The sequence below is a fragment of the Spermophilus citellus genome, assembly GCF_964194105.1.
Source record: "Spermophilus citellus genome assembly, chromosome: 2".
In the NCBI taxonomy this organism is placed as follows: Eukaryota; Metazoa; Chordata; class Mammalia; order Rodentia; family Sciuridae; genus Spermophilus; species Spermophilus citellus.
In genome coordinates, this window is record NC_138183.1 from 206,887,172 (window position 1) to 207,175,529 (window position 288,358).

The 288,358-nt window shown below is 40.5% G+C and overlaps 4 protein-coding genes across 29 annotated transcripts; 1 reads left to right on the forward strand and 3 right to left on the reverse strand.

Moving 5' to 3' along the window:
• Positions 1–55,621: 55,621 nt before the first annotated feature.
• Positions 55,622–56,925, reverse strand: LOC308632327 (uncharacterized protein). The gene is made up of 2 exons (XM_081264373.1): positions 56,629–56,925; positions 55,622–55,814 (listed from the first exon to the last, which is right to left on the reverse strand). The coding sequence occupies exons 1-2, from the start codon at positions 56,920–56,922 to the stop codon at positions 55,752–55,754; spliced, it is 357 nt and encodes a 118-aa protein (XP_081120499.1). The 5' UTR covers positions 56,923–56,925; the 3' UTR covers positions 55,622–55,751.
• Positions 55,851–156,811, forward strand: BMAL1 (basic helix-loop-helix ARNT like 1; the record flags this gene model as incomplete). 20 transcript variants are annotated; one of them, XM_081264213.1, is made up of 23 exons in its annotated part: positions 55,852–56,689; positions 83,828–83,900; positions 110,349–110,492; positions 115,927–116,093; positions 121,668–121,796; positions 125,014–125,138; positions 125,779–125,926; positions 126,457–126,477; positions 128,131–128,169; positions 128,472–128,513; positions 129,835–129,992; positions 131,561–131,640; positions 136,030–136,122; positions 137,086–137,203; positions 139,665–139,814; positions 142,664–142,910; positions 143,956–144,062; positions 145,432–145,582; positions 146,415–146,503; positions 148,340–148,463; positions 151,327–151,420; positions 155,343–155,445; positions 156,145–156,811. In XM_081264213.1, the coding sequence occupies 17 exons, from the start codon at positions 125,787–125,789 to the stop codon at positions 156,303–156,305; spliced, it is 1,917 nt and encodes a 638-aa protein (XP_081120339.1). In that variant the 3' UTR covers positions 156,306–156,811. The 20 variants fall into 20 exon arrangements, with proteins under 20 accessions (XP_081120343.1, XP_081120341.1, XP_081120339.1 ...); XM_081264214.1 differs by lacking the exon at positions 115,927–116,093; XM_081264212.1 differs by lacking the exon at positions 110,349–110,492.
• A 1,006-nt stretch (positions 156,812–157,817) lies between these two features.
• Positions 157,818–221,822, reverse strand: BTBD10 (BTB domain containing 10). 7 transcript variants are annotated; one of them, XM_081281679.1, is made up of 11 exons: positions 221,645–221,822; positions 209,545–209,614; positions 202,614–202,771; positions 177,854–178,050; positions 175,127–175,412; positions 172,606–172,708; positions 171,044–171,164; positions 166,381–166,578; positions 164,660–164,764; positions 163,909–164,019; positions 157,818–158,866 (listed from the first exon to the last, which is right to left on the reverse strand). In XM_081281679.1, the coding sequence occupies exons 3-11, from the start codon at positions 202,712–202,714 to the stop codon at positions 158,556–158,558; spliced, it is 1,533 nt and encodes a 510-aa protein (XP_081137805.1). In that variant the 5' UTR covers positions 202,715–202,771; positions 209,545–209,614; positions 221,645–221,822; the 3' UTR covers positions 157,818–158,555. The 7 variants fall into 7 exon arrangements, with proteins under 7 accessions (XP_081137805.1, XP_081137806.1, XP_081137810.1 ...); XM_081281685.1 differs by having other exon boundaries at positions 158,730–158,866; positions 164,649–164,764; XM_081281680.1 differs by lacking the exon at positions 209,545–209,614.
• Positions 221,823–245,774: 23,952 nt separating this feature from the next.
• PTH (parathyroid hormone) lies at positions 245,775–248,235 on the reverse strand (the record flags this gene model as incomplete). Its single annotated transcript, XM_081281809.1, has 3 exons — positions 248,184–248,235; positions 246,124–246,214; positions 245,775–246,036 (listed from the first exon to the last, which is right to left on the reverse strand). Exons 2-3 carry the CDS (start codon positions 246,207–246,209, stop codon positions 245,775–245,777), a joined length of 348 nt encoding a protein of 115 aa, XP_081137935.1. The 5' UTR covers positions 246,210–246,214; positions 248,184–248,235.
• Positions 248,236–288,358: the final 40,123 nt, after the last annotated feature.

Here is a 288,358-nt window from a genome sequence, read left to right on the forward strand (position 1 = left end):
CACGTTCTGCTGGCCGAGGACTCGTTGAAAGACTTGACTTCTCCCAGGCAGAAATGGGAGCAGTGGAAGGTTTTGAAGTTGATGATGTTATATGAATATATCTTGGTTTGAAAATTCCAGTAGGAGTGTATAAGAGCAGAGAGCGGGGAACCGGGAGGCCAGGCTAGAAGGGCTGAGCAAGGAGGTGGGACAGTGGGGGCTGCAGGACCTACCTGATCAGTGGCTGTTCTCTGAACTTAAGAACTGGAAGAGAAGGCCATGGCCTGATCTACAGAGTTCCTTGGGGTCTCCGTTATCGGCTGCTACGCATCTTGGTGCAGCAGGTGAACACATCCCGCTTATAGCTCATAGCACTGTGTCATCACGTTGCCAAGTATCATTCCTTGACAGATTAGGGTCACAGAATCTATAAGAAGCTTTCCTAAAATGAAGGACTTCTGGGAGGATTTTTTTTTCTTTTTGGAAAAATAAATAAAAACAAGGAAGCTGTGGGTGTGGCTCAGGGGTGGATCCACTTGCGTAGCCCTGAAATCAATCCCAGGACTGCTCAATAAATAAATAAATATAAGCAAAAACAATAGGGAGAGAGAGTCCTCCAGAGAACTCCCCTCCCAATTTGCTGGTTAACAGAATTAGGAGAGTTTAAGGAGTCAGGTGGACCCCAACTTGTATCTTTAATTCACTTTGACCTGAAGCAAGTGACCTAATATGTCTGACTCTCAGTTTCTTCATCTGGAAAATGGGACAATATTTCCCACCTTGGAGGTCTATGGTGAAGACTCAACAGATAGAACCTACACACGCCCCTGATGTGGTATTTTAGGAACCTCTGTGCAGATTCTCTTCTTCCCACTCCTCCAATGTGGTCCCGTAAGAGTTAACTCACAGATCTTAGAACCACCAACCAGAGCTGAAAAAACAAAGGGTTTGAAAGGAGTATCTAGTGGGTGTACTTCCAGGCAGAAAAGGAAGGGAGATGAGATGCTACCCATTAAAGCTGACTAATTCCACTGGAATTATGTGCAGGACAAAAGAGTTTAATTCACTGAAATCTCTGGAGTGTTTCAAAGAAACACTGTGAGTGCCTGTGAGTCCCCTTCCAAAGCTCCACACGCCTCCTTTGGCAGAGGCGGATCCCTGTGGGTGTGAAAAGGGGCTTCTTGACAAAGAAAGCCCTGAATTCTAGTCACTGGGAGCTGCTTAGCTGCCAGGCACAGAGGGGAGGGAAGCTAGGAGAAGTTGAGTTGGGCCCGGCAAGCTTCCCTGTGACACCCCAGCTTAGTGCTTCAGGGCTGGGTTTGGGGAGGCACCCAAGGCTCTGTGGCCGGCTGGATTCAGGGCCGGTCAAGGCTGACTCACTGCCTAAGAGGCTGGCAGCTTGTAGCAGACCTGCCGGCGGCCCAGGCGGCCCAGGGGTGAGCTCATTAACCACAGGGATCCTAACCAATGTTGTGTCACCAAGTTGAGCTCTGTCTGTGGGGCAGAGAAACCCCATGCCTGAGACTGGACTCCCCATCCTTAAAGATCGCTCTCTCCAGAGAGAGGGATCCAAGTGTCACTTGCCACTGTGTATCCCTGGTGGTTCTAACATCCTGCCACTTTTCCTTCCATAAGGCAATTCACAAAATGGCTAATGACAGATGATGTCATTCCTGTGCCTTGGTGAGAAGTTCACATGACTACATTCATAAAACAGAACTCAGTCCTTGGTCAGACACCGTGCCCTTATTTGGAGTTTGGAAAGTGTGGGTACCGTCAATATACTAAACAGAGACTTCCCCGTCTGTGGCAGGAAAATTCACAAGGCAAGGCTCGATTAAACTTAGGGAAAGTACTTCCAGCAGGGCTGCCTACCTGGCAAAAATTCTGCCCATTTCCAAGGCAGAAGCAATAGAGAAACACAGAAAACACTCATGCACATGCACACAATGCACATGCACACAATGTACATGTGCACACACATGATACCTATAATATCAAAAAAACATTTCCCTGGAAGAAAAAGGAAACATTTGAGTTTTCATTCATCCTGACAATCAGTTTAAGTCACAGAATAATAGAGGAGATTAATGGTATCCTTTCCGGACAATCAAACAACAATAACAATAGCAAATGCTCTAAAGAAGGTGCCTCTTAGGTGTGGGTGATTTTGAAGCAACAAATGTTCATTTTATAATTGGCTTCTGCAGGAAAGTGTGGCAGGAAAGTGAGAGTAAGTCCGCTCCTGGCTGACTCACCTGGCTGCAAAGCACTCCCCATCAGCCAGGGTGCTCTGACATGTCCCATCAGCGAGGCTTCCCTTGATCTAAGGGTTTGAACTCAGAGTCCTCTTTCAAAATTTTTCCATAACACAACATTTACATTGTCAGCACTGACTGAGCTTAAGAGGGAGCTGGGGGCAGAGTCCTGTTGGGTTTCTTTTCCATCCTTCCTCCATTCCTCCTTTCTTTTTCCTCCCTTATTTTTGCTTGACCACTTCTCTCCTCCCTCTATTCCATTTATTTCTTTCTTCCACAAGTGTCTAGTGAACACATGCCATACGCTGCAGGGGAGGCTGGAACAGTCTTGAAGAGACTGAGGTCACAACGGATCCAGGACCTCTCTTTTTTTTTTCTCCATGATTTGGGCATGACTTAAGACTGGGTTTCCTTACAAGAAAAAAAAAATGGGGACCATAAGGAGATCTACCTCCTAAGGTTATGGAAGGATTAGACGACATGGAGAACAATCTCTCCAGTTCCTGTTAACTCCAAAATGTCCTTCCTGCATCATCATTGTCATTACAACAATGTGGCTGGAGGCTCAGTTTGCAGATTCTAATTGGACAGCTCATATTCCAGTCCTGGCCCCTGCCTACTAACAATATAACTCTGGACAAGCAATTTCTCTGTGACTTAGTTTCCCCATCTATAAAATGGGGCTTATAATGATATCTACTTCACAGGGTTATTGACAGGAGTTAATGAGACAATATTTATAAGGTACAGTGCCTGGCACATGATAATAAGAACTCAATAAAGAGCTGTTATTATTATGGCTGTTGTTATTGTTGTGCCAGAAATGTGAACAGAAAAAAAAAATGAGAAAGACACTCCAGTGGGAAAGCCAGGCACATTATTGCCAACACGGTAGAATAAGCAGAAGACAGAAATATTCCACGCACAAGGGGAAGGCTTAACTTTTGGAAAGGGTAAAAAAGATGTCTCCAAGATGTTGAAAGGGGAAGTGAATAGCTCACCTGATGGACAGGTGATGGTAAAACCTCATCAGGAGTCACTTTCTTATTTTCCTCTTCCCAAATGGATTCATGAGTCTCATCTTAAATCCAGACATCTCTGGCATGTGCTCAAAGCTGTCTATATCTGGTCCAACCTCTCTTTGCTTGTACTCTGATAGAACCATCGTCCCCTTTGTTATCCCTCAGTCCGACCTTCTTACCTTTGACCCCCCACACCATTTCCATGTGCTAGAATGCTCTCTCTCTTATATCCACCCATGTCCAGATCCTACTTGACCTTCAAAACCCAGATCTCCACCTGCTCTTTGGAAACCCAATTCTGCATTGCCATGGCCTCCTCCGCCTCCTTTGCACTTCCTGGAATACTACAACTGGCATTACAGCACCCCTCCATCTTGCTTTTCAGCCAGGATTACCATTTCCCTCCCATGACAGACTGCACTCACGGGGTCCCCATTTCTAGTATTTTGCACCTCCCTGCCCCTGATCTTCAACCCCCCAAGTCCTGCCCATTCCTCTTCCACAGTGACACAGTCCTACTAGCTCCCTGCCCATCTTCCCACCCTGTCCTCCCAGGCTCCTTCACCAGCCCGGGCTACTGAGTGCCTGGCTCCAGGCTCTTCTTCCAAACCTCCCCCAATGTTGGTTGTATAGTTTGTCTCCCCGAAGCTCCTGTGTTAATGCAGGAATGTTCAGAGGTGAAGTGTTTAGGTGATGAGAGCTGTGACCTCATCAGTGGATTAATCCATTTGATGGAGTAATAATTTGAAAGGGCTACTGTACTGGGTAGTAACTGTAGGCAGATGGGGTGTGGCCGGAGGTAGATCACCAGGGGTGTGTATTTGCAGATTATGACTTGTTACCCTGGTGTGCAATTATGTTTGTTCTCTCTCTCTCTCTCTCTCTCTCTCTCTCTCTCTCTCTCTCTTTCTCTCTCTCTCTCTCTCCATCCCTCCTTCTGTTTCCTGGCTTGTGGCTAACAAGTTTTCCTCTTCAGTGTCATCCTTCCACCATGATATTCTGCTTCATTTCAGGCCCAGACCAATGGAGTTGGCCATCTGTGGACTGAACCTCTGAAATCATGAGCCCAAAATCAACATTTCCTCCCCTCCGTTGTTCTCGTCAGGAATCTCAGTCACAGTGACGAAAAGCTGACTAACACACTGGTGCAGCCACAGAGATCCATCAGGGCTGAGAATTGGGGTTGAAACCTGCTTTCCACTCTCTACTCTTTGGGACCTTTCAAGTGTTAAACCTCATGTATGGACTTTTCACTCAGAAAAATTAAAACAAAAATTAAAATAAATGAAAAACTGAGATATATTCAATATTCCTTATTTATTTGGTCCCCTCTGAGTTGGTGACTTGGGAATCTCCCCACCCTGAGGCCCAGGACCTCTTGGCTCTGCCATCTAGTGCTTCTGACCTTGTAGGGAACAGACATTGTGGCTCCTTGGCCTTCTTATAGGTCTGTGTGTTCTTCCTGGAAAGTGGCTACAGATAGCCTTGGGAGAATAGAACCAGTCATGACAACAAATCTTCTGATTGAAGTCCCTTTTTGTTTAGAAATCCTGTTTGCTTAACTTTTAAGTTCTTGAGAAATAGGAAGAAACTTTCATCCTTACCTAGATAAGTAAGACAAAAGAACTTTGTGTCATTCTGAGTTTGTGATTTCAGCTCTCAGGAAACCCTGCCAAAGACCCAGGTCCAAGACAGTGTGGGCAGCAACGTGGGTAAGGCTGGGTGGCTGTTGGCATTGCCTTTGAGAGGAAATAAAGGGGGAGCAAACCCCTCTGACCCATTTGCCCCTTGGCAGTCACATTCCTGTTTCTTTGTGATTTCAAAAGATGCCTAAGTGTCTGGACACAGTCACAGCTTTTCACAGATTTCAACTTGGTGAAAAAGTCATGTGATGGCCAGATCTTCATAAACCCTGCACAAAATTAAACACAAAGTCATTAGCAGTGCATGTCACCTCTGCTAAGCACTAATGTTGATCAGTATCCCACCAGCAGTACCCCGTGCTGTTGTGGGGCTGAGGGGTCCCTTCCTGGTCTTAACAAGGCCCAGGTCTTCCCAGACCCCATTCCCCACCCCAGCCATGGCAGATCCCCGGGGCCACCTCTATCCCTGGAAACTGAGAGGTGCTACCACTGAACTAGAGCCAAGTGGTGGGGAGGGCACAGCATCTGATAAGTGGAGACAACAGAAACAGGGAAGAGGTGGGAGGTAGGTCTGGGGAAAAAACCCTGAGGTTCAGAAGGGAGGAATCTGAACTTAATCAGCAAGAAAATGTGCTTCCAGCCACAGTCCTTCCTTCTGCCTGCCAATTTTTTGCAGCTGCCAGTTATCTCCTATCTTTTCCCTGAGTTGCCATCTGACATTTGTCAATCCAATTTCAGGTCAGAAACTTCAGCCAATTAAAAGCAATTATCCCTGCATGGAGGGAAGCTTACACCCAATTAATGGGTCATTTGAAAGGGCTCTTTGGCTTCTAAACAAGATTTTCTTTCTAATTGTTGAATGCCCCGAATAACTTTTTTTTTTAAATAAGTGAAAGTGACATTCCCCCATAGAAATGCCAACTGACTCAAGGCAGTGCAGGCAGTGATGGTCTTGAGCCCTTGGGAACTGTGGGTTCAAAGGCAGGAGCAGGGCTCCTTGAAGGCTTCTACCCACATATTTTTTTCCTAAGGCAAGAAATTTCAAATTAGTGTTTGTTTTCTTTCACAATCAAGGGCTTTGCATTTTCCAGCGAAGTGCCTTCTACCAGGAGGAATGTTATAATCCAATTCAAGGGGATTTTAGCTCATGAAAGAGGATTAGGAGCCATTGGGTAGATGACAAGTGGCAGCATATTTCCTATCAAGAGCCTCTTAAGATTTTTTTTCCCCTGTCTGGGAGTTCTGCTCTCTTCACTGTAAGAAGCTCAGAAGAAACACATTAGAAACTCCGGTAGCTTCTCTGCAGAGTGCTTCTGCCACCTTGCCTTGCTATTTTGATGAACATCATTAAAAAAAAAAAAAAAAAAGTCCACACTGCCTTTTCATACTTTGAGGCAAAACAAAAACCTCTGGAAAATGAAAAACAAAATTATAACCAGCCCGCATGCTCTTGGGCACAGGTGGTAAAAGGAGTAAGATCTGAATCTAATCCGTCTCCATTGCTGTATCTCCATTGAGCCAGCCACCTTGTCCCCAGAAAAGGGTAAGACAAAGGACATTCTCTGTCCCCAAACCTCAGTGATGCCCCAGATTGGCTTCTCAAGCAGGAACTGTCACGTAAGAGACAGAGACAGCAGAACCCAGGCAGCCTGAGCCCAGCTCCCTGGCAGCACCCCCCCACCCCCAAGACTGGCTCTTCCCCAGGGCTGGGGCTCCAGGCGCATTCTTCTGTGGGATGCGTAACCTGGGAGGAAGGGTGAGTAGACAGCCTTTCCCAAAAGCCCTCTGACTCACAGGACAAAAGAAGGCTAATTGTTTTTCTCTTGGCTGCCTAGTGAATGAGAGCACTGGCTGCAGTCAGCCCCTGCCGGGTCCCAGTCCTGCTCTGCCACTTTGCAGCAGTGATGCTTCTCCAAACCTCAAATCAAAGGGAAGAGGAGTAATGCCCGCCTAACGGTCATTGTCAAGAGTAAAGCAAATATGCTATAGGGTAGGGTGAGGCCCAGGAGATGTCTGCTAAATTTGAATTATCCACCGTGTTAAATGAGCCAAAAACACTGAAAAAAAGCACAGTTCAGAGCTGCATTCCCCCACCCCACCCCCGCCTTTTAAGGAAAAAAATTATAAAGTGCTCCAAAGCACTTTATGCATTCACAATGTAATGTACTCATTCCTCTGAACTTGGCTTTGGCTATAGCAAAATATATAGTGTTTAACTATTTATTATTCTGCCATATGAGTTTTCATTTTGCTTTGAACCAAGAGTTACGAGATCTTACTTAACTCTAGTTCTCTTAAATTTCTAGCTTTTAAACAAAATTTATATTTTTTCTGTTATCAATATGCAAATAGCACAAGTGGCCAGAGAATATACACACCACCTAATAAGAGGAACATCAGTGGGGAAACCTGGTGGGAATAGAAGCAGAAGCCGAGCTGCAAAGGTCCCCTTGCCCTAAGCATTCCAGGGCACCCACAGGGATTTAGAAGGGCAGGACTATTGCTCTAGGGAAGTGAACACAACCCTTGACTCTGGAGCTTTTAAGCTTAGGGAGGCATTGGCCTCCCCCTACTGTGACAAGAGCCTAGGATACATTAAGAGCTGCTTTTCTTTTCCTTTTTTTTTTTTTTTTTTTTTTAATCAGGGATTGAACCCAGGGAGGGTTTACCATGAGCCACATCCCCAGCCCTTTTTATTTTTTATTTTGAGACAAGGTCTCATTAGGTTGCTGACAACCTCGCTAAACTGCTGAGTCTGGCTTCAAACCTGTAATCCTCCTGCCTCAGCCTCCTGTGCTGCTGGTATTACAGGCGTGCCTGGCCTCTTTTACTTTGTTTTAATGGTTTCTAGCTCTCTTCTTAAAAGGAGTTAAAAGGAGATGGACACTTCTTTCTGGTTTTCTTCATCTTCTAAAAAGGCTCCTCTACGTTCTCAAGGAGCCTAGACTATAGGCTCTTATTACCCTGGAAAAAGCCACTTGTTGCTTATGATCAATTTGTCCTCACAAGTAGATTGATTTTCTGGATCCTGAGAGCCAAGGGGATCATTTCAAACTGCCCCACTTCAGGGTTCTGGTGAATGTGTTTTTGTCTTGGTCCTTGGACCTACTGAGCCTTTCTTTGCTGGTTCCCTGGACACACTCTGCACCTGGGCTCTGAGTTTAGATGCTCAGGGTGGACCACTCCTTCCCTCCAGGCACCTGCCCTGAGGTCCTGCTATCAGCAGGACCCTGAGTCTCCCTCTCCTTGTACAGATATTCTGAAACCAGCCAGCCCCTCTGCCTACCACTCAGGTGGAGATGGTCCCAAGGTTACCAGCAGAATTATTACATTTCTGCTTGCATGTTTTCCTCCCTCGTGTATTTCTGCCAGCTCATTTTGAAAGGAACATTTTTTTTAAAAAAAAATGCTTTTTCTCTGTAAAACCCTTATCTCATTTTTTTTCCTTTTCTCTTTCAGGTTTTTGGTGTATTGATTTGATTGATTGTTAGTACACAGCCGTATTAACCCCAGTTACTAGTGAGGGTATTCATGGGACATCTTTCTTGTTGCCAGGGCCAATAAAGAGTTAAAATAAAGACGCAGTTGTTTTTCACTCAAATTCCCCAAGGCATTCAGAATTTAAGAAAAAATGGGGTCAGGAGGCAGGAGTGGTCTAGAAGGAGATACCAACATGTGAAGCAAATCATTGAGAGGCAGTTTCTTGCGGTCATCCTTGACTGATTGATAGTGTCTCTTTTTTCCCACATCCAATCTGTCAGGAAGTCCTAGTGGCTTTCCCTTGAAAATGTATCATGCCTTCATCCCGGGCTCACCACCCCCACTGTCCCACCCTGCTCCACGTCACCATCTCTGCCCGAGCAACACTCCACCTGTCACTGCACGGTCCTCTCAACCCCACAGAAACCAGCCTGAGGTTTTTAAAGAACAAAGCAGATCACTTTACTCTTCTACTCAAAATGCACCAAATGCTCTCCTGCTCAGGCAGAACAAACCCCCAAAGGCCTTATTATATTCCTGAGGCCCCACCTCCACTGCTCCTGACCTTGCGTCTCACTCTCCCTTCTCCAGCCACATTCTCCTACATCCTGGTAATTGCCTCAGGGCCATTTCCTCTGCCAACAACTCTCTCCCAGATGTCAGCTTGGCTGGTTCCCCACTCCATTCAAATCTCTGGTCAACTATCACTTGACTAAAAATGTCTTTCAGTGGGTGTGGTGGCCCATGCCTGTAACCCCAGTGACTCAGGAGGTTGAGGCAGAAGGATTGCAAGTTCAAAGGTAGCTTCAGCAACTTAGCAAGGTCCTAAGTAGCAAGGCCCAGATATCAAGAATGAAATATGTCTTGCTGAAGACTCTAGATTTTATCCTGTGATAAGGGACGGAGGAAAGATTTAGCAAGATCCTCTCTCAAAATTAAAAAATTAAAAGGACTGGGGAACATGGCTCAGTGGAAAGCCATCCCCTGGGTTCAATCCTTATGTGTGTTTATAAAAACACACATTTATACAAATACACACAAAACAGAATTTCCTTGAGAGCAGGGACTTTGGCTCATTGCTTTATCCACAACACCCCTAGAATGATGCCTGACATAGCAGTTGCTCATTAAACATTTGGTAAATGAATAAGTGAATGCCTAAGTGCAAATCCAATAAGGTTAGCAATAATAGCTCTAATTACAAAACACTGCAGAAGCACTTGGAAGAAGAAGCCACCAGCAATGCTTTGGGAAAACGAAGGAGAGGAGCTGGCTAGGCAGGGGAAGCTTGCACAGGAGGTGATGTTCAAGGATACAGCCAAGCCAGGGCTGTGAGAAGGGTACACCAGAGAGTGGAAACTGCATGGAAGACATGGAAAAGCACAGCCTGTTGGGAACCACGAGTGGCTCAATGTTCTAGAACACTTACTTACACAGGAGAAAGTCAGAAAGCAACTGGAAATAAATGAGATGGAGCCAGGGATGGGGACCAGGTATCAAGAATGAAATATGTCTTGCTGAAGACTCTAGAATTTATCCTGTGATAAGGGACGGAGGAAAGATTCAGCAATGTGGGGCGATGCTAAGAAAAATTGCTTTGCAGCCATGGGCAAGATGGATTAAATCTGAGATCCCTAGGCAGGAAGCTGAGTTAGCTTATTACGGAGACCAGAACTCAGGAGAACAACAGAGATGGAGGAAAGGTGTAAGAACTAAAGAAACAAGACCCTGGAACCATGGCAGGTGAATGGTGCAAGGAAAGAGACCTCAGGTAACACGGAGGTTCAGCTAACAAACATATGGCCCTAGGGTCAACGGCCCCTTCCTATGACCATCACTAACCATGACTTGGCCTCAGAATCCTCCTCAACACATGGTTCCAGGCAGCTATTACTAATGTGGGGTGAGAAGTCTCTCTTTCTCTGTCTCTCTTTTTGTTGTGGTGGTTGCAGTGCTGGGGATGGAACGAACCCAGGGTCTCACACTTGCTAGGGAAGTGCTCTACCTCCGAGCCACACCCCCAGCCCTAACTAATTGGTTTTGTTATTCAAGTATAAATCTACTTGTCATTCCTGATATTAGATTTCTAGTTGGAGTGACAGTGTGGGACTATTGTGAGTTGAAATGACAGTATAGTAAAAGGGGATTTTTGTAGGGAGGATGTAAGTTAAATTTGACCTTGGGGAATGGCGGGAATCTGGATGGAGATGTGTGGCTTGGAGGGGGACAGGGGAGGGAACAGAGGAACAGCTCCCACACATGCTGTAGCCCAGCGCTCCTCAGGAACCCCTGCTGTATCTTTCACCTTCCCACCTAAGGACCAGGAGCACAGATTTACCAGCCTCTCATAGTCCTCACCCCTCTAGCCTCAGCCATTCGTGTCTGGGGTCTGCCATGGTTTGAAACTCACAGTGGAGTTCAGTCCCCCATGAGGTGATCAGAGGATATAAAGAACCTGACTGTGGTGTTTACAAGTGAGGTCTTTGGGAAGCCATTAGGATTAGATAAGGTCACCAATGGAGCCTATCTTCATGGCTCTTTAAGACGAGGGAGAGAGACTCGCATGCGTTGCCTGCTGCCATGGGATGCCCTGAGCAGCCTCGAGTCTCTGCCAGCGAGAGAGTCATCGCCAGATGCCGCCCCTCAACTTTGGACCAGAACCATGAGCCAGTTTTCTTTACAACTTATCCAGTCTGTGGTGTTATGTTATAAGCAACAGAAAACAGACTAAGGCAGGATCCTTCTCTCCTCCCAGTTCCATCAGATGTCCCCTCAAGCCTCGCTGTCATTGTTCCAGCTGCACTTTGGTCTGTTCTCTGTCCCTCCCGCCCCTGTCATGATGTCTACCCCTCTTCTCTGCTCCTGGCCTGGTCAGTGCCTCTTCATCTGCCTGATGGATGCTAGCTCCTCCAGGAACCCCTCCCTGATGCCCTTCAAACCCTAGGCTTCCTCCTCACAGTACGGCTCTGTCCCCCAGTGCTGCGATTGCCTGACTTTGTCTGTCTCCTCCCACAGCCTGTGAGCCCATGAAGGTGGAGGCCATGCATCTAGACAGGGCAGCTCTCCACACCTGTCATGTCCTTCTTTACATTCCTGGGTGTCACCTTCACATGCAGCCCCAGACCTGCCAGCATCAATCAGCTCGCCTCCCACGGGCACCCTCACCTCCCCGTATCATAGCCTGATGGAGGAGGAAGGAGGTAAGGGTGGGAAATGAGGGAACTCAGGGGTCCAAAGCAGCTTCTGATTTATCAGAATTAAAGAGGGCGACACTTGGAGCTGCCTCTCCACCTCCAAAGGAAATAAAAATGTACCTGTGACTGTCCAGTCCTTCAGGTTTTATTTTCATAAATTGAGATGATACTTCACTTATCCGAGAAGCAGAATTCCAAGGATCTAAGGGATGAATCAGAGTTTGTGATCTGATTGGTTCCTTGGGAGAGGTTTGTTTCTGCAAGGGGACTTCTCCAGACCTGAATGACAGCTCAGGTGAGTGCAGAATAAAGATGCCTATTGGGCGACCAGATGACCAAGAAGCAGTTTCTAGACACTGCCTAGCACTCCCCCACTCCGCTACTTTCTGAAGAAGGCATTTCTCTGAACAAAGCTTATTGGGGGAAAAAAAACTCCAGAGACCTCCTAGTGCCAACAACTAGTGCATTTGGGCGCTCGTTACATTTTTGCAGAACAGAGAAACACAGAAGGATGCTGCTTTGGGCTGGGGAGGGCACTGGGGGAGGAACTGGGGAGAGCGGAGTAGAGATAATGCCATGGAAACTAAAAACGGAAAAACTGGGTGGGGGCTAATGAGTCACTGAAATTAATGGGGGTCCTGAGTGTCTGTTTAATAGGCCCCTTTTGTATGCCTACCTTGTGTCACACACTCACTCAACAAACATTACCTGAACAACTACAATATGCTCCACACTGATCTGGTTGGAGAGGCTTAATGTTCAGACTGAGCACAGTGCTTACTGTTTAGGGCTCAGGTTAAAGAACACAGATGTGAGTTCAGATCCCAACTCTGCTACTTACTGTGGTCTTGAGCCAGTTAGTAATCCCAGGTTCAAGTTCATAAAATGGATGTGATAATACCTCAAAACGTTGCTGTGAAGAATAAACAAGAGGATAGCACATAGTAGGCCTTCTCTCTGTGCTTGCTTTTGTTATTCATTTATGTATTCATTCAGCAAATATTGAGGACTTTATTTATTATTATTACTCCAGCCCACTCTCTTTCTTGTTCTCTAAACACATTTGACATCTTTGTCTTGTTTTTTTTTTTTTTTCCAACATCTATGTGAAGACAGAATGGGACAGAAGAGTCTTCACCAATTTAGAATAACAGCTTTTATTGACTGACTAAATAGTCATTCTACCTGCCAAATACTTTTTTTCCCTCAAAAAGAGAAAATCATTTATCATTAAATCAGTGGGCAAAATGCCTTCTTCCTCAACAGACAGCAGATGCCGCTGGCGGTACTTCTGTGTGAGCGCCTGGCAGGTGACTGCCGATGGCAACCACAGAGTTGGTTGGTGCAGCCCTGAAATGCACCACTAGACAGACCTGGCCAGTACCACCTGCTTGGAATGTCCCCAGTGCTAACTGAGGTCACCAGCCCAGCGGGGATCGCACGTCTCGACAAGACTCAGGTCTGTTCCATTGTCACCCAAGGCCCAGGAAGCCAGGATACTGATCTGGCCTCAGTGAGGAAGAATGCTCAGGTGACATCCTAATACACACTTCAGGTATGTGCATGTGTGCATGCGCGTGCATACACACACACACACACACACACACACAGAGTCAGAGCCAGGATGGTTGTTTCTAAGCAATGAGCCTAGATAAGATCCTGGCTAAAAAGTAAATAAGCTAAAAAAAATGATTCTTGGCAAAAGTGTAATATTTGAATACAGGTGGAAAGTAAGATGACATTACAGGATCAAGATCAGTTTTTGTAGGTATGAAAAGTATCCCAAGTGGGAGATGGGCTTAGCTGGGAGATGTATACTAAAGTCCTAAGGGGTGAAGTATAGCCTTACGGTGTCCAGACATTAACTTCAGACAGTGTCATGACATAAATCCAGGAACAGAATAAAACGCATGCCTCATAATTATCCCACCCAAGGGGCGAGAGAGTTGGGATATTTATGCTCCAATTACCAAGAACCATTGATGGCAGACTGCTCCCGGGAGTGTTAATTCCCTGGCACTTGCATGTTACAGCAGTTCTGAAAAAATACTGTCTTCAGACACAGAGACTCAGAGAAAAGGTTGACCCAGGCCCCCTGGGTCAGTAACGTTCAAGGGATGTGACGGGCACACTGACAGTGTCTGCCACTCCAGGCTCTAGAGACTGCTGCTTTCCTCTCCTCACCAGCCAAGCACAGGCAGGGATCATCTTGGCAGATGCAACACTGTCCAGGAAGTCTGGCCCCTGGGGAGGTGAGGTAAGACTGGAAGGCCCTTTTTTTTGAGGTATGCAGCCTTCTATGCAGGGGGAACCATGTGAGTGAATGGTGCCCTCAGAGCGGTGGCAGCAGATCCTGCAGGGCAAACACATGCAGATACTTCAATGTGCACACGGCACTGCTGTTCCTGAAGTGACTTTGGGCCCTACAAGGCTGAGAATAAACCAACCAGAGGAAGAAGTTCAGCAGCTGTTTACTGGCATGTAAAATCATGAATGGGAGCTCATCCCACCTCCAGACACCACATCCAGCCCCTCATTAGGCTCACTTGGGGGCTGCAGACAATCCAGAGATGGGCAGCAGGCTGGAATGAGGATGGGACCGAGTGGCATGATCCAGCAGCCCTTTCACATCTCATTACTCAGGCTGACTACAGTGCTGTGCGGAACCAGACGCGTCCAGCAGAAAATAGCTTACAAATGGGAAAATACTGGGCAGCAATGATTCTTTAAAATCTGTTTTTAAAATTTTACGGCCATTATAGCTCCAGTAACAGCACTGAAATGATTTCACCCACAAGACGCAACCACCCATAAATCAGGCTGCTGTTGTTTCACCACATTTTCTTCCAGGGAAAAAGAAGACTCTTGGGAACCAAATGGTAAAGAATGCACATGGCAGAATGCGACAGAGTGAGGCAAGTCACCCAAAGAACATGCTAGGTTCAATGCCCTGAAGGAGGGGGTCAACCTTGGAGCTGCCGGTAAAGGAAAGTCGTGAAAGCAAATGTCAGCTGCACTGCCCTGGACCATCTCAGCCTTAGCCAGTGGGTTTTGAGTGTCTCCAGTTCTGGCAAGACAATCCCCACAATAAAATCAACTGTATTAGACACACAGTTTTCCTAGCTGCTCTATTCTGGTTCCACGTTTGCGCCCTTAGGACTCCAGGACATCTGCCTACACAGATGTTGCTTGCTCCTGTCTCCCTGACTGAGTATTTCGATTCCCCGTGTAACAAGTTTTCAAGAAAAAACAAGGAAGTAATTTTTTTTTTCTTGCCAGATGACATAGGACTTTTTATGAGCTGGATACCATTGTAAGCCTGAGTGCTTTACATAGATAGACTCATTTTCATCCTCACGATGACAAAGGAGTTAGGTACCAGCGCAGCATCCATTTCACAGGTGAGTAACTAGAGGGGAAGTAGTTTTTCCACACCTAGCTAGCAAAGCGGCAGAGGCAGAATGGGAACCCGAAAGTCCAGCTTGGGAGCCTGTGCTCTCTACCACCAGGCTACACTGCCTCCCTCGTTAGAGTTGTTTAGTTTGGGGGTAAAATGCATATGACACAAAGTTAGCACCTTCACCCTTTTTGTAGTAGATCAGTCACACCAGGGACATTCACATTGTTGTGCAACTATCTCCACCAGCTGTCTCCTGAACTTCGTCATCATTCAAACTGAAACTCTATACCTATTAAGCAATATCTCCTTCTTCTCCCCTTCCCCCCAGAAATATCTTCTACTTTCTTCCTCTTATTTGCCTATTCTTAAAAGTGGACTCATACAATATGTGTCCTGTCATGTCTAGATTTTCACATTTAACATCATGTTTTCAAGGTTCATCCACATTGTAGCGTGTATCAGAATGGCATTCTTTTGTAAGACTGAAGAGGGTTTGGGTGTTTGCAGATCCACTGATGGACATCTGGCTTGTTTCTCTTCATTCATTCTGGGGCCCCCTCATCATTTTATCATAGGCCAGGGCTTCTGCTGCTGCTGCTTTGGCTCCCTCTGGTTAAGTAATTCCTCCAAGATACACAGCTGATGAGTATCAGATGGCTTCATGCTATTCCATCATGTAATCATACCATGATTTCCTTAGTTATCAATGATGTTTACTGAGTAACAGTCTTTGATTCTTTAAGTAACATCATAAGGAACATATTTGTGTGCATAGCTTTATCTTTCTTTGGTGTTAGTTCCTTAGGTTTTATTTTCAGCGTGCCATTACTGAATCCAATAGTATGAGTATTTTTATGGTCCTTGGTTGCTAAAATATTTCTGAAATGCCAATAAAGAAGGCCATTTGAAGGTTTTATGCCAAGGATCTGGTGTTGGTGAAATTGTAAATCAGGAAGACTTCCCATTTTTACTCTGAATTTAGTTGGTTGGTTTTGGTTGGTTTTGGTGTTAATTCAACATTCTCAGTCTGACCTAAGTATGCCCAATGGCATGTAGTCCCATGGCATCAGGTCCTACGTTTCCCTGGTGATGTCTTCTGTCCCCCAGATATTCTGTCTCTTGTCCCACTCTTCTTCCATGTTCACTCACTCTCATACCCAACGAATCTCATAATTGTCATAAAGAAATGAGGAAGTGGTTACACTAAGCTATCTAGGAGTGATTTGTGATTTGTTTTAAGATAGATTCCTGGGAATTTGCCCTAAGGAATTTGCTCAGAGTGGTATGTGTGAGGACATTCATTGAGGTGGTGTTGGCAACAGTAGTGGCTAGACAGCCTACAGATCCAACAACACTGGATGGCTCAGTAAATTATGATAAACCATACAATGGAATGCCATAGAACTAAGCATGATAATGTAAATATATGTTTATTGATTTGAAATGGCAGTATTCAATTGGGGAAGCACATTACAGACCACTTAGTATTATTAAAATTTGGTAAATAAAGTATATATGCACACATATATGTATATATTGTGCATATAAATACACACACAAGTAGGGTGGGTGGTGTGGTGTGTAAAATATCAACAACAAAAAAGCCAGAAGGACACTGTTTTAGTCAGCTCTTTGGTGGCTATGACTAAAATACCTGACAAGAACAACTTAGGGGATGAAAAGTTTATTCTGGCATCTGGTTTCAGAGGTTCAGTCCATGGTCAGCCATCTCCATAGATCTGGGCCTGAGGTGAGGCAGTACATCATGGCAGAGAGACATGGTGGAGGAAAGCAGTTCAGAACTTGGTCACCAGGAAGCAGACAGCTCTGCTCACCAGGAAATCCAAAAGTCACAATTCCAGTGACCTGTTTCCTCCAGCCATGTCCTACCTGGCTACAATTACAACCCAGTTAAATAATCCATTTCAGTGGATTAATCCACTAGTTAGGTTTCAACTCTCATAATGGAATCATTTCACCTTGAACATTCTTGCATTGCCTCACACATGAGCTTTTGGAATCTAACAAATAGATACCAAAAGTTTTCCCTTGGGATAATGAGAGTAAGGAAGATTTTTCCCCCTTAAATCTATTTTCTAATGATCATACATTACATATGTCATCTTTTTTTAAAAAAAAAATTAGGTGCATAGAGTTGGTGCTGCCTTGGAGAGAATGAGCATGTGAGTGCTTATTTCAAACAATGTGGCTGGTGGGTGGGACAGAGTGTGAGGCTGGGAGCTTGCCAGGGACCCTCCAATCCACAAGCACTGATACGGGCTACTCCACCTGCTCCTCATCCTGGCCCCCCGTCAATATGAAATAAAGAAATAAGGGGCTCACACTGGTCTATCCCTCTGCAAATGACTATAAAAAGCAAGTTGATTTAGGATTCCATGATTCCCTACCTACTCTAACATATGCTGAACATTTCTTTTGTGTGCTTTTGTTAAAAATGCTTCTTAAATGAGCTGGTGCCCATATGCCCCAGGAACCAAAAATGTGGCTAGGTAGGCTGGCATAGCCAGGTTTCTATAATTCACTTCCGTGGGTTTCTAATGAGCTCAGTCAACTACAGCAGGAATTTCCCAGTCCAAGTAAAGAAGAAAACAGACTCAGAAGTTAATTCATTTGCCCAAAATCACACAGTTAGTAAGTGGTGACATCACACTGCCCAAGTATAAAGAGACCCTACGTATCTCAATATTAAGTATATGACTGCTACATCCTGTCAGTGGTGGCCCTGCTCATTAATCTTTGATTAACAAACACAGACAGGGTTAGCCTTGGAGGGCACAAGATACGGCTGCCATCTGTAGGGAGCCCATGGTCTGATAAAGAAGAAAATTTTTTTAAAAACCCTATTACCACACAGACTCTGGCAAATAATAAATAGAAATGAGGGAGCCCCTCACTGACCTCAAGTCTCCATGGACTTCAGGCTGAAACCTTCTGAGGGAGAGGGAAGATGTGGGTAGGTGGGGAGTGGGCAGAAGGGGCAGCCTCTGTCAGTTGAAGGGTCAGGAAAAGACACGGAGTTGGTGTGATCTGGACACAGAGGCTCCCGTGTCACAAGTGGAGTGGGGATGAGATGAACAGAGTGAAAGAAGAGGCTAGAAATACAGAGCAGGGCCAGGCCAGGCCATGGGACCTCCTTCAGGAACCTGTAGGAGCCACATTAAAGACTGTTGAGGAGCCAGGCACAGTGGTGCACACCTGTAATCCCAGCATCTCTGGAGGCTGAGGAAGGAGGATCACAAGTTCAAAGCCAGAGTCAGCAACTTAGCGAGGTCCTAAGCAACTCAGGGAGACCCTGTCTCTAAATAGAATACAAAAAAGGTACGGGATGTGGCTCAGTGGTCCAGTGCCCCTGAGTTCAATCCCTGGTATCCCCCCGCCCCCCCAAAAAAAAAACTGTTGAGGAAATGAGAGTCCTGATTGGTTCTCTCTGTCAGGAAGGCCAAAAAAAAAAAAAAAAAAATAGGGCTTGAGCTCATGAATGGAATGTGGTAGAAAAGATAGTACTGAGGCACCGTGGTTAGGACATGGAATTAAAGATGGCCATGAGAGAGGAAGAGCTGAAGTAAGTTGGAGCCTCAGTAGCATCATCTGAACTTATGTGTGGTCCAGGGTGGGTGCTCAACAGCTGTAGGAGACTCTGCTCTGGATGCCAGGCAAGAGCAGCCAGGCTCAGAACGAGCAGGCGAACAGGAAGAAAGCTGCAGTGCCCTCCTGCCACCTATCTAATTCCCTGTGCTGGGTCCTGTCATCTCAGCTCCTTTTCACGCATCACTGTGCTTAGTGTTTGTGGAACAGGGAGCAGGTGGAAAGTGATTCATAATTACTATTTTCTGCCCCAGGAGCTGTTACTCCCTTTGTATTCCAAGACATATGGCAACTTTCCAGTAAATACTTTTTAATGGTTTATTAATTGATTGGTTGATGGAAGAGCTAGCAAGCAACTTAGTAAAATCCTATGAATTTTGGAGGTTCCTTACCAATTCACCCACTAATATCCTACCATGAAAACAAGTTTCCCTGATCATTGTTACAGTGGCACAGGAACAATCACACAGCATGCTGTCCTTTCCCAGGCCAACACCACCTGCTAAGGAGAAAGTTTTAATGATTCGGCCAAGACCATCAAGAGAATAAATGGACAAACCTGAAATTAAAATTCCTGTTCCCCATACCTTGTTTTATATCCAGGGCTTCACTCCATACACTGATACCATACAAGAAGAAAAACCCTAATTCATCCTCCAAACTGTGGTCTCCAAGATCCAAGATTCCCAGCAGAGAAGAAAACCTCATAAACCCCTTTCCTTAGAAGCCTATGAAAACATCCCTGAAACAGAATCACCTGCTCTGCTTCCACTCATTTCTTAGGTTAATGGGTCATTCTTCTGTTTTGGTTTTACATAACAGGCACCCAGAGAAGTTTCAAAACTTTCATTTCTTGACTAATTCTAACAATAGCCATCACTTCAATTCTTGAAACCGTAGTGTTTGGAACCACAGAGAGGTAGCTGACTACCTTCCTGATTTTGTTTCATGTTTGGGCCAGAGGGACAAAGCTGGATGTATGAGAAGCTTGTTAAGAAGCATGTTCTGGTTCCGAAGGTCTGGGATGGTACCTGAGGGTCTCCATTTCTAACCAGCTCTCAGGTGGTGCTGATGCTGATGGTCCATAGATCACTCTTGGAGCAGCAAGGATGTAGAAGACACAGAGCAAACAATGCATTAATTTCATTCTCCTTAGAGCCCTGGGGGGAGACCCAGAGTTGGCTCCGTCTGTGTGTTGGGGGAGATATGAACTTTAGAGTTGGACAGATGCAGTCTCAAATCTGTTTCTTTATTCACCAACCTCTCTAAGCCTCGACTTTAAGTGTTTGGAATTTGACAATGTATATGAAGAATGTAGTGTGATGACTTGTCAGTCATAGAAATTGCCCAATTAATGGTTGCTAGCAATATTGCTTTTAGAAATAATAGCATCAGGAAGATGTTTTAACTTTCCCATTGACTGCACTACAGATTTGGGGGCGGGGGCGAGTATTTGTGGTCAGAGTCCACCAACCACCATTTTGAGTGCCTACTGTAGGCATTCTGGAACTCTCATTGATTTCTTTACCTTCACTTCCCTGAAAAATTTCTTGCTTCATGCCTTTTCTGCTCAACAGTCTACGTCCCTTTACTCTAGAGTAGCAATGTTTGTGGTCAATTACCTGTACCTCCAAACAACTTAATTATTGCAGGATAAAAATAAAAAGAGATCTGGCAGGAATTGTCACAGCCTAGGGCACATCACTCTTTTCAAACTTGTCCAAACACCTGCTCTGGAGATGAGTACTGGTGTGATCTGAAGAGGAACAGAAACCATGCTCCTAGCTGTCGCAGTCTTCTTCCTCCTCCCCCCACATCCATCCCACCCAATGAAGATGAATTTTTCACCAAGTGCAGAATTGGCCTGTGTGTGTCCACTAGAATGTAAGCTACTTAAAGGCAAATGGGTTTTTTTGCTTATTTTTCCCTCTGCTAGATCACCAGAGCCTAGCATAGTGCTGGTACATCACAGATGCACAGCAAATGATTTTTAAAATGAGAGAATGTGTGTTGTTCTACAGAGAGAGCTGTGATAAAATGACAGGAACATTGAATATGAAATTAGAATGGCTTCCCTCCCCACCCCACCCTTCTCAACTGGTGTCACTTGAGTGTGGGTGTGACCTTGAGCAAGACGATCATCTTCTTGGGCCTTGGTTTCCCCTTCGGTGAACTGAGAATAATGCAAACCCATCCTGTCATCAACTAAAATATTGTATATAAAAATGCCTGACACATGATCAGAGGCTGGAAGCTGAATATTGGGCCCTCCACTCTGTCGTTTGATATCACCATACTTTTAAATCACAAAAACATTTAAAAATAGATGAAATGCAAAGATCTCCTGGAACATCTCCAAGTTAGAAAAAAAAATAGCCTTTGTTCGCCAGAGATTGAAATTATGCCTATATATGTATAGAGACCTAAGAACGTATATGAATCTGACACTGACAAATGTGGAGCGTGTGGAAATGCCAACCACTCTGCTATGAATCTGCTCTGGGGGAGGAGAGCAACGTTGCCAGGAGATTTTTATCCATTTGAAAATGTTACCATTCACCCAGGGAAAGCCGGAGAACGGCAATGGGACAGTTGGATCCAAGTGCTCTGACATTTTATCGTCGACAGACACCGTCAATGAATTTAGAAGCCGGGCTGCTTTATTCGGTGGTGAATTAAGAAAATGGCATATTACAAAGAGAAGTGGAGAAGGCTGTCAAAGTCTAGGTTTCTGATGGATTTCTTTTTTGTCACAGATTGTTCCCAAATAAAGCTTCTGTATGAAAGTGTCAGGGGGGTTAGCCATGAAGAAGTTATGGCCCACTTCTTGATCATAGATTAATATTCATTGAGTTTTATGTGTCAAGCAGTAAGCTAAGCACCCCGCTTGGAAAACTTTATTGAATCCCCATAAAATCCCTCTGAGAAATGTTTGCCAGATGAGCAAGCCAAGTTGCAAGAGGCAAAGTGATGTGCCCCCATCACCCAACCTGGGAGTGGCAGAGCAAGGGCTCAATCCAACCCATGTCCATCCCCACCACATCACTGAGGTGTCTGAAGGGTGGGCAGGAGGAAGGTGGAAGACTGTGCTTGACTTTTCCAGCAACAAGGGACATCTACCACTTACTAACACCATGTTTTTAAGCATGTTACTTAATTTTCCTCATCAGAAACTTGAGGGATTTAATAATAGTAAAAGTGGCCACTTGCTGTTCAAAAATTTTATGTACAGCATCTCTAACGTGCTCACAAAACCTATTATAAATGAGGTTTTATTATTATTATTCCCGTTTTCCAGAGACAGAAACCAATGGTGAGGCGCAGGGCTTCCTAAGTGCTCTATAAAGGAGGGCTGTCACCAGCATGAAGCACCACCTTCTCGCTTGCTCTTTGCCAGCGCTCCCCAGCAGGACCACTGCTCCACGCCTTCCTGAGAGCTGCCCAGCCTTTTCCTGAACGCCCACCTCCTCCTTCTCTTCCTCCCCATCCCTCTCCCATTGCCTGCCCAAGCATCTAAGATAAAACTTCGCCAATACGCCCTCTAGTGGCCGTTAAGACGTTTCTTTCCCAAACCTGTAACATTTTTCTATGAAGTAACAAAACTAAATCCTTGATGTCTGTTTAGACAAATAAAGGGATAGCTTTTGTCTTATTGCCTTGTATTGGGTTTTCACATCTAGTTGTCCTTTCATAAAAGCAAACTTTTAGGGAAAACAAAGCCATTTATTCTTTCCTCTTCTTGTAAAAGAAAAGTGGGGTTAAGGAAAGTGTAGTGACTTGCCCAGTGTCATACAGCAAAGCCTCAAACAACATAAGAGTAGACTCCTAGTCTGTAGTTGCAATTTGCTTCCTTTAGATATACAGTTGCTTGAACTGGATACTCTCTGGTTCCTTCCAAATCTGGTAACATGGTTATTAAAATCTCAGACTCTGGTGTCCAAGAGACAGGGCTATGTTCAAGTTCATTTCCACTCCTTGTAAGTCCTGTGAATCTTTATCAGTCAATGAACCTTTCTCAGCCCTCTTTCCTCATCTGTAACACAAAGCAAACGATTTTACTCAATGTATTGGCTTTCAGCGAGGATGAAAAGAAACGGTACAAGCGAAGCACATAGCACAGCAGCAAGCAGATGGTAAGTGCTCAAAGCCAGTCAGTCAAAACTGGACAAACTGAATAGCGACTCACAAGAGTTGGGCTTAGTGCTCTGAACTTGAATTGGAGCTAAGGAACCCAAGTTTTCCATCCATTAAGAAATACATCCAGGGGCTGGGGATGTGGCTCAAGCAGTGGCGCGCTTGCCTGGCATGCGTGCGGCCTAGGTTCGGTCCTCAGGACCACATACAAACAAAGATGTTGTGTCCGCCGAAAACTTAAATAAATAAATAAATAAGTATTTAAGAAATTCTCTCTCTCTCTCTCTAAAAAAGAAAAAAAAAGAAGTACATCCATTTTGAGTTGAGTTTTGTGCATGGTGAGAGATAGGCATTTAATTTCATTTTGTTGCATATGGATTTCCAGTTTTCCCTGCATCATTTGTTGCAGAGGCTATCTTTTTTTTCAATGCATGTTCTTGGCACCTTTGCTAATATAAGATAATTGAATTTTGTGGGTTAGTCTCTGTGTCCTCTATTCTGTACCATTGGTCTACCAGTCTGTTTTGGTGCCAATACCATGCTGTTTTTGTTACTATTGCTCTGTAGTTTACTTTAATGTCTGGTATAGTGATGCCACCTGCTTCACTCTTCCTGCTAAAGATTGCTTTAGCTATTCTGGTTCTCTTATTTTTCCAGATGAATTTCATGATTGCTTTTTCTATTTCTATGAGGAATGTCTATTCCTTCCATGTTCCTTTCCCTATCCCACTATGAATCAGCCTCCTTATATCAAAGAAAACATTCGGCATTTGGTTATTGGGGATTGGCTAACTTCACTTAGCATTATCTTCTCTAACTCCATCCATTTACCTGCAAATGCCATAATTTTATTCTCTTTTATTGCTGAGTAATATTCCATTGTGTATATATGTCACATTTTTTTTTACCCATTCATCTATTGAAGGGCATCTAGGTTGGCTCTACAGTTTAGCTATTGTGAATTGTGCTGCTATAAACATTGATGTGGCTGTGTCCCTGTAATATGCTGTTTTTAAGTCCTTTGGGTATAGACTGAGGAGAGGGATAGCTGGGTCAAATGGTGGTTCCATTCCCAATTTTCCAAGAAATCTCCATACTGCTTTCCATATTGGTTGCACCAGTTTGCAGTACCACCAGCAGTGTAGAGTGTAGCTTTTTCCCGCATATCCTCGCCAGCACTTACTCTTGTTTGTCTTCATAAAAGCTGCCATTCTGGCTGGAGTGAGATAAAATCTTAGAGTGCTTTTGATTTGCATTTCTCTAATTGCTAGTGATGATCGAACTCTAGATAGGGCAGAGGGGTTGAAGGGAAGGGAGGGGGCATGGGGTTATAAATGATGGTGGAATGTGATGATCATTATTATCCAAAGTACATGTATGAAGACACGAATTGGTGTGAATATACTTTATTTACAATCAGATATATGAAAAATTGTGCTCTATATGTGTAACAAGCATTCCACTGTCATATATAAATAAAAAATAAATAAAAAGAAGTGCATCAGATCATGGAAGCTTCTGGAGGTTTTTCAGGGCTCCGTCCTTTGGTCCTCTTTGGTGCTCAGACACAAAGGGCCATTCATGCCAACTCTGAGGACTCTGAGGGCAGGGACCGTATTTCTTACCTGTTTCAGCTGGAAACAGCATCATTGGCTATAACATGAGAGATATGGAACTTCCCAGGGATGTGCAAGGTTTGGAATTTGAAAGCTTATCCAGTGCTGGCACACAGAATAGGCAGCTGCGATACCATAGAACATCACCCTGTTGTCCTGCTCATCTCTACATTTAGCAATGACAACATACTAACCTCTCCAGCCGCTCTCACAGGTGTATTTGCCTATTTTGCCTCAGTGTACCCCAAGTGCCTTTCTCATAGAACCTGTCCCTCTGGGCTGCAATTATCTGTAGCCCAGATGTGGCTGGGGACATCACTGCTCTTACCAACTACCTTGAACCCAGACCCCATATTCCCAAAGAAAGCAGAATAACCTCAGCAACAAAGAGAGAGAAGAGACTCTACAGAGGGACTCATGGGAGAGCCCAAAAGAGAGCCTGTAGCATTTCAAAAAGTTGATCAAAAGCTGTGCTTTAAAATCCCAGCTCCCTCACCAAAGCCTGTTCCCCAGGTGCTAGTTGTGCTATCCCCCCCTCCTTCCTTTCCCTCAGGCTACCCATTTGTGTGTGTGTGTGTTCCCAACAATTTGGTTCTAGCCACAAAAACTAGAGGGCTTGCTGGTCCCAGCCCTTTAGAAAGCATTTCAGCCACCACATCTGTTCTCCGCCAATCATGCCTCTGGCATCCAAGCCTCATCCTTGAACTTCCCCTCCAGCTCTAGATTCCTGGCAAAAGCATGTGTGCAGAATTTTTAAGAAAACTGCTTTTTTTCATAAGGACTCTCTCGAGCCTCACATAATTTCAGGCTAACTTAACCATGAACTCTTCAGTAATAGCAGACATATATCACCTGCTCGCTGTGCCGGGCGCTGCCCTAAGTGCTAGACCTAGATCAATCACTAGCTCTCAAGACAACACTTTATGATGAAGGGCCATTGTGTCCCTGGCTTACAGATGAAAACCCGAGGCATGGTCAAGTAGCTTGTCCCTGGTCACCCATCGAGAGGTAGATCTGGGATCCCAACCCTGGCTGGTTGGCGTCAAGCTCACATTCTTAGCAATATAAGGACAATGTCTGGATGGATCCCAATACCAGCCCCTCCTACAAAACATCCCCTCACAATAAAGAGATGCCATTTGCTGAAAAGCCAAAATTGCTGGACCTTCTTTTCTAGTGACTATTTCAGAGACCTATTCACCTCCTGCCCATTGCACCATTCCTTTAAAAAAAAAAAAAAAGAAAGAAAAAAAATCACCTGTGGAGTTGCCTCTTAAGTGTCAGGCACCATCCATGGCAATGGAGCAATAGGGTCATATCCAGCAGAGTCCTTGACCTTGTGTGTAGAGGTCATGGCCAGTGAGGATGACACGGGAGCCAGCTAAGCAGCACAGAATTGCAAGTTCAGGGGCGGACGTATACTAATACAGAGGCGACCCGCGAACTAGCGAGTGGCAGGCCTCAGAGAGGGAGTCAGGGGAACGGTGGAGGGAGAAGCCATAACCTGGCAGGATTTTGAAGGAAAAAAGGATGGAAAATAATAGCTCTCCTGTTAGACCTCAACACCATTTCCCAGTTCAGTCCTACTGGATAATTCAGAGAGAGAAGACGGAGCTCAGGAGGGGCCAGCCTGGCACAGCCCTGGCTCCCAGAAAGGAGCAGGGCATTTCCCTGAGGGGTGCAGGGGTCAGAGAAGGACCGGAGCAGAGACGAGCCAGGTCCTCCTCTTCTTCTAGGAGCTGCCTGAGGACTCAGGCCTGGGAAGGTGAGGTTGCCAAACTGGCTGGCCCACTAGGAGGCTGTCAGGATGATCCACACCGGGAAAGACGAGGGTAGGGAGTGCTGCAGAGTATCTTGAGGAGATGGGAATCTGCACTCACAGACTCTGCTTTTTGTGTTGGTGAAGGTGCGATGGTTTAACCTCACCGGTGCAGTTCTTATTATTTTTCTTGGTTACTTCTCTAGATTCCCTTGACTTGAGGTAAGGTTCTCTAACTGATGGAATAGTTGAATCCACTTTGCTCTCTGGTTGTATTTCCAGAACTCTGGTCCATGCCCATAAAACCAGAATGACAAGCATGACTCTCCCTGAGTTGTTAGAACTACATTCCTCACATGCAGAGGGACCTAGAACAGAGAAGCCAGAATTGCCTTCTTTAATGGGCTTATTTCTTTTCTTCTATCCTCAGGGAGATTCAAGTTCAAGGTCTCTGACCCCAGATTCAAAATGCTGTGCTGAAATTTCTTTTACAAGAGGGAGCTTGCTGACATGTGACACGGGTCAATGACTTTCCAGCAGGACTCTCTTCCCAGGCCAGGTTTTCCGTTCTGTTATCCTCCCTGAGGGTCAGGGATGCATCACCCCATCGAGGTGGGCATCATGTCCCCATGTCATAGACATAGACATGGATGCCAAGAGACCAAGAGGTAAAGTAACTGTCCTCAATCACACAACTAATGAGTAACAGGAACTCAGATTCAAAGTCAGGTTCAACTCTGTCCATGCTACTGGGTCCTTTCTCTCACACCGTGCTACTAGACATTCTCCCTAGTCTGCCACACTGTCCAGAAGCCTTCGTGGGGCTCAAGCCCTTCACGAGCTGACTCCAGTCCACACTGCAGCCTCGGCTTCCTCACTCTGTGCTTCTCTCTCCCTGGGCTCCCGCCATAACCAACCACAAAGCATTTCAGGAGCGCCATTTTCTCCCAGGCCATAGAAATTTTGTAGGCTCTCTTGTTGTTCTCTCTTATCTATATACTTTCTCCCTTTCTCCACCTGGAGAACTCTTATTTAACCTTTAAGATCCCACTCAAATATCCCCCTTCTAGCGATGAGGCAGTTACTGCCCTCCTGCCCAGGACTCCCACTGCCCTTAATACCTACCTTCATCACATACAATCCAAGCAGTTCTCTGGTCTCCTCTGTCTGAAATTCTTTTTGGCCATGATTCTATAATTTTTGTTTTGCTTTTGTTTTGGGGGATGGGGCCTTGCTCTGTTTCCCAGGCTGACCTTCAACTCCTGGGCCCGAGGGACATGCCACCATGCCTGGTTATGATTCCATGTTTAAGAATCCACTGCAGGCAGATTCTGTGTGCTGCCAGCCTTTATAATTGCTAGGCAGATGCCACCCCCTCTCTGTAGAAAACACTCACAGTGTTCCTACGATGGAGTCAGGCAATTGTTTTAAGACGAAATCCTTCCTGGGTAGAATTAACCATCAGGTGAGCTGTGGTTCTGTTCACAGTGCAGTACGCCGAGAGTGTGGTGGCTTTCCTCGTTTTGCACAAGGCACTACATCCCATTTTTAAAATTATGACTAAGTGGAATCTATGCAATGTATGGGCTGTGGAACCTTGACATTAAATTAGCCTCACACTGTCCCTGCTCCTCCCACTCCCTGTCTATGAATAGTAGGTTGTGCAGACAGCAGGACAAATGAATCAAAAGTGACAACACTTCACCCGGGAGGCTGAAGCTCAGGACTAGGAACAGCTGGCTGAGGGCTTGTGAGCCACTGCAGCCTCATTTTCTTCTGATCTTGTTCCTTTGGGTGGAATATTGTGTCGCTTTCTGCACACCTGATTGAGCTGGTCATGAAGATAATTACTAGGAATGCAAATATAATAATGAACAGTTATCATTAATTCATTACTATGTTCCAGGCAGTTTATATACTTTATCATGCTATCTTCACCATGAACTTGCAAAGTAATAGCTTTGAGGTTAAATACTTATTCTGTAACCAGACAGATGTGGCCTTAAATTCTGACTCTCCACTCCCTAGCTCTGTGGCCCTGGGTCATTCAATCTCTCTGAGTCATGTACTCCTTGTGTGTAGAACACAAGGATAATAATTACCTCTCTCCTTGAATCGTTTTGAGAACTACATTTGTCACAATGCCAAAGAACCCTGTAAATGCTTATCACCTTACTGTCATACACCCTATCATGCAGGATGAGGAAACTAGCTCAGAGAGGTTAGATGGTATGCCCACAGCCACACAGCTATTAAGTGGTGGAGCTGAAATCAGAGCCCCATCAGTCTCTTCACAATGCCCCCTTTCTCACACAGCAGGGCCGTGTTGCTGAACAGTTAAGAGCACAGCTAAAAGAAAGAAAGAAGAAACAAGAAAGGGAAAGAAAACAGAGCACAGCTGCCTAGGCTCAAATCCTGGCTCTGCCACTCACTGAACTTTGTGATCTTAGGCAAATTATTTACCTGCTTCTTCATCTTTCCATCTAAGAATTTTAAAAATAGGTACAATAGGTCTGTTGTGAGCACATGTTGGTGAATGTCCAGCTCTGAGAACTGTGCCTGATATCAAGTGCTATACAAGTATTTGCTACTAACACTGACTTCACTAGTTTTCCAAACACTGGGCCTGGTTAGGTCCCTATCACAGTGGGCAAGGTGAAGAGCAGCGATACCTTGGGCAGTTGTTCCCAACAGCTCAGTTCCTGCTTTTCTAAGATTTTCCCAGGCCCCAAACATTTCCATTTTTTTTTTCAGTTGCTCCTCATGTTGATGCTTGAGTGGCTTTATTCACTGGGTGGGGGGGGGGGGCTCTCAGCTTGGAGCTTTTGACATTTGGCCTAGATAACTCTTCCTTGGCAAGGGGTGCGGTCACATGCATTATAAGCTGGATTCTACCCCCTACATGCCACTACATCCCCACCCAGTCGTGACAACTGGAAATGTCTCTAGACATTGCCAAAAGTCCTTGGGGATCAGAATTGCTCCCAGGTATGACTTGCAGGTCTGGAATGTCACTCTCCACACTGACAAGTTCTCAAAGTGTAGTTTGGATACTGGATGTCTTGCAAGGCAGCTGAAGCTCCTTTGACACTCCAGTGGCTCCTTTAGGTCCTTGAACTTGCTGAGTGCTTGACCCTTGGGTCTTTTTTTCACATGAACTGCTTCCTGTGCAGATGATTTGGGGCCTACCTAAAGAGCATCTCTCACCCAGAAACCTCAGTGTGCTAGAGATGGTTCAAAGCCCCAGCCCAGGCATGATTTCAGGGGTAGTCCTCTCTCAGCAACACCTCTCACACACCCTGAGGTGGCCTTCACCCACTTCTGTTCTTTTGCTCCACCCCTCTAAGGCCTGGATTCAAATGTTACAGGCTGCAGGAAGTTCTCCACTAAAACGTTTGTCCCTCAGTTCTATTGCCACTGGGCTTTGTTTGCAACCTATCTGCTGTTTATCCCAAAAGCTTGTTAGCTGTTAGAGAGAAAGAGCCTCCTTGGGGACTCCTACAGCTCCATTCATCTGCTTAGTGCAAAGCCTTTCCAAGCAGATATTCTTTGAATGGAGTTTTATTCTAACCCTGCCCATAAACCCTTTGATCTCTTCTTGAGTCCTAGAACATCAACACTCGGCATTTCTCCTTGGCATTCAATGCCCTCCCCACAGGCTCCATTTATCTGGGCAACTAGTCCTTCCCCAACAACCCACTCTGACACACTGCACTTGGCTCAGCTCACTTGGCTTCCCCCAGGAGGAGGTCTCCTTGCAACCCACCCACAGCTGCCTTCTGAACCTGGAACACCAGCCTTGGCTCCGAGTCCTAGTCATCCCCAGCATGGCTCAGCTCCTGGTTGGCTGCTTTGAATCCGTTTTGGAATGAAACAGAAATAAAACAAATCCGATGGAGCTTTCCGTTTGTTCTAAAAGGCAGAAGAGTGGAGTGACTGGTAGAGGCTGACCGACCACCTAGGTGCGGGCCAAATCCCACCTCTATAGATTTGACAGCACCGTGACTTTCAGGTAGTTCCTTCCCCTTCCTACCTCAGTGTCCACATAAGTGCTGGTAGCATAGGGTAGTTGGGAAGAGTCAGAGAGTATCTGTGAAGAGTTCAGCCTGGGGCCTGGAATGGGATGAATACTGCAGGTCCATCAGCTGCTGTTAGCTCTTCCCTGACCAATCGGCTGATCTCCCTTCTGAATCCTTACAGCCCTTGGACTATGTACCATGGAATGTGTCCTTCCATTCTTTACTGTCTGACATCAGTCACTTGCAGGATTTGGGGCTTGGTTGTCCCTGTGGAGCCAGCTATTCAACCTTATTCAAAGCCTATCTGTTGCGTTCTCGCTATGAGCATCGGACTAGGCACTGTGGACCGCAGTGCACAGATATGCAGAGCTTGGACCCTGACCTCTAGGAATTTACAATTTAATGAGGAAGATAAGACATGAACAATAAAGAGCGATAACTTAGGTCAAGAAAGATTGGTGTCACTGGAAAGGTATGAGTCCAAGGACAAGAAGAATCCTTCTTGCCTCGGGTGAGTAGGAAAGGAAATGTGTGCCGTACAGAGATGGAGGGTGGCAAGGCTTGATGGGAAGACATTAAGCTTGGATGGACGTGAGGTGGTGGGAAGGCAAGAGTTTGTGTGAGAAACTGGGTCTAGTGTGACAGTGGCTTGAGGTTTGTGAAAATTGGAGGCAAGGTTAGAAGGCAAGAGGGGGACCTAAATATAGGGCTGAAGAAGTTGTGCTTCATTCATGTGGGAAGGGAGCAACCGAAGGCTTGGGCTTTGTCCCTGCTCATGAGAGCTTAAATTTGTGCAACTAGCAGATGAATCCAGTAGGAGTAGAAATATCATTTTTGAGATCCCAATGATGATTCAGGAATGATAAGGATGGGGTGGGCTTCGGGTAGCCACTAGGAAGATAGGAAGGGTAGATGGAGGTAGGAAAGACCTATGAATGTGAAGGACATGGATGGCTGTGCTGTGTTCATGTTATCATCTAGTCACACAGCAACCAAAGGGACCCTTTGAACTGTCTAAGAGTTCATGCCTCTTCTCTCATTAAAACCTTCTAATGAGCCAGGTATGGTGGTGCATGCCTATAATCCCAGCTACTTGGGAGGCTAATGCAAGAGGATTGCAAGTTTGAGGTCAGCCTCAGCAACTAGGACCTTGTCTCAAAGTGAAATAGAGAAAAAAAGTTCTGGGGACGTGGCTGAGGGGCAGAGCACTTGCCTAACACAGTGAGGCTCTGGGTTCAATCCCCAGCACCACCACCCCCACCACCAAGAAAAAAAGAGAGAGGGAGAATGAAAAAGAAAACCATCAATGATTTCTCATCACGCTTAGAATTAAATTCCAAACCCCTTTCTGCTTCTGACAGCACAGTCTGTGTGTGCATCTCTGGCCTCCGCTCTTTGCCGTCAACTGTTACTCTATGCATTCTAGCTACTAACCTCTTTGCTGTTCCTCAAGCACCCTCCCACCTCTGAGTCTTGCCATCTGCTATTCCCCACCTGGTGCACTCTCCCCAAATCTCCATGCACAGCTCAGACTTTTAAAAAATTATTTATTTATTTTTGTACTGGGGATTGAACCAGTACCACTCAGTACCACTGAGTCACATCCCCAGCCCCCTTTTATATTATTATTATTATTATTATTATTATTATTATTATTATTATTATTTTGAGACATGGTCTTACTTAATTGCCTAGGGCCTCGCTAAGTTGAGGTCACTGGCTTTGAACTTGTGATCCTCCTGCCTCAGCCTCCCAAATTGCTGGGATTACAGGAGTGTGCCACTGTGCCAGGCATGGCTTCTTCTTGAATGTACTTCCTCAAAGACACCTTCCTGGTAAAAATAAGCAGCAGCTCCACCCCGTCACCTTCTATCTGCTTCGTCTTTATTTATAGAACTGGTAAATTGCTAACTGCCAATAAGTCATCCCTGCTAGGACGCAGGTTCTATCAGATTGGGTCCCTGCTGTATTCTCAGAATGAATGAATGAGTAAGTAAATGGGGGAGTCAAGGAGACACCAGCATCTCTAATCTGGTTAAGTGGGAGGACAGTGGAGCTGTCATGAACCAAGATGAGAAACATATAAAAAGGAAGAATTTGGGGAAAAAAAAAAAGATTAAGTCAATTTCCAACATTTACACTTGGGGTGCCAGCCTGATATCTCAAGACATAATCCTAGAAGGTAGCCAGACCGAGGACTAAAATTCAGGGCGTTAGGATTCAGGAATCCACCATAGGGGGGTGATTACTCAGCCGTGCTGCTGGATGGCCAAAAGGAGGAAGGATCAAAGGCCTATGTATGAGATGCATTAAATAAGAAACCAGGAAGAGAAAAGAAGCTTTTAATAACTAACTGTCCATGGCTTTGGGGAGTAAATCCCAAAGACTCTCCACATCCCCATAAGACCCTGCATGATCTGGCCCTTTCTCCGTGGTTCTGGCCACATCGCCATCTGCTATTCCCCACCCCTATTCCCTGCCCTTCCACTTCCCTGGCCCTCTCTCTGCTTCTTGAAATTGCCATGCTCCTTCTCACTTCAGAAGCTTCACCGTTTTTCTCCCTGTTCCTGGAAGCCACCTCTCCAAACTCTGCCACTCCTCACCCAGCTAACACTTATTTACCGTGCAGCTCTCAGCTTAAATATCACTTCCTCAAGCTGTCCTTCCTTGACCTGACTTGCCCTCCCCTTCTTCTTTTCTCTTTGCAGTGTTTATCAACCCCCATGGTAGGTAGCTGATAAAATAGACATGACCGTTTGATGCGTGTCCTATTAGATCTGAAGTTGAGGGTTCCAGCGGACCAGTGACAAGGCCAGTGTTGTTCACCACTGTACCCACAGTACCCCACACGGTTGTGCAGACACTCAGTGAACAATTAGTGAATGGAAGACCTGAAACACTTGCAGGAGAAGTAGGAGAACAGAAAACATAGAGTGACGTGAAGTCAAAGCAGACTTTTCAAGCAAGACCAGGGCACTGGTGCTGTCCAAAACTGCAGGTAAGGAATGGCAGGCTGAAGACCAAGGACAGCCAGGGAATCCCGGGCTCCAAGAAGCCGGTGTGAACAGGGAGAGGAAAGAGGGGCTGAGCCCTGAAGAGAGCAAGTGACAGAGAGTGTGGATGGGGGAGATACAGAATCAGCTAAGGTAGACTGCCATTTTAAGGAATTTGGCAGTAAAATTAAGAAAGGAGGGGGAAGGTTTATTTCTCCAAGATGGGGAAAAACAAGGAATGTGGTGGAGGCTCAAGCGAGATGGCTGGTCCTCCACAGTTACGAAGGAGACAGAGAGAGCTTCGGAAAGTGGGCTCGGTTCTAGGAGGTAGAACGGTTCATAAGAGATGGTGCAGACTGTGGACAGGAAGCCAGTCAGAGGTGATGAGAGGGTGGCTGACCGCAGAGAGAATCTTCCTGAAACAAGTGACTGAAACAGAGCCAAACACCCTGGCTTCCTGAACTTGCCAATCACGCCGTGGAGGAGCAGGGAAACAGAAGGCGATTGTCCAGGACTAGAAACTGGCTGGAGGGGGCGTGGTCCTGCCGCAGCAGGAGGCAGAGAGCAGGGCTGGGAAAGAGCACCTGCGCCCAGGCTGGGCTGCTGTTGGAACGTTAAGAAGAGGAAGGACATGGGACTGTGAAAACTGAGGCCTTGAGGACAGACCTTGGGATAGGTCAACAACACCTCACCACACAGGGATCCGCAAAGGTCTCAAGAGCCAAGGAGACCTCTACCCAAAACTTCCAGGTTCTTTTTATTTGTTTGGTACTGGTGATTGGACCCCAGGGCATTTAACCCCTGAGCCACATCCCCAGCCCTTTTTGTTTTTTATTTTGAGAAAGGGTCTCACTAAGTTGCTTAGGGCCTCTCTAAGTGGCTGAGACTGGCTTTGAACTTGCAATCCTCCTGCCTCAGCCTCCTGAGTCGCTGGGATTACAGGCACGTGCCACTGCACCTCACCCTTCCAAGTTCCTGATCACAACTTAAGGATGCATCAGAAATGAGTGGAAGAGTGAGAGACTTATTATAAAGGGACAGTGGATGATCTCAGGGTGAGTTGCATTGTGTTGGTCTGGAGTTTTAACGGTTATAGAGGAACAGCAGCCAGGAGCCTGAATTAGAGGTGGAATCAGGGTGAATTATGCAATTTCTTGCCAGTTTTCCTTGGCTTGTGCTTAGCCCTCGAATGTTCTAGTCACACTACTTCCTACATTACATGTCTCATTAGCATTTTAAGTCTTCAGCCAGGAGTGTGTATCTTAGGATCATAATGAGGACAGGGTCATTTCTCAGTCACCCAAGTCTTTACTGTGCATGTTCCCTAAAGGAACATTTCCTCCAGATGTCTGAGGTTATCTTGCAGTGTTGTTGCCACTGGCAAGCCACAGACAAGGACATGAGCACAAGGACACAGGCCAGGTTGCCTACAAGTTATTTGTTTTAAGGGTTTATGGGTACCTTTTTATTTTATTTTATTTTATTTTTTTTGAGACTCACTATATTCTTAAGTTCCTACTTCAATATGAGCTTGGAGACCACAAATGGGAGCTGGAGACGTGAAGGCTGTGAGCCTTGAGGAAAGAGTCTAGAAGTCAGGACATCATGGCATAGAGACACTACTGCCTGGGTGGAGGGACTCCAGCAGAGAAAGTCAATCGCAGCACCATGGCAGAGTTTGTGGTCTGCAAGAGGGAGTCTGAGGCTTAAGGCTCCTCCAAGAGGGGAGAGGACAGAGGAGTGGAGGACCAGTGGCTCCACTGGAGAACTCCATGGTGAGAGCCATGTCCCCATAGGCAGTAGTTACCTTGGCAGTGATGCTTGAGAAGACCCTGACCACCACGGGTGTTCATTCCCATTGAAAAAGCAGCAGCTCTCTGGGACTTAGAGGGAAGGTCGAGACTGAATCCATAGAAGATGGAGAATGAGATAGGAACACTCTGCCCACATTGGTGTTGTAGAATATGGAGTTTAAGTCATAGGAATCAATTCACTCCATAGATAATTGTTGGGGATGTATTCACTAGAGTAATATAGATGAGACAGAATCACAACCTTATGGAGCACAGAGAAAGCTGCTTGTAGTTAGTGGTTTGGACTCAAACCACAGCTTTGCCCCTTGAAGTAGACAAGTTACTTACACTCTTATCTCAATGTTGCCGTTATAAAATGGGAATGATAAAAAAATAAATAAAATGGGAATAATAATAGGATCCCCTCATGGACTTGGAATGTAGATAAATGATACAATACCCAAAGATAACTTGGCATTACATCTGGCATGAGGGTTATTACTATTAATTACGATTCAGAAGAAGTGCTGGAGTACAAGGAGGACCAGAGGACCTCTATTATGAGAAGAAACCAGGGGAACTCTTTTACTGCTTTAGGGTAAGGAGGTCTTTCAAAGAAAAACATAAAACTCAAAAGCCATAAAACAATCAATGTTCATTGATACTGATAAAAAAGAAAATGGGAAGCTTCACAGAATGTGCACCTTCTATCTGACAAGAGACATTATTAAATAAAAAGTCAAGCTGGAAATTTGGAAAAATATGTTCAACCTTTTTAATGGACAAGAGTTTATGTGCACACTATTTTAAAAGCCATCATAATAGTCAAATTCATAGAGATGAAAAGGGTAAGAGTAGTTACCAGGGGTGGGGAGGCGGGGAATGGGGAGTTTTTATTATTTAATGGGGACACAATTTCCGTTTTGCAAGATGAAAAGTATTCTGGAGATGGATGGTGGTGACAGTTGCTTGACATTGCCGACGTACTTCATGCCAGAGAACAGTACACTTAAAAAATGATTAAGACTGCAAATATTATGTGTATTTTATCACAATGAAAAAAAAATACATTACAAATGAGTAAAAATGATACTGAACATTCAGATGGAAAGTTGAAAAGTGGACATAAACAATGGTTTACAGACACGAGTGGTGATTAAATATAGAAAATTATTCAGTCTCAGTGCTTGTGAACAGGAAAGCATCTGACCAATTAGATGACGAAGATGAAATGCAATGCTAACACCCTGTCATGGCTGGGCAGCTCCAGACACTCTTAAGCGCTGTGGGTGGGAGTGTAAATGAGCATGGCTTTTTTAGAAGACAATCAGGCTGCAGCTATCAAAATACAAAATGGCATGTCATTTGATCCAGTGACTCTGCACTTAGGAATATCTCCCGGAGAAATAGCCACTCACACGTACAAGGGTCTTTATTCCAGCATTGTTTCAAGTTTTTGAAAAATAAAAGTTACCCAAAGAGACATCAAGTTTTTTTTTTTTAAATGATGGCCCAAGCACACATTGGATCAACAATCAGTCATTGAAAAATCAAAGTTGCTCTCCCTATTCTAATGGGAAAAGAAGAGAAAGTAATTGGAAAACAAGTCACTAGGCAGCAGTATTGTATGATATACATATAGGACTTTCCAAAAATAGCAACAGTTTCTTTTTTAGTTTTAAAGAGGAGACTTGGTGTATGTTTGTACATGCAGAGAAAAGAACCCATTTGGGTTCGTATACATTCTCATGGTCACCTGGAGCCCTGAGAATGGGAAGGGAGGATTTTACCTTTTCCTTACCCACTTTTGGAATGTTTGCTTGTGATTTTTCCTAGGGGCACTTTCTAATCTTTATCATAAAAGAAACAAACATGGGGAAATCTGGAAGAAAACTGAAGAGCTTTAGGAGCCCCAAAACTAATAACCATAGAAGGGAACAGATGAGAGGGGATTGCAAGGTGGATGGGATTGTGTTAAGTGGAGATGAGGATGGTGACATACCCAGGTGAGGGAGGTGGGCAACTGGGAAGCAAGTCCAGGACACTTGTCAGTGGTGTGAATGGGAGTGGGACCCAGAAGCTGAGGGGGGGCAGGGAAAAACATCACTGAGTTGATAAAATCAACTCCCCCAAGTTTTAAGTGGAATGTTGACTTACAAGAGTAAGTATATTTATTCATTCAAAAGTATTTATTGAGCATCTACTACATGATATAAAATAAACCCAAATGGATTCTTTTTCTTTCACATTGTTTTAAATCTAATGGAAGAGGCAGGAAAAAAAAAATACTGGATTTAAATGAAATAATTGGCAAGGGCTTTGGAGAAAATGCTGCAAGTAACAAAATGGAATCTTTTCTAGGCAAGCCCCCTCTAAGGCAGTATGTCCAAGCTGAGGCCTGAAGGATAATAAGGCTCCAGCTGAATGAAAGGGTTGGTGGGAGGGCAGAGGCTTTCTTTCTTTCTTTTTTTATAGACACAATACCTTTATTTATTTTTATGTGGTGCTGAGGATTGAACCCAGTGCCTCACACATGCTAGGCCAGCGCTCTGCCACTGAGCCACAACCCCAGCCCACAGGCAGAGGCTTTCTAAGCAGACAGAAGAACATGCACAAACACTGAGGAGAGGAAAACCTTGTTGGAGACAGAAGGAAAGTCAGTGTGACCATTTTCCAAATAATACCACAGGTTTGCCTTTTAGGTCTTGCATTATAGCACTAGCCCTGCTGAGGACCCAGTGTGCCTTCCTGTCAGTCTTGCTGACTAATGGGCTGGCTGGATCATGCAGCACTTATAATTATTATGTACTTAATCCAGTACCCTAAGCCCCCTTCCTGTATCATTAGGACTTTGCTGGCGGGGGTGGGGGGGGAGTGGCAGATGGAGGGCAATACAAATATGCTTTCTTACTCTGTCTTTAAAAAGTTGAACACAGAAATCGGTGCATCCTGAAATCATTACCCTTTTGAAACCAAATACCTTGCCTCTGAATATTACTAAAACTGACACTGAAAGGCAAAAAGTTCCAAGAAAGAAGGGCAGAGAGGTTAACATTATCTGAACACCAAAGAGCACAATGGCAGACTGTCAGCTTTCCCTGATTCAGCTCAGCACTGTAGAGTTTCCAAGAGACTAAGATGGAGTAGCCACAGCACCTGTCCTGAGGGAGCTCCCAGTCTTAAGCAGGGAAGGCTGGCTGATGCCTTGGACCAATTCCATACAACACAAGAACTGCTGAAGGCCCAGGGAGCCATGAACTCAGCTCCTACCAAGGAGGTCAGGCCTGGGACCTGGCTGGAGGGAGTCCACAGGGATGGCACTCCAGATGGAGAGAGCAGCATAACTGAGAAAGAGTGCTGTGTTCTCAGGAAATAATTACAGGCAAGTGCGGTCAAGGGCCAGGGAGTGGCTGCAGAAAGCTAGGCAGAGTCAAGGAGTGAAGGCCTTGAGTGGCATGAAGAACTGTGGAATTCCTGTAGGTGTGTGTGGGAGGAGCATCCCTCAAAGGATTTTAGGATCAGCGAGGTGATCCTCCTATGTTTAGGAGGATCTCTCTGTTGCTGTGGGCAGAAGGAAGTCTGAGAGCAAACAGATGAGACCGGATTCTTGCTTGGGATCCTCTGTGCCCCCTGCATTGTAGATTGCAGCACACTCAATAGGTGTCACACTGTCTTCTCTAGGGAAGGCAAAGTTGTGTCTTCAAGCACACCCCTGAGGCCCAAGCACACCCTTGAACCCCGGCCTAGGAGATGCCTGTGGGTCCTCAGCAGTCAAAGCTGAGACTGGGCTTGGGGTGCCTTCCCAGAGGGAGTAAAGAGGAAGCTGATCCTTCACCAACCCAGGAGAGAACCAGCTTGGTGCTGGGTTATTTCCTAAGCCGAACTTTCTCGATGACTTTATGTTTCAGTTTGGGAAAGCCTCTGTCATCCAGGAGCTATTTTTCTGGCTACAGATCAACAGTGGCAAACACGAACCCCGGGAACAGGCCCAGAGTCCCCAAATGATTAATGTCCTGTATTGTGAGATGTCAAAACGCATGGCTAGCCAGAGCTTTCGGAGAGCCAGGGAGCGCCGTGTGATGGCAGTCAAGTCCCTCCAGTCACTGGAGATGGAGGGAAGGATGATATAATTCCAGCTTCTGAGTCAAAGAAATTGATCAGAGGCTCTCAGAACTAATCTCCATTGGACATTTACTTTCAGGGAATGTTCCGAGCTCGGGGTATATCCGTGGACTCTGCAGGGAAGTCCCATCCACCCAGGTTTACTGTCCCACTTTGCTAGACCCACTCCTGGCCGTGGCCAATTGCAGCCCAGCCGCTCAAACTGTCACATATCAATTGCTTTGTTTGTCTTATTGTCGGCCTGTTTTGGAAACACTGTCCTAGTCTCCTGTGTGACTCATAGGTTAAGGAGTGTGAGTAATTCCTCTGGAACTCACTTGGAACAGGAGGGAACCCTTCCCATTTGATTTCCGGTCCTAAAAAAAGACAAGATAGTTCACCCAGAAGGCTAATGAGTTTTCCTCTTCAACAGTTAGGGTGGCCTAGCCATGCTTGGAAAACCACCTTTAGGGCCGTAGGGTTTGGAAATCTGAACACCTCTAGCTTTAATTCAGAATCACAAATTCTGACACCAGAATAACATTTTGTTGTGATTCGTTTTATGGCTGAAGCCATGGTTTTTGTGACAGAGGAAACCCAAATGACATCTCTCAAGGAACCATGGAAGTTGGGAGGAATGAGCAGCCAGGCGTCTCTTCTCTTCTTTGGTTGTTGGAGATTGAAGGTGACCTGCCCTTGTCCTCTTCCTGCTGATTTTGGCTGTCCTTCTAAGCAGTGACGTGGGCTCAACAAAGCGTTCACCCCCGAAGGGTGTGGCTCCCTTTGTAGCCAGAACAGTTTGGCGTCCACTTCCGGTAGCAGAGATGGTAAGTGGCTCCATCTCCCTTTGTTCCTAAATAGCTTCAGAGAGGACGAGCCCCTTCCTCGGACTTGGGTACCTCACAGCTTTTCAGCATTGTTGGTATGAAGTGTCCCAGCATTGCTGAGAGGGGACCCAGTGAAAAGTCCAGTCACATCTTAGGACCACAGTTATGGGAAGTTTTGATTTTCTGCTTTACATAGTTTTGTACAGTTTTAACTTTCCACAAGAAGTATAGTATAGAGAGAAAATGAAGTCAAAGGCTGATCATGTTTATTTGGAAACAGTTTCTTTATTTTTTTCCCCTTCATTCCTAGCAGCTGTGTGACTTTGAGCAAGTTCATTAACCTGTGAAATAAAGAGAATAGCATACGCCCTGTAAGATTTTTGACCACTAAAACATATATGTGAATATTCAGAATGCAGGCACATAGTCAAGCTTTGTAAGCCTTCTTGTTACTGCTGTCTGTTGACTCTGTTGATTGCCAGTGCCCAAGACCCTCTCTCTGAAACATGGCTGCCAAGTGGTATGGAATGTAACTCTCACCTTTTGTTTTGTTTTTTTGAGAAGTGATCTCACTATGCTGCCTATACAGGTCTCAAATTCATGAGCTCAAGGGATCCTCCTACCTCAGCCTTCCAAGCACTGAGACTGTAGGCCCATGCCACTATGCCTGGTGACTCCCTTTTGAGTGCAAGAAAGACTGTCAGCCCTAATGAGGAGGCCATTCTCTTAGGAAGATGCTGGAAGATAGAGACAAGCACACGTGTTTCACCACTTTGTCTCCAATCTTTTCTCCAGAAAGAAATTGAAAGATCACTGTCCACTCCATACTTCCTCCAAGTACAAGTCAGACTGGGCCATTCCCTACTTGGATCCCTCCAAAGTCAGATTCCTTACCTGCCCTCATTATGAACCACCCTTGCTCACCTCTATCTTGGCCCTTTCACTCTCCCACGGGCTCATTAAACTCTGGCCTCCCACAAGCCCCCTCCCACATCCATGGGTATCACGGGTCTCAGCTTAAATGTGGCCGCCTCCATTATTCCTAATACAGCCCTGTTTCTTTATTTCACAGGACTTGACATATAACTAGTTTATCTGCTTGCCTGTGGCAAACTCTCCCTTACCAGTTTATAGGCTTCAGGAAGGCAAAGGGTGTACGTGAGCTGTACAGAGGAGCGCTCAGTGGATACCACCTGGGAAGGGAGTGCAGGTGGGTAGAGAGAGGGAGACAAGGAGAGAAAGGGAAAGAGGAAGGAAAGAGGGGAAGAAGGAAGGGAGGACAAGGGAGAGGGATGCAGGAGGGAAAGAAGAAAAGATGGATTGAGGGTCAGCAAAACACAGATGGGGCGGGGTCGTGGAGAATGGAGAGGAGGAGAAGAGGTTCCAAAGCTGAGACTGACAGCGGCATAAAATGCCTCAGAAGGAACAGCCTGCAGGTCACCGGGACCACTTGGCACAGTGTCCCACCAATTAAAATTAATGAACCAATGTGTAGAGTTGATGGGAAAATGACAGGAAAAACTGTGAAGTTAATGGAGTTTTTCTTTCCCTCCAGGGCTCTCTGTTTCCATCTGCCCCTTCCTAGTGGTGCTCCTTGGAGGTATGTGGTGTGAAGAGCTGACAGGCACTAGAGAGGGAGGGCCTGTAACACCAATCACCAGCTGGGTGACTCTAGGAGCATTTCTTTTCTGAGCCTGGGATGACAATGCCTTCTTCCTGGGTCATTGTGACCATATTGAAAAGTTTTGAAAAGCCCCTAACACATAGTCAGCACTAAAAAAAAAAAAAAAAAAAAAAAAAAAAATGTTCATTCTTTTTCCTTCCCATGACTGCTCATATTCACTCTCTCCCCATTCTGATAAAAAAAAAAATTCAATGGAATGGCATTAGCTCTCCTGGGGTTATTGGGATGTGCACCTTTCTATATCTTCATGGAGTTTTAAAAATTTTTTTAAATTTTTAAATTTTTTTTATTTAACAAATTCATTTCAAAATAATTAATTCACTTTAAAATAATATTTATTATTCATTCCTTCTTTCTACAAATATGTCTTGAGCTCCCACAGTGTGTCAAATATCAGGTTCGATGCTGATAGGATGAGGGAGCAGGAAATAGATGCACCACACTCAGGAGCTCATCAGGGGAACTGGCTAGTCTGTTCTGAGGCACAGGGAGGAGGGTACAGGGTAGCTTTCAAACTCCAGCTGCAACACAATCACTCAAAGGGCTCATTTAAAACAGATGTCTGTAAATCTGGAGTGGAGTCTAGGGATTTGCATTTCCCAGATGCCGCTACTGTTTGTAGGTCAAGACCACACGGAGAATTGTTGGAACTGAGTTTCAGAGGGGAAGGGGAACAGAGGATCAGTAGAGGAAGTTTTGGGAGAATCCGTTTATCCTTCTCTCCAAGATATGATGTTTTTCTTAATAAGGATGAATTAGGGTTATTCCAGGTAAGTCACAAACTTCAGAGATTTTGAAGAGACAGGAGGATCTGAAGGCTTAGTGACCACAGTTGCTGGGGCCCAGTTGCCTTGGACCGCTCCATTTCTTCTTCCTGTCCTTCAAATCTTTATTGAAATCAAAGCAATTTCCTGGCAACTTTCCTCACTTCCTGAGGCAGATTTGGCCATTCCTTTCTCTCCTAGCATTTGATACACTCTTCATCATAAGAACTCTGACACTGGACTATAAATTTACTTATTGACCTATATTCTTCATTAGACCATGAATGTTTCAGTGAGAAATGAAGAGCTGTGTCATCCCTCCCAAGATCTCATTTAAGACTTAAATGTTTATTGACTGCCAAACTAACTGGTTGGATAGATAGATGTGTGTTTAATGAGTATTAAAATATGTGGTGCCAGGAACAACTATCAAAATGGGTACTATGTGTGGATTCTGAGAGTCAGGAGCAGCAACTTTCTTGTCTAACAAAGGTGGGTTCAGCTTTTTGTTTTCCATTAGCCATATAATCTTGGATACATTACTCATCATTCTGAGCTTCCCTCTCATTATTAGTACAATAATGATATTAATCTTTGAATGTTTGTGAGGATTAAGTGAAATAGTAAGTAAAAAGTGTTTAGCATGGTTCTTAGCATATAGAAAATATTAAATGAGATGAAATTCAGCCTTTCATAAAATAAAGCAAAAAGGCTGGGAGGTAACACTGTCAATTAAAGCTATTTATAATGTTTGCTTAATATTTATGTCCAGTAACTAGGCAGTAAAATTTGCAGATCACTTCATATATATCATATTAATTTTGGTAATTATTTTTTCAATATTAAACTCTGTGTCCTCAAGTCAAGGAGATAGAAGGAAAAGCTGTTTGAGTTGATGTTTAGGATATCATTGTTGATTTTTAAAAACTCTTACTCAGGAAAATGAGTAGAGCAGGATAAGGAAGGATTTCAGAGGCCACAAACAAGGACAACTTTTATTGAGAAATGTGCCCAAAGAATAATACGTCAGAAAGACAAAAGCAACTCTTTTTTGAACAACCTATATACATTATATATAATAAAATATATTTTATATTAAATAAATAAATATATTTCCACTGATGTTAGCAACATAACTAGATTTTAAATGAGTTTAATGTATAGTATCAGGTATTCTTAAAGCTGAAGTCCTATATTTTTTTCTCTACATTCCATGAAGGAAATATTCAAATACACACACAGGTCATTTTAATGTTTCATTCCACAGGTGGTTCCTTTATTGATCAATTTCCAAGTGTGCTCTTTTAAAGAGCACTTAAAATGTTTCTATTTTTAAGTGAAGCTGTTTTAAAAACAGATATTTAATATTGGGCAACACCCTTGGAGAGGAAGAGTGTTGTTAGTAAATCAAGTTCTAATGACCCCGGCAGGACAGAGCAAGCAGGACTCTGTCGTTGCTGAATTGGTCTCAAAAACAGGAATGCACAGGAAACTGGAGGACAGCAAATTTCAAAGCACAGCAAAATCCTCATTAATGCTGAACATGGCAGTCACACTTCAGCTTAAAATGTGCTGAAACAGAAATAAAAAAACAAACACGAGGCCCTTTGGGTCTTCAGCTATACACGAAGATGTGAGTGATGTGTTCTTCTGTGGAGTTCCATGATGATCTCTGACAACAGTTTTTCCAAGAGCTTTTATCTTCAGTTTCATTCCAGAGACAGCTCCTCGTGAGCACCATCCTCAGTGTGCTCAAGCATGCACCAGAGACCATCCTGCAAACAGAGTCTTGGAGAGAGAAGCTCTTCAATTGAAAAGACAAAAAGCAGCAGCAGCAGCAGCAGCAGCAGCAGCAGCAGCAGTTTCTGCATTGCAGTTAATGGCTTCTTACTACTTGCTTTGCAGAGAGGATAAGTGCAAGTTTTGGTAGCATGGTTAGTAACTCATCAAGGAAAAGATTAAAGTGGGATTTGCATTTGTTTTGTTTTTCTATTTTTTTGGGGGGCGGTTATTTTATTTTAGAGAAAATGCATTTTTCTAGCATAGAATAAGAAGCCAAATGGAATGTTCATTTACTTTTTCAAAAGAATATGGTACTTAATATTTTAGAATCAAGACCCTATTTTCTAATCGTGATTAATCCATAACATTCAAATGTGATGAATTGCAAACAATCATTTATAATATATCCCTTTGGAAATTTGGAAGCACTTTTTAATGGGGGAAAATGGATATTTTCCATGACTGTATTTTCACACTAATCCAAATCTAGTTAACCCATTTATGTACCATAAAAGGAGAGTAGGAATAAAAACCACTATATTTTCATTTCTCCTAATAAAAGTCCTTATTAGGTAGTACTATTTCAGGGACAGAAAGAGCACAAACATTAGCTTCAAAGCACCTGAAACCTGAGTTGAATCCTGGGTCAGCTTTGTGGTACTGGGCAAATAACTTTACTTATTTGAATCTCAGTGGCATCATCCATAAAATGGGGACAATGCTTACATTCCAGGAGTGTGGCTGTGAGGATGATACATGGATTGAGTACAAACTTGTGTCAGAAGTGTGGGTTTGGATTCAAGCTTTGCCATTTACTTGCTGGGATCCTTGGGTAAGTGATTTACCTTCTATATGCATTAGTTAAGCATCCAAGGTAGTTATTGTTATTATTATAATTATGAAATATGCTTCCTAACAGTCTCTCTTTTCAGAACTGGGAATTAAACCCGAGACCTCACACATGCCAGGAAAGCACTTTCTTGCTGAGTTACATCTTTGGATCACCTGCTTCTTCTTAATAACAGTAACAAATTGTTCTAAGTTTAAAAATTAGACAGACAGACTGATAGATACTAGAATTACTTGCCTAATAAATTGATTTGGTCCATGGTAATTTACCCCTATACATGGAAAAGAAATTTCGTCCCTAGATTGGATAAATGAAGGCATGAAGAAGAAAGGGAGGTTTGTGTCTAGCCAAAACCACAATTTCAGACTCACATTTGTTTGGTTTAAAAGGAATGTCAAATGTTACCTATTTTTCACCAGAAGGCAAACAAGCAACAAGTCTCTGCAGCCAGACATAGGAAGTATTGTTTTGAAGAAATGGAAAGGCGATCTCAACATGCTTGGGCAAGATTATTATTCCACTGCCTTTTAATTGCAATTACCATACTAAAAATAGTTGCATTGTACTTCATTCATTTATCATTGTTCAATAGCCCCATTTGTGGAATATGAAAATATTTGATGCTTTGCAAATGAAGACAGCTGGAGGCTTAAAACCCGTCTGAAGTATTCAATAGAGTGAAGGCCTTAATGTATTCTTTTCCCCTGGTACAATGAAAGACTTTGTCAGCTATAACTTTAATTCCTAGAATTAGGCAGGGGTGCAGGAGGAAATTATATTTTAGTAGGGAGACTGCCAACTATTTTAGCTTCACCTTCTTGGAAAGGTTAACTCCTAAACATTGTAATAAACCAGGAGTCATGGTGACTTTCCAAGATGCCAGAATGCCTCTGTGTTAGGAAAAAGAGAAGGGGAGTGAATGAGGTGGGCATCACAGGAAGAACCAATACATCCTTATCTTCTAAAACCTGCTGTCCCTTGGAAAGCATGGAGTCACCAAGACAATGACCTCAGGGGGAAAAAATATATATACCTTGTATGTAACTTTCCTCATTTGGGACTAGATCGGGTCCAAATGATGGCGTTTGGGTATGAAGTTGTGGTGTTCTAGTGTGGACGGTGCTCAGTTTCAAGATGGCACTTTTGTCTGAAGTCTGGGTTTGGATTAAAGCTCTGCCATTTATTTGCTGGAATAAGTTATTTACCTTCCTCATGCATCAATTTCCTCATCTGCAAAATAAAAATAAGATAGAAACTTGCCCTAGGGTTGTGTCAATTATACTGGGTTCAGTCAACATGTATAACATATTTAGAATAATACTTGTCATAAGATAAGCACCATGAGAGGGTTAGTTATTTCATCTTGGAACTGTAAATTCACAATACAACTCTTGGTAATCCTCAAGTAGTCTATTGAGATAAAAATGAACTCCAAGGCCTAAAAGCAGATCGCCTTGGAATTTTCCAGGGATCCCAGCCCAACCAGGGCAAGTCATCTCAAAGGCTGTCCAATTTGAGGGTGGATAACTGATGACTTTAAGGAGAGAAAACCAGAATAACATTAAATGGTGCCAGGAAACACATGAAGTGCTCTGAGACACTTGGCTCTCTTAGTTTCCCTTTAAAATTGTTTTTATTATTATGAACAACTTTGTAGAAAGTTTATCCCATAACCTATTCAGTAAAATGTAATTATTGAGTTATCTCTATGAATGCTTACAACCCTGTCCATATGTACATGTCTTATTCACAAAATTTTAGTGACTCTATATAAGACAAGGATCTTGATTTTCATGAAATATAACATTATTTTACTTGACATTCATCTATATATTTATGGCCTAACTTTATATTTAACATTTTAAAAGACAGTATAGTGTTTTATCCAGTTGACACCACTTATTTTCTCAAAGAATCAACTTGTTTTTCCTTATTGGTAAACTCCCTGATTCCTGCACTCCCAAAGAAAAAAGAAAGAAAAGAAAAAGGGAAAAAAATCAAAATACTTTAACTTGTGTAAGTTTTTGTTTCTTTTTAGGCCCTGTGAGATAATTTATTTGAACATTTTTTCAATTCACTATTGGGCCATTAAACATACAAATTTTGATAGTGACTACTCTAAAACTTGACCAACAAATGATAGAAACAATGGAATTAATGAAGAAAATAACCAGAAAACTTTTATTTATTCTTTTGTCTCCTTATACTATAGAATGTGGTAATTTTTGCTGAAAGCAAAACTATTCAGATAGCCAAAATAGTCAAATTGTGCTACCAGCTGGAATCTCATTCATTCATTTTTTAATGCAGCTAATATTTATTGCTCACCTATTATTTGCTAGAGATTATTCTAGGTGCCCCTTCTCTTATGGACTTTTTTTGGGGAAGCATCCAATAAATAAATAAATAAATAACATAACAAAATGTCAGGAGCCTCTTTTTAAAATTTTATTTTGAGATGAGGCCTTGCTAAGTTGCTGAGGTTGGCCTTGAACTTGTGATCCTCCTGCCTCTGTCTCCCAAGGAGCTGGGATTGAAGGCCTGCACCACCACACCTAGTCTTGGGAAGTTCTTTCTGATGAATGAGTAATGAAAATGAGTGCTTGAATCCTCTGTGTCTCTGGAGGAAGATACTTTGTGTGCGTCCATAGAAGAACAGCAGCTTGTTCTTAGGTTTCTTCATTGTTTTTTACTCATAGTTTCAAATATTCATTTTTGTGAATGTGTTCATGCCTTGACAGCTAGGGGAGATACAAGAGTGGACCATGTGGACATGGGGGATATCCCCCTCACAAAATGTATGAGAAGACAAGAAATCACAAGTGTGACAAGTGCTTTGAAAGAGGAAGTGTGGGGTGCTGTTGCAGCAGATCTTTACAGCTAGGAGGTCAGGGAAGACTTCCCTGAGGAAGTGACCTTTAAGTGGTGAAGCAGGCAGGATCCATATCAATGTGGACAAAAGGCAGCAGGACTAAAGGAAATCCATAGGCAGACAAGGTCAATGTATAACTTTGATTTTGCTGATGACTTTCAACTTTGTCACCTATCCAGTCTACCAAGGGTTAAGAAGTCACATCATTTGATAACATTTTCTTGCCACTCTCTGGCAATGCATGATTCACATGAATAAAGGAAAAGGCAGAGTGCAGGGGTTAATAATAACACAATTCAAACTAAGTGACTCTGTTCATATTCAAGATTTGTGTATCTTTATTTGCAGTAAGTTTTATTGTCAATCGATCTTTTTGATAGCTGGAGTGCCCTTTGAAACACAGAACTTGGATCATAAATTTCCCAAAGACCACTTATCAAGCTAAAGTTTTTCTGGTTTTGTATTTAACTCAAATGCATATACATTTTCTATGATTTTAAAACATAATTTATAGCAAAAGGAGAACTGGCAGCAGGAGGAGAAAATATCAAAAGCTTTCAAGAAAAAAATAAGTCTCATTTCCTGTCTACACCAACTGATTCTTTAAAACCCAGTAATGATGTAGGGTGGGAAAGCTGTGGTCTACTCCCATAAGCCTGTACCATAGAAAGCACTCTGAGGTTCAAAAGTCCCCCAAAATGTTCTTCTCAAGACCATTTTAGTAGGGCTGGGGATGTGGCTCAAGCGGTAGCGCACTCGCCTGGCATGCGTGCGGCCCTGGTTCGATCCTCAGCACCACATACAAACAAAGATGTTGTGTCCGCCGAAAACTAAAAAATAAATATTAAAAAATTCTCTCTCTCTTAAAAAAACATTTTAGTAAAGAAAAATTAGAAAAAAATGTGAATTTTCAACCAGAGGGGTTTGCATAATGGTTTATAGTTCTTCATACAGTAGAATATGTTGTAACCATTAGAAATCACGTTGTAGAAGAAGGTTTAATGGCATGAAAGAATATTCACAACAGATTAATTTTTAAAAAGCAGGATGCCAAATGAAATCTCAGTGTGATAAAAATTAGATCAAAATACAATGCAATCATAAAGGAAACTTGGCGATGAACATACATCAATTTTAATGTGTTTTCCAAATTTTCTGTCACAAATATGTATTGGTTTTTCAATCTGAAAAAAAATGCAATGGATATTACTGGGAGTTTTTAATTGCAATGAGAAAGCAGAGATTTATGTAGCAATTATTTTTATAATTTGACACACATGCATGCAAAATGGGAGTTTATCAGGCTGGGGCTGGGGCTCAGTGGTAGAGTACTTGCCTAGCATGTGTGAGGCACTGGGTTCAGTTCTCAGTACCACATCTATATAAATAAAAATAAGGGCTGGGGATATAGATCAGTTGGTAGGGTGCTTGCCTTGCATGCATAAGGCCCTAGGTTCAATCCCCCGTGTGCTGCAAATAAATAAATAAGTAAGTAAGTAAATAAATAAATATAAAGATCTATTGACAACTAAAAAATATTTTTTAAAAAATGGAGACAATAATGTAGATGAACCTAGAAGACATGCCAAGTGACATAAGCTAGTCACTGAAGAACAAATACTGAATAATTCTACTTATATGAGGTATCTAAACTAAATACACAGAAGCAGGGACTAGAAGGAGGGGAAAATGGATAAAAGTTATGTTATTCATCTACAAGATGAATAAGTTCTAGACATCTGTACAACATACAGTAGGGCCTATAGTTAAGAAAACTATATTGTGCGCTTTAAAATATGTCAAGAACCAGACACCATGGAGCACACCTGAAATCCTAGTGACTCAGGAGGTTGAGGAAAGAAGATGGAAAGTTGAAGGCCAGCCTCAGCAACTTAGCAAGACCTTGTCTCAAAAGTAAAATTTTAAAAAGGGTTGGAGAGTGACTCAGTAGTTAAGCACTCCTGGATTCAATTCCCAGTACCACAAAATATGTTTAAATATATTATGATAGACCTCATGCTAAGTTGATTACAAAAATTTAAAAAACACCCCACAGAAAAACACAAGGAAATTTTGGGAGGTGATGGATATGTTTACTGCCTTGTTTGTAATGATGGTATCATGAGTATGAATACACTAAATATGTGTTACTTTTTGTACTGATATACTTTTTGTACTTATTTTATACCTCAATAGTCCTTTTAAAAAGTCCAATATGAAGTACACTTAGCATACATATTTCTTTATTTCAACAATAATAATAATTCATGATCAATAAACATCTTTTTCATAATATAAAAAATGGGAGTTTATCTTAGGTAGGTCTTGAATTCATGGCTTTTGTGAGTTAAATAAAGGAACCAGAATTCATTGTAGTGGATCCAAACAGGCCTTCTTGCTTGGATAGCATGTGGAGCCAATCAACTTTTATTTTACAAACACTAAAAAAGAAAGAGAGGGCCAATGAAATAAGACAACTTTATGAAGAGTAACTCTTTATAAGGAGCAGTGCTAGGAATGATGGTTTAAGTACTGCCCCATGACACCACTTAATATCCACCACCCCAATTGCAGATCTGCTCACAGGAGCATGCAAGGGGCATTCTGGATAGTGTGTTGGGGACCCTGCATGCTGGTCACCCCTTTATTTTGTTTTTATGGAGGACATGGAATGTATGTGTGTATAAAATATGCCATTGTTTTTATGGTCTCTTGATTTTGTGTTATGCTTAGAAGGGCTTTCAAGATTATAAAAATTTTACCCATATTTCTTCCATATTTTTCATAAATTCTAAATTCCTGTGGGTTATATCTGAGTGTAAGGATAGGGTTGGAAGCAGTTTTTATGCATTTCTATATAGCTAGCTAGTCGTTTCATTAGCATTTATTGACAAGTTCTTTTTCTCTCAATAATTTAAAATTTACTTTATAACTCAATTTTTGTATAATTTGGGTCTGTTTCTGGATGATACATCTTTTCATCCATCTACTGGTCTGTTTCTATACTGATACAAGGCTATTACCACTGTTTTATATTTAGCTTAGATAGTGTGTTAGGTCAAATTGTCCCAGTTGATCCTGATCCCCTTTTTTCTTTTTCAAAAGCATGCTGTAATTTTGTTTGCATTGCTGCATTTCTGAAATGACTTAACACTTTGTTTTGCAATATTAATTAGAATGGATTCTTCCCTTCTTTTACATTCTCCAGAAAGAGAATTTTAGTGTACTCATGTTATCAAAATAGGACACAATCTCTGTCGTATTTTCAAAGACAGTATCTACCTGTTCTGCAGGGCTTCTGTTGAGAAGTGATATAGCCACAGGTACTTCAGCTCCCTCTAGCCAGATGGAAAAGCCCCCTTCACACTGGAGTACCAAGATCTCTGGAGCCTTGGCCAGTTCTGTTAGATCTAATCTAAAGCCTAATTACATGATCTAGGAAACATTCCAAATGAGATGATACTCTTCTCCCATTTTGAGGTGCTATGGCCAACCCATTCAAGAAAGAACCAAGGAACACCTTTTGAAAACCATCTGAAAGAGCATTTAATACTGGTTAACCAATTAATGACTGGTTTCATATTTTTTAAAAATCCTGCTTTTGTAAACCCAGATGTCAACTTAGGCTTAAGCAGCAAACCATTTATATACATATACATACTTTCAGCTGGGTCAGCTACTAAGAGATAGCTGATTCTTTTTCTAATTTCCCCTTAAATATTAGAGATCTTCCAGAGGAGATGTCTATTCCCTGGCACCATGTTGTGTTCCCTTGTTTCTGGCTCTGATTCCCCCAACATCCTGTAGTAAATCTGTCTCCAGATTTTCCTACGGTCAAACCCCTTAGTTTCTCTAGCTGAAGACTTCTCCAGGGTAGTTTTCCTTTATCTTGCTTATAAACCTGTCTGTTGAATCTTTCTAAACTGGGTCCTTTCCCTTTCTTGTGTCTCCTTCTTTTGCTCTTCTGTCTTTATTTTCTCTTCTGATTCTCCTTTCACATCTTTTGGCAGCTTTGGGGAGCTTGACTCAACCCATGTTCCCCAATTAGAAACCTGAAACTTCTCTATCTCAATCTTTGTTTCCATCCCTGTCTCTCCAGGTGGTCAAGGACATTCATGAAGGACCATTTACAATGGGTGGAGGGAAATGAGCTACAGAAGCAATTGTAAGGCAGAAAGGCAGAAAGAAGTTGAGTCCAGTGGTCACATGATGCCAGAGAGAGGAGAAAATAGGAGCTCCCTTCCTAATGGCACCTTAGTTCCAGTCCTTCATGAGGACTTGCTGTGTTTCTTACTGTAGGGTTTCACAAGATCCCCCTTGTCCCTTCACCAGGCATCTCCTGCTTTGGGCTTAAGTTAATTAAAGAGGCTTCTATTTCTTGCATGCCCTGAGTGTGAGATGCCATGAGATCCCTGAGGCAAGGTCCTGGGTATTCTTTTCTCTACATAAGACCCCAATAGGTTGGAGATGCTATTTTTTAATAATATCACCTGTAAAATGATGACTCCTTAATCTATACAATATCTGTTAAATATCATGTTTCTTTGTTTGCCAAACTAATTGTGAAAGAAGTAATTTAGCAAAGTAGCTAAGTGTGAACTTTGGGATCAGATTGTCCAAGGCGCCTGGGATCTCAGGACTTCTCTGTGCATCTGTAATAATAGAAGTGCCTGTGAATAATAGAAGTGCCTGCCTGTATGGGGCTTGAGAATGAATGAGGTAATGCATATAAAATTCTTAGGATAGTACTTGACCCACTGTGAAACTACAACAAATTTTGTTATTTGTAACAACACAATTCTACTTGGTTTTCCATAAATTTTTAACATGTTCACCTCAGGATTCCCCAACTTCCATGTAAAAAGAGGAAGTTATGACTTCATAACTTCCTGGTCCTGTCATTGGCTTCTCCATTCAAACCATCAGACAAGGAATTTGACCTTTGGTGTTGAACTTCAGACCTATGCTTACTCACTGAAATCAGCAATTCCCAAAGCCAATTGCATCTCAGATCCCAAAGATATTGAATCAGAATCTTCCATATTGGAGCTCAGTGCTTTATATTTAAAAACAAAACAAAACTTCCCAGGTGATTCTATGGGATCTGGCCCTTGCATCAGGGGCCACTGCAGATTATACTACTTTACCCCTCGATATCCCTATAAAATGGGAGCAATGAGTCAGTAAGTATCTATTTCATAGAATTGTTTGAAGTGATACCTAATATGTATTGAACCTTTACTATATGCCGTGTGGGCTGGGGATATAGCTCAGTTGGTAGAGCACTTGCCTCACATTCACATGGCCCTGGGTTCAATCCCCAGCACCACCAAAATAATAATAATAATAACAACAACAACAATAATAACAACTGTATGCCGGCACTATACTCAGGGCTTTCCATGTATTTCTCAGTAAACTCTCACAATAAGTCTCTAAAGTACATATTTGGTTATTCTCATTTTACAGATGCAGAAACTAGGGTACAAAGATGTTAAACAATTTAATAAAGGTGATCCAGTTAGCAAGTATAGACAGTGATCATATGAACTGCAAGGGTTAATGTAATGATTATGTTAAATGTATTTAAGGCATCTGCTACATGGTAGATGCTCAATAAACATTTTATTTTCCTTTCCTTGTATTCATATGATTCTATTCATGCCCAGTGAATTTTAGATTGAGAACCATACTTTAAAAATGCTCTAGAATTGGCTATTTAGTATTCTGGAAAGTAAAACAAAAAAGGGGGGCTTAGGTACCTAGAAAATGGAGGTGTTTGGGATCTCCAACAGAGAGAAATACTAAAGAACAATATAATTGCAAATGGAAGAACAGGCACATATGAAAAGAGAGACAGTTTGCTACTAAGGGTAGGAAAAGACAGGGTAATAAACATTAAAAGGGAAAAAACCAACATATAAGAATCACCTTCTCAGAAGAACAGAATCCTAACGATAACTTTCCTAGCCTTCCCTCCTAAATTTGACCATCAAATTCATGCTTGGACAATTTTTTTTATGGAAAGAATTTCAATTTATCAAGCCAGAAGGGGCTCTAGTTGTTAGAAAATTTTTCATATTGATTCGTCTAGAGTTTCCACTTGCAGGTACCGCTTCCATTCCTTAAGGCCCCAAAGGAGAATAAGTCTAATTTGTCTTCTATTTGACAGCTCTCCAAATATATGAACACAGTTACCTTGTATCCCCTGAAGCTAAACCTTCTGCTTCCTTTAATCTTTCCTCATATGACATAGTTTCTAGTCTTTTTACATCCTGGTCCCTCTCCTGGTGCATGTAGATAGTTTTTCTTTGCCAAGTATTAATTGCAGATAATAGTCCATGTGGGTCTTAACCAACACCAGGCAGTACAATCACACCCATCTTGCTTTATATTAGATTTGTATTGATGCAGCCTGAGACAGTGTTCTTTTATTTGGCAGCCACAATTCACTGGGGTTTCAGATTGAGTTGTTTATCACTTAAGACCCTTATCTTGCTCTTAAATGCATCTGTTAAGGCACCTCTGAGCTGGGCATGTAAACAGGCCTGAAATCCCAACTACTCAGGAGGTTGAGGCAGCAGGACCATAAGTTCAAATCTGGCCTGGCCAAAGTAGCAAGACCACATCTCAAAAACAAAAGCAAAAACAAAACAAACAAGCCCTGTCTCTGTCCCTATCCTGCCTTTGAGCAGTTGATTTCCCAGAGTGTAGAACACCATATTTATCCCTGTTAGAGGCATATTGGATTTAGCTAATGTTATATAATGGCATCTTTTCCCTTCTGGCTTTGTATCCTCTGGAAATGTGATGCAAGTCTCCTGGGTCTTCATTCAGGACACTGCTAAAAGTCCTGAGGTCCAGACCTTGGAGAGTTCTGCCATCCTGATGTGAAATAGAGGCTTCAGAATAATAATAATTTTAAAAATCTGGTTTGAATCATCACTCTGCCACTGACAGAGGTCAGCTAGTTAAACTCTGAGTTTCTATTTTATCATCTGTAAAATGGAAGAATAATAGCTTCCTCACAAACTGGTTAGGAAGATTCAGAGAAAAATGCCAGGAAAGCACTTGGCACAGGGCCTGGCACATAGTAGATGCTGCCCAAAGGTTGGTTCTCTCCACTCTTTCTTCTGATCAACAGTAACTCATTAATCAGAATCTTTAGGTTATGGTTATTTAGCTAGTTACTTACTAGTCCAATTAATTATACCAGCATCCAGCCCATAGTTTTTTTTTTTTCTAAATCTTGTCCATAATGTATTTTCAAGTGCTTTGCTCAAGTCTCACTTACATACAGTGTCTATGATATGGGGGCAGAGACAAAGTAAACAGCAGTAAGATTACACCTACATGTAAATTTAGGAAAAATAGAAAGCTACCAGTGAAGTTGGTTGACCTTGAAAATAGTCTGCATTTAGTCTACAAGCAGGCAATAGATAAACATTGCGTGCCTGGCAATGAGCTGGGGATGGGCAATGGTTTTGCAACGATTTAAACTCAGTGTCGAGATTCCAGGAACTTATGAGTCTAGAATTCTAGAGTCACAGAGGCTAGTCTGGGTCACAGAATTGGGCTAAATGATTTAATTTCATTTGTTCGTGTTAGTCAGCCAACAATCATTCATGGAGTACTTGCTAGGTGTCGCCCCGCCTTCATCCCATTAGATGCTCAAAGGGAAGGGTCACGGATAAAAGAAGCCAATTGTTTTCAGGTAGTTTTAACATTTAGAGGGGTGGGGAGTTCTTTGTGCAAGAGGTCCTCTGCTAAGTGTTTGAGATACAAAAATAAGACAGATTCTCCGTGCTCTCAGCACTCAAGTCACATGTTGTTATGGAATTTTTTATTTTCTGTAACTCTCCTTCTGTCTAGTTCCTTAGATCTTGTTTTTGTTTTTCCTTTTCTTTTCAGTAGAGATCGCGGTCGCTGGGATGGTGTCTGCCACACGGTAAACACACAGTAGATCAGAACCTTGCTACTGGAAAGAACTGTAAAGGAATCGTTCTGCAACAACGACAATGACAGCTCCGCGGGACGCCTGGAGGTCAAGAATGACGGAGGGAAAGAGAGAACACTTGCAGCTCTGGGGTGGAAAAGCTTCCTAGAAAAACTAAGTATTCGTTCTCTCTTTTGGACTTTGGCAAACCAGCGGTTTTTAGGACAAGTCTGACACTCTGTGTTCCTAAAATTTGGTTTCCTAGATGGAGTAGGAGCGAGGGAAGTGAGGAAAGGCTACGTTTAGGCAGGGTGTTCCGAGTAAAGAGCGCGAAGGAGAAGAGGTCAAATCCGGGAGTCAGATGCCAACCAAAGACCCAGTGAAGAGGGACGCGCCGGGCGAATGCGAGAGCGAAGCGTCCGCACCCGCAGCGGCCCCGGCCAGTGGGAGACCTGAAGGAAAAGGGAGAGGGCAGGGGCGAAGAAATCCAGAGAGAGTATGTTGATTGGTCCCCTCTTCGGGGCGTGCGCTCTTGTGCGCCAAATGATTGGTGGCGGGAAAGTAGCAGGTAAACCGGCTCCCTGCCGCCCTACCATTGGTCAGCGGTCTCTAGAGCCGCCACGCAACTGGCCAGTGGGCCGCAGAGCCGCGCACGGATTGGCCAGAAACGGCCTCCGAGACCAGCTCCCTTCGCGCATCCGGATTGGCTGGCGGGGAGAGGCAGGTATCCGGGCTCCGCGGCTCCCCCATTGGTGGGCGGGGAGGGGGGTTGGGCAAAGCGATTGGTGGGCGGGGGGCCGGGCCTGGGCCGGCGGGGAGCGGATTGGTCGGAAAGTAGGTTAGTGGTGCGACATTTAGGGAAGGCAGAAAGTAGGTCAGGACGGAGGTGCCTGTTTACCCGCGCCGGACTCACCGCCGCCGCCGCCGCCGCGGGATCCGAGTGCGGGCGCGGGCGCGGGCGCTCCGGGCGAGCCACGGTGAGTGTCGGGCCGCCTGAGGCTAGCGGCGCGGCCGGGGCACCCCGTCGGAGGCCGTTAGCACCCTGGCAGGCGCGGCGCCCCCGCCGCCGCCCGGGGCGCAGCCCGGCCGCCGGGGAACCCTGCCCGACGTGCCCGCTGCCGGCCTTAAAGGGCCCGTACTCGCTCCCTGCCCCCACCCAAGCCGCGAGGAGGCTGCGCCCCTTAAAGGCGCCGCGCCCGCCCGCCCCCATCCTCCTAGCAGGGGCCGGCGCTGCCGGCCAGGGCGGGCAGAGGTGCCGCAGGCGCCCTAAAAGGCACAAGGAAAGTGTCCACGGGAGTACCCACCTTCCCTTCGCGGAAGGAGCAGCCAGCTGCCTCTTAAAGAGATAGCTGTGCCCTTTGGGAGTAATGATCCGGCCGAGGGCGAGTCCTAGGATGTATTGTCGGGAGCAGCAGGGACCCCCGAGGGAACCATTTTTGGCGACTGTCTCCCGAGAGCGTTGGGGGAACGATGCCTTGCCTGCCCTTCCTCCCCTTCTTCACTTCCCTTTCGGGAGCCCGCGAGGCTGGGTGGGGGCGGGGAGGGCGTCTCCGTCGGAATGGGGAGTCCGAGTCTGCCCGCCCCTTCGGCCCTGTAACTGGGGCTGGTGCTGCACCCGGGAATCCCCGACCCGGCGTGGAGCCGACCTCCACCTGGGAACTTTCGCCTGGCGAGCTCCGACCAGGTCCTGAGCGTCCCGGGAAGATCCCCCCGTGGGTCGGCAAGGGCTACCCGACGGCGTGGGGATGTCGCCCGGCGCTCAGGTGTGGCCCCGCTTCCGGCTCTGGAGCTCTGGAGCCCCGCGGAGGACGCCGCGAGACTGGCTTCTGTTCGGGGGTTTGACAGATGTCGGGGAAGAAAAAGATTTCCGCTAGCGATTGCTCGGCGTTGACTGTCAAGAGAGCTCAGGTTTGCCCGGAGGAAGAAGTGAAAGGTAGAAATTAACGCAGACCTTGTGGGGCGCGCGTCAGCCACCCCAAGGGGTCGCGGGAGCCGGGAGAGCACAGGTGCTAGATGATGGGCGCAGGAAAAGGAAGGGCTGCACTGGACACTGGCGTCTGTTGTCAAATTTGTGCTGGCCGGTGGGAGACCCGCTGAACCTCCCGCCACCCCAAGCCTTATTCCTATTCTCCTCCCCGCCTTGGTCCTTTTGCGGTCACCTATCCTTGTTTGGGCACTTTAGTGCTTGTGGTCTCTTCCTGTCCTTACATCGCTGCTCAGCAAGAAATTATTAGCCAAGTTTTCTCACTCAGCTTCCAGAAATCAGATTCAGTATTTATGGAGAACTTTTTTTTTTTGACAGTATTTCCAGGATCTTCGTTTGTTTTGTCGTTGTTGTTTAATCCATAAAAGCTATCTATTAGATGCATATCATTTCCACAACATTTGCTTGTCATTTGTCCTTTTGACATGTGCTTTTCCCCCTTTAATCTATTTTTATATAACAACTATTATTTTAATTCTTCAGGTCTCATTGATATCAAGATCTGTCAATTTGGGTTGGTGGAGTTTTTAATTAATGTACCCGTTGAATCATGAGCTTAAAATAATAATTGCTGCTCCTGAGCAGTTTTGAATGATCTTATGCTCAACGTGCTTGCAAGACTTTAAAAAAAATCAGTGCTTTTAAATTTGATTTCCATATAATGAAATTCCAAAATATTTTTTGACAGTATTTAAATATTAACATACCAAATATAATCATCAGGTTAAGCATTATTGCTGAGATCACTTTATTGATCATTTTTAAAGCAATTTGTTGAACGTATTTAGAAGACTTGGAAATTTCCTAGGCAGGATTTGAAAATGGATTTGTAGAGGTATTTTGATTCTGATTGTAGATCTAGATGGAGAATAGTAAGAATATTAAAATGGTACTTAAATTTGTATCTTATTCCAAACCCTACAATTTAAAGGGAGAGAAAAGAGCAGATGTGGTGGAAACACTAACTTGGAAGTTAGGAGCTTCTTCTAGCCCAGATTGGGGCTCTTTGGGCTGTGCCTCTTGGGACAAGTTACTAAATCTTTCTGGGTTCTTTTTGCCTCAGATGGAAAGTAAGACAATTGATCTAGGTTATGTCAAAGGTTCCTTCTGCTCTAAAGTCCTGTGAGTCTTTAAATATTTAATACATTTGAATTCAGGTTGATATTTACCTCCTGGAACCTCCATAACATATGAGCTGAAGTCCTATTTTCATAGGAAAGCTAAGCAAATCAACAGAGGGTGTTTTAAAGGATCCATTTCAAACGGTTTATAAAATGAGGACTACTGAAGTGCTTGCTATTTGCAGGAGAGATTTGCAATGCCACAGGTCAGGAAAAGGTAGTGGACATGTCAGATTTATCCATTTATACCAACAATCTTAATATAATATATATACTAAAAGATGGACAAACACTACTGAAAGACTTGGCTATATTAACAAAACTACATGAAGAATATGTAAAAAAAATTAAACTAAATATTTAATCTCTCTCTTTAGTGTAGTATTGCCTTCATCTATGATCTTTATCTCCTTGTAATTCAATCAACTCTCACTGTGTAGAAGAATGTCAACATTAAAGAAAGAGTTTCTGCCCCTTACAATGTTACAATGACAGACAATAATTTTAGTTAGTACTATGCCAGCTACAGTAGGCACTTGCAGGGAAATAAAGTTCTTTGTAGACCTTGAGGTTTAGTTAGGAGCTCAGGGATATAAGTATGTCATCCTTTTCCACATCTTTCTGCCTTGTTACTTTTTCATAAGACTCCGACTTACCCCAAATATCCACCCTGTCTTTTCTTCTCTATCTCACAAAACAAGACCTATTCCGACTTAAGCTCCTCACTTTCTTTTTCTTCATATTAAAAAAAAATCCTTTTCCTGTTGTCTTTTCCTTCCTGTTCAAAATATCCTTTCCCTGTTGTCCCCTTCTTTCCTTCCAGTGCAGAGAAAGCAAGTGGATCCCTCCTCTGTTTCCTCTGATTGAGCCCTCAAAATGGACAGGAGCCTAAGACCTGGGACTTGGGTTCAAGCTGTGTGGCCTTGGACAAGTGCTTGATTTCTCTGACCTTAGCCTCCTCTTCTGTGGTGTAATGACAGTGCCTGCCTCTTGGAGTCTATATAAGGATCAAGGGAAATGTGCCTGTAAAATGTCTAGCAAACAGGAAGCTTTTCTTTGGTGCCAGCTACCAATCTTTCCCATCTCTGCCAGGGTCATGTCACTAGAATCATTTGGGCTATTTGTCCTCAGCCTCCCCACCAAGAGAAACCTTTGTCTTTTTTTTTTTTAAAGAGAGAGAGAGAGAGAGAGAGAGAGAGAGAGAGAGAGAGAGAGAGAGAGAGAATTTTTAATATTTATTTCTTAGTTTTCGGTGGACACAACATCTTTCTTTGTATGTGGTGCTGAGGATTGAACCCGGGCCACACGCATGCTACTGCTTGAGCCACATCCCCAGCCCGAAACCTTTGTCTTGACATAGAACATGAAGTACAGAAGAGGAAGATGCATACCTGCTATGAGGTTGTTGTACACCAAGCAATTTACATATATCTATACTTGGTCACCTGAGTCTCTGTCTCCCTTTCCACCAGTCTCTCACAGAACGGTGGGCATTACCTCCTCCACTGTCATCTCCTGCCCTATGGCTTCTCTCCCTACCACCCTTCTTTATTTCTTCCCAAAGTTTCCTCCAAGTCAGGTGCAGTGGTGCACACCTGTAATACCAGCTACTCACAAGGCTCAGGCAGGAGAATTGCAAGGGCTAGGATGTAGCTCTGTAGTAGAGTACCCCTGAGTTCAGTCCCTGCTACTGAAAAAAAAAAAAATTCCTCCAAAAACTTTAAACCTCCAATTCCAGGGGCCTTATCTCACTCTTAAATGATTGTTCTTGGCCCCTTTGCAGCTTTTATTTCACCTGTCTTTACCCCTTCTGAAGACCCCTCCTCATTTCCACCTTGGGTCGTGCTGCTTTCTTGAATCTCTTCCTGCACACACTGAAGGTAGGTATCTGTCCTAGCCTCTGCTATTCATACTGCCCTTCTCTTCCTAGGGCTCTTCTCTAGTTCTGCCCTATCCCTCTGGCTTTAGCTGCTAGACATTATTGGCTCATAGCTAGTCTTTATGGCCTTGAAGTTGCAGGTTTGTAGACTATTTGCAAGCACTTTCCTCCAGAATCCTCATAACACTATATCCCTCCACCCGCAAAGTTGTCTTTTGAGGTAGTTTGGATGGCTTATTTTGAACATAGGCGCCAGAATTCATACCCCAACTCTTCCTTACTTGTTTTATGATCTGTATCATGTTGCTTTTATTCGGTATGTCTTGGTGTCCTATAAAACTGGGATCAGTCTCCACCTCCAAGAATTGTGGTATAGATTGAATGAATTCAAATACTGGAAAAGCATGTCAAGTTATTCACGACACACAGCAAATGCTCAGTGGGTGTTGGCTTTCAGTATTGCTGCTCATCATTGCTTTGCCCAGCCTCCCTGACCAGGTGTGTAGGGTTCTCCATATCCAGCTCACCTGTCTGCCAGACTTTGCTGTGTGTCTAGAACTGTCCAGACAAGCTGGAGGTCTATTCATCCCCTGCACCAGCCCTTGGCCCAGGTCTTCCTCACCTCCCCCAGTCTTCCCATGTCCAAATCTTCTTCTGCTTTCGAGTCTAAGCTCAGGAGCTTGATCCTGCAAGAACTGTTTCTTCATTTTGTTTTTCTCCTCACACCTGGCGCAGTGTCCCCAGCCCTTGACCCATCTCTGATTTCCTTAGATTCTGCTATATATCATGTTAGATTGTCTCTGGGAATCTCTCTCCTGCTCCCCTATGTTGACCACTTTGGAAGGAGTTATGGTTTTCCCAAAATGATAGGCAAAGGGAGCCTTCAGGACATTCATGACCAGTGCATATCCCAGTTAAAGATCTTGAGGAAGAGACAGAATAGGATGGGCATTTAGGGATGAGCAGGGGGAGGAGGGATGCATACCATAGAGAGCAGGGATATGAGATGACAGATGCAGCAGGGGCATGAGTGGATATGGCTGCAAGTGATTAGTTCTCATGGAAGGAGAGTTTGAGGTGGAGACTTAGCTTCAAGGGCAGATGAGATTGGATAAGCTTTAGTCATCTTTGCTTCTGGGGAACGTTGAGTGCTGGCATATAATGGAAAATGATTTTCACTTGAGTACATGTTGTCCTTTTAAATAGTATAAACTCATGTTTGTCCAGCTTGGGTAAAGAAGGGGATGGATGGTCTGCCTAATTTAATATTCTAGTTAATACTGTATCCACCAGCTTTTGCACATATATGAGGTAAAACATGTACATGTATTTATTCCTTCAGCTACTGTTTGAAATGTGCAATGTGGCAAATTAGGGAGCTTCTTTGAGTCTGATTTACCTCACTTGCAAAATGAGAATAATACTAATTATGGTAATAGAAGTTAACATTTATTGAGCACTTTCTATGTGCTAGCAAATGTGTTGGTTACCTTAGATGTCTTTGGAACTACCCAATGAAATTGGCAACATTATTATCCTTATTTTACAAGTGAGAAAATTTTATAAATTGCTCAAGGTCACTCTGTTGATAGGGTTGGAGCAAGATTTGTGTCTGGTGGACTCCACAGTCTATTCCAGACCACTGTAGCAGATGTCTTCTAGGAGGGGCACTGTGTTAGATCCTGTGTGGCACGTACCCAGCACTGTGCAAGAGCCCGCTAGGCCTTTGGTGATTGCAAATCATTGTTATTGTCGATAAGTGTGTGTTTACCTCCTTATAGCAGGGATGAAGGCCTCTACTATGGGATATGAGGGACACACGTTCAGCTGTTACCCTAATAGCAGTTATAAGGGCTTTTGGGTGTCTTCTCACATCCCATTGTGCATGTTGGCCTCCTGCTTTTCTGAGACATTTCTCTGATTCAGGCTCTATGTGGCTCAGCTACCTCCTTCCCAGGCTGCTTTGTATGAGATGAACCTCCAGACCTAACACATTGCCTCTGAGGAGCCATCCACAGAGCTCTTCGTGCGAAGGAATCCTTTTCAGAAGTCTCTCACCTTCATCCTCCTCTCCCTAGCTCCTTACCCCTAAGACCAGCACCCTCACCCTTGGTGTATCTGCCCTTTTAGTGTATACATATTATTGTATCTTTTAAATGCCAGTTGTTCCCTGAATACATTCAGATAGTAAGGGAAACATTGTTTTATGTCAAGTACCTGTTACATAAAATGTGTTATATAATGTTCAAATATATACTGCTGGGCAAAGTCAGATATCACTTTGTTTTTTCAAAGAATAAAAGGATAATAATCACCGGCTACACTGAATATAATTAATCTCTAATCAGAAAGTAGGGAAAGACATGCTCTGCCCTCAGAGTTACCGCTTTGAACCCAGCTGTCCTTCTTGGGTGTTCTGAGACTAGGATGCATGGGAGTTGTCCTGTATCTGCTAAAGGGTGCTGCAGTGAGATTCCCTGGAAGTTGCCTTTGTGGGGAGGAAGTTCCTTGACATCCTGCTCATTTCTACCCCAGCCTCTCATCTAGGCAGAGGGAAGTATCTTCTTTTGTCCCCTATACTTAGATTACCACGGTCAACCTCCTAACAGGTTTTCTGGTTTATTCTCTACTTCTTTCAGTTTTCCCCCACAGGATGTGATCAGCTGTGTCTTCTAAGAACATCCTCCTAACATCTAGGCCTCCCAAGGCCAACCCTGCTTTTCCTTGCCAGCCTGCCCCCAACCTCTATCTTGAGATCCAGCCCAGTCCTGAAGTTCCATCCTGCTTGTCATTCCCCAGCCCTCCCTTGGCCACCCAGTTTATACTCTTTTCTGCTGTACTCTTCACTCCATTGTTCCTTTTACCAGAAAGACCTCTCATCCTTGACTGCTTGCCTTGAATCTCATTTCTTCATGAAACTTCGTCTGAGGACATTTACTCCCATTATACACTAGCTCTCTTTACTTTGATTGCCAGCAATGTAGAATGATACTTCATAATTAGCAAATTGCCATAGCATGCCTAATTAGGAAGGCCAGTTCTCTCATTTTTTAATTGTTTCATGATGAATTACCTTGTCCTCACTTTCCACTCTCCATCTCTCCTCATTCTTTCACTGGGTGGAACTCACTGGATCCCTACCATGTGCCTGGCACTGCTGTGGGCACTGAGGGTACAGGGGTGAACAAAACAGAGGCCAGTAGGAGAAGCAGACAATAAACAATAGGATACGTTAGCCACTGGTGGTGACAGGTACTGGGAAATAAATCAAGTAGAGTAAAACAGTAGTAATAATCAGTGGTGGCAAGAAGGTTGCTTTAGCTATGTCATCAGAGAAGGGTTCCCTGAGGAGGTGATACTTAGCTCAGCTTCAGAAAGATCTGGGGGAAAGTATCTCAGGAAGAGGTGATAGCAAGTACCAAAGCCCTGAAATTAGAAGTAGTTTGATGTTTCTGAGTACAGTGAAGCCAGCATAACTAGATTAGGAGTTCCTTGTGTGCAGATGTTTTCTCCCTCCTCCTTCCTCCTCATAACTCCAAACCCAGTGTTAGAAGGGCCCTACAAATACTTGTATATTGAATTAGAGCAGTTGCCTTTGGTGATGTTATAACTAGCAGTTTAACTGTACCCTGCTCAGCAGGTCTTTGAATAAAACATAATGCATTGTTTGTATGCATTGTTGCATATAAACAAATTAAGGGTCTGAAGGGTTTCCTCATAAGTGTACTTGTAGCATATGTCACCAACTATTACTGTTTTAATTACGTTGAGTACAGAGCTTCAGACCTTAGAATTCTGTTTTACATGCACAACCATCTTAAAAACAGGTTTTTCTCTTAAAGTTTATTTGTAAGGTAGTTGATGGAAACTTGATATAAATTATTCTATATAAAAAAAAGAACTAAATAGTGGTTTAGTTTCCAGGCAAGCCCACAAAAGCTGTTTAGTGGCAACTATGGCTGAAATCATACTATTTAGTACCTAGCATTATTATAGCATTGATTTAGCCTTCTTTGGCTTGGCCCCCTCATCTATATTGCATTATAGTTATTTAATATTAGCATTAACCGTTTACATTAGTCACTTCTACTGTTTTTCTGGTCTGTCAGAAAGTTTTATAAAAGGAATTTTTACCTTTGTGCCATTAAGATTTGGTCTCATGTTTTATAAATGAGAGAGCATATAGTAGGGAACAGCTGGACTGGTTAGTGGGAGAGGTCCAGTCACCAACTTGCTGAGTAACTTTTAAGTAAGTTGTCCTCATGGAACATTGATTTTTCAGGTCCTTCTCAGCTATGAAATTCTGTGTTTTCTTACCATAACAGAAAGACGTACATATACTTCATTGTTCAAATCCGCCCTCAAATGTCCACCTCTACTTTATATGGTATGCAAATAATGAGAAACTCAAGAAGCTCCCATGTATAATACTCAGCAGTTCAGCTTTCAATATGAACCTTGATTTCGATCTGCTATCTTTCTTGATGAGTTGAAATAAATTTTATCCTAGAACTTTTGGTCCAGATAAGATTCCTGTGTTCTTGGCCAACTTATCTTCTATATAATTATGTAAATCATTTTTTTTTCTTTTAACTCTTGGGGATAAAAATGGTGACTATGGTTTGTTTGCTTACGAAATACACTTACAAGTGCCCTTAGGGAAATAGAATGAATTTGCAGGAGAGAACAGAGCTGAAAGAGTGTGGGATTAAAAACAATTTTAAATGTTAAATGCAAAGCTATTTTCAGTATCCTGCTGGAAGAAAAGAATTTTTTTCCCCCAAGGCTTTAGAAGAGATTTCTGCTTCAAAGGAGAAAGGAACCTAAGGTTTAGCAGTGGAAGAAACCACTGATCCTTTAACCAACTGCTGCCCCCTCTTCCCCACCTCTGAGTTTTGTTTTTGGCCTCATAGGCCACTTTGCCATTTGAGAGGTTTGATATTTAAATGATGCTAGTGGCAGAGCTGAACTGGCTGTGTTGAAATGATTGAAGTGCAGAGTGCTATGGTGTGGATGTCCTCAGAGGATTCTAGAGTGAGGGATGCCTCCTTGGGAGTGACAGAGCACTTTTAGCACTGCCCAGTTGGTCAGTTTTGAGTGGTATGTTCCTTTTTCTGTGTGTCTTACTTGAAAACAGCAAGGAGTTGGGCCAAGAAGTTATTGCTTCGTGGACTTCACATTGGAGCTAGAGGGTGGTGTTGTACCTGGCTTTCCTCCTTAGATGCTGAAATATGAGCAGGAATATCATCTATTTTTTGTTCCTACAATATCCCCAGCAACTAAGTGTACAGAATACTCACTCAATGGATACTTGCTTATTCATTCAGTGAGTGGATTTGGTTTGGAGAAACCTCAAATTTCCTTCACTCTCTACCAGAATAGGTTCATGAACTTGGGGTTGTGTGGGGTTTTTTTTCCCCCAAGCCTGAACCCAAATTCTGTGTTTCCTGTGGACCTGAATTACCATATTCCTTTGGACATTTGTGTTTTTTCTTATTCTCTGTTAGCCAGATATCAGTGCTTTTTACTGATGATGAGGAGTTAACTGGCCATGGTTGTCCCTGCCCTGTTCATGTTCATCCTTATTTTATCTTTAATTGGCTCCAAAGTGTAGCAAATCAGTAACTGAACCACATCAACTAGAAGGAAACATATTGCATGTTCATTTGGGCATAGTATAATATGTTTATTTATTCAGTCAATATATATCTAAAAGGAAATATGGCAGGCACCATGCTAGGCCCCGAGGAAGAGCAGAAATAGTTGTTAGGACCAAGGAGTCTAAAGCTTCTTTGGAAAGAGCATCCAATGCCACATGTAATGCTGATGACATAGTCTAGAGTATAAATGCTGCAGGAATTTAGAGACTAGAGAGTTCTCTTTGAGTGTTGTAGAAGGGAAATGACTTTATGAAAGTTGTCAAGTTTAATTTAGACCTTTAATCTTATCTAGGATTTAGATTCACAGACAAGGTGAAGACAGATCCTTTTGGGGTTGGATAGGTGGGACCACAACAGAATTAAAAAGCACAGGATGGGGATGACCAGTTTGCATTCAGGGACCCAGTGTTTCCTTGGAATGGAAGGTTCTCAAATAACAGTGGGAATTTAAGCTTGGAAGACATTCAGGGCCCAAACACAAATTCTACCTTTAAGATGATTATAATTACCAATGTCTATGGAGTCCTTATAATGTTCTTAGCATTTCACAATTATTAACAAAATCTTCATGAAGTAGATAACTATTGTCATCATTATTTTAGAGTTGAGGAATTTGAGGCACAGGGCAATCTTAAGTTCACGTAGCTTGAAAACAAGCCATGAAGGTTATTGAACACTGGACTCTGCCACCTCCCAGAAACTTCCAGGTGCAAAATTTGGGCTTGAGGGCTTGCTTTAGAATCAGAAGCCAGAACGGACATTTAGCCTGCATCACCATTTTGTAGAAGAGGAAATGGTGAAGTTAAGTGACAAGTCAAAGTTTACCTAGTGAGGTAGAGACTAGTGGGCAGTGGAGAACCACTGGAGTTTTTTAAAATTTTTTTTTTTATGACATGAAATAATTCTCCCTAAAGCATGAATGTATTAATGTTCTAGTTGTATTAGAGCAGAGAGAGGGACTAACTGCAGCAGAGGTTGAACAGGAGGTTAGGAGGTGAATCCAGGCAAAGAGGGACAGAAAACCAGAACTACGAATTAATTGACAATTATGTTAATCGGCATGGCTCTTATCAGTCTCCCTTTAGATTTCTGGAGTGTGGTGAACATCTGCCTCTGTGAGTGGCTTTTAAGTGTGTGAATCTGCACTATACTGTGACTGAGATGCCTAAATTAATTAATTCTTCAGAAGCAAAGCACCATTATGGAAGACAGATGTTTAAAAACAAATACCCATATTTTCTGGAAAGAACACCAGGTTAGGAGTCCAATAATCTGTACACTAGGCTGCTTCTGCTACCTAATCACCATATACCTAAGCCAAATCACTTAGTGTCTCAAACTGAGCCTGATTTCTTGTCTGTGGAACAGATATAACAGTTCTTGTCCATCCCTTTACAGTGTGGATCTGATGCTGGAGTGAAATGAGGAAAGAATGCAGGGTTTAAAGTGGTAATGTTGATTTGGGGCTCCAGGGAGCAGTCCTGCAGTTTTGATAGTGAAGGTGTATTGTCTAGGAGGGTCCCAGGGAAATTCCCCTACCTCCAGGGCTTGTTGAGGAATGTGGCGCTGTCCGCCACATGGGTGCTGACAGGCTCCTCTCTGCTGGGTAGGGCCATGTTTTACAGACAGTTATGCATTTCCCCCCCCCCAAAGAGGGAGAGCCACAAGCCTGGGCTTGGATGGAAAATTAGGCCCAGATATCCATGTGAATCTGTTCTTCTCTGGGAATACCTTTCAGGAGAGTGATGGGCAGCTATGAACCAGAAAATCAAGTGTCAGAATCTAGCCAGCTGGCTAGTCAGGCCTTCTTGGATGTTTCCCCTATCCTGAGGCATTAGGCAAAAATCCAGAAGAACCTTGATTAGCCTGGGGAATTAATGGATGAGCCAGCATGCTGTCCAGGTAATAACTGGTTATAAAGCCTGTAGCAAAGCCATGACTGGAGATCTGCCAAATCTTAATTTTTGTCAGCAATACATATGTATTTACGCTTGTTAGTAGTAGTACCTAACCTTTGACTGTTGACCATATGCCAAGAACATGTCTTTTCTCATTTATTCCTCATGGCAGCTCTGTGGGGTGGGTGGCATAAGTTCCATTTTCTAGTTAGGGAGACTGAGAGTCGGAAGTGCCACAGATGATGCACGCTAAGTAGAAAAGCTGCAATTCAAACTCAAGATAGGCTGGCTCCAGAGCCTGCACTCTTAACAGCTGCCATTTTCCTCTTATCTTTTCCTGCACTCCAAAGTGCAGAAAAATCCCGGCTCCATTTTGAGGTTTCTGACAGTGCTGTGGGTCTTTGGAATGCTGTGTCGGTTGATAGACGTGTTGCCATGCAGTGGCCTCAGCTCACTGCAGCTCTCTTTTCTTTACAGCCCATGACTGACGTCCTGCCAGCTGCTCTGAGGCTGGTGAGCAAATGGATGCCAGTGATGAATGCAGCAGAGAGACTTAACTCTTGCCAGCTAATGCATGTGGAGGAATTTTAAAGACAGTAAAAGAGATTGCTCTTGGTCTGCTTTTCAAAGAGTGGCTGGGTAGCTTGTAGTCGGGTCTAGGATTCAAAGTGATGCTCATCGGAATCTTGCTGCTAAAGCTTTTCTAAACAATGCCATTTTACATTCCTATGGGATATATAGTCATTTTTATATATGATGTCATATTTAATCTTCACTGCATCTCTCTGGACTGGGAAATAGCCTTGAGAGTTTATTGGTAGCTGGTTGGTGGCAGAGCCAGGACTTCCGTATTGCTTTTTTGACTATAACTTCCACACTCGACTCAAGTTTTCTCTTTGCTTTTCTACTGAAGATGCTCTTAAATATTCTGATTCACCATATTTAGAAGTCAGCAGGAATTATTAGTATGAACTACTTTGTGCTGTACACTGTTACTGAATCAGAGTGAATAAAAGTCATGTGACTGTTGTGTTTAATTGATTTGCACCTCTCTCTATGGTTCAGAACACACATATATCTTTTTTGATATATTACTTGGAATAGCTACCTTTTTACCTATAAAAGTCCCAAGGATTTAAAGATAATAAAACATGGAGTTTATATAACTTCTTTTAAAAGTTGACCATCAAGTTCTTGCTCAGGAGCACAAGCTCCTATTATGACAGTTTCCATGGAGATGTTACCTTGCCTCACATTGGTTCAACTTTCAGTGCCTTTTCTAGCAGTAGAGTGAGCTGCTGAAAGAGAAGACTGGTCGCAGTTGTCACCTCAAGTTCTCTCCCCTACTATTTCTGTAGGAGGCTGATTTGCTTTTCTGGGTCCTCTTAGTTTTTCCTGTGACCCAAGCATAGATCACCTTTGAGGTTCTGGTGATTTCATTTTTTAAAAGTTTCCTGCAAAATAAAATTGAATGGAATGCTTTTTACATACATGTGAACATTCCTTTAAAGCATTTAATGAGGGGCAAGGGGCTTTGCTAGGAGAAAGTGGTCTCATTTAAGCTTCTTGGGCAAGTTCCTCTGTTAAGGAGACCTATAGTGGCTAAAACCAGGTGGAAGTTGATTTCTCTCTCCTTTGCCAGTCCAGAGTGGAGGGGGTCCAGGTATGGTATCTTGAACATTCTGTTCTTTTAAGGGGAAGACCTGGAAGTGGCCCATTCTCTTTTCCAGTGGCGGGAACGTAGTCATGTGGCTGCAAAGACGCTGGGAGATATCTTTAGTTAGTCTAGCAAAGTGTCCGTTTTTAAGAATGGAAAGGAGGACAGCACTGGGGAAGGCTAGCAGTCTACCATTGTGGTGGCAGTGACAGGAGGTGAGTAGAGTTGGAAGCTGGTGCTAAACAGCTGGGAAGATACCTGAGTGCAAGGTCAGAATCTAGGCAGCCACACTGAAGCCAGGTGAGTGCAGTCATCTAGAGGTCAGGGTAGCTCATCGCTCAGAAATGGCCCAGCCAGGTCACACCCAGAAGCAAATCTGAACAATCCAAAAGATGTTAGATTGTCAGTAAGAGGAGAGTCACCAATGTGAGTGGTACTTTAGAAAGAACACTGGATGAGATGTCAGAGACCTAGGTTTGAGGCCAGCCCTCTCACCTCATAATCTGGGACAAAATTCTCCAACGGATGTTTGTTTTATCATCTAGAAAAGGGAAATAACTGTGATGGCCACCCCCAAGGCTTAGTGTAATGCTGCTAATGAATGGGGAAGCTCTGAAAACTACAGGTCCTGGAAACATGCATAGCATCTGGTTTATTCACCCTTGTAGTCCCAGCACCCAGCCTGGTGCTTGACATGGACACATGATTGAATGACAATGTGAAATATTACAAGGAGTGAAAAAATGCATGCGCTGAAGGACGTCTTGCCTAAATAGTTTTCTCTTCCAGGCAGAAAGGTTCTTATGCTGTCTTTCATCCAAGCTCTTGGGCCCACATGTAAAAACCAGGTGTTCACCAAGGACAAGGGCAGACAACAGGGCAGCACAGGACACATATATCCTTGGCTCACTCCACTCTGTAGGTGACAGGATACAATGAAAACTGAATGAACATGAATTAATCATTAATCATTTCCACCTGCAGATTGGAAGATGAAACCTTTCCAAAGTCACTGAGACTTGATTTCTTGCTTCAAAATACTAAGATGCAATTATAAAATTCTTCTGTTGATTTGGAAAAAAAATGTCATTTGTTCAAAACCATACATATTTAGTAAAAGGGAGATACAGACGAAAGAATATAAAAATTAGCTTAATACTATAATGGGGCATTTCTGTCCAAATAATGGTAACTTTTTCCTTTTGGTGGGGAAATGGGAGCTTAATTGAATAATTAGTTTTGTTGTGATTTTTTAAACTTCATGAAAGGCTTCTATTATTCATTTTGTTGTTTGATTTATTCACTAAGAGTGAACTTCTTTCCTGGAACTCTATGGAATATTTTTAGATGGACTTTACTGGGAAAAAGCAGCTACTGAAATTATATTCACAATATTCTCAGTTTTTTTAAAAAAAAATCTCATTCATAGAAGGAAAGTGCACCAAATATTAACAGTGGTTCTCACCTGGTAGAATTTTATTCTCATCCCTTTCTCTGTAGTCAACATTGCATATATCACTTTTGTAATCATAAAAGAGTAGTAAAAAAATTAATCTTATAAATTAATACTCTTAAGCCAAATCAAGAATTTCTGTTTTTTGTGACCTGGCCTGGGCTATACACTCTTAAGTGGACTCAGACCTATGGAGACTGCTTCTTGAATGAGGCATCAAGGAGCCTGTGATGAGGAAGCTTCCCTTCCACACAGCAACTAGCAAGCTAGAGGCTTATAAGGTGTTGGAAAAGTATTCAAGTTAACGATCCTCCCATAACCTGGCCAGCCTTTAGCACCGTTATTTAAAGAAATGAATTCTTCAGGGTCCCTGTCCACTATGTGACTTTTTCTCCTTTATCATGTGCTTATGTGTATCACAGGCAGCCTGACTGCATTATGCTGGCACTGGATGCCCCTGCCCCTGCTTCTCTCAGGCCCCTTTCATTTCTGATGTTCTTGTTCACAATCATGACTTTGTTCATGTAGCTTCTTCCTTCCAGCATCGTTATAGACTGAAGAGAACTCACTGATATCCTTGTCCTTCTCCCTGTGAAGCTTCCCTCCTTCTTTGTCATTGCTCAGGTGAGTGACCTGAGAAAGTGTTCATGAGATGGTGCAAATAGAAGGGGTTAGGACTGCAGGGAAAGCCGGGAGCACTGGTTGGCTGCAGAACTTTGAGGAGGACCCTGGGCTGTCCATTCAGCACTTGACCCACACTTGGCAGGGCCGGCTGTGGTGTGGCTCTTGAAGACAACTCATTGGTGTTTGAAGCCAGATAGCTCCCAGATGTGCCTTCATCTCTTGAGGTCCTTCAGTATGGTAGCTGCTGTTCTAGATGCTGGCTCTGGGGACAGTGATGAGCAGGCAGACCTAGTCTTGGCTGACTGGAGCTTTCATTGTAGTGGGAGAGAGAGAAGCAGGTAACAAGGAAAATCAATGAGAATAATTATAGGTTGTAAGAATGGCCTCAGACGAGGTGACAAGTGCCTACTTAGAGTGGAGTAGAAGGGCCAGAGTTGGGATAGGAACCCAGGTCTCCAAAGCCTGGCTCTTTCTTAGATCCTCTAGATTTATTGATGGGGAGGAATGAGATTGAGAAGACTTCTAGGGAGGACTGAGCTTCTCGTATTCAGACAACCTGGGCCAGACCGAGGTCTTCAGAGGGAGATTCAAAAACTGAGGGCATGAGCAGGAGATGGCTCTCTTGGTCACTCTAGTTGTTCATCCCTGAACTGTACCAGGTAAGTAGTCATCTTTCTGAAGAGTCATGGGCCAGTTTATACACAGAAGCCTAAATTTCATGCTGCAGTTTTGTCTGAAGACACACTTTTATTTTCTCTCCTATTATTTTCAGCTCTTTTTAAAAAATTCATATAAATTTTTTATTGTGCCAAGTAGAGCCTTTAAAGACAATTGTCTTATAAAATCATCTTCATTTCAAAAAAAAGACAAATTAAAACTTAAAAATTGAAAGACATATTCTCAAATCAAGAGTAGATTCTGAAATTGAATGATTGAATATATTCTGCTTTACGACAATCTCTGACTTTCTCCTTTTATTTTCAACTCTTAATGATTATTTTTTTGTACTGAGAATTGAATCTGGGATGTCTTATCACTAAGCTACATCCCCAGCCCCTTAAAAATATGTATATTTTTAAAATTTTGAGATAGAATCTCCTTAAATTGCTGGGGCTAGCTTGAAAATTATGGTCCTCCTGCCTCAGCCTCCCAAGTGTCTGGGATTACCGGCATGCACCACCATGCCTAGTGAAATTATATTTTTATTGGTGCGATATAATTTTACATAATGGTGGAATTTATTATTATGTATTCATACATGCATACAATATAACAGTGTAATTTTCCTCCTCCGTCCCTAGGCCCCCTTCCTTTACTGGTCCCCCTCTGTTTTCATGAGATTCCCCCCTCCTTTTTTAACCCCCATCAGGGAACTATTTTTAATTGACTCCCCCTTCCCCCTTCTCCAGCCCCCCAAAGTCCCTTTCCTGATGGCTCAGACTATTGCTGTCACACATATGGAGAATATTTTGCCTTTGCTACCCTTTATGAAGCTCTGATCAGATCAGCAACACTCACAGACCCTTCTTCATCTCTGTCTGCTAGGCTTTAGACAATGCAGAAAAGCTGGTGGCTGACAAACCCAAGTTATTTCACTGAGCATCCTGACTGAGTCTTCTTTTGACTTCCCTGTCAGATGTTGAGGCTGGCCATTTGTCCAGTGCTTCACGTTTCCCATCTCTGGAAGCCCTCAGGACCTTCAGATCTGTGGAGTCTCAGAAGCTTTCCTCCTGCAAACATGAATGATGGTGCTTTTCTGGCCCCTTTCCTCCCAGTTTCCTTCGCAAAGAGCAGAACCTTTGGAACTTGTCTTGTCCATATTTGATGCATTTGCCAAAAAATTTTCAGTTATTCATCTCCTGAAGGGGGTCTGAGGAATCATTTGGTTTTCAGAGCTTCCTCAATCCTCTCCCACCCACGAACTGGGACTTTGCACCAGAGAATAAGTCATTCATCCAGTGATCATTTAATGCTCCTCCCAGGGCCCAGGAAGACTCTTTGTTCCCAAATCAAATTTCCTTGCAGGGAGGGAGCTTGTTACTACTCTTCGTTTGGTTGTTGTACCTTCCTTTACAAGCATATCTGCATCCATGATATGAAGAAAGGGTGGCCTGCAGAGGGCCTGGATTCAAACCCGGGGGTGGGAATGTTCCTTTGGAGAATGTACTCTTTTGTCCCCAAATATTTGCTGGCTCAGAATTGTAAAGTTTTGTTTCAGCCTTAGTCTCATGGTTTCTCCCAATTCACACAAGGGCCTTGGGGTTCACTGTATTTAGCACATGGTTGTTGAGTCTGCCCCTCATGTTCACGGTCATCCTTGGTAAGGAGGCCTTTCACTTCTTTTCTCCTGCTTGTGGTTCTGTAGCCTTAAACAGCTCTGACCCCCATCTTGAGCCCTATGAAAATGTTGTCAGGAGCTTTGGGGACACAGGGCTATTTGGCCTCAAGGTGTCATTGCTCCCATTTGGAACATGCCTGTCATAATCTTTATACCTCAGACACATCTGCAGACCTCCTTTTATGTGGCCACATATAAAGAGTAAAGTACATTCAATTTTCTCTGAAGTAAGCAACTTTATTTTTAAGCTTTTATTTAACAAAAATAAATTTGTGCAATTTTATTTTATTTTATTTTTTTAAGTGTAACCCATAAGTTTCTTCTTAGTGCATTGAATGACTTCCTCCCTTCACATGGCCTTGGTCTGATGGAACCTCACCTGGCTGGCAGGTCTTCCCACTCCACACCCCTCAGCATGGAGGCCTCCCCTTGTGAAGGAGGAATGGCAGAAATGGTGTCTTCCCCTGTTTTGAGACAAGACAAACCTGGAGATGGTGGGAGGGTTGAGGGGTCATCCTCTGGCTCAACATCAGTTGCAATCTACTCAGCACCTGGCATAATGGGAAGGCACTGGAGCGTGAAGAGCAAGAAAATATCTGACGTGTGTCCACTGGCTGCCTATGGACTGATGTGGGGAGGACAAGAGTGAGTAGGGCCTGGGTTAGGAAGCAGTTGCCTAGTGTCCAAGCTGGCACTGCTGGTGGCTGTTGGTGTGAGAGAGGGCAAGACATAGACTGGCCTTCACTGGGTGCCCTTGCTGTTTGTCCCCAGGCCTCAGCCCCCTGATCCATGATCCTGCCCTTCCCCAAGTGGGCCAGGCCCCGCCAAGCTCCTGCTTCAGAGCAGATACTCTTCATTCCCCCTGGAGTGCTCTTCTCTCTGCTTCCCAGTTCAGCAGCCCTGCCACTGCCTTGCCCAGTGACCTTGAGCAGGTTATCAGATCCCTCTTGAACCTCAGTCTAGTCTTCTGTGAAAGAGCAATTACTGAACCTACCTCTTGGAATTGTGAGGGTAACATGACATGTTGAGTGTGGTTATTGGAGTAGCCTCCAAAGCAGTCTCCTTCCAACGTTGTCCTGCTACTGAGTACTCTCTGCACAGCAATCCTGAGTTGTGGGGGTCAGATCAGGTCAGGCCTCTGCTCAGAACCCTTTCAATAGTAGCTTCCTATCTCACTCAGAGGGAAGGCCAAATTTAAGCATGGCCCACAAAGTGTCCCAGTAGTTCTCTGACCACTTCTCCAACCCCTACTCCACAAGGCCACACTACCTGTTAATCAGGCTGGGTTCTGCACAGTTCAGTGTGGTGCAGATGAGTGGTGCCACACCCCTGACGAACGAAGTCTACAACTTGTGTGACTGTCCCTTCTGGTCCTGCGTGCCCTTCTCTTGCTTCACTCCAGCCACACTGGAATCCTTCTGTCCTTCAAACATGCTAGGTGTGCTTCCTGTTCAGGCTCTACCTGCTGGCTGCTCTCCCTGGAACGTTATTCCCCAGGATGCTGGTATGGCTCCTTTACCCTCCTTCTTCAGGTCTTTTCTTAAATGTCACCCTATTGTAAATTACATCGCCTAGCCCACTGCCCCCTGGATGTTCTCTTTGGTTTTTTTCCTCTTAGCAGCTGTCATCATCTAATGTATTATATATTTCACTACTTATTTGGTTTATTGTCTGTTGCCAATAGAGCGTTAACACTGTGAGGACAGTCCCTGGTGTTTATGTTACTCACTGCTCCATTGTCAGTATCTAGAGCAGTGTCTTCAGTAGAGACTCAGGAAGTAAGTAAATGGGTTTGTGCTAAAGCAGGTGGAATGTTGGGTGCAGAGCTTAGCACGTGGGAAACACCCCGTAAATATTGGCTGGCTATTGTTTTTATTGTTGTTAATTATCCTTCAGGGATAAGTTCAAATGTGGCTTTCTCTGAGCCCTTCCCAGCCCCTTCTCAGTCAGCCACTGTTCTTGGTTCCTCTGCCCTCTGTGCTTCTCTTTCTGTTTGGCATTCATCATGCAGCATTAGTGGGACTTATCTCACATGTTTTTCTTTTTGAATCTAAATTCCTCCAGGCAAAGGCTGGGCTTATTAGATTTGTATCTAAGGCACCTGCATCCACCTATCAGCACACAGTAGGAGCTTCATAAGCTTTTGTTACTGATAGCTGTGGCAAGTGGAATGAGCTTCTGATCTGTCTGCTTGTCTCCAGTGTCACTACCTAATGGTGTACCTCCTCACAAGGAATTTGATAAACCCTTAAAATCCTTAATGACAACAATGTAAGTAATTTTGGAGAGAAGAGTACCTTGGATGATGTCTGGGTGGCCTACTTGTTGCACATGGAGAGGATCTGGCCTTTTGGTTACTTGGGCTTTGAGAAGTTAGAGTCATTCAAAGGAGATAGGTGAGTAAGATCAGCATGCTTGGAAGAGGCTGAGGAGAGAAAAAAGCCCAATCTGTTCTGAAAGGGATTTGGAGGTGGAGAACATTGCTGCTCAGGGTGGTATCAGTAGGAGAGAGGCTCCTGCCCAGTCTGGGGAGGTGCTGAGAGCCTTGGGAAGTATGTGAGAAGTTAGGAATTTGGGGTCCTTTGAAGGGAGGACCTTAAATGCCAGGGTAATAGCTTTGCTTCTTGTATTTGGCAGGAGGGTTTCGTTGTGGATGTTTTGAGGGTATGGGGTTTGGTGCCAAGAGGAACAGGGGACTTAGGAAGGAGGTCTGGAGTCATTTATTTTCTTCTAGAATGGAGCTCTCTGTGGGTCCTGCAGGTGGCATACAGAGGGCTTGCACTCAGAGATCAGCCTTGGCACTCTGAGGGGCAGCAGAGTTTTCAGCTGAACCAGCACAGTACGGGGTAATTAGAGTAATTAGAGTACTGAGTAATTAGAGGTCTTGGCTAAGAAACTCAGCCTCTTGGGGTTTCACTTTCTTTATCTGACAGGTGAGCAGTAAGCAAGTCACATCCCTCATGCCTTGGGTCAGGATTAGCCTGAAACTTGGAAAAGGTTGAGCTGTCCCACAGGAGGTAGGTGGCTAAGGACAAGGCTTGACAATGCATGTCTGGAGGGTTTGAGCATTGTTCTCTCATCCAGAGAGAGATTCATTCTGTAAACTCTGAGAGAGTTCCCTTGCCATTCTTCTTGCCTGCTTTGGGTTGGAATTCTAGAAATGACCTTGACTCCTGGAACCTTTCCTGTCTTCTGAAATGGGGTCCCTGGTTTGGATCCAGCATTCTCGTTACCTGTGGCTCTGGCCCAATTTGCTGAGAGGTCCTCTTAGCTTTCCCCTGATGTTCCTTGCATCTGACCTCAAAGCCCAGGCCTAACCTGCCCCAGTTGAGGCAGCCCTGATGGCATGAGGGCATGGATCCTGCAGTTTCCATCCTGTTCACTCTGTTTACCCTCAGCCTTTTCCCACGAGGCCCCCTAGTTTTCCCCACGCTCATTTGAGATGGCTGCCTAGTATTCAGTCAAGGAAATGTCTTCAATAAGCCATGAACTTGTTATGGAGCTTTTACATGGCTTCTAATTTTTGCTCTTCCAGCTAATGCTACATTAAGCCATCTCTGTGTATTATGGAATCATTTTATTAAGTCGGCATTTATCTAGCTAATGGCAATGGCCCAAGATTCAATAGAGAATCAGATGATTTTCTTTTTGCAAGAGGAATGTTGTGAAGATACACTAAATTTATTTCAAATGCTGGAGACCATCTTTGTTGTATTTTTCATGAATGAAGAAGCAGGGTAACAGTAATGTGAAATTGGGAATAAGTGAAAATCTGGGTATATACAAGAAATTCATGATGTATTTGTTAAGTGGGGAAGCAAGTCAATAAATCCTCTGCAGGAGCAATCTACCTGTGAAAATTGAGGAATTCGGTAATAATGAAATAATGAATTTTTTTTTAAAAAAAGTGATTGCTTCTTAAGGATGTTTTAAGAAATGCCCTAAAACAGTGCATAATAAATAGCATTTCTGAGGAGAAATCATATCTCCTTCAGCAAGAATGAGCTTGTCAGGCGCCATTAGCGGTGGAGGCAGTCCACAGGCTCGCTGAAAGGATTTGGCTCTTGTGACCATTAGGAAATGACTGGAGCAAAACTGACAAACAGTCGTCACTGACTAAGCCCCCAGAACTGTTTTGAGCCCGAGATCTGTGTAGGCTCTGGGATGTAGGAAACTCTCTTCTGACCTGCTCATTTGCTGTTTTTGTTGTTTCTGTTGTTTTAATCTCTTGTTATTTATGAAGTGGCTCTAGGCTTAGCATTTCAGTTTAATCCAGTAAATGTTGACTGAGTCTTTATGCCACATAAGGTTGCAGGGCATAAAGATTTGGGGAGAAAGAACACAATGCCCCCTTGTTCCTGCGGTGCTCATGTTCTGGGAGTGGGAAGGGCAAAACAAGTTTACAGCTGATGATTATTTAAGGGATATTAAGAAAGGGGCCCTGGCAGAAACCAGGCCCATCCTGTTAGGAAAGGGAGAAATTCTATCATTTTGGGCAAGGGCATTGAGAAGAGTTTTATGGAAGTGGTTGGTTTTATTGACACCTTGAAGGACAGACTGAAATGGAGGCTGGACATTCCCTGCAAAGGTGAAAGTTCTGAGTAGAGGATATGGAGAAGGAAGGACATGGGGCTGTTGGGATTTGGTGGAAACGTTGGGCATGTGTACTAATGGCCATTGGGGTGCAACGGGTGTCGGGCATGGTTCTAAATCCTTATATGTATTAATTCATTTAATCCACATAATGACCCAAGTGAAGCACTATCATTATCTCCATTTTATAAACAGAAGCTAAGACTTGTAGAGATTAATCAACAGTCAAGATCACACTGTTAGAACCAAGATTAGACCCCATTTATGTGGCTCCAGAATCTGTGCTGCTAACCACGAAACTCTCCTGCCTCTGATTTGAGGAAGAATGGGCACTAGACCAGAAAAGTGGACAGATAACCATGTTTCTAGGCTTAGAATGTCAGCATTTATGGTGTAGAGCTGAAAGAGGGGGCAGAAATGGCCATGAGAGGGATTGGAGAGGTGGGATGGGGAGGTTAGTAAGAGCCATGAGGGGGCCTGTCAGCAAGGCCCAGGCTGTGGAGTTGCAGCAGGTGAGCCCAGAGAGTTTGGGGCCAAGGAGAGAAGGGCAGGGGGCCTCTCCTGACATGGGTGCTGTTTACTCAGGGAGAAGAACACCTATTGGGCATCACTGTCCTGTCCTCTTATCTGTGGAAAGAGGCAAGTGTGACAGAGGGGGCAGGTGAGAGCTGGCACTGCTAATTTGGCAGACCCGGTGGCTTTTCTGCAGCCTAATGACTTTTGAAAGCTGTTTTCTGTGCTGAGACATAAGTGTGACTTCCCCCATCTGAGTGCTGTGGCAATCGCTATTTTTCCTGGAAAATTGGGCCCATGTGGGCTCTGCGTGTGGTTTATTTGAGTTCCATTTTTATAGCCTTATTACCTTGTCCTCATGATGTAAGAAGCCTCTCTCTCTTCTCGAGCTTCACTGTGAAAATTGTTTCTTAAAAGGCACAAAGTGTATCTCGTCATTTGGGAGGTGCTCTCTGAGCAGCGGTGCTTTTCTGCAGACTGCACACACACTTCTCCTCGCCCCTGCTAGCACTCCTCGTTGTGTTTCTCTGATCGTTGGCAATTTACAGAGAACGTTGAGGCAGCTCTTGAATCTCACCACCTAAGTGTTGGCCAATTTTCTTCTGGAAATAGTTTATGCATGTAAATATCCATTCAACTCCTTTCTTTGAAATGTCACCCTACAGATGACCCTGCCAGGGCCTGAAACCTGGTCTGGTCCTCTGGCCTTGAGTTGATAACAATAGCCATTAGCATCCAGGGACTCTGGGCTGTTACCAGGCACTGTGTGAAGGGATTTATATTCATGACCTTAATTATTTCCAATTCCTATGGGGTAGCTACTATTATTTATCCAGTTTTACAGATAAAGAAAACAAGTCCTAAAGGAATAGAGAGACACTATGCAGCAAGTTAATTCCAAAGCTGGGTCTCAACCAGGTCTTTCTGACCTTGGAGCCCATGGGCTTGTTTTATTCATTCATTTATTCAACAACAAATGATTGTCTACAATATACTGAGAACTGTTCTAGACTTAGGGCATTCAGCAAAGGAAAAAAAAGGCAAAAATTCCTGCCTTCTAGCCAAGGTATAAGTGGGTAGTTACTGGTTCCATCACTGGGAAGGATGCTACAGGATGCTACAGAAGCAGGACTTTGGAAATGGGAAATGACACTGCTAGCTGTCTTTGGGCCTTTTGCCCTTTATTCTTTGTGTGTTGGCAACAGGGAGACATGGCTACCTATAGGCTCAGTTAGAATCCCAGTGAAGGGGAGCTCCTTTCTGTGCATCTAGCTATTAGTTTTAGAGGAAGGCTGTGATTGGCCCACTTGGATGATGTGCCTATTCTTTGGGTCAGTGACTGCTGCCAGGGAGGGAAGTATTTTAATGTGGGCTGGATTGTAGGCCCATCTGTTGGGGCAAGAAATCTTTTTAGGAAAAAGGCAGAAGATATATACATATTTGGGGAAGATTAAGAAGACTTTACCTTGGCTTACTGTAATAGGTTTTGAGGAATTTATCCTATAGCAATGCAGGAACTCTTTGTAGCATTTTAAATAGGGAACTTGATCAACGTTGGTTTTTTTGTTTGTTTGTTTGTTTTGTTTTTTAATCACTCCAGACACTATATGGGGTTTTGGTTGGAAATAAGTGACTGGAGGTAGGCAGGCTGGTTAGGAGACTGCCAGTGGGGCTCCAAGGAGAGCTTCTGAGATCTAAGCTTATAGTCCTGAGTATTTCTATTTGCATTTCACCTCTAGCCACAGCATTGGTGGTGGGGACTTGACGGGGTGAGGGTGGGGGTCTAGAGACAATTTGGAAAACCTGACTTGGTGACAAGTCAGAGGCTGGAAGGAGATGGCCTTAAGAAAGGTTCTCACCTCCACCAAGAGGGTAAATAAATATTCTCTGGAAGGCTGGCCTTATCATTGAAAACTAGTTATTAGTGGTGGCAGATTCCGCATACCTTCTTTGCTGTGATTCCCTAACTGGAAAGGGAGGCTGACTGCTTGCATGTTCCTCCCTTTTAAAAGTTTTCATTGGTGGGGAGTGCTGGGGTTGTGGCTCAGTGGTAGTGTGCTTGCCTTGCATGTGTGAGGCACTGGGTTCAATCCTCAGCACCACATAAAAAATAAACAAATAAAATAAAAGGTATTGTGTCCATTAAAAATGTTATTTAAAAAAAAGTTTTCATTCTTTGAGAAATCAGAAAAAGGAGGTACTGTCAGGACTGCCATGGAGAAGTGGATAGATGAGTGAAGGATACTGCCCTGGAAACCTACAGTTCCACAGCTTCCCCAGGATATAGCTCTACTTTAGGCTTTTAAGGAATTTAAGCAAAGAATGACATGATGTGACTCAGGTTTTAACAGATTTCCTCCTCTAGTAAGAATAGACTGTGGGTAGAGGTAGGAACAACACCAAGGGTAGAAGCAGGGTCCTAAGTTAGGAGGCGATTGCAAAACTCTAAGCTGGTAATGGTGGAGATGGTGAGGAATGTTCATATTTTGAATGTAAAAATCAGTTTGGGTGATGATTGGATATGGATTGAGAAAGAGAGGAAACAGGAGCAATTTCTAACCTATGTCCTGGGGGAAGAAAGGTATTTCAAACTGAAAAGGTATTTCAAACTAGATGCTGTGAGGAACAGGTCTGGAGGGAGGTCAGGGATCTGTGTCAAGCATGTCAAGTTTGAGGTCCCTAATGTGGTCTCAGAGTGTTCCTATTTTGTTGACTTCTGTCATTGGCACTGGCTGCTGAGTGTACAAATCAGGAGTTCAGAGAGGTCCAGATTGAGGAGAAATCTGAGTGAGCATGATCATCAGCAAGGAAGTGATATTTGAATTCATGAGCCTACGTGAGATTACTAAGGGAGTGACAGTGAGGGATGCAACCAAAACAGGAGGTGAGATGAGGAGGAACAGCCAGAGAGGTGGGTGTAAAACCAAGAGAGAAAGCTATCCTTGAAATCAAGAGAAGAGAGTGGCCAAGCAAGAGGGAACAATTAACTGGTGTCAATACCTGCAAGGTGAGGAGGATTAAGGCATGACCAATGGATCCAGCAGGCCAAGTGCATGCTTTTGGACCTAAGCTTATTATTAAAGTCATAGGTCCTGCCCTGAAGAAGAATATAATTGTGAAAAAAAAAAACATTTAGAATTCATCAAAATAAATCCAAGATGTGAAATGTGAAGATTGTACCATGGGAATTGTGCAGAAGAAGATAATACTTCTGTGGAGAGGATTGAGTCAGATTTATTTATGTATTCATTTATTCATTCATTTTACTAAAACTTATTGGGTGCCAGGGACTTATTTGGGAAAGAGTTATTATTTAATGGATATAGAGTTTCTATTTCGTAGATGAAGAATTCTGGAGGTAGATGGTGGTAGTAATGGTATAATAATACAAATTGTACTTAATGCCACCAAACTGACCCTTAAAATGGTTATGATTATAAATTTTATGTTATGTGTATTTTGCCACAATAAAAAATTGGCAAGGAAAAATGCACTTTTCTTCCCTCCCCGCAACCACGAACTTGATTTGGGATATGATGTTTGAAATGAATGGCATCGGTAGATGGAGATAGTGTGGAGGAAAGTGGAGAAGACATCCAACTAGAGGGAATGCTGAGAGGGGACTGTGTGTTTGGAGACTGACTACCAGTTCTACCTGTCTGGTGGTAGGGTCCCCTGGGGAACCCAGGCCAGGTGAGGCTGCAAAGTCAGGGCAGGCCAGTTGGTGCAGGCCTGGTATTCCGGCTATGGAGTTGGGCTGACCTTAGATTCTGGGAGCCTCTGAAGGTTTCTGCCCAGGGGAATGTCATTAAAAAGGTGTGTGTTTAGAGTGATCTCTTTAATCCTTCCTGGTAAACTGTTGCCTATTCAAAGCAACAGGATTGAGACCTGCATGCATTTCTGTGGTGAAAATCGTGGCCTAACAGAAGCTTAGCTACCCAAGCATGTGTTAATAATGAATTGAGTAGGTTATTCTTCCACTCTTTTTTTTTTTAAACAAATACTTATTGAGGACCATTTAAATGCCTTTGGTATTCTGGACAGTAGGGATAAGGGGTTGGGTGAATTAAACAGGCCTCTTGTCTTGGAAAGTCTATAATCTAGAGACCCCCATTTCTAAACAAGAAATTATGCCATGTGTTTTACCACGTGTATTACCAAAGTTCAATGGTAATTGAGAGGAGGGGCTACTTGGCCTGCCTGGGACACTCAGAGGCTTCCATGGAACAACTATATAATAAATTTGAAGAATAAGTAGGGATTTTCTAGGCAAAGAAACAAACATGGGCACCCTAGGAGAATGGTCATTCAAAACTTAATGCACATTGTTAATGTAAAGAAAATGTCTAAATATTTTTCTTTAAATGCTAAACTTTCTATTTCATTGGCTTTTAGGTGGTGTGGGCTAAAGTGTATGCTTTTGGATCCAACCTCGACTACTCAAATGTGGAATCCTAGGCCTTCATTGGTAAGTTTGTTTGATGCCTTCTTACCAAATTATGCTATTGAGAATTGCAATTTGGCATGAAAGGCAAGGCAGGTATCATTAGCAGGTAGGTGCTCTACAGAAGTTCCCAAGCCTGAACCCTAGAGAAACCTATAGAATAGGTGAAAAGTATACACAGGAGAAGTGGAATCTTTCTGTAGGTTTCTGTGGTAGATGCAGAGAGGGAGGCTGGAGGTAAGGATAATCCAGGGTTACAAGGGACAAATACAGTTGTCATCACAGAGAGGCAGAGCTTTGGTTTTGTTTTGAAAATGAAAGTAGTTTGGAAAATTTCCAGGGAAGAGTGGGTTAAAATTTTCAGAGCTTGAGAACATGTGTGTAGGACATGAAGAAAGTGAGCTCAGCGATGGACCCAAAGGAGCAAAAGCTTCATTCAAAGGAGTAATGGGCAAGGACTTTGGCAGGACCTACTGGCATATGATTACTCTAGCCCACAGTCTGTCTATCTGTCTCTCTGTCTCTCTCTCTCTTTCTCTCTCTCTCTCTCTCTCTCTCTCTCTCTATATATATATATATATATATATATATATATATATTTTTTTTTTTTTTTTTTTTTGGTAAAGAACCATATGCTAAATATTTCTGGCTTCCTGTTATAGCTCTTCAGCTCTGCTTTAGTGGAATGAAAGCAGCCATAGATGATATGTAAATGAATGGGTATGAGTTCATTCCAGCAAAACTTTAGAGAATCAGATGGTGGTCTGGGTTTGGCCTGCATGATGTAGTTTGTCAACTCTTTTCTAGACCCTGAGTGCCAGGCTAAGGCACTTAGACTTTATCCTGAAGGCAGTAGGAACCCATCTAAGTTATTTTGAGTAAAGAAGTAAAACAACTGAGGTGATGTCTTAGAAACATTCACTTGGTAGCTGGGCAAGAGGCATGGGGCTCTGTTAGAAAGCAATAGCAGCAATCCCTACATGAGGACATATGGCTAATAGTAATGAGATTAAATGAACTATAGAAGAGATGTTGTCAAGGAGCAACCAATTGCATTTTCAATCTTTTTAAAGACAGGAGTCAAAGAAGATGAAAATTTAAATTTAGTTGGGTTCACAATGGTATCGTTGACAGAAGTGTGGATGTTGGGGTTGGAAAGGGGTGGTAGATGCATCTGGCTTTAGATGTGTTGAATTCAGGATATCAGGATTCATCCATAGGGAATGTCCAGTAGATAACCACAAATGCAGGATTGAAGCCTAGACTGAGAAGGTGAAGTCTGGATGTTCAGATGGAAGCCATAGTTTTAAATAAGTTGTCTCCAAGATGAGCAGAAGGCTGACTCTGGGGAAATGTGCATAACTTCAGGATGGGAGGAAGAGGGTGGAAGAGACCCAGAGGCCCTGGAGGAGAGAGTCCCAAGAATGGAAGAGGTTGGGACAACAGAGACCAGACAGAAGGGATCTGAAGGAAAAGTGCTGAATTTGTGGCAAGGTGGCCTTGAGGACTGTCATGTCATGAGAGGGGAAGAAGCCAGCTTGCATGGGGTCAGACATCACTGAGAGATAAAGAATGGAGATATTTTTAAAATATACCACTCATGGAGATTGGGGAAGTCAAAGAAGGTAGACATGTAAGATTTAAGTGTTTGCATGTCAGAGTGACATTTCTTCCCTTTGGAGGCAGGCAGAACATGCTGTGGCCAGTTCTTATTGCCTTCTTTGGAGCCAAGCTATGTTTGGAGTTTGTGTGTACACTGGGCTTGTGATTGTGTTCTTAAGGCTCCCTTTGAGGTGTGGTGTTCATAACTCTGCTACAACTTGCACCATGGAATTTGGCCCATGTTTGGACTTTTGCCATGAGACAAGATGTGATCTGTTGGGTAAATAGTTGCATTTACACAAACTGGAGGAAACAATGGAGTGGACCAAAAATTGATATAAAACTTCTTACTGTAGAGTCCTTAAAAGTACGGGGGATTTGAGACAATTCATCAAGTCATTCAATGACGTATCAATTTGTGCTGAGTTTTTCAAGGGTACATTCTGTGGTTTGAATTCTAAGTAGTTTTTTAATTCAGCAGTTGGATACCTAATAGTAAAAGCAATGTGTTAACTGTTGGTATAGTAGGTTAACTGTTGCGGCACTGTTGATGAAACACTCATTGTGTACCAAGTACAGTGCTAAGTGCTCTGTGTGTGTCATTTTATTTCATCTTTACAATGACCTATGATGGGAGATTTAGTGTTCCCATTTCAGCAGTAAGGAAATCAAGTCATTAAGAGGTTGAATAACTGGCCCAAGGTCACAAGGATTTGAACGTAGTTCTATATGACCCCTGGTTTATGGCATTCCCTGTTTTATGTCACCTAAGTCTGGAATATCTCCTCCCACTTACGTAGAGGTAGATTGAGCTCTTCAGGTTAAAAATTGAGAGGCCATAGTGGGTGTTTCCACATCCTAAGAGTCTTTTAAAAGGGTGAAAGAAGCCAAATTGTCCTTCAGTTTGGTGAAAATGGCAGATGGGCTTGGACAGGAAATGTCATCAGAAGGCTTGAGAGGCAGATTCCAACCCTAACTCTATGGCAATTGCAATGTGGTTTTTTGTTTGTTTGTTTGTTTAAATACTTGGTGTTTTTCTAAGCTCTTCTCCAACTTCAAGCCTCAGAGGCAAGGTCTTGTTAGGTCTTCTCACTGCATCCCTCGTGCCTAGAGCAGAATTGGACATGGAGTGTGTATGTTCACTAATTTATCTGTTGCTTCTAATGAACCAGGTAACTTAGGACTCGGTGCTCAGCCTTTGTGTGCCAGGCACTGCTCTCAGTTCCGTAGTTGCAGAGGTGACACAGGACCAGGTCTGTTGTCAGGAGGCAGACACCCTAGGTAGATGAGATGTGTAATGTGACCTCGAGCCCAACCCACGGGGGCCAGAGGAGTTTGGTGTGGGGTGGAGAGCAATGAGACCTATGGAGCTGGGAGGTGGTCAGGAAAGGCCTCTCTGACCAGTGGAGCCAGACAGCAGCAAGCCTGTTGGGGGAAACAGGAAACCTCTGGAGTGACTACAGCTTTCTCAGCTGAGCACTCAACTTTTCCTTTTTTTCCACTGTTCCCTCCAAACAGGGCTCCCCCCTGAGGCCTCATCTCTGGCCTTCCTGTGTGGCTTGATCTGCTGTCTTCTGCTTCTCCTCCAACCTCACAGACCCTGACTTCTGAGGCTTGCTTGGCCTGTTTTGTCCTTAGCTGTGGGTTTTGCTTGGTCCCTCTTAGGTCCTCCCTGGTGTTTCCTGGGTGAACTCATCAACTGCTCTCTCTGCCCTGCAGCCTCACTGGCCTGCCTCAGAGTCAGAACCTCACCCAGGACCCGCACCTCAGACTCCTCCCTGCCCTACCCCAAGTGCCCCCTCTGCCTTGCTCCCCAAGGTGCTGGCCTTGGTCTGTGCCCCTTCAGTTGACTCTACTTCAGGAGTCATCCATGACTTGTCCTTCCCCCCGTCTGTCATATTCCACTGAGTACTATGTCCTGAAAAGTCCATCTTCTGATTTTTTTGAGTCTTTTTTCTTTTCTCCCCCAACTCCTTTGTTTAGGATTCATTATTTGAAGACATATAGATATATACACACACACACACATACATATATATATATTCATGTATTATATATATATTTTTTGTTGTTGTTTGTTTTTTTACAGTAGCTCCTCCATTGGTCATCCTGCCCATCTTTATCCTCCTTCATTTCACCACACACTCTTGTCAACATGTTGTTTTTAACTCACCTATCTCATCATGGTTTTCTTCTATTTAAGACTCTCCAAGGGCTCCGGTACTTACAGAATAAAAGCCAAATCCCCTTCCATGAGCTTTTTTATAACCTGGCTTTTGGCCACCTTCCTCATTCCACTTTTTCCCTAACCCACATTTCCAGCTTCAGCCCAGCCACCAACAGCCATCAGCTCTGGTGGCTTTGCCAGTGCTAGGTCCTCTCCTGGGAACCACCTGACCCCTGCTTCTCATCTAGGTGACTGAGTTCCATTTTCCTCCAGCTCTCCTGTATACTCCTCCCACAACCTGGAGATGACCTTCCTCCTGCCTCCCAGAACACCCTGCAGGGCTGTTACAAAGCACTTATCAGTGTAGTTGTTGACTTTCTTATCTGTAATGCTCAGTAAACTGAACTCCTTAAGAATGGAGAAAAACACACACACACACACACACACACACACACACACAATCTCTCTGTTCCCAGTGCCAGCCTAGTGCACCTGGCTCAGGAAGTATTTGTTGAAAGAGTGAAGATAGCAAAGTCTGTTTGTACAGCCAAACAACAGATTTAAAATGCGATCAGATACACTTGGAATTGGAAGTTCAGTGGCCATTGAGTTTGATGGGGCTAAACCTCTTCTCATCTTTGAGGGCAGGGCAGGTCATTCTACATTTGTGTTTGTGAGACCTCTGGAATGTCACTTCCCTATATTCTTTGCCTCTGACTTCTTAAAATTTTATTTATTTATTTATTGCTCCTATGTTGATAGAATAATAATTGCAATCAAAAAATAAAAAATAAAAAAAAAATTAAAAAAAGAAAAGGAAAACTGTAATAAAATAAGTAGAAAAAACTGGGGAAAAAAAACAAAATGAAAAATAATCCATCAAGGAATTCTCAGGAATGAGATCCACCTGCCTTGGTTTTAGACAAATCCAAGATTTCCTAAAATAGCTAAAATATTAATTCTTGTCAAACTCTGATAGACCCCCCTCCTTGCCCCCAACATAGAATGCAGTTTGGGCTGGAGGATCAGGTTTCCTAGTTGTCCTCTGAGGTGGGGGATACCCAGGGCATCTTTTTCTTTGTTTGGAACCTTATAAAGTCCATAGTGAATGTGCACTGAGGAGTAGCATGAGTAGGAAGGAGTTCTGACCCAGGGATCCCTGGTCAGTGTCCTTATTTCCCTTGGGAGCTAGCACATACACCAAGATTGTGGAAAATAAATTCACATTTTCATTGGAAGCATTCATCTTGGTTGTCTTCTTCACTTCCTGTTCTGCAAAAGAACTTGTGCCAAGATCACGGCTTTTATTCAGGGGTTTACAGTAAGCTGGGAAGGCCTTCCAAAAGACTCATCTCGTATGGAGGGTCCTGCTGACCAAGAGCCCAGCTTTTCTTGCCTGGAAATTCTTCTGATGCTGCCTTCCCTTGCAAGGGACTTCCCACAGCTGTTTCCTCTGCATGGAAAGCTTTTTCCTCCTGGTTTGCCTGGCTCATGCCTGATTACCCCTCAGATGTCAGCTGATTTGGTGGGAGCCTCCCTTGACTTCCCTGATAGGAAGGCCGGGTCTCAGCCTCACCTTCCCAACATGATTACCAGCTGCTGGTGGACTGCTTACTGTCAAAGTGCTTGGTGGTTAACTACTTCATATTAGGGATTTGGTAGATGATGGTGGGTGGAGGAGTGTTGTTATTATCACAAAGATGCCATATGAGAAGACAAGGGCCCCACCCGATGAAATCTGGCAAACCAGGGGCTGGTCCCAGGTGCCGGCCTACAGGTGCATGATTTCACTCATACCCTAAAGACCCTCTGCCACACATCCCAGCAGCCTGTCCTCCTGCACATCCCTAGCGCTCATCACAAAGGTCATCTTATATTTGTATTTATTTGTGTGGTTATTAAAGAATGTTTGTACCCTGCTGGCAGCCCCTGTAAGTCCTGGGATGATAAGAGTACCCATGACTCTTAAGTAGGTGCCCCACACAGGGTTGACTGACAGCCTGAGGGAACCACCCACTCACCCATGCTCTTTTATCATGGGAGTCTAGGCAATGGCCATAAAAGAGCCACTGCAGACCCCCACTTCTTGGACTCTCCTGAATGTGTGCCTGGGGATTAACCCTCAGCCTCACTTGGTTCCTGCAACAGGGCTCGCAATGGTAAGGAAACATCTGTGCCACTCTTTTCTTCCCACTCCCTTTGCCCTTTCACTACCCTGCAAGCCCCTTGTTGTCCATCTGTAAGGAAATGGACCCTTTTGCCTCCTAGGACAGAGCCAGCTGCTCCTTCTCTGGTGTCTGGACCTTCACACACTCTGAGGATGACTGACAGTAGCGGGTCATAATGACCTTTGTACCTGCCATCCTTGTCCTTCCAGAGCCTGTCAAGATCAGACCAGCCCTGGCCTGTGGTCTCTGTGGCAGGGCAGTTTTCTGGACATCCAGGGCTCAGGTCTCTACAGAAGGGGTAAGGGAGAACCAGAAGTAATTTCCTTAGGAGCAGTTGCTCCATGATGCAGTGTGTAGGTGTGTGTGTGTGTTTATCTTGCATGATGTTTTTACTTGCATCATTTATCACCTTGCTGTATTTCCTTCTCTAATGTGCCACTAGGGATAATAGAAATATAATAGCTCTTGGCTAAATAAATATTTTCTCCTCTCCCAATCCAAGGACACCTTTCCCCACCCCACCCCTGACTTTGGTATCTCAGTGACCTCTTCACCAGCTTTTTGTGCCTATCAGATCCCTGTGACTGTTTAGATCACAATGATGTGAAAACCCTCTCTAGACTCCAGACAGCTGGGCAGGGACTGGGCAGCAGGGGGAGTCAGGTTTCCCAGGGCACCTCACCAGGCCACCAGGGCCCTCTAAGGGCAGCCTGGCTGAGCTCCAAATGACTCACCCTGTTTTTGAGTGGGAAAAATAAAAACTTAAAAATGGCTTCTGACCAAGTGGGGAAAGTGGACAATGGGGGAAGGAATGTTAGCTAGGCCCTAAGGACATTTGCCAGCAACAAACTGAGATGGGCTTAAAGCACAGATGCCCCTGAGACATCTCCTTCAAAGGGCACTTGGTTGTGGAGGCAGATCCACTTCAGAACATCAGCTATATACACCAGCACAGGGCCCAAGGCACAACACCAGGCTCTCTAAGCCCTCGGGGTCCTTATCTGCAAATGAGATAGGAGGAATGACCTTTATTAAGTTTTTGTTTGAAGGAAATGAAAATGTGCTTAGCACCATGCCTGACATGTAGAAAATACCAAATACCTAGTATCTGCTATTGTTTTTAAAAGTATTATTGTTGGTAATAATGTAAGACTGGACAAGAGATAAAGCTTAAGATGCACAGTTAAAAGGCCTGGTGAGTAAGTGAGATGGCAGAAAAGGGAAGAGCTTTGTGAATCACAGATTATGTCCAGATATTATTAGCACAAATATATATCTGTTGTTGTTTTGGCTTTGGAAAAAATGGATAATCCCAATTTTATGATGTTGAGTCTAAGTTCTCTGTTGTTTTTCTTTTTTGTTGCTGAGGGAGGTTTGTCAGGCCTTTGTTGGAATCTTTCCCAGTGGCTGTGTGACCCACATTGGTGATCCAGGGTGCCAAATGCCTGGACAGCACCTGGCAGAGAGGAGCACTGCAGTGGTTGATGCTATTATTTAAAGATTTTTATAATAAACATTTAATGGGTAATAGTAAGTTCTTATAGGTTCATTGTCAGCAAGTTGGGAGCAGTGGCCTGAGTTACTCTTTACTCTGGAACTGAAAATTTCTGCTGTCACAGTAGGGTGCCATTTGCTTATACTTTCACCTGCTGTTGGACATTTGAATTGATTCCAGTTTTTGCCTATTACAAATAAAAATACTATGACCATCCCCCCCATACACACACACACACACACACACACACACACACACACACACAATAAATACACTAAGTTGTTTTCTTCCAAATGTAACATAGATTGCTACAATTGTTTTCACAAGTATCTTAGAAATATTTTCTTAAGAACAATTGCTTGACTTTCTTCTTTTTTATTTCCATGTAAAACTGGACATTTCCCTGCCCTACTCCATCTTTCTAAGAGTAAACTGAAACAAAATTAGTTATTTAAGAAAAATTAGATACCCTTAGGCTCAGGTTGAGAACGCCCCATCTATGGGATGCATCTGGCCTGCCGATGTATTTTGTTCAGTGTTCATGTGTTCTACAACCTCTGAATTAGCAGCTAACATTTAAAAAATTGGTAGGTTTTGTGTAAAAAGCCAGGTTCATAGCTCTTCCTGGGAGATTGATCAGTCTGGCATCTCTGGGTCTTTCTGTGGCCACGTTGAAGAGTGGTTCCCTCTGCCCTTGCCTTGCACAGTCTCTTTGCGCCTTGCATGGTGGCATGGCCTGTGGGTAATTGAGTTTATAGCCCCTAAGCTAGTGTGCGTAATAAATTTCACATTATTTTCATTGGCAACTTTGATCACAGATAGGAAAGTTATTTTACATGTTATCATTCATATGATAACCCAAGTTGCCGCAGTATTTTAGGCTTTCTTGGATTTAGTAGGGTTACCTTTCTCCTCCATGTGGAATTTCATCATTAGGAATTCTTTAATCTTTATTAAGGCTTTTATGTCAACACAAAATGTTGTATAATGCAGAATATAAATGTTGATAGCCACTGTTTAAGGGAGGTTGTAAACAAAGTGAATTGCTTTAATCCAATGTGATTTTGAAAAATATTAGACAGTTATTTTTTTACATTCTCATCAAATTAGTTATAATTTGGCAAAATGGAAGTAGGTGAGGGGTGTGAGATTCTCTTTTCCTTCTGCAGTGTTTCCTTAGACAGACTGGAACCGCTTCCAGCCAGAGAGCAGCATGCTGTCATGCTCAGAGGGTAGAGCAGCTTCCAACAGGCTGACTCCAGGGGAAGTTTTTAAAAATTGTCATTTTTCCATGAGCTCTTAAGAACTGATTTTTATATTTCTCATCATGACAAGCATATATGCTGTTACAATTCAAACAACTCTGAAATGTGTTAACTAAACAAGGAAGCCTTCTGTGACCCCCATTTTCAAATATTCCCCAAAGCTAACCACTTTCAAGACTTTGTTGTTTATATATTTCTGGACATGCTCCTGTTCCCCAACCTACACTCTGCCCTCATCCCTAACGTACATGGTTTTACTTTTTTATAAAAATGGAATCTATGCATACTATTCTGTAATTTTCTTTTTACAACTTTAAATTTTTATATTGATATTTCCAAATTGATATGTAAATGTGTATTTTTTTTACAGTTGTACTCCAGTTATAGATGTATTTTAAGTTTATTTAATCATCCCAGTATTGGTAGACACTTAAGTTGTTTCTGATCTTTTGCCATCGCAGCCATGTCTGTTGTAGAAATTTTTGCACATACCTGTGAACTTTTTTTGCACAAGATTTTCTATGATATAGATCCTAGAAGAGGGGCTTTTGGCTTAAGCCACCTACCATTTAAAATTTGAATCAATATTGCCAAATCACCCTCCAGAAAGACTGTGCCAATTCCCAGGACTATTGTGGCTTCAACACATACACAAAAAGAAAGTTTTAAAACTCACAAATATGCCATAAAATGACATTATTTGTCTTAGAAAATCATTCAAAATATATGAATTGGTGGATTTAACGAAATGATTTCATATCTTGACATTAGTGATGGTTATCATCCTGCAAGGTGACAAAAATGTTTCATAAATGTTGTAATCAATTATTAATTACCTAAGGATACCATTTGTGCCAAGTAGACTTTGGAAGAATAATAGCCAAATCATGGCTTCCATTTTCCTACCATCACGGATCTGACTGATACTTCCCAACAAGGCCTGAGCCATCAGCACCTCAGCAGAGTCGGCATTGGAAGGGACCAGGGAGGGCCAGATGTTAGGCACAAGAAACCTGGAGAGCAGGGACTCACAAGCAGTGCTGTGTGGCTGGGACAAAGTCTCCTTTACTGAGCTGGTAATGGGGAAAGGAAAGGGAAGTGATGTGGCCACTTTTGTTTGCAGCTTTCTCCTAGAAATGCTAACATTTACGTTCATGTTTTCAAAGCTTTCAGGAAGGATCTGAAAATTCTTGGTCAGAGGCCCTTACTGATCTCACATGACTGAGAGCTCCTGGCCTAGACTTTCTGCTTTTTCACAGAAAGGACAGATATGGGAGATGGTTCCTTCATCACTAACTGCATGTGACATTTTGAATTCCATCTTCTCTGGAGACCTTCTGTCTGCTTCTCTGAGATGGTGTTTGCCCTTTGTTTAGCCGCAGCTCCTCAGAACTAACCTTCTTTATGAGGCTGCAGTAGATTTGATGCCTAGATCTTCTAGGTGCTATCAGCTTTGTTCGAACCACACTGGGCATTCTGGTCCAGAGGAAAGGGATTTAGAGTCAGACCCTGGTTCAAATCCTGACTTCATCATTTTTACTAGCAGCGTGACCCTTCAGTTGGTAACCTCACCTCTCTGAGCCTCAGTGTTCCCTTCTACAAAATGGGGACAGTATTTCTACCACAGGAGCAACTGGAGGAATTTTTATATTTGAAAAGGTGTGTTTCAGATGTTCACCACAGAATTAACACTCTATAGTGTGAGTCCTGCCTCATCTTCCTGAAGTACAGAGAAGGTTCTTTCTTCTCTGGGGATTCTCTAAGCTGGTGGCTACTGGCGAGGTCTCTTGGAGTGAGAGGAAGGTTATCCCTTGAGTACTCAATTCATATTCTCAGGAGCTCAGTATTTCACAGAGAAAGCTCAAAAGGCAGAGACAGTGTAGAGTGCACAATAATAGGAATTGATTAATAGAAAAACATTAATCCTCCAGATAGAGTAGGGTGGAAAAGATTATCAAGCAAAGAGGGGATGTTGGGCAGAGAAAATAAACCATAAATAACTAAGTTCTGTCCATCAGTGATAAAGTAACATTGTTTTTGTTTTGTTCTTTCTGTTTTTTGTTTTGTTTTGTTTTGTTTTTGTTGTTTTTTTGTTTTGTTTTGTTTTGTTTTACTGGGGATTGAAGCCAGGGGTGCTTAACCTCAGAGCCACATCCCCAGCCATTTTTTTATATTTTATTTAGAGGCTGGGTCTTGCTGAGTTGCTTAGGGCATTGCTAAATTGCTGAGACTGACCTTGAACTCACAATTCTCCTGCCTCAGCCTCCTGCACCACCAGCAGTAACATTGTTTTTTATATACATGTTAACTTCTTTTGACTCTTGACAACACACTGATATATTCAAATTCAGCTCTTCTCTTTTCACTTTCCTTTTTCTCTCACTCTGCTTTTCACTTCTCCTACCCCGCCTTAAAATACTCAGCAACTAAAAATTTCTTAAAGAATTTCTTTATGCTTCAGTAAGTCCTCAGAGGATGCTATTTTCTCCTACTAAGACTTTACAAGAGCTTGGATATAGCTCTTTTTTCCATTCCTTTTTCTACAGTATACATAAGTTCTTTGCTTGTTCAGTGATGATTAGATGTTTGCTGCATTAGATGTTTGCTGCATGCCAAGCATATATGTCATCCCACTTAGTCCTCAGGACATCAGAACAGCTTTGTGAAATGGGCCGTGCGTTCTTTTGGATAGATGAGGAAACTGAGGCTTAGGTTAATATACTATTACACAGTCGTGAGTCAGGGAGCCACAGTTCAATCCAGGACTCTTTTCCTTATCCTTTGCTGCCTTGCTGAGTGTCCTGCACACAATAGGTGGGCAACAAACCTTTGGGTAAGTGCATGAGAGAACTGCCATCCACCGGTCAGTGTGATCCATGCTGTTGTTTTTGTAATCCACTAGGTGCAGTGACGGCTGCCTAGTTACCTGAATCACACAGCATCATAGTTAAAAAACAAACAAACAAACAAACAAACAAACCACTATTTCCCTTTCCTCTCACTTTTATTTGTAAGATATTTGTTAGCAGAAAGGTCAGACTGTTAAAATGGTATGCTTTGCTTTGTCTCTGCCCATTAAAAGAATGCAGCCAGTGTTCCAAGCCTCTGTTCTTCTGGTGACATCTCAGTAACCATGGGCAAATCACAGCCCCTCACCAGAACCATGTTTCTATGGTGCAGTCTGGGACCTCGTGGTCCACAGGATCTTGCATGCTAGAGGACCCTGTGTCATGGAGTGAGGCTTTGGAATGTGCTGAACGAATGCAGATGTTGGTGACTGGTGGACCTGGCTGTGAATCTGTATTTCCCAACTCTGTGACCTTGGGTGAATCACCTTCCTCTCTGGTACTCCTTGTCCTCATCTGTGAAGGAGGGCTGATAGGCCCTGCTTCCTAGATTGCTCTCCAGATTAAATGAGAAAGGATGCCGACTTCCTTCCCTCTGCCTCTGACTCCTGGCATGTTGGTTTTGCACTCAGTGGGTGTTTCTGTAGTTCAAACCCGAAACACCTCCATCAGGTGCAGAGCTCATGATGTCCTATCATGCCCTGAGCTATCTGTTCAACTCTTAGATTCTAAGTTCTTTTTTATTGGTAAGCAGCTCCTCCAGGGAAGATGTCATTCTACCCCATTGAGCTTCATTAGTGCCTCAGTGGGGACGGCACCTCATTTTTTTTTTTCACCTTTTTTCCCTTGCAGACAGCAGCTGCAGTGTGAGTCAGTTTGCACATATGTCATTTCTTTCGTTCCTCTTTGCAGAGAGGACGACTCCATTCATTTAGTTACGTTGGCCATGCGCAGGCTTCATGTTAGGTGACATAGGCTAGGCTTACAGCCACTGCCCTAGGCAGGAAAGGGGTAAGTGGCTCAGGTGGCACGTGGGCTGCGCCATCACAGAGATATGCACTAGGCTGCTATGAGAGAAGAGAGGGGGACGCTGGCTCTCTCTTGGGGAGTCAGAGAGAGCCTTATAGAGAAAAGATGATTTTTGAGTGAGTGTTAAAGATGAGGAGCATTCTGCCAGCTGTAGAAGTCCAAGAAGAGCACTCCAAGCAGAAGGGACCACAGGACAAAGGCCAGAGTCCTGGTAAAAGGTGACAACTTGGTACATGTCTGCAGTGGGGGCCAAGTGGTGGAGCACCCAAGTTGCCACTATGGTGGTCACCCATTCACTGACAAGCCCCAGCCTGAGCCTTCTTCTTGAGCCCTCAACTCACAAACCCACTGCCCACTCCACAGCTATACTGCGAGGTGTCACGGGAACGCAGACCCAACATACCTAAGCAGAACTCTTAATTTGATCTTAAAAAGAAAAAACCACCTTTCTGCTCCACGGTTTTCCCCATCTCATGTGACACCACCCAGGCCCGAAACAAAGGCCTCATCAGTGATACTGCTCTTCCTTCATCCCCCACGCTGCCTGAGTGCAGTTCTTGACGACACTCCCTTCACAGCACACCTCAGAAGCCACCGCTTGTCTCCACCTCATATCAACCTCTTGCTCTCGGTGGGTCTCTCCACTTCTCTCTGGCCTCATTCCCCAAAAGGCAAAGCCAGCTTTTCCAAAGAAGAGAAGTGCTTATCACTTTCTTCCTCAGAACTCTAGTGGCTTCCTGGCATCCTGGGAGTAGATTCTGAACTTCTGGCTATGGCTGCCAGCCCCCTTCACGTCTCTGTTCTCTGTCAGCACTCGCTGCTTTGCTGACACACTTCAGCCACTCTGCCTTTCTTGCTGCTCCTCTTTCTTGCCCTGGGCCTTTGCGCTTGCTCTCCTCAGCCTGCATTGCTCTTTCCCGCACATCTTTGCCTGGCTTACCCCCACTCCACTCTGGTCTGCTTACGTGCTGTCTCTCACCTGTCTACCAGAAGCACCCCTCTGTCGCCAACCTCAGCAAACACTCCGTTCTTTTGCCGTGCTTTATTTTTCTTCACTAGCACCCATCACTACCTGACTTTATATTATATACCTGTCTTCTTGTTCACTGTTTAGCTTCACTTGGATGTAAATCCACAAGGAGGGGCCTGGTCTTATCTATTACACACACCACTCCAGAGCCTGAAACTGAGCCTGGCACATAGATGGTGATCATGAAACATTAGATGGGTGATGAACAAATGAATGAGTTAGCGCATGCCTGCGTGCAAGCTAAGACTTTGGGATTTATTCCATAGGCATTGCAAATCTAGTAGACATCTCTCAGGAGGTGAGTGACGTGGTCAGCACTTTTAATTTAGAAAGCCAGCTGGTGGCAGTGCGGGGGCTGGTCTGTGGGAGCGAGGCAGCAGAACTACTTGAGAGGCTGTTAAAATGGTCTAGGAAATTGATGCCGAGCCTGTGCTACAGGAGAGATGAGGGGGAAGATGATAGGACCTGAAGACCTCTTAGTATAACTTGGTGTAGTGATTCCTTTATAAAAACGGCAGGAGGGCTAAGCTGGCCCTACTTGGGACGCTTTTCTCACAAGCAAACATAAGCCCTGGGGTGCATGTCTGTGCAGTGCTATTGGTGCTCCAAGGAGCACTGGGAGCTGCCCTGCAGCCTCCCCTACTCGATCTTTCAAGAAGAGTGGGGTCAAGGTGGTGGAATCAATAAGTGTGGCTCTTCCTCCTGCAGATAGGCCCCTTGATCTTCACACATTACAAACCCATGAAGGAGTTCTTTGTTGTAGCGGCTACATTTCTCCATATTTGACTCCAGAGCTGACTTGCTGTAACAAATTATCCCTGTTTTCTTTTCCTCCTTTCTTTTTTTTTTTTTTTTTTTTTTTTTTAGTCTCTGCCCAGGTTCCAGGCCAGGCTCACTGATAACCAGGGATTCAACATCTGCTTCTCTAAAACATGCCCAGAAGCAAGGCCTTGCCCCCTGCAGTCCCAGGCAGTCAGGCCATGGGTGCGCACACACTCCTGGTCTGGGCGTGGCCATGCTGTCTGGTGCTGCTTTTTGAGACTTACTTTCTGGACTTGAATTATTCCTCCTTCTTATAATTTAATCCTTTCTTTTTTTTTTTTTTTAAGAGAGAGTGAGAGAGGAGAGAGAGAGAGAGAGAGAGAGAGAGAATTTTTAATATTTATTTTTTAGTTCTTGGCGGACACAACATCTTTGTTGGTATGTGGTGCTGAGGATCGAACCTGGGCCGCACGCATGCCAGGCGAGCGCGCTACCGCTTGAGCCACATCCCCAGCCCCATAATTTAATCCTTTCCAAGTTTTGATGAAAATCCTTTTGCCTCTAAGTAAATACATTCTTACCCACCTTGCTGAAGTGTTCCTCTGTGTGCCTAATGGGGGGTTTATCATCACAGTCTCTTAAGCCTTGGTCCAGATGCCAGTGATGTTTCCTGAGTCCTGTGAAGTGAAACGCTGTACCTTCTGTATATCAGATGCTCACCTCCCACCTCTCCTCTCCCTTCCAGAGGTCCCTGTGATAGAGGGAAGACAGGAGCAGCTGTATTGGAGAGCTTCCTGTGTGCTGGGCACCCTTCACATGTGTTCTGTCTAGTTGCTACAAGTCTGCAGCAGTGAGGATTACTTTCTTTCTTCCCTCCCTCCCTCCCTCCCTCCTTCCTTCCTTCCTTCCTTCCTTCCTTGACAGACGAGGAAGCTGAGGCTGGGCAATGCAGTAGAGCTGAGTAGTTAACAGTATGGACTTAGAGCTGAGCAGACCCAGGTTGAGTCCCAACTAGCTGTGGCTCTTGGGAATGCCACTTAATCTCTTTAACTTTCTTTTTCCAGATCTAGAAAGTGGAGATAATAGAGAGAGAGTTTATAGAGCTGCTGTGAAAATTAAATGAAAGCATATGCTATTTTGTAAGTACCTAAGTGCTTGATTACTGTGTGTTAGACATCATGCTGTCAGTAAATAACAGCATATTGCAGATACAGTTGTCATTGTCATTGTCGTTATCATCACCATCACTGTCTCTGGGCCACATGGCTAGGATTTAGGTGGAGCCCTGCCTGGTTCCAAAGCCTGTATTCTTTTTCCTGTCTCATACTGTTGCTCACAAGTTCCTCTTGCCTAAGATTCTCTGGTCCCCAAGTTGGCTCCCTGTTCTTTTCTGATCAAGCTATTTTTCCCTCTCAAGGCTACCAGCTCAAGCTAAAGCCCAGCAGTTTCTCAGTTCCCTTTAGCTAAATGCCTCTTTTCATTCTCTGGCTGAGCAGTTTCCAGTTGCTAACTATCTGCGCAAGAGCTTTGACCATTTTCTCTGTCAACACCAACTTGTTTACAGTCAAAGCCAGGGGTCTTCCTGTGTAGCTGTGTAGCTGACACCCTAAATAAAACAGGAACAGCAGCAGAAAGGGTTGGTAGATGCTTCTAGTCTTTGGGGGTCACAGATCTCTGTGAGTCTGGAGAAATTTATAGACCCTCTCCCCAGGAAAAATGCACATGACAAATACTCACAAGCCCAACCCTTGTCATGAAATATTTACCCTGAAATTCCCCCCAGGGATCACAGATGAAAATTTCTGATCCTGAAGGTTAGGTTATGTGCCCTTTTGTCCTCATGCTGCTTCTCATTCGCAATCATGCAGCACTTCACATTTCTGCAGGATGCTGGTAGCTGAGGGCTGTCGGATATCCCAGTAGCATTTAGAAATACCCGTTTGATTGATAATATTTTCCATTTGCATTTATTTCTCATATTTGAGAAATGTATTCACACAGTAGAAGTTTCCTGGCCATTTGGATGAGATGCACCTGCTGACTTGCACATAAACTTAAGCCATAGCCTGCATCTACCAGAGAGATGGAATAGAGATTTTTGGCCCCAAACATCAGACTGAAAGGACTGTTATTTGGATTTATAGATTATAAAGGGGGATAAACTTAGCTTCCACAGAATTTAATGTTCTCAATTCAGGTAAATATAAATATCTGCTTTCTAATTTATACATTTTTGAAATCTTAATTTTAAAAAGAGTATGCTGTTTCTCTCTCTCTCTTTTGTACCAGGGATTGAACCCTGGGGGGTGCTTAACCATATTCCCAGTCCTTTTTTGTTTGTTGGTTATTTTGAGCTAAATTGCTTAAGGCGTTGCTAAGTTGCTGAAGCTGCCTTTGAACTTGCAATCCTCCTGCCTCAGCCTCCCAAGCTGCTGGGATTACAGGTGTGCACCACCATACCCTGCCCTCCCTCCCTTCCTTCCTTCCTTCCATTCTTCCAGTTTTCAAGGTATAGGTTTTGGAGAATACAGATTCCAAGCACCTTAATTCCTCAATCTCAAACTTGTTCATAGGTCTCTCCTTAGAACCTTTCCCGTTGAACCATGGAATACACCTGCTTTTTCTAACAGTGACAGCAATAACAAATGTTACTGCCCCATAAAAGAAGGCCCCAGAATCCTTTCTCCTGCTCTGCTAGGGTGCCAGTGCTTTCCATAAGAGATGGGGCTGGATTTTTATTGTAGAAACTGAATATTTTGTATAAAATAGATCATTTGATACAAAGCTCTTTATTTCTTTATTATTATTTATTTGGTGCTGGGGGTTGAACCCAGGGATGCTTTACCACTGAGTCACCTCCTCAGCCCTTTCTATTTTTTATTTTGAAACAGGGTCTCGCTAAGTCGCTTAGGGCCTCACTAAGTTAGTGAGGCTAGCCTTACTATCCTCTTGCCTCAGCCTTCTGAATTGCTGGGATTACAGACGTGTGCTACTGTATCTGACTACAAAGCTCTTCATGATGAACAAATTTTCCTCCAAAGGTTTTCTTCTTTGCCTTTTCTGAATTATAAGAGCAATGGATGCTCATTACAAAGCCAGGATTAATACTCTTAATGTCTAGTTTAAATTCCAGCTTCATCAGTTATTAGATGCCCAGTGCTGGGTAAAATACACACCCTTTCCGAGCCCTGATTTTTCTCATAAGATGGGAGTTCCAATAGTTTCACCTCACAGCATATCAGTGAGGTGGAGGGAGCATGTCTGTACATTGCTCCAGAGGTCTGGCATGGATGAGTTTCTTCATGGGCACCTACTGAGCACCTGCTAAGAGCCAGAGACTGTTTCAGTGGCTCTGGAAATAAGTCAAGAACAAGACAGAATTTCTGTTCTTCTGATGCTCACATTCTAATCAGAGCAGACCCAAGTGCACGAGATCATGTCAGTAATCAAGGAATTAAAGTCAAGGGTAATATAGGAGTCATAGGAAACACCACTTTAGATTGGTAAGCCAGGAGGGACCTGTCTGAAGAGGATCAATGCTTTGTCCCCCTCCCCATTTCAAGTATTCCAGGTCTCCTGCTTTTAAAAATGCTGCCCAAGTATCTTGGTCCCAGTTTTGATTTTGGAAAATCTGACTCCACAATACACATAAGTTCTCTTTTGGGGGGTAGTTATTCACTAAGGGGCTTCCCATTCAGAGTTGAGTTCTTGAAGTGTGTCACGTCTCAGGGCCTGTGAAGATCTTGAGTGCTCCTCTTGGACTACTCACCCAGCAAGCCAACAGTGAATGAAGAGCCTCCTATTGGGAGGGAGAGTGATTTGTTTCTAGCCAGGGCCCATTTTGCTCAATGCTGCTTTGAGCATTCTGGTTACTAAGGAGCTGGAGTGATTTCTCTCTCAGTTCGAATGTGGCATGCTGCAATCTCCTGATTATCTGCTTGAAGTTCTTTAAGGGTTTGTTGAGGCTACACAAAAGCTGGGTGGATGGGCAGTCTCAACTTGTGCACTGGTATTTGATCCTAAGAGCTGTAAACCCAACACCCAATGCCAACCACATTTCCCCTATTGAGGTGTGGTAAGGACTTTTAAACAGCCATTTCAGCCTGCTGCTTTGAGCAGCAGTAACCCAAGCTGTTTTGTGCAAAAGCTATTTAGAAGGGCAGGCTGCATCCAACTCACCTATCATGTCGATAGTTGACCTACTTTTGTTTGACCTTGATTTGTGCAACACAATTAGAGAAGCTGGTCATAAATGCACTTCTACCAGATTTTAGTTCAACATGTGACAGCCCGAGATCTTAAACACACACATGACCCAGACAGATGGACAAGGTGGTTAGTTTTTCACTAACCTCTGAATTGTAATTCTATCACAAGGAAAAGCCTTAATTTCAAGAACATGGGACAATTATTTGAGACTAGATACGATGCCAAAGCAGCAGGCCTTGGTTCCTTGCTACAGGGCAGCTTAATCAGGAAGTGGCCTAGATGGCTGCCTTTCAAGTAGGTCCTTGCAGTAGCTTGGCAACAGGCACAGGGTCATAATTGGAAGAATTTGGCTCTGAGTGTCTGTGGGTGTTTACAGTGCACTATAGGGCAAGGCTTCTCTTATTTATAGAATATTTTGAGCAACAAGCGGCAGAAGGCTGAAAAGCCACTAAATCTCGATTTATTTTTAACAAATTCCATTTTTCCCCTCATCCCAGAAGGAGGACTGAGTTATTAAAAAACAGTAAAAAATACATCATTGCAGAGCATGCCATATCTAATTATGGGGTTGCCAACGTCGGCCTGTAGCCACATTTTAAGGGCTTTGTAAATCAGCCATCCATTCAATCTGCGAACTTATATGACTCCTATTCTTCATTTAGATGTAGAACAAAATCATTGGCAAGTAAGGGCTGATCAGAAAAAGTTCTTCCCATCTAAATTAGGAGATGGAAGGTATAAATATAGAATAGTGTACTTATGTTCTCAAAGGGAGATAAAATCATTCTTCATTGTCCATTACGCTTAGCTGCACAAACATGCATCCTGGAGCATTGAATACCCACTTTAGGATTCTCACTCATCGCAATGGCGGATCTGTGCCACCCACAGGAGCAGTGTTGTGCTGTCTCGCTGAGCCCAGCCCTGAGTTATTACTCCTGTAGTCAGGAAAAGGCATGAATTTGTGCATTATGCCTGTGTTCTTGTGGTGCATTAGAGCTGGATTAGACTACCGAGGCCTGTGGTTCAACTCTACCTTACTAAAAGTGGGAAGCTGAGTTTCAGAGATGGGAATATTGCCCAGGGTCTCACGGGGAGTCACTGTGAGGTCGTTTTGGAACAGTGGTCTGTGTTTTCCCTGTGTCCTTGGGAAACAGTGGATTAAACAGATCTTATTTCTACACTTTAGGGGTCCATGGACTCAGAAGACATAGACACTGAGATGGTCCAATAGTGGCCATACCAAAAGTAAACCAAGTTATATGTGTTCAACAGGTTCCTTAAGTGGTAGAGAGGGTGGGAATGGGGAATTTTGTAATCTGTGTGTTGGATACCAAGGCAAAGGTGACATTGGTTGATCTCTGGTCCACTTGGAGAAGTTTTACAGTTGCTATTAAGGTCCCTGGTGGGAAAAGGTGCAAAATGTTTGCTGAGTTGGAGGAGGAAGGGAAGTATGGTACGGCAAGTGGTGGGTGGCAGTGAAAATGAGCTGTGGGACTGGATTGTTGAGGGGATTTCCTAGGAAATCAGAAGGGAGGAAAGAACTGGGGCTCAGGCCAGGGGCTGGCAGCCTGAGTTCTGTGGAATGCACTGCCCCTTACTGGGATAGTATGGAGGTGGCCTGAGTGATCCTGGTGGCCTTGTTTCTGACTCTGGCAGCCAGTGCTACATGTTAGAGCCGGCATATGAGGTAGAACCTATGTCCCTTTTTTTGCCCTGGGCTATATGTGGTCAAGTTCCCTGGGCCAGAGGGGCTTTGGGTTCTCATTCTCCTCCTGGGGTTTGGAGGGGCAGACTGATCTCAGGAAACCTTCATGGGGGAGGATGGACTGTGGAATCACCGCCTGGTGGTGCTGGAGACCAGTGGTTTTGGAGGATGTGAGTAGGCCAGGCAGGGGCTGGTCTGGGTCTAAACTAAGGCTATAGCAGTCAGCCGGGAGAGGAGTCAGTGGGAGAGGAATGCTTGCAGGAGAGGAAGAAACAGTGGGATTTGGCTATAGACAGCCAGGCAAACCGAGTGAAGGACAGTGACATGCTGGGACATGAATTGCCACTGCAGAGGAGGTAGAAGGTGGGGATGGAGGAACTGGCACAGTGGCCGATCCAGCAGCTTGGATCCAAAGCTGGGCTTTTGGATTATTGAGTACATTCTCTCTGAGAAGAGGTGTACTTCTTCCTCAGTGAGATCCTAGCTAGTCTGGGCAGTTGTTCTCAAACCTGTTACCAGGCATTTCCAGATGGCAAATAATTAAATGAGTACACAGAATATCCCCAAGGCCATCTCCATGCATGTTTTCCTTCTAATCTTTTGATACTCACAGGCACTTTTGAGTTCTCAGAGTTGAGACTGTATAATTAGCAGGGAAGTATATAGGAAATAGTTGGAAAATAGCTTATGAGCTGTAGTTTGGGAATTAAAGTTTTTTCTTGGTTTCAACAAATGTTTTTTGTTGGTAAAATAGTTTCTATTTTCAAATCTATTTTTGTTTTTTTTTCAGTTTATAAAAGTAACACGATTTCATGATGGAAAATGTCTGCTTGTTGTCCCACCTCTGAACCAATTTTTAGGGAGCAAATTCTCTTTCTCTCTCCCTGCCCCCTACTCCTGGCCTTTTCTCTATGCCCCACTGTCATTTCCTGTGTGCAGCTCAGCCCTAGAGACTTATGTTGGCAAGACCTCGGTCGGGGGTTGTGTCTGTGGTCTGGTGGTAAAGAGGTGGTAAAAGGCCAGAACCCTGATGCTTTGCTGGAGAGGGGTTGGGTTGCCTGTGAACTGGAATGACCCACTGGCTTCCAGCCTGGTCATTTTACACTTGGATTACTGCCATGGCACCCAGCAGGTGCTTGAGAAATGCTTTTGGTTCCTGGAGCCACCACTGCCATCAACAAATGGTATTCTGAGAACATCAAGTAAAAGTCCTGAAGGTTGTGAATGCTAAGACTTGTCCAAAGTCCATCTTCCTCCTTCAGATTGAGCAGCCACACCCTGGATATCAGCACTTTTTTTCTCTCTTTATCAGAGCAATAGAATGGTCCACTGGGAAGGGGTATCAGGGTTACCTCTTTTGGCCAACCTCCAGTGCAAAAAAGGCCATCTGCTTGGTTCACCACAGCAGCCTCCTAACCCTAGCTGGGTACCTGCACACCAGGCATCCCGCTCCCCCTTTATGGACATCTCTGACTCTTAGAAAATCTTTCTTTGTTCTAACCGTATACCTGCCTCTTGGCATATTTCCTCATTGACCTAGTTCTACCCTTTGTGGCCACACAGAGCAAAGGTCTGTAGGCATGGCCCAATTCTACTTCCAAAGTTTGAAAATAGTGCTTCTGGACCCATGTCTCTTTATCTTCTCTACTTGCTTTATCTCCTCCACAGGGCTTATGTTCCCTAGTCCTGCCAATCATTCCTTTTTTAAAAAAAAAAATTTTTTTAAGATGTTGATGGATCTTTATTTTATTCACTTATTTATATGTGGTGCTGAGAATCAAACCCAGTGCCTCACACATGCTACCAAGTGCTCTACCACTGAGCCACAATCCCAGGCCCTGCCAATCATTCATTATATGACATGGAATCAATATAATCTTAATAACAGGGGACATTTGCTGTGTGTTTGCCCTGTGCTAGGTACTATGGTAAGAAGCTTCCTACATGGATTGTCTTCTTTGCTACTCTCAGCCTCCCTATGAGGTGGCTACTGTCATGGTCCTCACTTTATGAGTCAGAACATCAAGACAGGAGCAAGAGGTCAGAGCTCACCAGGAAACACACAGGCAAGAGCAGAGACTTGGGCCCAGGCAGTGCAACCCAGAGCTTGTGCTCTTCACTCTGGTGCTTGAATATGTCACAACCTTTTCTGTGTAGTGCTAAAAATAAGCCCATGCTGCACCAGGGTTGAGCTGGCCCTGCTTTAACTTATTTTGCAAGAAATCATTTGACAGGAGCCTGAGTTGAACCATTTTCCATGAAACCTCTTCAGAGTTTATTTTGACAGAATGGACTACAGGGCAGAGGCCTCTGCACTATAACCAGCAAATGGGCTTATCCTGGCTCTGCCAGGCCCCTCGGGGCTCCTGAAGTGGTGGGATTAGATCAAGGTGACAAATGGCAGGCTATTAATATTTTCTTTTCCTGAACAAGATGCCTGATGCAATAGATTTCTTAAAGTTTCTAGTTGTGGCTTTAGGGCCTGAAAGTAGAGGGAGAGAGGTGCCTACGAATTGCAGAACTAGATTGCTTCTTCAAATACTGAATGCAGAATTCAGTCTCACAGAACCACCCCAACCATAATGGGCAGAAGGATGTGATGAACATCTGCCCTCCAAAGCTGGGATGTAGATGCCAAATGTGTTGGCTCGGGCTAGCCCCCCTGAGAATAGGGAAAGATGATTCCTGACTTCTTCCAAATCAGGGATGCGTGGGCCAGAGGACTGAGAAACTGGGATTAAACAATCTTTCTCTTTGTGAGTTGCTTTTCAGATATATACCCCAGTCACTATTTTCTAGAAATTTAAGTGGTACAGTGAGGGACCTGGTCCCTGAGGTCTGGACCCAGACACTTGGAGAAAAATCACCTTGAAGTAATAGAAAAAGCCCTGGATAAAATCTGCCTCTGTCATTACTGAAATGGGGCCCTGAGCAGTGACCTAACCTCCCTGAAATGTTGTGTCTTTATCTGAGAAAAAAAATGGGGGTGATAATAACTCCAACCTACAAGGTTGATAGAAAGATTAGGTGAGACCCTGCATGGGTGTAAGAGAAAGCACCTGGCACAATGTCTAGCGGTGATAAACATCAATATTAATATAGCAATTTCCTTCTTCCTCCACTATTCCTTCTCCTTTCCTATTCCTGCCTGTCACTGATATACTATAAAGCTTTGGGTAAATATCTTAACCTCTCTGCCTTTTTTGCCTGTAGAAGGCTGACTAAGGCTACTGGTTCTGAGCGAGTATATAGCGCCCTCTACAGGACATCTTTAAAATGTTTGTGGGTAATTGTCACAGTGACCCAGACAGGACTTCTGTACAGGAAAGGATAGGATGCTAGTAGATGTAATGCTTGGGGAACAAAGAACTTTCTATCTACATAATTGCCTAATGTTCAGTTGACATTCATGTTCGTAAAACCCTGTTTGTTGTGATCACAGCCTGAAATCTGACTCTATTTTACACACAGTTTTTGCACGTTTTGTTGTATACTTAATTTTCCAGGTATACAACTACCAAATATATGAGAACCTATTTGTTATAAAAAGGTACAGTATTTCACTGTATCATGAATAATGCCTTCTGGTGGACAATGCCCCAACATTTACATATAATCTTTTTTTAACCAACTTTAATTCGTTTCTTCTTTGTATAGTTAGGGCATTATATTGTTTGGTTTTGAAGTTATAAATGTGGGCAAATTATGTTATTGACCAATTTCATTTTAAGAGAGTGAAAGGCATGTTAAAAATATTCATATGGCATCTTTTGAAAGTATGGGGGAGGGTGTGTGTGTGTGTGTGTGTGCGCGCGCGCGCGCGCGCGCGCGTGCGCATGCATGTGTGTTAGTTTTTAAATTAGCTGGAGGAACCTTAAATCAGACTTGAAATAAAGAGAAATGGTTTTATTTTCCTTAGAGAGATGTTCTTTTACATAAGGATATGTAGTAGATGTCAGAAATTTTAACTGCATCTATTGTCAGAAAAATAAGGTATTCCCTGTCCTTTTTAAAAAACACAAACCTAGAGTCTAAAACAGTTTCGTCTTCAGCTTTTTCATCTTTGTCCTCTGTTCTTTTCATCACTCTGCCTGTACATACATATATTTTAAAAACATCCATGTGTAAATTTTTTTCAGAGAGGTTACTAAACCAGATGAGTTCCCTGCTCTTTCCTAAGTTTGCTTTGGTTGTTTTGCCTGACACTCGGCCTGAGTCAGCCTGGCTCTGAAAGCTGTAAGCAAGCCTGAAAACCAGGCGGCAGTGGGCTTCTCAGGGACCCCCACACCAACTCAAAGGCCAAACCTGGGGGCCAAAATGGGCCTCCCATAGGCTTTCTGCTCCATGCCTGGGCTTCCACCTGTCCACAAGACCCCAAGGACTCTCCAGGAAAACCAGGGGGGTTGGCATCCAGAAGGATCCCCAGGAGGGAGCAGCTGTCATTAGGGAGCTTGCTGCCAGCATGCCTGCACCAAGCAGCAGTGCTTGGCTCCCCTTGCATGGGCATCTTGTGTAGCCAATCATCCAGAACCAATCATAGCACCTAAGGACCAACACATGTTTTGAATAGACATGAGGGTGATGGCACCAGTTGTGAAATGTGGCTTTGGTGGTAATGTGTGTGCAGTCAGTATGAAGTCCCTCAATGCTTTTTTTTTTTAATATTGATTTTTTAGGTGTAGATGGACACAACACAATGCCTTTATTTTTATATGGTGCTGAGAATCGAACCCGGGTCCCGCCTGTGCTAGGCGAGCGCTCTACCGCTGAGCCACAATCCCAGCCCTCAATGCTTCTTTTATTATAAATTTGTCAAGGACTTGGTCTAGAATAGCTGGTGTTTGAAGATTTCCCTGTTCTTTGTTATTCGTGTCTTTTAAAACTGGTTGTCTTTTGTATGATGTTGATATGGTTACAACAAATTTCAATACTTAATAGAGAGGCTTACAGTACTGCTGAGTCCAAAAGTGATACATGCTCATTAGGAAAAGTTTGAAATGAATAGTAAAACCAAAAGATGAAAATCAATACTCATTGTCTCAGCCCTAAAGATAGCTACTGTTAACATTTTGGTTTACTTCCTTATAATCTTTTTTGTTTTTGTTAAATTTTATTACATAAAAAACTCATGTTCACTTTAGAAAAAGATGGAAAATTGAGGCATGGTAATAAAACAACAGTGACCCATTGCACCAATTGGAGACAATAGTCTTATTCTGGTGAATTTTCTCTTTATATTTTTTTCCTATAGGAATATTGTATACATAATCATGTGTCCTTTTTCACCTAACATTTTTTTTCAAGAATATCTCCCATCTTGTCATATATTCTTAAGTATAATTTGAGTGGTCATATAGTATTTCATCTTAATATACCCATAATTTATTTGTAAATCCTTTCTAGGGGAACATTTAGATGTTTTTGATTATCCCCTATTACAGTGTTATAAGAAAATTCCTGTATATTCATTGATAAGTATTTGTCAATATAGGTTAATATAGATAGATAGCTATTAAATAAATACTGTGTAACAGGTGGTAACTTTCACATAATATTTACCTTAATTTTACCCATGAAATTACACTGACAAAAAGGATAAACATTTTTAAAGCTTTTAATAAATAATGCCAAATTTCTTTCAGGAAATTTGTATCAGTTTATGTTCTGATTTACAGTAATTGACCTGCACATTTACTAGACCTTCACTAATATTGATTTTAATCTTTAAAATGTAATATTTGCTAATATGAGCAGTGAAAGTTGCATCTCATTACTTTTTTTTTTTTTTTTTAGGGTATTAGACTCAGGGGCACTTGACCACTGAGTCACATCCCCAGCCCTATTTTGTATGTTATTTAGAGACAGGGTCTCATTGAGTTCCTTAGAGCCTTACTTTTGCTGAGGCTGGCTTTGAGCTCGTGATCCTCCTGCCTCAGCCTCTTGAGCCCCTGGGATTTCAGGTGTGTGCCACCACCCCTGGCTTCATTATTACATTTTGATCATGGTGAGGTTGATCCTGTTGTTGTATACTTCTTTGTCTTTGTGTTTCATCTTTTGGTTATTTCCTGTTCAAATTCTCTGCTTATGTTCCACTGAGCATCTGCCTTGTATTGCTTCATGAGAGGTTTGGGTCTGGATTTGGTTGGAGCTTGTTTTCTTGTAGAAAGGATGTCTCTCCTTCCCCTGTACAGAGCTCTGGAGTCCATCAGACCTGGGTTTCAACCCTGTCTCTCCCCATCATGGGCTGAACAATCGCATGTGGTTCCCTGATCTCTCAGAATTAATTCTTCGAGAACTAAATGAAACATCCCTCACCTGCACAAAATAAAAGCCAGGTGTGTGATTTCTGCTGCTACAGTTTTGGTGTTATTTTTGTTGTGACCGTGCACTGAATATTTTTTCAGAAAAAGATTATCTCACACTGTACAACTAAGGTTTGTTCAGATCCTAAAGCCTGAAAACTTGCCTGCAGTAACCAAAGCTCAGAAAAACGAAGCGAAATCACTTAAGTTTTTATTATTATTATTTCTCATGTAGGAAAAAGATACATGAAAGGAAACAAGCCATTTCCCTTTTATTTAAGAGGAATCTGTAGGACTGTTCCTGGAGTCAGGACACACTCAGACCAACATCTTCGACCTGGGGCACAGGAAGACCCTGAGACACATCACAAGGTGAATCATCTTGCTCACACTGTGCTTGCCAGGGCAGGCCAGTGGACAAGTCCATTTGAGAAAGGGTTTCAGTAGTTCAGGGTGGAAACAGAAAGCATCATCTGGTTAATCTTTAAGTTATTTCCTTAAACACATCTGCCATATCACCAGTGCTCTGGATCATTCATGTGGTTTTAGCTGGTTTTGGCAGCCTGGCACTGTGGGCAGGAGGGATGGGTGTGAGCCTGCCCTGCCCTCTTTGTCCCACTGGGACAATTTTTCTTTTATTTGCTGAGTCACTGAAGCAACAAAGCATGTGTAGAGACACTCGGCTCTGGAGTTGGGCCTACCTGAGTTCCAAACCCTGTTCTGCCCCCTCCCAGCTGTGCCATCTTGGACAAGTTGCTTCACCTCCCTGACTCATGTCGTTTTCTACACAGAGTTAATAACAGTGCATTTCCCAGAAGGCCATTTAAGGATGTAATGAGATATGTCTCGGCTAGCACTGTCCTGGGCACCCGTTTGTTGCCCAGTAAGTGGGAAGTGGTCCAAGTTCTGCAACTGCAAAGGGCCAAGTGTCTCCTGTCCACCTCCACTTGGCAGCAGCACAGTCTGCAGGGTGACCCAGACTTCTCACAGCTGTCTCCACCTAGCACATCCCAAACCAGGGGCTCCTGCTTGGATGGTGGAGGACAAAAAGGCCCCTCTTCCTCCAGCCATCACGCGGGCTTGCTCCCAGTGAGTGGGTGGATTTTTCACTCCCAGAGGCTGTGCAGTTCACAGACTGGGTGTCACCCCCAGGTCTAGACAGTCAGGAAATCCCCATGGTTGTTCCCTCAGCCCACCAGGGCTGCTCAGCCTGACTCCTTACCCCCACATCCCTCCATCAGCACAGCCCCTGCAGGTACATCTGGGATTCAGCCCCTCTCCACTGGTGCTGAGGCTGAGCTGCATCTCCTCATTCTCGACTGTGACAGTTGTCTCCTAACTCATCTGCCCCACCTTCATACACACACACACACACACACACACACACACACACACACACTCACTGTCTCCTCTCACCACAGCAGCAGTCAGACTAAAAACCTGAGTGGGACCAGGTACTCTGCTCAGAGCCCAAGCTGGTCCTCACAGGGCTCTGCCAGGCCCTCCCTGGCCCTGTGACTACTCCTGCCTCCTCAGCTCTCCCTCTCACCTATTGCTGTCCCGGGCCTCGGCCCCACTGCCCTCTGTCTGCAAACACCTGCATCTTCCTCTTGCCTCCTCACACCTTGCCACTTCGGGACCTTTCTGGTTGTCCTTGTCCCGGTCGCCCAGCACTGTCGTTGGTTATTGCCTTGGCTTACCATCCTCACCAGCATGTGTATCAAATGAGGACAAGGACTTTTGTCCCCCCACCCCATCTCCAGTGCAGCCATGGAGAACAGTGCCTGGCACTTGGTTCTCTCAACAAATATTTGTTAAGAGATTAGCGAGTGATCGTGGGCCAGCACGCTAACAGTGTCTTCATTATTACAAAATCGTCTCAAATTGAAATTTGGCTGCCACATGCAGTTTGTGGTGGAAATTTACTCAAATTACCAATCCTTTCACCACAGACCTGGCACTGGGTTGCTTTAAAACTTGGGGGTGGTGGGACACAAGGTACCCCCAGTGCTGCTCAGCCTGTGTGGCTGTTGTCACCCCACAGCCCCCTTTCACTCTGGTGGTGCAGCCCCACCCTGGCAGCAGCTGTCAGCGCTCCCTCCTGTGGGCTCCATCTCCATAGGGAAATCACTGTCCTTTGCTTTCTCCATCTCATCTCCCTGAGCAACCCAAAATTCTGTTATTCATCACCACTGACGTAACTTCCTCATTATCCCAGTCCAGGCTTCCCTAAAGGATATTTCTCTCTCTCTCTCTCTCTCTCTCTCTCTGTAAAACAAAAGAGTTGGGTTGACTAATTCCATTCACCTTTCAAATTGTTAGGAGTCCTCAGAGCTTCCTGCTGCAGAACGCTGGCCTCAGGAGTGTCCTTCAGCCCTCTCCCCAACTCCTCTCCCCAACCTGCCTTGCCAGCTCTTCAATTTTAAGTTCCTCATGCCCCCTGTGGACCCCCTGTCCTCACTATCTGTGAGCTGCTTCCTCCCTAAGTTTCAAGTCTGGATTTGCATCTTTGGCACCAACTCTCCCACAGCCTCCTGCCTCTTCTTTTTAACCAGCATGGGGGCGTCCATTTAGTGACCATGGTTGGCTAAACATGCCAAGCGCTTTTCATCATTCCATCTTCCCAACAACCCATGGAGGGAAAGGTAATTGCGGCTCCTAGAGAGTCACCTGACTTGCCCAGGACACACAGCCATTAAGTGGCAGAGCTCGGATTGGAACCCAGCTGGGATTGCACTGCTCACCACCCCATCCCACTGCTGCTCATGTACCCAGAGTCCTCGAATTCTTTTGTCCATATTGCCCCCTGGTATTCCTGATCTGGGGGGGGGGGAGAATCCACTAGCCTGAGGTGCCAGGAAGGCTACACCCCTAGGCATCCAACCCTGGATCCGCACCTGGGCCCGACCTCACCTGAGGCCCTACTGCTTGGCAGTACCCTCCTATACTTCTTCCTGGCCTGTTCTCAGGGCCTGTCCCCTCTTTATAATTGACCTAGAGGTGAATGCCTTGCAGACGAGACCCTTCAGTATTCCTTTTCTCCACTGCTGAATAGTTTTCCTACTTTCCCCATGTTCTCCGAGGTGTGTGCCTTTCTTCTAAGTCTTGAACCCTCCTTGGTCCACCCACCGCTGCCCACCCTAGCTTATCCGCAGCTCCCACCCAGAAACAGAGCACACTTCAGGGGCCCTCCTAACCTGCTCTCTCTCACACCAGCATCTCCCCTTTGCCACTAAACAACAGCAGTGCATTCTTCTGTTTCCTTTAGAACAAGATACTGGTGTTTTTCAGAATTTTCTTCCACTGAGGCAATAAGTTTTTGGTGAAAAGACTGCTCTTCCCAGAGTCTTTAGGACCAGGTTGTCTTTTCTTACTCTAGCATTTAAAAGCAAAAACAAACAAAAACCAGAAAACAGAGTCAGGCTTATGTGTCTTCAATTAACAGGTCCTAGAGTATGACATGTCAATCCTTTTTGATGTTGAACAGGTTTGTTCCTGTGCACTCTTTGGATGCAGGGGCATGATAAAGCTGAGGGTCAGGAAAAGAGCTTTTGCCTTGTGTGGCTCCTTCCCACTAAGATGGCAGGGCAGAAGGAATGTGGCAGAAATCTCAACCATCCAGCCAAGTCCTATAGCCCCAAATGCAATCATTTGTCTGATGTGATACAGAAATGTGTACGTCTCCTCATGCCAGGCCCTGGCTGGGCACCAGGGTGCAGAAGAGAGTGAGGCCTGACCCCTGCTCAGGAGGGGCTACGCCTGGGATCTGTCTTTGTAGCTTCAGATCCATTGTCATCCTCCAGGTAATGCAGACAAACCCCAGGGCCCAGGCTGGAGGGAAGACTCTTAGAGAAGAGCCCTGATTCCAGATGCCTGGGGAACGGGCTGAGTGTATAAGGTGCTGAGAGGCAGGGGTGACACCTGACCCAAGAGCAAGCATGGGGCAGAGACTCTTCAGAGAAAAGTGGAACAGGAACCCCAGAGCTTGGGCTGTTTCAGAGGAGCCAGTAAAGACATCAGCAGGGAGAGGGAGGCAGGGTCCCAGAAGAGAAGACCTTTAATCCTGAATGGCTTTGCAGAGCTGAGTTCCTTTCAGTGTGCCACATTGATCCCTTGGCCGTTAGATCAAAAAATGTGTGTATGTGTATACTTGGGGAATGAGAAACTTGATTGTCTCTGAATGTCACACTCCATAGTCATCTTTAAAGGTCCAAGAAGCCCTGCAGAAAAGGAACCTGACTATTTAATCCAGTTTTCTCCATACTTAGAAGGCCTCTGCTTCCTCCCCACCCACATATCATTAATTCCCATGGAATTAGTGTTCCAAGGAAGATCTTTGGTAAGCACTGGTTTGAAGAAGTTTGAAATCCCTAGAATTTTGATGGAAGTCATACCACATAGTGGAAAAGTATGGTTTTAATTAAAACCTGGGCTTAAATCCTCAAAATCCTAGAAAATCATCAGTTTTGGTAAAGTTACTTACCTTCTGGGGCTTAGTTTCCTCATCAGTAAAACAGGAGTGATAACATTAGCTATCTTATAAAGCTATTGTGATGGTTAATGAGAGAATCGTAACAGTTCCCATTTACAGAGGGCTTCTCGTAGACTAGACACCGTGCTAAACACTGTTATCTCTCTGTTCACATTACTCGGGGCAGGTAATGTTATCATTCTTATTGTACAGGTCAGAGGCTGGGTGTTGTGCCCAGTGTCACACTGCTGGTACATGTTGGACCTAAGAGTTGAATGCTGGGTGAAGTCAGCATTTGAAACCCAACCATCATCTCCCATCAACACACCCTCAACCACTGTTGGCTAGAACATACAAGCACTAAGTAGTATCATTGCTTGTTTTAGGATGGTTCCTGGGTGTTTTGTGGGGGCAGGGCAGGAAGGGTTTGTGGTTCCTGAGACTCCATGTCGCTCTGAAGTCTTTTTCATCAAACCTGTGAAAAGAGTCATCTCCTTGATTTGATGTCCACAGAGTTGCTTCCATTAGGACCATTGTGTTTGCTCTGCCTTCAGTTTGGGCAGCTGCTTAGCTGTCAGTTGAATGGTGACCACTCCCACTTGTACCATCAGTGCATCTATATCCAGGACCAAGAGTCCTCCCAGAATTCCAGTGGGACCATAGCTTCTTCTCACTCCTGTACTTCGATGAGAGATGTGGAAAGGTTAAGAAGACATTTATTTTCTCATTCAGCAAACATCTCTGGAGTTCCTTGCTGGGCTGGGTGCATGTCCTTGGGGAACTTACAGCCTAGCCTATTCCATGATTCGTGATTAGACCTCCGAATCCCTCTATCTACCCTCTGTGACTAAGGCTGGAACTCTATGGCCTCTCCTCCATCAACTGCATTGTTTGATTCACAGAGTGCCCAGATTCACAAACCCTGTGAGATCTCAACCATCCAGCCAAGTCCTATAGCCCCAAATGCAATCATTTATCTGATTTGTTTGCTTTCAGGGTCCCCAAGCACCTCAAGCTACCAGTAGGATTGGGTATACAAGTGCCACAAATAGGGCTGTCCCCTAAGCCCCTGACAGCCTGTGCTTCGCAGCCTCCTCTGCTCAGAACACTCTCCTGACATCCCTCCAGTCCATCAAGCAAACACCTGCAACACCTGATCCCAGGTTCGTCTACTCCCAGGTCCCTTTTGCTTCCACTGCTGCCCTCCCCACGTGCGCGCGCGCGCGCACCTGCGCGCACACACACACACACACACACACACACACACACTCACATACACACACACGCACACGCACACGCCAGCCAGTAAGCTGATTACTTCCTCATCTGTTCGGCTCTTGTGTCCTGCACATGCCCCACAGCTAGGAAAAAGCACTCCTTTCTCAAGACCCTTGACTGCCACCTGCTGGAGATTTGTCATAAGGGCTCAACAGATCTCTGCCACTTACAAATGCACAGGACTCTGCTGGAGTGGGGTAGTATGTCCTCACAGTGGCACAGCCCTGCCTGTTGCCTTGCCCGTGCTGTCACATGTTTATATAAACATTCATCTCTCCAGTGACATTGAGGCCATCTTGAACGCATGGACTGTGGATTTCTCCCTGGGTCCTCATTGCCCTAGCTTCTGCTGATCCTGGTACAAACACCTGTTACCTCAGGTTCCGAACATCCATGTACTGCAAAGCAAGACAACTAAACTGCCCCATGGAGCATCAAGATGGCCTTGCAAAGGGGACAGAACCCCGCCAGCCTCCTGCCTCTGCTCAGAGGCCACCATCATATGAACAGATGAGAGCAGCTCAGCCTTCATTCCCTTAGCAAGCTAGGGAGAATGTGACCAAGGCCTCGGCTGGCTCTCTGGTCAAGGGAAGGAAAGCAGTACTTCCAGAGCACGTCCCGCACCCAGGGCCAGTTCCTTGAAAGCTTTGGGAATGCAGAGATGGCAACACATGGCCCCCTGGACAGCCTGGGGTTTGTGGAGAAGTAGACCAGACAGGGTAATCATAGTGTTGATTTACTATTAACCACATTTCTCTAAGCCATGCCCTGTTAGCTGTCAGTCACCCTAGTAACATCATGAGGTTGCATGAGGTTGCACACAGTGTCTTAGCAGAACTCCATCTAACTCACACTGCAGGTGGCACTGGAGGAGAAGAGGAGTTGGGCTTCCATTGGGGTCCCATTTTAAAAAGAGAGGAACCGGGCTGAGTGAGGGCCGACTATTTCCCTCTTTGCCCCAGCTGCCAGCCACCTCAGAGAGAAAATCTATTTGCTCAGTTCCTGCAGTTTTCCTGAACCTGAATTTCTTCTTCTTACAATTTCCCCTCATTTCTTCCCCAGGAATGCTTGTTTTTAGTGTTTGTATTTTACTTTTGGGGGTGGTTTTTGGAGACAGGATTGGCAGCAGCATGGTGGTTAGGAGCGTCAGCAGTGAAGCCAAGCACACCAGGGTTTCAATCCCCATGAGCCATTTTAAGCAAGGTAACTCCTTCTCCAGTCCTTGCTTCCTCATCTGGAAAGTGGGGGTCAGGACACAGTAAACAGGTTGTCCTGGGTACAGCCCTCTGCTTCAGTCAGTTTTTTTGCCACTGTGACTGAAAGACCTGATAGGAACAATTTTAAGAGGAAAAGTTTATTGGGGAACTCACGGTTTCAGAGGTCTCAGTCCATGGACAGCTGGCTCCATTCCTCAGGAGTCAAGGTGAGGCTAAACCTCATGGTCAAAGAGTGTGGCAGAGGAAAGTAGCTCATATGATGATCAGGAAGCAGACAGAGACGGACTCCACTCACTAGATACAAAATATATTCCCCAAAGTCACGCCCCCAAGACCCACCTCCTCCAGCCACACCTGTTAATTAGGGTGTTAATTCACTGACTAGATTAAGGCTCTCATCTCCTCTAAACCTTCTTGCACTGTCTCACAATGAGCTTTTGGGGGATACCTCACATCCAAACTATAACACTTTCCTCCCAAATCAGGCTTGATCTGGCCCTGGGCTCCTAGTCTTTATTTCCTTCTTTCTATGTGTGTCAGCTACTTTCCAATGAATTGTATAGTGGTTATAACTAAGTGACCAACTATTCCAGTTTTGGTGGACAGAAGAATTTCCTGGGGCAGACTTTCAGTGCTCAAATAGGAAGGTCTGAAGCAAACAGACAAGTTGATCACTTTCTTCAACCATTTGTGATGCTATAGATAAATATCACAGACTGAGTAATTTATAAAGAAAAGAAATTTGTTTCTCCATTGTTCTGGAAGCTGGGAAGTTTGATAGCAAGGTGCTGGTGAGGGCCTTTGTTTTATGTCATCCCATGGTGGAAGGCAGAAGGAAAAGAGAGCAAGAGGGGGCCGAACTGAGTTTTAAAACAAGCCCACTGTTGTAGTAACTAACCCACTTGTGAGGGCAGAGCCCCCATGACCTGGTTACCTCCCACCAGCCCCCTCCTCCCCCTACTGCTGCATTGGAGATTAAATTTCCAACACATGAAGTTTGAGGAACATATTCAAACTGTAGCAGTCACTCTCATAATAGGCAACCTCAACATCTTGGTTGCTGTCTGCCCAGGAGCTTGACTGCTGGGCAGGGGCTGGGGAGGGAGGCTCTGCCTAGGAAACTGCCAGTCTCATGAGGCTGTCACTTCTGCTTTTAATCATTGGTCAGGACAGATGGCAAGGCCAGGCCCCACCACCACCACCAGGGTGCAGCACAGAATCTTCCCACAAGATGGAGCAGCTAATCACATGAATGTGAAGGCAGTTGACCCAGGTCCCCTTTCTCTTCCTTCAGCCTATGAGGTGCTGGACCAGGAACCTAGGAAAAGAGACAGGTGTCTGCTCTGGACTGAAGGTCTTGGATGTGGTCGGCTTCTTATACACATGGTGGGGTAGGTTTCGGAAGGGACGGCAGCCTTGCCCTCCCCTGCTCAGGGGAATAGCTGAGTCTTTTGGTACCTACTAGTGCCTTGAGCTTCTCAGCAGCTGTGACATCTCTGCAGGAGCAGACGGGCTGTAACTCTTCCTCTGGCTTCCTGCTCTTTAGGGTAGATCCCTGAAATCCCTTCCCTGTGCTCAGAGGAGCAGGGGCTGAGGTGAGAGAGGCTGCCCCCTGCCCCTGCGTTCTTCCCAGGCACACTGCACAAGGCCCTCTGTGCCCTGCTTTCTGTCTGTCCAGCAGGACTCACCACCTGCCCTCCCAACCCCTTTGGGAAGCTCTGACTCAGAAGTGGGCATGCATGTGCCTCCTGACCACAGGCAGGCTCTCCTGAGAGTGTCCTCACTTGTGCCACTTGCAGTGCTGCACCATGGTGGCCCTCTGAACCCACTTCCAGCAAGGTTCCCTCTCGCAGACGCCTAAAGCTTCTGGAGCCCCCTCCTTGACTCAAATCCCTTTTGAAAGTGTAGCTGGGGGTCTTTTGTTTGTTTTGTTTGCAGCACTGGGAATTGAACCCAGAGCCTCCTGTGCTAGGGAAGCACTTTGACTCTGAGCTACATCCCCAGACATTTCAAAAAGTTTTATTTTGAGACAGGATCTCACTAAGTTGCTGCCTCCAATTTGCAAGCCTACTGCCTCAGCCTCCCAATTAGCTGAGATTATAGGCGTGTGCACCATACTCAGCTTGTTTTGTTTTAATTATTGTTCTTACATCTAAGAACACCTTCTTGAAGGGAAAGAATTTTCTTAAGTGAATGTCAAGTGTCACAGCAGGTTCAGCTTCCTCTCCTTGATTAAGCTCCTAAGAAAGACCTTCTTGACTTTTTTTTTTGTACGGATAGTGCCAAAACCTGTGTTAGCATTTATTCTTATAATTTCAATAAATTTGAGTATTGAAAAAATTAATCAAAGTAAGACGTTTCGAGTGGAGTTTGGTGCTAGAGACTTAGTAGAACCTTCCTCTGAGTTTCAGGGAAATGGGCAAGGAGATGAGGTATGGGCATGTTCAGTGTCTGCCCCTGGAGGGGGAGGCTTTTGTAACTAGGACCCTGCTACAAGAGGATCAGAACCCTCTGCAGGGAGAGAAGTGAAAGGAAAGCAGTTCCCCAGTGACAGGAGCTGAAGGGAGCCACACCCACAAACAGGTGCAGCCTACAGAGACGGAAGCCAGTACCCCTGCGACCCTCTCAGAGTTAGTATGGCTGGGCTAGGGCAGCAAGGGGAGGTGGGCTTCAGACTGAGCAAGGATTGAGGGTTCCTGCTGGGGAGTTTGGGAATTATCTGGAAGGCCTGAGAAGGAGCATCGAGGCCACCAAAATGTTTTAAGTAAGGGGGAGGGTTGCTGTCTCTGAACACAGTGGGCAGAGTTGGTACTAGAGAGGGGGCAGCCAACAGAGGCAGTGACAGGAGAGAGGGAGGTGGCTGGACCATCCCTCAGAGGGCTGTGGAGCTCTGGGTGTGGGAGGGAGAAGGAGGATGCCCAGAGAGGTGCTGAGTAGCTGATTTGGGGGCTGGGAATGGCATGCCACTCGGAGAGGGTGGAATTGCACACGTGAAGTCTGGGGGCTTTTTAACTGTTTGCCACTTCTTTACCAACTGAGGCTCATGGTCTGGAAGTCCACAGTTTCATGTTGTGTTATTTGCACATGTCTAGACTGGAGTCAACAGAGTTGGACTGAAAGATTCTGAATCAGATTGCAAAGAGGACTAAATCAGGAGGACAGCAGCATATCTCTTCCTAGTTCTAATCCACTTGAAGATCCAGTAATGATCAAGACAGAGGTCATGCTCCGAAGACTGTAAGAATTACCTGGCAGAATGTGAAATGCCAAAATTTCTGCTTCGGAAGGTCAGGAAAGCCCCATTTATAGTCTAAATCTTATTTTTTTTCAGGCAGAGCAGGCATGGATCAGGAGGACTGGGAGGCCCTTTCTTCCTTCTAGATCAGTTCTTTCCAGATGCAGGAATCTGCCATGTAGGTCAGAGGGCAGTGAGGGCCCCTTGTTCTGCAAGGGAGGGATGGAGGTCACCACTGACACTTGGCTGATCTGAGCCCTTTGCAGAATTTCTTTCTGTCTTAGCTTCATGTGTGCTGTGCCCAGACAGGCTTGGGGTTCATGGACATTTTCTTAAATGTATCAGCTCGCTTCCTGTTATTAGTTTCAGATGGCCTTGCTGGCATTTTTTTGTGGCTTAATGTTTTCTGTCATCTTCCTGGTCTTCGGTTTAGGTGACTGCCTTCTCTAATGCAAATGCTGAACAATGTCTTTACCAGTGAATGTAGCTCCTGGAAGCCAACCATTCTCCAGCTGTGTGACCTTGGCTAATTTCTTTATCTCTCTGTGCCTCAATCTCTTTGTAAAATGGAGAAAACCATAGTATGTACCTCCTTGGTGATTTTCAGGTTTAAATGCATTAATCCACATAAGACAATAAGGATGGTACTTTATGCAAAAGAACACTCTAGTGTTTGCTATTATTACTTAACTCAGTAGGAGAAAAATAAAGCTCAGTTACCTTCCTTTCCTTAAGAACATGTCCAAGAATCCATTTTTAGTACTTGGAAGGCATTGTTTTTCACAGAAAATGTCTCCTGCCAGGTTCCTTCATGTATTCGCAGCTTAGGTTTAACAGGGAGCTGAGGATGGCCACGAAGCTTGCCAGTGAGTGCATCTGGAGCGTGGCGATAGACGGGACAGTGAGCCTGTCCCGCAGTAGTCTCCTGACTCTCTGAGCTGATTTTCAAATTCATTTATTCCAAAGTGACCTGTCTGGGTTTTCTTTTCCCATGGTTGTCCCTGTAGGTTTTTGAAAGAAGTTGACTGCCTGAGAGGAAATTACAAAAACATGAAAATCGCTTTGAGGTGACCGACAAGTTCAGCAGCCCCTTGCTCCTCCCAGGCTGGCTCTGAGGTTGAGAGCTGTAACTTCAGGTAATAAGTAAGTCCCTAACCCCAGCCCCGTGACTGTGATCATTGCTAGCTCGCATTTGCTTGGCTGTTCAAAAATAGGGGGTGGAGGACACCAGTGGCACCTGTGTCTGGCATGTGGCCTAGGAGCCAGGGCTCCGTAAGTCCCCAAGGCCTGGCGGGTGAGTGTTGTACTCATTCTGAGCCCTGCTTCTGTAAATGTTAGCAAGAGCAATGACAATAGTGGCAGCCACTCAACAGGGTCAGTGGTATTAAGTGTAGTTATCAAGTTCTTCCTGAGGGATGAATTAGAGAGAAAGGCCAAGAAATTTCTGAAAATTAAGGTTAAAAAGAGGAAAAAGATGCATTCTACTAAATATTAAAATGTATTCTAAAGCCTCCCTCTTAACAATGTGTTACTAAATGGAAAGAACTAAGTCATAAGAACAGAGTAGAAAGTCTAGAAATACATGACAAATCAATAGAAGTAGCATTTTTCAATTATTGGTAAGACGATCTATGGTCTGATAAATAGTATACCCAGAGGGAAATAAGAAATCCTAACTTTAACTAGTATACCAAAATAATTTCCAAACAGATTAAATTTGTAGATAAAAAATAAAATTAAAAGCTTGGTATGATGGAGTACACCTGTAATCCCAGCAATTTGGGAGACTAAGGAGGATCACAAGTTCAAGGCCAGCTTCAGCAATTTAGCAAGACCCTGCCTCAAAATAAAAAAAGGGGGCGGGGGCTGTAGCTCAGTGGTAGAGCGCCCGACTCGAATAATAAAGATATTATGTCCAACTACAACTAAAAATAATTTTTTTAATTATTTTTTTTAATTATTTTTTTTTTAAAGAGAGAAAGACAGATTTTTTTAATTTTTTTTTTTTTTTTAGTTTTCGGTGGACACAACATCTTTATTTTATTTTATTTTTTTAATGTGGTGCTGAGGATCGAACCCAGCACCCCGTGCATGCCAGGTGAGCATGCTACTGCTTGAGCCACATCCCCAACCCCCATAAAAAATTATTTTTTAAAAATAAAAAGGGCTAGAGACAAAGTTCATCAGTACAGTGCCCCTGCGTTCAATTTCCAATGTTGCAAAAAAGGGAATAAAATTATATAAAAGTATTAGTAGAAAGAGTATTTGTATTAATTTCAGGTAAAACACGTCACTTTGAGCACTACACACAAATATCATAAACATGTTTAAAAGGAAAATAAGTATTCGCAACATCTATGATGAACAAAGGACTAGTGTTCCTAACGTGCACACCCTAACATCACACATTGGCTGATGGGACACTGCTATGTGCTAACTCTTTGGTGTTGTAGCACCAAAGAGGCAAAGCCAGAAATCAAGCCAAAGTGCTCTCTGGGCACTTTCAGCCTAGTGGAGAGGACAGCCTGTAAAGAAAGGAAGAAGGGAATTGTTGTAGGTGAAGTCTGGATGAGGGCTGGGTTAGGGTCGGGGATAGATTTCAGCAGGGGCAGGTTGTCAGGGCTCATGTTATACGGCTATTGGGGCTTCACTGATGAAGTGACTGAGCAGAAATGGAGAAGGGAAGGCAGCTGAAATCTAAGGTTCAGCAATAGGTTGTGCTGATGAACTAGATGTAGGCTGTGGAAGAAAGGAGTCAGGGAGGCCTGCAGACTTGGGGCCTGATGACCAGTGGGAAGTACCACATACTGACCCAGGAATGGCTGAAAGCTTGGCGTGGGAAGAACTGGAGTTTTGGTGGTGGATGTTTCGGTTCTCAGTCTCTGTTGCATATTCAAATGGAGATTGATTGGTTATCAAACCTGGATGGTTGGTTAACAAACTTGAATTCGGGGCAACCTCCAGGCTGCAGATGGACATTTTTGGAGTTATCAGAGTATGTGTAGTAGTTGAAACCATGACATGAGGCAGGTGGAGCCCCTAGAGAGTGAATGCAGACAGAGAAGAAGACCCACAACCTGTGGGACTCTCATTTAGAGGTGAGGAAGTTGAGAAAAAAAAGCTAAAGATAATGAAAAGGAGTGAACACTGAAGTAGAAGGAGAATCACGAGAAGGTGGCATCTCCCAAGTCAAGAGACTGATGAGGAGAGAGCAGCTCTGCAGGTCACGGCTGGAGGGTCAAGGAGGGAGGGCCATTGGATCTAGCTATCTGGAGGCACTGGGGAACCCAGATAGGGCTGTTTGAATGTGATGATAGGCACAACAGCCTGATCTGAGTTAGGTCATAGAGAGTCAAACCAAAAAAACTGGAGACATAGAAAATGGAATAATAGCTAAAGGAGGATAGTGTTCAAAAGTTTGTTTTTCCCAAGATAGGAGTTATATAACATGGATGTTTAACCAAATGGGAATATTCCAGTAGTGTAGGGAAAGTGGATGATGCTGGATTGGGCTCAGGTCAGGGTTCTGGAATGATGGTCTTGGGTAGGTGAGAGAGGCAGCATTGGAGCAGGAGTCAGGGCAAAGGGATCCTCAACACCAGCATCTAGGTGGCTGGTGCATGTGGTCCTGGCATCTTTTCTCAGTTAAATAAGAAGCAAAGTTATCAGGACTCAGGGTGTAGTTCACTGGTAGAATGCTAGCCGGTGTGCATGAGGCCCTGGTCCCAGCACTGCCAAAATAAAAAAAATAAATAAATAAAAAAGCAAAGCTATGGACTGAGAGTGAGGACCAGGGAGATGTTAGAAGTTTGAAGAAAAGAGAAAATACGAAGTCTTTGATAGCAGAGGGGAGAATAAACGCTCAGGGAGTGAAGGCTGCCAGCAGCCCTGCAGGTATCTGAGATGTACATTTTCTCTTGTCATGTCCAGGGGCGCAGGCAAAAACGGGATGGAAGGCCATCATGGTGGAGAAGTAGAGCATGAGTAGACACAGGGGAAGACAGAAATATCTATAAACATAGGACAAGAAAAACAATGACCTCCCCCCTTTCAAGATGGCAAGAGCTTTTGGGGGATAGAAATTATTTGAGCTTTCCATGAACTCAGGGTTTCAGTGTGTTCTACAATGTACAAAGTGGGTACCCTTTTGGCCCATCGGCCCCACTTTTATAAATTTATTCCAAGAGATAATAGCTCAGATGCACAGAGATACATGCACAGAGATGTTCTACTCTGCAGTGCTTGTAAATGTGAAAAGTTGGCAAGCCCAACCAGAAGGGGCAGGTTGACTAACCCTCCTGCATCACAGTGATAGTGGAAGGCAAGACTCACACTTATCTTCTTGTTTTGCAGATGAGGGAACTTGGGCCTAGAGGGAAGGAGTGACAGCTCCAGTCAGATCCCCTGGAGCTGAGAGCCCTGACTGCCTGCAGGGCCCAGCCTCTTCAACTGGGTCTGGAGTTGGAGTTCCTTAGAAGGTACTTCTCATCCTCTTTTGTGGGCCAACTTACTATGTACTTATAAAATACAAATTCTCAAAATAATTTGCATATTTGTTTATGACACCTATATTTCATTATGCAAGGGAAGGGTGGATATAAAAGGACACTGGGGAGACAGGACAGACTTTGCCTGTGCTGAGGATAGAGAAGAACCACACTGACTTGCCCAAGTAGAATTTTCTTGTATTTTCTGCTTTCCTATAGTTTTTTTGTAAGTCATAACAAAACACAAGATAACAAGTATCATGTTCATTTGTTATATTGATCATATATTTATTGATTAGGAGGAAATAAAATAGGAGTGTCAGAGGATATACAGGACACAGGTTGTCTCCTAGTCCCTGGTTTCTGGTATAGTTCTTCCATGGCCCAGCACAGGACCTAGAGAAGTCACCCAGCTTGTCTGGGCTTTTGTCTTTACCAGAAAAATGAGAAGATGAGCCTAAATTACCTACAAAACTTTTAAAATAAATGAGATGGTCTTTCCATTCTGCTACGTGCCTGTCCAGGGCTGACTGGGTTAGATATGTTAGTGCCAGAAACCAGCCCCAGTGTCTCTCACTGCCATCCAGGACCTCCACCACTTGACATCAATGCTCCCTTGTAACTATTCCAGAGCTCCCAATGGCGGACCAGAGAATGGACATTTCCTCGACAATCAGTGACTTCATGTCCCCAGGCCCCACCGACCTGCTCTCCAGCTCCCTTGGCACCAGTGGTGTGGATTGCAACCGCAAGCGGAAAGGCAGCTCCACTGACTACCAGTAAGGCCTCTGGGCTCGTCTTCCTCTTGCTAAACTTGGCATCAGTGGATGGGTGTGGAGATTTTAGGGCCAGCCCCCATTTCTCTCGGGAGAAGGGACGGGAAGGAAAGGTCCAACTCTAGTGCCGTGCAGTTGGTTGGGGCTTTATATTCTCCTGGATTGCAAGCAAGGAGGGAGGCTCTGGCACTGCTGAGGTGTCTGCATCCCCCTCCCGTCCCCAGATTATTCCACATTAAGGAAAAAACAACAGCCTTCACGCCAAACTCTGCCTTTTACTGCTTTCCCCCTGTTCCTTTGCTCCTTCGAGCAGGAGGGCTGAGTCTATGGATGTAATCTCAGGGGTTTCAAAGAGAGCTCTCCCAAGGCCTCTCTTGAGAAAGATAGCAAGTATCAGGTGCTTAATTAATGTGTGTGGAATGGATGAGTGGAGGTCATCTCTGCAAACAGCTAGGAACATTGACATTGTCCGTAAACATTACTTTAATTAGTATGTACCTATTATGTTAAATAGTATTTCTGTTTCTTTTTAGACTTGATGACTTTTCTTTTGAGTAAGTAAATTTTCCCACTCTCCGTCCACTCTTCTGCATCTGTACGAACTCCTAGGGAGGAAGGCAGCATACATAGAACATTCAAAGGCACATTACATTTTGCTGAGGCAACTGCGTGGGATCTTACCCAAATGTCCACTTAAGAGGTTTTCTTTTGTTTAATGAGGGAAAATCTCCAAGGAGGTATCCCCCCTACAGCAGATGTCCTTTCTGCTGAAGTTCACAGGTCGAATTTGGGGAGCACAATGGCTGGAGGTCAGATGCCCACTAGGAGATGCTATGATTAATATGTAAGTTATCCCAGATCATTAAGAGAGCCAACGCCCAGGGGATGGAGAGTGGGTGTGAGGACTGAGGGGATTCTTCCGTAGCACTAACTCCCCAACAGAGACCGGGACATTTTTCGTGAACCCTTTGTCTCAGGCAAGTGCCAATGGAGCCACTGACATGTTCTAAGACCTCTGTTACCTGGACCTGTGGTTTCCAACCTTGTCACCACCCAACACCCTTCCGGTTTTCCTCATGGACCCCCATTTGCAAACCTGCTGTCATCCGTGGAGACTCAGTCACTTAAGCAACCATATCCCTTTCCCTGCTGTTTTCCTATGCTAAGACCATGATCATCTCCTCATCTGAAACAGTCAGCCTGACCTGGGTGACACATACAATTTCAGGGGAAAGGAGGGGGCTTGTTTTCTGATGAGGCCTGTGTGATTTCCTCTGTGTCCTAAGACCTCTGGGGTAACTTTGCCTTGAGGGACACAGGGCACTCGCTGGGATCCACTGTTCTAGAATGCCACTGATTTTTGACCCAGCATTCCTAAGACTAGTTCACATTGTTAGGAGGGTCATAATCCCTCCTTCTTATGGGGTAAAGGAAAAAGGAGAGAAACCCAAGTGACAGTCAGTGCCCGCCTGTTAAACATATGGGTCGGAGAAGGTTCGAGCTGACCCCCAGGAGAGTTTGGAACTCTTTCCTCAGGGAATTGCAATCTATTTTTATTGAACCACAAGATGCCATGAAACTTGGATTTCTGGGGTCTGTGAAAGCGAGGTAGATCCTTGTTGTGATCCTAGGCTCCACACTCCCCTCTACCCCAACTCCGCAAGCCTCAGGGTTCCCACCTAGCTGAAAGTATAACGTTTGGTAGTATAACTTTGGAACGCTGCCTGGGGCTCTGCTCAGTACTCCTTTGTCAGTGCTTCATTAGTCCCTCCTCACCTACCCCACACCAGGTAGATATATATGCACACATATCTTTGATGCTTGATATGTTTTGCAAATGAAATAAGCTCCATTTATCCAGAATGACTAGGGAATGAAGTGTTACAGGCACTTGGATACTCTGGCTAAGAGTTTCCATAAACATGTGTATTCCCAATTTTGAAACAGTGAGAATATGGTAAAATATATTTAACACATAAACTCTATTGAGACTTTTGTTTGATAATGTCAAAAGCCAGACCAGGTTTTGCAGCAGGTTCAACTTAATTTTTTTTTTTTTTTGGTCTTATCCATCATTCATGTATACTCTAGCTATTTGAGCTCTCAAATTGTTTGGTTTCTGGATAAATGAGAGCCTTCTGTGCTGTGATCAGAAGCCATTCTGTATGTCTTTATTAACATGCAGTCACGTCCTCTTGTTTTTGCAGAGAAAGCATGGACACAGACAAAGATGACCCTCATGGAAGGTACCATGAACCTAGTAATTTGAACTTTAGTGTCCTTATAGCCATTTTCTTTGCACGATTACATGTTCTATTACTTGGGGCATGTTCTACCTTGTCTCAATTGGAAATAAGCAGAAGGTCATGAGCCTCTGGGCTCAAGACTGTCTCCCTCCACCCCAGTCCCCAATGTGGCTAACAATCAGGAGTCCTCGTGTGTCTGTGGAGAGGTTATGGGAATCTTGCAGGAAGGAAAATGGAAAGGTGTAACTTTGCCGCACATCTGTTGGGGGTTGCATTTCCATCTTTCTCTTTCTTTTTTCCAGGTTAGAATATACAGAACATCAGGGAAGGATCAAGAATGCAAGGTGAGCTTGGGCCCTTGTTTTGTCTAGACTGCCCTGGTCCCGGCTGCATAGAGGGTGGCTGAGGAGGCTCTGTGCAGTTGCTCCCTGTCTGCAGAGTCTTCTGGGCACTGGCACATCCTTAGGGACAATGAGAGGAGGTAGTGGGCCTTGGTTGAATGTAGTCTTCTGCTGTCTATTGCCTCCAGGCTGAGCTGGACTTCACTTATTGCCATCTAAGCATATTTAATCTGCAGAAAATTAGTCTAGGCTAGTTTTTCCCACCTCCAGAAGGTTACTCCTTCCTGACCAAGGGCCCTCCAGAGGAGACATGACTCAGTGACCCACCCCATCTCTGGGCTGCGCTCTGCCTCCCACGGGAGCCCTTATGACACAGCAAATTGCATCTGAAGGCCAGACCTAGGGCACATCCTGCTCCCTTGAGTAGGTCTTAACTTGGTCCTCCCTGCCTCCAGCCATACTTATTGACCTCTTCTCATTGGGCCCTCAAGCTTCCCTGCCATCAGTACCAGGGCCATCTGAGCCTGTATCATGACACAGAAGTAGGGGCCTGCAGAAAGTAGCTAACTTTTTAAGTCCACTGCGACTTCTAGCCTTTCCCTTGCAGACCAGATTTTGCAGGAGGTCCCACCCTCTACATATCCATTGTTGGTGTACCTCCTTAGGAGGACAATCACAAATGGCAGGGAAGTGTCTTCCTGCCAAGGTGGGTGGCCACTCCCAGGAGGGAGTAGTGTGACATCCCTCAGAGAAGCTTGGGGACTGGTGTGGGGTAGCATCTGCTGTACCTAGATGGGCCCTGGTTGATCCAAGGATGGCAGTGTTGATACAGGCCCCTCAGTCAATGATTCTCTGACAAGAAAGAAGTGAAGTGATGCCCTCTGCAGGCCACACAGCAGGCTCTGCGTAGGCCTCAGAGGCACCCACTAGGGGACGTGGGGCACTCGCTGTAGCTGTTCTGGGTGTTTAATCCTGTTAAACCTCCACCTCCATTCTTCCCTCATTCCACCCCCATCTCAAAATCCAATTTTATAGATATTGAGAGGAAAAGCAATGAGGAGAAATTAACAATTCAGTTTACTGTGAAAGGGAAATTCTTTTTCTTAATTCTAAGGATAAGATGAGCCTAAAAAAACTAATTCTGACATGACAGTGAAACCATTTTGGGGTGACTTTAGTAGAAAAGTATAATTTGAATAATTGTGCAAATTCTAAATTTACCTGTTAGATGAATAATGAAAACAGTTACAACTCATTTATTTTTGTCATCGTTTCCTTGATGCTTGCACATGTTTTATAAGAAATCATTTTTCATCTTGTTCAGGGAAGCTCACAGTCAGATTGAAAAGAGGCGTCGGGATAAAATGAACAGTTTTATTGATGAATTGGCTTCTTTGGTACCAACATGTAATGCGATGTCCAGGAAATTAGATAAACTGACCGTGCTAAGGATGGCCGTTCAGCACATGAAAACATTAAGAGGTGAGACCCTAGGCTTTATTGTCCTTTATGTCCTTGCCCACAAATGATACCTAGAAGTTCCTGAGTCCCTCAAGAAAATGGTGATTACTTGCAAATGTGTAGCCCTGTGTAATGTGCCTTTGCTTTTTGGCAATAGATAATGATGCCAAAGAGGCAATTATTGAGTATATGTGGGTACATCCTCCGAGGACTTCAGCTGTGAGCTTTGCATACCTCTCTGAATGCACACGTTGCTGAGCTGCTGCGTATCAGAGGGCACCACTGATATCCCATCTTACATGTGCATGTATTGGGTCCCACCCTTGCACTTACAAAGATCAGAAATGTGGGTGCACACAGTGACGCAAAAAAGTCAGTTTCAGTTCTTAAGAGAAACATTTAACATGACTTCTTTGAAGAGTGAGTCATTGGTTGATAGATAGTTCTTGCTAAGTTTTATTGTCAGGAATGAACACTGATGATATTTTCATCTTCCTGGAATTTTCCCGAACTAGATTGACTCTTTATGAGGGAGGCAGTATTTTCCTTCTTTGCCGAGTGTGGGGAGGGTGAGAAAACAGAGGCAGAAAAGTGGAAGTGACTTATCCAAACCACAGGAGAATCTGAAATATATCAGGCATTTTAGTGAATGCTGTTCCTGGAATTTTCCATAGTTAGTCTTGGACTATTAAATGAAATTGGAAAGTGGGTACTCAGTCATATCTGACATGTGTGGTAAAAGAGTCCCATCTAATATTTGATGAGGCCACCAGAAATAAGAAGTAGTTGTTTTTTTGTTTGTTTGTTTGTTTATTTCTGAGTTTTTATCGTTATTCCAAAAGAGATGAATTTTGTATCTTAGGCTTGAAGAATGCATTCAAAAATTCATTTTAGCAAAGATGATATGGGTTATTACAAACTAAATTAAATTGGAAGGAAAAAACGAAGAAAAGTTCAAGGTATAATAGAGCTGCTTCATTTTATTCCTTTGCTATCCTACACATGGTTCTGAAGCTTCCAAGTCATTTACTGCTGGCATTTTTCTGTTATTTTTCTCCTGAAAAATACCAGATTAACAGCCTTTTAAACACAGTCTTATCCCCTTTCAGTCCTGGGCACTGGAGCTGCACTGTGATAGCAGCTAAGCTCATTAACTACCCCCACCAAGAGGAGCACATGCTCAGGGCCTGGGTGACTGGACTGTCTCTCGGGAAGGAACATTTAGAGTGGTGACTTGACGGACTGATAGACAACCCCCCAATATGGAGCTTGGGAGGTGGGAACCCTCCCAGGAGCCTCTACCAGTTTGCAAAATTTTAACTTCCTCCTATTATCTCTTGGTGTTCCCCATAAGAAAAGCACGCTTGTTAAAGCTCATGCAGGCCACAGTGTTCTCTTTCCATTGGAGTTCTCTTTGGCATGGTAAGATTCTGCCTAAAACCAGATCTAGCCCTGTCTCATGGAAGTAAAAAGAAGACAAAATGTAAATCCTAGGTAGTAGGGTCTAGGCTTCATCCAGAGGTAGTGAAGTAGAGTGAGATACTGTCTGAACGTAAAGTCTACCAACTCTTCCTCTTTCTTCCTCCTAGGTGCCACCAATCCATATACAGAAGCAAACTATAAACCAACTTTTCTATCAGATGATGAATTGAAACACCTCATTCTCAGGGTAGGTCATAGCTATGGAATTATTTTCCACAACATTGATTTTTATAAATTTAGAGTGAGTGCCTGCATGTGGGGAGTTGGTGTCAACATTGAGTTCTTTAGGATCCTAGTCCTCAGGTCTCTACTGCCATCTTATTGTTTGGGCAGACTTCATGTTCCTTCCACAGAACCTTTCGCCTCTGTCCTGACACTGCTTAAGCAAAAATGGAAGGTCTGTGCTATTGTGATTTTAACCCAGGAGAGGCCAGATTTTGTTAAAAATAGGAGAGAATAAGAGTCACATTTCTGCATCAAGGTTTTAGAAAGGGGACTAAAACTGATGACAGTTGAAACTTTCTCTTGTCTTGATATAACCACTGGCACAAAAATGTCCACCTAAATCTTTATACCAAAATCCATCAAAACAACAAAACACCCAAGAGGAAAATGAAAGAGGCATGTGCTTTCCTCTGCTTGACTTTGGTGCTCTGTCTTGCTCAGTCTCTGCACACAGATGATTGAGATGGTGCCATGGGGACTTGCTGGCTTTCAGGGTGAGGTCTGTACAAAGCTCCAAGGCATGTTGCTGGATAGAGTAAGATCAACTTGAAAATGAAGGGAAAGAAATGAAAAGACATGTCCTCTTGCATACTGTAAAATGGGAAATAAAAAAAATGTTAACCGAAAGGAAGGATGTCTGCCTCCTCCTTACACACAGCCAGGGCCAGCCTTCCCCATCCAGCCACCTACAGCATCTGGCCCCCATCTTTCAGATGCCATCAGGTGCATTCTGGGTGGTATGGCAGTAGACTATCTCCCATCGTTCAGTAGAAGTTTACAAAACCCCTGGATAGAGGGTAACCCAGCTGGATCTTTGGATCACTGCTATCCATTTTCAACTCAAGCTAGCTTCAGATGCTCTGTAAGTCTGACCCATAACACATCATAGAATTCTCTCTTCATTCCCTCATGATGTGCTCTATTAAGCGGGAAAGCTTTCAGCTGCAAGGAACCATGGATATGATAAATAAATGCAGATGTTTTTCTCAAATGTAAGTGGTTCCACATAGGTTCTGTGGAGGTTGCTGTGTTGGTTATTGAGGTCAGCAGGAACCAGGCTCTTTTATGGGGTTGGGGAGGCTTTAGACTGTCTTTCCTTTTTATCAGGAAAGGATATGCCTTCCCAGACATTTTCATGTCTAGAAATATGTCACTTGGTCACCCCTAGCTGTAGGGCAGGGTGCAGACAGAAGCAAGTATACAGATTTCCTACCATACATGATGAAGCTTAGCAGAGAGAAGGACATGGGAGCAGGAACTGACCCCCCAAAAGTATCTGCCATAACACTGTCCAAAGCCACATCCATTTGTTAGATTTCCCTGCACGAGTGGCTCACATGACCCAGCTCATCACTTAGGCTGATGTCTGGTTGGCCTGAGGTTGAGTGGTATCATAGAAGTCACCTTATTACTGCCACATTTTGGGCAGCTTCGATACTGCTCCTTCCTAGTTCTCTTGTACATGAAATAATGTTAGGTGAGGCTTTTTACATCTTGTACAGATGCAGTTTGTGTCTGAACTTAGGACTTCTCTTTTATCTCTGTTGCATTCTATTTTTTGGATGGCTATACTATACTATCCAGCTTGTCATTAACAACCCTTTGAATCTTTATGTGACATGTGGTCTGCTAGGCATGCCTCTGTGCCCTTAATGCTCTTTTATTCACCAATTCGGCAAGCATTTTTTTTTTTTTTTGTATCTTTGCTGGTTATATGGTCCCGTGCCAGGAACATCCAAATCAGTGGGGCTTCAGGTGGGGCTCAGGTTTCCTGGCAAGTGAGTGATGGTCCTTTGGCTACTACTCCCAGGACAGTTATTCAGATATCCAACTCGCCCCTACCTCCTCGTCCTTTCCATAAAGCTTTGTTCTCAGAGAGGTTCTCACTGAAGTAAAAGTTAAACTAGGTCTGAGCATCTCTGGAGCTGCTGTCCAGGCTGCCTTCATATACATATGACCTGTGCAGTCACCTAGGGCCCCTGCTTGCTTGAATGCTCTGTTGTCCACCTTGAAAAGCTTGATTTTTGAACAAGGATATCTGCATTTTCATTTTGTATTGGACCCCTCAAATTACGTCACTGGCTCCGATTAGCATATTAAGAATTTGAAAATTTTTAGGGCAAAAAAAATGTGTGTGTGTGTGTGTGTGTGTGTGTGTGTGTGTGTGTGTGTGTGTAATGTTCCTTTTGAAATGTCACATTTAATAATTTTTTGTTGCTGCTTTTAAAAATAATTTCCTATCAGATGCCTGCATTGATCAGGGTCTAGAACAAGGATTATACTCCTATTCAAGCTGAGCTCCTCCTTGGACTTGTTCTTCTACTCCTCTGTTTCGTACAGCTCATGGGCTCTGTCTTCCCTGGTGAAGCTTGTTTCACCTCGATGGCACATATCAGTGGCTGTGAAATACTGTCCAACCCCTTAACACTTAACACTTCCAGGTGTCCAGTAGCCAGAAATTTACTCCATAGAAAGCAGACTCCACTCAAGTGATCTCAGACCAGGCCATTAGTCAGCAGGTAGTAGACTTCTACTAGTGCCAATCTGACTAACCACTCTCTTTATCTAGTGCTTTCAAAATTTCTTTTAAAAACTGTCATGGTCAGTCAGCCTGATCAGCTTATAATGTCTAGACACTCTACGAAAATGAGGCAGACGCTACCAGGACCTCTGTGCCACTTACTCACTAGTATCATGTTCCCCAAGAAGGAGCCTGCCCTGACTGTCCTTGTGGACTTTGGTGCTAATAGTGTTCTCCCAACCCCTGCTCTTCAGCTGTCCCCTAGGGCTCAGCTCCTGCACCTGGGGTCTGTTTGCTAGAGTGCCGCAGAGTGGGACTGCGTGGAGCCTCCCCTGCATGGACTGCCGTCACTGGCCTTCACAACCCACTCACTCTCCCCTGGATATATTGAAATCCTCTTTGCTGGTGCCTTAGTTCAGGCCTGACTGCCCAGTATTCCCACCAGGATGTCTCAGTCACCTTTTTCCCAGACCCCTTTTGTATCAAATAACCACATCCGTGAAAGCCCTTTTCCTATGAGATATCAGATTGTCTGCAAGATGAATAAGGAAGTTATGAGGGCCCTATTTTTTGACAGAATGAGGCTTCCAGCAGATGGTGCTTGGAAAGTTACTTCCCCTTTACTATCATCCTTTGCCCCTGGGTCAGCTTAGGGACCTGACTTAGGGAAGGATCCTCCCCAAAGTCCTCTGGCTGCGTGGCCTGCCAGGCTCTCCTGGCAGTAATGATTCTGTTTCCCTTTCACTCCCTCCTTCTAGCCCACACCGTTCTTTTACCTTCTGGAGCATGAATTCATTTCCTAGTTCTTTGAATTAAACTACATCCCAAAGGCCCTTTTGTAGAAAAGAGAACAGCATTTCTCTAGATTCTTGTAAAGAACTGACTGAAGACTTGTGAATAACGTAAGCAAGGAACCCACTGTGCATTAGGAGAGCAGAGTCTTAAGGGCAAGGGTGTGACAGAGTAGGAAGCACTCTCCTTGTCACCAGAAGACCCTTGCACACACAGACGGAATAGCCTATGCTCTCGGGCACTATAGCTTTGGCATCCACCTGCATTAGTCACTCTGCCAAACATCCCATCTCCGTACCTGTCTTTGTTGGCATCATAGATTTTTACCTGCATTTAAGCTGAAGAAAGAGTAAGAAGAACCTAATAGGAATTTTTTTCTTTTTTTGTCTCACTTTGAATACAAATGGCCCAGCTCTGGCTTGAGGAATAATATTTGAGGGCAGTAGTTTCCAACCCTGTGTACATTTGAATCATGGGATGAGGGTTAAAAAAATACCAGTGACCTAGTCTTTTGCCAGAACATCAGCCTAAAAATGAAAACAAAACCACTACTCCCAATGTTGAGAACCACAGTTCTGGAGAGCTCCCAGTCACTAAAGGTGTTTAAGTTGAGGGCAGATGGTGGCTGAGCCACTGGAGAGGGGATTCTGATCTCAGAGAGTCCTTGCAATCTCAGGTTCTATAGTTCTCCATAGAGTTGTTATAATTGGAGCAATGGAACATAATTTATCTGAACATAATTTATCGTTCAATAAAGAGGAAATTCTTAAGCCATGTTCTGTTTTGAAACATAATTTAGTTTAATTGAATTTTTCCTTAAAATCATTAGATGACAATATATTCGACTTGCAGAGAATCATATTATCCTCATAAAGTCTTTATTTTTAAGCATCCTGTTCTTAGGATACCAGTGACACAATCAGTGAGGGTTCCTGTGTTTTGGACAGTTAGAAAACAAATCCTTGATTTGCGATCAAAGTGAGTACAAAATGTGTATCCTAAAGTATGATAAATTGATTATCCATTTCTCCTGATTAGGCAGCAGATGGATTTTTGTTTGTCGTAGGATGTGACCGAGGGAAGATACTCTTTGTCTCAGAGTCTGTCTTCAAGATCCTCAACTATAGCCAGGTATTGTTCACACTTCTTCCAGAAATTTCTCAAATTCTTAACAGAAAAATAGATTTAAACTTACTTACCCCAGCAGAAGGGCTGACACTGATCTGATCAACGGCTTTATAGCTTTCTTATTATAGCAAAATAAATATCCCACAACTGTATACTAGGGTGGGGAGCAAGGCTATCTGTCAAGAGAGAAAGGCAGGTAATTTGATACCTAAGAATAAGAAACTTGGAAATCCACCCCATGTGTGTTTGCGATGATGTGAAGCTCTGCTAAGCTTCAGCTTCCTCTAAAAATTAACTATAATAAACCATACTTTTTACGGTTGTTTGTATGATCAAATAAGAGTAACATATGGAAGCTTCTAGAACCAAGCTTTTCACCTTTTATGTCCTCAGAACTTCTGTTCATTCTTCCATTCACTCATTCACCACTGGTATTTGTATGGAATCTCCATAGGCAGAATTGAATAAAAATGGCATTTAAATAAATTTAGATTTATGTAAATTCACTTTTTCCAAGATGTTTTGTTCTTTCTAGTCTTAGAGCACAGGTATGGAGGAAGTTTTATTATTTCTGTTAATACATAAGGTGACTGAGGCATAAGGTGACCTGACTTGCTTAAAAACAGAGACTTAATATCAGAGCTGGTATCAGAGCCCACAGCCTCCATTCTTCCTTCTGACATTTTACAGAGAACTTGAAAATAAGTGAAAAGAATATACACAGCCAGAAGATTCTTGCCTCAGAGGAGCATGAATTGTTTATATAATTGAACCTTTTCCCTCATAGGTTATCAAAATCAGCCTCCTGATGCTAATATATTTTCATGCTCATATAGGAAATATTTGAGATTCTCATGCTTAAAAATACAAAATAACGACAGAAGATGTACAGACGTTGAGCACGTGCTGCTTCACTTATATTCCACCTGCAGTTGACTTGTTATTTTTAACATTTCATCCCCACAGAACGATCTGATTGGTCAGAGTTTGTTTGACTACCTGCACCCTAAAGATATCGCCAAAGTCAAGGAGCAGCTCTCCTCCTCTGACACAGCACCCCGGGAGCGGCTCATAGATGCAAAAAGTGAGTCGAGGGGAGTAGGTGAGGCCTCAGCAGCGGCTCCTGGGACCACCGAGCCCCCAGCAAGCAGGGAGATGTGTGTGGTGGCCTCCCCATACCCTTCCTACCTTGATGCCCTTTTCCTCAGTTACAGCTGCCATCTGCAGCTAAATGGAATTATCTATGTTCTTTTGGGGGTTTTTTTGGTGGTGTTTTTTTTTTAAATTTTACATAAAGAAGAAAAAAGTTCAATGTCCAAATTCTTTAGAAGAGCTTTGTCTTGATTCTTTTAGTCTCCCCCCCCACACACACACAGTCTAGAAGTTCCCAATTACATGCTCCTGAATTTAAAGTGCTCACAACACTTTCATTTGTTCTCCCAGAACAAATTGCCTCTGTATATCTGAATTGCACACATGCAGTCTCAGAAGATACAAGTAAGAAAACTCCCAGTGTAAATGTGATGTTTCTTTGGCCCAAATGATTCCTCACCGGGTTGGCTCCTCCTCCTGGTTTTCTTTTCACAGCAGGAGAACCATCACTCATATTGTCTCCTGTTTCCCACTCCTGTACCCTGTCCTGCGCCTCCTGTGCTAGGCCCCAGGAGCTCTTTCCTACTGATCCCACTATAGCTAAAGAACGTGGACTCTGAAAGCTGGCTTACTGCTAGGTGCACATCCTGGCTCTGCTACTCACTGGCTTTGAGAAAGCTACTTAACTTCTCTGTGCCTGTTTCCTCATCTGCAAAATAGTACCTATTTCAATAATTGAATTGTTGCAAGAAGTCAATATGTTAATATACTCCATAAAGAATGTGGGTCAATCCACAGCACACAGCAAGTATGATAACAGTACTGGATTCACCATGGTCCACTGAAGTCATGGTCTAACTAGGTTCCTGCTTCCAAGTTCTTCACATTAATCCCTGAGGGAAATACCACCAGAGGAATTACCTTTAAAACATTCTTTTCATTAAGGCACACTTTTTCCTGAAAGTAAAATATAGTCCCTGGTACCCATTGCCCTTTATAGACTGGCCTTGGCCTCTTTTTAGTGACCTAAGGAGAACAAGATGGTATTTTGTCCTAGCCTTTGAGGCTTTTACCATATAGTCAGCATACAGCACCCTGTGTCATAGGTGCAGCCATAGAAATAGCACCAGGTGTCAAGAGCAGGATGAGTCATGCTCATGTGGGTGTGAGGACAGGCATCACTGAGTAGATGACAGCTGAGGTGGATCTGTAAAGATTTAGTATTTGCCAGGTGATGAAGGAGGAAGAGAGTAGAGAAAACCATCTGTGGACAGGTTTAGAGGTGTAGAGTCTCATGGCTTGCTCAGTGCCTCTGGATCAAATGTGGAGGAAGGGGACACAGTGAAGGACTTGAGCTGGGTGGGACAGATCAGGGAGGGAGCAACATGGGGATAAGAGAGGAGGGAAGAATTGCCCGGAGGAGTCTGGGCAGCAGCCACTCCTCCCTCTGATTGCTCCTATGCTGGCTATGGGATGCTCTTCCTGCCTATGAGATTTGCAGCCCCCACCTTCTGTACTGCTCAGCCCTTTGCATTGTAAGGAGGCTGTACATCAGAGCACCCCAGGAGCACCCAACCTGGTCAGACCAATTGAATTTGTTTGGTCTGGAAGAGTCCGGCCCAATAGAAGCAAAATGCAATTACAAACAGAAACTGCATGTGATTTTATATTTCCTGATAGCTACATTTAAAAAAAGTAAAACTGAATGTAAAATTAATTTTAATAATGTATTTCATGTAACCCAACAAATCCAAAATGTCACTTTGACATGCAATAATTACAAAAAATTAATAAGTTCTTTTACTTTTTTTGGTATTTTTTTGTGTGTTTCACACTCATAGTACTTCTTTCCTCAGTTCTGAAAAGCCATAAGGACATGCTCAACAGCCACATGCAGCTAGTGGCTACAGCACAGGACAGCACAGGTCTAGAATGGGATCCAAGAATCTATGTCAAAAGAGCATCTAAGGGATTGTGGCCTACAGCCAGGTCGAGAATTTTAGGGAACCCCATTTCTTCCTTTCCATGCTGATATCTAAACCTTGCCCACCCTTCAGGTCCCAGCTGGAGTTCTTCCTCTGGGAAACACAGGCTGTCCTTGCCATTTACTCGGCATAATAATACGCTGTTGTCACTGTTCTCTTCTTGGTGCACTTCCATTTCCCCTTCTCATTTGTGAGCTGCTGTTGGAGAGGAATGCTATGCAGTATTTCTTTTTAATCCTCCAGAGCATCTAAGCCATTTGTCCACTAGTGCTTTCTACATGATCTTTGAATATTTCCCGATTAATAACACAGGGATCTTTACTGCATTTTTTGGAGGTCTGAGCTGGGAGAAGTGTTCTTTTTGCCTTACAGGGAGACAGTAAAGAAACAGATTGTTCAAGGTCACGTTCCCCCTCCTGACAGGCAGCACTACTCTCAGTTCATCACATTTTGTGTGTTGATTTGCAGCTGGACTTCCAGTTAAAACAGATATAACCCCTGGGCCGTCTCGATTATGTTCTGGAGCACGACGTTCTTTCTTCTGTAGGATGAAGTGTAACAGGCCTTCAGTGAAGGTCGAAGACAAGGACTTTCCCTCCACCTGTTCAAAGAAAAAAGGTACAATTTGACAGTTCTTTAAGATCCTGGGAGGAGGTTTGCTTTCTGCAGTGGAGCCCTCTGCAGAGTGCTAGTTCAGTGGTTCCTCATAGCCAAGTCTGCACCCAGGCCCTGCTGTCCCTCCACAGCATAAGGGATGTGGGGAGCAGGGGACAGAGCCACAAGGCCCCCACATGTTGCCACAGTGACAAAGATTTGTGGAGAGGCTTCCTCTGTTGAAATTCTGTTTATTATAATGTGGTTGGGAAAGAATACCATAAGCCACAATTCTAACTGCCTTCTAAGCAATCCACGAACTTCACAGTGACCTCTATGCTGCTAAATGCAGTGAACACTTTTATTTATTTTATTTTATTTTATTTTTTTTTTTTTGCAATCACACAAGAGTCTTTATTGCAAGCTTGAGCCTGGACTCACAACCATTTACTATGCAGCGGTCCCAGGGAGTGAGTCCTGGTCCTTTGTTCAGTGAGGATTTATAGGTTTTTTGGGGGGTTACTCTATGCGTCACAACATCACACAGCAAATCCTTCACACCGCAGGAAAATCAAACAACAACTCTTAACATTGATTAGCACATTCACTGGGGGAACAAGTTGGGTAGGGGTGATTGGTAGTGAATACTTTTCATTGCTCTTCCTTGTTGCCAGGAGTTCTCTTCCCCAGCATTCCATGAAACTACTTTCTTCTCAACCCCATCCTCTGCCACTCCAGCTCTCTTCCTGGCTCCTCCCCTCTAACCTGGGGCTTCTTTCCTCAGTCTACACTGATCCACCAGTAATATCGCCCACTCCCTTAGGTTTGTTTTTTTGTTTTGTTTTGTTTTTTGGTTTTGGTCTGGCACTGAGGATTGAACCCAGGAGTGTTCTATCACTGGGCTACACCCCCAGCCCTTTTTAATTTGAGACATGCTTTCAATAAGTTGCCCAGGCTGGCCTTTAACTTGTGATCCTCCTGCCTAGTTTCCCAAGTAGGTGGTATTACAGGCCTGCACCACTGCACCCAGCCCCTCCCTTAGCTTTAAGTGCCATTTACATGCCAATATTTTCCAAGTTTACATTTCTAGCCCAGGCTTTTCTTTTTAACTCCAGATTTTTTAAAAAATGATTTTTAGTAGTGGATGGATATTTATTTATTTATACGCAGTGCTGAGAATCAAACCCAGAGCCTCACGCATGCCCAGCGCTCTACCCCTGGGCTACAACCCCAGCCCTGAACTCCAGATTTATAAATTAATGGTGGAGTGAATGTATCTGCTTTGATATCTCAGGGGCTTTTCAAACATGATACATGCCAAAGTAGCCACTGAGCTGCCTCCTTTAATGTAAATGGCACCAGTCAGCTATTCAGGCTAGAGGCTGGGAAGAAGCCTTACTCCTCCCACCACCCACTCCTCATTAGTTACAAGGTCCTGCCACAATGGTCTCATCTGCAGAAGTTACCTGCAGTGTTTAGCCATCTCCATGCACCACTATCACTCAGGTCAGGCTACCCTCAGCTGTCACCAAGCATGATGCGGTAGGCTCTGTGGGTTTTCCGCACCTCCATAAAGCTACCAGGATGACCTATTTTAAATAAAATGTTTTTATCAGTTACCTGCTTAAAACCCTTTATTGTTTCCCTGGCTTTTAAAGAAAATTTCAAAATATTTAACATGAGCACACAACCCTGCCACTATTGCCTACATTTAAGCCCTGCTGCCTGCCTTTGATACCTCAGCTCCTTCTGGACAAGGCCTCTGCCCATGCTGTCACTTGGATTGAAATTCCTTTCCCCTCACCCCCGACAGTCCCCTTCACCTTCTTACTCTGGCCTCAGTCCACCTTCTGCCTTCTCATGGCCTCCCACAGGCTTTCTTTCTAGTGCTTTCTTAGAGTTGCAGTTCTATAGCTACTTGTGTGATTATGTGTTTAAAAGTCTGCCTCCCCGATTCAACTGTCAGCTCCACTGGGTGTTTCTTGTGGGTTTTCCACTCTGTTCTAGTAGCCAGCACACATGCTTGTTGAACTCTCCTTGTCAGTTTGTTTGGCGTTGAAGTCCACGGGTGCTTCAACTGAATCAACGAATGACATCAGCAACAACCCAATCCAGAAAAGTGGGAGCCAGTCTTATTTTCTTTTATGCCTGATATTCATGCCAAATCCTACAGCTCTCAGAAATCTCTCCTGCTTCCCCCATGCTGCCATCATTCAGTTCTTGTCATCTCTTGCCACTGGCTTCTGAACCAGCTGTCCATACTTCTGGTTTCCACTCTGTTCCCATTCATCCATCACCCTCTAAGTATCCAAGCCATAATTTGACTTTGCTATTTTCCCACTTGAACACCTTTGGAAGTTCACCATTCGCTGTCTGAAAAATAAATAACACATTTATTTGTTAGCAAACAATCCAAGACCCTCGTAATCTGCTCCCAACCTGCTTCTCAGCTCTACCCCCAAGAACCTTCCTTTTCATTTCAGCCACCTGGAAATCTTGGCCATTTCTTATATAGGGTATGTCTCTGTGCCTTTGTACATTCTCTAAACTTTGCACATTCTAGTCCCTTAGCCACTGCTATTTCTTCAGTAGCCTCCTATATTGATTTTTCTGGGAGCTTTCCTCTCCTCACATAGATTGAGGTATTGCTTCCTCCATATATGGAAAGCCCTTGGTGATAACTGGCTCTACTAAACATATATGACACTGGCTTTAGTCTATTGGCCTCATTCACCGGAGGCTCACTTCTGAAGGATGAGGCCTTTTTTTAAACTTTTGGATTCCTTAACTACATCCTACCTCACCCTCCACTGCTTGTGTGCCTCCATGACCCAGACCCAGCACTGATGCTAACCAAGGATTTTGCTTTCCAGCAGATCGAAAAAGCTTCTGTACAATCCACAGCACAGGCTATTTGAAAAGCTGGCCACCCACAAAAATGGGGTTGGATGAAGACAATGAACCAGACAACGAGGGCTGTAACCTCAGCTGCCTTGTCGCAATTGGACGACTGCATTCTCATGTGGTTCCCCAACCAGTGAACGGGGAAATCAGGGTGAAATCCATGGAGTACGTTTCTCGGCATGCAATAGATGGGAAATTTGTCTTTGTAGACCAGAGGTAAGGGTCTGCATATCACCCCTGAGCAATGATGGCAGAGGATTATGAACCCTGAGTTGAAAAGCAAAGAAGACTGGGCTGTCAGCTAGCTTTCCCAAGAATAATACTAAAATTGAGATTCATTAAGATATTAAAAATAGAGATTTTCTTTGTCATTCTTTGATAAACAGTTTAGTGGGGAGATTTGACATCCAAAGCCAAAGAAGAATAGTAGACCTACTATCTAAATCTGTGAAATACTCCAGGATCATTACTTTGATTGAAATGTAAAGCCTGGAAACAATTATGTAGTCCTGAGCTCTCTAATACAGTAGTCATTAGACATGGTAGCCCCATATGGCTATTTAAATTTGAACCTAATCAATTAAAATGAAAAATTCAGTTCCTCAGGCTCCTAGTCACATAAGTACTTGATAGCCACATGTGGCTAATGGCACATAGAACGTGTCTATCATCACAGAAAGTCCTATTGAACAACATTGAAATAATCCAGCCTCCTTGTTTTATAAGTAAAGAACTGAGGTCCAGACTGAGAATCAGCCTGCTGCCAGACTCAGCTAAGAACCCGAAGTACTATAATTCCCTGCTCCTTGCTGCCTCCCTTAAGAATATTTGCAAGGTAATAATTTTTCTGACCACTAGAGATAGCCACAAAATGCTTGAAAAGGCTCTTATGGGCCCAGCTGCTAGAGCTTTTGGAGTTTGGACTCCTGATTTTTAAAAATAGGCAGTAAAAATGAGAAGTTTGCACTTGTGTTTAGATTTCTACCACATTTTTACCTAATTAATATGGTCACCATCTAAAAAATATCTTAAAATTTCATTTCTTGTGATGCTAGTCCCCTTGAAAGTCTTCTTTGCTTGGTTCTGATTAAATCCAGAAGCAAGAAGACACACATCAGCCCTCAGAAACCCACTTGGCTTTTTTGGCTCCAGCTTTGACCTTGCTCCCGCAGGCAGGGTTCATTCATTGAAAACTTGCTATTGGCTGTCTAAATGGCTTTTTATTCTTAAAAAAAAAAAAAAATCCCTAATTCTCTTTTAGGGCAACAGCTATTCTGGCATATTTACCACAAGAACTCCTAGGCACATCATGTTATGAATATTTTCATCAAGATGACATAGGACATCTTGCAGAATGTCATAGGCAAGGTAAGCTTGGCTATAAAAAGGCCATAAGTGTCCCACTACTTCAAGCTTAGTCCATATGATCTCCCAGAGAACTCTGCCCCCAATGATGTGGGAGTCAGCCTCCCAGCCCAGAGGGGCCCAGGACTCTTCAGGCCTAAGCATCTCTAAGGACAGGAGACTGATGTCCCAGGCACCATTTTTCCCCTTGCAGAATCCCTGTCCCTGACGGTATGACACTTTCCTCTACATAGGCCATGGCAGTCTCTGGAAGGGTTTACACAGATCCAGAAGAGATTTAGTATGCCCTGACGGATCTGGTTCCTTTCCATGCAGGCCTGCATAGTGTCCTGTGTTTTCCCTCTTGTCTAATGGTGTGTCCATATGTGTGGCCTTCTGAGAAACCAACATTGACTCCTTCCTTTACTGTCTCCACCAGATCTGTCCATTCAGTTCAGACATGCATTTCCAAAGACTACTTTTTACCACCCCCACTGCTGTGACCCTGGTTTAAGCACTTGTGCCCACCTAAGGACCTGTGATAGACTCCTAACACATCTCCTCTTCCTTCTCACCTCCAATCCATTTTCCATAGTTGTCCCCACTTATCCTCAGATAGTTTGAGCCCAATAATGTCACACATTGCTGCTTAAAACCCTCTTGCCTTTAGACTCAGGCTCAAAGGCCTTTGTTAGGCATTTGAAGTTAAGACTTCCCACCTTCTGGCCTCCACCCAGCTCCCCAGCTCCACTCCCCATCCATGCCTGTGGGGGGCATACCTCAGCTACATTCCCCCTCTTGAAGGCGCCCACCAGACCCTGACACTCCAGAGGCCCTGCTGTGTTTTTCCTCCTTCCTCGTCTTGGCAAACGGATTCACCCTTCAAGACTCTGATTTCAATTCCTCTGTGTAGCCTTTGCTCACTTCCTCTCTTGAGGGCAGAAGTCATAGCCTCTGCTCTCTAGTGCCTATGTAGGAAAGGTACTCATGACATATTTGTTACATAAAAGAAAGAGGTTTGACTAGGTTAGTGGCCTCTATCAAGTAAGGTTTTCCTAAAATTGAGCTAAGTGCTGTACTCCCTAGGGCTTTATGATGAGAATGGATCTTTTGGATGGTGCATTCTCACTTGTTGATGTTCATATTAGAGTTGATTCCAGTATTCTCTAGAGCCTTAATTTCAGAGATTTTGGGAAAAGAGTGATAGATGAGCAAGTTGAAAGGCTCTGAGACTCTCAGAAACAACCTGTTCTCTGAAGTGTTGACCACTGGCTCTCTTGGCTTATTAAAGTGATGGTGTCGAGCCCGAGTCCCTTTTTTAATTTGGTATTGGGTGTCCTGTTTAATATGCTGGGTTGAAGAAAATATTGTTTATGGCTTTTTGCATTTTTAGTTTTACAGACGAGAGACAAGATTACAACTAATTGCTATAAGTTTAAAATCAAAGATGGTTCTTTCATCACACTACGAAGTCGATGGTTCAGTTTCATGAACCCCTGGACCAAGGAAGTAGAATACATCGTCTCAACCAACACTGTTGTTTTGTAAGTGTTTTTCTATGTCAAAAGCTCCTTGCTTCCAAGGGAGGTGCCTTGAGATTCTTACCTGGGTAAAGGGGTGCAGGCAGCAGCCAGCATCACATCCTTTAAATGCCACCTTGCTAATGTTTTGTGAAGCCTCAGGATGGGCAGATTGCAGAAAGGTTTGTTAACAAAGGACAAGCTTCAGTCCTCACACCATGCAGGGCCTGACTTGTGGAAAATGTTTTAGGAAGCAGCAATCTCTCCTTCCAGATAAAGCAGTCAATCTTTGAATTCCACAGGTCCTGCATGCTGGGTGTCCACTTATACTGCTATGAAGGTAGGGGCTGACCATGCCTGAAATGCTCACATAGGTACTAGCTTACACTGGGGTGTGACTCTGGATAGCAGAGTCCATGCCTCTCAAGCTGGAGGCCTGAGCACTGGCAGCTGGAGGGCCCTCTCAGAAACTGCTCCATTTGCTAGATGAGCAAGAGATAGGAGGAGCTCTCTTTTGGCAAGGCCTGCTCCCCATACCTCCTTCCCTGAGTTATCCCCCCATGGTTAGAGGTGAGGAAGGGCTGGGGCTGGCAGGAGAGGTGGCACTGTTACAGTTGCCACTTGCTGGACTGCATCACACAGCTTAGGAAGGGCCAGGCAGGAGTGAGGCCAAAGGCCGGGATGCTATCCATTATGCTATCAAACAGTGAGGAGACCTGTTCAGCTACTCAGACACACACTTCATTTTCTGGCCTGTCCAGGTCCAGAGTGGACACCGGACACCTTGGCCAAGGTGAAAGGTGCACGGTTCTGAGCAGGCCTGACTCACGTTTCCTTATTGCTGGGATGTTCACAGAGCCAACGTCCTGGAAGGCGGGGATCCAACCTTCCCGCAGCTCACAACGTCCCCTCACAGCATGGACAGCATGCTGCCCTCTGGAGAAGGTAACTATATACTGCCAGGGCACTGGGGTTTCCTGTGAGAAGCTGCTGTGGCCATATATTTTCCCTACAAGTACTCAAGGTCCCCTGCTGTCACTTCTGTGGAACCAGGGAGGCCTTGAGGGGATGAGGTGCTGATTTCCCTCAGTACTAAAGATGCTGTCATCTCACTTTCTGTGTTGATCCTGGAATACTGGGAACTCATTGTTGCACTTCCTAAGGCTACCTGGACCCTGGAAACCTTTGAAATAGCAATCTTCTTGCTGCTCTTGAGCTTTCCTCCTGTTTTGTTGCCCAGTGGCAGTGGTGTGAAGTGCTCTTTGGTAACCGTCACTGGTTCCTGTGGTTGGGAAGAAGGTGTCTATTGGTACTGGGGTGTTGTCATACCCTCAGGGCTCAGCCTTGGCACCTGCTCTCCACGCTGGACTTGCCCTTCCTGGGACCATTGCATAGCTTCCTACCACCCCACTGACAACTCCCACCCACAGCTCTGGCCCCAGTTTCTTCCCTGAAATTCACACTCTCTCTCCAACTGGCTCCCAGACAAATCTACTCAGAGTTGCTGAGGCAGCTGAATTCAGAATATCCTGAACTGATTCTCTGCACTCCCCACAAAGGTTGTTTAAGCCAGAACCCTGAATCTTGCCTCTTCCCCTTGGTATCCAAACAATGAAGTTCTGTCCTTTTTTTCACCTCATCTGCTGCCTGGTTTACTGCCGATAACTTCCTAACTCCAACTTCACTGTCCCCATACCTCATCCTCCACTCTACAGTCACATGCAGAGTAACAGCATTTTTGATCAACATCAGACCACATATACAACAGTGGTCCCATAAGACCATAATGGAAGTGAAAAATTCTAATCACCTAGTGAGGTCATGACCATTGTAATGTCTAGAACAACACATTACTCACAACCCTGTTTGGATACACAAATTCCACTGTGTTAGAATTGCCTACAGTATTCAGCAGGGACATGCTGTACAGGTGTATGGCCTAGCAGGAACAGCCTGTGTATGCCATGTAGCCTCAGCTTTTGGTAGACTAGTCTAGGTTTTGTGTAAGTCTGGACATTGACAAAACTGCCTCAAGATGCATTTCTCAGAATGTATCCCTGTTTTAAAGCAACACCTAACTCTAGTTAACCCTCTGTATGGTAGACTTATAATACTCCAAATATAACTTTTGTGCCTTTTTTGTGAAAGCCCATTGGTACTCCTATGGACACTGTCCTCTGCCAGGGTCCTCATTCATCAGTACAGCTTCAAGGCCTCTCGTGATCTGAGTACCTGCTGGACCAGTTTCATCTCACACCCTTGTTGTCATCCACGAGTCCTTGGAGTAGACTCCAAAATTCTGTCCTGCCTCAGGGTGCCTGCACATGCTGCTATGCCTAGAATAACTTCCCCTCCTCACTTCTCTGCCAAGCTAACTTAACAGAAGATTCAGCTCAGAGCTAGCCTCTTCTGGAAAGCTCCACATGGCCTGGTTGGATTGGGTACCTCCCTCATGCTTACTTGTCAGTTAACACACTTTGCTCTAGTTCCATTAGACTGGGAACTCCTTGAAGGTGGGGATGCTGTCTTATCTCTGCAAACCTGGCACAAAGCATACTGGTATTTGGTAAACATTGGGCACATGAAGAGAATAAGCTACTTCACCATATCAACCCTTAGTCCTCTGGTCCTGGATGGAAGTTGAAGCCTTTCTTGCTAAAGTACCTATTCCTGACAAAGCACCACCCTGATATTGAACTTTGAGTGCATCATGGGATGAACTGATTTTAATTTAATTCATAGTGGTACTTCTTCCTGAGTTTTCCCCTTTCCCACTCTCAGATTCCTTTGTTGTAGGTGGCCCAAAGAGGACTCATCCTACTGTTCCAGGGATTCCAGGGGGAACCAGGGCTGGGGCAGGAAAAATAGGTCGAATGATTGCTGAGGAAATCATGGAAATCCACAGGCAAGTAAACACTGTCGGGTTGCTCCCCCAAACAAGTGGTTTTCAACCCAGGGAATCTCCCCCACAAGGAATGTCTTATAATGTCTGAAGACATTTTTGGTTGTCATAATTGGATGGGAAGTTACTGCTAAATATCCTATAGTACACAGGCTGTTTCTCCCAACCCTGACTAACCCTCAATGAAAATGAATCCAGACCAAAATATCAATAGTGCCAAGATTTAGAAATCTTGGTATTTCTTAGAAATAAAGAAGCTAAACCCAAACAGGACAGAACCCAAGGGGATTTTTTTTTTAAATTGTACATGTTGATGGACCTTTATTCATTTATTTATATGTGGTGCTCAGAATCAAACCCAGTGCCTCACACATCCTAGGCAAGCGCTCTACCACTGAGCCACAACCCCAGCTCTCCAAAAGGGATTCTTGAGGAGGCTCCATTTCTAATACTTTGATATGACTCAAGGAACTTCCTAATAAGGATGATATACATTACTAAGACAGAAGCAGAGCTGTGCACTGGCAGAGTGAGCTGGGCTGCAATAAAACATCCATTTCTTCAAGCTACCTGTGGGGTAAGCCAGAACCTTGACTCTTTAACAGCTCCCCATGACATCCAGACACAAATCTGCTTGGTCAAACAGATCAGCTAGTGATCAAGAAGTCTCTTAGTGGAGACTTCCTATCTATATGAATGAAGAGCTTGGAAGGAGACCACTAGGGGTTGTGTCCTGGGTCTGCCTCTCTACCTGACTGAGCTTAGGGGAGTCACTTAACCACCTGGCATCTGTTGACTGAAACCATAAGAGGAAGGCACAGTCTGTCTCCCATGAATTGCTTTAGTATTGTGAAGGAACTCAGGAGTCTCTGGGACACAGCCTGACATATAGTAACTACACTACAACTGTGAATTAAAACTGTTTTTAAAGGCAGATAAATAGTTCCCGTTAAGTCCATCTGATCTGGGGAGTCAAGAGGGTGGTAACCAGTTAGGAATGTAAGCTTAATGGAACATCATCATAGGAAAAAGGGGGAAAAGATTAATATTTTCTGTTGCCACTGGATTCTGTCTTAGACTGGTCTGGTTTTCCTGTTGACCATACAGGGGCTCTATCCTTGTGGGTAGCTCAGTTCTATTCCAGCCTCACAGAATTGATGGGTTTGGTTTCTTGCCTCAGGAAGGAATGAACGGGTAGTATGCATTATAATCAGGTTCAGACCAGTTACTACACATTCTATGCTTTGTGTGAGACTATTTAAAAATAGTATCAGAATCCTTAACCTCAAGGACCTTTGAGGTTAATCTTTGAGAAGTCTATTTTCTTTATAACAGGAAAAGCAGAGAATGCAAGGGCTGAAGCAATCAAGGGAGGAAAGGTCTGAACAAGGTCTTAGTCTGGTTTTGCAATGAGGGTGGGTATTCCCTCTAGAAAACCATGCACACTCCTTAGTGGGTGTATGAGTAGCAGGTTCAGGGTCAAGGACCAGGCAACCTAACTGGGCAGCGTTGTGTAGGAGGAGCCACAGATTATGACGAGAGACTGTTAAAAACCCTAAGAAATAATGCCAAGAAGTTTTGTGGGGAAAAAAAAATGGGAGACCCCACTCACCATTGGATGCTAATCAGGTGTCCAAAGTGTTGTGGAAGTACCCCTAGAATAGGGAGAGATGAAGGTGGGTATGTCTGTGAACCTAAGGATGAGGCCTCCCCTACAATGATGATGCAGTCAATAAAGAAATCAACACTCTAAGGACTCGAAGCTGAAGGTGAAATAAGAAATGGTGAAAAGGCAATTCTAAGATGGGGAACCTGGGAAAATAGTGGTTTCATAGTCATAAGCACGCAAAGTTGCGAGACACCCAGCAATTTTTCAGTAAGCAATCAGTAGCCTTCTGTGTGTGCTGAGAGAACATATGCAGTTGTATCCTGCCTTCTAATCCAGGAGAGAAAGAAAACTTGTCACTCACAAATCTAGAGAAGTAGGCAGTGCAGGCCAAGAGCCACAAGACTTCTGGCAGTGGAGAGTGGTCCTTATGTGACCCAAAAGCTGCATCTATTCAAGGATGAATTGAGAGCCTGGTGGTGGTAACACAGCTGCCATGACATTCCCTACTCTCCAGCTCTAGTGTCAAGCCCCGGCTCCCTTTCGTGAGGTCCTTCAGCCTGACAAGTTTATGTAGATTTATAGTTCTAAGTCTTTCCTTCTATAATAAACCTGCTCTGATGAGATATTCCAAGAAAGGCCCTTATCTACTTTCCCTAACCTGCTACTTTAGGGGCTGCTTTTACTATTTCTACTACTGGGTTACTTTCTAGGTCTGGCTGAGCAATCCTGATACCTTCCATTTCCTAAGCACATGCACTAGCTAAACAATATTTATAGGAAAGAGAGTAAATCATTTGTTATGGATTCTCATTCATAATATCAAAGTGGGAAGTTAAACTTCTAAGATCTTCAACTCATCTGGATTCTGTGAGGAAATAAAATGGGCCACTTACTAGAAACTCACCAACCTGAATCCAAGGGCTTTGTCACTGAGATCCTTGATTTTGGAGTCTCTCTTCTGAATCAGGTGCCTGCAGAACAAATCCAGTTCATCACCTGTTTTTGTAAATAAAGTTTTATTGGAATACAGCTGTGCTCATTTATATTTTGTCTGAGGCTCTCAAGTCACAATGGCAGAGTGGAGTAGCATGACAGACCATGTGGCCCACAGATCCTAAAAGTTACTCTTTGGCTCTTACAGAAAAAGTTTGCCAATCTCTAGTCTATATCCTCATCTTCCTTCTCACCCTTACCCACTGAAAAACACTCCTCCCCTGGAAAGAGAAAAGGAAATGTAACTCAACTCTTCTCTGACAGGATAAGAGGGTCATCGCCTTCCAGCTGTGGCTCCAGCCCATTGAACATTACAAGTACGCCTCCCCCTGATGCCTCCTCTCCAGGAGGCAAGAAGGTAAGGTTGGGCTACAGGGCCTCCTGTGCAAGTTCTGAAATGTTGGGGTGAAAGTATAGAATCGCAGTTGAATATTTTTGAAGCAAGTTTAACTGTTCCCTCCACCCCCAGGAAGTGCATGCATCTGTGTAGCTGGCTTCAAAGCAGGCTGGTGGAGCTAGGGAGACTTGCTGGTATCCTCCAAGGCTTTACTCTATGTGAATATGGGAATGCAGAAAGAACATTCTAAGGAAAGAGGGGTTTTCAGTCCATTTTGCTGAGGGGACAATTCAAAAGTTTCCATGAGGAAAGTAAGTAGCTCAGATAGGAAAGTATCTCATTGTCTTCCAGGAGTTTTCAAAAGAGAAAACAGTACTAGCATCTAGGGCAGTGACTGGAAATAGCAGCAGCAACACTTTGGAAATCAAGCCAGGGTTTATAGCTGCAGCATACTTGGGGATCTGCCACCTAGGTTTCCTGTGTTGTGACAGCATTGGGCATAGATAGTTTATCAGTCACCAATGCTCATAAAAAGCTGGCTTTGAAGTCAGCACTATACAGAGGTTTGGAAACCACTCATCTGTTTTCATTGTTGCCAGAGAATTTACAAACCAGGGCCATATTGTTAAGTCATAAATCTATTCATAGTGCCCTATGTCCATATAGGTTATCCTGGAGGCCAGCATCTTTGGACATAAAGTCTTATTTCCCCATTTCACTACTAAATCAGGAGTTCACTTAGGTAGAACCTATACGTAAATTAAATATGAAAAGCAAGGCAGGGGTTTTTACAACTGGGCTCCTCAGAGGCTCAGGATACTACCAAGTGGGATCAGTGTGGAGGTAGACGGTAAGGAGAAAGGGCAAGGGCAGGACTCCTGCATCTACCAGGACAGCTTTACTTCTATTTTATATGTGAACCTTATGCAAGAATATACATTTGAAAAGGAATTTCACTCTCGTCCTAGGGTTGAAAGTCAACAAATAAATGAGTAAAAGCATTGTTAAAGTATACCAGGGTTTGAAGCCTGGATTTGCCACATGCTAGTTGCAACCGTATACAACTTTTAGCTTTAATTTTCTTTGTAACGAACTATTATTGATTAGAATATTTAGCATTTTTGTACATGAAGTTCTATTATGAGAAAATATATGCAAAAGTGCCTGGTCCTTGGGAATGACTCAGAAAATATCATCAATAAATGAAGTCTGGGCTAGATCCTCCCACCTACTGTTTGCCAGTTGAATTCTTAGCACTATTCTCCTATTGTTCCCCTAGTCCTTCTCCCCTATCTCCTTAGAGTGGTCTCATGGTCCCTGCTTCTCAATTCAACTTTTCAGCCCTTGACTCTTAGAATGACCACAAGAATTCTACTACTTGTATTTGAAAGCTTATCATTCTAGTATATGCTTAAATGTTACTCAGAGAACTTTTCACTCTCTCATCCTATCCTCACAACTTTACAGAAGACAAAACTCAGGATCTATGGTATTTGTTTAATAAGTAGGGCCGCAAACTACAATTCAGGTTTTGTCACTTTTGGTTCTTTTCAGCAACTACCAGTAATCCAAAGCTGTATTTTGTACCATAAAGCCCAAAGCATTTTTCAGACATTTATAAAAATTTCCCCTTGTCTTTGGGCTTATAAAAATGGGTCTGGGAGAAAAAATTTTGAATGTTTTCTCTTGAGTCCTCAGCAATAGGACCTGGAAGAAAAGCAGCTTAAACAAGATGAAGTAAAAAATGACAGCAGCATTAAATGGTGCAGCAGATCCAGAAAAGTAAAAGTGGCCCTTCCTAGCCATTTTCAAGGGACTGTAGGGCCAAAGTGATTTCTATAATAATGCTAAAACATTACCCTTTTTCCTGCACTGTATTCATATGTACACTATAGTGCCAAAGTAATTCTGAGTGAAGCTGCTGGTGCTTTTGCAAAGAGCAGAGCAGTGGCTCCAAACTACAGAAGTCCTTGTATTCTTCACCATCAAACACTTCTAATAATAATTTAAAACCAGTTTCATTTAAGAAAGTCCTTTAATGAGGCAGTACTCAGAGAAAGGGAAAACCATTACTTTAGAGCACTTGTGCTACATACTGAGTGTGACAGTTGTCTCAAGAAAAAGATTTGTGGAATTAAGTTGTGAACTAAACTAGCTGTTTGTTTCACAGGACACCAGTTCTACTCCAGCAGACTCTGGTTATGTGGACTTTAATATTTAGTGCACATTTTTCAATTCAAGAAAAACAACTAACAATATTTATTACTACTGATAAAATTCGAGCTTTCAAACAAAAACTGGAATGTTAGCATGTATCTGCTACTTTGATACAACAACTTCATAATTTATGGGATGGTGTTAACAATGTAGATATTTTCATTTTGTGTGATGAAATGTGTCAACATTAGGAAGATCTGCATAACTGTAAACCAATATCCTATAAATGACCAATGCAAGCTATTTCAAAATTATTCAAGATAAGTGCCCAGATGCATCAATGGACCTTAACATAACTGAGTACAAAAAACTGATGATGTTTCAGATTCCATAGTGCAACTATAATGTTTAAAAAACTTATACTTTATGTCAAGTGTTGCTATAATTTCAAAGAACACAAGTACTTGAAATCCCTTTTCCAATTATCTGGTGAGAGGCTGGACTTCCTTCATATATTTCAATCAGATAACATTTACAAATAGACTAAATGGAGAAGCAGATATGAAAATCCAGTTAAAATCTCAAGTCAGACATTAGATTTGCAAAAATGAAAAAAATGACACTTTTTTTCACTGATTATTTTGGAAAAGTCATTTTTCATTAAATTAATTATTCATGTAACGGGTTTGCCATATTTAAAAATGTTAGTCTTAATTGCAAATATAGTAAATTGGTAAATACAGCCGACAGAAGCAAAACTTCTTTGGAGTCCTCAATAAATTTTATGAGTATAAAGGTGCTGTGTGGTGGTGGTGCACGGCTATAATCCCAGTCACTCTGGAGGAAGAGCTTAAGTTTGAGGCCAGCCTGGGCAATGTAGGGAGACCCTGTCTCAAAATTTAAAAGGGGCTGGGGGGTAGCTCAATGCTTGCTAGTATGTGCAAGGTCATGAGTTCATCCCTAGTAAGGGGGGGAGGGGATAAAAAGAGCATGGTAAAGTGGTCCCTAGGCCAAAAGTTGAACTGTGGCAATAGCTGTAATGCCCCCTACTGGCAAGGCCTGAAGTCACTGCTTCTCCTGAAATCCAGCAGCTAACAAATTGTTCCCTCACTCCTGTCCAAATAATTCTCAAGGAGAAAGAGGTGGGAGGGGAGAGGGATTTTGAGACAGAATTAGGAGTTCTACTATTGGGGAGCAATATAGTGTTCCTCAGTGGCCTATCTTAAGAACATAAACCAGAGGTTACTGGAGTTGGCACTTGTAGTATACTGGATGATCAAAGGATTACTTCTAGTATTTTGTTGTTCATTTGTGGCTCTTTAGAGCTGTTTCTTCATAACTTGTTAATAACCCCTATTATTTCTTCTTCGGTAACACTTGTTCCCCTTACAGAGGAACTATACTGCTGGGCTCACTGATGTTTAGGCCTTGGCCTTAAAGTAGTATTGTGGACAGCATGATCCTTGATAGTTGGAATTTTGTTCAGCTTAAGTCACCTGTGAGGGGCTGAATCAAATGCAGATCAAAGAATACTGTGAGGGAGAGCTTTTTTTTCTCACTAGGACTATTCCTCATAGTTCCTTGTTTGAAATCAGTTTCCAACAGGAAACTGAACCAATTGGAAGCTCTCTCCCCTCACCTGCCTTCCTCTTTCCAACACGTTTCATTTTCTTAATGACATCAATACATGATACTTACTGAAATTTTAAGATTATTAAATAAATTTAAGATAACTTAAGATTGGAAAATCTCACCCTGTCCCCCCCACCCACCCTTTTGTTTGTAGATTTTAAACGGAGGGACTCCAGACATTCCTTCCAGTGGCCTACTGCCAGGGCAGGCTCAAGAGAACCCAGGTTATCCATATTCTGATAGTTCTTCTATTCTTGGTAAGTGGCATTATTATTCACTTCTATTGCAATGAGCTTGCAATGCACCTGACATAATGTTTTAAGAACTGATTGTACAAGAGAAGCTAGTTCTAGATAAATTTGACAGGAACAAAATAAATGTTTAAAATTTGTTTAAAATAATTCAAAGTAGACTTTAATGATTGTATTTTGGTGGGGATCTACATATGTCTGCAACAGCCTAGACATATTTTTTTTTCTCATATATGGGGCACAATCTTCAGAGGAAGAGGTTCAGAGGTAAAGCCTTAAAGAATGATCAATAAGAACCAGGGTGATAAGTCATTAAGTAATAACAATTATTTCTCCCATTGCATCCTCTTCTTGATCTCTTTTTTCCTACGTTCTCCTTTCCTATTTGCTATTCAGTCTGTAACTTTCCCTTCTCCTCTTAGTTATCAGAATATTAAAATGAGGTGAACGCAAACATCTTTAACATTTATGTAATTTTAAGCACTTTGCTCTCATTTCTAAAAAGTTGGTCCTTTCCTCTGATAAACAGCAAAGCTGAATAAATGTATGAATGTATATATGCTTATGGCAATAGAGCCCCAAAGCAGCCTCTCTCACCTTACTTTTAAATATAATTTTCTAATTAAATGTTGCTTAGAAATTGCTTACTAAGTCTAAACACACTTTGGAATTTATAAAATCACTGATTAGTGTTTATCTCCACAGGTGAAAACCCCCACATAGGCATAGACATGATAGACAACGACCAAGGATCAAGTAGTCCCAGTAATGATGAAGCAGCAATGGCTGTCATCATGAGCCTGCTGGAAGCAGATGCTGGGCTGGGCGGCCCTGTTGACTTTAGCGACTTGCCATGGCCGCTGTAAACACTACATGTTGCTTTGGCAACAGCTACAGTATCAAAGTGCATTACTGGTGGAGTTTTACAGTCTGTGAAGCTTACTGGATAGGGAGAGAACAGCTTTTATGTACTGATCTCATAAAAGCCATCTCAGAGCCATTGATACAAGTCAATCTTACTATGTGTAACTTCAGACAAAGTGGAACTAAGCCTGCTCCAGTGTTTCCTCATCATTGATTATTGGGCTAGCTGTGGATAGCTTGCATTAATTGTATATTTTGGATTCTGTTTGTGTTGAATTTTTTAATCATTGTGCACAGAAGCATCATTGGTAGCTTTTATATGCAAATGGTCATTTCAGATGTATGGTGTTTTTACACTACAAAGAAGTCCCCCATGTGGATATTTCTTATACTAATTGTATCATAAAGCTGTTTATTCTTCCTTGTAAGAATCCTTTACTATAAATATGGGTTAAAGTATAATGTATTAGTTAAATATTTTTAATAAATGTTTCCCTTGTTCTATAAATACTGTTCCCACTTCAAATATTAAGAAAAAAAATTCCTACATGCTGCAGGTCTGTATCATTAATTCCAATAGTGGATATTTAAAAACTAACATTTGCAATGCCTTTCTAATCTTCATAACAACTCTGGGACTTACACAGTTCCCCCTTGCTATTAGCTTAGATGTATTATGAAAATAATTTCCAAACTGTGGCCATTTCTATTTAGTGAGAACAAAGGTGTTACTGCTTACACACAAATATCAAATCCTCTGTCTGAATTTCAGGATCACATGTAAACAAACTAGCTTCTCCACTGCTGCCCCTACTTGCAGTAATATGGCTTCAAACATTTAAGTGATTCCAGAACCAAACCACCTAAATAGTTCTGATTCCTTCTTGAACAGAGCAGCACAGCATAAAGGAAAAAGCATTTAACTAGTATCAGAAACTGGCTCTGAAATCCAGTTACCACACGCCTTACTAAGTCATCCACCTTTCATACCAGGTTGGATGAGAAAATGCTCTTTTCGGCTCTAACTTTGCTTTGGATTTATAGTATATTTTATAATTAGTAGGAAATTTAAGTACCTCATCACACATATACCAAATTGAATTCCTTGCAATACTATTTGATTTCTAGTTGTACTTTTACAGCAATAAGACAGACAAACATGAATTATGAGACTAAAAATCTGGTCAAGGTGTTTATAAATTTGGTCAGAAACATTAAAACAATGGAATTTTATTTTGATGAAAAACTTGAGTTTACAATCATTTAGTAAATGAAGAGCAAACACTTCATTTTCTTTTCTTTTTTTTTAAAGTAACTCAGGAGCAAATGCCATTTCTTTTTTTTTTTTTTTTTAAGAGAGAGTGAGAGAGGAGAGAGAGAATTTTTAATATTTATTTTTTAGTTCTCGGCGGACACAACATCTTTGTTGGTATGTGGTGCTGAGGATCGAACCCAGGTCGCACGCATGCCAGGCGAGCGCGCTACCGCTTGAGCCACATCCCCAGTCCCAAACACTTCATTTTCCTATCCCATAACTCTTAAGAAAAGAAAGCATTAGTAAATAAATATCTGTGAACATATTAAGGGTAAGGCAGACTGGATAATAAACCACCTCTGATGTTCACACTCCCTGCATGTGACTCACTCTAAACAGGTGAAACGGCACTGGAGGTAAGTGAACTGATAAGATATGAGCATTGAATCTCATCCTAATCATTCAAATAAGCCCAAGACAAATACTTTTTTGCTCATCCAGGGCAACAAACTATACACATTTTACTGAAGGAATACTCTGATAGAAGCACTTATTTACGTTACACTGTGCATCGTAACTATAAAATGGCTTGAACAGTTCCATTTAACCACCATTTATAAAGTGCAACCATATAATATTCTGCATTTTATCTGGGGTGTGATGAACATCAATCTAGACTGAAAGTACCCCAGCTGCCAATTTCCACCACTTCTGAAAAGATCTAGATGTGTGAAAAAGGACTGTCCCCCATACAAAGAACCAATTTCACAAACCTACTGGTAAACAAATACATTTATACAACTGGAACCTCAGGATGCTAGAGTTGTACTCATTTAAAAAACCATTCAGCTACCTTTGGTCTTTAAAAAAGCCTACACTGCAATGTCCTAAAACGTTATGTGCATCTCACAATGAAGAGTAGCCTTGCAGTGCAGAATGAGGAGAGTACAACGTCACTGTGAAGAGTAGCATGCTATGGTTTTAAGGAACATCAGCATCACAGCATTGGATTCTGTGCATCAGGATCGAGGTCATTGTTGCCAGAAGGGGGGTGAATGGGAAGGATATCCAACTCATCCACTTGCGGAGTTGGATGCATGACAACCAGCTGGTCCTGGGGAATGTCTGCGGCAGCTGCTGCCAAGTTGGTGATAGATTTACTCTTTACACACTGAAAGTCTACATGTCGGCTCTTTCCTTCTTCCTTCTCCCATGACATTCGGATAAAGGGTCTTTGGACATAGTTGTAAATAACTTCTGGGCGGCCCCCAGGTCTTTTCTTTACTTTTTCTTTGTAGGTAGGATAACCTGGAGGAAAGAAAGGTTTTAAAACTGAGGATACACACACACACACACACACACACACACACACACACACACACACAAAATTTCTCATCCAGTATAGCCTATGAGAGCGTATTTGGCACAGATTCTGAACAAATGGAAATTAAAACAAGGGAAACCAATATTCCATCCATCTAGCCATTTGATTCAACAGCCAGAAACTAAAGTCCTATTGATGTAATTCCCAAAGCTTTCTACCATTCTTTCAGGTATTCAATAAATCAACCACCAAAAACATTGTTAAAGTGGGACTATGAAGGAGATGGATCTCTAGTACAATGGTATATAATCTGGAGCAGATCTTGGGCTCTAGCAGTAAATGTCAAGAGTCATATTTCAGACATGTTTTCCATTGAAACTGCTCAACTCTATCACTATGAAGTAAAATCAGCATAAAGAATACACAAATGGTTCCAATAAAACTTTAAAAAATTACAAACAGGTAATGGGCTACATTTGGCCCATGGATCAAAGTCAGACTATAGTTAGTATCAGAGAGAAAAGAAAAAGAAAAAGGCCTTATATAGCAGAGTAGTAAATAAAGCTAAAAACCTAAAGATCTGCAGAATGTCTTCTTTGTTTCATGCTTTCATTCTACCATCATCTAAAGCATAGATCAGAAATGTTTCCAACTCCAGTCCCTTGTCCTTGATTTCTCCTGGACTATTAGAAATAAATTCCAATCTCATTGTATTCACTGTCCTGCACACAGAATCACCTCTACACACAAATGTAATCACATTGCATCCTTGCTTAAAATCTACCAATGGTTTCCTTATGTTTCAAGGGGAATTCCACACTCCTTAGCATAGTATACAAGGTTTTTACAATCTGATTCCAACCTATTTAATTTCACCCTAGAACTCTTAAATGCACTGGCCATATTAAACTCTACACTTTTCCCTGAATATACTTTGGTGCTTTTACACATAATTTACTGCAGCTGGTTCCCTCTTGGCCCCCCAAGCGCTATACTGCTGTTCTACACACCCACCCCTCATATACTTTTTATTGAACAAAGAGAAGATTTTTATTCAAGGTTTTATTAGTTTGTTAAATCTCTCATTGTTGTTGATGATGGACCTTTATTTTATTCATTTATTCATATGTGGTGCTCAGAATTAAATCCAGTGCCTCACACATGCAAGGGAAGTGCTCTATTACAAAGCCACAACCCCGGCCCAGTTTGTTAAATCTTACAGAGAACAAATTTCTGCTCCAGAACAAGACTAGGAAACCAGGACTTCTATATATAGCTGAACTTTCAGTGAGATGAGCCAAGCCTACTTGTGTCTTGCTATTCCTGCTCAGAATGCAGAAGGTAGAATAATTCATAATCTCATCTAAGTATAGACTTCATTACTCAGTCATGAACTTCCTATATTCTAAGGTAACTATACTTCAATAATATTACTTTATAGAGTTTTTTCTTTAAATTTCAGACCCTGTTCAAAGTCTCCGTTGAGTACTCTGATGAAAGAAAGCTTTCCTGAGTTCAGGAAAGATTCCTAATGATGGAAGTAAGGCCATATCTAATAGGTCTGCTGGAGGGAGCAGCAGCCCATGCAGCCCTGAACTGCCTTTTGGGTGAAACAAACAAAACAAATTCCTAAGATGTGCCTTTCACTAAACTGTAATGTGAAGAGTGACTAGGCAGGGTTATTTATACTTTTCCACCCTCACTCCAGATACTTTGTTTAACAATATCCACCAAACCCCAAATCCTGCTTATAATTAAGCAGGTCTTAGATAACCTTGACTATTGCAATATCTGAACATAAATATGAATATGGTTATTATGGAATAAGAACATTTAAAAAATATCCTTTCAGCATTATATTCCATTATCCCTTCTTAGGTACTAAAGTTCTACCTTCCCCACGTGTCTCATACACCAATCCAATATGCTCCCATGAAAGTCAATACATATAATATTCTAAAATCAGACTTCTTTTGAGTGAAGGACTTGTCATTAGGAAGGCAGGCAGGTAAATTGGGAGGGTGGTAACAAAATAGCTAACTTACAAAGAATCTGCATTTTTTTCTTTGGTACCAGAAATATCTTATTTCTTCAGATGAAAAAGTTAGAGACTTGATGGAAAAATATGGCTGGTAGTCTACACATTAATTTGGGAAAGAAAAGAATGTTTTGGATCTAAAAGCAGTTATGAAAGGAAGCCTGCTTAATTACTGTTTTGGCACAGTAAAGGCCAATTTATCCAAGGTTATAGTACACAGGCAAAAAGAGTTGCACACTGATTTTTTTTTTAAATTCAATCTCACAAAGTATTTCAAAACCATTCACAGATTCCAAATCACAGAGGCCTGGATTCAAGTCCCAGCTCTGTTATTTATTTTCAATGAACCTTTAATAGATTATTTAACCTTTCAAACATCAGTTTCTTCCTCTTAGAAACAAAGATAATGGTTGTGTAACCAAACAGCCTAATTCGAGAGGGGAAAGCTCTACAAAGAATACCATTCTAACAAACATAAAAGGAACAACAGAATTAGAAAATGATCATTTTGCAATCTCTAATAAAATTACTGATTCAGGCATGAATTATCAAGTAGTATTTAAACCTTTAGATAATAGCAGGGAGCTGAATATTCTTATAGTCTCAAAATAATATCACACCAGGGATCAATTTAATCTTATAATAGAAGGCGCAGACTGTCACTTTATTGATCACTTAATAAAGATTTAAAGTATGCCTTTAAATCTAATGTACAGTTTATAGGAATTATAGAAGAGGGAGAAATAAATGGAGGACATCAAAGGAAGAAGTAGGACAGATACAAAAGTGGGACAATTGTCTAAGACTATTCAATAGAGCAGTGCCATAAATAACTATTTAAGATTGAGAGATTTAACAAGCAGTTAGTTATAAGATGTGGTCCTGGATGAGATCCTGGTTTGGAGAGACCAGCTGTAAAAGATATTTTGGGGAACCAATGGGGAACTATAATGTAGACTGGTTCTAAGGAATTATTATTCATTTTGTTGGGTGAAATAAATTATTTTTAGAAAAAAATACTAAAATATTTTTTATAAGTGGAATATCTTCACATATAATGTACTATTAAATTTATTTTAATAAGATTAATGATAATACTTGCCACTAGGTCCTTATAACTACATGAAAATTCACTTAAGGGTTTAGCACCTCAGGTACATTATGCTCACTCCTACCTCAACACTTTTGCACTTACTATTTTCTTTGCCTACAACTATCCAGCTAAACTCTTAAGTGAATTTCCACTGTGATAGAAAAAGAAGTCCTCATTCTCAATATCTAAGTTACATGTAGCTATTATATAAATTATTCACTATCTGAGACCCTCCTACACACTAAGCACTAGCCCACATGATAGGTGTGCAATATGCAACTAGACTTCTCTCGTAGAGCTCATAGCCCATGACTAAACACTATTATAAGGTACATTGTTCTAAGGAGCACTTTCATCACTATGAAAGCATCAAAGCTTCCAAGAAGGTTTCAGCGGTTCTAAATTATAAATAGTAGTAGTCAAAAAGTAAAAGTAAAGTGGGAAGAAGGTCATTTCTAATAAACCTCATTTGATCATCACAACAGTCCTGTAAAATATACAGGATATTAGACCCATTACACTGATACAGAAAATGATACTCAGAAAAGCTGGGAGCCTTGCCTTAAGACACTTACTATGACCCACAAGACTTGTATCCTCTGACCATACATTACTTCTACCAACATTCATACCCACTGTATCTCTTCAAAGCTCTTCCTCACTTACTATTTGAGTCATATTTGTGGTTGCTGCACCTCAGATACATTACACTCATTCCTACCTCAACACTTTTGCACTTGCTGTTTTCTTTGCCTACAACTATGCTTGTCACAGGCCTCAGCTCAAATATCTCCTCCTCAGAGAGGCATTCCCTATTCCTCCTAAGCTGAATTAAGTAGCTCTAAGTTGTCTTCTCTCCAGCTCTGACACCAGGCAGCTAAGTGCAAAATGACAGATGAAGACAAGCATGAGTGAATCACTTTCAGCAATTCTACTGCTTTTTAAGCCCAAGTATCCTCCCCTTCCCACAAAATTCCTGTTTCCATCATTCTTTCCACATATCTCAGCATCCCATTACTGTGATTTCCAGCAGCTCAATCAGGTCCTTAATCAATACTAGTATATTACAAACACATTGTGAATTTACCTCATTCCAGTTACTGTTTTAGGTACTACTTGTATTAACTCATTTCACCCTTACAATAAACTTAAGGGTATATACTAATGCTCCCAATTTAGATGAAGAAATTGAGACACAGAGTTTAATGCATTAGCCAAGATCATATAGCAATTAAATCATGGGATTTGAACATAAGTAATCTCATTCTGGAGTACTTTTTTCTATTTAGACTACATCTTGTTATGACAAGAAAGATATTTGTTCTTAATAAGGATATTTCAAATAAAAGCAGTATCTGATAAGGCATATGGAAAAATTCACTTAAACCATAAAATAAAAAGATATATAAACACATTTAAATAAAATGAAAGAAGTTTTGTAATTTGCATTTAACTTAAAAATAAGCTATTATACCTTAAGATGACAGTAAGCTACTAGTATTACTGTTTCTAAATAAATTTTCAAAAGTGGTTTTTAATTCTATTTGGCTTCAAGGATCACCACTAGATAAGCAACCCTATTGATGTTATGGGAATGTACACACATGCATGCCCACACACACCACATGGATTTGTCAAATTCACTTTTTCAAAAGTGAATTAGAACACACTGTGGCAGAAAAGAAAAATCATATCACTCTATCACTAGGTAATCATATGAATAATATCTAATGGCCTTCTATTGGTCTTCTTGGAAGAAAGTTATGTAGTTCTGTTATCTCTTTCCATAGCAATCTGTAATTATTTGCTGAATTTTTTCTTAAACTATTCAGACTATATTCTAAACAGGATACAATTTAAAAAAAAATTAATATGAAATAATGAAAATGACTTACCTTCAATTCCCAATCTAATCTTCTTAAGACCCCTCTCCTTTAAAACTGATTTGGCCACATCTCTGTTTTCAATGTACTTGAAAAATCTATATAATTTTGTGCTATAAATAACTGGAAACAAAAAAAGACAAATATTTTATGTTAAAAATCAATATACTTAGAAATGAACTTAAATTTATCTTAATCATCAAACAGGCCTGATAGCCCTAAAAACCCAAAGACTGGATGCACTAATGCCAAAGCATGACTAGCCAACATGACAGAACAACATTCAGTACAGTTAATGTAGAAGCAAATGTCTACATAAGTGGAAACAAGAAAAGCTTTGATAACCAATAAGATAACCCAATCCATAGGAAGAATCTCCTTCTGAAAGATACATCACATACACAGTTATTGGTATGGGATCTGCCCTAAGTTTCAAATAAGAGAACCAAAAGAAGATATCAATACATACATCATTATTGAGTAGGCAAAGTAAAGGACTTTGCTAGATGCCTTCAAGGGCTAGTCTGAAGAGGGAAAAAAATGCCTAGTCAAAGAGTACAAAACAGATAAATTTCACATTTCATGGATTGAGCAACTATTAATAATTCCCCAAAAGACAAAGACCCTCCCCACAAACTGTTTTCCATTCAGGCGAATAGCCCCACTTAATACTGATGTTAAAAGTGGCAGATTCGAGCATGTTCTGCCAAGGTTAGTCTGTTTAGAGCAAACTGGTTTTGCAAAGGACAGACATTCCACTGACAACATGTTGAGTCTTCCAAATGGGCTGGGAACTTCAGGGAGTTAGACTGATGGACCTTCCTCGCCTTCTCTCTTTCAGGTGGAGTTATCTCCCTTAAAAGGTGAACTGCAAAGGTTTTATCAAAAGAAGAAAGACACACTCACAAACCAAACATGCTGGTTTAAGAGCTAATAAAGGAAAATACATACATGAATTCTATTCATGGGACAAACCTGTTGATTATTACTAAATCCTTAAGATTACTGTTATTTTTAGATAAAGATTTTTTGACATCTCACAAAGGATAAAATTACATTTAGGAATCAGGCTGGAAAGGCTATCTCTATCTCCTCAAATGTATCTTCTTCAGGGTAGAACACAGGTGGCACAAAATCAAATATACTTAGACAAAGTAAGTAAAAATGTTTTCAGTCCTTATAAGCTTCAAAGCTTAAAAAAATACAGGAAAACAAAAAAAATGTTGAAATAGAAAGTTTAACAATGGAAAAGAAAAGGCCAGTTCTATTTTAATTTCTTTATCTGTATAATGTCATTTATGTGTTCTATAGCTGGCTCTACTCTTCTTAGAGTCAATTTCTTGAAAACTAAAACTATAAATAAGTTTGTTCATACCTCTTTTCTAATAGCAATAATTTTGCATATTTCTTTGATTTCTGGTAATCTTTCATTTTTCATCTGTTATGTTCAATTTTTTGTTCCACATATTACACTGTAATACTGTCTGAGCCGAGGAGGCCCAGACAGGAAGACTACAAGTTCAAGTTCAGCCTTAGCAATTTAATGAGGCCCTAAACAACTTAGTGAAACCCTGTTTCAAAATGAAAATAAAAAGGGCTAGGGATGTAGTTCAAAGGTGAATTCCCCCTGGGTTAAATTTCTAGTAGCCTTTCAGCCCCCATAAAAAAAGAAGAAAGAAAGAATGCCATTTGGAGTCAGCTTGTTTTTAGAAAAGGGTATGTACAATGGAAAAATCTGAGATTAAGGATTTTGGTACTTTCTATAATCTTGTACTTTTTATTTAAACTAACCCTTACTGAGTTAACAGACTAGAGAACAAGGAGCTGGGCCATTTTACTAAGCTTCTTGAAGGTTAGCCATTTCTTCAACTCTTCTCCATCTATACATACTCAAAAAAGCTAATACTAAGCTCATCAAAACAAACAACAACAAAAACTTACAAAAAAAAAAAAAAACCTGAATGACTCTAACCACAAACTTTATAAGTAAAATAAGAAAAAAAGTCAATGTTGATCAAGATATGCTGTTTTGGTTAGAAACACCTGAAGAACTCAGTTCCACAAAATCTTCTGAAGGGCCACTGTATCTTCCAGGAACACAGAATATTTAAAACAGAACATTTGGAATTTAGTTACCCTCAGATGATCCACAAAGAGCAAACTACTTCTGTCCAGGACAGATAGGCACAGTTTTCTGTATAGGGCCAGATAGTAAATACTTTGGGCTTTGCGAGCCATGCAGTCTCTGTTGCAGCTACTCAACTCTACCATGATAGCATGAAAGCAGCCATAGGCAACACATATAAACTTTATTTATAAAAACAAGCAACAGGCTGAATTTGACCCACAGGCTAGTTTGCTGATCCCTGGTATATGGTAAGAGTTCAATGTATTTGCTTTACAAAACCTGCCCTTGGATTAATATTATAAAAGATAAAGATATAATGCTGACTTAGGAGAAAGAAAGCATACCACAATACTTACTTTGTGAATATTCTTCTCCCATCTGTGGTGGATACTCCTCATCCCAATCAACTACATCGTCATCTGTAAGCACCACTATATGGCATTCTCGTTCCCCACTCTGAGCACTAGCTACCATGAGAGGGAGGATCATTTCTTCCAAATAAAATTCAAATTGTCTACGAGCACCATCATTTGATAACTCATGCATCAGGGCACCTGAAATGAAACCCACAATAGTATCTTGATTTTTTGGATGACTGATAAGAAAAAGAAGAAAACACAAATAAAACACCAGATTAGATCAACAAGTACTTTGGAACCCTTCAGATAATATATTGGTTTTTAAAAAGTTTTTAAAAAGTTCATATAGAAAATGGAAGAAAAGGCAGCTAACAAGAGGGAGCAAGTGAGAGAATGATAAGCAGAAAGCTAAAAGGCTATCTAAGAGCCAAAAGAAGGGTCAAAAAGAAATGGATGACTGATCAGTACAACTTAGAGGAAATGTTTTAAAGACAGAGATAAAAGAAATACCAATAAACTCAATATTGTTCCACATCTTCTAGCCAATTCAACATGACAAAAACAAAAAAACTGTTACTTATGACAGGGTCAATTACTAAGAATACATGAGATCAACTCAAAGACTATTAGCAACTAACTGAGTGGCTCAATACAAATGTATGAAATTTAGTAACTTTCATATATGTTAGTGTTTTAAAAATGTAAATGTATTTTACATATAACAAAATTATAAAACATCAAAGAATAAACTTAATAAAATTATAGCATAAACTATATGAAGAAAATAACAAAACTATCAAAAGGACCTAAAAGTATAAATAAATGAACAGAGATCATTTGGAATAGGAGTTAATACAGTAAATATGTTAATTCTTTAAAAAAATTAACTTCAGAGAATTCTAAAGGAAAACACAATTTTTAAAATATCCAGAATAGACATGAGTATGTTTGAGCCTGACAATTATAATATAAATAAAGGGAAAGACTAAAGATACCATAATAGGGTTCTGAAAAATGCAAGAGAGGGGCTGGGGTAATGGCTTAGAGGTAGAGCGCTTGCCTAGCATGTTCAACGCCCTGGGATCAATCCTCAGCACCCTGTAAAAATAAATAAAATAAAGGTATTGTATCCAACTACAACTAAAAAATAAATATTTTTTTAAAAATGCAAGAGAGGGGTTGGGGTTTTGGCTCAGTGGTAGCTTGCCTAGCATGTGTGAGGCACTGGGTTCTATTCTCAGCACTGCATATAAATAAATAAAGTCTATTAACAACTAAAAAAAAATGCAAGAGATGATAAAACCCTTATGAATTCAGCAGATAAGTTTATTAAGTCCTCACTATGTTCCAGGCACTACGGACACGAAGTCAAAAAGGTGCAGGCTCTGTTCTCAAATTCAAACTAGTCTATTGCCACAAACGAAAAACAGAGTGAAGGCTGCAGAGAAAGGGAGGAAGATAAGGAGAGAAAGGATAAGTAAATTCCATCTCTGCATTTCAGTGACTCAAGACAGTCTCTGCTTCTGATCTCCCTTTTGCAATAGGCTCGGACAGGACTAGGTATGTAGTTTGGTGATGATAGAGTGCACATGCACACATACACAAAGGGCTTGGATGTAACTTCAGTGTTTTAGTCTTTGGTTGAAATCCCATTGCCTTCTACATGATAATAATGCCTTTCTCCTTGCGCTTACTGAATTGGTACCTTATTCAGACTTTAAATTTCATTTTACATCTTTTTGTCAACCAAGGACATGGTATTTTTAAATTTCTTTTAGCCCTATGTCTTCAACACTTTTCCTAACAAGTTCATATAGAGTTCAACTCTGGTTCTCAAAGCTTCTGGATGATAGTGCTTGCCTAGAAAGAGAATATGAACTCTGATGCCCGGTCAGGAGCTACTAATTACCATAGATTTCCTATGGTCTATGGTTAGTTCTAAGACAGAAGACTAAGAAGTCAGCTCCTCTCTGTACCAACTTTCTTGCCTCTAAATATGCCATTTCTTCTGCCTAGAACAAACTTCCTCTGCTTTATTCTCCAACAAGCTTCTCTAATCACCATTATTTGAGTTAGGTACAGCCCCTATGGACTCACTTAGCACCCTATTTTTTCTCTAACATCAATTGATTGTTGGTCTTCTACACTACACTATAAGCAGGCATTTTTTTTAATTGTTGCCTCTTATGTACCTAATACCTGGTGTAAAGTGAGTACTCAATAAAAACAAAGAATGAATAACTGATTACTATACAAGCATTAAACAAGTTATTAAAGGATATTTACTAATATTGACATTCACAATAAGTTCCATGTGGAAATATTACAGTATGTACAATATAATCCGTTAATATTTCTTCTCCTTATTTTCTATTCTTGATGTCCTTTTTCTTAAAAAAACAAACTCTTACTTAATATTGTATTTCAGGACTATTCATTTAATCTTCCCAGCAACTGTGTGTGTCAATTCAAATGTTTCCATTTAAAGAAGAGAGAACTAAGAAAGAAAATTTTAAGTAACTTCTTAAGAAACCCAAGTCTCTCTATTCAATGAACATCCAGTACCTGTATAAATTCTTAAGAGACAAGCCTAGATATTTTAGTGCAAAGTAGTATCCTAAATATTCAGAAAAGACACATATTTGCAGAAAAAACTTTTATACTCAGATCTACATCTGCAGTATTCTTTTACATTTTTACAAGACCACTTCTAATCTCTTCAAGTCCTATAGTTTTATTTTTAAAATAAGGTCTTTGAGGACCTCTAAATTTTTAGTAACATGTTAAAGTGATCTAGAAACAACTGTATTATTTAAAAGCTATAAGTCTAGGAGAAACACATTACATATTTTTTATTAAAAAATAAAAAAAAAATTTTTTTGCAGGGGTACCAGGGATTGAACCCAAGGGCACTTAACAACTGAGCCATATCCCCAGCCTGTTTTATTTTTTATTTAAACAGGGTCTTGCCAACTTGCTCAGAGCCTCTCTAAGTTTCTGAGGCTGGTCTTGAACTTGTGATCTTCCTCTGACCGCTGGGATTATAGGCGTGCACCACAACACCTGGCTTACAAAAAGATTCCTATCTTTAATTTCATAACAAATAAAAGATACTTAATGGTGATGATAAAATAAACTATGTCCAACAGACTGCATAATTAAAATTCATACAATCTGTAAGAAATTCTAATGCTTATTTTTTACTCAGATGTTACCAAGATTCAACATTTAATCATGAAGGTTAATTAAAATGATCTCATGAATAATAAAAGACATAAATCTTGAAATCAAGGAATTATAATGCTCATGGTTTCAACTAAAACCATTTTTTGAGACATGAAGAAATAGTAACTTTGTTCAAATTTACAGCTGTATGCTCCAACTATCCAAATACTTGACTTTAAATTTTCAAGTATCATTTGTAGAGAAATGGATTCAGAGACAGACCTATTTCTTTATCCTACCTATCAATATTTTTATGGAGACTAAAGAAAGTTTGACAAAAATAATACCATACTTAGGGACATATTTAAGTATATAAATATATAAACATAAATATTTAAAGTGGGTGCCTTGAAAGTTTTTCCTTCACAGAGGTCTAGACACATGAGTCTCTGAGAAGGTATAATAATACCACCCTGCCAAGTAGGGCTGAGCTTAGGTAATGAAATAAAGAGAATCATATATATGGGGCTAGTACAAGGCTATAAACCATATGCACAAAGCTTTTTAAATATCTCCCCAACTGCATACAGAAGAAAAGTTAACAGCATTAGTTTGGTATTTAAAGACCTTCCAAAATCTGGCTCATCTATTTACTCCCCCATCTCCTGGTCCTAATATAAAGTTTTCCTTCAACTAGGTTATTCCCAAAATACACTTGTTACATCTTTACTTAAAAAACTCAAGCTCTTGGATAAACTTCCTGACTCTAAACTGTTCCTATTCATTCCTGTCTCCTCTGAACCCTTCCCAAGCCCCTCTAACCCATGGCTTCCCCCTTCTGAAATTTCTCTAACCACTTAAAATCCAAGAAAAAATTGATACTTCTATACACTATTTAACTTTTTTAATGTATAATCACCTCTTTTCTCAGGCACAATGTAAACAACAGGTGATACAGAGATGATCACCAATCAAGAGTTGGGATCCCAAGTTCTAAGGCCCTGCTCGGAGACTGTTTGAAGTTCCTCGATAAATTTACTTTAACATTATATATATCTGAAGTATAGGGATTCAATCTATGATTTGTAGTAACAAGAACTGTTTATGCAAATTATTCATAATTTCCACAGTATTCAGGATATTATCTCATATAGTAATACAAAAAATTATAAACTTAGATAATGTGATATGAGGAATGAAGCCAAATCACACTTCACCAAACCAAGGCTCCCAAACTATCAAGGGGGAAATCTAGGAAAGTTCATTTTTAAAAAATTAAATTATTAAAGTTGAAAAAAATTCTGGAAAGTTATACAAAGATATTATCCAGAACTCCGAAGACTTCTGTAAATAATCTTCATTTGAAGCCAAAATGCTTTATAATTCAATTAAACAAATACTTAAAGTCTAACTAAGTAAACCGCAAACTTTCAGACTTTGCATGTCAATCTAAAATAATTCTACAAATCACTTACACAGAAAGCATCATACTTACTGAGATCTCTACATTTAATAGTACTATATTCAAAAGAAATACAAAGATAATCACAAGCTTCTCTCAGCTCAGGAATAGATATGCCATCAGGACAACGGATTATTCCTGTCTTATAGTAATCCTGAAAAAAAAAAATGAATAAAATACATGGAGCACAAAGTAGCCAAAACTTGTTAAGGGTGGGCTGTTGGTAGCATTTTCAAAAACAGTGGAGTCTGGTATTTCTTTATTATGGAATTTTTAAAGCCATGTAGGACCTTGGTTCACCTCACAACATTTTTTATTTTACCCATTTTTTAGGTAAAAATTATCTAGTCATACAATTATCCAATAGCAGATGTCAGATATTAGAACCTAGGTCTCACCATTATCTTATTCATCTCTACTTTTTACTATATCATACCAGTTCATATGTATTTTCCTCTTGGAACTTACTTTTTTATATACAACTATCATAAAATTTTAAACTCTTTGTAAAAAGTAAGGAAATTACCTTAAATAATTACTAGAAAATTGAACAAAATTTAGGGTTTTTAGTTAAGAACTGCAAGGTCATATCCAAGTATTAATGTATATAAAACAAAGTGCACAATTACAGAGTCTTCTAAATAGTATCCTTTGGTGTTTCCATATTATTACAAACAATACCAATTATCTCCAAAATCTACTTTAAAAGTTGTTAGGTGTTAGGCACTGGCCCAGAATAACAGATAAGTTATTCTACAGCTCTGTTAAAAAAAATTCTTAATGCCAACTTTATAGCAGATCAAATGTAAGTTTAGAGAGCTGAAAATGAACCTCTCCTCCAAATTAAGACTTATCTCAAGATTTTTGAGGTTCAGAAGCACAATAACTAGTAACATAATTTGTAAAGTTGCTGTGTCAATAGAAGCAAAATATCTTCTGGTACTTGTCCAAGTACCAATAACCTGATCAAGAATGTTAGCATTTTATCACAGGATCCTCCCTTCCCTTTTTCCCCAAAATTATGTAAGGAAATTATATTTTACAAAGTGTTACACTTTTATAAATCAAATCTTTATCAATAAATTGAAATTATAAGTAGGACTATGTTAAATTTAAATATTCCTCAAAACAAAGGTTAAAACATAAAAAAAGAAAAAAAGGTTTAAAACAAAGATGCTAACAAATACATTTTGGAGATAATTTTTATATATTTGTATGTTTACACATTGTTAGTTTGGGGCAATAAATATATTTCAAATGCCATACTCATTCTCAGCAAACTGACTGACTTGCCATATTTAATTTAAGAAGGAATAAATAGTGTGACTCCAGAAACATCAGTACTGAATACTTAAAAAACTGCCTATGTACACCTAAAAGATAAATCTTCTCATTTTTATCCTCCTATGGTCATAAAATTTTTTACATTCTGCTCATATGCTAAAGAAAACTTGAATTAGGTAGTATTTAAGAAAAACAATATATACTTTCAAAGAGATATCCAAATAGAACTTTATTTCCAATCTAAATACCTGCTGAGGAGGGGTCTTATGATGAAGTAAATACATATTAAAAACAAAAAAACAAATACTCACCAGAATAGCTCGAAATACAGTGGAACCAATTCCTTCTGCCACTTCATATTCTCCCTTCTCATTAGGACGTGTAAAGTTATGTTCTCGGCCAGATCCAAACATCCTATCATAGTAAATAATTAAAAAGCGTGCCAATAGAATACTTAATTCAAAAAGGAAAATCAATTTCATGAACAAAAATGAAATAACATTATAACTTAAGCATTAAATTATTCAACAATTTTTTATCAGCAATTTATTCTGGCAAACTTTATATGAAGGTAATATGAAAACTATTTTGACGTGGGGTGCTGGGGACATAGCTCAGTGGTAGAGTGCTTATACAAGGTTCTGGGTTCAATCCTTGGCCACACACACACACACACACACACAAAAATGACAGGAATCAATAGTAAAAAAATTCCCTGTAAAAATAAAATTCCATGATAAAATTCAAAAGCTAAAGAACTTTCCAACTCCTTCTCAGGTAGAAAAATCTCCAAAAAATCATTCTATGAGAAAAGGTAATTTTTATGCCCCAGAAAGAAAAAAGAAACAATGTCATCTGTGTTTTTCCTTATACTGCTGTTTTCATTGTAAAGTTGGTGCTATAATGTAGCACATACAACAAGCTAAACTGGGAAAGTGAATGTGAAGGCAAGCTGGGTTATTGTATGTTTATCAATCTTTTTTTTTAAGAGATCCAACTCATTCTTAGACTAGCATCTACAATAGAAAAGTAAGCAATCAAATGCTAGGATAGGCAAGAATGGAGAAATGAGGAAGAGAATGGAAAGTTTAAATGAGTATAAGACTCTTAATATTGTTTTTATAAAGAAAAATAGAATGGATTTATGTTTTTTCAAGTCACATTGTTCACCTGTTAACAGTATCTATTTAGAAAAGACAATTTGCAAAATATGTCCTTTGCGATGAAAAATTTAATGCAGTACTCTTAAGAAAACTTAAAAATCATGAGTAAAGAAAAGTTGAACCTCTGAATTCAATGGTACCACTATCCCCAATGTAAACATGGTTGATCTAAGTGTTTTTATTCAATAGTTTCCTAATTTAAGTGGTTTCCTCTTTTGTTGTAACATAGAAATCCAGGGAGAACAAAGCTTTTTATTTCAAAGTTTCCAAAAGAATGCCAACTGCTTTCCAGTTCCCATGAATATTAATTTTCATCCCCAAAGAAATGCTTTAGTCAACTGACATGAAAAGAAGCTTTCACTGATTAAAAAAAAAAAAAAAAAGTCTCTCAAGAATCAAATATCATAGAATTTTCTCAAATGCTGGAACTTTTTACAAAACGGGAAAGCTATTCTTTTCAGATCAGTATGAACACTTAAAATCTTAAACCTGCTAAAGCAAAATTTTAAATATCTCTTTTTACTGTTTTACATTTTATGTAAAAATAAAATGTTTAATTAATAACATCATCTTCCTCATAGCTTCCATTAATGGTGTTTCCCTACGATACTAAAAATACATAAAGGTATTTTTTCCTCATGGGTATAAAGTCTAGTGTCAATAAAGAGAAAACATTTAGCTACTCAAATGTACACAATGTCACAATGCCAGCATTTATTCTATATTCTGAGACACTAACAGATCACATAAGTAGAATAGAAAAATACAAGGTTTTAGCACATGTAAACTTCTATTTCACTCATATACCCCTTTATTTTAATTTTTGACAATATAACTGATTTTACTTCAAAAAGCATTTGATGCTCACTTTGGACATCTCCAAAATGAAGTTCATATTATTCATATCTTAGGTTAAGGTTCTCATAATTACAAACTTTAATTTGTTATTCTGTACCAGCACAAATTAGAAGATAACTATTAAGTCCTTCATTCTACTAAGAATACTTTTTAATAGAATTCCCCACCATCACCACCCGCCAAGTACCTACATCAAATTGACAATTCATGCTGACTTTTTCTTTAAAAAATGCTGATATCTCCTCTACTTGGTAGTTGAATCTGGGAACTTAGGGCAGGAAGCACTGCTAAAACCACCTGGTTAGATTCAATCCATGGTCTTAATCTGTAACAGTCTTTTAGTATCCTCACTTTAATAATTAATATGTTTACTATTTTTATTGGTACTACAAAGAACTTTAGAAATAAAGCCAAATTCAAGCTTTACTCTAACATGTTCTGGCTGCTTTAACTTGGACAATAAAAAAAAAAATACATAGAAAGCCAAGGATCCAATATTCTTAACAAGTCAATAAGCACACACTGAAAGTTAGTAAAAAATTAATAAGAATACCAATTTAAACTGTTGTAATTACTGAAAGAGATAACACTATTCTGAGAACATAAAGCATAAACTTTGAAATCTCATTATTAATAAGGGTACCCTAAAACCAACAATTTATGTCACAACCTCCAAATTTACAGTTCTTCCATCCATAAAATGGGAATGCTACACTCCAACAGAGAATTATTGTAAAATTTAAATGGAAAACTAAAATAATGGCTATGAAAGTACTTTATAATTAGTAATATAAAGAACAAAAATACAAACCTGCCCAACATTGTATTTGGCTGTGCAGTAAAAATGGATGGGTCTACAACAAATCTAGTGTTATCCACTATTAGTGTCACTCGTTCTGATGTCCTTACATTCCGAGCTCCTTCTTTTGCATTTTCATATACAAACACCATCTCCCCAGAAGTCTTACAGCTACCATCTGAACTTGACTGACTACTGTTTCTGCTGCTATTCCCAGCACTGCTAATGGAACCATTTGGGGATGCTTTTTGAGGACGAGGACTGCTTGGACGAGAGGAACTATGATCTTTTTCTCGTTCTGAAATAAAGAAATTAAACAGAGTTATGCCAATTGTCTACAAAAAATTCAAGAGCTGTACAAATCTTTTAAAGTGTTTGATAAGTTGTTTTAAATCATAACATTTTTTAAATTTCAAATAACATTTTCAAAGGATATAATAAACATTCATTTACTTCACAGGAGTAAAAAAAAACAAACCATCAAAATGTTTTCTAAAATCTTTATTTACAGACCTTTAAAAAGGTATGTATTACTGACTAATGTTGACCCAGAAAAATATCAAAATTAAGGTAAATTTCATATTATTATTCCTCCACTTAAAAATACATAGAAAGCTTGGGCTGGGGATGTGGCTCAAGTGGTAGCGCGCTTGCCTGGCATGCGTGCGGCCCGGGTTCGATCCTCAGCACCACATACAAACAAAGATGTTGTGTCCGCCGAAAACTAAAAAAAAAATAAATATTAAAATTCTCTCTCTCTCGGGCTGGGGATGTGGCTCAAGCGGTAGCGCGCTCGCCTGGCATGCGTGCGGCCCGGGTTCGATCCTCAGCACCACATACCAACAAAGATGTTGTGTCCACCGAGAACTAAAATAAATAAATAAATTCTCTCTCTCTCTCTCCCCCTTTCCTCTCTCTTTAAAAAAAAAAAAAAATTCTCTCTCTCTCTCTCTCAAAAAAAAAAAAATACATAGAAAGCCAAGGATCCAATATTCTTACAAGTCAATAAACACACACACTGAAAGTTAGTAAAAAATTAATAAGAATACCAACTTAAGCTGTTGTAATTACTGAAAGAGATAACACTATTCTGAGAACATAATGCATAAACTTTGAAATCTCAGTGTTAATAAGGGCACTCTAAAACCAACAATTTATGTCACAAAACAAGAATATAAAAGAATATTTTATATAAAATATAAAAAAACCCACTAAGGACAGCAAGAAGCATTTATTTTTTCAAAGGATCTTCAATGTCTATCAAATAAAGTGGCCTTAGCAGCTGATGACATAGGGCTTTCTTCTCATTTGTACTTTTGTTGAATAAAGCAGTACTACAAATTTTATAAGACGCATAAATATCATCTATTGTTAGTAGAAAATATTACTAAAATTCAGGAAATTTTCTTTAGATGCTCCAATATTATATAAGGGAAAATAAAAACTAAGATTTTATTAGAAGTTCTATTTAGAGGCTACATCACTAAACTTTAAAGGTGACCTAAAAATGTACCTCCATCTCGTCAGTTTCATCAGCTTTTGCCAAATTCCTCTATGACTCAGGCTACTTAGAACACTCTGTACAGCAGCACTGCTGATTATATAATTAGGTTTGCTATATCTCTAGAGATACTCTCACACCTCCCTTTTATTGTCTGTTTCCACAATGCTGGTAGCATCCCAAAAGCAAAATTTGTTAAAGTAATAAAACAATTTATTATAGTCTGCTATCCTGCTCTCATACATGGAATTCTGCATGCAACAAACTGTCAATTCATATTTATATTTGTTAATTTTAGCTTATAAGTAATAGTCTGTCTCCAAGGACCCATTTAGATTCTGATAATTTCCCTGCATAATTAGACACCAACATAAATTATTTGATTTTAAACAGACTGTCACAAACTATTTCATATAGTTACAGTATTTTCTGCATGTGTGCTGGGGAAAGAACCTAGGACCTTGCACATTCTGAGCTGGTGCTCTACTCAAATATGTTTCTCCACTTCAGGTACTAGGAATTGAACTTAGGGCCCCATGATGAAAGCCCATTCTCTAGGCTATATCCCCAACCCATAGTCAAAATATTTGATTTGTCCCTTCCCTAGGGGAAAATGAAAACCAGCAAGCTCATGTTGCTTAAGTACACCTGCTTCAGACTGGTGCCTTACAATCACACAATGTATTTACCTGTAAGAATAATGTTCATTTATAGTAATGAGTGGGAAGGACGAAAAAGACCTGAACTAGTTACTAGAAATGTAAAACACTTCACACTTTCCTTGCATCTTCTATTTTTATTACTAAATTTGAAACACTGTCAAAAGTCAGAAAAAAATAACTCCATCAGAATTATTCTTTCCCTTTATTTGTAAGCATGATTAATCAGATATTCTTGTCAATAATTTACAACTATTTTATTGTAAACCACTGCTGTTTCTTGTAAGATAAAAATTAACTTGAATTTTTGCAAAATCTACATCTCAGTTTCAGAGTCTTTTCAAATTACTTTTTATAAGACTGTCCCAGACTCTTAAAACAAACTCACCTTTAAGTTACATCTAGTAAGCTATTTTCTCATAGCAAGAATCAAGCTCAGCTAAAATAGAAACAAATGAATAGAAGCAGCTAGCTAATTTTACTCTTATGTATTAGGCACAATTCAATGTCACTGCTACTTTAAAAAGGTAAATACATGTTTTTAAGAACTGCTAAGAAGATTGGATGATTTTTACATACCAACATGATGCTGCCGTGTTGGAGAAGTAACATTTCTAATACAAGGAGTGAGCTGAGACTCTGCTCTTTCATGAGATGAATCTCGTGATCTGTCACTTGACCTTCGTCTATCTCTTGATCTCTCATGTCCACCACTAGCACCATGCAGACTCATTTTGGTGTGGTCAACTCCTCCTTTAGCCACACGTGAGGGAGTACTGATAAGTTAGAAAAGAAAATTACCCATAAAAGCAAAAAAACAAAAAAATTGCAGAAAATGCTTAAGAGAATATAATTTACAAGTAGTCATTAATATTTTAAGTGCAAAACTCAAAAGCTATTTTCCAATTGTGAAATCTAATTTAACCTCAAACCTGCAGGATGTATAAACTCCAGAATATTGTGTGTAGTGATCACATAATTAAACTTAATTTTTTATAGATGAGAAAACTACTTAGAGGGGTCAACTGACTTTTGAGTTAGAAGTAGAACTAGTAATAATAGTAAGTCTCCCAGATAATTTAAATATTATTCTCACGTTCTCTTGATTTATTTGTGAGAAAAAGGGATGAAGAGCATCAGCTTCTGACAACTCTTTAAAAAAACCAAAGGTGTGGGGCAAAGTAACTACCTGACAAATAAAATAAGTCATCAAATACTAATTTCAAGTAATTCACTTTGAGAACTCTTTCAAACACTATGATTAGAAAAATGTTTTGAAAAGCATTTCTCTGAAAAATTTAACTATATTAATTATATATAATCATAGAATTTTTAAAATTTTAAAACCTCTTTATACAGAAGTACATCTATACCAGACAAAAACGGAAACTGTTAACTAAAATAGTTATCAGAGTTCATTCACACAATCATCTGTTAAGTTATATGTACCACAGGCACAATCCTATGTTAAATGCCAATAGAAACAATAGCTTCCTCTGGGGCTTACAATCTAAGTTTAGTGGTAATATGTAAATATGTAAAATTTAATCAATTCAAAAGTTACCCCAACTTCTAAATGTAAATGTACCATATAAATCCCAAATATAAAACTACTAGAGGAAAGACAATAAATGCTTTAGGGTCTCGAAGGAATAAGTCATTGCTGTAGATTAGTTAGTCACTAGGTATACCAGGCCCTGATAAACAGATAATATTTTAATAATCAGAACGTAATACGGGTAATAAAAATGAAAGAACCAGACATAGGGTCATTTGGAAATTTGTCATATTAGGATATATGACAGTTCATAGTTTTAAAATATTGAAGTATATTTAAGAAATAGAAGTAATTTCATGGTTTTAGAGTAATACTTAGAATTAAAATTGTCCTTTAATTCTATAGTTGCTTGACATTAAGTATTACTTAATACTCTTCAAAACTTAGGTTCCTCATCTATAAAATGTAGATCCTATTCACTTTCTAATGCTAATAGGAAGATCAAAGTGTAGTGAGTAGACCAGCAAGGTACCTGCCATGATATAATCACCTCTCAAATGCTAATTTGTTTGGTTATAAAAGATGAGCAAAATAAAGTTCAAAATTGCAAGATTTCTTAGGTCACAACAGTATTCAGTAAATACTAATAGCACTATAACCTAAGCCTTTGATTTGTTCCAGCACCCCCTCCATATTATACTATTTCTTCCACACCAAAATCACACTAGTTAAACTTTAATCTTCTTATATATTCAGAAACAGTTTTTTAAATACTTCAGTGTTTCAGGGTCATCTCTTGTTGATTTGTGAACTATAACATTTTTCATTATTTTAGTGGTTTGTAGTATGAAAATCAATTATCATCCTGTTATAACACTGATTACAAGCACAGGAGATAGGGCTGACTTATTTACTGTGCAGGTTACTTCTAGGCAACTCTATGGAGTTCTCTCTCATAGATCCAAAGGAAAAAAAAAAACTCCACTCCTCCTTTCTTTCTAGAGAAAACAAAAATACTAGGAAAAATGTTTTTCTTCAAATGGAACAAACCAAAAGATTCTGCAATATTTGTGTTTAACACTGGAATTTCCAGCTCACTTTCTAAAGTACGAAGAAGAAATGAAATCAATAGCAACAGAAGCGAATTGTATATTGAAAAAAAAAACTCTTCAAATTATTCTAACTGCTAAGTTTTAATCACTTTCAACTAAGAAATGTGAGTCTGACAATTTAATGGACTATCAAGATACACAGATAATTATGGCTAAGGCAAATGTAGGCTAAATGTTCAGAATAAGTAAAGGTCAAGTAAACTAATTAATTGAAGAGCACTTCCACCAGACATCTTTGTAGCTAAAAGATGCTGCTAAGCCTTCTGCTGAAATACTGACTTCTTTCAACTGCTTATATCTTAGATGAATGCAAACGTTGTCATAATACACTTCCATCTTTTGTTTTCATTCCGAATATACTCTGAACTAGTCCTTCAAAACCAGATGTCACAGAAGACTAATTATGCCCTCCTCTAATTAAATAATTTTAGATCAGGAGAGTACTCTAAAGGCAAAACAATTAATATGTGAAAAAAGAAAAATGAGGACAAGCAAGTTTAAAGGGGACAGCTCTGCTTCAGGCTGCATTTAAGAGAGTTTGAGATATGTGAATTGAGTACAGGTAAGGAAATGGAAAGTGATTCATCACCAACATCTGCTTCTAGCCAAGACAGAACAACAAGATGATACTGACTCTTCTGTCTGAGACAACTCCAACAGAGAGAACATATTAAACAATGATTTGCAAAACAGTACATCAGGCAATGAAGGGTGGTAAGCCCCTGAAAGAAAGCAAATGAAGGAGACCCTCATCGTTATACAAAATACATGTATAACAATGTGAGGGGAAAAAAAAAGGACAGCAGAATAGACATTATTATTGCTGTGTGTATACAGGTGACTGCATGACCACTGTGATTCTGCAACCTGTACACTCAGAAAAATGAGAAATTATATCCCATCTGATTCAAATGTATGAATGTCAAGGTCATTGTACTGTCATGTGTAACTAATTAAAACAAATTTAAAAATGAAAAAAAATAATAGTGGCTAGAGTTCTCAAAGAAGAATACTAGAGAGGGGAGAGCAGAAGAGAGGGAAAACCTTGGAGGATCTACAGAATTCTCCTTGAGTTTTGAGTTGAATACTAGTCAGAACATACATGTGAGAAAAGGACCAGAGGCCAGGAAAAGATAAAGAATTAGAAGAAAAAATGTCCAGCACTCATGAAGGACCAGGACTTGTCCCCACAAATCAGACTTAACCTCATAATTTGTAAGGAATTAGAGAAAGAATCAGTAAAGTCTTACTTCTGAAACAAGAAATAATTAAACCTAGACTGAGCACTGCTCCAGTCACCCTTCAAGTTAACAGCAAGACTAGAAGAACCCAACTGCTTCCAAACAAATGAATACTAAACAAAGCTCAAGAATATTTATAAAAATAAGAAATATCAAACACCCAAAGAAGGTAAAATTCACAATGTACAGCATCTAAACAAAAATTAGAAGTCATGCAAAGAAGCTAGAATACATAACCAATAATTAGGAGAGATAAGAGAAATCAAACCAGAATTGACATGTTAGAATTAGAAATAAAGGCATTGAAAGTGTCATTATAACCATATTTTTCCAAAAAGTTAAGAAAAATCAAAGATTTTTTTCAGACACAAATATCAAACTTCCAGTGATAAAAACGACAAAATCTGAGATGAAAAATACACCTAATAGAATTCATGGCAGACACATATTATAAAAGAAAGGTAATAGGAAACACCCAAAATGAAACAGAGAGAAAACACAAAAATAAATAAACAGATCGTGAGTATGCTGTGGGTCAACTTCAAGTGGCCTACAGATCTAAATGGAATTCATAAAAGAACAGAAGTGGGAAAAGAAAAGGGAGAAGAAATAATATCTGAACTTTTCCCAAATGAAATGAAAATTTAACAACCATAGAAGCAATATGCACAACAAATTCCACCCATACTTTGAAGACAAAAAAAATAAGAATAACAATATTCTGTCAACCTAATTTGCTACACTGAGCAAATTATTTTACTCCTTTTCAAAAATAAAAGGGAAATATAGACTTTCAGTTAAAAGAGACAAATTCATCATGAGTAGACTTGAACTATAAGAACAGTTAAAAGGAAAATTTTCTTAGAATAAAAATATTTGTAGATCCAATAATATGTATCTACACAGGAATGGAGAACAATGGAAATAATTGTGTGGGAAAATAAAACTTTTTCCTTACTGTTTAAATCTTAGAAGATTAGTCTAAACAATAATTGTAACTATATAATGTGGGGCTTATAGCATATACATATAATTACAAGAGAACAAATTTTGGGAAAGAAGAAATGGAAAACACTGTTGGAAGCCTTATGTACTACACTACAAATAGTACAATATTACCCGAAGGCAGACTGACTAAACAATGTATACTATAAACTAAAGCAACCAGTAGTAATAAAACAAAACAAAGCAATAGTTAACATGCCAACAATGGAGATAAAATAAAATCCTTTTTAAAAAGATTCAGTTATTCCAAAAGAAGACAAAGAAAGAAAAAAAAAAAGGAATACCAAGGAAAGAAAAGGAAGAGAGGAGTACAACAGGGAAAAACAGCAAACAAATATCAAGATAACAGACTTAACTATGTTAATAATCATATAATACACAAAGTAAGCCATGTAAATATAACTGGTCTAAGCCATAAAAGCTAAGAGATTATCTGAATGGAAAAAAAAAGCCAGACCCAACTATATACTGCCTACAGGAAATATACTTTAAATATAAAGGTACCAAAAGGTTCAGTATGAAAGGTATGCTATGCTAGCAGTAATCCAAAGAGAGCAAAAGTAGCCATACAATAGCAAAATAGAGTTCAGAGGCAAAGATCGGTATCAAGGTATTTCATAAGAATAAAAAAGTTAATTCATTAAGAACATGTACCAATTCAAATGTTTTTCTGAATCATAAGAGAATCTGAAAATATCTGAAACAAAAAGTGATAAAATTATGAGAACTGGATAACTCCACAATTATGGTTAGAAATTTTTAACACCCCCTTTTTAAAATTATTTTATTTTTTTGAACACCCTTTTTGATTGACTGACACGTAGATAGATATTGGTGCTGGAGATTGAACTCATGGCCTGGTACCTGATATAAGAATGCATCCTACCATTGAGATATGTCCCAGTCCTCTAATAATATTTAATTGAGCAAATAAATAGAAATCACTACACCAAGTAATACTATCAACTAACTTGACCTAACTGACAATTATGTAATACTTCACCCAACATAAAACTCACTCTTTTCGGGAAAATATCTCAACTTAAAAGAACTTTAATCATACCAAGTATATCAAGTATTCTCTGATTACAACAGAATTAAATTAAAATTCAGTAACATATCTGGGAAATTTCTAAAGATTTAGAAATTAAAGAACACCTTTATCTAAACAGCTCATGGGACAAAGAAGAAATCAGAAGGGAAATCAGAAAACTTTGAAGTGAAAGTGTTTTAGTCAGCTTTTTTGATGCTGTGACCACAACATGGCAAGAATAATTAGAGGAGGAAAAGTTTGTCATGTGGCTTCAGAGGTCTCAGTCCACAGACTGCTAACTTCAATAACTCTGGGTCCAAACTGAAGCAGTACGTCATGATGAAAGGGTGAGGCAGAGGAAAGCAGTTCAGGACATGACAATCAGGAAGCAGAAACTGACTAACCTCTGGACACCAGGGCCCAAATATATACTTGTAAGGCATGCCCCCAATGACCTATCTCCTCCAGCCATACCCTACCTGCCTACCTATCACCCAGTTAATCCATTCAAGTGTATTAAAAGTATTTATTAGGTTAAGACTCTCCTTAAGACTCTTCCAATCATTTTACCTCTAAACTCTCTTGCATTGTTTCACACATGAGCTTTTGGGGGACACCTCACATCTAAGCCATAATAGAAAGAAACAAACAAAAAAATCAAAAAGTGTGAGGCAAGACAATAGAGTAGTATTTAGAGGGCAAACTACAGCATTAAATTCTTATATTAGTAAAGAAGACAAGTCTAAGGCAAATGACCTTAGTTTCTACCTTAAGAAAACAGACAGGGCCTGGAGTTGTGGCTCAGCGGTATAGCGCTCACCTAGCATGTGCGAGGTCCAAGTTCCATCCTCAGCACCACATAAAAATAAATAAGTAGGGCTGGGGATGTGGCTCAAGCAGTAATGCGCTCGCCTGGCATGCGCAGGGCGCTGGGTTTGATCCTCAGCACCACATAAAATAAAATAAAGGTGTCCACCAAAAACTGAAAAATAAATATTAAAAAATTTCTCTAAATAAATAAATAAATGAAAACAGATAAAGAAATCAGGCATGGTTGTGCATGCCTATAATCCCAGAAACTCAGAAAGCTAAGGCAGTAGAATCCCAAGTTTGAGGCCAGTCTCAGCAATTTAGAGAGACCCTCACCCCCCAAAAAAGGAAAAAAGAAAAAAGAATAAGATCATAGCATTTGCAGGGAAATGGATGGCATTAGAGAAGATTATGCTAAGTGAAGTTAGCCAATCCTCCCCCCAAAAAATGCCAAATTTCTTCTCTGATATAAGGGGGGGATTGACTCAAAATGGGGTTGGGAGGGAGAGCAAGGGAGGAAGATTACCTCCAGATAGGGAAAGGGGGTGGGAGGGAAAGGAAGGGAGAAGGGAATAGCATGGATGGTGAAAGGATACCCTCATCATTATATAAAATCCATGTATGAAGATGTGAATTTGGTGTCAACATACCTTATATATAATCAGAGATATGATAAATTATTGTATAATGGTGCATTAAGAATTGTAATCCAAAAATAAATAAATGAAGGAAGGAAGGAGAAAATAGACAATGAACAAAATGAACCCAAAGAAAGTAGAAAACAATAATAAAGATCAGAGTGAAAATCAATATAATTAGAAGCAGAAAAATAATGGATAAAAACCAATGGAGGGGGGCTGGGGATGTGGCTCAAGCGGTAGCGCACTCACCTGGCATGCACGGGGCGCTGGGTTCGATCCTCAGCACCACATAAAAATAAAATAAAGATGTTGTGTCCACTGAAAACTAAAAAATAAATATTGAAAAAAAAACCAATGGAGGGCTGGGGATATAGCTCAGTTGGTAGAGTGCTTGCCTTGCATGCACCAAGGCCCTGGGTTCAATCCCCAGCACCACATTTTTTTAAAAAGGCAACAAAAGCTGGCACTTTAAAAAAAAAAAAAATCAATAAAATTGATAAACGTCTAGCCAGACCTCTAGGAAAATACTGAGAAGATATAAATTGCTAATATCAGATGATAGAGTCCATATTTTACAAAGTCTACAGAACAGATATTAAAAGAATAATGAGGGGCTGGGGATGTGGCTCAAGCGGTAGCGCGCTCGCCTGGCATGCGTGTGGCCTGGGTTCGATCCTCAGCACCACATACCAACAAAGATGTTGTGTCCGCCGAGAACTAAAAAATAAATATTTAAAATAAATAAATAAATAAAAGAATAATGAGAATATTATAAGCAACTTTATGCCAATAAATTCAACAACTTAAAAGAAAGGGATAAATTCAAACTTACCAAAGCTCACTTAAGACATAGATAAGTTTAATAGCACTGTATGTATCAAAGAAGTTAAACATAGATACAACATAATTCCATTAAAAAACCAAGCAAAAGTGGTAAAATAATTCTAAAATTTATAAGAAGGGGGATGAGGTAAAGGTCAGCAGTAAAGTGTGTGCTTAGCATTTGCAAGGACACACAAACACATACAGAAATACACACACAGAAATGCAAAGTTCCTAAAATAGCCTAAATCACTGTAAAACAGAAAAGCCAAAAAATTCATATAAATTGATTTCAAGACTTATTTTAAAATTGTAGTAATGAACACAATGTGTTCTTGATACCACGACACACAAGTAGAATAGAGACACCAGGAAAGTACCATGTACGTGTATGTGGACAACTGATTTTCAACAAGGATTCAAAAGCAATTCAGGGAAGAATTTTTCATCAAATGTGCTGGAACAAGCAGATATACAATGGATGTTTCACTTCCAGCACTTCAAGGTAAAAAACAAAACAAAATAGATCTCTCTGGTCAATAGTTCATATCACACACAAAAGTTAACTCAAAATAGATCAGAGACCTAAAACTATAAAACTTCTAGAAATAAAAAGCACAATTCATAAAGAGATAAACTGAAAATTGAACTTCTTCAAAATTAAAAACTTCATCTTTTCAAAAAATACTGTGGAGAGATTAATAAAACTATAGAGAGAAAATATTTGCACATCATGTCTCAATGACTTATATACAGGCTATGTAAAGAGCTCTCAAAAAAAAAAAAGAAACCACCTCAAGGGGCTGGGGTTGTAACTCAGCCATAGAGTGCTCGCCTAGGATGTGCAGGGCACTGGGTTTGATCCTCAGCATAAAAATAAAACAAAGGTATTGTGTCCAACTACAACTAAAAAACAAAACAGTAAAAAAAAAAACCTCAAAATAATGGACAAAAAGTTTGAGATAAACAGGTGAAAAAAAGTACAAGAAGTGCTGCTGAACCATTAGTCATTAAGAAAATGAAAACTAAAACCACAATGTTACACAATTATGCAGTTATCAGAATGGCTAAATAAAAATTACTACATCAAGTACTACTGAGGAATATGTATAAAATGGAACTCATATACACTTGTAGATGGACTATATATTAGAGGGACTATATATTGGTATAACCACTTTGGATATCATTTTAAAAAACAGCTTGTTTCTTTTGAAGTAAATCATACGCTAGCCATCTAATCCAGCCACTCAGTTCTACATTTATCAAAAAGAAAAGAAAACACACGTCCCTAAAAAGTACTTACAGACACTACTCTACTATTATGTACACCTAAAAACAACAAATTAAAAAAAAAAAAAAAGAGTCAGAGGGGCTGGGGTTGTGGTTCAATGGTACAGCGATTGCCTAGCATGTGTGAGGGTCCCATTCTCAGTACCACATATAAATAAATAAAATAAAGGTCCATTGACAACTAAACATATTTAAAAAAAAAAGAGTAAGAGAAAAAACATTACATATCTGGAGGGGAAAAAACAGAAAAAATGTTAAAAAATATATAGATATAAACATTGTTAGTAGCATTATTTGTAACAGCTTAAAAATAGAAACTACTTAACTAAATATCTATGAGCAGATGAAAGGCTAAACCATTTGTGGTATATCCACACAATGGAATGAGACTTTAACAATGAAAAGAGAATGAGGCTCAACATTGACTCAAATTACAACATGAATCAACCTCAAAATAATTATGAGCAAAAGAAGACAAAAATTACATAAAATTCTAGGAAATAAAGACTAATGTACAGTGTTGGAAAACAGACTGGTGGTTGCATGGCATGAAGTACGGGAACTGGAAGGGGAGAGTTACAAAGGCCCCAAGGAAACTTTTGATGTGATGTATATGTTCGTTATCCTGACTGAGGTGTGATTTCATGGGTGTATTACAAATATCAAAAATAGAGTTATATACAAAAACTGGCTTTTTAGCCAAAATATAACCTGCTTGACAATACCCTATCAGGATGCTGCAACTTACACTTAAATAATAAAAGACTTTCTTTCCTAACAGTCTTTTCCTCTTATGCTTTTCTCACCAGAGTTCCCTAAATTCTACTTATCAATCTGCATAGACTCTGGCATACCATTCTAATGGTTCATGGTCCCAAAAAACCAGAAGCATATATTTCAACAGTCATATTAAAGACAATTACCATCAACATTGAACACCATTTAAAAGCATACTTACAGACTAACAAATATTATCAAATAAGGTTATGATAAAAATTCAAATCAGCACTCTTAATCAAGAATCCTCTGAGAGGACAATTTTCATCAACTAAGGAATATTATGTCTGTCATCTCTAGTATGTAAATAAATCCACCTTAAACATAAACCCAATTACTAAAAAACCTCCATTATAAAATTTTACAACTTTATGAATGTTTCTGATTTCTATATATAATGCCAACTTTTCACTTCATTTCAAAATCATGCTTCTAAGCATATGGTAAATGAACAGGCAGCAGTCTCTAAAAATGTTTAAATCTTAGTAACATGGTCACTGTTAGGAATAAATATCTATTTACATTAAATTTTCCTACTAATCTTGTATGGATTTCTACATATAACTTTAGAACTTAATTTGTTTAAAAATTCTAATTGTGGCAAGTTTTCAATAGTAAACCTGTTCCTAAAGATTGAAGAGAAACTTAAGGGCCTTGTTTTATTCAGTTAGGTACAGACTCCTACAACTGAAAAATAGTCTAATTCTTAAAGTAATATAGTTTTAAAAATCCAACTCTACTGCAAAGTTTATAACCTAAACCATGCTACTCTCTAAATGAATTATTGAAGTGTGATATAGAACACTATTCATTAATTTTAAAAAATTGATATGTGCAACTCTGAGACTGGAACTTAAGGGCATTATCTGAATGAAAAAAAAAATCCAAACCCAAAAGTTGGTACTATATAATTCTATTTATTTAATGTTCTCAAAGTGACAAAATAAATCATAGCAATGGAGAAACAACTCAGGGATCGCCAGGGGTACAGATGGAGAGAGGTGTAACTATAAAGAAGGAACATCAAAGAGTTTCTCTGTAGTGTTAAAACAGTACTGCATCCTGACTGGTGGATATTATATGGATCTACACATATGATAAAATCCCATAGAACTAACTATGTATCAGAATTTAAAAAGAGTGCATATAAAAACTGATGAAATCCAAAAAAGGTCAACAGTTAATAAAATGTCAATTTCCTGGTTTTTGATAATGTACTTCATTAGTTAAATTAAGTATTTAAGATGTTACCTTTGGGAGAATCTGGGTAGAGTAGATATAAGTCTAAAATTATCTCACAATGAAAAAGTTTGACACTTAGAACAAAAAAGGTAGCAGACACTGCGGAGACAATAAAAAAAACAAAGCTATAACCAATAAATTCAGTAATATAAGATACTATATACGTAAAACAAAGACTGACTGCTATTTTTAAAAATTTAAAGAAAGAATTCTTAGAAATTCCAAACTGGGGCTGGGGTTGTAGCTCAGTGGTAGAGTGCTTGCCTCACATGTATGTAGGCACTGGGTTTGATTCTCAGCACTACATAAAAAATAAACAAATAAATTAAAGATATTGTGTCCATCTACAATCAACAAAATAAAGAAAAAATTTCAAACACAGTAATATCAATTTTTTTTTTCTGGTGGAGCTGGGGATTGAACCGAGGGCCTTGTACATGTGAGGCCCCAGTAAAGATTACTAAGAAGGTTGAAAGAAAATATTTGACATATACTCAAAAGTATAAAAAAAAAAAAAAAAGAGAAAAAGAAATGGGTGAAAGTGAAAGAATAAGAAAATTATACAACTAATTAAAACAGGTCAACATGCAACTAATACATATGCTCTAAAGAGAATATAGAAAATGAATGGGAATAAATTATCAAAGAAAAATTTCCAGAATTAACTGATATAAGCAGCACTCCTATAAGAAAATTGTTGACAAATACATAACACTACAATATCTACAATGTGAATGGTATACATTTACAGATGACCCCTTTTTTGCAATATGCACCTAATAAAACCATACATGATAGGCCCAACTCCTGATTAAAGGAATTATTTTCTTTAACTTTAAATATTCCCACCAATTAACATCATAACCTATTATATCATTATTCATGTTTTTAAATACAGCTGAAGTTTCACAGTATATATAGTAAGTCAGCACTTTCTTTTGTCAAATACTACTTTATGTGTGTCCTTGTGTAGGAATATAGATATGAAGATTGACAAGGTTCTTAAAACTTTCAATCGCACTTTTAAAAGCATTTTTTCTTAAAAATGAAGTGAGCCTCCTTGTAAATTTCTGATCAGATGTTCCTATTCATTTGAATTAGTTTGTCCTTAATAAAGAAGCACTATTTTCAATTCTAAATTTTTATTTTTAAGTGAAAATAACCTGTTTTTATTACTCTAACAAATATCATGACCTTAGTATTTTAAACTAAAGGTTTTATACTAAATATATTTTTGAAGCAACTGATTTATGCATGCTATTATAAGCATTTTTAATGTGTTAAGACAGGTTGGCTCGTGGGTCAAGTTTAACCCATCGCCTGATTTTGTTAACACAGTTTTCTTGGTAAACACCTATGTCCATTCATTACAGGTTAAGCATCCATAATTCAAAATGCTCGAAAATCCTCTTGGGCACTTCAAGTGAGAAATTCCAAGCCTGACCTTATGTGATAAGTCACAGTCAAAACACAAGTGCACCAAAATTACTACATAAAATTACCTTCAGGTTATATATATAAAGTATATATGAAACACACGACTTTCTTGTTTAGACTTAGGTCTCCTCCTTAACATACTTCCCTGTTGATATGCAAGTATTCCAAATTTTTTTTTTTAAAAAAACGGAAATCTGAAATATTTCCCAAGCATTTTGGATAAGAGATACTCAACATATATTACTGCTTATGGTTTCGTTCACATTACAATACCAACATTCAGTGGTTGGGACAAAGACCTTGTAGACCAATATTTAAAAGTAGTGTGCAGATCTTTAAAGAGCTCACTTTTGAAATCATGCTAAGGATCTTTCATTGTCAGAAGAATATCAAAATTATATTTTTACCTAACTCCCTTAGATAGTCTTCCTTTCTTAAGAAATTTATGCTATGGAATCATGCTGTTTCTCTGATGAAGTATCAAAACTCAGACTGGTGAAATAAATTGCAAGGCATGCATACATAAAACAATGTAATTCAATTATAATGTAGAAGATAATTTCATGACCCAGGGTATGTTCAGAATTTCCTTTTTCTAAAAGGAGAGGTTATATAATAGTTCATACAGTAATATCTAGAAATCATTTTTAAGTATACATGTGTGATTTTTATACATTAAATGTATATCCAGGGAAAAAATAGGCTATAAATACCAAAATACCTAAAAGTATTATTTTGATAGGATATTTTTATTTTCTTTTATAGGCCTTCCAGTGTTTGCCAAATTTATGAAATGAAAATGTACTACTTTTCCAATGACAGGCATTATTATCTTAAAAGAATCAGCAGAACCACAGGAAAGTATTCTAAAAAGTTAAGATAAAAAGGTCTAGCTTGAGATTCTACTCTTATAACTCTATTACTATAACAAGCTTAGAAAAACATCTCTGGACCCAAAACCACAAATTTATATATGTATAATGTGATTAATTCAACTATATACATAAATAAGCCTTGACAACCAGCAAGATGACCAAAGTTTTAGACATTAAACAGGGGAAATCACAAGAACTTCACTGTTATTTCAAGGAAAGGATGCAAAGAACTACACACACACACACACACTAAAAGTAATTTTAAAATACTGAATATCCCAAAATTCCTTAGAAAATAAATGATCAGTAGGATAGTGGTAATGATGGCAGAAGGAATAAAACATAGTTAAAATGCTTTAAATTGTGCTAACATTTCCTAATTAGGTAAGCAATGCCACCTGCCTAGATTTAAAACCTCACAGAAGAACAATTATCTTTATTTAGAAATTTTATCTGGTTGAAAATCAATTTTCACTAACCCAAAAACTTATCTGGCTTATTCTCTGTTTCAGTGGCAGTTGTAGATTTTTCTATTCAGAGTGCATGTTCTATAAAACTAGAAAGTAAGTCATTTTAAACATTAGGCTTTATCTTCCAAATACATTTAGTCCTGTAAAATACCACTACTTATAAGTAATTAAACTAATTCTTAATTCATCCAATATAAAAATATATCCAATTCCATCTTTAGAAAATTATTTCAATTATTTCATTTCTATCTTGAATTTTATTTTCAAATATATCAAAAATATCTCAAAATTAATCTTTCCTTAATTAAGTTTCTATATTCATAAAATACAGTATCAAATGGAATGCATTCCCAAGTTACATTAAGTAAAAAACATCAAAGTCATGAAAACAACAAAAATATACTTCATTTATTTTAAATAACTTGCCATTCAACTGAAAGATATATGATCATTTTCATCTAGAAATGTAAATGATCACAATCAAACAAAGGCCAACATATCCTTCTCAATCTTTCCCTCATATTCGTATATGTATATAATTATAAAACAAAGATATCATGTAATAAATACATACACACCTTCCTTTAGCATATACCAAGGTAGACACACAAAAACAAGAAAAAAATGTTGAAATCAGAGTATAAAGGGACTCTGCTCTTTCAAACAATGCAGCACTGAAAGCCAGGTCAGCATCCTTGGGCATTACTAGGAAACTTTAGCACATCTGATATTTCCATCATCTTCAAGATTCTTCTGAACATTCAGAAAATTTCCCCCACCTCACCTCTCCACAGACTTCCTTTAGCTTTCCTCCCTCTACTGTGTAATAATGCTGTTGCAGATATAAAGGCTTTAAATGTTCAGAGATTCAACCCCCTCTCTATATTAATTCAGTTCATTTTCTCACAGACACTGACTCAGCCGTGGGTTGTGCAGCACTGACGTTTCTAACCAAACAGCATTGTGTGAGCTGTGATCATCCCATTTCTCCATCTCTGAACAGTGATTGGATATTGTAACTGATAGACAAGTGAAGAAAACACAGGGGATGAGGGCTTAGAGATATGTAGATATGTTGCCAATGCCATCTGTAAAGCTAATTCTAGCTCTGACAGCTTGCCAGGTTTTAGAAAACTAGGATGCAGATAACTTTCCTTTTTCCTTTCAATATTTGTGTATACATTCTGGTCAATAATGTTTTTCTTTAAAACCAAAGGGAAAATATCGTCTACACTTTAAGAATTCACTCAAGAACTATTCTTTTAAGCAACCAAACTTTTCCCTTTTAGACTGCTGCTGAAGTGATTTAAAAGGGAAAATGGAAAACTCAGAAGAAATGAGCATGCGTACTTCTGGGGAATGAAACCTTGCGGCAAAGTCTGATATTGAATGTACGATGCATTTATCTTTAGCAACCTGAGCAGACTGCAGATCAGAGTTTTATATAGTCATTCTGCCCAACTCAAATATTCAAAAGCCTTCAGCATATATTCTTGCTATACACATTATACAGAAGAGGTACTCATTTTCTTTTTTTAAAATAGCAAAACCTCCTCTAATTCAGGTGCACACGCCTGTAATCCCAGCTACTTTGAAGGCTGAGGAAGGAGAATCACAACTTGGAGGCCAATCTGGCAACTTAACAACACTTTGCCTCAAAATAAAATAAAAAGGGCTGGGGATGTAGCTCAATGGTAGAAACTTGCCTAGCATACCCAAGACCCTGGGTTCAATCCCCAGGATCCCACCCCCTACTCACCACCCCTCCAACACAAAGATTCCTCTAACTCATAAATAAAAGGGGAAAATGTCATAATTAGACCAAATATACCTCAACCAAAATGACTTTTTAACATCTTTAGCTATTACCAAACCCTTCTATGTAGATATTAACTATACAATTACTCACACAGAAACAAAGTTCACTGATTTTTAAGTAATATACTTCTATACCACCTGAAGAGAGACCCCAGCACCTGAAGTCTATCTATGTCCAAACAGCTTTCTCTATCTTTTATATCAGAGTGCTAGACAAATCTATATTCAAGTTGGGTGCAGTGGTGCACACCTGTAATCCTAGCAGCTCAGGATGCTGAGACAGGAGGATGGCAAGTTCAAAGTCAGCCTCAGCAACTCAGCAAGGCCCTAAGCAACTTAGCTGTCTCAAAATAAAAAAGGATAAGAATGTAGCTTAGTGGTTAAGCATTCCTGGGTTCAATCTTAAACACACACACACATACACAAATCTATATTCAAAAGAAAGTTCAGAAAATAAAGTACCTTAAAATTGTGTAAGATGGAAATTATAAAGTCAATACCTACAAACCTCAGATGGCAACAGTCAGAACAGAAAAGACTGCAACCATTACTATTACTTTTGTAAATCAGAAAGTTTATTTTTATCACACCCAGCAAGGAAAGAGGGGAAAAATTCAAAACTAAGACACTAAAAAAATAAGGCTATTCAAAAATACATATAAATGAAATACATATTTAAACAAGATGACTTTTAGATTATCTACAATATTGAGACAATAAAGAAAACTATGCTCACTTATTCGTAAATTTAAATCCCCAATTGTATGCGATAGCAATAAGTCCAGCTTAAAAACTAACATTCTCAGTCTCCCTGATCCAGAAATGACCACAGGACATAGCTCTAGTTAATGATTAACTAGAAAATCTGCTAGAAAATCTCAAGAAATTTAATTTCCTGATATAAATGAATCCCTTTCCAACTGCTCCTTTTCCCTTTTTTCTTGTCTAGAAGGTAGACATGATGGCTAGAGCTATAATATCCACCTTGTGACTATAAGAGAAAAGCCAAGCAAAGCAGAGATTTTTAATCCTGATATATCCTAAAGCAATTAAAACTACTCAGCCATCACCTACCTCTAGATTTCTTAGGTACAAAAAACTAAATCCCCAACTTAGGCCAACATTTAGTCTGGTTTTCTTTTACAAACATCCCTAAATAAAATCTATAATATTCAAAAAAGTAGGTAGATGCACAAATAAAACAAAATCGGCCACAAGTTGGTACCTTCAAGCTGGGTAATGGGTAACAGGGATTCATTATACCTAGTAGATTATGATAAATTTAAAAATTGAGAAAGAAAAAGAAGCTTTTTTTATAAATTCCAGCTATGCCATTTATAAGTTCAATGGCCTTGGTCAAGGATATTAGCCTGACTGTTTTTATCTGCCAAATGGAGACAATAATAATATCCAGAGCTCTACTTTCAGATCTGGTCAAAGTAATCTCCTGAAGGTCCCTGGCAGAAATTTCCTCCATCTACCTTAATAATTAATACTCTAATCACCTTAGGATTTTCTCAAGCCTTATTTTTTAAAATTTATTTTAGATGTTGATGGACCTTTATTTTATTCATTTATTTATATGTAGTGCTGAGATTCGAACCCAGGGCCACACACATGCTAGGCAAACCCTCTACCACTGAGCCACAACCCCAGCCCTCAAGCCTTATTTTTGATACTGATTCATTCTCTGAACTTTACAACTCAATACCACTATTTAATTAGTTTGAGTACACTAATTGTTCTGTATGTGAATATTAAAGCATTTCCAAGCAGTACCCTCATATTCTTTAAAACTTCTCCTAAACTAAGGGAAGATTCTCAATAAAATTTGCTAATGTTTGTTTTTTAAAACCTCTTAGTCAATCAGTTTATTATCAACTCCCAGCAGGTAGGTAGTGCACACCTGAAATCCCAGCAACTCTGAAGGCTGAGGCAGGAGGATCAAAAGTTTGAGGTCAGCCTCAGCAACTTTTTAGCAAGACCCTGTCTCGATAGATAGATAGATAGATAGATAGATAGATAGATAGATAAGGAGTTGATCAATGGGAGAGTGCCCCCAGGATTCTTCTATTACAGGTATAGAAGGAGGGAGAGAGAGGGAAGGAATAAATAAATACACAAGTAAGTAAATATTCTGGGGACTGGGGATGTAGCTCAGTGGTAAGAGTGTTTGCATTGTATGCAGGAGGCCCTGGGCTTGTTCCCCAGCACCATAAAAATAAATTAGTAACTAAATAAACTCCCAAAGTAAAATATTTTTAAAAGTCAAACAATACTTCCAAGTATCCTATGTTTCTAAATGCATAGGGACAAGAGGTCTCTAAAAATAAGCTGTTCTTTTGGGGCAGATTTTTTACAAATTAGGTTTAAAGTAATCTCAAAGAACTTCATGGTTTTTACATAAGATAATTTTTAAAATCAATTTACTGATGTTTAATTTCCCTTTAATGTTTTTCATTCAAACAACCCTAAATATTAATGCAGCCCACCTTACGAAAGGATGAAAAAATTAATGAAAGGCTGAGGATGTAGCTCAGTGGTAGACAACCTGCCTAGCATATACAAGGCCCTGGGTTCAATCCCTAGCACTGTACAGGAGGGAGGGAGGAAGGGAGGGAGTGAGGGAAGAAATTGATTAATTAATTTACCAATGCTACAACTACCAAGAAGAGCTGTATTTGTTAATGAAATCAAACAACAATGGAAAAAGCACTGAAAGTTTTAAAACATTTTTCCCACTGTATGCATGTAGCTTTTATAAAGCAAACAATGGCTTACTTCCACCCTCATCACCTCTTCAGTATATAATGTAGCACTGTATACATGAGCAGAAAAATATTGTGAATTAGGAAGGATAATATATAATTCACCTGTATAATAAACACACGAGTAGATAAAAATATAACCTCACACAATCCAATGCCTCTTTAATCTCAAAGACTAAGTAATTATCCATGAAACAGAGAAAAAGAACTAATGCCCCATTTGGAGAACACACGTATACTCACTAACTATAAACAAAACAAAAAACATTGACATCATTTGGCATGTAATTATAAGTTAATAAAGTCACTACACATTAACATTTTACGATCTTATCCCATTAAAAGTCTGCAATGTCAGTGAACTTCTTGTCAGGGGACTTAAAAGTATCAGTCACTCATGTTGCTTAGCTGTAATACACAGTTTAAAAGTACCTAAAGTGAGAAGAGATTAAGAGTTCTGTGGGGCAACATGGCGGCGGGCGCAGAGAGATCAAGTCTCTGACCTCTTCAGCTGTGCAGGCATAGGGAGTCATAAACAACCTAAATCTGTTTGCTCAGGATCACTAGGCAATGCTGAGCTGACATGGATCTGGGGCAAACAGTCTGGGCCTCTCAGAACACACTCTGAGCCCAGATCGGCTGAATTCAAGCTCCCGTTCGCCTGCTTCCCGCAGACAAACAGCTGTGACTCAGCACTAATCCATCCGGCTGAAACAACTGGTCAGCCCTTCTGATCCTACGGAGGTAAATGCCTACCGAGCCTTCATAGGTAGGGGCCACAGGTTTGAAACGGGGCTTGGGAGAGACAGTAAGGACCCACCCGTTGCATTGGTCACCCGGCAAAGGGAAATGAACTGTCGCCATTTGCAAGAGATACCACCATGGCAGAGAACTGACGTCATCAGACTGTGGCGCAGGAGATAACTTCATTGAAACCTGCGGCTACAGGTGTGTAATTCCCTAGCCTTCCCTCTCCACACATCGGGGAAAGCTTAAGGGCCCCTCCCAGCTCTCCCGTGAGCACGATATCCAGACCGAGGGAATCAGAGGTGGCGCGGGACCCGAGGCGCGGAACTACCGCTCCCACCAGGGCTGACTGCTGAGGTCTCTTGCACCGGCTACCGGGGGCGTGGCTACCGGAGGGCAAGTAAAATTCGCTGAGGATTCTCAGCCCCAAGCTCTACAAACTTAGGGTCTGAGGGAATGGCAAACTGGAAGAGTGTGCCCAGTCGTTCATGAAAACAGGGCTCCCGGGAGCAGCAAACCTGGCGTGTAGCCAGTATTGTGGTGAGCGGCACCCGAGAGAGGGGCCTGGCTAGAGGAAAAGTGGGAAGTGACTAGACACAAGAGGAGGCCCTAGGCACTCAGGATTGGAGACTCGCCCAGTCTGGGAGGAACTGCTGCACAGTGATTGGTTCCCAGGTATTGACAGGAGAACCTTGGCCTGGTGGGCACAGCGCCACCTACTGGAAGAGAAGTTAATCAAACTCTAAGACTGCATTTATTAGTTTTTTTTTTCTTTTCTCTTTTTTTTTGATTTGGGTTTTTGTTTCATTTTCATTTTTCTTTCTTGTTGTTTTTTTAATTTTTTTTACACTTTTTTTAAAATTTTTTTCTTCTAATTTTAATTTTAATTTTTTTTAATTATTTCTTTTAATTTTTTTTCTTTTTTTATTTCCTATTTTTTTCTTCTTTTGTCTTTTCATTTCTTTTCAATTATCTTATCCCCCCTTCCTTGAATTCTACCTGCTTATTCTCATTCTCTTTAGTGACTTCTTCCCTTCCCTTCTAATACCTTTCCTCCCAAGCATCTAATAAATTTATAGGAGTAAACAGTAACTCATCAGTCAAACAGAACAAGAAGTAACATGAGCAGCTTCAAAAAGCAAGGAAGAAAAGGAGTACAAACAATGCAGGACAGCCTAAATATTCAGGAGGACCTAGAGTCATCAGAAAAATGGTCATATAAAGAACTCAAGGAACACCTTAGACAGATGGAATGGAACCTTAAAGAGGATACAAGACAGCAAATTGAAGCAGCGAAAGAACACATAGAGAATGAATTACATAAACAGATAAAAGAAGAAGTTAAGCATCTTTATCAGGAGATAAGATTATAAAAAAATAATCAAACAATAATTCTAGAAATGAAGGAAATGATAAACCAAATTAAAAACTCAATTGAGAGTATCACTAACAGAGTGGAACAAGTAGAAGCCAGAACGTCAGATAATGAAGACAAAATATATCATCTTGAAAAGAGTCTAGCCAACTCAGAAAGGCTGGTAAAAAATCACGAGAAAGACATCCAAGAGTTATGGGATAACATAAAAAAAACCAAATTTACGAGTCATCGGGATAGAAGAAGGTACAGAGATTCAAACCAAGGGAATGAGTAACCTGCTGATGAAATAATTACAGAAAACTTTCCAGAAATAAAAAAGGAAACAGATATACAAATTGAAGATGCATACAGGACACCGAGCACACAAAATCACAGTAGACCAACGCCAAGACACATTGTTATGAAGATATCCAATATACAGAACAAAGAGAAAATATTAAAAGCTACAAGAGAAAGGAGACAGATTACATTCAGGGGTAAACCAATAAGGTTAACAACGGATTTTTCATCACAGACACTGAAAGCAAGAAGGTCATGGAACAATGTATTTCAAACACTGAAAGACAATGGATGCCAACCAAGAATTCTGTATCCAGCAAAATTAAGCTTCAGGTATGACAACGAAATAAAAATCTTTCATGATAAACAAAAGTTAAAAGAATTTGCAGCCAGAAAACCAGCATTGCAAAGCATTTTGAGCAAAACACTACACGAGGAAGAAATGAAAAATAACCAAAACCATCAGTGGGAAGTGCCTCGGTAAAGACAGAGGGCGAGGGGAAAGATAATCATGGAGAAACAAACTAAATTTTTTTAAAAAAGGATAAATAATCAAACATGGATAAATAATCAAACATGGATGGAAGTACAAACCATATATCAATAGTAACTCTGAATGTTAATGGCTTAAACTCTCCAATAAAGCGACATAGGCTGGTATCATGGATTAAAAAAACAAATCCAACAATATGCTGCCTCCAGGAGACACATCTGATTGGAAAAGACATACACAGGCTGAAGGTGAAAGGATGGGAAAAAATATACCATGCACACGGTCCTCGTAAGCAAGCAGGGGTGGCCATCCTCATATCGAATAAAATCGACTTCAAGACTAAGTTAATCAAAAGGGATAAGGAAGGACATTATATACTGTTAAAAGGAACCATTCACCAATAAGACATAACAATTATCAATATTTATGCACCAAATAATGGTGCTGCGACATTCATAAAACAAATTCTCCTCAAGTTCAAGAATCAAATAGTCCACAACACAATAATTATGGGTGACTTCAACACATAAAAATAGGAAAAGAAGAACTTAAATTATGACTATTTGTAGATGACATGATTCTATACCTAGAAGACCCAAAAGGGTCTACAAAGAAACTACTAGAACTAATAAATGAATTCAGCAAAGTGGCAGGATATAAAATCAACACGCATAAATCAAAGGCATTTCTGTATATCAGCGACAAAACTTCTGAAACGGAAATGAGGAAAAACACTCCTTTCACAATATTCTCAAAAAAAAAAAATAAAATACTTGGGAATCAACCTAACAAAAGAGGTGAAAGATTTATACAATGAAAACTACAGAACCCTAAAGAGAGAAGTAGAAGAAGATCTTAGAAGATGGAAAAATATACCCTGTTCATGGATAGGCAGAACTAACATCATCAAAATGGCGATATTACCAAAAGTTCTCTATAGGTCTAATGCAATGCCAATCAAAATCCCAATGGCACTTCTTGTAGAAATAGATAAAGCAATCATGAAATTCATATGGAAAAATAAAAGACCCAGAATAGCAAAAGCAATACTAAGCAGGAAGTGTGAATCAGGTGGTATTGCGTTACCAGACTTCAAACTATATTACAGAGCAATAGTAACAAAAACAGCATGGTACTGGTACCAAAACAGGCGGGTGGACCAAAGGTACAGAATAGAGGACACAGAGACTAATCCACAAAGTTACAACTATCTTATATTTGATAAAGGGGCTAAAAGCATGCAATGGAGGAAAGATAGCATCTTCAACAAATGGTGTTGGGTAAACTGGAAATCCATATGCAAGAAAATGAAACAAAATCCTCTCCTCTCACCATGCACAAAAGTTAACTCAAAATGGATCAAAGACCTTGATATCAAATCAGAGACTCTGCGTCTGATAGAAGAAAAAGTTGGCCTTGATCTACATATTGTAGGGTTGGGCTCCAAATTCCTTAATAGGACACCCATAGCACAAGAGTTAATAACAAGAATCAACAATTGGGACTTACTTAAACTAAAAAGTTTTTTCACAGCAAGAGAAACAATAAGAGAGGTAAACAGGGAGCCTACATCCTGGGAACAAATTTTTACTCCTCACACTTCAGATAGAGCCCTAATATCCAGAGTATACAAAGAACTCAAAAAATTAGACAACAAGATAACAAATAACACAATCAACAAATGGGCCAAGGACCTGAACAGACACTTCTCAGAGGAGGATATACAATCAATCAAGAAGTACATGAAAAAATGCTCACCATCTCTAGCAGTCAGAGAAATGCAAATCAAAACCACCCTAAGATACCATCTCACTCCTGTAAGATTGGCAGCCACTATGAAGTCAAACAACAACACGTGCTGGCGAGGATGTGGAGAAAAGGGTACACTTGTACATTGCTGGTGGGACTGCAAATTGGTGCAACCAATTTGGAAAGCAGTTTGGAGATTCCTGGGAAAGCTGGGAATGGAACCACCATTTGACCCTGCTATTGCCCTTCTCGGACTATTCCCTGAAGACCTTAAAAGAGCATGCTACAGGGATACTGCCACATCGATGTTCATAGCAGCACAATTCACAATAGCTAGACTGTGGAACCAACCCAGATGCCCTTCAATAGATGAATGGATAAAAAAAATGTGGCATCTATACACAATGGAGTACTATGCAGCAATAAAAATGACAAAATCATAGAATTTGCAGGGAAATGGATGGCACTAGAGCAGATTATGCTTAGTGAAGCTAGCCAATCCCTAAAATACAAATACCAAATGTCTTCTTTGATATAATGAGAGCAACTATGAACAGAGCAGGGAGGAAGAGCAGGAAGAAAAGATTAACATTAAACAGAGACATGAGATGGGAGGGAAAGGGAGAGAACAGGGAAATTGCATGGAAATGAAGGGAGACCCTCATTGCTATACAAAATTACATATAAGAGGTTGTGAGGGGAATGGGAAAATAAACAAGGAGAGAAATGAATTACAGTAGATGGGGTAGAGAGAGAAGATGTGAGGGGAGGGGAGGGGGGATAGTAGGGGATAAGAAAGGTAGCAGAATACAACAATTACTAATAGGGCATTATGTAAAATTGTGGATGTGTAACTGACGTGATTCTGCAATCTGCATTTGGGGTAAAATTGGGGGTTCATAACCCACTTCAATCTAATGTATGAAATATGATATGTCAAGAGCTTTGTAATGTAGTGAACAACCAATAAAAAAAAGAAAAAAAAAAGAAAAGAAAAGTACCTAAAGTATTTCTTAAAAATTACAAAACAGATTTCAATATCATGGCATGTTTTTTTCAAGAAAGCTAGTATTTGTTATCAGTCATCAGGAGAATTTTATATTCTAGTTAGTTAAATATTCTATAATATCCTCTAAGCAATATTCACCCAGCAAAATCCTCTATGAAAACATGCTTACATACCTGTAATATGTGAGGTTTATAAGCTGTCAATTAATATCCTAAAATTTCAGATCACAAAGTATTGTAAATGAGGTATTCCTCATTTAGTCTCACAGCACAAAATGATAGTTTTAAAAAAAACATATAGATAAGCAGAACCTTTTGAAATGAATTTCATTTCATGCATCAAACTTTAAATGAACCAGTATGGTCACTCCAAAAAAGACCGATTTTCCCATTAGGATCAGTATGGCAGCATAATATAAATTCATACAGTTACAAATGTATTGAGGAAAACACTGACATAAATCTATAAATTATCATGTGTAATCTAAACATATAATAAACTTAGAATACAAAATAAATTCCTATAGATTTTAAAATACAAAGAACTAACTGGTTTTGCCAGAGATTCCAATTAAGCCAATTATAATACTCGATCATGGAGTCAACTAAGATTTTAACATAATTTAGAGACAGAAATAAATCTTAAAACAAATATGAATATAAAAACTTAAAAAGAAAGAACTGTTTCTCTGTAAGCTAATTAAGGAGAAATATAAACATGCACAATATTTTGTAAACCATCCCCCATACTCTGACAGGACTTGCCACAACCAAATGCAGTAGTAGTCTTTATAATCAGTTTTAGCAGCGCTTTGATATGTGAAATACATATTTTCTACCTACCTTGAATGTTTATAAAGTTTACGAGGTCTACTATGCAATTTCCGATCCCAATTCTCTGGATCACTGGAGTTACTGTCATAGGGATGAGGCCGTCCTGCCATCCCACTTCAAGTTTCCTCACACTACTGCTTTGAAAGCACACATGTAGCACCCATAACCTACATAAGAGAGTAGTGTTGACCTTTAAATCTATTCCACTCAGAATAAAATAGCCATAGAATTTTATATACTTGATATTATTGACATATTTTAAAAGTGATGAATGGATCATAAAACACTAAGTATACAAAGTGCCAAAAAACAGATTACCATAAGCCCCAGGAGTCTTTTTAGGTACTTTTCATATGACTTATCTATTAAATTTGCTACTCCTATGTAACAGTGTACCATTCATATCTAATGTATATATTTAACTCCTATTTAGATAGTCATGTTTCCAAACATTAATATAATACCAAAAGGCAAAAACAATTCCATAGAATGATTTATTTATATAAATTTCACTTGGAACACATTTCTTAATGACTAAAAGATAAGATGCTTAACAAAGCAACTAGTAAGACCAAACAACAATGGTATTATTTCTTTAACCAAGTTAAAGAAGCCAAATAGAAATTTAATATCTGCTCAAAAAATAAATCTATGTAAACATCCTTGTGTTCACTTACAGTGCTATTACCACAAGAAGGTGCTTTATCAATACAATTCATACACTTAACATCTTTTCATATGTTAGGCCTGTGACTGTTAAATCTACCTAGTCATATAAAATTGTAAGAAAACTCAATAGTGTTATAGAATCCCTGGACTATACATTTTTAAAGTATATTCACATCTAATTTAATTTTCACATTCACCTTGCAAGGTAGACATTATAATTTCCATATAAAAAACAGCAAACATCTTTAGAATTTGGGTAACATTATCAAAGTTCACAATATCACTATTCAATAGTAAATACTACTATTTACTCTTTATACTAAAAAGCAATAAAAATTTAGTATACAGAATAGTCTTGATCTTGAAAAGTGCTCAGACTGAAGTATTTGGTTGAAAGTAGATCAGCCTGGGGCAGCAGCACCTGCCTTTAATTCCAGCAGCTTGGGAGGCTGAGGCAGGAGGATCAAAAGTTCAAAGTTAGCCTCAGCAAAAGCGAGGCACTAAGCAACTCTAAGCAACTCAGTGAGACCCTGTCTCTAAATAAAATACAAAATAGGGCTAGGGATGTGGTTCAGTGGTTGAGTGCCCCTGCTCAATAGGAAGGAAGGAAGGAAGGAAGGAAGGAAGGAAGGAAGGGAGGGAGGGAGGGAGGGAGGGAGGGAGGGGAAGGGAAGGGAAGGAAGGGAGGGAAGGAAGGGGAGGGAAGGAAGGAAGGGAAGGAAGGAAGGGAAAGAAGGGAAGGAAGGGGAGGAAGGGGAGGAAGGAAGGGGAGGAAGGGGAGGAAGGAAGGGGAGGAAGGGGAGGAAGGAAGGGAAGGAAGGGGAGGAAGGGGAGGAAGGGGAGGAAGGGAGGGGAGGAAGGGAAGGAAGGGGAGGAAGGAAGGAAGGAAGGAAGGGAGGGGAGGAAGGAAGGAAGGAAGGAAGGAAGGAAGGAAGGAAGGAAGGAAGATCAGATTTGACTTTCAGAGACTGTGAACACCAAAAGAAACCAAATGATAAACTTTGTTCAAATTTTTCTGACCAAATAAACAATTTGAACAAAGTTATATAAACTGGTCTAGAACCCAGGTGTCCTGATGCCTGCTCTTATATACTTACTTTTTCTATACTTTTGTTAAGTTGAATTTGATGGAGAAAAGTAAGGAGAATCATACATAAAAGTCAAAGGGAAGTCCCCAAATCAGGAAAAGACCTTCCTAAGTTTTATGTGATATTCCAGTATAATTTCACAGAGAATGCCAAAGACAACTCATTAAAATTTTGAATTTTATATCAAAAACAGTAAAATAAATGGTTTTATTTTAGATAAACTATTTTTCTATGATTTTTCCTCATGGTTACTTCATACCTTCTTTCCAAAAAGTTGAAAATCATATAATAAATTAATATTTCAATAATATATAAATATTTCAATGAATGAAATAAAAATAATGGGAAAGGGGAAAAGGAAGAATTGCACAATGGCTGGTTCAAATCCCTAAGCAAATGCTACATGATTTATTTTTGGAATGCTCCCAGAAAAGGAAATCCATTTCCTGAAGGATCACTGAATCACCAAAAATCAGTTATTAAATGAATGTAAAAACTATGAAATTACTTTGAACATAAAGATGTCAATCTCAATTGAGTTTTTAACTATGAAAATATATTTACTCTAAATAAAACTAAAAACTTCAACTTTATATTATAGCTAATTATCCATACTGAAGAGAGAAAAAGAGAACAAATCAGAGAAATAAAGGGAAAAAGTGGTCATCAATAGAAACACAAAAGCTATAAAGAATAGTAGGAAAAAAATCAATAAGGAGGGATAAGTAAGATGAAGAGATTTAGCATGTTCTGTAGAATGAGATTTAGAACATTTTTCTCCTGACTTTACAGGTCTTCCAATAAATTATTCCAGGGATTAACATTTCATTCTTTACAAAGCATTTTTCCCTCTGCATCCTCACCAGCATACAAGACCATTTTTTCTCTTCCTTACACTTAACTATCAGAGACATTCCTCTGACTAGGATGGCAACAAATGCCCACTGAGAGAACAATCCCAAATCATGAGAGGCAGTGGCAAATAGGCAAGGAATAAGGTAGATTCAGATCCACTGTAACACACAAAACATAAGGGAAATGCCAAAGTTTTCCTAATTTGATCCTACTGAAAATAGTGAGCATATATTTATTCAAAGTAGTGAGCAAGCAAAAAGAAAAAAAATGTTTAATGTCCAGATAAAGGCTTTTAAAAAGTCAATTAAAAAAAGCATATTCACATTTGATTTGTCAAAAAAAACCCTGAAGTATTTATTACCAGGTGAAAGATTTCTCCCACCCCTCACACCCAATAATTATGGGAGTATAAGCAGACTAAAAAGTGAAATTCAAGTTGAGATATCCCGAAAAAACATGCATGTGTCTACACATGTTAGTGTATTTTTAAATTTTATAACTAACCTAAAGATAAAACTAAATGGTTAAAAGGTAACTGATATACAATATATACTATTTTGTGCCATACTCTGTGACTTATATTTGTCTGACTTCATTCATTCACTCATTCAAGCACTTACGGAGCATCTATTACAATACGCCAAGCCACCTGCAATATGCTGTCAGACATTATTTCTCAAAAAACAAACAAAAACCTCATTCAAGTAAGAGAAAAATGACACTTCTCATGACCTGCTCTTGAGTCTCTCATCTACCTACAGCCCCTCTACTCAAGTCTTTGCACGGTTAACCTACCATTTCTCCCCATTAAGTCTTGGTATTCTTTAGGATTTTATCTTCCTGAGTGGTTGCTTGGGTCCAAGGAATCAAAAGACAAAAAAATGAAGATAAAACCCTCGAGAACATCAGAATTAGTTTTCACATCTCTATTTTCACAATCTTTATTTCCATTATCACCATTTGAATTCTTCAACAGGCTTCCCAAATTGCAAAACCAGTCTTGTTGTTTTGGCCTCCCACATCAGCTGGAGTCATCTTTATTCACCAAGTTAGAAACTTTGAAATCATCCCTGACTTCTTATTTCCCTACCTCAAGTCTACTTTTTAAAAAATTTCTGTTTTCTAGAAAGAATGTCACTGTTCATTTTATTTTTAAGACAATGAAAATCATGCAGAAATCACCTGTACAGAAGCTGAAAAAACTGGGCTTGTTGATTAGAGACATGTGTTCCTCCAGATTACCAAAATTTAACTGAGAAAAGGTGATTCAATTACTTTTACTTATCTTGGATATTACTATCTCAACAAGGAGGGGCAGGAGTTATAAAAATCTTTAAAACAAAGGTAACATAAGTGTTCCCTGGGACATTATTTACAGATATTATTAATGACAATGATCTATAGAAGGATCTTTTTTTTTTTTAAAGTAACAATGTGAGACAGGAATTTAGGAACACAGAGAGCAATGAATCTCAAAAGGGGAACCGCCCTTGAACCACTGTAATACAAAACAACTTGTAAGCAACCCAGACTTCTTCCTAGAGAGTAGCTTGCCTACTGATGAAAAAAAGAACAAAACAAGATAACTACAAGGCATCTGGAGGAATTAAGTAGCAGGATTAAAACATGCAAGGGAAGGGTGAAGTACAAAAAAAAAATGGGTATCCTCACCCTGACTTCGGTTCTAGTCCCAGCCCCTTAGCTACCCTATAAATATAAGAACTCCAAACTAAAGCAAACAACATACTTTCTCAGTAATCACCCATATTCCCATTCTCAAATGTGTGCTATCCCTTTATAATAAATCTCTTACCCTGCTACTCGTCCTAAGGCATCCTTGACTTCCTTATGTAATATGTCAGGAGCCTGGAATGTTCAAGTAAGTACACAAGATCTCTTCTGCCTCTGGAGAGACCTCTTTAGATCCCCTTATGTTGACATAAGGAAACAATTCATTCTATTCGTACTAGGTATCAATGAGCTAAGAAGTTTATATACGTCTATTTTAAAGCTTAAAACAACCCTATATTAGTCTCCTGTTTCATATATGAACAAATAGTGGAGTTAAGTTTTATATCCTATTTTAACAAAAGTCCACATTCTTCCCAATGTAACCAAGCTAAGTAAAAGAAACTCATATTTTTGTTCCTCATTACCAACAGATGTCTTTTTTAAACTAAGCCATCATGTGGCATTGTCCATCCCAATGAGACCTTGATCTATTGTCATTACACAAGAGCATTTCTATTAACATGAAATGATTGGAAAATAAATCAAGTATGGTAACTGGAGAGAAAGACCCGATGACAATAAGGGACAAAGAGTTCAGACCCAAACACTGTCATAAGCTAAACAGAAAGCCAAATATCCATTAGTGTGGGTAGTAGAGCTATGGAGAAGGTAAACCAAGACAACTGAGAGGGATAAATGTCCTAAGTTAACCTTCCTTATATAGAAAAAGAACCAAAAGGAGGAGAGAGAACCCCATAGAGTAAATGAATTACTTAAGACTGGCAGACAACAGAATGAACACATGAATGTTCATACAGTTAATTCTACCTATATAGCAAACCTTCATAGGGATCTAGATAAAAGAATACTGAAAGATCAGAAACTGAAAATCATTTGATAAGCCTCGACCCTTAGGAATGCAAGAGGGATGATACTACGCAGAAAGCCAGAAAATAGATACAATCACCATGAAAGCCTGAAACATTTCTAGAAAATATTTATAATTTCCTCATGATACTTAACCCATTTTAAATTTTCCCATGAAGTGTGACATAAATCCATAAATAGACAAGAAACTGAATACTCATTTTCAGAAGCATTAAGAACTGGAAAATTTGGAGGACTGAATACTACACAAATAATCATGAAGGACAAAAACCACCACGTAGAAACAATTTTTAAAAGAAATGGAAATCAAAGGGATGTAAAAGAACAACCTCTGCAAATGCAATCAGGTGAACTGATCATGAAAGCTTAATTCCAAAAAACAACTACTTAAATTTTTTAAAAAATTGTTTTAAAGCTATTTAGAGACATTGGCCAAACAGTGAAAGAATTTACTCCTGAAAAACTACAACTTCAAGGGACAGAATCGCAAGTTCAGTTCCAAATTTTTTTGCTGTGTTCCCTATCCCTCAAAATATGATGAAGGAGGGCTGGGGATGTGGCTCAAGCGGTAGCGCGCTCGCCTGGCATGCGTGCGGCCCGGGTTCGATCCTCAGCACCACATACAAACAAAGATGTTGTGTCCGCCAAATACTAAAAAATAAATATTAAAATTCTCTCTCTCTCACTCTTAAAAAAAATATATGATGAAGGAAACTAGTGAGTCATACAAGATCAAAGTGGTAAAGAAAACTTCAGGGCTAGAAGTACAGACAGAAATTTAAGACAGACATACTGGAAATGAAAGAACCACAGAGAGGGGAGACACAAATTCTGAGCATAAACTCCGCTTAAATCCCTAGACGACAAATGATTACACATGCATGCAGGGGAGACCTCAGGTAGCCTGCAAAAACAAAACCAGCGACCATAGATTATACCCTTGAACACTGGTGGCATGAAATCGGAATTTGATGTTTTTAACTGAGTGTATTTCCCAAACACATAAAATTCAACCATCAGAAAAGTGAAGTCCTTACTGGTATCTGAGAACAGAGATCACCACAAGCCGACAAGCTAGAAATAAGAAAAGAATTCCCAGAAATAAAGAACCAACAGAGAGGGTAAATTCCAAAATCTTGAGTAAAATCTCTGTTTAGATTCTTGGCTGACCACCAAATTACATAGGTGTTAGAGGGACTCTCCTGTCCCCAGGAGACCAAGCTAATAAGTAGCTGAAAGAAGGAAAAACTGAGCACAGATAGAACTGCTATAACTGCAAGAGAAACAAGTTTGCAATTTGAGTACAGGCAAAGATGGTTGGTTACTTCACCTATGTGAAGTTTTTGTCCTTCATGATTATCAGGATGCAAATCAGCAGTCACTAGAAAGAATTCCATATAAGAACACTACAATGCCCAGGTTTCAACAAAAAATTATGAGACATGCAAAGAAAAGAGACAGTAAAAGGTTATCAATAAAAACTGACTCCAACTAAGCCCAGATGTTGGATTTAGCAAAGACTTCAAAACACTCATTATAAATATATTTAAACATTTCATTATAATTATGTTCAAACAAATATTGAACAATTAAAGTTCTACAAGAAGAAAACAATCTTGAATAACAAAGGATCCTCAATAGAAAAGTAAAAACTGTCAAAAAATTCAGCTTTGGGGCTGGGGATGTGGCTCAAGTGGTAGCGCACTCGCCTGGCATGCGTGCGGCCCGGGTTCAATCCTCAGCACCACATTCAAACAAAGATGTTGTGTCTGCCGAAAACTAAAAAAAAATAAATATTTAAAAAATTCTCAAAAAAACAAAATTTCAGCTTTAGCTACAAAGAACAATAAAATGAAAAACTATATGGTCATAATAGCAGATAGAGAAGAAAAATGAACATTGCTGCAGAGACAGGTGGGACATCTAATGACACAATATCTAAATACTTGGAATCACTAATGAGACACACAACACAAATCAGTGAATCTTAAAAGTACTGGGTAAATGAAATAATCCAAATTTAAGATGTCTAGAAATACCACATAAAAATGACTAGTTGCCTCTGAGGAAACACTAAAAGAAAAGGGGAATTTACTTTTCATTGTTTTTCCTTTTATCCTATTCGAATTTTTTACATATTGTTTTTATGATATTGGGGGACACTGTAAGAAAATATATGGACTTGCTCTACTAAAGAAATTTCCTTCTTGTTAAATTTTACTGCTTAAGTATAGTTTTGGGGTATTATTTTTACTGCTTACATATGGTCAATATGTATGCACTGGCAAAATGTTTATTCCATGTGTTCCCCATCATATAAGATTCTGAGGACAAGAACAAAATATAACTCATGTTTATGTTCCCATAGCTTAATATAACTTGTATATAAATCTTATAAAATGTTTTAACTAAGACTAAAGAAACTGGGGAGCATTTCATGTAATATAATCCAACAATGCAGAGAAAATATAAAGTAGGAAGGTTTATAAGCAGTTTTTAGTTTCCAGTTGCTTCTCTTCAAAGAATATTATCTTAGCTGGGTGTCGTGGTACACACGACAGCTCTAGAGGCAGAGGTAGAAGGATTGCAAGTTCAAAGCTAGGCTCAGAAACTTAGCCAGGGGGCTGGGGATGTGGCTCAAGCAGTAGCGCGCTCGCCTGGCGTGCGTGCGACCCGGGTTCGATCCTCAGCACCACATACCAACAAAGATGTTGTGTCCGCCGAGAACTAAAAAAAAAAAAAAAAATGTTAAAAATTCTCTCTCTCTCTCTCTCTCTCTCTCCCCTCTCTCACTCTCTCTTTTAATAAAAAAAAAAAAGAAAAGAAAGAAACTTAGCCAGGCCTAAGCATCTTAGTGAGACTCTGTCTAAAAAGGGCTGAGGATGTGCTCAGTAGTTAAGCACCCTCAGGGTCCAATCCCTGGTACCAAAAATAAAAATAAAAAATAAAGAATATTATATAACTATACCCAAGTTTTAGTCAAGGCATAAAGCACCAATCATCTTACTCTCAAATGATCACAAATTATAATTCAATTTCTAAATTGCTCTCAGGACATATATTTATTTAAAAAGTAGGAAAAAAGGAGGGAAAGTATAACATCCCTGGAAAAATTTTTTTAAGATTACCAAATGAGCCCTAAATTTTCCCAAACTAATCCTCAAAATGCTTGGTTGCTTCACACAGAAACCCTTTCAACTGTCAAGGTTTATACTTTTCTGATCTGTTACAGTGAAAATAATACTTTTATGTAATTTGTTCAAATTTTGTTGACTTCTTAAGGTATTAATACGTTTTTTTTCTTTTCTCATCTCAAACAACCCAATAAATAAAAGAGTGGTGGTGTAGTCCAGTGGAAGAACACCTGTCTAACATGGGTGAGACCCTGGGTTTCTTTCACAGTACTGAGGGAAAAAGAAAAAATGTTTGAAGTTTGAAACTCTTTTTAAATATTAAGCATTTATGAAATACCTACATTACATGATTAGCATTTTAAACAACTAGCTACTGTTAAGAGTCCTAATTCTTAAAAACTTATTAAAAAGCTATATGATTTTTAGTAGTCTAAAAGATTTATTATCATTTTGCTTTCTGCTTATGACTCTATTTTTCCTTTTCTACTATAACCAAACAGTTTTGCCTTCAAAACCTGAAAGGCCTTAACTGAAGCAAATCACCTTGACATATTATTTAACATAGGCAAAGCTGTAAGCTGCTGAAGTGCCTAATTAAAGAGGATTACATTCAGCTCCTAAGAAGGCAACACTCTTTAAAAAGGCACATTTTTAAATGTTAAAATCCTTAAAATTTTTTTTACATGACAATTTTTTGTAAGTTATGTATTTTTTCTACATATAATCTTTACTATGCTGCTACATTTTGACCAATTTATTATTTCCCTTACTTGTATTTCTTTCAGATTTTTTGCTTAACTGTTTATCTGCCATTAACTCAACAGGCTAGAAAAAGCTCTAAATATGATTCAATTTCCAGATTGTATGCTATCCTATAGAACTCTACATGATAATGGAAATGTCCTATATCTGCATTATCCAAAAAGTAGCTCCTAGTCACATGTAGTTTAATATTATGCACACGCAATGTGTGTACTACCAGTGAAGAACTGAATTTTCAATTTTCCTTTTTAATTAATTTAAATAGCCACAAGTGGCTGGTAGCTACCATATTTATCAGCACAATTAGAAGCAGAACTTCCTTCACCAAAGTTCTTTTCCTCCAAATGTTTCATTTTAAGAAACCTAAAATTTGCTCTGAGACAAAATACTAGTTCACAATGAGATATTCTAGATATCTTTGTAACTTAGTATTCCAGGCAGTATTCCATTTTAATTAAATAAAATCATTTCCTTATATTGAAATATTCTTTAATTAAGGCTTATTAACATAACTTGCTTTAATACCACATAGCCAATTATCACACCAAATTGTCTCTCAAATTTAATACACAACCCATAAAAATGTCACACCCAGAAAATGAATTCTAAAATTTCAACTGGTTAACTATTTGAGCAGAAGATCCTTTCCTTCCTCACATCATATCCCCCACAAATTCCAAACTGCTAAAAAGTTCAAGTACAACAAAAAACCCCATAAAAAGTCAAGAAGAAAATATATAGGAAGATAAATAACTGATTCTCAGAATAGAGAAAGAATTGCTAAGCCAAAAATAAAAATAAAAACACCTTCAAGCCAAAGACTGAAATGGAAATGTGCAATCAATCATTTTATGCTATCATTTTCAATAAAGATGAGGGAAAACATCAGGGATTAGGATCAGAACTACAGAATAGCTTTCAAAAAGTATCAGATTATATCACATAAGAATTTAAAAGCAAAAGATGACAAACTAGAGAAACGTTTATAAATCTATACTTTAAAATCTGAATACTGTAAAGGAAAAATGGACAAAGTTTCATGAACTTGCAATTTACAAATACTAATGATTAAAAAGAAGAAATAGGGCTGGAGATATAGCTCAGCTGGCAGAGTGCTTGCCTTGCATGCACAAGGCCCTGGATTCAATCACCAGCACCACAAAAAAAAAAAAAAAAAGAAAAGAAAGATTTCAACTCATTCATAATATAAGAAAACCAAGTTAAATCAGATGTTTAACCAATCAAAGTTTTGTTTTAATGATAACTAGGCAAGGGCTAATGTATTGGGGAAACTGTCACTCAAGTTCATGGGAGTATAAATTGATTTTTTTTTAATTTTTTTTTTAATATTTATTTTTTAGTTCTCGGCGGACACAACATCTTTGTTGGTATGTGGTGCTGAGGATCGAACCCGGGCCGCACGCATGCCAGGCAAGCGTGCTACCGCTTGAGCCACATCCCCAGCCCTGATTTTAAAAGTATATACCTTGACACCAGAACTCCTACTTTTAAATTTTTAACCTAAGAAATACATTTATCAAAGAATTTATGATAGAAGAGGGTAAGGGAGACTAATTTCCAAAAGCAGGGAACTAATTACAATACAGTACATTCTCATAGTGTTGAAGAATATAACATGGAAAATTATTACCAATAAATGCTTAAGAGCATAGGTTATACAATAAATAAATTGACATGTTTAATAAAATGTTAACTTTTAAATATAGTTATGTGTTTCTTTGAAAGTAACTGTCATTGACTTGGATTATCATGCCATTTTCTTCTTTGCCCTTTGCTGAATGTTCCAAATTGCATCTAATACACCTTACTTAGATTGATAATCAAAAAGAAATCACTCCAAAGAAATGTAATTTCATAAGATGTTTTACAAGGTACTCATCATAAAAAAATTTCACGGTTAACAAATGTTTAAAGCTACTGTTAAATGTTACCATAATATTATTCACTATGGAAGCAAAGATGATTAGCAATGCCACAGCATTTTTCTTCTAAAATATGGCAACTGTTCTCTTTCTTAATGTTGTGAGCTTGACTGACACAAAGAGTTGCATATATTTGCAAATAATTCATATGTACTATCAGACCAGTATTATGTATATAGTATATACACACAAAAATGGAAATGAAAAAAAGAGAAATAAAAACTAAAGATTAAGTTCTATTGTTTTATTCACACTATAGCATAATGAACAAGTTTTTCATAACACCCCTAGAGAGAAGTGCATGCAACCCACTAGAGAAAGCAATGGAATAAAACACTGAGAAGACTTGTAGATCTCTATTCTAGTCTCAACCTTCCTAATAACAGTATTTATTACCTACAACCTTTTTATCAAAATCAGTTAAAAGGGCTTGACCTATGTTTCACTTTTCTCTTCCAAAAATGGAGAGCATTAATGATTTTAAAGTACTTTCAGTATTAATATTCCCACTAGTCTCTAATAACTAAATATTCCCCTTTATAGGAAACACTTAAGCAATTTGGAAAATTCAACAATAAGGAAACAAGAACGTCTCAGTTAACAATTTAAGGGAATTTCATAATTTTTTAAAGAAAACTACATGGGTTGGGGGTATATATAGCACAAGTGGTAGAGCAATTGCCTAGCATGTGGAAGGCCCTGGGTTTGATCCCTGTCACTGCAAAATAAACAATAAAAAATCCTCTAAATGAATAAATGAAGAGCTGAAAGGAGCAGATTGCATTGCTTGCTTTCCAGATGTGAGAAAAATAAAATTCAAGCCCAGAGTGTATAAAACAAACTGCCCAAAATGAAATAATTACCTTTAAAATAATGCAGCACTTTGTGTATCCCTCTAAAAACAAGAAAATCATAAAAATGTTTGTTGCACAATTTTGTAGCTGAGATTCTTTCTTAGGTAACTGAGCTTTAATTTTTTTTTTTAAGAGAGAGAGAGAGAGAATTTTTTTTTAATATTTATTTTTTAGTTTTCGGCGGACACAACATCTTTGTTTGAATGTGGGGCTGAGGATTGAACCTGGGCGGCACACATGCCAGGTGAGCGCGCTACCACCGCTTGAGCCACATCCCCAGCCCTAAAATTTATTTTTAAGCTGACATTTAATGTAGTTAAACCAGAAAACTCACGATAACTTTTTACTCATTTGCTATAAGCAATAATAATCAAAGATCTTAAGGGAAATAATGCAAATTAAAAATGATAAAATGTTTTTACTTTTTAGAAATAGATAATAGTATTACAATAGATGATTTCTTTTTAATGCCATATCGTCTCTCTCTCTTCAATCTATTTTCTCTTTCCTTGGTCCATTTTTCCACCTGGCATTCAAATTAGGTACAATACTAAATTATCAGTCAGTGAACACCAATGTACAAAGTAAGAAAAAGAGCTTCCCATTGTTCAATGCTTATTAAAATAAAGAGAAAATAAAAATCTTTTAATTTCCAGTGGAAGAATCATACTGGCAATGCTGTAAATAATCATTTGAACATTTCCTCTCCAAATGAGACAGGCAAATGTGAATAATTTGTAAATTGATAGATGTGTTTCAAGATCACTAAGGGCAGAAAGGGTGGGAAAAAGGAGGCAATAATGCCAGGATATTATTTTCTGGGCATAAACACAAAGCAAAATGCTAACAACTTAAATTCATACATCATTTTATTATTTACATAGAATTTTATATGCTTTATTTCATTTCATCCTTAAATTCCTGGCAATTATGTTCTATGTTGTGTTAGAGGAAACAAAAGGGTCAGAGAGGCTAAGTAACTTTTAGGTCATAGAGCTAACAATTGTCTTTAAACTCAGACCAAAATGATCCCGAACAAGGTATTCCAAGCAGAAAAATATGATTGCAACTTAAAATGACCTCAGAAAAGTATTATTCATAGTTTGTAATCAAGTAGAACTTCAATCAGTGAGTATCATAATAGACTCATCCCAGCTAAACACTAAATATTAACTTCAGTTTGTGACCAAAAATTCTAATAGATTACTCATTTAAACTACAAAAATGAAAATAAGTGCTCAACTATCTGTATTCTCTGTTCCACATTCACGGATTCAACCAAGAATCACATACTAGATTGTTTTGGATCATTATTCCCAAAACAATACAGTACAGCAACTATTTGTACAGCATTTATATTATATTAATTATTATGAGTAATCTAGAGACAATTTAAAGAACATGGGAGAATTTACTATAGTATGTTATATGCAAATACTATTCCATTTTATAAAAGGAACTTGACCATATGAGGATTTTATATGAGGGAGGGAGAACAGGGTCCAAAGCACCAATCCTCAGATAACCAGGGATGATTATGCCATATAATGAGAGACCTTATACCTTTAACTAAATAATATAATTAAACTACTAATCAGGTGAAGAAAGATATTTTATCAGCAAAGATATCTTACAACCCAGAAATCTATGACAAAAGGTTTCATATTTAGTGTAAAATCCTTCCTCTTTATGTTCTATTTCAAATACAGGCTAAATATCTTTTATCCAAAATGCTTGCAAACAGATATGTTTCAGATTTGAGTTTTTCAGATTTTGAAATATTTGTACTGACTCTGTTAAGCATCCATAATCCAAAAATCTGAAGTACAAAATGCTGTGAAAATTGTACTCAATTTATTATATTCCCATTCCCTATATTTAACATTTATCAACCTCTTCATCCTCTCCCAGTGAGCATCTCTTTGAATTCTAATTGTTCACCTTCCATCTCTAAGTTCTTCTTTACTACCTTCTTAGTAAGGTAGGTGTCAGTTTCAAGGATCCCCAAACAAACCCCAGTAGGCCATATTAAGGGAAATGAACCCTGTACTTGTAGCCTGAACCCTAGTAAAGATTTTAACAAAGAGATTTTTAAAAATTTGAATATAGATTGAGTACCTCTTCCCGGGAAATGCTTGCAACCAGAATTGTTAAAGATTTTAAATTTGGGGGGAAGGGGGCTAATTTTGGAATCTGTGTGTGTGTGGGGGGGTATGTACGTACATACATACATATATACACATACACACACACACACACACACACACACACACACACATAATATGCAATATCTTGGGACTATCCAAGTCTAAACACAAAATACATAAACACCTTATATATGGGCTGAAGGTAATTTTATACAATATTTTAATATTTCATGCAATATTTAATATTTCATGCATAAAATATTTTATGCATGAAACAAAATCTGTTTACATTTAACAATCAGACTTGTGGCATCACGTTACTGCTCAAAGCATTTAGATTTTGGAGATGTAGGACTCTGGATTTTCAGATTAGGGATGCTCAATTGAAATTCTTCCTCTATTAATAAACATCTGCAACTACCTCTTCCTCCCACCCCTTAGTTTTAGTGCAGGACCAAAGAAACTAAATAAAGAAGTTAGATAAAAAAATATATATAAGAGAAACTAATGGCCAAAAAAGTTTCTTATTCCTTCAACTATAAATTAAATTTACTCAGAATCATAGGTATTCCATTTCCTCCTCCCTCACAGAGGTCCACTCTGCTCAGATGAACCTACCATACACATGAACAGAAAATGTATATCCTAAAAATTGGGAGTTTCAAAACGAACCAGAGGGCACCTTTCTCCTAGCTTCTTCAAATGCTCATTTGGGAAAGAATTTCAGAGGCTTTTTGGAGCACAGAGGGGAGGGGGACAGGACTATTTCCAAGAGAAAATTTCCTACTTTATGATTCACAGTAGAAACATGGGGAAAGGAAAACAACGCTCCCTCCAACAAGCACAATTTTCACAAAAAAAAAAAAAAAACTCAGAAATGGTAAAACTCTCAGACAATAACACCTCACAAACATAATAAATATCTCCTACTCTTTCGAATTCTATTCCAGATAGACAGAGATTGGAGCTTGATGTGTGAAGACAGGACTAAATCGAAGAAAATCAAGTCTGCAAACTCCCTAAGCAGTTCTGATTAAAAACCAAATTCCATGTAGTCTTTGCATAAGTTATTATAAATTTAGTTGTAAAAAGTAGTACTCTTTGTAAAACTGAATAGAAAAAAAAGGGTTCTTAACCATTTTGTCTTCATTTTCAAAACTCTGTCCCCTCACTTAGCTTTCTCTTACCTTACTCTCCAGTGAGGACTCTCACTTTGCCCTCCAAATATCTAAGATCCTTAGACCTGACATCTAAAGCTCCCACTCCCCACTACCCAACTAGGTATGAATCAGATTAAAGTACTTCTCATTAATGGGTAAATGAGTTTTAATCCACAAGGTTACTAAGCTCTACAATGCATAAGGCACAAAATAATCAAAGTACCTATTCTTATAAGAAAAACTAATTAATCAAAATCAATCTTGCAATGGACAATGTATGAAAGAGACATAAGAGTGCCTGCTTTACAACACACTTTCCTCATCCCATTTGAAAACGCCCCCTCCCCATCTGCCAGGGGATCAATATTTTTTCCAGTAAAAGTGAATGTCTTGGGCTGGGGTTGTGGCTCAGCGGTAGAGCTCTCACCTAGCATGTGCAAGGCCCTGGGTTCGATCCTCAGCACCACGTAAAAATAAATAAAATAAAGGTATTGTGTTCAACTACAACTAAAAAGCAAATATTAAAAACAAAAGAATAAGAAAATTTTTTAAAAAAGTGAATGTCTAGGAAAGCAACATAGAATGGCACAGCCAATAATAAACATTCAAATTCTGAAATGGACTATAGAAAGACTCCAAGATTTAAATTTAAACATTAGTTGCAAGTACATAAAAGAGTTCTTAAATCAACCAATTTCCTTACAAGATACCTATATTTAAACTTTGCTCAGAACTCTGAATAATAATAATTATATTAATAAAAATATTATTATTTCTTTTTGGCACTGGGGATTAAACTCAGGGGCACTTAACCACTAAGCCATGTCCCCAGCCCTTTTTATTTTGAGACAGGTTCTTAAGTTGCTTGGGGCCTTGCTAAATTGCTGAGGCTATAGCCTCAAACTTATAATCCTCCTGCCTCAGCCTCCCAAATCACTGGAATTACAAGTGTGTGCCACCATGCATAGCTAGAACCCGGAAAAGCCATAAATACTGACAGCCTTTCCTTTAGTTATTTCTACAGTTAAAATGTTAATATAGTAGTACCTCCTTACACTCGAAGTATAGTTCCATGTTCCCCAGTGGATGTCTGAAACTACATATTGTACAGAATAAACCCTATATATAACTACATTTTTTCCTATACATACATAATATGATAAAGTTTAATTTATAAATTAAACACAATGAGAGATTAAGAACAATAGTAAACTGAGCATGGTGGCTCACACCTATAATTTCAGTGGTTTGGGAGATTGAGGCAGGAGAATTGCAAGTTCAAAGCCAGTCTCTGCAACTTAATAAGGCCCTAAGCAACTCAAAGAGACTCTGTCTCAAAAAATAAAAAGGGCTGGGGATGTGGCTTGGTGGCTAAGAAAGAGAGAGAGAGAACAATAAAACAGGAAAACTATAACAATATACTGTAATAAAAGTTACAGGAACACAGTCTCTCTCAAAATGTGTAGATCTTAGCAACCTCAGCATACAATTTTTTCTCTTAAGTCAAGAACTTTCACTTTTTTTTTTTTAACTTAAAAAAGCCCTAAAGGGCTTCTTGTTGGCACATTTGATTGCCAACATCATTACCCCTGGGTTTAATAAAAGAAAAAGGAAAAAAAAACTATCTACTGGTTTCAATTAGACTTGACATGTTCCCTCCCTAAGTCCTCCTAAAGACTGAAATTTTAAAGCGTGAACTACTTGCTTTAAACCTCTTTTTTTTCAGTTATAAAATACATTAATTCTGACCTATAAAACAGCTCCTAGAGAACAGAATACAACTATAAACAAGTGTGGGTTTGATTTGGCCACATGCAGTTATTTTCAATTGTTTTAATTAGCCGTCAATATTTTTAACAATCAAGAGACTGGGCTGGGGATGTGCCTGCGGCCTGGGTTCGATCCTCAGCACCACATATACACAAAGATGTTGTGTTCCGTGAAAACTAAAAAAATAAATATTAAAAAAAATTCTCTCTCTCTCTCTTTAAAAAAAAAATCAAGAGACTGCATGTAAAAATTGAGTTTTCCTGTATTCTCTTGAGAAGGCTTAAGACTGGGCCCATATTCACATACAGAACTAATCAAGTGGACCTGAAAACTTGACGTCCCTCCTAGACAAGGCATAAACTCTCCAATGGACTTCACATTTTTATTACATAACTATTACCAGAAGACATGTGAGTTTGTTACCCATAATCTCTTTTGAAAAGTGCATATATTCTGGTTTGCTTCCAAACTTCAAAGTATCCTAAATGTAAAAAAATCACAAAGCAAACCACTGTTGTTTATAATTTCATGGTTAATAACTTAAAATTTTCACACAGCTTAGAAGAAAGGATGAGATAGAACAAAATTCAAACTGGTAGAAGAATAACATACAGCAGGTTAAAAGCCCATCTGAAAGCATTTTGGGGAATGAGGGAAAAAATGATATAAGAACTCAAAAACACTATTGAAACACTAGAAGACCTTCCTGATTGAACAATGTTCCTTACCACACTCCGTACTTCAGTATCTCCTTTCTCTCTCCTTATGCACAATAGCAGCTATTAAGTCATAAACTCTTGAAAAATATTAGAAAAATTTCTGAAACACATTGGCACCTTCAAAAATAACTCCTCAAACACTTTTTTTTTTACCAGTTTCAATTCATCATCAAATTCTTTCCCAAGTATTTTTTATTGCTTTCTGCTTTATATTCAAATGATAACCACAGTCTCGTTCTTTCCGTTGGTCCTGGATGGGCTCTCCAATATGAAAACTTGGCCCTTGTGCTTTCCATTCTTTGTCATATCTTTTACTACAATTTCTAGTCTCTTTCATTCTAAATTTATCCCTCAACTCTTCTCTAAAAAAAATGTTATCATATTTGCATAGTCGGGGTAGGGGAAGAGGTGAGCGGGTCGGGAGTGGGAAGCAACGTCCAAATAAAATCAATAAACATTGTGCCGCCTTATTCAGATTGTTAATTTAAATAAAAATCATGAAAACTCCTGAAGTCAAAATATATTTGTAAAATAAATTAATTTGCTAAGGGCGCAAAGTAGCAAGCGAATGAAACTCTTAACATGTCTGGACTAGTGACTTTTCATCATGGACTCCAAATAAGAGAAAAGAGAAGTGGGAAATTTGTTCGGTCCAGGGATAGTCACATTGGCCCAGTCACACTAACAAAATACCAAGGGAGGTCTTCCCTCCCTCAACCCTATTCCCAATTACAAGGCGTGTTAGGGCACTTGCATCTGAAGGAAGGAAAGAAGGAATCAGAACCTTTTTCTATGCAAGTTTTGAAAAAAGCAAAGCTTTACCATACACAATACTGTCACAGCATAAAAACATTATTGGGGTCTCACCCTTCTTCACCTGAAGGGAGACCGCCCACCATCTTATCCCCTAAAAGGGAGACAGACAACTCACCACCCTATTGTGATGCGCCCTCCTCAGGATGTCGCTGCCTTAAGCCCAGAGATGACAGGAAAGGGGCGGGGCACCGGGTTACTCTGCCCTGGGAAGGAGGGATGATTCCTTCATCCCTGGGGGAAAGGCCTCTGGACTGCCAACCAAACAGCAGCACCCCCGGAAACCCAAGTCCCAACTCTGCCCCTCGGAGCTGGGTGCCGGTGGCCCGAGTCCAGAACGCCACCCACGCTCCCCTCTCCGTGTCCCGCCGCCCAGACCACTGCCACAGCAGCCCGGCTCTCCAGCCCAGATTTCGCCCTCCGCCCCTTTCCTCCTACGCCCCCGCCAAGCCCAGCCTCCCACGCCGCCCCCACTGCGCTCCACAGCTATGCCCATTCACCCCGAACCTGTAGGCCCAGTCGAGCGTCCACGGAGGATCAAGGCGAAGGCCGAGGTCGGCGACGCCTCCGCTTCCTCCTCAACCGGATCCCTCCAGAGCTGGCTGTGAGGCGGCCACTCTGGCGGCTGCGCCTACCAGAGCCGCCGGGCAGGTTGCAGGCCGGCTCCTCAGCCGCTTCTCGCGAGAGCCCGAAATCTGAAGAGGCGAGGCTAGCCGCGATCTCGCGAGAACAATGACTCTCCGCCCAGGGTGGGCGGGACGCCGTGTGCGAGCGCAATTGACTGAGCTGCACCCTCCTACGGGACGCTTACCCTGGGGGCTGACGGGGCTGGGGGAAAGGCACAGTGAGTGCGACCCTTCACAGACGTCAGCTCGGGTTCACCCGCGAGCACTTACCCCAGACCTTTGAATCCATATTTTCCCCTTGACTGCGTGTCACCGTTAGAAAAAGCGGACAGCATCTCCAGTCCAGAGTTAGAGAAGCCTCTGGGGCTCAGTTTGTTCAAAGAAAGCGTCGCCCTAACTGAGCAAACTCCAGAATCGCCCCTGCCGGAGCAGCAAGCAAACGTAGCTCCATTGGGGCTGATGAACAGGCAGTCGTTGTGATGGGTACCGTCTATTCCTAGTGTCCGCGGCTGCTTGTTTTTAAATGCTTAGTTGGCGGGAACCGGTGTGCCAGCTGAAACTATGGGACACTGCGAGTAATCTGGATGAAGTATGCTTCTTGTAGGCAGAAGTCGCCAAATAATAGGACTTCAGTCGTCCGGCATCACTGAGCCCAACTTTAGACTATAAAAGGTTAAGAATTAACAAAACGCGGTCTTCACCCTAGAAGCGCACACCCTGGGGGCGAGACCCGCAGAATAGGTAATCCCATCCGGCTGTGCTAAAGGCTGAGCTGCTCCCAGTGAGCCAGGGGAGCTGAGCTGAGAAGTAATAACCCGCTAGCTCCACCTGCCATGTTGAGAAAGCCTGCACCTGGGATGACATTTGAGCTGAATCTTAAAGATGAGTAAGAGTTATCCAGTTTTGAGAAGAGTGGGAAGGGCATTGCAAAGAGGATGCAACAAGGAAGAGGACCTGGTTTGAGTAATTTAGTATGAAAACAGATTTTGCGGAAAGAACTTTGCTGAAATCCTTTAATCGCTGTTTAGTTCAGAAACTCCCTGGCTCCCACGTTTGATACCCAACGTGCTTTCCAAATCAATGTTTATGCTAAGGAAAAGAGCAGTTGAGGTGGACCATTATAGGATAGTGAGCAAGACCTTTACATATCAGAGACCAAATGAAAACAAATTATTGTCATAGTATATTGTTATTAAAGTCTCAACATTCTGCTGAATTGAAAATTGCCAATAATATTTGAAGATGTATAGTTTAAAAAAGCAATATGATAGGATCTTTTTATATAGGTAATCTCGTAGAGAAACTTAACAGAAAATCCTCAGCCCCCCCAAAAAAAAACTAGCCAATCTTGATTTATTATCAAAATATCCTGTAAACTATACTCAAAAGAGATAAATCTAGGGCAAAATTTATATAGTTAATGAGGTCTGTCAAACAGGAATCACTTTTTTATCAAAATAAAAGCTATGATTTTCTAAAAAGAAGTTCTGGTATTTCACTATAGAGATTTCACCAATATCCCTTTAGACATTCATATTATTATATATATTTATGTATAGATAGTTCCAATTGACTCACCCTATTCTCCTTACAAAAAACCTAGAATGCATTAAGAAGACAACAAAAAATCATCCTAATCATTCTATGAGTCAGTTGTACTATTTAGTATAATTCAAAAACAGGGATTTTTTCCAGGAAACATTAAAGAATCATAATAATGAAAGGTTTCTTGGGAAACGTGGAAGCTTTGTTTCATGCTAGACTATGTTCAAAGTATACTTTGGTGAGGGAACTGGGGTTGTGACCCATTGGTAGAGCACTTGCCTAGCATGTGTGAGGTACTGGGTTTGATTCTCAGCACCATGTATAAATAAATGAATAAAATAAAAGTTCATCAACAACTAAAGACATATTTAAAAATACTTTCGTGAAGTCTGAAACATTTCATGCTCTTATTCTTCAAGAAACAGAAAAACTAATAAAGTTCCATTGTCCTTTGCTTAATTAACCTTTCAAATATTAATTTGGCAATAACTATACACATAGTAGATAATACTATTGATTAAGATCATCACAAATTTGTCCTAACAATAATTTATCAATGCTAGCTGGCTGACTGCATAGACTTAGGTTCAGATCCTTGATGCAAGTCTTTCTCTACCAATATCAGTGTGCACACCAAAGAGGTCAATACAGAAAGAGAAGTTTCATATAGAAGCAATGAATATACTCCTTTGTTTACCCTTATTACTATATTATAGCATTTGAAATAAAGATTCTTTGAAAGCAGAACATAAAGTAGGATAAGTTTGAACACTTGCTTGGTAAATTCATAGTAAACCACAGACCAAGAATCCTATTTATTTATTTTTTCTTTTTGGTGGTAGTAAGGATTGAACCCAGGGGTGCTTAACCACTGAACTACCTCCCCAACCCTCCTCTTTTTTTTTCCTTTTCTTTTTTTCTTTTATTTATTTATTTTTGTTGTTGTTGTTTTGTTTTGTTTTTGAGACAGGATCTCACTAAATTGCTAAGGGCCCCACTAAGTTGCTGAAACTGAACTTGTGATTCTCTTGCCTCAGCCTCCCAAGCTATTGGGATTACAGGTGTGTACCAGATAAGGGGAGTTTAGAGAAAGCCTCTTCCTCATTTTTTGATTTTCAAATATGTTCAGCTCAAAAAATAATCTTTATGCTAGATTGGCTCTATTTTAATTTTTAAAGCCTGACTGGGGGTGTAGCTTACTGGTAGATCTCCTCCTGCCTTGCATTTGTGGAGCCCTGGGTTTTCTTTGTACTACAAAGTTTATGCATTGCCACCTAATGGCAGGTATGGGGAAAATATGGTACACAAGGAATTCTATCCCTGTTCAGCACATGTTGTGTATTTATTGGTCAAGACCCTTATAAGAGAAGGCTGGGAATGTCCCTCAGTGGGGTCTTGGATTCAATCCCCAGCACCATACACACACACACACACACACACACACACTCTCTCTCTCTCTCTCTCTCTCTCTCTCTCTCCTAGGAGAAATACAGACATTACTAATATTCTAGTGATGAAAATGAGATATAAGCAAAAAAGGAAAACAAGTTGGGTTTTATGGAGAAGTAATGTGCTGTCATGAGGTCACAGAAAAGAAAGATTACTTTGAGGGTTGAGGGTGTTGCTTAGTAATAGAACACTTTCCTAGCATACTCAAGACTCTGGATTCTATCCCTAGCAGAGCAAGGAAAGGAGGAAAGTAAGATTACTCCTTACTGAAGAGATGAAGGTAAAGGAAAGGAAGAGAAGAGGAATGAAGTTTGATTTCAGCCCTAATTGACAGAATTTATGCATAGGAGACAATAGAAAAGGCATGCCTATGGAAAGACCAATAAAAGCATATAAATGACAAATATCTTATAAGGAACTGAAAAACCAGCCTCTACCTCAGAGCAAAGCCTGTCCAAGGAAGGGGGTGTGGCCCTTGTCCTTGGAAAGACCCACAGAGCACTCCAAGGCACTATACCCACCCTGATGAGTTGTTTATCTACAAATAACAGAAGAGATCTGTAGCACCAGGTGTCCCTGACTCAGGTTAGGTGAGGACCCATAGCCACCAAGCAGCATGAGACAGGGAAATACCTGGGATGCCAGATGACCCTTCCAGTAGTTTATGGTGGTTGATAACATGTTGGGAAATCATGTAGGTCAGCATGTACACCCTTCGTGGCTTAAACCAATCAGTTCAAATAAATCCCCCTCTTGTACTAACCAATCACCCTTACCCAACTTGTTCCTGCCAGTGAATGTGCTAATCATGTTTTAGAGTTGTTTTATGATTTTCCCGAGGTGTGTGATGATTTGCTAAGAGATGTTATGATGTATGTGAAGTCCCTGCCTTCCCCAAAGAGTGTATAAAACTGCTGCAAACCCTGGGCTTGGGGCCTCTCAGCATCACCAGTTGCTGTGAGTGCGCGCAGAGGACCGAGCTAGCTCGCATTAAACACTTCTTTGCTGCTTACATGGATCTTGGTCTCTGGTGGTCTTTTGGGGGTCCCGAATTCGAGCATAACATAAGCATATATGAAGAATTATTGAGTGAATTTAAAGATACTTTTAATAATTGGAGATTTCAATATCTATGAAGATATGAATTCTTTAAAAATATAGAGGGAGGATCAATAAAAAACTATAGGTTTTATTTGAATGTAAGGTGTGTGTGTATATGTTAAGGCAGAAATTTAGCAACTGGATTTAAACTGGAAATATGAAAATGGAAAGGGTAAAGAATAACCTAAACACTTTTGTAACAATGGTCCACTATGCTTTGAATGTAATACTTGCTGCTCTGCCACTGCAATTTATTTTTAAAATGCCCTGCTCCTCCTTAATCTCTCCCTATCCCTAATATCAGGGAAAATAGTATTACCTTTCTTCCCCATTTTAGGCAGAGTTATCTGTCCCTGAACACACACCTTCAATAGACTTTGGGATGGTACCAGAATATCTCAGAAATGACTATCTCCCAAAGTAACTAGTGAATTACAACACCAGACAGTGAATATGTGAAATGTAGACTTTAAAAGCCCCCTGTTCCTGCTGATAGGCAGAAAAACAGCCTTTGGGACAGGCATTCCCTTTGCTTCTCCTTTGCTAGCAAAGCAATAAGACTTCTTTTTCCTTTTTCTCAAAACTGTGTCCTTGTTATTGGATTGGCATGGGGGATAAGGACCAAGCTTTTGGAAACACTTTGTTAAAGAAAAGAACAATGTATGATGAAGTGTTTTGCCAAAAAAACAGTTTACCTGTCCGAGATATTATTAGCAGGACCGTAGTGGCCAGTCGCAGAGAAGGGAGGAGAGAGAGAGAGGGGGGGGGGAGAGAGGAGAGGGGGGAGAGAGGAGAGGGGGGAGAGAGGGGAGGGGGGAGAGAGGGGAGGGGGGAGAGAGGGGAGGGGGGAGAGAGGAGAGGGGGGAGGGGGCGAGGGGGGAGAGGGAGGGGAGGAGGAGAGAGGGGGAGGGCAGGGGGGACAGGGAGGGGAGGGGAGGGGGGAGAGGGAGGGGAGGGGAGGGGAGGGGGAAGAGGGAGGAGAGAGAGAGGAAGAAAGAGGGAGAGAGAGTAAGAGTAAGAGAACGAACAGGGTATTGATATTTATGGGCTTAACACAGGATGAGGAGGAGCAAGGCGAGTGGGCTGTTACTTCTTCATTGGCTGAGAGTTCATGCCACTTCAGGGTTTGGAGGTGCGCCATTCACAGGGATTGGAGGTGATGATTCGCGCGCTTTCAGTGCGTCAATGGACCTGAGCTCCCGGAAGAGAAGCACTCCAGGCGCCATCTTTACCAATACTCTTGAGCTTCCGGAAGAGAAGCACTTCGGGCGCCATCTTTACCAATGGTTAATATTTGCACAAGAAAAGACAAAAAGAGCAATTGATTAATATAAAAACCCAGAAGTACTGTCAAGCATACATGTACTCTTGGTTTACAACAAAGGTAGCATTACAGAAAGGTAGACCAAAAAGTATGTCTTTTTTTTATAAAAAGAGAAACAATAACTGAGAAAATTAATATTCTTGTGGGTGAAGCCAAAATTAGGCAGTCAGTGTAGATAGATAAATGGAGTCAGGTCAGATCTAGAAGGCCAATTTTGAGCAAGTCTGGGAAGTTGGAGACTGTCCCCTGAGGGATCTTATCAAGAATCTGCCCCTACTCACCCTATTTGCCAAGGTAACCTGTCCCAGGAATTTCCCCTCCCTACAGGTGAAGCCAGATTTAAAATTAGATAGTCAGTGTAGTTAGGTAAATTGGGTCTAATATCATATCGAGTGAAATCTAAAATGGAGGCCATGCTGGTAATGATTCCGGGAAATGCAGTCCCGGAAAGGCCCTAGGCCAAAGTCCATCCCAAAGAAATGTTAATGGAACCCAGGAAACAGCCCCCAACAGATTTGGAGATAGCCCATCGCAAAGAAGAGATAATGAAGTCCTTCCTGCCCAGATTACTTGTTTGGCCCACCTGTGTCCCAACCCTTCCCCCATACATTCCATCACCAAAACTATAAAAAGGGGAGACAACCGCACTTCCACGGATTCCATCTCTTGGGTCCCCTTCTTCCTCCGGGAGAAGTCTTTTCTGCTGTCCTTTAATAAACTTCTAATTTCTACTCTGACCTTGCCTCGGCGTGCTTCTTTGGTGTTATTCTTCAACATTGGGGAAGCAAGGACTCGTCACTGGTCAACAGCGGTAACACAGGGAGCTATAAGGTTGTTATTGAAAGAATCCTCCATGCAAGACAATTCGCTGGGGAGAATTCCAATTTTATTGCAAAAGGCTGTGTGCTTATATAGATCTAAGAAGAGATGGCAGGGCTTAGATAAATGGCAGGCCACCCGTTTATTGGCAAATTATTCCAGATATCAGTTCCGGAGCCCAGGAATTAGTTCTTATTGGGGCTAAGGTTCCCCGCCAGCGAGATTTGAAATTGGTGCCGGTGGGAGAGTTCACACCCGCCACTGCAGAAAAAGGGGAAAGTAGGAAGAGAAGGTCCTTAGGCGCCATGTTGGGGTTTTTCTCTGGGGTGCGGCTGCTGTTATACTTTTCCCAACAGTTATTGTGTCCTTGTCTACTGCATCCTGCCCTCCCCCCTTCAGCCCACCTATTTCCCACCTTTTGGCCACATCACCAAGCATTCCTGGGCCTAGTCAAGTCTGCAGGAAGGAGAAAGATAAGGGGGGAAAGGCTGGAGAACAAAGGAAGCCTAGGACACATAAAAAGGGCAGAACACCTTGCTTCTTGGAATACCACGGTGCCAGCTATGGCCCCCTTCTTCCTCGCAGGAGAAGTCTATATTACCCCTTTTTAAATAAACCCTGCTTCTTACGCTTGCCTCGGCGTGCTTCTCTAATGTTCAAACTTCAACATGTAGGAAAGTAGGACTTGTCATAACCAGCGGTATCATGGGGAAAAAAAAACTTGGTCTCTACCTTGCACCTATACAAAAATCAATTTCAGTTGGATTATATATATAAATGTAAAAGGCAAAAAAAAAAATAGTGCTCCTAGAAGATAACATAGAAGAATATCTATTACGTAAAGGTAACTCTTGAGTTCTTAAATTGAACACAAAAACACAATTATAAAAGGTTGAGAATTTTGACTACATTAAGAATCTTACTAGCCAAAGGATAAGTGAAAAGACAAGACCCAAAGTGAGACAATATATTAACAATTCAGATGTACTACTGTTTTCTTTTTCTTTTTTTTTTTTTAACACTTTTGAATTGTCACATGCTAGGCAAACACTCTCCCCCTGAGCCATAACCCCAGCCCCTGTTTTCTTTTAACACAACAAAACATATGAGGCCAGATACTTTATAAAGAAAAGATGTTTATTAACTCCCAATTCTAATGGTTTAAGGGTATGGCACAGGCAGTGGTCTGGCCCTGGGGGAGTCCTCATGGAAGGTGGCATCACAATGACAGTGTAAAAGAGAGGGTTCACGTGGCAACACAAGAAACCAGAGAGAGGTGGAGTCCAGGATTGCTGTTTAACAACAATCCTGTGAGAACTAATCAAGGTTTTAGAAGAACTAAGTTGATTCCTTCCAAGAACAGGGCCCTCAATGGCCTAATTATTTCTCACTAAGCCTTAGTTCTTAAAGGTCCTACCACCTCATAACAGTGATATACTGGGGACCAACCTTCCAAACCAAAACTTTGGGGGACAAACCACATCTAAACCACATAAATAGATAACTTACAAAAGTGGGTGAGGGATGAGTCAGGAGGATTTCAATTTCAAAGCCAGCCTTGGCAACTTAAGGAGACTCTGTATTCAAAATGAAAAATAAAAAAGGGCTGGGGATTACTCAGTGGTTGAGCGCCTCTGGGTTCAATTCCTGGTACAGCAAACAAAAGAGTCAGTATTCAGAATACATAAAGGATGTTTATATCAATATCAAAAGACAAAGAGCATAAGAAAATGAAAATGAAAATTTAATAGGCACTACACTGAAGAAAATAATGTTCAATAAATATATGAAAAGATGTTGGGCTGGGGATATGGCTCAACTGGTAGTGCACTCGCCTGGCATGCTCGGGGCGCTGGGTTTGATCCTCAACACCACATTAAAAAAATAAAAAATAAAGATATTGTGTCCACCTAAAACTAAAAAATAAATATTAAAAAAAGGAAAAAGAAAAGATGTTAAATTGCATGAGTAACGCAGGAAATAAAATTAAGAGAACAAGGTAGATACCCATCAGACTGGCACAATTTTTTAAGTCTCATGATATTTGGTATTGGTAAAAAATGTGAAACAAAAGGAACTTTCATATAGTACTATAGGCAGGAAATATAAACTGCTACTGAGAAACTGATGTGACTCCATTGTTGAAAATAAATAAATAACAGCAGCTTCTACCTCAAGGCCTGTCCTAAGGAAGGGGGCGTGACCCGTGTCCTTGGAAAAACCCACAGAGCCTTTCTTTTTTTTATATATATTTTTATTTTTTAATATTTATTTTTCAGTTTTTGGCGGGCACAACATCTTTGTTTGTATTGTAAGGGTAAAATTTCTAAGCTGATTCTAAGCTGCAAAAGTCTGAGTTAAAGTGTAAAAGACTAGGGCATTGTAAAGCTTCTAGATTACAAGGCCTGGGCTAAAAGGTAAAAGCCTATTGTTACAATTCCTCTGCTATCCCCGGAACCTGTAAGTTGTTAGGACAATGCGGGACCTGCTCAGTAAATATCTCCATTGATTCCCTGGTTGTTTAATAGCTAAGGGCTCCAGGTAACATGGCACATACGCATATAGGCCCCAGGACCAATCAGTTTGAATGTGTGCCCCACTTGGAAGTGACCAATCACCCCTACCCAAACTGTTCCTGCCAATGAATGGACTAACCATGTATCAGAATTGTTGTTCAATTTCCCCGCGCCTCATGATGATTTGTTCTGATGTATGCAAAGCCCACCGCCCTCTCCAAAAAGTGTACTTAAGCTCTGCTTGACCTCTGCTCTGGGCTCTGGGCTGCTCTCCCTTCTTGAGTGAGCACAGAGTCCCAACGCGTTGGAACGGATCCCTAATAAAAAAATCCCCCTTGCCATTGCATGAAGCTAGTCTCGTGTGGTCTTTCCTTCTCCGACGTTTCGCCGGACCCTTACAGTATGTGGTGCTGAGGATCGAACCCTGGCCGCACGCTTGCTAGGCGAGCGTGCTACCACTTGACCAGACCCAACCCACAGAGCCTTTCTAGGCACACACTCACCCTGCTGAATTGTTTGTCAGGAGATATCTGCGGTGCCAGGTGTCCCTGACTCAGTTAGGCTAAGTGAGGACCCATAGCAACCCCCTAGCAACCACCAATCAGCATGAGACAGGGAAAATACCTGGGATGCCAGAAGACCCTCCAGTAGTTTATGGTGGTTGATAACATGTGGGAAACCATGTAGTTTAGCCCTACACCCCTCGAGGCTTAAACCAATCAGTTCAAAGGAATCCTCCTCTTGTACTAACCAATCACCCCTACCCAACTTGTTCCCGCCAGTAAATGTGCTAATCAATGTTAAGAATTGTTGTTTGATTTTCCCACTGTATGGAATGATTTGCTGTGTGATGTTGTGACGCATAGAGTAACCCCCAAAACCTATAAAATCTCACTGAACAAAGGACCAGGACTCACTCCCTGGGACCGCTGCGTTGGAAATGGTTGTGAGTCCAGGCTCCAGCTTCCAATAAAGACTATTGTGTGATTGCATCGGATTCGGCTCTTGGAGGTCTACTGGGGTCCCAGGAATCTGGCATTACAGTATCTCCTAGCAAAGGTGAATATGCATACACTATAAGAATCAGCAATTCTATTCTTAGTCACATATTCATTTTTTAAAAAATCCTCATAGGTATAAGAGATAAGTGAAAGAATGTGCAGTGGGAATAATATAAAAAATATTAAAACAAACCCCAAATCCATCAAGAATAAATGCATAGATAAGCTGAATTCTACAATGAAAACAATGCAATTTAAAAATCTAACTATGCATACCTGCATCAACAGGGATGAATCTCACAATATTAAGTGGAAAGTACAAAGTAATAATTTTGAATTTTACACACACACACACACACACACACACACACATTCACATATAGTTTAAAAGTTGTGGCAAAGATGGATGACTCACTGCACAAAACCTGTGCTTTCCTAGTGTAGAGTTGTCATGTGGAAGTATCTAGTACATAACCTGAGTAGTGAGTAATGGCTGTTCATTTTATTTCCTTCTTTTAAAACTATATATATAGTTTTAAAACTTGTATTATATACAAGTTTCAAGTATACAATAAATTTTGCTATTTGAAAAAGAAAATCATGTCAGTACCAAGTAGATTATATCACAACTATATAAAAATATTTAATTTATGGCACTAAAGGACTTGATTAAAAAGTAAATATGTCTGGAGAAAAAGCATTTATAACCCTTTGAAAACTAGTTATGGAAGGGAATATCATCAGTGTTAAGGGTTTTTCCCTTCTTAAGAAAGCCAAAAACCATCACTCATCAACATACAATTATAGCTTCTGGGTAATGTTCTGAGAAATTCTTTAAAAAGATGTGTAATCAGGTGGTGTTTGACCTCATATATAATCATCTACAGAGAAAAACAAACTTAATGAAAATATGAGAATTTATAAAATAGTCCAGCAATATTATTGGCTCTAAGTGATCATTAGAAAAATGAACAATGTTTCTCTATGCCAAAAAAAAAAAGAACACCAACTAGAAAATATAGTGAAAACTTAGATAACCTTTAAGTATAGCCACAAAACTATGTAGTATTTAGCAATTAACAAAGGAAACATAAGATGTTTACAGAGAAAATTTAACCTATTTAAAAAAGCACAAAAAGAAATTAAAATAAATTAGAATCCTTGCAATGTTGATACATAGGATAATTTAGTAAAGATGATAATTCATCCTAAAACTAGGATGAGAATAATTCTAACATTCCCAATGAAATTGCAGCTGGACGTTTTGAAGACGAGAACTCAACAAAGTCATTAAATTCATATGGTAACAGAAAGGTCTATAAAGAAGGGCTTGTTCATGCTGTATACTTCATGTTGCAGGAACAGACAAATATCTCAGTAGAATAGGACACACTAACACAACTCAAAAATAAGCCCATGTTAGTGACATCAGCAAGTGACATAGGACGTCTCAGGCTACATGCGTCAAAGAACTATTGATTTAACTATGATATAGGAAGCAAAATATCTTCACAAGAAGTCCAGAATTCCTGTTAAGAAAGAGTATCCCAAATGAACACAAAGATGAGAATAGTCACACCGAAATGGTAGTCCTGGCAGAAAAATTCAGAAAAGAATAAACATGTTCCATCTACCCAAACTTCAGTCATGTGGTGCTTAAAGACAGGGATATGAACTTTTAAAAGTGTGGTTAGGCCAGGTGCAGTAGTATATGCCTATAATCCCAGCTACTCAGGAGGCTGAAGCAGGAGGATTGCAAGTTGGAGGCCAGAGTAGGCTACTTAGCAAGAGCTGTCTCAAAATTAAAATTAAAAAAAAAAAGGCTGAGGAAGTAGCTCAGCAGTATAGTGTTTGCCTCATACACACAAGGTTCTGGGTTCAATCCCTTGTACTGCAAAGAAAAAAAAGAAAGGGCTATTAAATGAAATCCTTGTCATGTGAACATCATATAGTGTGCTTACACAAACCTAGATAATATGCGCTCTATTCATAGGCTATATAGAATAGCCTATTGCCTCTAGATTATTAACCTGTGCCATGTTATGATACTGAATATTGTAGACAATTGTAGGAGCTATGTACTTTTTTTTTTAAAGAGAGAGTGAGAGAGAGAGAGAGAGAGAGAGAGAGAGAGAGAGAGAGAGAGGGAGAGAATTTTTTAATATTTATTTTTAGTTCTCGGCGGACACAACATCTTTGTTGGTATGTGGTGCTGAGGATCGAACCCGGGCCGCACACATGCCAGGCGAGTGCGCTACCGCTTGAGCCACATCCCCAGCCCTGTACTTTTTTTTTTTTTACACATGAGTGATTGTATTTTGATTTCAAAAAATATAAAAACATTTTAAGAATTTTGACTTAGGGGCTGCGGATGTGGCTCAAGCGGTAGCGCGCTCGCCTGGCATGCGTGCGGCCCGGGTTCGATCCTCAGCACCACATACCAACAAAGATGTTGTGTCCGCCGAGAACTAAAAATAAATATTAAAAAATTCTCTCTCTCTCTCCCTCTCACTCTCTCTTTAAAAAAAAAGAATTTTGACTTAGAACTAATTTAAAGATTGATAACATAATGCAAATAGATTGAAAAAGCAAAATTATATCAGGGAGTTCAAAGATTTGGATCATTAAAGTAATATAATGATTTAAATTTCCTGCATGGTTATTAGACACGGGTGGTTATAAATGTTTTTTTTCTTTTTCTTTTTTAATTTTTATTATTGGTTGTTCAAAACATTACATAGTTCTTGACATATCATATTTCATACATTTGATTCAGGTGGGTTATGAACTCCCATTTTTACCCCATATACAGATTGCAGAATCACATCGGTTACACATCCACTGTTTTACATATTGCCATACTAGAGTCTGATGTGTTCTGCTGCCTTTCCTATCCTCTAATATCCCCCCTTCCCTCCCCTCCCCTTCCATCTTCTCTCTCTACCCCATCTACTGTAATTCATGTCTCCCCCTTGTTTTTTTCCCTTTCCCCTCACTTCCTCTTGTATGTAATTTTGTATAACAATGAAGGTCTCCTTCCATTTCCATGCAATTTCCCTTCTCTCTCCCTTTCCCTCCCACCTCTCGTCCCTATTTAATGTTAATTTTCTTCTCATGCTCTTCCTCCCTGCTCTATTCTTAGTTGTTCTCCTTATATCAAAGAAGACATTTGGCATTTGTTTTTCAGGGATTGGCTAGCTTCACTTAGCATAATCTGCTCTAATGCCATCCATTTCCTGCAAATTCCATGATTTTGTCATTTTTTAGTGCAGAGTAATACACCATTGTGTATAAATGCCACATTTTTTTATCCATTCATCTATTGAAGGGCATCTAGGTTGGTTCCACAGTCTAGCTATTGTGAATTGTGCTGCTATGAACATCGATATAGCAGTATCCATGTAGTATGCTCTTTTTAGGTCTTTAGGGAATAGACCGAGAAGGGGAATAGCTGGGTCAAATGGTGGCTCCATTCCCAGCTTTCCCAGGAATCTCCATACTGCTTTCCAAATTGGCCACACCAGTTTGCAGTCCCACCAGCAATGTACAAGTGTACCCTTTTCCCCACATCCTCACCAGCACTTGTTGTTGTTTGACTTCATAATGGCTGCCAATCTTACTGGAGTGAGATGGTAGCTTAGGGTGGTTTTGATTTGCATTTCTCTGACTGCTAGAGATGGTGAGCAGTTTTTCATGTACTTCTTGATTGATTATATGTCCTCCTCTGAGAAGTGTCTGTTCATGTCCTTGGCCCATTTATTGATTGGGTTATTTGTTTTCTTATTGTTTAATTTTTTGAGTTCTTTGTATACTCTGGATATTAGGGCTCTATCTGAAGTGTGAGGAGTAAAGATTTGTTCCCAGGATGTAGGCTCCCTATTTACCTCTCTTATTGTTTCTCTTGCTGAGAATAAACTTTTTAGTTTGAGTAAGTCCCATTTGTTGATTCTTGTTATTAACTCTTGTGCTATGGGTGTCCTATTAAGGAATTTGGAGCCCGACCCCACAATATGTAGATTGGAGCCAACTTTTTCTTCTATCAGATGCAGTCTCTGATTTGATATCAAGCTCTTTGATCCATTTTCAGTTAACTTTTGTGCATGGTGAGAGTAGGGGATTCAGTTTCATTTTGTTGCATATGGATTTCCAGTTTTCCCAGCACCATTTGTTGAAGATGCTATCCTTCCTCCATTGCATGCTTTTAGCACCTTTATCAAATATAAGATAGTTGTAATTTTGTGGATTGGTTTCTGTGTCCTCTATTCTATACCATTGGTCCACCCGCCTGTTTTGGTACCAGTACCATGTTGTTTTTGTTACTATTGCTCTGTAGTATAGTTTGAAGTCTGGTATCACTATACCGCCTGATTCACCTTTCCTGCTTAGAATTGTTTTTGCTATTCTGGGTCTTTTATTTTTCCATATGAATTTTATGATTGCTTTATCTATTTCTACAAGAAATGCTGTTGGGATTTTGATTGGCATTGCATTAAACCTATAGAGAACTTTTGATAATATCGCCATTTTGATGATGTTAGTTCTGCCTATCCATGAACAGGGTATATTTTTCCATCTTCTAAGATCTTCTTCTATTTCTCTCTTTAGGGTTCTGTAGTTTTCATTGTATAAATCTTTCACCTCTTTTGTTAGGTTGATTCCCAAGTATTTTTTTTTTTTGAGGATATTGTGAATGGGGTGGTGGTCCTCATTTCCATTTCAGAAGATAAGATTTGTCGCTGATATACAGGAATGCCTTTGATTTATGCATATTGATTTTATATCCTGCCACTTTGCTGAATTCATTTATTAGCTCTAGTAGTTTCTTTGTAGACCCTTTGTAGAATCATGTCAACTGCAAATAGTGATAATTTAAGTTCTTCTTTTCCTATTTTTATGCCTTTAATTTCTTTCATCTGTCTAATTGCTATGTTGAACAGAAGTGGTGATAGAGGGCATCCCTGTCTTGTTCCAGAGAGGGAATGCCTTTAATTTTTCTCCATTCAGAATGATGCTAGCCTGAGGCTTAGCATAGATAGCTTTTACAATATTGAGGTATGTTCCTGTTATCCCTCGTTTTTCTAGAGTTTTGAACATAAAGGGATGCTGTACTTTGTCGAATGCTTTTTCTGCATCTATCGAGATGATCATATGGTTCTTATCTTTAAGTCTATTGATGTGGTGAATAACATTTATTGATTTCCGTATATTGAACCAGCCTTGCATCCCAGGGATGAATCCTACTTGATCATGATGCACAATCTTTTGGATATGTTTCTGTATCCGATTTGCCAGAATTTTATTGAGGATTTTTGCATCTAGGTTCATCAGAGATAATGGTCTGTAGTTTTCTTTCTTTGAAGTGTCTTTGTCTGGTTTAGGAATTAGGGCGATGTTGGCCTCGTAGAATGAATTTGGAAGTTCTCCCTCTTTTTATATTTCCTGATATAGCTTGAAAAGTATTGGAATTAGTTCTTCTTTAAAGGTTTTGTAAAACTCTGCTGTATACCCATCCGGTCCTGGGCTTTTCTTAGTTGATAGTCTTTTGATGGTTTCTTCTATTTCCTCAATTGATATTGGCCTGTTTAGGTTGTGTATATCCTCCTGACTCAATCTGGGCAGATCATATGACTTAAGAAATTTATCAATGCCTTCACTATCTTCTATTTTATTGGAGTATAAGGATTCAAAATAATTTCTAATTATCTTCTGTATTTCTGAAGTGTCTGTTGTAATATTGCCTTTTTCATCCTGTATGCTAGTAATTTGAGTTCTCTCTCTTCTTCTCTTTGTTAGCATGGCTAAGGGTCTGTCAATCTTATTTAATTTTTCAAAGAACCAACTTTTAGTTTTGTTAATTTTTTCAATTGTTTCTTTTGTTTCAATTTCATTGATTTCAGCTCGGATTTTAATTATTTCTTGCATTATACTACTTTTGCTGTTGTTTTGCTCTTCTTTTTCTAGGGTTTTGAGATGAAGTGTGAGCTCATTTATTTGTTGGCTTTTTCTTTTTTTTTTTTTGAATATTTTTTTAATATTTATTTTTTAGTTTTCAGCAGACACAACATCTTTGTTTGTATGTGGTGCTGAGGATCGAACCCGGGCCGCATGCATGCCAGGCGAGCATGCTACCACTTGAGCCACATCCCCAGCCTAGGGTTTTTTCTTTCTTTTTTCTTTTCTTTTTTTTAAAGAGAGAGTGAGAGAGAGGGGGACAGAGAGAGAGAGAATTTTAACATTTATTTTTTTTTTCTTAGTTCTCGGCGGACACAACATCTTCGTTTGTATGTGGTGCTGAGGATCGAACCCGGGCAGCATGCACGCTAGGCGAGCGCGCTACCGCTTGAGCCACATCGCCAGCCCCGGGTTTTTTCTTTTTTTAAGGAATGAACTCCAAGCAATGAATTTTCCTCTTAGAACTGCTTTCATTGTGTCCCATAGATTCCGATATGTTGTGTCTGTGTTTTCATTTATCTCTAAGAATTTTTTAATTTCCTCCTTGATGTCTTCTGTAACCCATTGGTCATTCAGTAACCTATTGTTCATTCTCCAAGTGATGCATGATTTTTCCTTCCTTCTTTTATCGTTGATTTCCAGTTTCATTCCATTATGATCAGATAGGATGCATGGTATAATCTCTACTCCTTTATAATTTCTAAGAGTTGCCCTGTGACATAATATATGATCTATTTTTGAGAATGATCCATGTGCTGCTGAGAAAAAAGTGTAACTGTTTGATGTTGGGTGGTATATTCTATATATGTCAATTAAGTCTAGGTTATTAATTGTATTATTGAGTTTTATAGTTTTTTTATTTAACTTTTGTTTGGAAGATCTGTCCAGTGGTGAGAGAGGTGTGTTGAAGTCTCCCATAATTATTGCATGGTGGTCTATTAGACTCTTGAACTTGAGAAGAGCTTGTTTGATGAACATAGCTGCACCATTGTTTGGGGCATATATATTGATGATTGTTATGTCTTGTTGGTGTATGGTTCCCTTGAGCAGTATGTAGTGTCCTTCTTTATTCCTTTTGATTAACTTTGGCTTGAAGTCTATTTTATTTGATATGAGTATGGACACTTGTGCTTGTTTCCGAGGTCCATATGAGTGATATGATTTTTCCCAACCTTTCACCTTCAGGCTATGTATGTCTTTTCCTATCAATGCGTCTCCTGTAGGCAGCATATTGTTGGATCTTTTTTTTTGATCCATTCTATTAGCCTGTGTCTCTTGATTGGTGAGTTTAAGCCATTAACATTTAGGGTTATTATTGAGATATGGATTGTACTTTCAGCCATATTTGTTTATTTATGTTACTGAACATGGTTTGTTTTTCCTCTTTGATTATTTTTTCCCTTTACTGTACTACCTCCCGCTGTTGGTTTTCATTGTCATTTTCCATTTCCTCTTCCTGTAATATTTTGCCGAGGATGTTTTGAAGAGCTGGTTTTCTAGCTGTAAATTCTTTTAACTTTTGTTTATCATGGAAGGTTTTAATTTCATCTTCCATCCTGAAGCTTAATTTTGCTGGATACACAATTCTTGGTTGGAACCCATTTTCTTTCAGCGTTTGAAATATGTTGTTCCAGGATCTTCTAGCTTTCAGCGTCTGTGTTGAAAGATCAGCTGTTATCCTGATTGGTTTTCCCCTAAATGTAATCTGCTTCCTTTCTCTTGTAGCTTTTAAAATTCTCTCCTTATTCTGTATGTTGGGCATCTTCATTATAATGTGTCTAGGTGTGGATCTCTTATGATTTTGCACATTTGGTGTCCTGTAGGCTTCTAGGATTTGGGATTCTGTTTCATTCTTCAAGTCTGGGAAGTTTTCTCGAATTATTTCATTGAATAGATTGTTTATTCCTTTGGTTTGGAGCTCTGTGCCTTCCAGTATCCCAATGACTCTTAAGTTTGGTCTTTTAATGTTATCCCATATTTCTTGGATGTTCTGCTCATGGTTTCTTAACAGTCTTGCTGAGCTGTCTATGTTCTTTTCAAGTTGAAATACTTTGTCTTCATTGACTGATGTTCTATCTTCTAAGTGTTCTACTCTGCTGGTAGTACTCTCATTTGAGTTTTTAATTTGGTTTATTGCTTCCTGCATTTCTAGGATTTCTGTTTGTTTTTTAAAACCTCTAACTCCCTATATAGTTGATCTTTTGCTTCTTGGATTTGTTTATGTAATTCATTGTCAAAGTGATCTTTCATTGTCTGATTTTGCTGTCTAATGTCTTCCTTGAGACTCCAGATCATCTGAAGCATGTATATCCTGAATTCTTTATCTGACATTCCATCTGCTGCAGATATTACCTCTTCTAAAGTTGAGTTAACCTGCATTGCTTGTGGTCCTTTCTTTCCTTGTCTTTTCATACTGCTCATGTTTCTTTCTGCTTTGTGAAACTGTTGTGTTATTGAATTTCCCTCCCTATATATTTATATTGCTCTTGTATAGTTGCAAAGTGTCCCTTTTGTGGAGAAAGACAATGTTAACAGTTCTCGATATCAATAGTACATCATCTAAGCACACATTTTCCTTATTACTACATTTATAACTAGACTCTACGTCTACAAATGTTGGTTTCAATTATCGTTTACAAATATAGTCATTAGTTTCATGAAAGGCATACCGTTTCTAGTAGCTTGAAGAAAACTGAATTTCAGGTGTAGGATGTTATGTTTAGGGGGAAAGGAGCGAGGGTATGGGGTTAATCTAACTTAGTAACTTTGGAAAGCTCTAACCAATAGATGGGTAATTTATGGAAGAATGTATAGATTCAAATTCCTATCTGTATTTATAAGATTACCCTACTTATGAATAGTAATATTTAGGGGGTTGCAAGTGGGATAGAGGGAGTAAGAGGGAGGAAAAGAAATAACAAGGAAAGGAAGAGAAAAAAGAGAGTGGAAAAAGAAAATAAGAGAAAAAAGAAAAGAAAAAAAAGGGAGGAGGGAGGTGGAGCATATGCAATTCCTCTATAGTATATTATTCTGGTGTTTAAGTTGTTGAAGACCTTTTTCATGCACAATTTTTGGTTTCACATATGTTAAGGTTGAGAGGACCAGAGGGGGAAGGGTAGAGGAGACTGGATGAATGGATGAAAAGAGAGAGAGAAGAGAAAAAAAGAAAGAAAAAAAATGTCTCTCAGAACTCTGTTTTCATTTCTTCCAGTTGGTGGCTTTGTCTATTCCTAGCTTGAGTCTCTGGGTTCAGGATGGTGGTGGTAGTCAGTGTGAGAGGACTTGAGCTTCCACCTGCGGCTTCTCTACTCTTATTCTCTGAGATGTAAACCAGGTGCCTGATCCACTGCAGAACTGAGCTGGTAGCCACGCCAACCGGTTGGTGTGTTTTAAGGGTTGGTGGGATTTTCCAAGATGAGTTCCATCAGTTCTTCTCATAGGTTTTTGATGAGGTGGGGGTGTTGAGGAAACCTTATGTTTGTCAAGAGCTCAGTCAGGTGACCGTACAGGCGGGAGGCAGGGCCCCTCCTCCAGTTGGGGTGATCTGTCTACCGCCCAGGTGGGAGGCTGGGCTCCTCCAACTGGGGAGGTCTGTCTACCGAGCAGGCGGGCTGTTGAGCCCCTTCTCTGGGTCGCGTGGTCTGCCTACTGTGCAGGCGGGAGGCGGGAGGCTAGGCTCCTCCTCCAGCCTGGGTGGTCTGTCTACCATGCTGGCAGGTGCTGGGCCCTTTCTCCGGGTCTCATGGTCTGCCTACCGTGCAGGCGGTGGCTGGGCCCCTCCTCCACTTGGGGTGGTCTGTCTACCGCCAGTGCTATGTACTTATACATAATGTAGAAAGCAACACTGAGTGGTAACAATTATTTTTAGCTGTGTTATACTCTTATGGAACCACTACTATAAATGCTCTTCATCCCTGAATGAAACATCCTTAAACATCTATGACCTCATTCAGAGATTACTGTTTGACACAATTTCCATTTCATCTGCCCCATGCCATTTGGAGATGAAGAGCCAGGAAGGTCCTTTTACTTGTCTTCAGAATCTTGAAATAGCTTGCATCCAGAGGATCCAGACCAACATGGCCCTGGGGAATCTAGTAGCTGAGATCAAAGTGGGAATGCCCAAGCTGAAGATGTGCCGCTACATGCTGAGGTTCTATGTGAATATGGCTCTGGATACTGAAACACAACCAATGAATTCCTTATATTCTCTAATGACCTGCACAGTTATATTCTCACCTCCACAAGAGACACCAGAGAATGCTGAGATATTTATCACCTTAGGGCCTCTTACTTCACATGTGGATGGCACAATTGAAAGACGAAAGGGGAAGGAAAATCATATTAGTCCCTGTATATTTTCAGGAAATTTACAAGTCATGAAGAACCCTTCCTAGTCTCTTCAAACCTGTGGGTCTGGTTTCTGAGCCTCAATTAAGTAAATGAATTTTCTAGCTAGTATAGGAACCTGAATTGTGCTGCTTATAAACCTAAACATGCACAAGGTCAGGATTTTTCCAGACTGTGACCTGAAAACATGTAATTTCTCAACACCTCTGATGGTTACCATGTATACACCTTCACAATGAGACTACCTCAGAGCTTCTGTACCCACTCTTCTGACCTGGAATACCAACAGAGGGCGACATCATATAAGCCAGGAAGTTACAGGCAGTACAGTTTATGATGTCTACCCAGAAAGAAGAGCTTATGAGATAAAACTGCTGAGACATATACTCTCCAAGTATTCTGACATAACCAGGAGTATATAGGTTAAGGAAATATCCATTTGTTTATTTAAATGGAAGTTCTATCTAAGATTAGAATTGCAATAATAAATAATTGTTTTTAAGACCTGACTTAATTCTGAATACTACCTTGCCTGGAGGAAGTTGAGCAACTCAAGAGGCCCACAGTGTAAGATGTTTTCTTTCTTCCTCTTGAATGTTTCCCAGGGGCCACCTATGAGTTGTTGCTTCAGGATATACCCAAGAACTTGTTCCTGGAGTGCCTGGATTGTGTATTCATGAGCTCAACCCCTGAGGACTGGGGAAGAAAGTTTTCCTGTGTATATGCCCCAGGGATAGGAGAATCATGAGGCTGGAGATACTCAAAGAGATAGTGTTTCTAAGGATTAATTCAGGAGATGGAAGGAGAGTCAGGACTGCCCTTGCATGGACTGGAAGTTGACTCAAAAGGCACAGTGAAGTACTTTTTCAGCCCCCAGTCCAAAATTACATAAAATTTAAATAAACCTATGTTGACCTGGGAACTGAAGATGATTTTTAATGACTCTATAAAACTATAGCAAAATAGTAGATTATTTGATAGATGGTATTTGGAAAACTGATTGTTCTTATAAAACTAAGAACATAAATAAAACCTGAACATAACATTTTGCCATACACAAAATCAATACCTGAAAGTAAATATAAAACAAATATAAGAGATAATTTTGTACCCAGTATCTAAAAAAAGACTTCTTCTAGAAGAAATCCCCAAATACAAACAATAAAGCAAATAAATTATGTAATTAATTCTATGAAAATTAGCCATAAAACCTGGGCACAGTGGTGCATGCCTCTAGCCCCAGCACTAAGGAGACTGAAGCAAGAGGATTACTTGACAGCAGTATTAGCAGCCAGCCTCGACCAGAAAATGAGACTCTGTCTCAAAATAATAATAATAATAACAACAACAACAACATTTAAAACTTTCTGGGGCACTTAGAGAAAAATATTTGTGATGTTTATATGCAAACAGAAATTTGTCTTAGGAGACACAAACTCAAATTTAACAGAGCTAGAAAGCCGATACAAAAACTGACAAAGGATTAAAAAATAAGAAATTCAGAAAGAAGCCCAAATGGCCAACATGTAGACAGAAATTCAACCCACCAGTAATCAGAGATAGGCAAAAAAACGAACAAATGAAAACTACCACTTACATCCATAGCGTGACACATTTTATAAAGACATAATTTTAAACTGGAAGAGGGAATAAGAATCAGGAACATTTAGCTCTGGTGTAAGCAGAGCCTCTGCTTCTGTTCCATAAGTGATCTTGTGAAATTTAGATCCATTAACCCAATCAACAAATCAAAGTGACCTGAACAGACACTTCTCAGAAGAGGATATTCAATCAATCAACAAATACACGGAAAAAATGCTCACCATCTCTAGCAATCAGAGAAATGCAAATTAAAACTAGTCTAAGATACCATCTCACTCCAGTAAGAATGGCAGCCATTATGAAGTCAAACAACAACAAGTGCTGGCGAGGATGTGGGAAAACAGGCACACTCATACACTGCTGGTGGGACTGCAAATTGGTGCAGCCAATTTGGAAAGCAGTATGGAGATTCCTTGGAAAGCTGGGAATGGAACCACCATTTCACCCAGCTATTCCTCTTCTTGGTCTATACCCCAAAGACCTAAAAACAGCATACTACAGGGACACAGCCACATCAATGTTTATAGCAGCACAATTCACAATAGCTAGACTGTGGAACCAACCTAGATGCCCTTCAATGGATGAATGGATAAAAAAAAAAAGTGGCACATATACACAATGGAATATTACTCAGCACTAAAAAATAACAAGATCATGGCATTTGCAGGGAAATGGATGGCATTAGAGCAGATTATGCTAAGTGAAGTTAGCCAATCTCTAAAAAACAAATGCCGAATGTCTTATAAGGGGGTGACTCAAAATGGGGTAGGGAAGTAGAGCATGAGAAGAAGATTATCACTAAATAGGAAAGAGAGGTGGGAGGGAAAAGGAGGGAGAAGGGGAATTGCATGGACGATGGAAGGAGACCCTCATCGTTATACAGAATACATGTATGACAAAGTGAGGAAAAAAAAAAGTGTGTCACATTAGATTGGGTAGAGAGAAGTGATGGGAGGGAAGGGGAGGGGAAGGGGGCAATGGAAAGACAGCAGAATAAAATAGACATTATTATTGCTGTGGGTATATACATGACTTCATGACCAATGTGATTCTGCAACCTGTACACTCAGAAAAATGAGAAATCATACCCCATCTGATTCAAATGTATGATATGTCAAGTTCATTGTACTGTCATATGTAACTAATTAAAACAAATTTTTAAAAAGAAACTTAAAAAAAAAGAAAAGAAAAAGAAAATGCCCAGTTTTTTTAAAAAAAGAAATTTAGATCCATCATTGGTCACACTAGCCACATTTTAGGTAAATGCACATGTGGCTACCACGATGGACAGCGCAGACTGTGGACTATATCATCATAGAAAATTCTATCAGGCAGCACTGATCTAAAAAGGGTAGCTATTTTTTTTATATTTTATTTATTTTTTAGGTGTAGATGGACATACCACAATGCCTTTATTTTTATGTGGTGCTGAAGATCGAACCCGGGTCCCACCCGTGCTATGCGAGCGCTCTACAGCTGAGCCACAATCCCAGCCCAAGGGTGGCTCTTTATTGTACACTCCTTCAGTATTTTGTATTTTTCATACACAGGATTGACCAAAGTTAATAATGAATTAATGGCTAAATTATTGGCTTCATGAACACTTTGTCTACTATTGTATGCATACTACAGGACTGACAAGTACATCACAAGTAATGGACATTAAATAGGCACTTGTCAAAATAAAAAAAATATTACAATTGTCTCTCTTGAAATTTGGGGTTTGGAATACAGACATGGATTTAGAGAGAAACAAATGCTTTTGCACTCAAGTTTTAAAGTATTTTTTGCTCTTTTTCTCAGGAGAGCATTTCATTGTCTTTCCTGAAATGAAGAAGACAACAGTATCCAGTGAGAATTTGGGAAACTAGAACTTCGATATGAGAAATGGATTATGTTCAAAATATCAAATATGATTGAATTTTTTTGAAAAAATTTTTTCATTTTGTTCTTCCTACCCATGTCAATATAAACATTGGGGTGTTCACTATAACCCAAAAGACTTACTTTTAGCAAGAGAGAAACATTTCAGTACTTTTGATTCAAGATTAAATTTTTATTTTGCGTTATGAGGGAGACATGTGAAAATGTGCAATTTATTTCACAAGTTATGCACTACATACTTTTAAAAAGAATAGTAGAGAAAGAATGATCAAAAGAGCCCTTTAACGAATAACAGATTAAAATAATCAATTAATATTGCAGCCATCAGGTCTAGCAATGGATTATATGCAAAGTTTGGTAACAGTAGAAATATTGGCATTTGGTAGTCTTCGTGGAGTTTAGAAAAGTGAACAGTGTGTAATATTGTTGCCCTGGCTGTTCACAGCAGTGCTTTGATCACATCTGTATTCACTGGGATTTAGCTTTAATTAATACATCTACATCAGCTTTGTCTCCCTCCCCAAGACTTTTTGGGTGGTGATCAACAAGGATATTTTCCTCCTTTGGGGGGGATCTCTGGGAACCACCTTCTCCAGCACCTAGTGGAGCTCCAAGGCTAGGAAATCTGTGCACATCCTGCAGTTTCTTTCGCAGCCATTCTATCCTCTCCAGGGAGGCCAAGTATTTCCCCAGGTTGTGCATAAACTGTATTTCACTCACAGCTCTCTTCCTGGAAGAACAGAAATAGAGAGGACCACTCCGTTAGCTTCCCACTTATTCCATGCCTTCATCATGCAAAAGAGGTTGTAGTACTTACTTAATAGCTTTCCCATCCGTTCTTGTAAGAAAAACAATTGCAAGTATGACGATCATCACTTTTGCCATGTCTTTTGCAGACATCATCTTTACTAAAAGGAAAAGCAAAACTGAGTTATTTAAAAATATTCTAGTGTTCCAAACCATATAATATTGATAGTAGTTTCCAATTATAACCATATAATCAATCACAGAGTGTATAGTAATTAATTGGGTTGGTTTTTAGGAGAAGCTTTTGGAATCAGCCTCTTTATATAGGGAATACTTTAGTAACATCAGATACACACACACATACTCTGAGAAATTAGATTAATTTTCTTAAGTATTTTTTTGAGATTGCTTGTGCAGGTTTGAATATATGAATTTTAAGCCACATGATGAATAGAAGAGTTTTGTTTTGAGGATTCCCACACATTTTATGTTGGCTATACATAAATGCTTGAACAGGCTTGAAATTGCCTAGTCTTAAAATTAGGTAAATTGTTATCAATATTTACTTAGAAAATGTCATTTTCGTGATTAAACTTCATTTCAGGCACTAGCATAACAACCATAAATGCCAAATAGTAAAATCTGATTTTGAGGGTCTTACTGAATGAATGCACACTTCTGGCATTAAAAAGTACATATTAAAGCACTTAAAAATCACATAATTACTTATATGTGCATTTTGAGCTCTGGCTCTTAATAAAATGCTTATCTACACCTTATTTCTTCTACTTACTTCACTAACAAGTATGTTTGAGTATAACTTTTAGCTCTTTCCTCATTTAATCGTAAAAATTTTCATATTAATGAAAAAGATTTTGCCTTAATCTGCATTTCAATATTTGCAAAGGCATATTTATCAGTGCTTTTTTCTAAATGTTCACTGTTCTGTCTTTTAACAGACATGTTCAATGGCTATATACTTCTTTTTTTTTTTTCAGTGTTGGGGATGGAACCCAAGGCCTTGCTATGTAAGCACTCTTCCACTGAGCTGCATCCCCACCCCATAGGTACTCCTATTTTAAAGGTAGCATAAGAAAAAAATATAAGCATCAACATATCTATGCATGGAGCAACAAAAGACCATCTCTTTTTTGGGTTACGTTGGAAATATTCATTGCAGGTAGAGGATGAGTGGATCAAGTGTCTAATCCTAGCTTTGTTCCACTTCACCTAGTGACCTACAAATCTCTAATTTGTTTCCTTGTTCTTAAGAGGGAAATAGACTTCTTATAGAAATACCATTAATAAAAGCTTTAAAATGATGTTAAATATCTTTAAAATTCTTGCACTATTTAAAGTCCAGAAAAGTTTAAAAAGTTGTCATTTATATAAAAGGAAATAAACATTCAGCCATTAATGGTAGTTTTTTCAACCTGAGCTCTCTCAAAGTCATAAAATAAGCCATCTAGGTAAGGGTAGTCTGAAAGAAAAGTGAAATTTTACTCCACTTAACAAATATTCCTTTTTTAAAAAAAAATTTTAGTTGTAGATGGATACAATACCTTTATTTTATTTATTTTTGTGTGCTGCTGAGGATCGAACCCAGTGCCTCATGCATGCTAGGCAGGTGCACTACCACTGAGCTATAGCCCCAGCCCTTCCACTTAACAAAAATATATTATTTACATCTGAACTATTCATTCACTACCAGCCTGTTTATTTCAAAATTTTTATAGACTACTAAAGCATATAATGCAGAATATTCATTAATTTTCTATAATTTCAGAAGTTTTTTAAAAAGTTATCCCAAAAGGCTTTCATCACAAAAATAAATGACTTATATGCTTAGCATAAATTTATTCTATTGTTATATTTAATATTTAATGTAATTTAACCTCTTTAAAATTTAATCATGAACAAATAGCATATTTGTAGAAAACATGATTATCAAAAGTGTCATGTAATTTAAAGTGACAATTAAAAGAGGACTTACCAGACAACTTTAGAGAAGCCCTTCCTTCAGGTGAAATAGCAGCTGATGCTGTATTGATGTTCAGTGAACTTGAGGAGGCTGATGAAATGGGCTGCAGATCCTCAAGTGTGACTTTCGTATATGGTTCTTCTGCTCACCAAGAAGAGCTTATTTATTGTTGCAGATGATGTCACTCTTAATTCTCAGGATCTCAACTTTAGTCCAAACAGCCACACACCCCCATTGGGTGGTGCCCAGTCCTCTTAAGTTTTTGATAATTGGATAATAGAACAAAAACAACAGCGTGCTAGGGAAAAGGGCTTATGCAAACTGTTCTGACAAATGTTGAGTTGTACCACCTAGAAAAATTCTGGCTCAATTGATGATATTGAGTTTATACTTTACAAAAATTCTCATTCTGAAGATTTATGACAAAGTTATCTTACTTATGAATAAAATTTGAAGTAAAGTATAACCACATTATCAGTACAATTGTTATGATAATTAATCATATATGTTATGCTTATTTACAAGTCCTTTTCAACCACTCCATATTACCTTGATTATTTTCCCCCCAAAATTACAGTGCTTTTCTTAAAGGAAATGTTAAAAATGTTTGAAATGGCTTTTTATGCATAATTTTAAAAGCTTCAAAAGTAAATAATTCTAAAATTCATTTTATTCATGCATGTTAAGGTGTAGTAATAACTTTTGATAAGCACTATGTTCCCTTCTTTACATACATTATCCTACTAAATCTTTACAGCAGTCCTTAAGTGTGTTGCATTATCCCCATTTTCACACTAGGAAACTCAGGCTTGGAAAGCAAAGCTGATGGAGTTCAACATCAGCAAGTACCAGGGATTGAACCAAGGGATGTTTAACCACTGAACCACATCCCCAGCCACCCCCCTTTTTTTAAAAAAGATTCCAGCCCTTTTTATATCTTATCCTGAGACAGGGTCTCACTAGGTTATTTAGGCCTCACTAAATTGCTGAGGCTGGCTTTGAATTTGTAATCCTGCCTTAGCCTCCTGAGCCACTCTGAGCCATACAGGCGTTTGCCACCATGCCTGAAGAAAGAACAAAGGTCTTTATTACTCCAGAGTCACTTTGATTCTGATACTACCTCAGTTTTTCCTTTAAAATGTAGCCCTTCTTTGAACCTTATTCTCTTTTACTTTAATTGCCTAGCATTTTGCAACTTCTTTCTCCAGGGGTTGGGTTCCGATCTCGTGTCCCTCAAACTAAGGATTGAGAGTCTCCTCCAAAACCAAATGGAAATATGATTCTACTATTTGTCTAATTTCAAATACTGCTATAGCCTACTCATCACCATCAAAACCCTTTAAATGTCTCTATTAGGAACATTTTTTAAAACGCTTAAGAAAAGTACTGTAACATAGCTAGGCTCCTTTAGGCAGCTCTCCTCTCAACTAAAGAGCCATTTTCAGTGTTGGATCAGTTCTCTTAGTTCTGGTTGCACCCAAGCTTTATGTCATTTTTTTCCTGCTAAGCATTGCCAAGGTATGACTCTACCTCAAGTAAAAGTCCAAGTTTCAGCAGTAACTGTATGGAGTCTAAAATGAAAGATATATGTTAGTTCTATTCTGCTTAAATCTCACTTGGAGTGAGCTCTAGTCTCCATTTTAGAAGTGTTTAAGACAAACTGGGATATATTCTAAGGATATAAATTAGTTTGGTGAAAATATGGCATATGAGAAGTACTAGAATGAAATTGGAAAGGCCTGAAAAAAAAGACTGGGAATGATTATATAACTGCATTTCATTATTGATAGGGTTGCCTAAGCATAAGGAGTACTCTCTGTGGTTTAAGAAAGAAGTAAAGCTGGGCAGGTGGTACACATTTGTAATCCCAACTACTTGAGAGGCTAAAACAAGAGCCTCAGCAACTTATGGAGACCCCGTCTCAAAATAAAATAAATAAATAAATGAAAGGGATGGAGATGTGGCTCTGTGGTAGATCAATCCTAGGTTCAGTCAAGAGGAAGACATGGAAGAGGAAGAGGAGGACAAGGATGCAGATGAGAAAGAGGAAAGGGAAGAAGAATAAAACTGGGTCAATGGCTGAAGATTACATGGAAGCAGATTTGAACATTAAAATTGTCAAATTATGGCTGGGGTTGTAGCTCAGTGGTAAAGCACTAGACTAGCATGTGTGACGCACTGGGTTCAATCCTTAGCACCACATAAAAATAAAGGTATTATGTTCATCTACAACTAAAACAAAATTAAAAAAAAAATAAAATAGTCAAATTAAGGAATCAAACACCATCTTAAATAATGAGTTCCTCATCCCTGAAAGTGTTCAAGTAAAAAGCTAGATTAGTAATTATCAGGGATATCATAGAGACTCATACAGTACAGGATTGAAATAGATAATCAAGAAATCCCTTTCAACTGTAAAAATCTATTGTTTCGATTTTTTTTCTTCTTTTTCTCCTGTCCTGGAGAACAAACCCAGAGCCTTGAGTATGCGAGGAAAGCATTCTATCATTACACCCCATTATTGTTTTGATCTTTTAAAAGACTTCTTCTGGTGCAAAGTCTACACATGATATCTGTGTGGTATTTTTCTGTTATTTTATGTTGAGGGAAAAGAGAATTAGAAATGCAAATGATTTTATATGTTTATTTCCATTGTTATTGTAAAGCTATGATTAGCATTCTGATTTTGATATTTTTTCCCACCTTTTTGGATAAGTTTGACTTAATCTATAGCCTCTAAGAATGTTGCAATTAGTGCTTTCATTCTCTTCCTCCTGTTACACTTATTATAGAGCAAATTGTCACACTGAAAGCAATGATATTATTTAGCTAGTTTTGCAGAAAAGTAAAGCAACTTGGACAATGATGGTTTGTTCATTCATTCGTTCATCCATGCAAAAACAGCATAGAATATATACTTTCTGCCAGGGGCTGTCTTAATTACTGGATGATTGAGACAGGATCGCTGCCCTCAGATTCAACACATGACTACAATATAATGTGACAAGTGTTCTAATGGAGATATGAACAAAGGCTTATAAAAGCACAGAGAAGGGAATGACCAAACTGCCCTGGAGTTATTGGAAGTTTTTTAAATTGAGAAGCTGCAGTATTCTCAAGGGTGATAATAGATTTTCCATTAAAGAAAATGAGAAGGGACAGAGGGAACAGCACATGCAAAGGCATGGAGGCCATGAAGACTGTATATTGAGTACATAGTAGTAAAAGGAGAGAGGAGCTGCCTGCTCACTCTAAAGAAGTAAGTTGGGGACAATTGTGGAGGGCTATTATGTGTATCCATATTGTGTTGTCTTGCAGTCCTTTCCCAACTCTAAACAAGTGCATTAGTACTGTTTCTGTGTCCTTCAAATTTTTCAAAGGACTACTTGACTTTCCCACAAAGAGATGACATAGCTGCCAAGATTTGACATGCAGTTTATCTGTACCATCAGACTTGGAACTGCAGACATTAATTAGATAGAAGGAAATCATTTAGGAACAAGAAGGCTGAGGGCTATGTGGGCACAGAAGACTGATAACACTGACAGAGAAGATCTGAGCACAGCTTTTTGCTTTGAACAGCTAAAATTCTCTGAAGCTGGAATATTCATGTAGTCTTTACATTTGGGGAAGATAAAGAACCATGTGTTGTTCTTTGTTATCTTGTTGGAAGTTTAATTTGAGAGTGATTTATTTTCTGTTTGCTCAGTAGGAATTAGTATGACTTTAGGGATCTAGAATAAAGAAGATTTCAGGGCTGGAAATTCCAACTGCATTTCTACTAATCCCATGGTCTGTATACAATCTGAAACGAGTCTTTCATTTTAAAAAACCGATTTGTTGAGGTATAATCAATATACAAAGAACTGTATATATTTAGTGTGTACAACTTGACAAGTTTGAACATATGCAGACATCCAAGATGCCATCACACAAATACGGTACTGAAGATATCCAACACCTCAACTCACTTTGTTTTGGAAGAACACCTTACACGAGACCTACGCTCTTAACATATTTCAAAGTGCACACCATTTTATCTTCAATCACATGTACAGAAGATCTCTAGAACTTATTTTGGATATTGTTTATCTTAACAGTTGACTCAAATGTTTGCTTTAAGCACTTCTGTGGAATATTGAATAACTTGCCACCAGCTCCCAAACTTTTTTGTAGTTAGAGACAATGATCAAAATACTTAAAAATATTTAGCACATATTCACTGATGAATTTTAATTTTTTTGTAGTATTTAGTTCCTTATTTTCTTTATTACCTCTTATTACTGGATACTGTGAGCATAGTTCCCTAATAGGCAACGTTTAATAAGTCACTGGTCTTTTTATATTCAGGAGCTATTGCAAATCCTGGAATCCACTACATCTGGGTAGGACTTAAAAGATAAAATAGGCACACCCTCACAAACAAAATGCTACTTGTTGTTTTTTGTTCATTCTATTGGTGAACATCCAGTTCCCCAGGTGTCTTCATCTTTCTTGGGTCAAGATGATTGGAAGAGTGATACAATGATACACACTGTTTGCACAGGGCACAGAATGAGAGACATGGTGAATTACTAGATGCCTGAGATGAGAGACTCTTTCCAAATGAAGCAAGGAAGGTCACTGTCTTGTCACACTGTAAACCTAGGGTCACTTGGGGAAGTCTCTTTTGGACAGAAAAGATTGCTAGTTGTGCAGAAGCTTCTGCAAAGTTCTGTGACCCAGGGAAAGAATGGAACATGTTCTTGAGTCTTCCTCATTTGAAAGTTTCTTCAGATTTAATATACTCCCATTCTCTATTTCTTAAAGAAACAAGGAAAGAAGTAAACTCAACTGAGAGTCACTTTTTTTTTTTAACCATAGGAAGAGAGACAGCCATAGCAACAGACCGACAAGCAAGCCGCAGAAGCTGTGTTCTCATACCCACCTTGCAGCACTGTGCATTGGAGATGCTCAAGACCTGGGTACAGAAGATGCAGATAGTGCCAGCACTTATTAGAACAGTTTAATCAAGGAGAGAAATCGGAGATTCTTGGTGTCCTTTTCCAATAAGCTGACCACACCACTGATGTCAGTTTATTGATCCTAAATATTCTATTTTATTTTCCTGTTAATGTAATTTGCAGAGCAAGGGTTTCAATTTGGAGTTTAAATAACACAGCCTCTTCAGATAATGTGCATCTTCCTATTGATTACATAGATAGCTTTGTGTCACACATCTTTGACAGAAATTATGATGCAATTTATGGCACTATAAAAATACATTAAAAATGTGTTTCATGTTCTTTTTCCAGTGGTCAACTGTAGTTAATAAGCCATGTACTCTGAGTTTTCCCTTTATTTATGTGAGAAAAGAGCAAGGCAGAAATTATTAGATTCCTATAAGTGAAGCTCTAAAACAATCTGGTTTCTCAAAACCCTGGCTCAGGAATGCTAATGCTGCAATCTAAATTATGGTTTCAATTCAGGTAAAGATTTTTGAGCACTTATAATCAACCAGGTAATGACATTTGTAATCATCCAGGCAGGCAACAGTAGCAATTTCCCTACTCATAAACTTCTTCCTGAATTTTATCTTCGTGTGATTAAAACAAAAACAAAAACATATGGCACCCAAACCTTTCAGAGTTTAATTCCACATCTCAAATTGAACACTACCTTCTCTCCTTTGAGTTAAGAGCTTTCAGATATAGTCATTATATGAGAAAGTGCTCTATTATAATGGGCATTCAAAAATGTGTGCTGAATCTAAATCTGAGTAGAAAGAATCCCCCCATCACCAGGGGTCCCCAGTAATAAATATACTCATTTGTGGATGAACTGAATTATTTCTCATCAAACTATAAATATCTAAATTACATACTTTGTATTTTCCTGATGATGTAGCTTTTCTTAACAGTACCCATTTTGCAGAATTTGCTTAAATTTCTTGCAGTTAAAGTCTATGTTACAATTATGTCGTAATATAGCTTCTACAGTGATCAAATGCAACTTATCTCCCTATTGTGCATTAAACAATCACTAATGAGAAAATATGGACAACATTATCATTATAAACTGAGCTCCCAAATGGGTGCTGATACAAAATAAAAATTAAAAATTCTGAAAACCACTCCTCGAAACTGATTTGTTGAAGCACATACATACCATCTTTCATGGCGTGAACTGCTTTTCCATTTTTCAGGATTGCATTTCATCTCTCTCTCTTTTTCTTTTAGAGAAATGAAAAGAAGTCAAAGATTTTTTTCAGGTAAGTTACCAGGACAGAAAAATACATACCCACACGTGCACATACACATATTTAGAATACCTACAATTAGGAACCAATATTTGTTGACTGGATGAATATTCAAAAATGGAATATCAGTAGTATTATTTTGCCCATATTTGTTACTGGTGCATTATAATCATACATAATGATGTGGCTTATTGTTATATGTCTGTACATGTACAATTGATAACAATATAATGTAATTAATATCGTTCCCTAGTATTTCCCCTCTCCCTCTCCACCCTCCTCCTCCTTTTCCTTTCCTCTACAGTACTATCTCCCTTCCATTTTCATGAGATCTGCCCCATCTTTCTTTTCCTTTTTCCTCTTCAGTTTCCACGTGAGAGAAAACATAACTCCTGACTTTGAGTTTGGCTTATTTTGCTTAACATATTGCTCTCAATTTCCACTCATTTTCCAGCAAATGATGTAATTCATTCTTCTTTATGGCAGAATAAAATTCCATTGGGTATATATACCACATATTCTTTCTCCATTCATCTGTTGACACTTCCTTGGCTTGGCTACAGCTATTCTGTAGTTTGGTTATTGTGAATTGCGCTGCTATAAACATAGGTATTCACATATCACTATAGTATGAGGACTTTAATTCTTTAGAATAGACACTGAGGAGTGATATAACTGGATCATATGTTGGTTTCATTCCTAGTCATTTAAGGAACGGCCATAGTGATTTCTGTAGTGGTTGTACTAATTTACAATCCTACTAACAGTGTAAAAGTGTTCCTTTTTCTCCAGCATTTATTATTGTTTTTATTCTTTTTTTTTAGTTGTAGATGGACACAATACCTTTATTTTATTTATTTATTTTTATGTGGTGCTGAGGATCAAACCCAGTGCTTCATTCAGTGCTCTACCACTGAGCCACAACCCCAGCCCCTATTGTATTTATTCTTGATTGCTGCAATTCTAACTGGAATCAGAGGAAATCTCAATGTAGTTTTTATTTGCATTTCCCTAATTGCTAAAGATGTTGAACATTTTTCATATATTTGTTGGCCATTTGCATTTCTTCTTTTGAGAAATAATCCATTCAGTTTATTTGCCCATTTATTGATTAGGTTATTTGATTTCTTGGTTATGATTTTTTTGGTTACTTTTTTTTAGTGCATTATAGCTATACATGACAGTGGGGTTCATTTTTACATGATCACACATACATGGAATATAATTTGCTCTACTTCAGTCCCTAGTACTTCTTCCCTCTCTCCATCCACTTTTCCTCCTGACTGCATTTTTTTTCAGTGCTATGGATTGAACCCAGGGACATGCACACACTGGGCAAGTACTCTGCCAATGAATGATATCCCAAGCCTTATCATCAATTTTTATTCTCTTCTCCAATATTACACATGATGGTTTTACTTGTTCCCATCCTGGATCAGTATTTAGGAATATCCATGTAAAATAATAAAAATCTTCAAGGAATGAAAATCATTTGAAAGATGGTCATGGCAAGTGTCATTATTGTTCATGTCAAGGTGAAGTTTTTTGTTCCTGTTCTTAAGTGATGTCCCTTTTAAGAAAAGCCTTGACAGATACATTTTTCATCAGTTCTTTAACACACTCAATAATTTCCTTTAAGCAGTAGAGCGCTTATTAACACTTTTTTTAAAGAGAGAGAGAGAGAGAGAGAGAGAGAGAGAGAGAGAGAGAATTTTAATATTTATTTTTTAGTTTTCGGTGGACACAACATCTTTTGTTTGTTTGTGGTGCTGAGGATCGAACCTGGGCCGCCTGCATGCTAGGCGAGCGTACTACCGCTTGAGCCACATCCCCAGCCCTTATTAACACTTTTAACTCCTTTTCAATGTGTATAATATTGTTGCTGAAAAGATATTGAAGACCATGAGAATGAAAGAAGTAGACTTCATTCAATTTACTTCACTTACATAGTATGCAAGAATTTTGGAGACTTTTTCATCAGAAAGTATGCTTTCAATTTATTAAATAAACTGAGAATTATCTAACTGCATTTGGTAAAGTTTTTTTTTTTAATGTGAGAAAACTGAATAATATCAAATGCCAACAAGTTACAAAACTCCTTTACTTGCTCAAGGTTAACACTGAAGGTTAGGTAGCCATCTCTCCTGGTCAGGGTCCTGTGGCCAACTGCCCAGTTAGCAGAGATTGTGGGTAGAGAATCTTCCCTTAAAAGGAACTCGAAAAAGGCAGACAATGACATATATCTCTATTAAAGAATCTAGCGTGGTATCATGCAACAAGTATTTGTTTTTAAAATGTTTAGGGTGGGGAGCACAACTCCCCACAAGTGTGGGCTGCAGATAGTGACTTCTTTTAAATAGTACAATATGGAAAGAAGGGAAAGCAGCAACTTAACAGTGGAGGAAATTGACAGATACTATTATAGCCAGGTGATCAGGCAGTATCAAGAGTGGTAAGCCATGTGCATAGAATGTGTCTTTAATATTAAGAAATATTTGACCTTTGTGATTTTCCTCCCAAAATTTATAAGTGTGGTCTAATCATGAGAAAAACACAATGTAAATTCCAGTTGATGGACACTCTACAATACACTAATCAATATTCCTCAAAACTGTTAAATCATCAAAACAAAAAAGTCTGAGAAACTGTCACAGTCAAGGGGGAACTAAAGAGACATGACAACTAAGAGTAATATGACACCTCAGATGGTATCCTGGGACATAAAAAGGACATTATGTAAAAACTAAGGTCTGAACTAACTATGGTCTTTAATTAATAAAAATGCACCAATATTGGTTCATTAAAACAAATGTGCCATACTACTACTTCCAATATTAATAATAGAGAAAACTATGTGTGGAGGTGAGGTGGGGTACCAATATAGGAACTCTGTGTATCATCTACTCAGATATTTTGTAAATCTAAAATTTTCCTCAAAATAAAGTGCTATTCGTTTAAAATCATGGAAATATGACAAGAGGAAAAATAAATGCAACTCAGCCAAAAAAGAAAAAAAAAACAGTTTAGGAATTGAATTTAGTTGACTTGATACACCAAAATTCAAAATCAGATAAAAAATTTTTGAACCTCTCTGAGTACTTTCCACAACACAGTATATGCATTGCCTTACTTGGTTCTCACAGTACCTTTGAGATAAATATTATTCCTATCTTATATGTGAAAAGTTTAAAACTTGGATTTATGAAGTTACTGGTTCAAGTTTCTTAGATAAGAGAGGGGCAAGACAGAATTTAAATCTATGACTCTCAACTTACAACAATGACTTATATCTTAAACTGCAGAGAAAAAATGGTCAAGAGAATGTAAGCACAGAATTCAATCCCGGACAAATTTGCTGAGATTGAGGCCCTGTGGGGAGAGGGGTGGCATTATAGTGAAGGTTAGGCATGGACCCTGACCTTGAGAAATGTCTGCTTTAGTGAGGGAGATAGATGAGCATGATGTATACTAATACCAGGCCCATTGGAGTAGGCACTAGAGAGTGTGTCAGCTTACTGCGCACATTATCACAGGTGTTAAGAAGTTTCAAGGTCAGGCCCCTACATTTATGTGCAGTCTCTGCAGATTGGAAGATTATTTTTTTGTTACATGGGGGTGTATTTAAGGATAGGCATCTTGATTTCTTTTCAGGTGTAAATAAGATGACATGCACAAATGATAAAGTTGAAAATCTTTTATCTAAAGGTCTCTGTCTATAGTTTCAATTATAAATGTTTTCCTTGCCATTAAATAGTTCAGTTGACAATTTTTAAAACTTGAATTTAGCAAAAGATCTCTATCTTTCATTAATCAGAGTGCAATTATATAATGATAGATACCCTCACAGAGTACTTATATATTCCAGGTATTAGTTTGTCTTTTTAATTTGTACAATAACCCTGAAGTAGGTTTATTTTAACTTCTATTTTACAACTAAGGAAATAGCACAAATAAATTAAAAACTTTCCCAGGAATACCCAATTAGTAATTATCAGAAACACGACTTGAATAGAGGCAGTATGACGACTGAACCTCCCCTCCCCCTTCTCCTCCTCTCCCCTCCTCTCTCTCTCTCTCTCTCTCTCTCTCACACACACACACACACAGTATATTAAAATGTATTTATGCAAACCATAATTTATATTTGAGTAAACACAACTTAGTCTAGTCTAAAATGATATTTATCTTCTCAAGTGCTAGTTAGCAGGGGCATAAGAAGTTCCTGATTTGACTTTGTTTGAAAATTAATTCAGCTGGGTGCAGTGATGCATGCCTCTAATCCTAGAAACTTGGGAAGATGAGACAGGAAGATCACAAGTTCGAGACCAGTGTGGGCAACTTAGCAAGATCCTAAGCAATACAGCAAGCCCCTGTCTCAAAATAAAAAATAAAAAGAGCCTGGGGATGTGGCATAGTGGTAAAGCACCTCTGGACTCAATCCCCAGTACCAAACCAAACCAAACAGTTCAATTATATACCATCACCAAGTGGGATTTATTGCTGGAATGTAAGGATAGTTCAACCTATAAAAATCAACTAATGAAATACCCAACATTAACGGAATGAGGGGGAAAATCATATGATGATCTCAAATAATGCAGAAAAAGCATTTGACAAAATTCAACATTCTTTCATGATAAAATTCAATAAACTAGGATTATAAGGAAATACATTAACATAATAAAGGCTGTGTATGAAAAACTCACAGCTAACATCATATCCAATGGTGAAAACTGCTAAATATTACTCATTTATCTTTCTTTGTGATCCTTTTGTGATAGACCTTGACCTCTTCCCAAGAACATAATGCTCAAGGGCTACTGGACAGAATGTCATCCTTTTAGAAATGCACAGCACAGATACATGTGATCTTGGTTTTTTTTTTTTTAAATCCTCTTCTTAAATTTGTGTTATTGCTTCAAAATTTCCCTATATTGATTCTACCACTCAGCTCACCATCAAAACACCCCACATCCTAGGAATTGGCAATAATTCATACCTGGGAATTGATAGTCCATTCTCTACACAGTAGCCAGAATAGACACTTGGAAACAGAAGCAGAACACACCCTACAGCTGTGCAAAACACTCCCATCTCTTCCTATTCTGCTTAGAATAAAATCCAAACTCCTGTCCATGGCTAAAGAAGCCTGATAGCCCTCCTCTTTTCACTCTCCCCCTTTTCTATTATACCACCTTTTCTCCGTTCTTAAACATGTAAGCTCATGAGAGCCTTTGCATTTGCTGTTTCTTTGGGTCTTAGCTCAAATGTCACATAACTTGACTATCCAATCTAGCCTATCCATTAAATATTTTTAATGAAAATATTAGAGACTCTGAATGAAATCTTTCTTCAGAGAGGGTTTAATATTTTCATAGGCACATTCCATTGGTTCTATTGAGGCTGCTCTTTTTAGTGCCCTTTTTCTGATTCATGTAGTCCTTCCATAGTGTCAGCTGAAAGCTCCATTGCTTTATTCCAACTGGGACTGATCCTGGCAAGTGATGAGCTCCTCAAATGTCACTTTGACAGAATCATTCACCAAAAAAATTACTTATTAACTACCTGGAAGAACCAAGGCCACTTTTGTAACAAATGTAACATTTTAATACTAATATGTACTGGAAATTCTGTGTATCATCATGGTGCCTATGGACTTCTAGATTTAGAAGCATTTTCAATGTTGGTTTCTGAGATTCTTCTTTCTATTCAGAAGATATGTTAGCATAATTTTTTCAAAATAATTGATGACATGAAAAATTTCAAGTAATTAAAGAGGAATCTCTAAATATGTAATTTTTACATGAGTCTAGTGTCTGTTATAAAGCTCAGGTTTATAACAGACACTAGGCACTAGGCTCATGTCTCCCTTGGTTACTTGGTAAATACCTGCTAGTTTCTAAATACCTGCTCATACCCAACCATAACTTCCTCTGTCATGCCTGCCTAATCACTGACCAATGGAATATTCCCAAGACACTTTGTACTCTTCTCTACCAAAGGATGAAACTCAAAAACCAGGTTTGTTTTTTTTTTCTTCATCACCCTGAATACCTCTCACATTCCTTTATAAGCTGTGGCGCTTGCAAGTTGATTTGGCAATGAAACTCAAAACAGGAAGCTATTCAGGTAGGGAGTTCTGTATGTTTTCAGGAAGTCACAGAGCTGTGTGGCAATGGTTTTGAAAACTGCGGCCACTTTCATACTTAATTTCTTTTATTTACCCTGAACTTCTTCAATCAGTCCTTTAATTATCTGAGATTCAAGAGAGGAATCAAATACATAAGTGATTAGAAGATATGAGACATAAAGAGCAATGAGCTATATGATACCTCTGAGCCTGGTACTGTGCAGATTGTTCTTGGTTCTTTCATGTCAAATTCCAATTACCTTCTGTTCCCATTAATTTCGAAGTCATTTATTTCTAGAACTAATGAAAATCATTCCAGGTCTCTTCTACTTTAACCTTCTGCTATACACATATATACACAGTCAAATTTGCACTATTAACTATAGGGGTCACATATTTATTAAGCAGTACTACAAAAAAAAAACCCTTCACTAGATTGGAGGTAAGAATAGTATTCTTAATAGATATCTTCTTTACATAATATCTGCTATACTTCATAATCTAGAAATGGCTGAGGAGGTTCAAGAGTCATGGAATATGTTTTCTCTCATTTTCTTTGTAAAATGTCTAAAGAGTTTTGTTTCATATGAACTTCGATGTCTGATATCTCTGTACCTAGCATTTTGGTGCAAAGTAAGGCAAAAGATATCCTTTAGAATATCATGTTGAGGTAGGACAGAAAAGACATAAAAAGGTAGGTAGAGAGGTGACAAAAGAAAGGACAAAGGAAAATAAAACTGTAATCTCATACCTTCTCTCCTAAAGTCAATGTTCTTACAGGTCTATCATTCCTAAAGCCAGTTCTCTCTCCCAGGGCTGTCACTCCCAAATGTCTGGAAAATCTACAAATCTTTACTGACAATCTTAAAGTTACTGGAAATTCACCCAGTTATGAAAATTGCCCTATACAATATACATTAGTTGGTCAGTTAGCCAACTAATACCTATACTTTTAGAACAGGTTGAGCAAAGGAAGATACAAAACCTATAATTATAGGGTGCTTTCCTAGAAACTTATAATATATGGTATTTCCCCAGTATTATCTATTGATCAAATAATGGAGAAGACGTCAACTTGAGAATTGCCAGACCACCATAAACCATCTTGTGATCACCAGACTGATGTTATACCACATACCTTTCCATGCCCACCCTTCATCAAGTTTCCTTTAAAAGAAGAGCCTGAGCCAGCTAAGGTGGCACATGCTTAAAATTCCAGCAACTTGGGAGGATAATATAGGAGGATCACAAGTTTGAGGCCAGCTTGGGTAACTTAGCAAGAACTTATCTCAAAATAAAGAATAAAAAGGACTCTGGATGTGCGTCAGTGGCAAAGCACCCCCCTGGATCAATCCCCAGCGCTAAACACATACATACATACACACGCATGCGTGCACGCGTGTGCACACACACACACACACACACACAAAAGGTTGAAAGAAGAGCCTGAGAACTCCCAAATCATCTATCACTTTCAAGATGACTCACATTCTCCTTTGAATATACATTCCCTGCTTCCCTAAATAAATCTCTGTGCCCAATATATTATGTGCCTATATTCTTTTCTATAGTGTTTGTGAAGGACCACATCATCCTGAGTTGAGGCTCTGGTCTCTGAGACCTCCTTGTGATAGGTAGCAAATAGACATGAGCTGGAGGAACACAAATTAAGGGAATAATTCTATAGATTAGGCTTATGTGCTAACCCTCCAGATGTTTTCTACTAAGAAAACATTTACCCAAAATCATTCTGGCCCTGCTTTGGGTTACATCAATAGGATATGTTATATTTCTTGAAAACAATCTGTATTTTCAGAGCTATTCTCAGAGCTGAGTAATATAGTTCAAAGACTCCTTCACTGATAAAAGAACACAAGTTACCCTGAAAGGGGAACTTTGTAACTTTTAAACAGATCAAAGATTCCAAGACTCAGGAAATAATATAATTTCTTTTTTTCCATATTTTTATTGGTGCATTATTATTGTACATAATGATGGGATTTGCTACATATTCATACATGGACACGGTATAACAATATAATTTGCCAATATCTTTCCCCATTATTTTCCCTTTCCCTCCTCTATCCTTTTCATTTGCTCTACTGATCTGCTTTTGATTTTCATGAGGTCCCCACCACCACCTTTCTTTTGATTTTTCCCTTCTACTTTCCACATATGAGAGAAAACATATAGAAAACAGGATAATTAAAAGCAAAGCCCACCAGCCATAAAATCTGTAAAAAAAAAAAGTTCCATTTAGAACCAGTTAGCATGGGCCAAGGTGACTAAGAGTTGCCTTTAGAACTTTAGCATGTCATTTTAATCTCATTGTAATTGTAAATTTTCTACCTTCCTCCATCCCTGTGAGTTTTGTGTGAGTACCTGAGGGTAAAATCATGTGCAGTAGGGACTTAAAATATGATGTAATCCTACTGTTTGTCAAAAATTAGCGGTAGTATCCAGATAGGACTCTCTAGAAACTTTCCCTCTTACCCCAATAAAACTGAGAAGTAAGCTGTCAATCTCCTCTTTGAGATGTTCCACTCTATCTCTTCCTTGAGGGTGCTTTTCCCTCTCCTCCAATAAACTTTGCTTTACTTTTCCTACAGCTTATGTCTTGCTTAAATTCTTTGCTCACAGGACATAAGCACCTATAAACACAATGGTAATCGTACTGGTAACACTTGGACCCTTCTCTGGCAACAATGTTATTATATTAGTTATCTAATAACTACGTTACACATTAACTGGGTATTTGTGTTTTTGTATTTTCTGTGGTTAGGAATTTAAAAATGGCTTAGGTGAGCAGTTTTGTCTTAACTCTCTCATGAAGTTGCAGTTAAGATGTTGGCTGGCCTACAGCAATCTGAAGGCTTGGCTGAAGCTAGAAGATCCACTTCTGTTATGGTTCACTCACACACCTGGCAAGTGGATGCCAACTATTGCTTTTTGGTCTCAGTACTTCTTTACATGGACCTCTCCCTGAGGCTAGAACTTCTTTATAATGTAATGGGGTAGTATCCAAAGGCAAACAACCTCAAAAAGAAATGACATGTAGAAATCATATCCTTTCTTTTAAAACTTCTATTGAGATATAATTCATAATTCATCCAGGTGGTACACACCTGCAATCTCAGTAGTTTGGGAGGCTAAGGTAGGAGGATTGCAAATTCAAGGATAGCCTCAGTAACTTAGTGAGGTCCTAAGCAACTTAACGAGACCCTCTCTCAAAATAAAAAATAAAAAGGGCTGAAGATGTGGCTCAGTGGTTAAGTGCATCCAGGTTTAATCTTTGGTACCAAAAATTTAAAAAAAAATTCATTTAAAGAGTCCAATTAAATGTTCTGGTATATTCATGGGGTTATGCAATTATCACCACAATGTAATTTTAAAACATTTCAATCCTTCCCTTAAAAAAATTGCAAACCCATTTGTTGTCACTCCCCATTCTCCCCCCAGCCTTTAGCCCACCACTAATCTACTTTCTCTATATATGTATCTGCTTACTTTGGATATTTCACATAAATGGGACCATACAACATGGGGTCTTTTGTGACTGCCTTCTTTCACTTAGCATATTTTCAAGGTTCATCCATGAGGTTGGAAGTATTAGCACTTCACTTTGTTTTGTTGCCAAATAATATTTTGTTGTATACATATACTACATTTTATGTATTTATCAGTTGAACGCTGGTTTGTTTCCAATTTGGGGCTATTCTGAATTGAGCTGGTATTTTAACAGAGCTCTTTGAAATAAAAAACTCTAAAATGTCCCTTCCTCCTTTCCTGGTTGTTATTTTTCTCCATCTCAATAGAACCTAAGGAACTGCCCCTAAATTGTGGGATGGTACTTAACAGTGCTCCACTTTATGCTTTGAATATAGCCCTAGCTTCTCTGTCACTGCAACTTACTTTTTTTTTTCTCTCCCTCTCTCCCCTTCCCTAATCTCAGGGGTAACGGGATTACTTTTCTTCCCCATCCTAGGCAGATTAATCTGTGCCTGAGTATACACTTACCACAGGAACCAAGTAATTCAGACATTAGGGATGGTACCAGAAGATCTCAGAAATGACTATCTCCCAAATTAACGAGTGAATTACAACTCCAGAGAACATGTGAAATGTAGTCTTTTGAGTCACCTCTTTAAAAGCCCCCTGCTCCTGCTGATGGGCAAAATCATAGCCTTTGGGACAGGCTATGATTTCTTCTTTGCTAGCAAAGCAATAAACTTTTTTCCTTTATCTCAAAACTGTGTCCTCATTATTGGATTAGCATCAGGGACAAGGACTGGGCTTTCAGCAACAAATTTGGTGACCCAGATGGGACCCAAGAGCAGCTCCCACTCCAGGTTTCTTGGGCAGGTCTGGGTCTCTAAGGAAGCCCTCTTCCATGATGAAGATGCAAGGTGGATGGCAAACTTGTTGAGAGTCAACTGCAGGAGAGCTAGGAGATGGGTGAGTTTGCCTTTGGTCAAATCAGAGGAGCCATTCCTGTGAGTAAAAGGAGGGACTGAGGGACCATCCCAGAAGCTGCAGAAGCACCTTTTGCTTCAGGGAACTTCTACCTTCTCCCCCTGAATTGTACAGGTTGCTCTATCATGGTCCACTTTGAGAAAAAGGAAACTGAACTCAGGAAAGTCGTGACAATTTTGACCATTTAGTAAGTCCCCCAGTGTGCATACCCAGACCCTTGATTCCACATACCTGGTCCCTCTTTTGGGGTACATCTGTGGCGCCACTGGTGTAGGAGTTGTGGTTAAGTGGGACTCGAGAACCTAGGGCTATGTATACTCTCTTTTGATCTGTTATGAGGTTCTCATCTATTTGCTGGCTTTGGGCTTGGGGATTCCCTCTGGTTGTCTGTTTTGTTTGTATCTGTTACTGCCCCTTTTAAAAAGGCATGGCCAGCACTGCATTGATTCTATAGATAGTCTCTTGGGAAAGATCTTGGCTAGTTAATGTAAAGGTTCCATCTCTCAGCCATGGTTTTGGGGCTTCTATCTTGTTGTCTCTCTGTTTCTTTTGTGTACAATCTTGCAATTGAAGTTGGTGTAAAGCAGAAAGGGGCATGAGAGATCAGGAACCACGGAACAAGAATGAGGCACCAAAAGAAGGTATACTGGGGGGCACTCCAGGGCCAGGTTTTACTGGTCTGCAAAAGGGTGAGGGCCAGGGAAGTCACAAGCGGGAAAAGCAAAAACAATGCTAATAAGGGAAACTGGAGATAGGAGGGCCTAGGCCATCTAAATTGCAGCTTCGGACAGCAGGTAGGCTGAGCTGATTTTAGGGGGATTCTATTTGTCGTGGGTTGGTCAGGGCTGATTGAATTGGCAGGGCGATTGCTTCTGCTGGGGGGAAACCTGTGTGTTTGGGGTCCCTTGCTATGTCAGCTTCTGATTGGCCATTTCGGGTCTCCTCAGCCAGGTGGAAAGTCTCCGCTCACAGCCACCATGAAAGGGAAGGGGGAAGGGAAGCCTGCCAACTTAACAGTTGATCTGTCAGGGGTAAAGTGAGTTGGAGAAAGGGACACTTATAGGTCTGCCTAAAATGATGTTTTACTGTAATGATCTGGCTTTTAAATAGCTTTCTAGATTACTATACAATTTTGCAATTGGAGTTAGTCTGACAAAGGTAAAGTAAGAGGAAGAAATTTGTATGTGCAGGTCTGTTTTAAAGGTTCCCATCTGTCAGCCCTGGTTTCAGTGATCTCTTGTCTGTTTTTTGTCTGACACTGGCCTTTTAAGACAGGGGCCATGCTGCATTGATCTTACTGGAAGTCTCTACAGCAGAGAGATCTTGGCTGCATGGGCCACCTATAGGGATAAGCCTGTGTAAGACAAAGAGGGTTTACTGTAACACAATCTGGCCTTTAAATGTTGTTTCTGGATTATTATACAATCTTGATGTTGAAGTTGGTCTGACAGGGGTAAAGTATATGAAAATGATTCTGTATGTACAGGCATTTATGCAGTTGAATGATAAGGAGTCTGAACCATCAGGAACTAAGTTGAAGGTGCCAGAAGGCACTGCCTCTGGTGTGCAAGGATAGCAGGACACCAGAAGAAAGGGTCAAAAAATATTTTAATCTTTTAAACCCAATGCTGGCACTCTCAGCACAGCTTCTCAGCCTGGCCCCAGGCAGATGCGAATCATCTCACTGTGGTCAGGGACACTGCCCTAAATTGGGGTGTGTGTGTGGAAATCCCAGAAAAGCTGCCTGGGCTGTTGAAAAATGGCTAAAGAGAACCTAGCCTCGGCCTTGCCTTTCAGTCCCTTTTGCACCTGGGGGGTGGGGTAGAGGCTACTGGCCACAAAGGATGTGGCAGTAGGTTCCAACACTGTCAGATTATGATCTGAGGACAGGAATAGTGTCACATTTTAAGATCTGAAAGGACACCCCTTTTGGCCAGGGAATATTCATCACTGGGGCAAAGCAATTCTTGCTATAGTATATCCCATCAAACTAAATGTTGGGAAGACTGGCAAAATAAACAACTGTACCCAGAAAAGAAAAAGACAGAAGCTAAGGCCAACCTGTGTTTTGTAGGCAGGCTCTGCAAAGGGATCTTCAAAGATGCCTAAAGAAAAGAATTGAAAGGGCCTCTTCCATTGCATATCAATATGCTTAGTATAAGAAAAAGGCCCCAAAGGAGCCTCTGGGTATAGTTGGCAGTGGGTAACTCACTTAAAGTTGATGGCATTGTGATAATGATATTGGAGACAGGTCAGGCTCAAAAATATCCTGTGCTTCAATGCCTTGAATGCAACCTGGGAGAAAAAAGATTAAGGCACAGTGGGTTTTTTTGTTTGCTTGTTTTGTTTTGTTTTAGTATATGCTGGATTGTCCAAACTTCTCCTAAGATGAAATTTGTTGTATAAATTAAATGCACAGATAACATTCATAAGGTCTGTTTCAGAATGTGAATTAAAGAAAGGGTCCAAAACTAAAGTTATAGGTATGGAAATATATTTCAGTATGGAAGATTAAAAGGTAAAAAAAAAATGTTTCTGGGTGAGAAAGTATTTTGTCTGGTAGAGTAATATTTTTGTGCTAAAGTAGAAGATGAAAGAGACAAAACTAAGGATGTAAAGAAGTTGTGAATGTTTAAGGAAGTCACAGAAAGTTTGTAGAAGGTAAATCTCAAAAAGTTTGTGTTTGTGATTAAATTGGCTATATTTAGCAGAGTCAGTTAAAGCAAAGTCTGAAACATTGATCTGCTCTTATCTATTCAGATAATTTTCTTGTATTTGTTAGCTAAATCTTAAAGGAATTAGGGTTTGTACCTATTTTAAAATCTTAAATGGTTACCTTGTAATTGGTTAAACAAACAACTGTTATTTAGGTTATAACAATATTGTTGACATCCCAAATATATGTGAATAGGTATATCTACGCATCTGAGAACTATATCTCTCTAAGTTTTATGTAAAAGTTTATAAGATGAAAATTTATGTAAGTTTACGAGCAAGATACCAATAAGTGCTCTCTTTTATACATTGTGTCTGACATAGAAGGGCCACATTGTATAAGAGATATAAAGCAATCCTTTGATTTTGTTAACCCATGTAAATCTGTGATTATGGTTACTATACACTATGGATTCTAAATTGTACTTTAAAAGTTAAACTTAGTTAAATGTAAAGCTTAGGAGAGCACATTGCTGAGCTGGTGTTCTCTAAACTAAAATTATGTGTAGCAAAAGTCTTGGATTTATATAAAAATAACATATTTGATTAGTATTTATTAATGTCATTTGATGTTTTATAGCTGGATAAAGTAACCAGTTGTCAGTAAGTTATATACACAACTCTGTGTTGTTCTTCACAATGAAATAGAAATTTAAATTTATTTTTTGGAAGGTAATAAGAAGAAACTGATCTGTTTAAAGGTGACACTGTAAAACATGGAAGCATTCTGCAACTTCTTCCACAAAAAGAAAGTTAAAAGCTCTCTTAGCCTTTCTTTGATTCATGTTTCAGAAGTGTTGTGTTATTTGTGAAGAGCCCTGCCTTACCTCCTGAGATAAGGCTCTGCCTCCCACCTTACTCCATGATAAATTGGCTCCAAAATAGGCTAGACTTCAGCTCATTCAAAGTTGTATTCAAAAGATTGATTTTTGTTGTAAAGATTACTGTGATCTCAAACAGGGAATATACTATATAACTATGTAATAGTTTAAGATTATGAAGTCTTTTTCTTGGTTCGTAGCTATTACACAAACTGAATATATTTTTGCCCCATTAATTTCATTTTGTATATTCCTTGTAGACTTTATAACGGTTGCCTGTTAGTGTTTTGCAAAGTTACTGCTTCTAAGAAAACAAAACAAAAACCCAACTTGGGTTAATTTGAGATAATAAGCCATCACCTATAGGACAGGTAGTATATAATGCTGACTTCTAGTACTAACACTAACCCCAATTAAATGAAAGGGGTATGTGTAAATTATAGGTATTGAAGTTATAACCTGTTACTCTTTAAGACTGGTGAAATGGGCTTGCTGGGTGTTTAAAACTAAAAAACTTAGAAACCAAAGTCAAGGAAGTAAAAAGGCTGAGGAAAAAGCAGCCAACATTTTGGGCCTTGCCCTCTGAGGTCAGCCAGGACCCAGAGAATGATGGGAGCCCTCTCTGGGCCCTGCAACTCTGGCGAGTTACCCAATCTGCTAATCAGGGAGATGGAGAGGACCCCAGAGAATGGGAAGCCAACCAGTTCACATTCTGCAGAGAGGAGGGTCACAAGAAACAGAAATGTTCCTGATGCTTCCAAGAGAAGCCATGTATGGTCAGCCAGACCCCAACTCATCCTGGCAAGTGGCACCACTGGTAGAGAAAAGCTAAAGCAGCCTGGAGGATTTGCACATGTCCCCAAGAGTGATCTCTGAGGAATCTTAGCTGACTCTTAAGAGTAGATAGGAACAAGATCAGTTTTGACCAACTTGGTCTTAAACACCTGGCAGGAGAGTATGGCCTGAAAGCACAGTTTACACGGACATTTAAAAAGAAAAACAATGGTCAATGGTTTTTTAGTGTAACTTACAATGTACTTATGTCAGCCCTATTAAAAGTAAGTAAATCTGGAGGCTATAAAGGAAAGATTCTTGTGTAAGAGTGACTAATAATGATGATCATAAAAGTCGCAAATTTGTTCTGAGTTCATTTGAGTCTGATTTCATAGACCTACAAATATTCCTAAGTGTAAGACACAGATCACCAAAGAGGTTTCCACTTTATTACAAAAGGCTGTGTGTTTATATAGGTCTAAGGAGAGGTCGCAGGGCTGAGGTAGATAACAGGTCGCCCGTTTATTGGCAAGCTCTTCCATATGTCAGTTCCAGAGCCCAAGAAGTTAATTCTTATTGGGGCTAAGGCTTCCCACCAGCAGGGTTTGAACATTGGCACTGGTGGGAACGTTTTGCACCAGTGAAAGAAACAAAGAGGAGAAAGAGGGTCGTTAGACACCATGTTGGGGTTTTATTCTGGGGTGCTGCCGCCATTATATGTTTTCCCAACATTCCTCCCTTTTTGTTTTCTTAGGAAGTGGGGCATCGTCATTGGTCAGATCTGGCTGCTTCTGGCTGTGCGGGGGTGGTGTAAGGCCTAGAAGGGGAATGGAGGAATGTTGGGGGGGGCGGGTCTGGGGATATCATGGCAGCCAGAAATAAAACCCAGTGGCTATAGACAGCTACTTCCGTAGGGGTGAAGTCTATGAAAGTTCCCTGAAACCATAAGTTGTTGATGGCGTTGAACCCATCCTGGATGGAGGAAATAGTTGGTATCAGCCACTGGTCCTGTAACAGAGACTCTAGGAAATATTGGAAGCGTTGCCTGGACATGGCGTCACCAGCACCTGAAGAAAATCAGAGCGAACAAAAACAGGATGAAGATAAAAATTAAAGCAAATGTCAGTTTTTGGCAGAAGTTCCATGTCGGAGGACTAACAGAGAAGAGGCCAAGGGCCATGAGGAGGCTTAAAAGGACATAAAGGCTCAAAAATCCAGGATGGCAGATTAAGAGGTTCTCTGGGCTCGTTGTCTCCCACTGTCTGATGTCCGTTGCATTCCATCGCGCCTGGTAGTGAGCTTCAGCAATGAGTGAGCTGTTCTCTTGAGGATGTTGGGGGTTCATTGGTCATCAGAGGCTGGTAGTACCTAAGCAGAAGCTGGTTGAAAGTTTGGTTAGAGATCTTCCATAATTAGCCCTGTAAGAAGCGAAGCAGACAGGGCAGGAACAGACACATCAGGAAAAGAAGACATATGGGCCCTAAAAGAGGCAACAGCCACGATTGGAAGTGGGCTAAAAAGAAGGTGGCAAATGGGTTTTGGTTTGGTGGATTTTTCAAAGAGCTAGCCAAGTTGGTGAGCTTGACTACATTAGTTTCCACAAGGCCTGATTCATTGATGTAGTAACAGTATTCTTCCCTCAAGAAAAGACAGGTTCCACCTTTTTCGGCTGTGAGTAAGTCTATAGCTCATTGATTTTGAAGAGTAACTTGAGCCAAGGATGTGACCTGCCTTTGTAAAGATGCTAGAGATTCTGCAGTAGAAGTGAGCGCTTGTTCAAGTTTAGAACTTAAGTCCTGTACAGCCCATAAGGAGTGTCCTGGAGCTCCACCAGAAATTCCTGCTCCCGCCGCAGATACAGCCAGTGAGAGACCCACCAGTATTGGAAGGGAAGCAGCCTGTTTATTCTGCACTGAGGGAGACAAGAGGGCCTGCACTTCAGCTGGGGTATAGAGAGTCAATTGTGGGACAAGCGTCACCAGTATACATGGGGTAGAGGTGTTGGTGAATAAGATAGTGATGAGAGAACCATTACACCAGAAGAATGAGCCAGGTGGTGCATAGAGGGTGAAGTTAAAGGTGATGTTAGAGTGGCAGAACTTTGACTGGGAGACACCCAAGCCCAGGAGGCAGCACCGGGGAATCACGGTATGGTTAGACTCCTCGGGCTCCCATAATGGAGTGTTGGGTGAAAGGGTTCGGAGAGAACAGCGGGCAGATGGAGTGGAGAAATTTGAGAAGTCAGAAGCCGAGAAGTTCAAGGGAACCGCTGCAAGCAAAGGTCGAGTCAGAGAGGCGCATAAGTAGCAATCAGTTGGTGTGATGGCGGGGAGGGTTAGATTTAAGAAGGTTACAGTTTCAGTAAGTAGTCGTAGCCATGAATACTATGGTGGACTCCCAACATTAGGCTCATATGGATCCTGTATGGAGTCTAACAACTGCTGTCCGGAATGCTTTATGTCAGTAGAGATTATAGCTACTGAGGGCTGGGAGGGTTGAAGCTCTTGAGAGATGGAGATGGAGCCACAGGGGGTGGGAGAGGATATGTCACAGTAGAAGGAAGCATTTACCCTAGAGGTCCAGCGTGGATGGTTAGGGTCAGTGATAGCCAATTGATAGCCCTCCGAGATCAATCTGAAATTTCCAAAACAGGAATCCTCGATGCATGCACGTGGGTTATGAATGTTGCATGACCAGTAGGGGCACCCCCCATAGGTTTTGGGCCACCATTTGCAGTAATCCTCTGTCTGATCATATAAGAAGCAAAGGTAAGGCCTAGTGGCTGTTTTTAAAAGTTCAGAATTCTGGGAGGAGAGGGGAAGGAAGATAGATGCATTACATCCCGTAGGGGCACAATCAACTGAAGAAACTAGGTGAGTGTAACGAGTGCTGCCTTGGACATATGTTTCTCTGACTTTGAATCTCCAAGTATAAGAGGAGGACGATGATGTCCCCTGGAGAAGGGTGATGACTCTGAAAATACCACTTAGAAGAGGGGGAGTCATGGTGGAGTATGGGCGGTTACACGAGACAGGCGAAGCTTTAGAGGATAGTTAGGATGTGAAGAGCAGGAGTAAAGGGGAGGTCTAGGAGGTGACTCTTGAGGCTCCTCTGTGGTAGTCTTGTCGTCAGCAGATGGGGCCTCCTGGCAATATGGCTTCAACCTAGAAATGTGAATTCAGGGGGTGAGACGGTTTCCTGGTAAGGAAAGTTTGGCGGTGGTGGGGGTACAGAGAATGACAGGATAGGGGCCTTCCCATTTTGGGGCAAGAGGCTCTTTCTCCTCTGGGGTGTTAAAATAGGCTAAACTCCCAGGTGTTAAGGGAGGAGTGTTTGGAGAGGAGTCTGGGTCCGGAAGAAGCCAGTCTTGATATTTCCAGAGTTCCGAGCGGAGATGAAACAAGAGAGGTAAAGACAAATCTCCTGTGAGAGGCCCTTGTGAAATGACCAACCCAGGGGGTATAAGAGGTCTTCCATACATTATCTCAAAGGGAGACAGTAAAGATGGTTTCTTAGGGAGAGCTCTGATCCGAAGCAAAGCCAAGGGAAGGAGTTTAACCCAGTCTAAGTTTAATTCCATTGTTAATTTGGTAAGGACTTCTTTCAGAGTCCGATTTACCCTTTCTACTTTCTCTGAAGCCTGGGGGCAATATGGACAGTGGAAATGCCACTTGAAGGAGATGGCTTGAGAGACCTTTTGTGTGATCCTCGAAATAAACTCAGGGCCATTGTCGGATTGTAGGGAGGTGGGCATACCAAACCTGGGGATGATGTCTGTCAGTAAGATTGAAGCTACAGTGGAAGCCTTTTTATTGGAAGTGGGAAATGCCTCAACCCAACCAGAGAAAGTGTCCACAAAGACAAGGAGGTATTTAGTGCGCCGTACCGCAGGCGTGTTGGTGAAGTCTACCTGCCAGTCAGCAGCAGGAATGTGTCCCTGGGCTTGGTGGGAGGGAAACGGTTTAGGCCTTAAAGGAGTATGAGGATTGGTCCGCTGACAGATCTGACAATTAGAGGCTATATTCTGTAGCATGGCTTTGTCAGAGGGGGTGAGGGAGAAGAAGCTCTGTAAAAAGAGGGTCAAAGACTGAGAATTGGAATGGAATAGAGTATGGAAGAACTCAAAAAGATCCTTGTTCTTACTGGAAGAAGTAGGGGCTTCAGATGGACAGTCTAAAGTGGCCATTATATGTCCCCCAGGGGGGCCATAATTGGAAGTGGTAGCAGCCATTCGTGCCACCTGGTCAGCTTTGGCGTTGCCCTCAGTGATAAGAGAGCCATCCTTCTAATGGGACCTACAATGGACAACTCCCAATTGGGTGGGTAAGTGGGAGGCCTCTATCAAATCGGTTATAAGAGCCGAATTAGTGATCACATTACCTTTAGTGGTAAGTAGGCCTCGCTCCTTCCATATTGCAGCATGGGATAATAGAATATGGAAGACATATTTTGAGTCAGTATAAAGGGTGAGGGATTTGCCCTGCGCAAGAAGGCAGGCACGAGTGGCTGCTACAAGTTCGGCCTGCTGGTTGGTAGTTCCTGAAGGCAGAGCTTTGGCCTCTATAATATCAGTGGCCGAAACTATGGTGTATCCAGAGTAATGAGTGCCGTTCTGCCTAAAGGAACTGCCTTCAGTGTACCAGTTAAGGTCAGGCTTGGTGAGTGGTCCCTCAGAAATGGAAGAATGACAGGGGAGGAAATCATCCAAGGTTTCCAAGCAATTATGAGCTGGTGTTTCAGATGTGGGGGTCATTGGGAGCAGTGAGGCAGGGTTCAGTGCAGAGCAGGGGAGGAACGTAATATTAGGGTTTTCCAGAAAGGAAGTGAGGAGCGACATTACTCTGGATGGAGGAAGGGTTTGAAGGCCCTTATAAGCTAAAAGATCCTTCAAGTGATGTGAGGAGTGGATAGTTAAAGGGGCCCCAAAATTTGTGTAAAATTTGTCCAGCAGCCAGAGCTCTTAAGCAAGGGGCCCACCCACGGATTGTAGGGTCTAATTGTTTGGACAAGTATGCCACAGGTGCAAATGTAGGCCCATAATTTTGACCCAAGACCCCAAATGCTTGCCCCCCTTTTTCATGGACATATAGATGAAACGGTCTTGAAAGATCGGGAAGGTGAAAGGCGGATGCCTTTAAGAGGAGTTGCTGAAGCCTGCGGAAGTGGTAGTGGGGGGAGGAGGCAAGAGATTCACCAGGGGGTCCCTTTGCTAGGTCATACAGGGGTTTGGCTAGAAGAGAGAAATTTGGGATCCAGGCCCTAAAATAACCTGCTAGTCCTAGGAATGATAGTATTTTGGCTTTCGTATGAGGCACCGGAAGATTAGAGAGGAGTTGCCTCCTATCCAGTGTTATTTACTTTTTTCCCCGGTGCAAGTCGAAAACCAAGGTAGGTGACAGAAGACTGGGAAACCTGGGCCTTGTGGGCAGACACCCTATATCCCTTATCCGCTAGGAAATTGAGAAGCTGGGCGGTGTGGGATTGAGAGTGTTCCCAAGAGGGACTACATAGAAGAAGGTCATCGACATATTGAAGGAGAGTAGAGTCAGGACAGGTGGGGTGAAAGGATGTGAGGTCCTGGGCAAGAACCTGGACAAAGAGATGGGGACTGTCCCTGAATCCCTGCAGGAGGACGGTCCAGGTAAGCTGATGAGAATGGCGGGTGTGAGGGTCAGTCCACGTAAAAGCAAAGATATCCTGAGATTCTGAGGACAAAGGAATAGAAAAGAAGGCATCTTTTAAATCTAGGACCGAGAAGTGGGTGGTAGTAGCAGGGATCCGAGAGAGAAGGGTGTAGGGGTTGGGCACTAGCGGGTGGATGGGGACCACAGAGGAGTTGACGAGGCGGAGGTCTTGAACCAGCCTGTAGGATCTGTTAGGTTTCTTAACTGCCAGAATGGGGGTGTTGAAAGGAGAGTGTGTAGGCCTAAGATACCCCTTCCGTACTAAATCCTGGATGATGGGTTCTAATCCGAGGAGGCCTGTGGTTGTGAGTGGATATTGTGGTTGACTAATATATCTTGAAGGGTCCCGTAAGACAATATGAATAGGACTGCATTTAGCCATAGAGGGTGTAATTGTGTCCCAAACCTCAGGATTAACTGGTTTAGATAGTCACACTAAGCACCTGCATTGATGTACTTGATCTGTTTTTCACTGATAAGATTATGAGTTACTGTCCTCATTGTTTTCAAAGGCTGGCTGAAATACTGATTGTTTTTTGTGCTAATTATTTACAAAAAAGTAATGCTTTGCTGTCTTCATTGTTATCTTAGCATGATCCCTGCCTATGTATGCCTTGTCCAATCACTTGCCATCCACCACTATGGTCCTCTGGACAGCTCTGATGCTGAATGCCCTTAACTGTCTATGCCCCACCTGATAGAGAACAAGGACTTTGGGTTATTTCCCTCAACTTTGCCCTTTTTCAGCAGGAAGCAGTTTGGAGATGTTGTCATCCATTTTTCCATTGAAATAGAATGTAGAAATTGGTAGTGGAGAAATGCAACAGTGGTCCACTTTATGCTTCAAATATAGCCCTTGATGCTCTGTCACTACAGCTTATTTTTAAAATGGACATGTTTCTTTCTCTTCCTCTTCCTGCCCCCACAATCTCAGGGGAAACAGGATTAGCTTTTTTCCCCATTTTAGGCAGATTTATCTGTCCTTGAGTACACACCCACCATAGGAATGAAGTAATCCCGACTTTGGGGATGGTACCAGAAGATTTCAGAAATGACTATCTCCCAAATTACAACTCCAACAGAGAACAAGTGGAATGTGGCTTTGAGTCACCTCTTTAACAGCTCCCATTCCTGCTGATGGGCAGAATCACAGCCTTTGGGACAGGAGTCCCCTGTGTTTCTCCTTTGCTAGCAAAGCAATAAACCTTCTTTTTCCTTTATCTCAAAACGGTGTCCTTGTTATTGGATTGACATCGGGGACAAGGACAGAGCTTTCGGCAACAGGATCAGCAAGAGCTGAAAAGCAGGAATTGTGATGTGAGCTAAGTCTACATAAAAGTATTTCCTGGCTTTTATTTCTATAAATTACAACCACTTCTATAGGACCAGCAGAGAGAGAGAGAGAGTGACTAGCTATTTCCCTCCAGTTTTGACCTAACTGCATTATACCTTTTTGCATCATTTGTTTATTTCTTATGTGTGAGTGGGTGTTCAACTATAGTCATCTGGGATCCAGGCTGTTTTCCATGCTTGGCTAACAGTAACAGTCTAAGCATTCATTTTATAAATTTTTGGTCTTTCTAAGTCACTGGTATATGTCGAGGAGAGCAGCATTGTTGGGCTATATGATAATTCTAGGTTTAACATTTGGAGGAGCTGCCAAACTGTTTTCCAAAGCAACAACACCATTTTACATTCTTGCTAGCACTGTGTGAGGGTTGAAGTTTTTCACATCCTTACCAGCACTTGGTATTGTCTGTCATTTTGAGGACTACAACCATCCTAAGGGGTAGGAAATGGTTTCCCATTATGGTTTTGATTTGCACTTTCCAGATGATTAACGAGTTTCTTTTCATGTGCTTATTGGCTACTTGTATATCTTCTTCAGACAAAGTTTTTACAGAAAACCTCTTTCCTTTAAAAAAAAAAATTGTGTCATCTTTTTCATTTTTGAGTTGTAAGAATTCTTAAAAGCCCCTTAACAAAAACACAATTTGAAAAAAAAATACCCCTTCTGTGGATTGTCACTTCACTTTCTTGATGCCTATGTTGAAATACAAAAGTTTTAAATTTACTTTTAAATTGCTTGTACTTTTATTGTCTTATCTTAGAAATCATTGCCTAATCCAAATACTTACTTTTGTTTTCTTCTAAGATTTTATAGCTCTAGTGCTTACATTTAGTCTTTGACCCATTATGAGTTAATTTTAAAAAATTTAATTTGTTTTAATTAGATACACATGACAGTACAATGATCTTGACATACCATACATTTGAATCAGATAGGGTATAATTTCTCATTTTTCTGAGTGTACAGGTTGCAGAATCACATTGGTCATACAGTCACATATACACATACAGCAATAATAATGTCTATTTTATTCTGCTGTCCTTCCTTTCCCCCCTTCCCCATGAGTTAATTTTTGCATATGGTGTTCTTAACAAACCAGTTCTTAGCACTGGTCCTTGTCCCCAGTGCTAATCCAATAATAAGAACACAGTTTTGAGATAGTGGAAAAAGAAATTTAATGCTTTGCTAGCAGAGGAGAAGCACAGGGGACTCCTGTCCCAGAAGCTGTGATTCTGCCCATCAGGGGGAACAGGGGATTTTTAAAGAGGCTACATTCAAGGGCTACAGTCCCTGTGTTCTCTATCAGCATTGTAGTTCACTTATTAATTTGGGAGATAATTATTTCTGAGATCTTCTGGTGCCATCCCCAAAGATTGAATTACTTGGTAGGAGGGGGAAGAAAGGTAATCCTGTTTCCCTTGAGATTAGGGAGGAGCCAAGAGAGAGGAAAATAAAGAAACGTTACACTTTTAAAAATAAGTCACAGTGGGCTGGGGATGTGGCTCAAGCGGTATCGTGCTCGGCTGGCATGTGTGCGGCCTGGGTTCGATCCTCAGCACCACATACAGACAAAGATGTTGTGTCCACCGAAAACTAAAAAAATAAATATTAAAAAAACCTCTCTCTCTCTCTCTCTCTCCCTCCCTCCCTCCCTCCCTCCCTCCCTCTTTAAAAAAAAAATAAGTCACAGTGACTGGGCAGCAAGGGCTAATTCAAAGCATAAAGTGGACCACTATCATAATATTTCTTCTTACCTACTGGATTAGGAAAAATTAAAGAAGTTGACAAGATATGTTATGCTCGAATTCGGGAACCCCAAAAGACCACCAGAGACCAAGATCCATGTAAGCAGCAAAGAGGTGTTTATTGCGAACTAGCTCTGTCCTCCGTGCGCACACAGCAACTGGTGACGCTGAGAGGCCCCAAGCCCAGGGTTTGCAGCAGTTTTATACATTCTTTGGGGAAGGCAGGGACTTCACATACATCATAGCATCTCTTAGCAAATCATCACACACTGTGGGAAAATCATAAAACAACTCTAAAACATGATTAGCACATTCACTGGCAGGAACAAGTTGGGTAAGGGTGATTGGTTAGTACAAGAGGGGGATTAGTTTGAACTGATTGGTTTAAGCCATGAAGGGTGTACGTGCTGAACTACATGATTTCCCAACATGTTATCAACCACCATAAACTACTGGGAGGGTCATCTGGCATCCCAGGTATTTCCCTGTCTCATGCTGATTAGTGGTTGCTAGGGGGTTGCTATGGGTCCTCACCTAGCCTGACTGAGTCAGGAACACCTGGCACCTCAGACCTCTCCTGTTATTTGTAGATAAACAACTCAGCAGGGTGGGTATGTGCCTAGGAGTGCTCTGTGGGTCTTTCCAAGGACAAGGGTCACACCCGCTTCCTTGGACAGGCTTTGCTCTGAGGTAGAGGCTGGTTTCTCAGATAGTCTATTGGCAAGACTGTGGGAGAAATAGGCTCTTTCATATACAGTTGATGGGTTTTACTGGTATATTTGTTATGGAAGGAATCATGCAGAATTATATATGCATTTACCTTTTAACTCTGTCTCATTTGTAAGGATTTATCTAAAAGATACACTGGCAAAGTACAACTGATTTATATATACATTTTATTACAGTGTATGTATTATTCTTATGCAGTATTATTTGAAATAGCACAAGACTGAAAACAACAAAATGTCCATGAATAGGAAACTGGTTGAATAAACCAGAAAATAGTAGATAGCCTTAAAAAGAAATTAGAATGATTCCATGTAAATTGGTATGGAGAGAAACTCAGAATGTATTGTTACTTTAAAAAAATAAGGCACACATGGAACAATATAACTTAACTTTTGTGTGAGAAAGCAAGAGAAATAAGATAGCACATGCATAATTGCTTATATTTTCTAAAAGACATAAGGCTGAATCAGACATTTTAAAAAATAAATGTTACTTAGGGAAGTAGGGGATGGAAGGGATGAGAATGGAAGCTAAACTTCTCTGAATACACTTTGTCATAGTGTAACAGAGGTCACTTTAGGCTTTGACCATATCCCTTGTTGCTCTAAAACTGACATTTTTTTTTTTCTTTTTCCCAACCTTCTCCTCCCTGACCTTCTCCCTGATTTTCTCTTCCCTGATCTTTTCCTCCCTAATCTTAGGAAATGGGATTTCTCTGGATCACTTCTTTCCCCCTTGATCGGGAGAATCACAGACTCTAGGACAGGAGTCCCTGTGTTTCTCCTTTGCTAACAAAGCAATAATATTTTTTTTCAAAACCTGTCTTAATTATTGGATTGATATCAGGGATAAGGACCGAGATTTCAGTAACAATAGTGCCATCATGGTTATGGAAGACAATGTCCATATTTTTCAGAGATGTACAATAAAGTATAGAGGGGAAAAGTGGCAGGAGATCTACACTTTTTAAAAAGTATTTCTCCAGAATAAGATGTTGGGTTGGGATGGGCAGGATGGGCTGAGGCAAGCATAGCAAATCATGATTATTGTTGTATACAGATAACGTTTATTTTGGGTTCAGTATTCTACTGTCTCTCCTTTTACTTATGTTGAAAATGTTTAATATCTTATTAAAAACCATCTGCAAGATGATTTTAAAATGCTTAAAAGCTTATTTTAAATCTTTTGACAAATTTCTAACTGCATGAAACCTAAGCTCTGTACCTGGCCAAATGCAAAAGATTTTAGCGGTCAAGATAGTGAGTACAAGGAGCAGAAAGTGATAAATCTGCCAAAGAAGCCAATTCAGTTGGGGAAAGCATGAGGACATAAGAGGCACATGAAATCAGAGCAAATGATAACATTTAAGTGGGGATATCTGGAAATAGAAAACAAGTTCATAAAATGGATAAATCCTACAATATTCTTAGTGAGAAATCCCTAGACCATCTTGTCACTGCCTAAGCTCTTGCTGGAGACAAGCATCTATGATAAGCAAGCCAAAGGAAGTGAGAATGTTAAGAAGAAAGTGGTATTTGGAAAAGCCTTTGTCTTAATTTATTTTTTAAGTCTAAGAAAAACTCTAGTGCCTTAGTTTGTCCTCTTTTAATCCCTCTTCCAGTTCTTCAAGCATCTGTAAGCATGCCATCTGAATTGGTTTCCTGGGCTGCCGTAACAAAGTGCCCAAAACTTGGTGGCTTAAAACATTTATTTTCTCGTTGTTCTGGAGGCTAGAAGTCCAAAATCAAGTTTTCTGCTGGGCCCTGCTCCTTCTGAGGGCTCTAGGGGAGGATACTTTCTTGCCACTTTCTAGTTCCTGGGAGTTACCAGAGATCCTTTGTGTTCCTCAGCATATTGACATATCACACCAATCTCTGCCTTTAACCTCACATAGCATTTTTCCATTCATGTATGTCCATGCCTCTGTCTTTTCTTCTTATAAGAATACTAGGTAGGGGGCTGGGGATATAGCTCAGTTGGTAGAGTGCTTGCCTTGCATGCACAAGGCCCTGGGTTCAATCCCCAGCACCAAGAAACAAGACAAACAAAGAACACTAGGTAGAGCCCATCCTACCTCAATATCACCTCAACTAGTTCTGGGGAGGGTACTGGGGAGTGCCTCAACATAACTTGATTTTATCTTCATAGATCCATAGGTTATGTTCATAGGTCCCCAAGGTGAGGACTTCAACATACTTTTTTGGAGCCAGAGTTCAATTCTCAAAGCCATCTGATTCCATACATCCTATCCATTCAGGTTTACCTCTCGAAGTCTCTGTTTTCCTAAATCTTTTGCTGAATGTGAATCTTAACTTCCTGTTAAAAATCTCCTTTCTCATCTTTCTGTTATTAACAAAACTCTACCAAACTCTAACCTTGAATTTCCCTGTATTTCTCTCCTCCCTTCTCAATCTTCATAACCAACAGAATGGGTCAAAATTCTATTTTTACATATGATCTACTTTTGTCTGTAAACTCAGTTGCTCACTGGTTTCTGGGTATTCCTACTAAACTGTGAATTCCCTAAGATCATATATTGTTTTCTTATTCCTTTTCCTCTTTTATTTATTTTTTCTTCTTTTTAGGTGCCGGCACCTTAATCCAAGTCTGACATTGTAAACCTCCAGTAAAATTTTGTTGTTGGCTTATTTAACGAAGCCAAGGAGTTCCTGAGTGTTAGTCACAGGTAATGGATCAAAGTTCTACTTACGGTCTTTAGACCCAATCTTAGACCCATACATGCAGGGTCTTTGGAAGGTTATGACTACAGTTCTCTTACCTATCACAAGAGAGTTCCTTGAGCACTTCATCTGCTGTGAAGTTGAAGTGCAGGTTGCAGGACCATTGCCGTAGCCATCATTTTCTGTCCCAGGATCAGCATCTTTCTAGACCTACAGGACAAGTAGGAATGGAGGCATTCACTTCATTCAGGAAAAAACCCTTCTATTATCCACAGCGGGGTTATCATGTTAAATGGTCTACAAAAATACAATCTCATTGGATTAATATTTCAACATCAGCACAACTAGGTTATTCATTCTATTCTCTATAGGTATCAAAACTTGGTTCAGTCCAACCTGGTTTGGTTTGGTTCCTTTCTTCTTATTCTCTCCTCCAGCTCCAGAGAAAGTTCAGAACCTCGTATTTTAGTACATTTTTCAGATTTCCAGATTTTTTGGAGTAAAGACACAGTCTCATATTTTCAAAATAACAACAATAAAGCTATTTAAATTCAAAGAATAATTTTCCCCAAGTAAGCACAAATTCTGCAGAAGAGACCATCAAAACACATATCAAGTTTATATAATAAAACAGAAAACTGAGCTGCTTCACGTGCAACGTATCTGTTCGGGCGGTTTCCACTTTCCCCCAAACTAGTGGATGAGTATTTTGTGAGATAGTTGTAGATATAACAAAACCTTTCAAGTGGTTTCCCCAAATCAAGTAAGTTTTTCCTCAAAGGCAAGCAAAACAGAAAAAATCTTTTTTTTTCTTTTTCTTCTTCTTCTTTTTGCAGTGCTGGGGATCAAACTCAGGGCCTCAAGCATCCTAGGGGATTGTTCTATCACTGAGTACATCTTCAACCCAGAGAACTGCTCAAATCTTGAAAATTATACATACTTTATGTTTAGCCATCAAAGTTTAAAAAAAATCTTAGGACTTAAGATATTCTTGAGTAAATGAATGAATGGAAGAATTAAACTGAACTAACTAAATGCTTACTGAACATCTATTATAAGAAAAGCACTGAACCAAGTAATGAGTACATTACTTGTTGGAAAATAAAAGATATGCCCCTTGCTCTCTTGGAATAGGAGCCTAGTGGGGAAAGATATACAATAAACACATAATACTTTAATTGCAAATTGTGATGCACACTGTGAGCGAACTGAATTTGGTGCTATGATAGAAAATAAAGGTACCTAGGGAAGGGATGACACCCTCCTTTAATAAGTTGTCTGGGAGGGGGCTGGGGTTGTGGCTCAGCGGTAGAGCGCTCACCTAGCACGTGCAAGGCCCTGGGTTCGATCCTCAGCACCATATAAAAATAAAATAAAGACATTGTGTCCATCTACAACTAAAAAATAAAATATTAAAAAAATAAGTTGTCCAGGAGGGTCTCTTTAAAAGCCACACTATTTAAGCTAAGATTGAAATGGAGTTAGATGTGCAGGGAAGGTCACAGGTGTGAAGGCCTTCCCCTCCAGTGTGCGCAGAACTGAAGGAAGACTGGCAGTGCAGTTTAGTGATCAGGAAGCAGAGAAGGAAAGTTGGGTTAAATTATGTAGAGCCCACAGGACCACTGTAAAGGGTCTAGATTTTATACTCAGTAAAATGAGGAGCCAGACAGAATTTTAAATGAGGCCGAAATAGGGATCTGCAGAAGATGTGATTAAAATTACGATGTTGAAAAATTACCGTTTATATAACTATGAAGAATAGGCAGAAAGGACTCAATGAACAAAATCTGAAAGAACAGTTAGGTGGCTTTTTCAGGTAAGAGATGAGGGTGAGTCCATGTGAGAGAAGAGGGTGACTTGGACTAGGATGATGGCATGAAGATTTAATCTGTAGGTGGGACCAGATGTGGAGGGCAAGAAAGAGATTAAAGTGAAGGATGACAGACTCTTTGCTGCTTCTGTCTTCAAAGCACTATATAAAGACTTCATTTTAAAAGTTTACATTCTTCTGGCCTTAGAGTCAGAGGCAATGAATATGATTAAGTGCACATTTTAAAACCTGCAATTCTCCTAGAAGTGATCCAGAAAATACACAAAATGAAATTTGCTTTCCTTACTATTACAATTCATCACATTTATCCCTACTAGACAGTCCTGAACTCTTGCTTGCTGGCACTAAAGTTTGTTCATCTCTTTATCTTTGGCAACATTTAGCACTCTAAAAGCACAAAGTTGATGATCAGTGAATTATACGAGTGAAATTAATATTCTCAGAATTGGTAGGTTAGTCTTTTGAAGATGGTGTTAGAATTTGGGAATGACCAAAAAAATAAAAAATCACTAAGAGCCACATATAATAAGAATTTACCTAAAAGCATGATATAGCCATAAAGTAGTGAGTAATTTTCTTTCATGGCTCATAAACTGTCTGAAATGACAACTCCTAGAGAGGGTTACTGCCTCCTCAGACCCCTAAATCCACACATCAAGCTGTATTTGCTCATTTATTGAGCACCAACAATACTTAAAGTACTATCTGGGCACTGTAGATATAAAGCTGAATAAAATATTAACCCTCTAGAAGAATGAGGTGACTCCTTCTATATAATGTACCAAAGCAATACTTCCTCTACTAAATCATATACCTGACTTCATAGCAGTGTCTTATATTAGTCTGTCTGTCAGTAAACAAGGTGAATGTGCTCCATGAAAGCAGAGATAGGTGCTTTTGTTCACCATTTGTCCCTTACTTCTACCAGTGCCTGGTATGGTTTGTCTTTGTCTATTCATCCTTCTTCTCTTTTCTTTGCTAAAAGAATGCTCTTTCTAGTATAACATCCACTCCAAGTGGTTTGCTTGGTTCTGACCCCATTTGTCTTGCAAAATAGTTGCATACAGCAGAGTTCTCCCTGGGAACTGTTCAATCAGAGAATTAAGAAGAGAGCTCTTTCCTCTGAGGTTGGTCAAGATGCATAGGAATCTTGGGCTACTGGCAGCTGTCATGCCTGCCACATAGATAGCATTGGTGCCCTACTTAGATCTCGGTCACTGAGACTATTAGCACAATTCTTCCCTATCCTACAACCCACAATTCTTAGACTGGAAAAGGGGTGCAAAAGGCAGACAGACTCCTTTACCTCAAGATGGGATAAGCTCTGTGGTGCAATTTATCTCCTCAGGGGAAAAGGCTGAAGCTCATCTCCAGCTGAGAGCACATTTTTGCTTAGCTTTCTTCCTCTGTCCTATCCTGTTTCCTTCATGAACCTTTTTCTGAATGCATCCTCTCAGTAAGTCATATAAGAATCCCTGGCTCTGTTTCTAGGGAACCCAACCTAATTAGCCTAAAACAGAACAAAAAAAGTAAAATCATCATTGAATGCCTGGATTTCACCATGTTTTTCCTTGTACTTTTTAGTTAGGTGAGTTCATTTGTTTAAGCTACTTGGATTTGAGTTTTTGTCCTTTGCATCTTAAAGAGTCCTGATATTCAATAGCATTCTTTAAATGCTTGTTGAACAAGTACATTGAATTATACATATAATGAAATGGAAATATAAATGAAGATGTGATGAATTCCATCTAATGTGTTGAAGAGAAAGAGACTTTGTATTTATCTGAGTCTGTAAGTATGAATAATAAATCAGCAGGAAGGTGAGTAGTAGGGACACTCTAGGCCAAAGGAACCTTGGTAGGAACAAAGGTTTGGCAGTGTAAAAGTACATGGTGTTTGAGAAAGATTGAGCTGTCCTACAGGGCAAAGTGAAGGAGTGGAAAACATACGTTTTATTGAAGCAGCAAATCTAGGTGATTGTGTAGGAAGGAATGCAAGCCATCGCTGGCATTTATTGCTGAGGCTGTGGATTAAAGCTGACAGGTGGGCTCTTAAAGAAGGTTCATTCGTACATCTGTCAGATGCACAGACAACACTGATGTGTTTGAGATACGAAGGAAAACAGACTGCAAACAATGTAATCATGCTGTGACTGTCAATCATGGCCACATACAATCGGGGTAAAGATCTGCTGAGACTCAGTGATTCTGAGAGATGTTGCTTCACCCACATGGAGCTCAGTATACACACGCCAGTATCCTTGGTATCATTTTGTCTTGATCTGCTTCACCTGTATGATGCAAAAGCTGGCCTGTAAGGGAAACTAAATTAATTCTAAATCATCATTGTTTTCAGAAAGCAATAGGATCTAATACTATTCACATTGACTGCTCATAATTCTTACTCCCAAAATGTACAATATGAGCCTATATCTAAATAGACATTCTTTTATGTGAAAGGGATATTTGGTATTCATGATCATCCAACAAAGATCAAAGAATTTTGTCAAATTCACTAGATTTCAAACCATGTCTTCTCTCTTTAGGTTCATGCCTTTTTCTAATATCTAAGAGTAGTCTTATAGTGGTCCTTGTAGCCACTCAATAAATACTTGCTAAGATGAGCTGAAATAGCACCATTAGTCCTTGGTTCTTGTCTTTCTGTGCTCCTCAAAAGAATGGCTTCCTTTGTCTGACATCTGTTCAGCACCAGAGAGGTTTCCTTTGATAGTAAGCCCTCTTCCTTAGCTGCTTTTCTTTCTGGAAGAGTATTCCCCTTATCCTAAATGCCCACCCCATGGACACTTCAAACTTAAAATCTCCAGATAGAATTCTTGATGATCTTTTTAACCTATGTATTCTCTAGTTCTCTCCCATTCTTCCTAGTTTCAATAAATGCTGCACACATCCAATAAGTTATTAAAATCAGAAACTTTGAGTATAAACCTGTTACTTTCAATTCTAAAATACATACTGTCTGTTTACCTCTTTCCATTTATCTCCACTAGTATCATCCTGGCCTAAGATCCAGGCTCATATCCTTTTTTTTTTTATTTTGACAACTGCAATAGGCTCCTAGCTGGACTTCCTGATTCTACTCTGGTTTACCCTAAATCCCCAATGCATTCTATACACATTAGCCAGTGTGAACTTTTAAAAATATAAAGCATTTTAAACACAGACCAGAACCAAGGACTAATGGTGCTATTTCAGCTCATCTTAGCAAGGAGTGGTTAAAAAATTCTTTGGTTTAAAATCCTTTAATGCCTTTACATCTACTCTCTTGAGTAACCTGAAATGTTCTGCAAAATATTCCCTGATTCCTGCCCTTTTTGCTCAGTACATTCTAGTCACGTTGGCTTCCTGTCAGTTCACAGGGTCTGTTTAGCTCTTTTCTGCCTCAGGAACTTTGCTCTTATGATTTCTGTTTTTTCTCTAGTTGGAATACTCATGGCAGGCTACAACCCTTATTCTTCATGGCTTGACAGAATTTCAACTTTTCAAAGAGGTTTTCTATGAAATTCCTATCTAAAGTAGTTGTCTCTCATATTCTCAATTATGTGCCATGTTTTCCTTTACTTTATAGCAATCTGCAATTATTTACCACAGTTATTTTGTTATTTGTGAAATTCCTTATCATACAAGAAAGTAAACTTAATGAAAACAGTAACATTGTCTAGTTTTGGTTACATCATTAATTCTTGGCACATAGCCAGTCCTTGGTAAACTTTTTTTTTTTTTTAATAAATGACTGAATGATCTGCTACCTAATTGAGAAGGCCATAATATCCAATATTTATCTTTGTCCTCATCTCTCAGATGGCAACTCACCTAGTCCAGGACAGAGAGAACTGTAGCAGAACTTCAAGAACTATTTGAAAGGAATCAACCTCAGTTCTCTTAAAGTAGTGAAACACTATAGAACTTGGGAGTTAACAGAATTGCATTTTAATCCACCTTTGCTATTGGGGAGAATTACCTGAACTTTCTGAGCCTCAATTCCTACCTGTGAGAACAGGTATCACACATGCCACATCTCATATTCCCAGTATTTTGTATTCATGATACCTGGCACATGATATATGCCAAAAATATGATTATTTAATTAATAAAATCATAATATTACTTTACAGAGTTTTTAAGATGATAAATAATATGCATATGTGTAAGTTTTAAGTACATCATAAATACTCCTTAAATGTTCACCTCATAGAACTTGTAGTTCAAAAAAACTTAAGGAAAATAATCCATTTAAAGCAACTCTGAAGAAGAACAAATGGAAGACTCACAATTCATGATTTCAAACTTATCGTAAAGGTATAACAGCTTATGGTACTGGCATAAGACTAGACCTAGAGATCAATGAGATAAGAGTCCAGAAATAAATATACATTTATGGTCAGTTAATTTCTGACAAGAGCATCAAGATAATTCAATGGAAAGTGAGTGATATTTTCAGTAAATACTTTTGGGACAACTGGATATCCATGTACAAAAAAAATATGAAGTTGGATTTCTATTTCAAACCATATATAAAGTTTAATTCAGGGTAAAACAACTAAATGTAACAGCTAACCCTGTAAAGCTCTTAGAAAATAAAATAGATGAAATGTTCTGTATCATGATGATGGAGAAGTTATAGGACTACATCTATTTTCAGAACTCATCAAATTAAATTGATATATGTAAATGGCACCTCATTAAAGCCAGTTTTTAAAAAGCATCACAGAAAAACCTCATTTAAGGATGAAGAAGTTGACATCTAAATATGAGTGATCACACAAGTAGCAGGATTTAGAAGTTCACCCAGCATTAAAACTAGTCCTTGACTCTTCATCTAGAGTCCTTTGCATTATAACTTGTGGCTGATTATCTCAGGAAGAAAAGTACCAATTCTACTTTCAGTTTCTTTTTTGGGTACCAGGGATTGAACTCAGGGGCACTTGACCACTGAGCCACATCCCCAGGCGTATTTTGTGAGACAGGGCCTCACTGAGTTGCTTAGCACCTAGCTTTTGCTGAGGCTGGCCTTGAACTCATAGTCCTCCTGTCTCAGCCTCCTGAGCTGCTGGGATTATAGGCATGTGCCATTGTGTCCGGCTTCTTCTTCTTCTTCTAAACTGGGAGTTGAACCCAGGGACACTTTACTACTG

What these genes read in the sequence shown, in the direction of transcription:
- BTBD10 (XM_081281680.1), bottom strand. Translation starts at nt 202,714, where the DNA reads ATGGCAGGACGGCCTCATCCCTATGACAGTAACTCCAGTGATCCAGAG. An exon ending in AAACTTTATAAACATTCAAG is followed by an intron (nt 178,051 to 202,613) that starts GTAGGTAGAAAA and finishes CTAACTTATCAG; the next exon opens with TACTCCCTCACGTGTGGCTA. An exon ending in TTTGGAAGACTCAACATGTT is followed by an intron (nt 164,020 to 164,659) that starts GTCAGTGGAATG and finishes TTTTGTTTCCAG; the next exon opens with TTATTTATAGCACAAAATTA.
- LOC308632327 (XM_081264373.1), bottom strand. Translation starts at nt 56,922, where the DNA reads ATGGGGGCGGGCGGGCGCGGCGCCTTTAAGGGGCGCAGCCTCCTCGCG. An exon ending in ATCCCGCGGCGGCGGCGGCG is followed by an intron (nt 55,815 to 56,628) that starts GCGGTGAGTCCG and finishes CTTGACCTCCAG; the next exon opens with GCGTCCCGCGGAGCTGTCAT.